Below are 288,358 nucleotides of genomic sequence, written 5' to 3' on the forward strand. Positions count from 1 at the left end.
TGAAGTCACAGATTTTGAGTACCTGTAATCCAGCCCTATAGTGACATGGCCAGGTTGACCTGTGGCTCCCAGGACTGTGTTCCTGCTTGCCCCAGTGAGCTTCAGGTTCAGCTCTGCTGGGAAAGATGTGTCAGCTTTTGCTTCTGGCCACTGCCAGAAGCTCTCTTAGCTTATGGGGAAAATGAGACAGCTGCATACCTTTACTGTGTTAATCTCAAGTTCGTCAGCCTCTTTAGTAACACAAAGCATTTATACCTGCACTGCCCCTGGCTGCATATATCCCAGGGAATTTCAAGCCAGATCCCTTACTAACCCTTTTTTTTTTTTTTTTTCCCCCCGTTAGTTTGCTCACCCCTATCTCTCACCGCTTTCTTGCAGAAGGTGAAAAGTGTACGATAACTTGGTGATGACCCCCCTGTACAGAGTATTGTGGCATCAAGGAAATGGGTGTAGCTAAGGGTACACACATGCGTTTACCAGAGGCTGTGCTGGCACCCAAGTACAAAACTTTCACTGCATTATACACAGCGGTCAGAGTGCACTGAGCTCAAACTCTGTCTGGGTACAAACGTAAGTATCTGTGTATGGATATAAAACAATCCAGTTCTTTTTTTCCTGAGAAGTTTAATACCGCAAAGCAGGTGTTCCTTCCACTGCACTCCCCGCAGCTCCTGCAGCCACCCTGTCACCTGGGCTGGGAATTGGGACAGCTCTGGCCCAGGGAGCGCCTGCTCCACAGACATGCACCTGACCAGGGCAGGCACAGCCAGCCTCCATCCCTGCCTACGGGCAGTACCTGCGGTGAATTAAGCAAATGAAGGGGCTGCCTGGGGGTTACCAGAACACTCTGTGTAGCATTGGGCCTGCGTTAACTTGTTGTGTATGCACTGGTAATAAAAAGTAACTGTTTGGTGGGTACTACCAAGATATAAAAATATTATTCAGGATTTGTATTATTTTCCAAAAAAAGTAAGAGGCGCACATATGGTCACCATTTTCTCCAGAATTCAGTCACTGTATAATCAGCAGTGTCTCATATTTTTCCAGAGAGCTGAAGAAAAGGAAGTTGCTGACTGAAGTTTGTAACACACAGATAGTTGATGCCACCCAGATATTAACTACAAAATATGTACTATGTCCTTACACAAAAAAGTGTTTATTTTATCTTTTACTTTTAAAAATGCTTTTAGTATTTAACTGAGTTTGGTTACCGAACTGGAAATTGAGTAGGGCAAGTTCACTGGGTAGAAGTATTTCCCAGGATAAGCCCATTCAAATACTAAAGAAATACTTATATGAAAAATAGGTCATAAATAAAGCAGTGGTTTTCTTCCTACACAATCCTTGTACAAAATGGACATAGTAAACACAAATTTTCCTCACTAAACATTGTAAAATTTGGAAGATAACGTATCAGCATCTTCTACTACATAAGTAGTAGAAAAATAAGTGATTCATTTATTTACACAATGACTTGGTTAAAGAATTACCTGCAGAAAGGCAACTGTGATCTGGAAACATCTGGAAGAGAGAAACTTGTTCTCGGTGTAGCAGACAGTGTCGCCTGTGAAATTCATGCTGGCCTTGTTGAGCTGCTGTACTCCAGCAACACGTTCTGCTGGTACTGAAACGTCAATCTCCTGACAACTGAGAAACTCCTGACATTGTAAAGTGTTGCAACTTCTTTCCCTAGAGCAAACAGGTCTTGTGGAAGCACAGACTGATTTCCCGTTGCCTTTATTTCCAGTGCTGTAAGCACGCTGTATGGCACACCTTATCAAGAGATGGCCAGAGCTTCAGGATGAGAGATCATGGTCAGTGACCAATGCTTTTTTTTGGATCGTAAGGCAGAGACTAAGCTATAGGCATGCTGAGCAGAAAAACTCTTTCTAGAACACTGCTGAAGGCCAGGAAACTCCTACAGGACCTACAAAATGACCACCACAAATCACACCACCCTCTCATCCCAAGATGCGTATTTTAATATATTTCTTACATCTAACAGGACTACAATGTGCACACACGTTTGAGTATGTGCTCTGTTTTCTTTGAAGACTAGTGTTTTATTTTTTTATTATTATTTTATTTTTCAATTTAGTTTGGCTCCAGAAGAAGTTTATGCTCACCACCACCACAATATTTTCAGTGGGCATATTCACCTAAAAAGGTACGGAAACTGCAGGCCTGCACAGATGCACATTCAGCAAAATCTCACCATTAATTTCATACTACGTGCACACTCCAGGGTCTAGAAAAAGCTTTCAGAAAAACCATGCAAGATCACACAGCTACAGCAATAATAGGTTAAACAGGTCAAGCCACTGGTTTTCAATCCATAATTCACTGTCCTTACTGGGTGAAAATCAAGTTTTTCAACTTCTAGAGTGAGAAACCTAATTTCAAGAAACAAGGTGGTGTTTTCCCTGAGATGTGATTTTTTTTTTTTAAAAAAAAAGCAATTCTTTAAGAACCGTAATAAAACCCATTTAATTAACAAATAACAGAATGTACAACACAACGTACAGGTGATATTAACAGTGTAATACCCATTCTTAGCTGTTTCAAATACAATAATATTTATAAGCTTTCCTAATAGATTTTGCCAGTACCTGACAAAAATATTTTGTATAGAAGAGATGTCTGAGATGCACAGATGTGTCTTTTTCCACATTAGAAGATTTCTTTTTCAAGGAGGAGACACATTCCTGATAGCAATTCTTCTTCCTTTATTACTTCCTTCGAAAATCTTTAGGTCTGGAAAAAGAAAAGTGCTTTGTTAAGAAAATATATGGAAGCTACAGTGGGTTTGCTTTAGGGATGTAGTAATAGCCATATCTATTTTTATTTCTGTATTCTTGTGCTCGAAGTTTTAGTGCTGCTGAGTATTTTCCAGATTACATAAAAAAAAAGACTGAACAGATCAAGAAGTTTTTACTAATACCTCTATGAATGTACAGATGACATGGCTAGTGAGTTGGTCAAGGTGTTTCTTACAACCCACTGCTACTTCCCTATGCAAAGCAAAGAGCAATTTTGGCTGAATGCAGCCTCAAAATAACTTTAAACACTTATACTAATTTGTCTCCACTTACATATGTATATATATAAAGTATATATATAATGCATATACTATATACATCTATTATACATATATAATCTTTGCACAAGATTTCGAGTTTTAAGGTAACAGCCCAACCACAACACCAGCAGAATAATTAAAGTTGACGACAAAGAAAAATCTACTTTGGATCTTAAAGATTCTGCAATCCTTCCTTCTTAAATAAAAAATGTGGAAAACATCCGAGCAACAGACTAGACTGCTCCTTGTAATCCTCTGCTATTTCCTCTCCAAGTGTGTGTCCCCCACTCTGCCTGCCATACATCTCCTAGCTGTAGAAACCACGTTGTGCCTACAAGGCATGGGATCAGGCCAGATTATTATTTTTGTAAGAATATTGAGTTTAGGGGCAGGCTGGGAGTCCCTACACCTCACAGATCCTGGAGAAAAGCTGGGGCTCTGCCCTAACCCAGTAGCTTCCAACAGAGACCGGTGCAGGCTGATGGCCTCTGACGTGCCCTGGATGCGCTCCATGGGTGCACAGCACCAAGGAGCTGCTTGTCGCAGCACACACACAGCCTGCAGCGATACAATCTGCTGTAATACGGCAGCCGTGTGCTCTCAGCTCTTCGGATCGCTTCTCTCGGACACAAATTAAAAAAGGCAGATATGAACGGTGCCTCGCTGGAGCTATAAGAGATGCAATAGCAAGCTCTGTAGACATGTAATGGGATACTGCATTGGTGGCTTCTCTGTGAAGTTGAATGAAAACAAAGTCTGGACTACAGGAGAAACTGCCATCTGCATCAGGGATCCAAACTAACTTGACACTGGTAATAAATTTTATTACTAATTTTGTTGATCGATGCAAATTAAAACCAGATAGCAATGGAATTTGGGAGCTCCTTCTGGAGACAGAGTTCAGACTGCCACAGAGAAGCCATACAAAAATCTCCTAATACTTAGTGAGTCATTAAAATCCTGCGCTGCAGATGTAGTATTCTTCAAACAACTGAATGATAGAATATCCTGAGTTGGAAGGGACCTACAGGGATCATCGAATCCAGCTCCTGGCTCCACACAGGACTACCTACGAAATTAAACCACACGTCTGAGAGCATTGTCCGAAGGCTTCTTGAACTCCAGCAGGCTCAGTGCTGTGACCACTGCCCTGGGGAGCCTGTCCCAGCGCCCGACCACCTCTGGGTGCAGAACCTTTCCCTAATCCCCAGCCTGACCCTCCCCTGTCCCAGCTCCATGCCGTTCCCTCAGGTCCTGTCGCTGTCCCCAGAGAGCAGAGCTCAGTGCCTGCCCCTCCGCTCCCCTCCTGAGGGAGCTGCAGGCCGCCATGAGGCCTCCCCTCGGCCTCCTGCATTCCAGTACCCTCTGCTGCTCCTCACAGGCCATTCCCCCTGGTCCTTTCACCATCTTTGGTGTCCTACTTTGGAGGCATACTAGTATTTTTTTTTATCCTTCTGTGGAAGCCCTTTGGAGCCCCAAAATACACATGCTACGATACTACACATTCACAGGCCGCAACAACACTGAGCACACAGGGACAAGCACTCCTGTCAGCTGGCTAGCAATGCCGTGTTTAACGCACCCCACAGAACCATTCAGGTTGGAGAGGGCCTTCAAGACCACCAAGTCCAACCATCGCCCAACCTGAGTCCACCACTAAACACGTCCCGATGTCTCTCAGGTACCTCCAGAGACGACAACTCCACAACCTCCCCAGGCAGCCCGCTGCAACGCTTGGCCACCCTCTCCATGAAGAAATTCTTCCCAATATCTGATCAAAACCCTTCCCACTATTTCAAGTGCCTCACAGGAAATCTGACGATTATATGAATTTTAAAGTGAAAAAAAATACAACAACTTTGCAGTATGAAAACCACCTTGTCTTTAAAGAATCATAAAATGTCCCTATCTCCTAGAATCCTGGATGTCTGTCCACGAAAATACTCCACCTTTCGTTAATCCCTGCATGCCAGAATATACATTTCACTACATAACACACATGTTAGCAGTCTATTAGGAGAGGGGGATTTTGAAAAATTCTCAGCAGTGACTTAAAAGTTTTATCACCGCATCCACCCTAGACAGGTGAGCCAATGCTGAAGGATTTTAGAGATCCTGCATGGTAAAGACATCATTGTCTTGCAGCTCATATTTATTACTCTGATTTAGAGTCCTCCTATTTATAATTTTTCTTTGACTGGCACATCTAAAGCTTTAATCTGGAGTTACACTGGAGTGCTGCAGAGCTAGGGATCTCACAGTACTTTTTTTTCTGGGGTGAAAATCCTTTTTCTCTTGCTCGCAATCTGTATTTCAACCCTAATGCTTGCCTTAAAGTTAAACGCAGAGAACACTGGCCTCAGTTTGCAGCCTTACAAAGTTAATGAAGCTTAAAGGCTGAATTCTCTACACTGAAACACTTGTGTGAACAAATATAAGAGTTTTTAAAGCCTTTTCTAACGTCACAGTAGGCTTTTATGCCAACTGGTACTTGGCATTTGGAGGCCACAATCTCTGTGTTTAGAGTCCTTGGCACTAGGAGAGCTAAGCCCTGAAAAACACCGCGTTTGGTAAAAGTGTTATAAATACTGTCAAAGGAAGAATATGAACCCACAAAAACCTTGTCCACTCCGAGAGAATTATGAACCACTTGTGATAAACAACGGGTAACTGCTCATTGATAAAGTGCATAAATCTATGCAAGTGTTGTTCTTGGACGGTCGTACTCTCGTGCTTCCTCAGCAAAGCACTGAAGTCATGCATCTGGGACAAAGGAAATGGCATCTCCTTGAAGACATGGCTTGGAAATTCACCCATACTCCAGCCTTCACTCGTAGCATTCTTGGAAAAAATTGCTTGCTGTACATTGAGAGCAGACTCCAAAGAAAGGGGGATAACTGGAGGGAGTGTGTCTGGAGTAGCATCTCTGAAATCAATGCTGAAAGGCAAAGTATTATGGGTTCACTGAAAATATGCAACAGTAGGCTGTGCGTTGGATGCCTGCCCGTGAAACATCAAAAAGATCTGTCCCACTAACATCTTATACTGCACATAAACATCCAGACAGGCCAAAAAATTCTGGGCAAAATAGCAAATAACGTCCAATAATGCCATGCATCTCAGCGCTTCCCACACAAATACTTTACAGGTTAGAAAATGAAAACCTGTCCCCGAGGTCTGATTACAGATCTTAAATCTCTTATACTACCCAATCATTTTTCCATTCTCACAGCTAACAGAAGAGAAATACAGTTGATGTAAAACTCTGACTATCCAGTCACTGAGCCTTATAAAATAGGTAAACCTGTCTATTTGTGTAATTCAAAGGCTCACATTTTGCTACAGAAAACAGAAGGTTCCCAGGGGTCCCCACTGTAACAGCACTTGCTTCTTCCCAAAACTCTTCAGAGTTGAGGTAAGCCACATAAACCTTATCTTTTCATATGCATGTCAGCCCTACGCTCTTGAACATTGAAGAAATCAAATATACCAAGAAAGGTTTCCCATTTACAAGGAAACTGCTCTGTTCTGTAACCCACTTCAAGTCATAACTCAAGCAAAATCGTAGATCACAAGCTAAGGTTTTCATGAGGAGCACTCAGTCTGATTCAGTCTATTTTATAATCTGATTTCTCTTACACACACATATATACCACATGTCTTTGTAAACCAACAGTCTACGAAGCTTCTCAACCCCAATAAGTCAATTTTTAGAGTCTTGCATTCACCTTTATTTTGAAAAAGACTTGTTATTCCTATCTTTTAATCAATGATAGGTGTTAATGATAATAGCTTCAGCAAGAGTTAATCCATTCTACAATATTCAGAGACAGTGCAATATCAAGAGTCTTTTTCCATGAATTAAAAAAAAAAATCTGAAAATAAGTCTAATTGTTTACCGAAATAAGCTAAATGTCTCCTTAAAACATTAAAATGAAAGCTACATGCACCTACAATTTGTGTCTTTTCAGCCTCCACCATAACTCTTGCATTAGAGAAGCTCTATCACTGACAGCAGGATGCGGCTGTTGTATATGCTACATAAATCATCTAAGTTTAAAAAAAAAAAAAAAAAAAAAGGCACAATGCCACATCACGTTTCTCTAATTCATCCACTAGACTGTGGCCTTGTAACACTGCAAATTCATGGTTCTGTAGGAAGCAGACTAAAACTTAGGTTGAATTAAGAATTTAAATTATTTAACCCTAGATTATATAAGGATTTAATTATTTAAACTTTCAGAAATAACATGTCATATATAAGGGATTCTGAAGACACCTTATACATCAAGGTTATTTCTAGTGATAAGAAACAATAGAACAATTAGAAAAACCTCACAAGCCCAAAACTGACTTATTGTCTCTCAAAAGGTGAGTTGGAAGGGGTAATTCAGATGTGCAAATGCTTCAGATACCATTCACCTACATACATAGCTTTAGTCTGGTCTGCCCTAATACAGTAAGAATTGCTTTTCAGACAAAAACCTAACACTGTGTGAAATCTGCCTGGACACCGAAGAGAGAATTCCCACTGGCAAGCTTTAGCCTAAGGAGGTGAGCCGCTTCAAGTCATCTCGAAAGTCAGTGAAGAGAGGCAGGACCCATTTCTTTTTCCCAAAGGGAGCTTAAACTACCTGTGCTAAAGCAATACTAGATTTTGGTGACCATACTGTGGAAGAGCAACCTAAGTGCTTCCCTAAGAACTCCAACGTAGGCCTGTCCATGGGCTGCACAAAACAAGGCTAGCGTTATCAAGGCCAGTTCCTTGGTGTTCTTTATACCATTGCTGCACAAGCAGAATGGGAAGGCAGAAGTAATGGATGATACTTAACAACAGCCTTTTTGCCCGAAGAAATGCCCATGAAGCTGTAAGCCCAGGCTCTTAATATGGCAAGCTAACCAGCAGTACAAAGAAACCTGTTTGCTGCAACTCTGATGAGATCCCTCCTCCCCCCCCACAACAACAACAAAAATTCAATATTCTTCAACAAGACGTGGTATTTTTCTTGTCAAAAGGGACAAAACAAAGACCCTTTCCAAAAGTGAAATGTGTTCAACTTCCAACTCCTGTAGCGAACATTTATTTCCATCGAGCCCGAGCAGACTGGTCACACAGTTCCATCTTTATTAAATCCTTGTCAGCACATTCCAGGGAAGAGGTTTCCCTTTGCCTAGCAATGTTTTGAGAAGCTAAAACATCCTCAGAAAAAATAAAGGGGGTGGGGGGAGTGCGCGTTGTTGCTCTGTTTGTGAAAGCCAGATCTAAGTACTCACCGGTCTGTGTAATACTGGATCTGTCTCGATTCCAAAAATATACAGGCAGCCAACTTAATAGCCCAAAATCTAGCTGAAAACTTTGTAAGGCCGTCCTCACAGCAGACAGATGAAAAATAGCATTACTCGCCTTAGAGAAATAAGGTTAAGGCTCTGCTGTAATACACAGTGTTACCTGCTTTATACGTAAACTGGTTATTTTATAATCCTTTACAGTATTTCGATTTTCAGAGAATTAAAAAAAAAAATCTCAATTTTTAATAATTTAGAATACTTCTTCAAAATTATGTATTTCAACCCAAATTATTATGTTTCTTTGAGCTTTTAAATGCATTGATAACACTTTGTAATAGATGATGCTTTTCCTTTTGGGAGAAAATGCAGTTAACCTGCCTGCTTTTTCAACCACATGCCGATGATAAAATATCTTCTGACAACATAACATGTTTTTTTTTCAATCTAAAAAAAAAAAAAAAAAAAAAGGATGCTCACCTCTCCATAAACAATCTCAATTCCGAAATAGTTCTATGTTGTATTTCAAAAAAGTTTTACAAAGCCAAATTTCACAGTCTTTACAGTCATTCATGCAATTGCAAGCATGTATTTGTGATTCCTAATTAGTATTTTCAAGGCAGCCTCTGCTAAGGAATAAGGTTGTCAATACTGCAGGAGTGTCCTGCCAATACCTGCTCTTGACTCAGCAACAACGCACACCTGGCTGGGAAGCTTTGAAGATCTCAAATTGCATTTTTCTCTTCACCTGCAGGCGATTATCTCAACACTGGGGAACGTGACCCAGAGAGACTGTGCTCACTGTGCTTTCTGCAACCTCACCAACAACAAGGATGACTGTTCAGAAAGGACTGAACCTCGCACCAGCCCTGTAAAAGGTCAGTGCCTCACAGCCAACTAATGCTGCACGCTAATAAATTGTCACTAAGATGAAAGCAGTGGTGTCAAAGCAGAGGTTGAAAAGGTTAGTTGTAGGTTTGAATTTTGGTAAGGCTCCATTGCTTCTATGAATGAGAAAAAGCACTCCAGGTGTCTTGAAAAACAACGTAAAAACTAATAACCATCCTGTAATGAAGTACCTTCATCTCTTCCATTTACAGTCTATGCAATGCTCAGTATTACTTATAACTTGAAAAATCCCATGTCTGGTAGGATTCCCCATTTATACCAATTGTCTACCAAAAAATAAAGAATCAGTTGTAACTCAAAGTTATCAAAATGTGGTAAGATTTACTGTTGCCAGAGGATTATGGGTCTCTAGCTTCTATGATAGGTTTTTCCACTGGCTTGTTTCCTTTCTCTCTCTTTTTATTTGTTGTTACTAAAATCTATCTGCTTTCTGCAAAGAAGTGGAAAGCTCCCCAGCCAGCTAAGCGTGCTACCCCTCAGAACGGCTGCAGTTTTACAGCAGCTCTGCACCATTTTCCTATACAGATGACAAGAACTGTAAGAACAGGGATAAAATCTCTCCAAACTTGTGTGTTTTACAGTTTTTCAGCCAAAGAAATGTAGTTTAAGTAGTGTAGAAGGTAACCAAAAGTGGCTCATACACACAGGGTCTAAGAGTTTATAAGCACGGTGTTTTCTAACAGCTTAGGGGAAGACCAATTAGTGAAAGGATCTGGTGGGTAGATCACCCCACTTAGTGTCTAGTCTTCAGCCAGCCTTTGATCCACTCACTCAGACAGCAGACACCTGTGAAGTCCTTCTCTGTATTTAGGGAATCAGTCCCAGGAACGTGGCATTAGTGCTAGCTGACGACAGGCAGCTGCACACCCTAGAGAATTTCTGCCTTACCTCTCGTGTCCCTTAATAATGGCAATTCTGCACAGGTGTTTCTTTAGCTTCCTCTGGTGCTAAAAGGCTACAATTAATTTGGTTTTGAATACAATTGCTACACAGTAAACACAGAAGAAAACTTGTGGTCTATCTGGCATACTTCTAAAGATTATTTTGCAAATATAATTATAAAATTTTCAGTATCTTAAGATTCTTTTTTTTTTTTTTTTTTTTTTTTTTTTTTATAGACAACCTTAAAGGACAGACCTCAACACAGAGCCAAAATTTACTCAAAAACAAGAGGAATATGTAGTTTTCAGGTACGCTTAGCAAGTTGTGCCAAAGTAAATAGCTATAAGGTAAATGCATAACTGCTGAAGGGAATTTCTGCACACATTTCATCTGTTTGACTAATCACACTAGTAAATCAAACCCCACGGATTAGATGTGGCTTTCATTCTCTCAAAATAAATTATGTAGTTACACTCAAACATCAACTGAGTGTGCAGCTGGGGGGGGAGTGGAATTGTTTGCCTGCTCAAGATGTACCTACCAGCCCAGAGTTGCTCTATGCCTCTGGTAAAATAATCAGGGAAACCACCAATGGTATTTGAACTATCATTACATTTCCAATAGGCACTTTGACCTATTCTGAACTCTGAACTTCATGCTCTGTTTGGGGTCAAAATAACCTTTTCCATATTGGTGTAGTCCTCCCGCAGACTATGAGCTGAGTTAATAAGCATTTTTACAAATATAGCTTATTTTACTTAGAGATCTGGTAATAAGCTACCATAACAGAGGCTGCATTTAAAAACAAAGTAAAGGTGGCTTTTTTGGTACTGTAACATCACCTACAGTGACTAACTCCTCCGTGCATATACAAAGCTTTAGATAAATCTTTTGTGCTCCTCAACTTCAGCTCAGGATTTTTCTATGTAGAACTTGCATTTGTTTTGATTTTTAAGAGGTCTACGTAAATCGAGTTATTTGACCCAATGTTAATATGTACTTAGGTAATCTTAGTGAGATGAGGAATGGTTTAATTAAAATTAAAAATAAGCTGCTTACAATCCCAGTTTCCCTAAAAACAAATTAAGCAGAACTGAACGAAGCTACCTAAGTGCCACTGATCCCAGATTTTGACCTGGATGATAGGAATTCTGTTTGCAAGATGATATGAATTCAATCCATGCAATGTACATGTAAACTTCATCTTAGCAAGATGATGCTTTTTGCAAGTGGGAGTGTTTTCTTTAAAAATATATTCTGCTATAAACTGTAGGGCTGTAGAAGGAACAGCACTGTACACTTGGCTTTGTCCAGAGAATTACGTTATTCTTCAAATAAACAGAGAAGTGGGTAAAGGAACGGTGAAATGCTTTCCAGACTTTCTGTCACCACCAGAAGCGAAAAAAGCAAATACATTTAGACATCTATAAAAGAGTAATTAAAAAAATTCTAATTCCATTTTCATCTGGGCAAGTAGTTCAACAGTATCATATACAGCTGTTCTCATACTGCTTGTCAAATTTCCATTAATTTAGTTTCTCCTTTTTTTTTTCTTTCATATATGAGATCAACAGATTTCAGGGGAAAGGGGAAAGCAGCTTTAGCATTTTCTTTCTGAAAGCCTCTTCAGGCAGCTGAAGTGAAACTTCAGTCACTCACTTATTAAATCTTTTACATTCAGCTCTACTTCTAGCTACAATGTAAACTGCTCTCAGGTAAAGGGTAAGAGAATCAGTAGTATCAGCTATTTTATACATGCTAGAGAAAAGCCAGTAATTAATTTTAACAGGCTGAACACTCTAAATATGGATTTGTCAGATTTGTAGGATGATTACGCTACTGACCCTTCTCAATCAGTATTGAGTTGCCTCCTGCAGTTAAAACCTATTGTAAAAGGGAGCAATTTTCTTCTTAAGTATCCAAGTGTGTGGCTTTTTGTCCATGGGAATTTAGATTCAGCTCTGGTAGCCTGAAATATGAGATATGGTTACCTTCAGCCTTCTGCTAAGCAACATGAAATTGTGGGATATTTTTATGCCCTTACTATAAAAAAAAAGTTACCAGTGATAATTCTCAAATTTTAATGGGGTTAATGATTTACAGCTAGTTACTGGAATTCCTACCGAGAACCAAAAAAGCCACAGAAAATGAACTTCCAGAGGGATTCCTCCAAGAGTACATTGGAACAGGACTGGGCTATATTGGCAGGAGAGCTTTTTCCTCATCTATCCAGTTTGTGTTTTTAGGAAAAACTAAGCCTGGCTCAGCTCAAGTCTTTCACAGAAGTTTGTGTTGGCCATCGCAGCTCTGATCACTGATACTTGCCAACCCTGCTCTTTGAGAGATGGGCACTCAATCCGAAGGGGCAGTACTTGTTCCTGTTACACAAACACCCAAGGTGAGAAGAAAAGCATGAGCACGGGAGGCACTGCATACACCAACCGCAGGCACGGCAGTTTGGACGAACTATGAAAATAGCTGGAAGAACACATTTATATACCGGAGGGGGTCCTTACAAAAGTAGCTCAAGACCTCACCATCTTTGGTGGAGGTCTTCACTGAGCTTCTTCAGATACTTGGAGTAACAACGCCCCCATTCTTTTTCATATACCGTACCTTATATTTATTTCACCGTAGAACAAAAAATATTTTACAGATATTAAATTAATTTAAATAAATTAATTATTGGTATTAAACGCAAGTTACGAAGTGTGTGACACAGTCCACCACTGGAAATACTCCAACTATCATTTGTGTATCTAAAATAATGAAATTAACAGACAAAAAACTTCATGAAGTAAAACTGCAAGCACTGTATGACTTTCATAACATCATTTCAGCCACATAGCCAGGATATCTCAGGCTTCCTTTCCAGATCTTATTACCCATATAATATCTTAGATGTAGAGACTACAAATAGAAACTTTGACCAGATATTGTACAATTGGGCGAACCATATAACTATTGTTGCAGTTACTTTGTAAGACAGCAAACAGAAGGGGCAACTGTGGCTGAGAAGATTTCTTAATGTGAGAGCCTTTCTGTCTACCAATGCCTACAAAGCTACTCACTAGAAACATCAGCAGTAGACTTCAGGTTCCTAGGGTTGGCAAGGCTGGCTTTGAGGAAGACAAAGCCAGGGAAGAACTGCAGAAGGGAGTTATGACCATGATATCATTGGCACAGAACATGTAACAGGGTTCTCAGAGACATCCACCATTCCTAGGTGTCCCAACATGCTCGTGTTTCATCATCTAGAAACATTTCTTCCCCAGAACATGGCATTTTTCTGTTTCCAAAGGCACGGAGTGCTGCTAATGAATGAACAGGAACCTGTGTGCCATGCCACACGGATCAGCATATGGGTGACAGTGTCAGAACTGGGACTGTGCCCAGCCCACACTGCTCTGCTGAAACGAATTTATGGCTTCACATCAGGCTCTGCAACCCCCTACCTAGAAGGGGGCCAGGAATCAGGCAAGTTACTCAAACATAAACATTAAGAAGGTGTTTGGTTTTCTTAAACCAAGTTTCAGAGTTTACAATACCTCAAGTTTTAAAAATGTCAAAAGCCTGCAAGGACTTCTTTTCCAGAAAGACAAGTGAGAGGCTGTCTGGCCCGGAGCGAGGTCCACGGAGAGCTCCTATAAAGCCTGGCAGGAGAACAGGCACTCACTATGCACACCAGCAACAGCCTGAGAGCTCTCCTGGAAGTCAGCATGCTCTGCTTCCTCAAGGGAAACTCTTAGGAGTGTATCCATCTAGCTAGAACAACACAGAGGTCTTCTATGTATTTGGTAACATTTTTGTCCGAGTGATTTTAAAAGGCTTCTTCAAAACTAAATTTCCTGCCTTTAGAAGTTTACTGTCTGAAAACATATCTACGCAGTCAGCTAAACAATTTTTAGATGGCATTTAACGGGAAAATTTACACATAAATCTGATATATTCCTGCCTTTAGAAGACAGGTATGAAACGTAACTGTTTGTTTAGTCATACACGATTGGTGAATTTTGTGATGGTTTCTGTTTGAAGCCCATTAAAAACCATCTGATCTGAAACCTCAAACACCCTTGCAATAATGGTTCATTCACGGTAAGAACCTGTGGAAAAAAAACTCAGACTTGGTCAAAGGAACTGTTTTTTGATCTTTCTCCCCTTTAAATCTGCCTGGAAAGACACAGTTTCACTTCCCCGCACCTACAAGGTTTTTCACCACTGTTATTTCAGACCTCTCTCCATCAAAGATCTAAGAGGGCAGCTCTGCACCATTTGGGAAGCCGACTGGTTCAGGTTAAGGCTAAAAGGAAAGAATGCTCAAATAAAATCCCTCTCACTGGAAATATTCAGAAATTCCCTGTTTTCACAGAGCAGAAGCCAGCCTGCTGTCCCATCATGAACTGTGTGGCACTGGAAGGAGGAGCGATGGGAAGACTGTCCCCTCCGAAAAACACAAACTGTTGGCTAAGTTTCCACACTGAGACCTCTGCTTTCCTTAAAAACCATTGCTCCATGGCTCAACTTGGATATTGTATATTTGTCTACAGCATCAGTCTCCAATTACAGAAAAATACCCTTTAAAAACCATCCGTAGCAAGACATTTTAATCAAAACGCAGGTAGAAAGTCGATTGAAACCGTGAGTAACACTGAGCATGTTCTCCTCACACTCAGAACGAAAATTATTTACGTACCACTTCAGATTAAATAGAAAAAGGCTTCTTTCTTCCTAATGCTAGCAACTTCTTCCCATGCACTGAATTTGTATTTGTTTCCCATTATCTGTCTTATGACTTTTATATTCAGTAAGGTACATTTTTGGGGAATAAGTTTTAACACAAAACGTTAAACATTAGTTTTCTTGTCATAATTGTACTTTCCTTTATGTCCCTAAATACTTTTTATCTAGCTATGGTTTTAATTTGGTCTTTTCCACTGAAGGATACAGCTATTTTTAAAGGGATAGTATCAACTAAATCTTTTTCTTCTAGGAAAAAAAAAAAGAAGGCATGACACAAAGAATCTCCCTCTCCTTATTTTTTAATCACTTTTCATTCTCTTGAACCTCTGTCTTTTGTCAAACAGTGGCCAGTGGCTGGGTCAGAACTTCATGAAGGATAGAAACAAAAATCACTTAAGGCAGAGAGACTTATTAAAACCATCTGAAAAAAAAAAGTACAGTTTTTATGAACCCTAGATATTCTGGTTAATCGTAAGTTCTGCTCTCACTGATTGGAAGCTACCAGTGAGCTCTGCAGAAGCTCACAGACCGAAGCACACAGCAGTAAATGTACAGCCCCTACATATCCCAAATGCAGTTCAAGTACAGGACACAGAGAACAAGGGAAGGCTATTTGTTCATCTTTGTGCTTTGTGCTCACACCCGTACTTGTAAGACTCTGTTAGAGAGTAACAAATGAAAAGCTGAATAGGCCTAACACTCCTGTTAATCCATACTTTGGGTTTTTTAAACACAGATTATTAAAATATTACTCTACTATGTGTGTCTGTATAATTCATAAAAGATAGAGAACCATATAACAACTTGCATCGGAAGGGACCACAAGTCCCCCCCTCAAATCAGGACTAACTTCAGCATCATATCAGGTTGCTCAGAAGCTGCACAGCCAAGTTGTGAGCATCTCCAAGGCTGGAGATTCCCCATTCTCTCTGGGCAGCCGGTCATCTGGGAAATAATAAAATCACTCAGAACCTGAAGATAAAGTCAGTTTTGCAATCCAAGATACAGATGTGTTAGTGCAACGTTTGGGTTTTAAGTCCTGTCAGTGTTTGAGAACAGCTGTTTAAAAAACAAAAACAAAAACCAAACAAACCAATGTTCCCTTTTAAAACCCTTCTGAAACAATTTTGATGTTGTTCTTCAGTACACCACAAACTGCAGATTATCCCATTTATACAGCCTTATTCCATCTTAACTTCTCTTTTGTTTCTTGTACAAAGCTGCCTACAGTAACTTGTCCATTTTTTGACTCATTTTAAAAAAAAAACACATTCTCTTTGCTATATTCCTCTAAAAAGCTGACACCATTAAAAACAAACAAGCATGTAAATACTTCTATCTTTGTTGCTTCTACAGTCTTTGAAAGGAATAAAGCGCACACGACTTCTTCCATGGGCTCCCACTGGCAAAGTTCAGAGCAGAGTTTCGTACAGCTGGGTATTTATACAGCCTTCCTTTTAGTGCCTTCACTGTAAAGCTGTCTATGCTAATATCCTCCAGCTGGCACTTTAACGAGAGAACAGTGACTGCTATGATTCACAGTAAGTCCCCCTTTACAGACTTCTGTGTTTTACTTACCAAATCAGAAAGTTATTTCACCAAATTTGCTCAATCCTCTTATTTCACAACGAGAGTCGGATCCCACTGCACTGTCAGTGCTGCAGAATGACCGTGATACTTCTATTCCCTCAGTCAGGAAGAAAAACATGATTGTTTTTCTCATTAGTCCAGATTGGAAACTCTGCCCCATATCAAAGTGAGCTGGAGGTTAAATTTGAGCTCATCTGTTTGACACCAGTATCCGACATCTATTATGGGCTGGTTGCAGGCCAGGACAAGAAGCCAGAATTGCAGCAGTGGCAACACCGATGCACCCTGAGGCTAGTGGAGAGATGGGAGATAACCACTTCCATTCTTCATCTCTCTGCTTGGACTTAGCAGTTCCTTAGAGCAGAAAAGAAGGTATGAGGAACACAAAAGCCACACAGGGCAAAGGAACAGCAGCAGGGTTAGCTATGTCCTCTTGCCTTTTGAACAGGCCCTAGCTAGTGCAGCTGGCTGAAGGGGAACCCAGTGCTCTGACACACTCTTGTTCCAGAGCTCTTTGTTTCCCCTCTAGGTCCTCCTATTCCCTGGTTCTTCTCACCACAAATACCCACTGAAGTCACCCATTCATCCCACAGAAGCAGCACTATGATCACACTTGAAAAACTTCAAACCTGAGGCAGTTGGAGGGCTTCTGTGGCACCAGCACTGCCCAACCTCCGTAACTGGCATGGAGGAAAAGACTTTTACAGAGAGCACTTCCCCAAAACTGATCAGGATGAGACTGCAGAGCAAAGAAATGGGGGGAGAGGGAAGCCTCCTCAACGCTGACATGAAATTATTAGGAGACTTAATTTGACAGGAATTACTAAACTAGAAGGCATCAGGTTCTCAGCCACATACAGCTATAAATCAACTCAATAAGGGTGGCCCAGCGCTGAGAAGATGAACTCATGCAGATTACAGCAGTGTGTGGGAACAAAGAAAAGCATTTCCAACGCTCTGGTAGCGTGTTTTCTCTGATGGAAGGGACACTCCCAATTAGCTAGTTCAATTTAAGTGCCAAATTCTTATTCACTGCTAAGTTATCATGTAATTATCTGTGTCAGCCTAAGTACTAAAGACAGTTCCATGAGAGTACAGTACACCACACCGCGCGAGCAGTTCCTCAGCTGTACTCTAACGCAGTGCAGAATTCTGCTCATTTGAGCAGAGTTGGAATTTCTTCAGGGTGAATCCAATGAGATCTCACAGGAACCATGAGATAGATCTCTGTGTTTTCAACTGCATCCAGTCGTTGTAATAAAACCAATACAGCAATGTGCATGCTGACATAATTGGAAAGAAAATCAAGATCAGTCTACCTATGTCCACCCAGAAGAGGTCTTAAAGCATTACTGGACTTCATCCCATTACAGCAGAGGCTGCAATACCGAGGAGCCTCAGTCTGAACTGATGCACAGGCTTTATTTCAGCATCTTCTGGAACCAGGAGCCTAATTACAATGGTTTTTTTTGTTTATTTTAATTACATTTTTGAAAGTATTACCCAGGAAAAGTACCACAAGATGTAACTAATTTCCAAAATCATCTTCAGCTGTCAATGTCCTTCCTTAAAAGACTTAAGCCAACCCACATTAAGCAAACACTATCACAAATGAATGCCTAGAGACCTGCAGACCACACTTACTTTAGGTGTCTTCCATATAACAGTTGGCAGATGTTTAAGCTTTCCTTACCAAAAATCCTATCAAGTTCTACATGCTGAAAACAAGCAGAAGAGCACAAGTCGGCCCTGCTTGTTTGGAAGACAACTCTAGTCCATTTGCTTCATTCCCACTCTCTGGCTTTGACATTTAAAGGAAGCCCAGTATTAGGGCTCTCAGAATGACCACAAGAAAAAGATCACACTAGTACCAAGCAGAAAATGTCCCAGCTATAATGCATTATTTTCATTATTTTCAGGTTGACTCATACGGTGGTATAAAACAAACCACAAATACTCAATATGCCACGCAACTACTGTGGAACTGGTTTTGTGCACTGAAAATAAATTATTTATCAAAATAAACATGTGGTATGATCCCTGCCAAAGACCCACTCTCCAAGGTTTAGTTCAGCAGAATTCTTTCCTTTCCTCTAGAGAAAATCTGAAAATTCTTTAATAGATTTTTTTTTAATTAAAATGAATCACTCCCTCACAGTGTTTCCTTTGGCTATGACTACCAGTTGACAACTCAAGTAGGATAACTGAGTAAGCACTTACTCAACTATATTTTCATGAAGATCAGAAAAGCTTTACTTAAAATAATTTTTTTAGATTTTAAAAAAGGCAAGAAATATGAAAAAATTGGCACCGCCCCCCAGTATGAACATTCTTTGCTTGACTGATTTCCTCCCACGAAAAAAACGTGGCATGAAGAAAAAAAAAATCCTTTTTTGTTACTCAATGTAAGAGCCAACACAGATTTTTAAAACGGATGCTTGGACTGAATAAATACTAAGATACTTACGGAGTCCAAACCCTTGGAAAGGCAGCGATTTCTTCTGGTGTATATTCATCTAACCTCCTGGGGACCGCACGTGGTTGAGGAATCTCTTGGAGAAGATTCTTCTCTATATGTTCTGGGATAACCTGTGGTGAGCAAGAACAGTCTTAGCTGCCTGATAGTTTAGAAAACACCTTGCTCCTTCCCAAATCCAGACCAAAATTTATCAACCCCATTGCATTCTTCATGTCACATGAAGCCTAAACACATAAAACTATCTCATGCGTGTCTTAGATCTCACAGTTTTGTGTCATAAAGAAAAGAGCATCAACATATACAAGTATTTGTAGATACATAAATAAAAAGCGGCTTGATTTTTCTTAATTTACCTTATGAATAAAGTTTTGCTGTTGATAATGATCCCTCTTTACCTCCAAAGGAAAAAGGAATGAAAATGTAACTGTGTGACTACTTACGTCTTCTGGGAACAGGTGCAACCTCTGCATCATAGTTCTTCTCTGGAGGTTTTTTGGAAGCATTCTATAAACAGCTAGCTTGACGATCTGAGGAAAGAGAACATGGTAACAAAAAAAATCAGACCACCTACAAATAACATGAAAAAGGCAAGCTGTGTTGCCCATTCTGCTAGTTTCTCAACCTCTTTTCAGTCAACTTCTTCCACGCTGAGAAACTCTGGCACTACATTAAGAAAGCATTACAGGCTTACTGTTTTGGAAGAAGGAACACTTACTCTCAGTTGTAAAAACTCTTACTCTAACAGTCACATTGAAAATTTCTGCTTCGAAATTAGAGCTGTATTTTGCATTGTGGGTGACTGCACATAATCGTGCAACTTGAAAAGAATTAAGAGGCTTCTATTAACTCCTTATTTTAGTATTGGATTATACATTTATATAAAAATCTGTCCTGGTTTTATCTGAGATTGAGTTAATTTTCTTCCAAGTAGCTGGTATGGTGCTGTATTTTGGATTCAAGATGAGAACAATGCTATAGCACGCTGCTGTTTCAGTTGTTGCAGAGCAGTGCTCACCTGGGGCCAAGGACTTCCTAGCTCCTCGTGCTGCCCTGCCAGCGAGGGGCTGGGGATGCCACAGGAGCTGGAGGGGACACAGCCAGGACAGCTGGCCCCAAATGCCCAAAGGGACATCCCACAGCACAGGGCATCGTGCTCAGCAGTGACAGCTGGGGGGACTGGTGGGGTGCCATCGTCTCACTGGGTATCAGTCAGTGGGTGGTGAGCAACTGCATTGTGCATCACTTACTTTGTATACTGCTTTATCATAATTCTTATTTTCCCTTCTTTTTCTGTCCTATTAATTTGTCTTCATCTCAATCCACAAGCTTTACTTCCCCCCCTCTCCCCTATCCCACTGTGGGGAAGGGGAGATGGAGCAAGCAGCTCTGTGGTGCTTAGCTGCCTGACAGGCTAAACCACAACACCATTGCTGAAAAAAAAAAAAAAAAAAAAAAAAAAAAAAAAGGAATTAGGCTCTAACAAATTTACCAAGTGGCCTCAGCATTTAGTTTAAACGCTGTTATTTGCTGTGTTAGATGTTTCTGTAAGAGATGATATAACAAGATGCAGCATCATGATCACGTTGTACATATGTATAATTTATTCCCATGCTATTAGTTCCAGATGAACAAACCCACTTTTGAGCATCAGGAAAGAACAGAATTTGTGCATCTACGCTAGATGATGCTTGTAGAAAAGTAACATAATTCTTTATGATTTCTCTTGGACTCCAATATAGATGGCTGTAATTTAAACACGAAACACAGTGTTTAGGACTCCAGCCAGAAGGGGAACATTTTTGTACATAAAACAAGGCACGCAAAGGTAGGAGACAGAAGGGGCTTTAGGAAGGGTAGCACGTCATTTAGGAGTAGACCAACATACAATTTTTCAAGCAGAAGTAAACCCACTCCACCTGTTTTGGATTCCAAAATTAGTGAACACTCAGTTTGGCCCCAATATTGTTTTCATTTTGCTATTTGTAGGTTGGGGACAGAGCTTAAGAGAAAAGAATGTTGTCTTAAGATCCTCACAAACATACACTATATGCCTTGACAAACTCTGAGGTCTCAACATCATGAAGATTTTTGGATGTTATGCTGCCAGTACCACAGATCTGTGGACAAGCAGAATGAACTGAGATAACAGAAGCAATACATCAGGTCAGGCAGGGTAATCTATAGTGTTGATACCTTCTCTAATAAAAACTAATAGCAACTATTAAAAAACAGAAGATGAAAGCTAATGTTTTAAGGATAGAACACAGTTTGTTGTCAACACATCATGTGCTGAGACAAAGGCAAGATAGAAAATAAACCTTCACTGCGTACTGAAATATGAGGTGAGACAGAGGAATGCTGCGAGAATACACATGGATATTAACAACAGCTCATTTTGAACTGCCCTTTTGCCATAGTAATTCTCATTTGGCTATATGAGAATTATTTGGCTAAAAAGAAAAAAAAAAAAAAACACAAAAATCAGAAAGCAAAATTCAAAATATATTAGGTCTAAAACAATGGGTACAGAAGCTTCATGACATGTTGCCTAACAGTAGGGATTTTTTTCTTTATCTAAAAATTACTTGAGATTGTGACAGAACCAGTGTTAGTTCATTAAATAACTATCTCCACATATCTGCAACTCACATATTGCACATTTGACCCTGTGCATGATTTCACTCCAGTAAAGAGACTTCAAAATACTTCATTGAACGTTATTAAATATTTAACTTCTTCAAGCAACCAATGTTTGTGCCAGATTTTTCATCTTCCTTGCAGCATGTGGCACAGACACCTGCTGGAACAAGTCACTGAACTAGACGAGCTGCTGGTCTACTCTGCTTGTAGACACACCTGCTTGATAAATCTGATCCGATTGGCTTTCTGTTAAGAAACATTATAAACAGAATAATCCAGTTGTAACAAGGTGTCTACTAAAAAGTCACTCTGGAAAAGAATGACTGATTTTTTTTTTTCCAAGTTAAACAACCAAGAAATATTTTTAATGTGTAGTCACTGCAGAACTGACAACCTCAGGGGACAACAGGCTAACATGGAAGTGTTTTCACTTTTTTTTCCACTGCTAAGCAGATGATACCAGCCTGCCTGATACCCAGCAGGAAACTGGACTTCCCTGCCATAGTCTCTCCCACTTCCCAACTTACATTTAACTGAGCTTAATTACTGTCAGAGGAAACAAACTTACAACTTATTAACTAGACATTGCAAAGAGCTTCCTTTTTTTTTTTTTTTTTTTTTTTTTTTAATTTCATCTTTTTATGGTAGTCTTTACCATCTGAGCCACTTGAAAATATTGCCATTTGTATGTTACATCAGTGAAAAGAACAAGAGAGGGACAATGTGGTGGTTTTACCCAGCTGGGCAGCAGAGCTCAACCACAACCACCCTCTCACTCCCCCTCCTCAAAGGGAAAGGGAAAGAAAATATGATGGAAAGGGCTCAGGGTTGAGAGAAGGACAGGGAGATCACTCAACTATTATCATCACAGGCAAAACAGGTTCAGTGCAGAGAGATTAAATAACTTATTGCCTATTACTAACAGCCTAGAGCAGTGAGAAACTAAGAACAAACTAAAAACACCTTCCACCAAATTCACCCTCTTCCACCTCCTCCCCCCAAGCAGCACAGGGGAATGGGGAATGGGGGCTGCAGTCAGTCTCTGACGCCCTCACGGTCCCTCTCTGCCCCTGCTCCCCATGGGGTCCCTCCCACGGGATGCCATCCTTCCCGAACTGAGCCTGTGGGGGTTTTATACATCCCACCCTTAAAATCCAGTTGATTTCAGCGTAACTTCAAATTGGCAAAGAGGCCTCCTCACGGTTCTCACTACAACTTTGATGTTAGTTTAAAACTAATGCGTAAAGTTTTGCAGTTTATTCAGTTCTTTGTGGATTCCTGCTCCCTTCTCTCCCCACTCCTTTATCTTCAGCACTTGTAACGTGCAATATAGCATGTCTTCCTAAATATTCCCTCATACAGGCCACAACGCATTCTCCATCAGGTAAAGGCATCTGCCAGTTGGCAAATATCTTTATCCACCATCCAGCAGATGTATAACTCCTTAACAAACACCAGAGCTTTAAGATTTGGGGTTTAAAGTACTGGGATGCTGTCTGCCCGAACTTCTTTTGAATTACAAAATTTCTACTGGTTGTACTTCAAATTGTCTTCTTGAATATCACAATACTTTTTTTCCCTAAGTTGGATAATTTATATATATACACAGCACAGACATGCTTTTAATCACACACCACAACGTCACGTAATACTGTTTCCAATTTAAAGGGCTAATATAGCAGGAAAAGAATGTGGTGTCACCTCCAGTAAAGCACTTGCACTTTCAGTCTCTTTTTTACCATGCTCTTTAACATTGCATGAGTATGAAGAAATCAAAGAACACATTTATCTGAAACACTGAATGAGGCTCCAACGTTCAATGTCTGTGTTAGGCTTTAGCTCCCAAGCAAACCGCAGACTATACCTGGTGGAGACCAACTTCTGGGGAAGATTCTTTGCCAGATAAAACATGCTTTAAAGAAGGAAATCAATAGAGCTAGCCTGCTCCTGGTCCTCAGAAGTACAAAATAATTGGCCAAAGTTCTAGAATAAAATCTGCCCCGACAACTGAAGTACAATAACCACCAGGAAGCATCTCTATATAGAACATGGAAAGGACAAGGCCACTCCAGAGAATGATACAGTGGGATTATTGACAGGCACTAGTGAAAAAAAACACTAGAACAATTTCAGGTATGAAGTTCTCTAGAGATACAGTTTGACGTTGTATCTTCCTCCTACCAGTTCTTTGTCTTCTGGTCTGTAAAGGATATTGTTCTTTTTCACTACATGTATTATAAAAGAATAAGGAAGAATAAGGAGAACTTCACCTAGCCACTTCTACAGAGTCACACGAGTAGTATGGCAAAAGTGATCGCCCTTAATACTGCCATAGGAATAATTGGGTCATAGGTGAACTGAACTTCCACTGCATGTCATCCTGTCTTCCACCTGCAGCACCTAAAAACATAGAAGTTTCATTTGTTCTTTAAATTAATATCTATACCTTACAAATTCATGTAAGAAATGGATTAAGATTTATTTTTTTAAACAAGGAAGTATTTATTTTTGAAGTCAAAGACCCACCCAGCTGTAAGTCTTACTTAGATGTTTTAAGATACTGGCTTCCATACAACAGCCCCCCTCTGTGCCAGACTAACTTCAAAGTCTGGATTAGTAAGCATATGCAAGTTTTGCTCTACTTAATTAAAAAATAAACATATTTATTTAGTGCAAGAAAATGCACTACGCAGTGTTTCAGTAACAGGCTTTATGTATGTACATACCATTGTATCCATGATGTTTTACTTTCCTCTATGGAAAGAAAACAGGCTTTCAAACAGCAGCAGCAAGATTTAAACATATTTTCTGTCCAAGTTTTTCTTCAGAACATTATTATGCAGATATAACGGCAAGCCTATACATGTTAGTGGTTGCTAAAGAGCACTCAAGAGGAGAATGGGAATGTTTTAAGCCCCTTCAGACCAGGGCCAGCAGCTGAACAAACCCAAACCCTGACACCCCCGGAGGCTTCCTCACAGCGTGCATCTGCAGAGCGACCCTGGCTTCATAATCTGCCTTAGCAGGTGCCACTCCTCCCGAGTAATTATTGCTCATTATTTCTTTGTCAGAGGCAACACAGCTTCTGAATGCTGCAGAGGTCAGCCCTCTCACTAAGTATTTGGTATTAGCCAAACGTGATCTTTCTTTTTTGAGGGAGTTTCTGGCGCAACTAAATAAGAAAAAAAAAATAAAGCCAAGTTTTGATTATTTTTAAAACTTGAAATAGAATAAAAATTGGTTGGAAATTTTATCCTGACTGGACTATTAACCGGTTCTGCATATTAAAACTGTCAACATATTCTGCAGGCATTTTAACTAAAAATCTTATGATTTTTCCAGATATTTTTTCCCCAATATTTTGTTCCCTCTCATATCTGTGACAGTTAAAAAAAAAAAAAAAAAAAAGTACACATGATCTCTTAGCTTCCCATACAACTACTTTGAAGCCTAATTTTGAAAATGTTGGTCTTGTACCTATTAGCATTTTCCCAGCTAAACAAAACTGCTTCAAGTTCTATTAAAAACAACAATGAAAACACAAAACGTCTATGCGTTCCAGACACCCGTGCCTCAAATAAAGGAGTTTAACTGTTTCCTTTATTTTTGAGACTCCTTGGAAGAGGAACACTAAACCTTTCAGACGAGATTTCAGCAGTCTACAATGGAAATGAATGCTGTACCTACCACGTATCCTAAAGGACTGGCAGTACCATACAGGTATTAACATTGTATTACTCTGATGAAGAGAGGGACTATTTTGTATGGCCACAAGCTGCTCTGCTGCACCTAGAGAACAAGTTTAATACCTTAGTCTACGGGTTGTCTCAGAATTGACACTGTATCTAAGAGAGAGAAAGAAAATGCTGAAACATGAAGCTGTTTTTTCTTTATTAAACACTTCCTGGAGCAGCCTGGCCAAGTCTAAGAGAGGAGGGCTCTTCTCTGGTATTCTCCAAAAGAGCAGACAACTGAAACCAGTGGAACTTTTATAGAAATTCACAGACATCCCCTTCCCCACACCTCCCAAAGGGATTCAAAGGTGTTAAAGGCAAAAATGTGCTAGAATATTTGCTTTTGATATCTTTTTGGCAAGAATTGTAACTTCTACCTTTCCATGAAAACAAAAGTTTCCAAATTGCTGAAAAAAATTGGCACAATCCACACAGAACTGAGTGGAACATCAACTACACAGACCTCTTTTTTTTTTTCCTTTATTCTTTTCAACTTAAAAGTTGAGCAATTGGAGAAGGCAGCTCAGAGAGGCTGTCCTTGGAGGCTTCCAAGCCCAGTCTAGGTAAGCTCCCATCAGCCCTACCTGACCTGGAAGGCAATAGTGCAGCAGGTTGGACTAGGGATCTCCAGAGGTTCCCTCCATCCTATTTAAGAAACCAACATGTACACACACGTTCAAAATTCAGTAGAAATCCTTCTCAAGCACTAACTACCATGCATGAGGGGAAAAAAAAGTAAGGTCCAAAGTTAATGAGATAAATGCAATGAGGTCGAACTACATTAAGTGAGATTATCAGATGATCATCATGTTTGTCTTCCTCCTTATGAAAAAACAAGAATTGATCAAGGATGATTATTTAACAATACTGCCATAAACATGTCTATATTCCAACAACTTTACTTGAGATTTTCGTCCCCCCTGCAAATAAATTACATCATTTTGTATCAAATTATTCATTACAGCCATTTTAATTTGCTTCCAAGAATTTAATGGCTTAATTTTTGTAACGGCACTTTTTCCAAAATTAATGTTGACTCCTGTAATGAAGAGCCATCAGGATGAGCTAGCAGGAGATAACAGGACCAAGGGCAGAAAAGAAGTACTAGCCTCCAGGATGAAAACAATGCTTTAAAGTATGAAGACCAATTCCAAAAAAAAGATGTATTCAACTTCCTACAACCTATATAGTTCTACTGCCTCTCAGCAATTGAATCTAACACAATTTAAAAAAAAAAGTTTGTTTTTTTAATTCAAAAAAGTGAAAACAATGTAGTTTATCTAAGTCTCCATGGTATTTTGAAGAACCAAATGATGCTTCAGCTAGACATTGGCCTTCTGCATGGTAATTATTTTTCAGTACTGAGTTATATAGATAGGTCTTTAAAAGGGAATGAGTGCAGTGATAGGACAAGGAGTAATGGCTTTAATCTAAAAGAGGGGAGATTTAGATTAGATGTTAGGAAGAAATTCCTCACTCAGAGGGTGGTGAGGCACTAACACAGGCTGCCCAGAGAAGCTGTGGATGCCCCATCCCTGGAGATGTTTAAGGCCAGGCTGGATGGGGCTTTGGGCAACCTGGTCTGGTGGGAGGTGTCCCTGCTCATGGCAGGGGGCTGGAACTGGGTGGTCGTTAAGGTCTTTCCCTTCTATTTCCAAACTATTCCGTGATTCCCAAAATAAAACATGTTAATAAATCACTATCCTAATTTTCATCTTTATTTTATCCCAGTAGATTTCACACCAAAACAGTAAACAAATGTTTCTAGCCATAAAAACCTTTGGTAGTCAAAAACTGTGACCGCTGCATATATAGAACATATCCTGCCAAATTACTACCCACTACTTTTTAATAGGGACATTCAAGCACTTTGACAGAATTAAGGAGTTAATTGCTGAGAGCTATCCAGAATTGCTTTTTTATTTAAAAAGTTTCTCTTGCTAAATTAGACCAAGTCCTGAGCCACATCACCATTTGCCGAATCTCTGTCCAACATGTTTTAGTTATTGGCAATGCATTTAATCCTCCTCTGTTTCCACAGAAATTCATCTAGGAGTCTGGCAAGAAAAGAGATATTTCAGAACAAATGCCAGTAGGTAATTTATAGAACATCTAATTCTCAGGCCCTAACAAATTGTGTTACACTGCCTCCCAGTGCATAGCTTTTGTCTGAAGCTCAAATGGAAAAAGTTGGAGAACGTTTCAGACGTGGAACTACCCAAAGGAATTACAACTGTGTTAGAGCCGTTTCTTAAAAGCATTTAAGCACTTTGTAAAAATTCTAGGTAGAAAGTATTATTGAACTGCAAGATTTAATTATTTCACCATTTCGTTTTAAATAAATAAAATATATATTAAAAAAAAAAAGTAGATAAATTCTTAGAGCAGACTTTTTTTTTTAAATTAAAGTCTTGGGATAAACGAATTTATCCCAACAAATTTATCTGAATCACAGATTAAAAACATCAGTGACAAAATCCAATAATTTGGCAGCAGACAATTTCACTAGGAAAAGGAAGAAGTATTTTAATATTTTACATATAAGGTGACTCAAGGCAAAGTATTTGAAGTAAAAACTTCAAAAACTATTTTTTTTTTTAATTAGTAACAACAACACTGTTGTTCAGCAGAATTAATAATGGTCCAATACAGACATTTACTAAAGAGGCTGAAGCTCAATGTAGTCACCACTTCAAACCCTCTCATAGACCATGAATACACAGCATTGTAGACAAGATCTCAATAAATAAATAAACCATTTAACAAAACCTACAGTTGAATTCTAACGGGAGAAGGAGGCAGGTGTACTCTCTAACACTTTTTAATATTATCCTTAATATTTTTAATATTACCCTTACTCTTGCTGGCTCTTAATCTGCTAGGGTTGTTAAACTGAAGCACTGCTTAGCTAAGTCTAAGCTGAGTCACTTTGACAACGACAAAGGTCAGACCTTTGAAACTAAAAGCAAGTGAATCAGTCAAAAATGGGCAAAGCAAATGAACCTGATTTGCTCATTTGGACAGCATGCATGAAACACAAAAATTCACGACCTACAATCTGACCCTCAAAACATGCTGTGTCCAAGAACACAGTCAACAAGCCAAGCCCCATTAATAAAATGTTCACAATCACATTTAAGTGATTTAATCACATTTAATCACATTCTATAAATGTTCACAATCACAGATAAGAGTAACCCATTCTGCGTAGGGGAACAAATTAAATGAAAACACACCTACTTTCCAAATGAAAAAGAAAAAACACAAACCACTTACAGCAGTTGGATCTTTCAAATGGAGCTGAGCTGCTGTCACCTGTTTGAAACCACCAGGATAACTAGAGAAACAGAAGAAACATACAGGCTTAGTGCTATATGCTCAAGCATGATGTTAACACAAATATCAGAGTATCTTAGCATCACAGAATCATCTGGGTTGGAAGAGACCTTCAAGATCATCAAGTCCACCATCAACCTGACCTACTTAGTCTTAGTGAAATGGTGTAGTTGCACTAATTTACATTTAAGCATATACTTTAAATGGTGCAAGAAATCAAACAGATGTCAGGTAAAACAGATTCCTTTCATTTAATTACATTATTAGGAATCAGCCTAACTGAAATGAAAATAAACCCAACATCATTAGAACTGTCCACTTAGGGAGCTGTATAGATTTAAATATTTCTTTAATTGCACAATTGCTTTCATTTTCTTATTGAAAAATTTAAAGAAGTCATTAAGAGCATGGGAGAAAAAAAAAAAAACTTGATTTCCATTAACTCTGACAAGAACTTCTCAGCAACTCAAAAAAGGAACTTCAAAGGACAAAGGACTGAAACATCAATACCAGCAAAATTAGCTTTCTCAACTTGATTTAATAATCTCCCTACTGGATACATTTTAACACTTTAGGAATAATTATCTAGTGTTGCCACAGCATAAAATAGGAGTGACTGTTCTTATTTGACTGAACTGATCCATGCTGTAATTGTTTATTATACTTCCATCTATAAAGAAGCTGTATCTGACAAAATAATATCCTACACACTATTGTATACATCGGTACCTCTTCAGTATCTCATTTTTTACCAGTTTTTCCAGTTATTTTGGAGAAATTAAAATCTGATATCCAACACGAAGCACATATTCCTTTTTCTTTGGTTCCTTGAACGTATCAATCTTGGTATCAAGTGTTAAATAGGATAATGTAATTGTAGTTGGCATCTGTATACATCTTAAACATATAAATAGGAAAGCTTTCTACTGCTTAATAGATACAGTAGTCATGATCTTTGCTTAATCTCCACAAAAAATAATGTGGTCTACCCAATCTGTTAGTTTATTCCATTGTCATGGCTAAAACAGACTAAATCAGATTATTTCCCTAACAATATACACTTCAAAAAAACCTCTTGCATAATTTTAAACATTGTAACAGATGCAACCACAAAACAAACACGTAAGTTGCAATTCCCTTTTGAAGCAACATGCTAAAAAGACTGCAACTCTTAAGAAAATGACATTAAATTTACCACCAGCTCATCACTACAAAGTGCCTTACCCAGTATGTGAAGAGTATACTTTTTGCTCCCATTTGTTACCAGAAAAAGCAATGTGTCTTGTATTTATTATGACAACGTGATCTCCACAGTCACCTACAAGGTAGAAAGCAGTAGAAAATATTAAGAGAACCCAGGAATAATCAACCAAAATAACAGCTACAAAGGGTGTATATATGTTCACCTAAGATCCAGTTGCCTGGCCTAGGAGCAAGTATTTTATTTTAGTCAACATAACACATGCTGTATATGAACTTGTTTTAAATATTCAGGGAAAAAAAGGTAAGCTCTAAACAACAATCCTAAATGTTTTCGTTTTCTTATAAAACACTGCCAATGTTTACCAGAGGACTGAACACTTTGGGTAAGTAAAATAGTTCTACTAAAGAACTACAGCCTAGGGCTCAATGTATCTAAGATGCAAAGAGATTTCAAATAAAAATCAACTCTGTTGCAGAAAAAAAAAAAAAAAAAAATCAAACCCCCCCCCCCCCCCCCCCCCAACACATTCTCATCAGTCAAGCAAAAGTGAATGTTACAGCAGACAGATGCATTTACTGGTTCCTGTAGTAACAGCAACTTCCATATCAACTGTTTGTTGTAATTTTTTTTTTTTTTAATTGCAAAGCCTTATGTTCTGTCAGCAATACCTTGCCAGGAATAGTTACTTTACTGATCTTATTTACTAGTTTATTAGTTACTTATTTACTATACAACCCTTACTGTCTAAAAAAATACAATGAAAATATGAAAAAATGGAGTTTTTCATTTTAGAGGTAATTGTGATCAGCTGTACAAGCTATAACCAACCACCCGCTGAATCAACTGCAAAGTTCAAGAAGTCCAAAGTTCACCTTCTTAGGCATCACAATATTAGAATAAAAGCATTTGAAAACTCCTTTGATTACAGCATTCCTTAGTAGGTTACAAAGCAGCTACACAAAGAAGGAACTGAATAGAATATTCATGTTTCGCATGAGCATATAATAAATAAGGTGTGAAACTTCGATTGGTTAAAGTTTTCTATCATTTTCTAATCTTCTGTTCCTTTACTGCTCTATTTTCAACTACAGCTGAAGCTCAAACACAATTTCAGTATCTTCTCTGATATTTATCATCTTCGACTGACAGATCTGTTCTAAAACACTGTATCTAAATGCATTTGCCAGGAAGCTGATATTGGATTTTGTGCCTTTTTTGTTGCCGTTGTTGTTGTTATTGCTGTTTTTTGTTTGTTTTTGTTTTGTTGGGAAAAGAAAAGAATAAGTTCATCTATGGAAATTTTTGCCCAAAGTTCTCCACCTGAATAATACTGAATTAACAATTCTATACACCGATAAATCCATTGCAAACAACATTAAGCAGCCAAGTTAAAAACTAACCTATCCAAATAATGACTGCAACCCGTTCTTTTATAGTAGACCAAACTGATGAATAGAATTCAGAATTTCAAATTAATACATTAGTCTCCACTAGTCTTTTAACAGCGTTGCTTCCATCACCTCAGGGACACCCACTCTCAATAGGAAGACAGCAAAAATACTTACCAGCTGCACAAACACAAATTGCATCCTACTTTTGAAAAAGATTACTCAAGAAAACTCTTCCTTCAGGTTATGACGTAATATCCAAAATTTCTCTTTTATAGTTTTCTCCAGAAATGCACAAAACCAAGGCCATAGTATTCTCTCACACTATAGCATATGCTACTTGTTAAATACAATGTAAATGTATTTTATGTATCACCTCTTCAGATGAAGCTAACTTGCTCAGGGATTCCATTCTGTGTCACTGAATGTTTGTAACTTCTCAGCAATTCCTACCTCACAATAAAAACACAGGCTTCACATAAGTGCATTTTTCCTCCTACATTTCAGTTATGGACTAAATGCTGTTTGAAGGCACCATCAACTGTTAGCTCACAAGACTGACAACCTACTTGCCAATTCTTTCATTACAAGACAAGTTTGAGCTGCTGCTTCAAGCCATTTGAAGCTAACATTGCAAACCTGGGCCAGATCTGGCTTGCGGAGCGTTTCCATCTAACCTAGTCTTCTCTGAGGATGCAGAGAACAGCTGCTTGTGTAGAAAATCCTGCCCAAATAACACAAGTGGTTTGCCTATGCTTGCTCGTGATTCAATACAAAGAACCAGACTACACAATTTTTGAAAAATGTAGCTCACTATTTTTGGTTCCTTACTGTGAAGCTGCTTGCAAAGACAGGATGTAAGGGAAAGAGAATAGAGGGAAGGGAAGGTACAGAAGAGAGCAAAAAAATCCAGATTCAAATCTCACGAACAAAACTTGTATCACCTTTTAAGGCATATGGTCTGACAGCATCTAAAAAGTCTAATGCTTTGGAGAATAAATAAAGATTATCCCTAAAACAGACAATAAACGTACATAACATCATATTTATTTCTTTTCCCTACCCACAGCTTAATTTCAGTTCCAGATATTTTTCAAAACAATAAATAAATAATGATTTTACGGAAAGGTGTCTGTCAACCCAGAAAACCAAAATGCCTCACAATCTTATTCTGCCTAAGGAATTCTTATCTCACAGATGCTAAAATATTTCTTGTTAGTTTAGGTAAAAAGAAAGACATGCTGAGCACACCAACCATAAATTCATCCATCCTTTGCTTCCTTAAAGAGTATCAAATGTCTCCCACTGGTAGTAATCTATCAATCTCAGGTGTAATGCATTTGGTACTGATTTATAGAATAGTTTAGACCGAATGAAGTTATCCTTGAAATGGCTTTCCAGGATTTTTATAACTTCATGAACATAAAACCATCAAAGATCTTTCCCATGGGACAGCCAAAAGAATTTTCCCTCCATCTGCTTTATTTTTTTAAGATATCCTTAGACTCCAGTGACATCTTGTGGATACAGCAAGTTTTGCAATAGCAATATTTGGGTATTTTAAATATCTTCCAAAAACTACAAATACTACCTTTTATTATGACAATCAGATCAAGTATAATTTTAGTGTTTACATTAGACATGTATGAGCAAAGCTTAATGCTTCTTTATGCTTCAGTAAAGTCTCTTGAACAGGGATCATCATTTATTATCTATAAAATGCTCATCACAGTGAGACAAGCACTATGGTATTACCAATAACGAGCAAGGTGTCTTTAGTGCTGAATCTTCTAAACAGTAGATAAGCAAGGGTTTTTTTCATTGGATCAAGAAAATATCTTTCATCAATAATTGTGTCTCCTATTTCAAAATCAGACAGGTTCTAGTCTCATCGTCACAAAGTGGCTGATGTCAGAAGCCATATGGTCCAAGCCCTGCTCCAGCAGGGACACCTACAGCCAGCTGCCCAAGACCATGTCCAGATGGCTTTTGAGTATCTCCAAGGAAGGAGGCCCCAAAACCTTTCTGGGCAACCTGTGCCAGTGCTCTGTCACCTGCACAGCACAGAAGTGCTTCCCGATGTTCGAAGGGAACCTCCTGTGTGCCAGTTTGTGTCTCCTGGCTCATACACACAGGACTTTTTCGCACGTTGTTCAGAATGAAGAACTGCTCCAAGGTGCTGTGGTGCTGTACAACTACTGAACAGTAGCGTTCAGAAAAATCTAATCAAGAATCATGTCAGTGTTTCATTACATGCACTGTGAATTAGTTTTTTGTTTAAAAACAGTGCAACAAAACACATTTTGAACTTAAAAAAATAACTGAGGCAACTGAATCCCATCATAATTTTGCTACTAAAATTGAATAATGAATTAGTAACAAGCTTTGTATGGATTGGTAAAGACAATGGCCTAAACCTCTGGAGAGGTATGAAGGGAAAACACGGGAAATGAAATTGAACCCTTTATAATTTACAAACTGAAAAATGCAACCTTGTAAAAAGCACTGTTTTTTAAGAATGAAATTAAAAGAAAAATACATTAAAAATGCTTCTGTGTACTGCAATACTCACTTAGTGCATGATAAATAGGTTTATGCCTGCCTTCAAGTCTGATTACAGTCGCAGCTGCTATTTTTCCTGGTGGTTGCATCTTTGCATCTAGGAGATACCAAGCTCTGGCAAAAGTAGCCCATTGCTAAAGAGAAAGAGAAGTGGTACTTAATATAGGAAAAGAATACACTACCATAAATGAATCTAGCTTCTCTGATTTGATCAATGCATTCTTTTACATTTCAAGCACCATAAGAAATACTAATATTCAAAAACACCGCCTGTCATGTAGCATTAGGGTAGAGCACAGTGCTAGACATTGTATCATAGAATCATCAGGGTTGGGAAAGCTCTCCAAAATCATCTGGTCCAACCATCCCCCTACTGCCAATGTCACCCACTAAACCATGTCCCTAAGCACCAGGCCCAACCTTTCCTTGAACATCTCCAGGGACGGTGACTCCACCACCTCCCTGGGCAACCCGTCCCAGTGCCTGACTGCTCTTTCTGAGCAGAAATGTCTCCTCATTTCCAACCTGAACCTCCCATGGCACAACTCGAGGCCATTCCCTCTGGTCCTATCACTGGTTACCTGTGAGCAGAGGCCGACCCCCAGCTCCCCACCCCTTCCTTTCAGGTAGCTGCAGAGAGCAATGAGGCCTCCCCTGAGCCTCCTCTTCCCCACACCAACCAGCCCCAGCTCTCTCAGCCGCTCCTCACAGGACTTGTGCCCCAGGCCCTTCCTCAGCTTCGTAGCCCTGCTCTGGGCACGCTCCAGGGCCTCGGTGTCCTTCTGGTACTGAGGGGCCCAAAGCTGAACACAGCACTCGAGGTGCGGTCTCACCAGAGAAGAGTATAGGGGCATGATCACCTTCCTGGTCCTGCTGGCTGCACTATTCCTGATACAAGCCAGGATGCTCTTGGCCTTCTTGGCAACCTGGACACACAGCCGGCTCATGTTCAGGATGCAACTTACTGAGAGTGCACTCAATTCTCTTACCCAAGTCATCCATAAAGGTATTAAAGAGGATGGGCCCCAACACCGACCCCTGGGGAACACCAGAGGTGGCCATTTGACAGCTGGATTTCACTCCGTTCACCACTACTCTCTGGGCCCAGCCATCCAGCCAGTTTTTAATCCAGCAAAGCATGTACCTGTCCAAGCCATGGGCTGCCAGCTTCTCCAGGAGAATACTATGGGAGACTGTGTCAAAGCCCTTGCTGAAGTCTAGGTAGACTACTCAACAGCCTTTCCCTCATCCACCAGGTGGGTCACCCAGTCACAGAAGGAGGTGAGGCTGGTCAGGCAGGACTTCCCTTTCAGAAACTTGTGCTGACTGGGCCTGATCCCCTGGTGGTCCTGCATACATTGTGTGATTACACTCCAGATGAGCTGTTCCATCACCTTTCCTGACACTGAGGTCAGGCCGACAGGCCTGTAGTTCCCCAGGTCCTTATGACCCTTCTTATAGATGGGCGTCACATTAGCAAGTCTCCAGTCATCTAGGACCTCTCTGGATGACAATGACTGCTGATAGATGATGGAAAGCAGCTCAGCAATCACATCTGCCAACTCCCTCAGCACCCTCAGGTGGATCCCATCTGGTCCCATGGACTTGTGACAGTCCAGGTGGAGCAGCAGGTCTCTAACTGTTTCCACCTGAACTGTGTGTGTGTGGGGGGGTGTTCTATTCCTCATCCCAGACTTTCAGGTCAGGAGGCTGAGTACCCTGAGGATAAATGCTCTGGCTAGTAAAGACACATACAAAGAAGGCATTAAGAACCTCAGCAGTCACGTTACCCCCCTGCGTTGAGTAAAGGATGGAGATTCTCCTTGGCCCTCCTCTTACCATTAATATATTTATAAAAACATTTTTTGTTATCCTTAACCACAGTGGCCAGGCTGAGCTCATACTGTAAAGTACCAGGTCCAGGTCTCTCTTGTACCGTGAAGCTTTGGCTTTCCTGATTCTTCCTCTGCATATGCTGGCAACTTCCTTGTACTCTTCCTGAGTTGCCTGCCCCTTCTTTCACAAGACATAAACTCCTTTTTTTTGTATTTATTTTTTTTTCTCCCAGACACTCAGCAAAAGTTCCCAGTTCAGCCACACTGCTCTTCTTCCCCACTGGCTCATCTTATGGTACATGGGGACAGCCTGCTCCTGCATCTTTAAGACCTCCTGTGCTGCACTTACTGCTTTAAGTGGTTCATTGAAGGGTGTGGGTTGGAAGGGACCCTAAAGCCCACCCAGTTCCACCCCTACCACGGGCAGGGACACCTCCCACCACACCAGGCTGCCCAAAGCCCCATCCAGCTTCGCCTTGAACACCTCCAGAGATGGGGCATCCACAGCCTCTCTGGGCTGCCTGAGCAACACCTAAACACACTTCTGTGCCTACTAACAACCCTATGAGCCTACAGCGGGCAGCCTTGTCCCTCTCAGCCCCCTTCCCTTCCCCAGCAGCCCCACAGCGGGCACTGCCTGCTCCTTCCAGCAGCGCCCACGCCAGCCGAGCAGTGCCCGGCCACGGCACCCGCTCACCCCCACAAAATGGCGGCCGCCAGCAGCCCGCCGCCACACGGAGGGCAGCGGCCACCGCGGTGTCCCCTCGCCTGAGGGGCCAGCCCCGCACTCACCTGGGCAGCCTTGGTGTAACTGGCCATGGCCGCTGCGGCTCAAGGGGAAGGGAAACTGAGCCCATCGGCCCCGGGAAGCGGAAACATCGCCCTGCGAGGGGCGGTGCAGGGGCGGGCAGCGCGGGCTGCTCGGAGCCCTGCTGGTGGCGGCGGCTCCTCCGTCTCCCTCTTCCTGCCCGTCCTCGGCCGGCCATGGACCGCTACGTGCTGCTCCTCAGCTGGGGGGAGCGCAGGGCTGAGGGCGGTGCGGAGCCCGCTGCAGGTATCGCTGCGTCAAGGGGGCGATGCTGAACGGGGGCTGCCGCCGAGGAGGGGGGGACGCGGGGCAGGGCACGGAGCGGGAGCCTCCATCGTGAGGGCTGGAGAGGGGGAATAGGGCTGGAGAGGGGGAATTAGCCTCGTAACGGCTTTCCTAGGGCTTGTAAGGTGTGTGTCCTAGAGATATGTTCCTTAAGTTCTTGTGCTTTCACCCGGTTAAGCGATGCCCCTGCCTCAAGCGCCGCAGGGGTTGTTCTCGAAGACTTTTTCTTTATGCTTTCTGGTCTAGGGTCTGTGTGCAAGTCTGTTTTCATGATTATTACCTTGATAAAAATCATTTCCTTTCAGAATAGAAGGCTTTAACGACTTTAGCCTTCAGAGATTTAGGTTATTTGAGTTTTGTTACGACACTTTTGTTAGCTAACTAGAAGATTTCAGAGATATTATGGGATGGTTGAGGCTGGCAGGGCTCTCTGGGGTCCGCCTGGTCCCACCCCAGCTCAGGCAGAGACACCCAGAGCAGTGTGCCCAGGACCACGTCCAGGTGGCTTTTGAGGATCACTGAGGTGGAGACACCACAGCCTCTCTGAGCAACATGTGCCAGTGTTTGATCACCTGCACAGCACAGAAATGCTTCCTGATGTTCAGGGGAGCTTCCAATGTTCCAGTTTGTGCCCATTGCCTCTTGTCCTGCCACTGGGCACCACTGAAAAGAGCTGGGCTCTGTCTTCTTTGCACCCTCCTTCCAGATACTGATATATAGTGATAAGATCTTCCCATAGCCTTTTCTTGTCAAGGTTGAATGGTCCCAACTATCTCAGCCTTTCCTTGTAGAAGAGGTGCTCCAGCCCCCTCATCATCTTTGTGCCCCTCCACTGGACTTTTCCTAGGACCTCCAGGTCTCTCTCATACCAGTTAGCACAGGTCTGGTCACAGCAGTCCTGGTGCAACCTCCCCAGTGCTGATCACCTCCCTTGGCCTGCTGATGGTGCTTGCCTAGTGCAGCCAAGAATACCATTAGCCTTCCTAGCTGCAAGGGCACGCTGCTGGCTCATGGTCAATACAGTGTCCACCAAGACCCCCAGGTCCTTTTCTGCCCCCCAGCATGTCCTGGTGCCGAGGGTTGGATCTTCCTGGGTGCAGTTCTTTGCACTTCTTGCTGAACTTCATGAGGTTCTTATCAGCCCATTTCTTCAGCTTGTAAATCAATATATCCAGTAGTTTAACTAGAACTTTATATTAGTCTTTTTAGACTCCTGCAAATCTGTACTTGACACTTCTTTTAAACAAAACTTTTAATGTTAAACTGAACTTTAAACTGCATTTGCAATAAGCGAGATTTACCTTCTGGAAGTCAGAGGATTTAAGAAAATCTTCTTTTTCCAGCTGTGACTGCTGCAAATGTTTATAAACTTCTGAAAGAAAACTGTAATTCATCTACAAACACAGATGCAAGGACATTCCCAGGTAAGCATAGTAATATATGCCAAATGTTGTTAAGGAATTGGCCTAGGCAAATTTATTATTTACATGAAACAAATCAGAAACTTGAGGAAATCCAGTTTCTCTTGCTCTTGCTGCTACCATTTCTATGGAGAACTGATTTTCCTTTAGCAGCTCAGCTGTTAGCAGATGATTAAATATACCAGGCACTGGAAATGAAAGACAAGTGTTTTGAAAGGCTGACAAATTTCAATCTATTTTAAGACTGACTGAGAGTAGAAAAGGGCTTGTTTCTCATGTCAGCGTGCAGCTTGATATTTTCATGCCTATGATTTTTGTTACTCCTGTGATCTATGTTTTTTTCAGTGGAAGCATTATTTGTCTGTTGGATAGCAATTCAGAACCCCACACCATGAGAATTTATTAAATCATTTTATCATCTTAAAATGGAGTTCTGAAGATCTGCTTTAGTACATTTAGTTTGTAGTGGATTGATTATTTTAAATCCTTGTTGTGTCTCTTTTCAGCATGTTCATTGGCTGGTATCCCAGGCATAAGGAAATGGTATTTTGCAAGTCATGTTATATGTGGTTATTATCAGGTAAGAAATATTTTTTTCATAATGTAAGTTCCACAGTTCTCTACCTAGTGCAAGTTAAAATTGTAGTGTTCCAAATTCTTCTTGCTTTATTAGTTCTGCAGTTCTGACTGGGAGGAAATAAATTCCGACGCACAGAATAATGAAGACTCTCTCCAAACAAGTATTGATGAATGTCTGGGAGCCATACAGAATTTTGAGGAAGAAGACAATAACAGTAGGGAGTCACTGTCTATGACTGAGTATGCATATTGTTATCTTTATTGCAAGTATAGTGAGCTGACATTTAACAGTAATAACCCAAGGGAATTGAGAAAATTCAACCAGTAAAAGTTATTACCAAGCATATAGTTAACTATGAACAATCCCCTCCTACTACTTTCTTTGTTTAACATAGCTTTAATTGTTGTTTCTTTTTAGCTACAGATGATTTTTATAGAATAACAGAACAATTATTCTAACATCTGATAGTTTTGTCTTGCTAAGGGAAAGCAGGCTGTCTGAAATCCTACTTCAAATTTTACTGCAGATTGTTTTGAATTTATTTCTGCCTCAGTAAAAGGGGAGATAAGTATAGTTCATTGCCTAGTATTAAGTCTGTGCTGAATTTTAAAGATAAGTTATTTACATCAGTTAGCATTTGTTACTTTTAACTTCTTTCTAAATGACTGTTTATATTTAGTTTCCAACTATGTTGTTCTTCATTTTCAGCATTTATGATGAAGCTGCAGAAAGCCTGCATCAGTTAGCTGACAAGCTGCCTGCCCCAGGTAACCTTTCTTAAAAGAGCAATCTAATTTGGAATTTATCTTGTTAGTTGTTTGTCTAAAAACTCAGCTGGTAAAGTCGTAGTCAAATGGAAAAACAAAACAAAAAAAACCACACACACATAAGAAAAAACAGAGGATATTAGTTTGGTTGAATTAACTTGTTTGCAGATTTTGCAAGTAGCTTAAGGAACTTGAGCGTGATTGGCCTTGCAGATCAGTTTAGGAAGTAGTTTGCTGATTCTTTTTTTTGGAAGACTGCATTTCAATCGTGATTAAGGTAGTTATTTATGTAATGTTTTTTTCCATATGAAATGGCACTAAAGTAGTAATAGACAATAAGCAAAATTCAACAGGCAACCATCAGAAGTTTTTTATCTAAAGCAATAAAATAAAATTGAAAGTGTAGATGTTACAGCTGATTGTTAGCAGGTGAGAGCCAAGAAGTTGTGAAGGAAAATAGATGAGAAACATTAGATTCAGATTTTGTAAACTGGAGGTGGGTATCACCTTTTGTGTTTGGGTTAAATAATGTTGCAGTAGTTGAGTTAGAATAGCAAAGAAACTGAACGTGGAAAGAATGAGAAATAAGCTATTTAGAAGTGTTGAAAGGAGGTAAACAGCACAACTGTACTGGAGACAGGACTGCAATCAGTACAGTTTTCAGTAAGAATGGAAAGAAGGAACTGCTGTGAGTGAATAGCAAAATATTTAATTTTATTTTGTGTCAATTCAGGAGGAACAAAGATGAGCTAAAATGTGTGAAAAGTGTTTTAAATATTGCCAAAAGTATTTGAAGTTGATCTTTAAACCCATTTAATTTCAGTCAATGATAATCATCATTTTTCTATCTTCTAATGACTGAATCGTTTACTGAATAATGGTACTTTAAGTTATAAATAACTGTTTTTACAGGAAGAGCAATGGTTGATGTGATACTACAGGCAGTAGAGCGAGATGCACCCAAGTTAAAAGACTGCTTACCTGCTATTGGTGCCCTGAAACACCTGAAAGAATGGCACTCTGCGCAAATCACCATTGCAGCAAATGACTCTAAAGGGTATGCTGTTCATTTTAGGTCTACAAACAAGGTCACTCTTGTTTTCTGTTTGGGTATTTTAAAAGAAAACACTGAAACGTATTTAGTACTTCACATATATTCTTTGCAAATACATAGATTTGTCTTCTATTATTGTTTGAGGAGAGGAATTGCCCATGCTGATTTATTGTAAATGCATGTCCTAACAGCAGAGGCAGGCATAAAACCCAAGCCTTCTGAAGTACCTGCTCTGATGAGAGCAGAAAATAAAATGTCTGTCACTTTCCTTTACATCACTAACATCTTTAGTGTGTGTACCCTGTTTTGAAGGTTTGATGTACTGTGCTATGCATTAACTTGCATTGGTTGTAGTTTTCCAATTTTTGTGAAACCAAGTATGTAAATCCGCTGATCTGACTTTAAAAATAGTAACCTTCATCATTACATTTAATGGAGGAAAAAAAAAATGGTTCCTGGCATGTCTCTTCTTGAAAAATGATATATAAATGTTCAATTACTTCCTATATGCTTCTGAAGAGCTTTAACCCCAAAACTATTTAACTTGAAATTAAGTCACATAGAAGTTTATCTCTTACTGTCCTCTCCTGATTGATAGAAGTAGGCCATGATGTGTCTGACATAAACCACGGTTGTTTTTGCTTTCTCCTGTGCAGTAAAGCATTGTGTGGGTGTTTAATAACTTGGCAAGGCCTTGTGCACCTTTTTTTCTTCCACCCAAAAGATTTGAGTCTGCTTCGCAGATTATGTGGTAGAGCTTAATCTTAAATTAACAAAATTGATTAAATGAAACAATTGAATGCTTGGTTCTTGGTAAGAATCAGTAGTATACCACCCACACAGTGCTTCCTAATATATATGGAGGAAGATAAAGTGATTGCAGTGACTTCCATAAATGCTTCACCTCAGTGCTCAGAGATGTCTTTCTGTGCAGCCAGCTTTTGACTGAACTTTTTTTTTTTCCTGCTGCCTTTTATGTAAAATGAGGTTATTTGAGCGTTCGGTTTCTCTGATGAAAAATTGTACTTTCTTTTCCTGCTATGTTGCTGGTGCTGACATTTCTCACAAAAGATAAAGCTAAGGGGACCTATGGATGCTGGCTATTTTCTCTCCCTCCTTCTCTCAGCATTTGGCTAATAATTATACTGCAGGCACCTCTTTACTTATAAGGCTAACTAAAAACCACCTAGATGGACCAGTACTAGCCCCAGTGATGGCGACCTAACTCTGCTTCAGCTTCTGGCAGCCAGCCTTACTCTGTCATGCCTACAGCTTGCCATTGCAAGAGGTTTTAGTTGCCTGACAAAGTTCTTTGCTGCCACGTTCATGGAGGATACGAACAATTCACTTATAGTCTGAACCAGGATTCCATCAAATTGCACTGCATGATAATATGTAATGCTGAATTCAGGAAGATTAATTCTTTTTTTTTTTTTTTTTTTTTTTTTTTTTTTTTTTTTTTTTCCAATAGCTGGCAAAAGATTGCAGACTACCTATCGGCAGACTTTGTATCTTCAGATAATGTCATGAATATTATTGATTTCAAAGAACTCTGGAGGGGAAAGATTCAGATATGGGAAAGAAAGGTGAAAAAAACTTTTTTTAAAGCATCTTTGTTATATCATTTAAAGCATGTGTAGTACACTGCATTTTATATGTTAATTCAAATTTGGTTTTGCAAATTTAATTCAAAGAGATTACGTTTGTAAATACTTGGTTCAATGTATCTGAGTAGTGGGAGGAAAAATATGCTTTTTTGCTTGGTAAAAGGATAAATGATATTAAGGCATCTAAATGTGAACTTCAGGCATTCTCGTCTGAAATATTTGCCTTAGAACTTCTTGTTATTAGATTTAAAATTAGGTATAAAATTAGATCTTATTTTTATTTTTTGTTTCTATCACAAATCATTATCATATAGCTCCATAAGTCATTGTTGAAAGAACATATCTAGTGTTTCTGCAAAAGCAGAAGGCTTGTGATTCTGAAAGACGTTGTTTACACTTCTAGTGTTGAGGTTTTGGATATAGTAGTTGGTTACCTAAATCCTTTTTTTTTTTTTTTTTTACCTAATTTTGCAGTTATGGTGAAAAGAAATCTAATAGTAGTTGTTTAATAATATAAGTAACTGGCTAAATTTTATTGTCTTTTTCAGTTTGCATCAGAAGTCAGGTTTCCAGAATTTTGTATGAAGAGCACTTCAGTAAAGCCATTCAGCACTTCACATTTAAATTCTTGCTTTGCTCTTGAAAAAGAGCAGCAATATAGGAATACTGATGCTTTGCCAGAGGTATGTCTTATTCTTGATGGCTCTTTGTGCCACCAGAATTCATTTGATTTACCTTCCCGAGAAAATTAGTAACTGAAAATTAAACATGAAAGTAAGGATTACATAAGGTTGAGGAATACTTCTTTTGTTAACGCGTGCTCATAAAATGGGTCCTTAAAAATACGTTTGCTCGTAAGTAATGTGATACCAAAATTACTTTAAAGTAGAAATTTAAACTTTATTCAATCTTAATGCTTAAAATATGTAATTAATATTTGAATTCTGTATTTATTTAAACTTTGGAATTTCATTTTGGAACTACATGATTTTTGGAAACTACTGTTACTGCTTCATGTTTTCCCCTGGAAGTAGAAATATAATGGGAACTCTGCATTTGTTGATGAAAACAAAAATTCTTGTTTATGGAAACTGACATCAGTTAACAGACTATTATTTTCACTGTTAAAATATGCGCATTTGGGATTGCATTTAACTGGTCCTGGTAGATTTTGTTTTTCTTTGAATTTGGGTAAGAGTAACAACCTGTGTGATGCACAGGGTTGGAATTCTAAGAAGCAAGTATTATTAAGCAGAATTAAATACCTTCCCTGTTTTTATATAATTATTTAGCATGGTATTGTGAACTATTTCTCTTTTTATTTCTTTACGTGTTTTTCAGATGTACCTGTAAGACATACGTCCAGCAAAACATATGAGGAAGTTTTACTGAGATCATGTCACGTATACTGTTACAGATTCTGTATTTGATCTCTTTTCAGGTTTTCCATTACTATGGTCCTGCGTTAGAATTTCTGCAGATGGTTGTCCTCTCTGAACTACCGTCCTTTTTTGTATCAGATCTGGAATTTGAGCTGTATCCTTTTTTTTTTTTTTTTAAAGGTTCTAACCTACTAATGATAATGGTTTATAGCAAAAAGAATACAATCACTATCTATCTAAACAACACATGAGGAGTAGCAAGGATTCATTTCATACCAGCCTGCTGAAATAGTCATATATTGTGTCTTCATAAGTGGATTTCTTTATGTTGAAATGTAAAGTACACAAACAATAACCAGCTTTTGTTTTTATATTATTGCACATATAATTTGTATATTGATGGATATGCTACTTGTGGGGAAGAACAGAAATATTTATTGGTGTGTAAGTTTAAAAAAACCTAAGCAGAATCTGCAGAATCTGAGGCGAGGTATGGCAGAGGAATTTTGGTTTGAGTTGTGTATACTGCAGGGATTTCAAACTGTATTCATATTGGTTTAAAACTTCGGGTACTAGTCTTGATGTTACAATAGTAGCTTAGCTTGTATGACCCTGCCAATATATAACTTGAATATATCACAGAATTGTAGGGGTTGGAAGGGACCTCAAGAGATCAGCAGGTCCAACCCAAAGCAGGCTCCCTGGAGCAGATTGTCCAGGTAGGTGTCCAGACGGGCCTTGAATATCTCCAGAGAAGGAGACTCCACAACCTCCCTGGGCAGCCTGTCCCAGTGCTCCATCACCCTCACTGTGAAGAAGTTCTTTTGCATGTTGGTGCGGAGCTTCCTGTGCTCCATTTTGTGGCCATTGCCCCTTGTCTTGTCCCCACAAACCACTGAAAAGGTTGGCCAAATCCTTTCATCTCCCACACTTAAGATATTTGTAAACATTGATAAGATCCCCTCTCAGTCTTCTTTTCTCAAGGCTGACCAGACCCAGGTCTCTCAGCCTTTCCTCATAGGGGAAATGATTGAGGCCCCCATATCATCTTTGTTGCCCTCTAGACTCTTTCCAGGAGATCCCTGTCTTTTTTGTACTGGAAAACAAATACAACTATTTGTTAATGTCTGCTTATATGAGAGGTGTCACTAGTATATTTCATCATATATTTCAAGCATCTCCAAGTGTACTGTTTTGTCTGGAAGGGTGAGCTTAATATATTTTGTGGTACTAAGTATTAAATATTAGACTTTTACAGTCCTTACTTGAAGTAAGATGGTAACATGGTTTGTAAAATACAAATGCATACAGTTCTTTTGAAGGTAAGCTTCCTTCCTTAACCTATTCTGTTCAAGGAGCCTGTCAAGAAAGAATGTCAAGAAGACATCCGCATTGCTTTTAGATCAGATTTCTTCTCTATCTGGGAAGGTAAAGTTTTGTTTTATGTAAGTTTAGCAGGAAAACAAAGGCTTATGTATTACTCGTAAAAGATACAGAAATAATATATTAATACCTTGTCTCTAAGTGGGCTCTTTCAGTATACTAAAAGCAAATAACTTAAAAGTACGTGCTGTACAGGTCCTGACAATTTGTAAGTCCATTGAATGGTTTCTCTTTACCTCGGCGAAGTTCCAATCTTCCAAAATATGTTGTTAGTTTTATTCATACTATGACAGATATTTCCATATTATAATAATTCAATTGCTCTTTAGCAAAAGACAGTTCTTCACGCAGCTTATAAAATGAAAAAAGCAGACTGAAATAGGAAGATTTCTCATTTTGTATGTGCATTCTGCATTTCTACTCTCATTTTGTATAAGAACTCTTGAAACATTTACAAGCCTACCTTTTTCTTCCAGATATTAGAGTATTATTCATAGCTACAATACTAGTTTTAAAATGTTCTTCCTGAATGCTTATAACAATGTAAAGAAAGTTTTGTAATGTTTATAAAATAAATCTGTGCTAATCAAAACTGCTTGCAATGTGAAAATACTGATACAAATGTCATAAATAGCATTTTTATATATAAAATAAGTGATTCAACAGTTTGTTTTCTCTCAATTGGAGCAAAAACAAGCAGTTTTTACAGCTTACGTGTCAGATGGTATTCCATCTCCATTGACGTGAATAAAAGAAGCATTTAATAAACAGGCTTCCCTTTTAATTGAAGTACAATTGAAGCAGTGCCAAATTAGTGGCTCAAAATGAAATATGAAGTAGGCTTCAGTAATATTGCTTGTCTTATATTTGCTGTCATTATTTAGGTGGGAGCTTTATTTGCATTGCCGTGTAATGTAAGCAGTATAGTGATCCCATCCCCTGCCCAGCTGAGTACAAAGAAATGGAAGGAATATATGGCTAGGAAACCTAAGAACATTACTGGTGAGTGAAATAAAGACAGCTACAAGTATATTTTATGTGTATATGCGTTTAAAATGTATATATTCTATAAAGTTGGGTTTCCTTTGTTTCCTTCAATGAAATTAAGTCCGTGATTGTGATCTTTGCCCAAAAATTTTTGGTGAATGTGTGTTGGCCTATGCAGACCAGTTGCAGAGGAAAATTGAAAATAACATTGTGGTGAGCTGTAGGGAATCAATGCATTTCCTTTAAACCATCTCTGTGTCTCATCCATCAGTTAAGATCCTGCTTCCACATGCTTTTTCTGAGGTGATTGTACAACCTGTGGGCACAGATGGTGCTTCTGCAGGTGGAAATCCAATGCACTTCATTTAAGTGCTTCTCATCTCAGTTCCAGAGGTTCTTAAGTGCACCTGCATTTAATTTCAGTCTCTTCCAGGGAAAATACAGAACATCAGGAAAGGCTGGATGCCTCCATTCAACCTGAGACCCAATGTGTCTAATATAGTGCTTTGAGAATCTGAGGCTGCTTCTTCCTCAGTGGGGTATAATGAGGGAAGCCAACTCCTATTACACAACATGCTAGTGGTTAGAAATTTCATTCAGGAAGTGAGAGAATAGAATCAGTGCAGATCAAGGTTGGATGGAGTTTCTTAATCATCCAGTATTTTAGGTGAGAATCTACTGCATGCTGCCCTGCAAGTGGAGACATTGTACAAGTAGTGATTTAGGTTCATCAGGCTGAAAAGAAGCTTGGTGATAGCCCAATGCTTAAAGTACTTATCTAAGACAGGATAAGTTGTAGCATTCTGCCTTCTTACGTGCTTTTGTGGTCTTCTAATACATAATTCACATTTTCCAAGGAGCTGTGACCTCTTCTATTGGCAACCAAAGGTAGAATTTGCAACAAATAGATGTGGATGGCTGGAAAAGGCTGATTTTCTTGGAGGTTTGGGGACAGGAAACAAATTGAGAGGAATTAGGAAGAGCAGAATAATAAAGCAAGGAATTAAATTCTATGGATTGGGTGCTGGTAGTTTATAGATCAAACTAATCTCTGCACATTAAGCTTCTAGAACAAAATTTTAAGTAGGAGGAAAAACGTGGACATTTAAACATATTCATTTGGTAAGTTGAAAACTCTTTTCTAGTGGTTGCCACTAATCTGACTATATTAAGGATTTGTGAACAGTAATCTTTCCAATCTGTGGGAGGTGTAATTCTTCATGTTTTTAGTTCTCAAATATCCATTAAGATTAAAATGAGGAATAAAAAACAACTTTCCCATGAGGAATCAGCTTTTCAGATGCCAAGACAAACTGGAAAGAGAAATATTTAAATGACTAGGGGAGTGAAGAACAAGACTATCGTGAAGTTCTTTTTTTTGTTTTTCTTTTCTTCCCATGACTTATATATTCTGGTAGAGGGACTTCTCTCTTCCATTCCCTCTCCAGCTTACATAGTGGAATTTGCTATTGTAGCAAATTACATTTGTTGTTAACAGAAATGTATAAGAATAAGCTTCAACCTCTTCTTTAGTTATTTGTTGAGACAGTACTGCAGATATTTTAGGAATTTGTTTTGAACTTTAAAACTTAGTACACTGAGAAGTTTCCATTCTTTCAATCTCTACATTACTAATGTGCCATCATTTTTTTCATCAAAAGATCACAAAAGCATCCTTTTAATGTTGTCAAGTCCTACATGAATTTATTTTAAAAACTAATTAGTGTATGCCTGTGTATAAAAATAAAATGTGTTTATTTTTCATCCAGTCTATACACAAATGTAAAGCAGTGGGTGAAACTTACAAATGAGTAACTGTTTTGGGAAGAAGGTGTACATTATTTCCTTTCTTCTACAGATGTATGACTTCTCCCAGAGAACGTGTACTGTCATTTCAATCTGCATATGCAGAAATGCACATTTTACTCTACTCTGTCATTGCGTACATGGCACGCTGTTTGCCCAACACCACATTGTTCCGTAGTAGAAACGTGTCTTTGCAGGGGAGTTGCCTTTTGCTAAGCTCTGTTAAAAACCTGATTTTGGTTGATGGTTTCAGTTGCCAGATGTACTTTGTAGCCTCCCGTAGGAAGCTGGCCTATGTTGCATTTAAAGAAGTTCCATGCAGGTAATGTGCTTAAAGCCAGCAATGTAATCTAACTCATCTCTGCTTCTGTAGCTTGTTTAATTTGCATTCTGTCCCCCCCAAAAAAAACATTATTTTTTTTTAAAGGTAAGTATAGTCCATGCTTAGTGTGTCTTCTAAAAAGCTTGGAGAGATTTAGTTAGTGAAATTTCTCACAAAAGAGAGCAAGCTAAAGAATTTTGATGAGGTGTTATGGCTTGTTTTAAACTGTGGAACACCTGTAAGAAGGCATCTTATGTCCTGGTTGTGTTTCTTTTTTTTTCTTTTAATTTAATTTAAATTATTTTTTAAGTTCCAGAAATTGAACTGAAAGGAGAATCTTGCCGATATTATTTCTTGGTACAAGGCAATGGCTCTGGAGGATGTAAAGCAACCTTGATTCATTCCGCTACTCAAATCAATGGTATGGCCACTCTTGCTGCAGTAAATGGAAAGCTAAAGACAAACACAGAAGAAACAGAGTCAAGTAAGTATTTAATTATTTAAGAGAGCCTGAAGACAGCCAAATGCTACTGAAATATATATGTTCCCTTTATTCATTCCAATGTGCCTTAAAAGGAAGAAGACATTACATTTTGATGAATATACCTGTATTCTTTCAGAAATATTTTTTCAAATTGATTCAGAAAAATAGTAAGATGCATTTATTCACAAAATTTATTATTACTGTATTTTGTAAATCAACTGCTTAAAGTTGTACTCAATCATTTCTCATAACTGTCAGTGGTTGCAGCAGTGTAAATGTTTATTGTACAGGGAAGTCAAGGTAATATGAATGGCAATCAAATATACAAAACCTTTAAGCTTAAAAGGTATGCATTGTTGGTGTAAAGACTGACCAGCCCACGCCTAAAATCTAATCGATTATCTATTGACAAACCTACTTCATTGATATAAAATAAAAGCTACAAAGCAAGCAGACAAGCTGAGTTTTGTGAGCGTGTCTTCAGATAATTGGCAGGTATTACCACAGAGTGATTAGGATATGAGCTAGCAGATGATCAGAAGCTCCACTAGATAAGAACAAGTACGTGAATAGTTATCTTCGAGTAGCTGTCCTGTTAGTATTATAAGAAAGCTCTGCAAATTCATGCATTTGCTCTCAGTAACTGACAAAGAAAAGAACACAATAACCTGTATCCTCTTACATCCTTATTATTGAAATAAATCAGTATGTGATATGACTGCTTACTATTTGTCCTAATTAAAATCTCTTTAATACTATGTCAGAAGACTGCAAGTCCTTGGTTATATGGTGGGAGAAAATTTCTGTTTCCTAATATCAGCTGATGATCTTTTTACCTTCCTTAAAAGTGTCAGTCATGTTAACTGTATTATCATTACATTGGTTTTGTACAGAAATTCAAAACCGATGCTCAATCAAATATTTCAAGTTATCTTCATAGTGTCTTAATTGAATTTTCTTTTTCTATAAAACTTGATGTATTTGAAAATCTAGTTATTTCTCTGGATTATGAAATGTGTATAGCTGGTGTGTTTGTGTCCTCCTGCAAACTTTCTTGAGAGGTAATGACCTGGTGTCTCCAAAGTCTTATGAGACACTCTTAATAATAGATTTCTCCTAATCTGCACAGGCTTACCTATTGCTGACTTTATTGAGTCTCTGCCACATTTTTGTGGAAAGCAGATTGTACAGAGGGAGAAGAAACTGTCTTGTCTCCAAGCATCTGCATTGAAGGATTATCTAAGTAAGTAATGGAGAGTGCACTGAAAGTTCTCAAACAAGTATTTAAAAAAAAAAGTCTCTTTCAAATTGAATGTGATAGCTCTCCTTACAAAACTGAGGTAAGCTGATCAGTTTGTGAAGAAAAAATGAAGCTTTAAAGAAACTTTTTTCAGCATATCTATGATTGTGTGTCAGATAATGCCTTTTAAATATTGGGGAAAAGAGAAAGCTGAACTTTATTTTCATTTACTGGGTCTTTGTTACACTGATACTCCAAAAGTTTGAGCATAGTTTCAGAATAATTCTGTGGTCGTTAAATATTTCAAAATAATTCTGTGGTTTTCTATGCTTTTTTTTAATGCTTTCTCTTCCACAAAAAAAACCTTACTGCTGGATGTGCCTTTTTACAAAAATGATTATTACGGGTTTTGTTGTTGTTGATTTATTCTTTCTTGCAAAAGTCTTGACTAACAGAGGGGAAGAATGTACTGGGGATTTGTTATTATTATGAATGATGGATCATGATAAACCCGACCAAAAGGTCATCTTTTGTTGATTTTCATGACTTTGCAGAGAAGTAATTTGAATGTCCTGACTTTTTCCATCTAAAGCCATTACTCAGAAATGCAATTAAAACAAAAAAAAAAATCTAAGAGATTGTTGAAAATGGCATGTTATGAAGATAACCTAATTGTGTTATCATTAACAGAACACCAGCTTAAGGAAAATAAGATTTGTGCTTATTGTCTGCTCCCACCATGCCCCCCTCAGTCATTCTAGGTTTCCTTTATACTATAACCCTGAGCTTGGGGCTGCCTCAGAGCTTATGTTTTAGTTTGTAATGGGTGGGTCACCCGTTTCCATTAGAATGAAGACAGGATAGCAGCAGCTGGCATTTGGTAGTCATCCTAAATCATATCAGAATGACCTGACTCTTAACATTCTGACCAAAGAGCCTGGAAAAAGCAATCAGTTTGTCACAGGAGCCACACTCCTGTGACAGCAGTACAAATAGCTATACGGTGGGTGTGAGCCTCCTGTAGGAGGCTCTGCAGGCTGGAGTTTTTCATATTTAAGATCAGCAAATCCAGATGTTTATCTCTGTAGGATTCAGAACTGGGTACTGAGAAATACACATATACAGAAGTTAAGACCTTTAAAAGGGTGATTCACATGTAGTTTCAGCAATTCGACTTGTCTATGGAACAAACCATCTGCACCTTGCTAAAGGAAACAATGTTGTTAATGTCAAGTAAATGTTTTTTTTCATTTATTTGTTTTAAGCAGGCAACAGTTACTCTTTGTTACTGAACAAATGCAGCAGCTTTCCTTTATTCCTTTTTGCTTTTATAGAGAGAAAGGAATTGACCAAGCAACCTCCAGTTATTTCAGCTGGTGAGCTCAAAAACTTGTCAGAACTTACAAGAAAATGTTTTTTGGACCTGTGCGACACTAGTCTTCCTAAACCTGTTCGACAGAAGGTTGCCAATAAAACTAAGCCATATACTGTGACTTCTGGTACGTATCATTCTTTAAAAAGATCTCTGATGTGTTTTCAAACCTGCTTTCAATTTTTTTTTATCAGAAGAATGAAAGTCTTAGAAGAAGGGGGTGGGGAAGGGAATGAGAACTAAAATAGCCTTCAAGGCTTTTTTTTCAAACTAAAATTACCCTTGTGTGAACTATTTCCTTTCTTTTTCTTGACCAAAAAAATATTCAGAAAATACTTCTGACCATAGCACAAAGCTGATTTTCTTTATGCCATTATTATTTAGTCCTGTTACGGGTTACCCACATTCTGGTACAGGTGTTTAAATATCTTAAGAAAGTATGCATCTTTTCTTTTTTGACTCTCCTGTATTTCAAGGAAAATGTTGGTATTTTGTCTTTCTTTTTTTTTTTTTTTTTTGTATGACCAGTTCCTCTCTGTCTCATTTTTGTAGAGTTAGATCCTGTAAAGTTTATGTGCATAGTTGTAGGATCATAGCTGGTGACAAGGCTGCTGGGCAGAAAAAAACAGTCTTGAGAGCCACAAATCTAGAATTTCTGCGGTTGATGGTATAAATTACATTTGGAGACAAATTGCATCCTGATTCTTATGAGCAAACTGTAATGGTTTTCCTTTTATGGTGGGTGTTTTCTTGCAGAATCTGATTTAATGGAGTTGAATCCATTGGACTGGCCAGAAAGGCATGTTCTTCAGAATTTGGAAAACTTTGAAAAAATCAAGCAGAAAATGAGGTACTAATTAAATACTGGAGACTTTCTCTGTAATGCGCGTTGAATATCACTCTAAATGAACCATGTATGTTGAAGGCTATTTTGTAAACTGTTTTCAAATACATAGACAATCTTTCAGTGGAAACTTTGTTTAAGGATAAAACTAAGTTTCTTTACACTGTCAATTTCCAAGTTTGTTTTGGGGTAATTTCTTGGTATTTGTAGTAGTATTGCTTTTTATTTTCATTGACAAAACACAGCTGAAAGTTAGTTACAAGTAGCATAGTTCCAAAGCTGAGTTATCAAAATGATACCTCTAGGCTTCAGCCGTACATGAAAAACATACAAAGGCTTTTTTTCTCCCAGCAAACACAGCAGTATAAATAAATCATAAAGATTGTAAAACAGTTTTTATCAGCATGTACAATGTGGTTCTAATCTCATATTTCCTAAATAGTCAAGAGTAATATCAGGTCTCATATAATTTTAAATTATATATATATATATATTTTCCCTTGGCTATGTAAATGAAACCTGTAGACTTCTGTGTCACTTAATGCAACGTAATGAGCTTTAGACTCAGATGTCCAACTACTTTTTTTCAGTAATTTCCACCCTATTCCTGTCTTAAATACCATAGATGTCCGTGGCCTAGGTTAGAGTCCTGTATATCACAAATTAGATCTGTGCTTTATCATAGCTTTTGTTGTTGTTGTTGTTAAATTTTGGCTTTTGTTTCTCAAACAGGTAATTTTCTTCCTTCTCACTAACTTGTCTTAAACATGTGGCTTAGCAGTAGAAAAGAGAGAACTTTGCTGAACTTGGTTGAGGACTTGAAAAAAGAGAGAGGAAAGTTATATGCAGTAGTGTCTTTATAGTTCCTTTGGTGTGTGTTATAAGTTTCTGTTTTATGGAAACTCATTTTTTGTCTTAGAATCCATAAATGGAAAAAGGGGATGAATAACATGCTTCCCATGTTGTACTTCAAGTTATAAAAACTTGAAGAAATTACTTTTATTCAGTAGGAATTTCCATCAAATATATTTTATTGTGAAGGTTTGTACAAGTGTTCTCAAGAAACAATCTTGTTTATTTTACTTGGGAAATAAGCTACATTTAATTGCTCCAGAGCAGCAGTTATTTTGTCCTTTTTAAAAAAAAAAATAATAATAACTGGGGAAAAAAAAACACAACACTATTTTCTTAGATTAGTATTTACTTTTTTTTTTTGTTCCCCCAGGGCTTCTGTGTTTGCACATTCGTCTGAACAACTGCTGGGGCATAAAGATAGCCAGCGGGAGTCGCTGACATTGCTCGATGCTAAAGAATTACTGAAGTACTTCACACCAGAAGGGCTGCCAGTTGGTGATCTTCAGCCACTACAGATTCCCAAACGGTATGATTTCAGCATATTAAAACCACTGAAGACCATATTCAGGAGTGATGTAGGAGAATGGGAGTAATGACCAAATAACAGAATCAAAATTTGGGTTTGTAACTTGCAACATCTTGCATCACGTGCCTGCCAGTGCAATCAACTGCTATGGTTAGTCTTGCTATTTATTTATTACTTTGAGTCTGAAATGGCCAGAGATGATGATGTTGGTTGTATGCATTTAAATAAAAAAAAACAAAAAAAAACAAAAAAAAACACAAATGCCTGATGTGCAAAAGTGTGGCACCAGACTTTGCCATGGCTATTCTACAAACTACTGCCACCACACATCCGTTTCCAAAAGAGTATTTCTAGCACAGCAGAACCTCAGTTTCATTGGTGTGATTTCCTTCATTTAGTGAGAAGGATATTAAGTAGGAAGAATATTAATAAAAATTTTAAAAGTACAGTAGCTGAACCTATTTAGCTATGTGTGTCTCTTGTCATGCTGGCCCAGCATTCCTATCAATATTCTTAAGTGCTGAGGTGCTTCTGACAGGAAGCTTGTCTGCTCTGCTTGGTGAGAATTCATTCTTAGTGTGTTTGCTGGTATTACTGCATTGACCACTCCCTTTTCAGCAGCGAGATTGGTATTACTTAAAGGAATAATTTTCAGAGTTTAAACATCTGTTAGAGTAAGGCCAACCTACACGACAGTCAGATGGTGTCTGTAGAGTCAGAGCCTGTATTATTCATGCAGTGTGTCAAAAAACTGCTCGATAAGCAGAAGATGTTTGCAGTCACCGGAGTTATTTGTTGACCTTCTTAATGTTGAATACTGGAATGTCTAATGGAATTATTGTACAGCCCCTACAGTTTTTTTTATAAAACTCATTATATGTAATAAATTAAGAGGGCTAGGGAGAAGGGCAAGTTCTGTAGGACTTCGGAGACTTCTGTTAAAAAGTACTTACTGAAGTTTTGAAACTAAAAGGTGTTCTGGGCAGATAACTCAAGTAAGGTAGAAAATAAGCAGTGAAGGATAAGTTTCCTACAGAGCTGTTAGTTAATGAGTGCAAATGATTTAGGATTTTGTCTATAATATTAAATATTTTCATTCCATTTAGCAGTGTGGGAAAGAAGTTAATAATTTGTTCACTACAAAAATGCTTTTTAATCCTTGATTTTTCAAAAACCCCCAGAGAAGATTTACTGTGTAGAATATTTTGATTGTTTTGAATGACTTGCTTTGAGCCATAGCTAAGTGAAGTCTGAATTTGAGAGGCTTGGGCCCAATTTGCTTGGATTTCTGTCAATTATCAGAAGAAAGGATGATTAGAAAAACTTTGCTTTGAAGTTCTTTACTGTAACACAAATCGCTTGCTTAATAGTTCAAGAGATCTTAAAGATCTGAGGGAAGTAAAAAGCCAAAATCAAGATATTAGATAAAAAATAAACTACATGTTTTTACATGAAGGCTATAGGGTCTGGCAGTGACTTATACTCCGTGTATGTGTTTTGCTTGGTTCAAAAAAACAAACAACAACAGAAAACCTGTGAAAATCCATAATGAGATTGTTGGCTGGAAGATAGTGGACAGTTCCCTTTGACATATCATGTTGCCATTACTGTTGTGTCCAGCAGAACTCTACTTTGAGCTGCCCAACCTCCTAGCAGGCTCTCTGGCTAGATTCTCTTGAATAACCAGCAGCTTTGCAATAGTAAATGTTTGAACACAGTGTCTCAAACAGGCACAAAATTTTATAGACAAACACAAGTGTTTTTTTTTTTTTTTGTTTTGTTTTGTTTTGTTTTTGTTTTTTTGTTTTCTTTTTTGAGAGAGAGACTGTTGAATTAAAGGAGTTTGTTTTCCATATCTGAGCTTAAAATACAGGTTGGAGTTCTGGCTGATAGTCTTTTTAAATAGTCATCTTCCTAGATTCACCAACCTGGGTTTCATGGATGTTTTTCCCAGATAACTTTTCCAGTGGTAATTGTGTAGAGACAATCTATGAGAATGACAAAACCTGAATCAATATATAGGTTCCAGATACTGCTACATCTTTTGTCTTCATTTCCTCCCTACTTCAGAGTTAATTGGGATGTGACTTTTCAGCATGTGCTAGGATCTGGCAGTGAGTTCTCTCCATCTTGTTACAGCTTGTTCCATTGAAATACTTTCAAACACATTCATGTGAAGCATGGGAAAGGTGACTGTTAGGAGAGACAACAACTTGAAGCTCAAATAAAGGAATTTGCTGATTATAGCACTGGATTGAGAAATGGGAGCTACTGGTTCCTCTGTTTGTTCAGGTGCCCTGTTGTGAAATGTGATAGTTGCCTGGTTTTATCAATAAATTATTTGGAGCAGTGACCTCTAAACTGGTTGAAACATCAAAGAGGTTCTGTAATAATAACAGCTCGGTAGATAGTAATTAGTTGAGCAGAAATTCTTATTTCAATAAAGATTTAATTTCCCAATGATGCTCTGTCTCAGGGCCTTCATGAGCTACAGGACATGCTGTTTTGGTCTTCCCATGTCAAGGCATTTGTTTTTGACTTCTGTAAAGCATACTTTATCCTGACTACAACTATTTAAAATAAATCTATGCTTCTTTCCTTTCAGTGAAAATGCATTCCTTTTGACACCAGAGCTTACTCCTCGGAAACTTAGAGGCTTGCCTTTTGAAAAAGCAGCTGGGTGCCATTATCATGGACTTGAGTAAGTTTTCTCATATCTTTTCCAAAAAACTATTTTTCAAAAGGTAGAAGAAGAAACATTTCAAGCAATATGAATATTAATTATGGAAAACTTTGATTCACTGGGTTAATTGCAACTCTCCTGCCTTGATGGTAATGTAGAGAGGTAGAGGTTGGTTTTTTTTTCCCTAAGTTGTACTGCGGTATATTAACAATGTCTCTGAAAACCTGAGTTCAGAATTGGAAATGGCAAGAGCATGAGGATTCATTAGTACATATCAAGTCACTGGAGTAGTACATGAGAAAACTATTCTGTGATAGGATATCCACTAAGAAATGCATTGGGTACAAAGTGTATGCAGTCTGGTCTTCATGCAAATCTCTGCCTTCTTCTAAAATTGCATTTTGAAATTATTAGCATGTGGCTAATGATACTACTGGTATTTTTTCCTATCAACTTTACACAGTTTGTTTAAGCCTGTGTTGAAAATGTGGTATCTTCAGCCATGTTCTCTGGAGAAATGAAGCAGTCATTCTCTGTTCAGCTATCTGTTTCTTCTCTTTTTCTAAGTGGTTACTTATGAGCCTGTTAGCCTTCCTGAATTAAATCTAACAAAGAACACAAGGAGACAACTGGGTAGATAGGAGAAATTCATCTTCCCAGCTGTAGGAGAAAAGCAATTGGACATTGGCTTGGAATATGGTAGCTTGATGACCTGTCTGACCTCAGCAAGGAGTGCATGTGAGAGTTTAAATTAGGTACAGGGCAGCTTGTATTACCTTTAGTCATAGCAAAAAAAAAAAAATAAAATAAAATAAAGACAGGTAGAGACAGCAATAAGAGCTGGATGTGGTGGGGAGGTGGGAGACCCTGGCATATTAAGGTGATGAGGGGAATGCCCTAGGAATAAGGGAAGGAAGAAGTAGAATGAGGTGGTGGAAACTTGTGTAAAAAGGAAAGAATCTTGATTTTTATGACTGGAATATATTCTTGTGGGAGTATCGGAGGGAGCACGTGGTCTTTTGGAACCAGTTGCTTTTCGGACCATGCAGTTGTGATTTTTTCCATCTGCATAGCTGCTGTATTTATACGTGGCAGTAGAGTTTTGTCAACAAAACCAGACGTAGCAGTTATTTAATAAAATTTCTGGTGTAATGAACCTGTGCCAAACACGCAGATCCTGTGTTGCAAAGAGAAAGTAATTGCAGGTAAAGAAGAGTGAGTAATAACTACTAAAGATGAAAACATTTTTATCTTTGTAGGGGATGTGATTACACAAGCGACTGAGAATATAAATAAGGAAAGTTAAATACCTTGAAATTTGTAAGTTAACAGAACTTACTCATATCAGATAATGTATTTATTTCCAGTGGAAAGTCTTAATCAGCTGTAGAAATGGATTCAGTGGTATGTTATTAGAAAAGTGAATTTCTGAATATGAAAACACGGCAGGGGTGGGGGGGGGGAAGAGGAGAAATCAGATCTAGTAATTTAATGTAACTCTTTGTGAGGAGATAAAAGTAAAGAATGTGTCTACGGTTTCCCAGAATAGGAAACAAGTAAGTAGTTTGTAGGGTGGGTTGAGAGAGAGATCACTTTTCTCAGAATGCTTGCTTGTTTGAGTAATGGATAGAATAATTTTGCATGATAATGTTTTGTTCTGCAGTAGAGAGGTAATGTAAGTTACCTACTTAAAAAGAAATTTTGGGCTCTTGCAGGGAATCCTGCAAATCGTTTATACAAGAAAAGAGTTAATATGCATTATGTATTGTAATTTCCTGAGTATCTTTGTTTCACTGAATTAGATTTCAGTTTCACTGAATTAGTGCTGTTCTTTTGTCCTTTTTCAAATTCAAATGTGAAATTATATAAAACTGTGGGGTTGCTTTAAAAAAATGTTGCAGTTATAGATCTGTTTGCAGTCCCACCAGTCTTAATACAGTTTCTTCTTTTCACTTGATTGAATAAACCACTTAATCCTCCTAATCAATAGAAAGATGAAAAGCTAGGGTATATTTTGCTTGTTCAGTGATACTTTTGTAGTTAGCACTTTTAAAAATGTGTATCTCTCATATAGTGGTGCTTAGCTGGGACAAAGCTAAATGTGCATTTCCAAAGAGTGCAGTTAGCAAAGAATTTGTACTAAATAGCACCTAAAACACTTGCTGTGCCTGATTTTCCTCATATTTACACTCACTTAGTGAAATCTCACAGTAATCTAGTTTTTGGCAGAACCTGGCTCTTCCTAAAATTATGTCAGTGTCCTTGCATTTTGGTATTCATTAAGTGCTTAAAACCTGCAAATTATATATGTTTTACTTTGGGATGTTTTCTTTAGCTATTTCCTATACAATTCTCTTATGATATATGCACTGAAGAAATCACGTTGTGGTGGTTTTTGTTTGCTTTGAATAGGAAAGTTGCATTTTTCCTCTTACAGAAGATAGAATAAATGAGGAGAAATCATCTAAGTTTCAATATTTGTTTCAAGTATCGTGGATGTCACCGGGGTAAACTGAGGCGTATTCCATGATCATGCTATTATATCAGTGTATAATTTTATATAAAATATCCTATTTTTATCTGGGTCTTGAAGTTTTGATGAATGCTTGCAAGCCCTGAGTTCTGGAAGATATTATATCCATTATGGTGTGCTGGGTTCTTCATAGATTTGGTTTTAGAGCTTTCCTCTTCAGTGTTTTACTGGAGTGTCACACTGTTTAGTATATTAATAGAGGTAACATCTGTTAAGTACAGACTGAATACAAAAGGCAGTAACATCTGAATTAAAGAGGTTGGTGCCATGACTGCTGCCCTGGGGAGCCTGTCCCAGTGCCCGACCACCTCTGGGTGCAGAACTTTCCCTAACCCCCAGCCTGACCCTCCCCTGTCCCAGCTCCATGCCATTCCCTCGGGTCCTGTCGCTGTCCCCAGAGAGCAGAGCTCAGCGCCTGCCCCTCCGCTCCCCTCGTGAGGGAGCTGCAGGCCGCCATGAGGCCTCCCCTCCGCCTGCTCTGCTCGGGGCTGAGTAAACCAAGGGACTTCAGTGCTCCTCATACATCTTGTCCTCCTTCACCATTTTTTGCATCCCTGCTTTGGACTTTCTCTAATAGTTTTGTGTCTTTCCTATATTGTGGCTTAATAATTACTATTATGCTTTGAGTCCAACCCTTCAGCCAATTGTTCACCCATCACATTACGTACTTATTTAGCTGCATGCTGGACATCTTGTCCAGAAGGCTAATGTGAGAAACAGAATCAAAAACTTTGCTGAAATCCAAAAGGATTAATTACAGCTACTAGATTCCCTTGGTCAACTAAATGGATAACCTTGTCATAAAGGAAATTAAGTTCATTAAACAGGACTTTCCACTTATGAACCCCTGTTGGCTGTGACCAATGACTGCATTGTCTTTCAGGTGTTGTTCAATAAATCCCAGAATAATCTTCTCTGTAATTTTATCAGGCACCGAAGTGAGACTGACAGGCCTATAATTACCAGGGTCTTCTTTCTTGCCCTTCTTGAAAACTGGAACATTTGCCAGCTTCTAGTCAAGGAAAAGGCTTACAAATAGTACAAAATTTAAATTATATGTCGCAGTTCGACTTAACACACACCTGATGGATTTAACTATATTTAATTTGTGGGGCTGTTTTAAGGTATCTCTCAGAACAATGTATCAAACAAAGAAGTGCTGGAGATTATATTACAGTCAAAAGTAAATTGTTCTTTTTTTTTTTTCCCCTTTGGACTGTAATAAAGCAGAGATTCTCACAGATTTCTCTCTAATTTCTATTTTAGATACTGTCTAGATAACAGAAAAGCCCTAGAGAGAGATGTGGGATATGCTGAACTTCAAACTCGTCTTATTCGCTATGAAACCCAGACTACTTGCACCAAAGAGTGCTGCCCTGTGCCGGTTGTCCTGAGCCCTCTCCCATCTCCTGCAGTCTTGTCAGAGCCTGGAAGCGTCCCCGATGGAGAGTCTTTACAAAGTGAATTCAGAACAGAGGCATCAAGGCTCAAACGCAGATCAAAAGACTTGGACTGCTTTTATCCCAAGAAGAGGTAATGCACTGAATAAAATAAATCTTTGGTATGAAATATTTCAGTAGTCTCTTTTGAAATGCATCTTTTCTTTCATCTTGAAATGCTTTTAGTGAAGCTATCTAGACAAATGTTTTAGTTGTTTAATCCTCTTCTGTTAGTTCAGTTTTTCTCAAGTGTGTCCTCCCATTGATAGCATTAGATTAATCAAAACCATGCAGCACAGGCACCTTTTATTTAAGAGATTTGTGAGTGCATCTTGCAAAGTCTAAAGTGCCTCTGTAAAGGTGATGGCCTCATTTAGGACTGAAATAACTAAAGGTTTAGAAAGTCAAGCACTGTACAAACAGAATGACTGAATTCCTAATCCAAAGGACTTCTAGTATAAGATGACCCACAAAAATCTAAACTTGTTGACAGCCTTGTTTATTAAAATATTTACTGAAAATTCACTTTTTAAGACTTCCGTTTGTACCTTGACCTCACTCTGAAAATGCTAAGTCCTTGCATCAGTAAAAATAAAACAAAACAAAAAAACTGCCATGTAACACTAAAGGTATAAAGTGAATTCAGAAATATACTGTAACGCTTCACTTTGCTTTCACTCCAGTTTAATGTCCCCTTGCAACAGAGGTATGGTTTTGGAAATAGCTGCATCTCTTACAGCTTCATGAATAGTTAGAAAAGATGTGATTATGCTTAGTGTGTCATATAACTGGCGTTTCAGAATAGCGCTCTTAGTCTTGGAAGGATCAAACATTCTGCTGTTCCAGTGGCACTGTAATGCCCAATTTCTAGTAGATCAATTGTGACATTCCTGTAAGGCCAAAAGAAATTTGTCAGTTTCAAGATGTTTCATTTTATCCTGAGACTGAAGGCCAGAAACTCAGCTCTTCTGGCTGTCTAGACAAAGTGTCTGTATGCAAAACTAGTCCTCCTTGCAAAGAGTTTCTCTTCTTAATTGTCTTAGTTCTTCAATTTATTTATAGTTTTATTTTTTTTAATCAGAGATGCAATGGGTCTCTAAGTATCAGAAACCAAATCAGTAAGTGTTCTTCTAATACACAATTTTTTGGGGGTAATACTAGAATGCTATGTGCTGTTTTGAGATGCTCTTTGCAGTAGGGTGGTGGTTGGACCAGATGATCTTGGAGGCCTTTTCCAACCTTTATGATTCTATGTATAGTCTGCTAGGCAATTATGCAGCAGCCTCTACAGCAGAAACAATGCTACCAGAAGAATCAGTACAAAATCTGTAAGTTTTTCTCCTTTTTTTTTTCCCCTCTCTAGACTAACCAAATCTGAGAGTACAGACTCTCTCCTCTCCCAGGCAAGTGGAGGTAGTGGAAGTCACAGTACAGTGGTGGTAACAAGGAAACGCTCTGAAAGATCAGTTTCTTTAACTTCAGTGCAACTGAAACAATCTGGTCAGCTTCCCAAAGTAACCTCTAAGGTTGGCTCCGCAAGTCACAGAAGTGCAACAGAATCTGAGACGTCAAAGCCAGTTAAGGAATCAAGATCTCAGAAACATACAAGGGTAAAGGTTTATTTTGTTTGCTTGGGGGTGTGTGTGGGGGGAAGGTCTGCCTAATTTCTTTCTTTGCATATTGTTTTTTTTATTATTATTATTTTAATATCTTTTAACTCAAATGTGGACTGTGTCTTCATCTTCAAATTTCATTCTATTAACTTCTTGTAAGTGAATCTTGAAGGCACTGAGGAGAGTGCTCCAGAAGCAGTGAGTGAAAAAATCTGTAAGGATTATTATTACGTCACGTCCAGGGAATTAAGGCTGAAAGAAATAACAAATAGGAATAAAAAAACGTGGCAATGGATATCAGTGAATAGGAGTTATGAAATTCAGAAAATGAATATAAAACCTAAAACCACCAGAGAAATCTGTGCTGGAAAGATGAAAGCCGTTGTGAAAGAATGGACTACTCTGGGGATAAAGAGGTGTTCCAGTAGTTGTACAAGTCCATTAACAGAGATATTATTTAAATACATTACTGCTATTAATTTAACATTATTGCATCATATAGTGTATATATATACTAGTATATATATTAGTATATAATTTCACTTCTAAAATACAGTACAGAAAACAGTTTCTGTTTTCTGTATTGGTGATAATTTTAAATTAATCCCTGCATACTAGAGAAGACAATGCTTGGATGTAAATGTTGTAGTGTCAAAGGCATGTCAGGAAGACCTTAGTAAGGTCTTAGTAAGGTTGCAGTCATAAACTGCAACTCATTCAGACCTACAGCAGAGTTTAAGTGCCTTTGATATAAAGAATGACAAAGTAATTTTTCTAATTTGACTGTAGTACCTGGATTTTATTTTTGCATGCGTGCGTGAAACGGGAAAATATTGATATAAAGCAAAGCAATACATATTGTATTTCAGAGAAGAGAAAACCCATGTTATTATCAATTTAGTTTTCTTGTCTTTGAAGTCCCGTGTGGATAGTTACTGCTTCTCTACATGGCTTTGACATGTAAGCATTTTGTTAATTTTTCTGGTGAAGGAAATGGAAATAGAGCGTTAAATAACTCTGCCTAACTTTGGTCAGTGAGTCAATGGCATTTAGCCAGTGGATTAATGACAGAGGCAACATCAAAATTGATCAGGATTTTTTGTCTTTCAGTCTTCTCAATATATTAAGACTCTTGTGTTGTGATCTTTGTTGGGAAGATATAAAGAAGGGTGACTTGTTTTTCTTGGACAGTTTTTCATGCCAGTAATTGGGATGAAGCTTTGAGTGTGTTTCTATTGTTTCCCAGATGCTGAAGGAGGTGGTAGCCAAGACTCTTCAAAAACATGGAATTTCAGAGGATCACAAGTGCTTTGAATCGTGCAGCCAACGTCTATTTGAGATATCGAAGTTTTACTTAAAGGTAACTAGAAGACATGCTTTTACAGTTCTTTGTGCTTAACTGAATGAATTTATTCCTGAATGCAATTTGAGATTGGGTGTATTTAGACCTGATGGTGCTAGTATCTCCTAGTGGCATGTCACTAGTATGTGTAGAATGTGGAGAAACCTGTGGTCTTGTCAAGTGCAGAAGCTAGTTTTACAGTATATTTTGGTGTTTTACTGTTTGTTTTCAAACCTTATAAAGCACTAGTCTTTTACGTGTGTTAGATAACATGTAAAAGCAATGTTCAGGTAGGTAAGGTTGTGTTTATACTATATAGCTTTCCGTACTGCTATAGATAGCTTAGGGCCATAGATTTCTGTTTATATTCTACTGAAAAAAAATGTTCATGACATCAGGTTCTCCTAATTTATCTTCCTTCAGCGAGACTAGATTATGAGATCATCTGTGGGCTGTTGTAAGCTATAGCTGTTTTCGAGGTGTAAATAAAGTTCATTTTCTTAGAATCTGGGGTGATTCACATGATAAGCAGAATTGCTCTCAACTGTGTGGGAACTTAGCAAATCCTGGGGGCACTAGATGAGATGCCAAAGGGGAAAAAAAAAGAAAAAGTAACCAGTAAGGCAACTGCTTTCTTTTTGTAATTGTAATTGTTTTATGGCCGTCACGTCTCACTTTCTTGTTTACCCTTGCTTTGCAAGTCCCTTGGGAATGAGCATCAGATGAATGCAAATTAACTTATGTACATATAGTTGTGTGGAACTGTAGTGTAGGCTGGTTTACATTCACCTGTGTGTGTTACTTTTTAAAAGTACAGATGTAGTCATGTCAGTGTCCTGTGTTGTCCTACATTTTGTTTTGTATTTTGTACTGCCTTTGTCTCTGCTTGTAACAGGATAATTTTGTCTCCAAATTGATGATCAACTTAGTTTTGTCATAAATACTGTTATAATGAGCTATGTAAATGTAGCTTTACATATACATATTTGCCCTTATATATATTTCACAATTTGTGGTTGCAGCTGTTGGAAACAAATTCTTTGCTCATATAAAACTGTAGAATACGATCACATTTCTTTTGTCAGAATGGAGGCTGTGTATGTTGGTCAGTTGGTCATTGATTACAAATGAAGAAAGATTTCAGTAAAAAAAAAACTTCATGCCAAGTAATCTTTGTCCTTCACTGTGACAGCTCAGCTTCTCCCTTGTTCTAGGCTTTTGGGTAAATAGCTCATGGTACCTGAAATTCCAGGGCCATGACGTGGTCACAGAAATTCTTGTAAATACATTGCCAATCTATCTGACAAATGCTGACTTGGCAGCACCGTGCTGAATTGCATCAACCCAATTTTTAGGAGATAATGAGGAGCATCTCTTTCCACAATACATAGGGGACTTTGTAAGTTAATGCTCGAGCCTGTGTTACTTAGCCTGAGCACAAAAATGAGTGCAATTACAGTATTTGGGTTAACAAGCTATTTTTCACAAGTTGAGCTGCTGTTCTGTTCGTCTGCATGCATTTAGCCTACCACCATTTGTGAACGAACTCAGTTTCGCTTGAGCTTCAGGGAAGATGATTTAAGCTAAATGAAGTTGCTCTGCAATTGAAGAGGGCTACAAGCTGACACAGACCATTATAACATCTTGCTGATGAGCAGCAGCTTCTTAAATAATTAGAGGACAGTTGTTCGCTCGTTCTGTAAGCACTCCCAAGATCCACCCAAAATAGGCCCTGAAGGAAGATCTCATCTGAAGTCAGAGCCCGTGTGTAGGGATGAGGAAGCGAATTCAGATGGGTTAATGGTTCCATTGCAAATGAAGAGTAAAAGAAGATGAGACAATGATCCTTTTCTTCAGAAAGCTGCTCTAGAGAGTTGTGGCAGGATTTTGTTCTCTTGAACTGTACTCTGGGTCTGTAGGACTTTACTGTGCTGCATGGATCAGAAGCATGATATAGATACAGTTTTCCTTTGGAGACTAGTAGTAGATTCATGTTTCTGGTTTCTCTTCAGACAGTGGTGTTACATGCTTGCTATACAAGCAATCTGGCTCTTGTATTAGCCTGGGAAAATTGAATGGCAAAGCAGACAAACCACTCTAGATTTTTCCTGTCCTGCATTTATTCTTTTCCTCCAAGTCCTCTTTTCTGTTCTTTGCCAGAACTCTGTATTGTGGTCTAAACAGACGGTTGATTTCCATGTTCGTGGAAGATTTCAATCCAGACTGTAAGAACTTCTGGTGTTTAAAAAAAACAAAGAAACAACAACAAAATTGCATTTCTAGAAGTTTGAAAGTAAGGAAAGGTCTGGCTTAGTCACACTTCAGTACTAGGGCTGGACTGCTGTAGGAAAAGTTACGGCCCTTGGAGTGAATTTAGATTTACTTAATCTGTAGAAAAGGTGAATTCAAATAATCTGATTTTCTGTAGTTCTGGAAAAAAAAAATCATGAAAGGATTAAGTTCCCCAAGATAACTAGGGCTCTCATCATCCCCTCATCATCCACCTATAATGAGGATATGAGTATACTAATCTCAGTGGCTTTGTGCTTTGTATTTAGGATCTTAAAACTTCTAGAGGACTTCTTGATGAAATGAAGAAAACAGCAAATAACAATGCTAAACAGGTAAGAGCATTTGTTTGATTTGTGGATGTTTTTCTATTCACTAGCCTAGGCTGAGTCCAACCGCCGCTGCTTGGCTGTAGGATGGTTTGGTCCACAGATTTAGGAGACGAAGAGAAGCATTCCTTAGGCTGTGGGTCATTTTGCATTCTGATCTCACAAAAACAAAAAACAAAACAAAAAAAGCAAAGTTTTCCATTCCATATGATCATGGTTTTGGCAGTTCTAGCTAGAATACAGTCTATCTGTTATGCCACTGTGATAAATGTAGAAGAAGAAAATTTTTTCACAACTCAAAAAAAAAAAAAAAAAAAAAAAAAACATGAGATTTTTCTTCCTTGGAGAGAAGACAAAATTGTTAGGAATTCTTCTTTCTTTGTGTTCAAGGAAGTAACATTTGTCTTCAAAGTTTAGGTACCAATAGAGGGATCTATCAAAGGAAATAAATTTTGTATAAGAAAAAAAAACACAGTAATTTTAAGCTTAGAAATAACTTTAAACAGAAATGACATCAAATGAGTTTTCTTGTGTGTAAATGGGTGCTTCTGTGAACACTAGCACAGAGCAAACAACAGGAGTAAGCACTCCTGTCCTCCAGAAAGTAAGTAAATATTTGATTTAAATTCTGGATAACACGATCTTGCATTTTTATAGGGCGGTTTTCAAAACTATAAATGAAACATAAGGATTTGAACAGAGTTAGTTAAATAGTCTCCCCTCAAAACTCTTAAGTGAAACTGCTAGATCCCTACAAAATTTTATCCTGCCAGGACAGTATTGTGTTCTGCACTGTTTTGCCTTGTGAACTGATTCCTACAGATCATAAGGTTTCAAAAACTACATGGGTTGTGCTGTTTGATCCCGGACCGGGATATTGTGCTGATGCACTGTTTCCCACTGCAGTCTTTGTCTGGGGAAACCGGTCAGTAGTTTTATATATGAACATTAATACCTCTTTGTCAACAGCAGTAAAATTGGGCATCTTGTAAACTGGTCACCTCTCCCTGTAATAAAGAATACTTTGAAACTACCTTATAAAAAAACTGTACGGTGTGGGGTGAGGTAGCTCAGTTCAGGGGATCTAAAAATGCCTTTTTCTAAAGACAAGTGTTCTGTTCAATTAAATACAATTCTTGGGAGGTAACATTATCTTCTCAGTTTATTAAAAACTTTCTCCTTTGAATGGATTACATTAAATCTCGTTTAGTAACAACAGGTCTTCAGGTCAAGAAAGAATTGACAATATGTCTCAGGTGTTCTTAAGTTGCTTTCAATAGGAAGAGTTATGCGAATAATTTTCTCATGTATTTTCCCAGGTGATTGAATGGGTTTTGGAAAAATCTGGCAAGTAGATTACCTGCTATCCACACCTTCCTAGAAACTGGAGAGAGAAAATTTCTGATTGCAAGAAAAACATTACATTGTATAACACATGCATACACATATGCAAGCATCAGAAGAACTTTGGTCAGTGTAATTATATAGACTTCCTTTTCAAGCACAGTAGCATGCTTTGAAACTTTTTATACTGAAAGTTTTAATTTTTTAAAACATTTCAAATGAAAAAGGTTTTATTTTATTTGCATATTTATTATCTTTCATTGTTAGAAGGAATACAGCTTGGTCTTTATAAAGCTTTGTATCTTTTTCAATGAGTGTATTTTTAATATGAATTTAAAAAAATGCCAATTTAATTTTAATAATGGGTCTACTTTGTTATACTTTTTTGCACAAAGACCTCTGTTTATTACTACTTGCTGTTGTATAAGCTGAATAAAACTGCTTACAGCGTGGACCTTTGACATTTTTATATTGTAGCTGACAACAGTTCCTATTCTGCGCCTGGAAACAAAATATAATTAGAATTTGAGTCACAATTATCTCTCAGTTCTGTAATAGAAGAAAATCACCATCTTTTCAAAGCTAATGAAAGGTCCCATGAAAGGATATTTTAAGGGGAGAGCTACAGCCTGGATTTCTGTGTAATCTTCCTAGCTAATCCTTAGAAACAATTCACAACAGAGATCTGAGGGTTTTTTTCATGGAGGGGGAAGAGAAAATCAAGATGCTAGTAGTAGTGATGATTGAGAGAGCTGTGAAACAGTGGGCAAACTGATGAAATGTAATACAAGAATTTCTATCTGAGTTGCAAACTCAGGAAGCTACTCAATCAGCCCCAGCTTGCTTAAGTTTTGGGCACGTATCGGGTTTGTACTGGTAATTATTCCGTTTAGTATTGTGTTGTTTTGGTAGGATCTCCTCAACTCAAACATTTTATAGCTTTCAGTGCAAGGATTTCCTATTTCTCATATAGTCTAACATGATTTCACTTGACAGAGATGCAGTGTTACTGTTTGCTATATTCTTCTAGAAGGAAAATGGATTAAGCAATACTAATATATGTAAAATTTAATATTACAAGAAAATATGATTGAACTAAACCATGTGTAGATTAGAGTTAATACTATAATATCTACCTGTTCTCTGAGGAGTCTTTATAATTTTGTGATTTTATTCTTTGCTAAATTCTATTTTGTGTACAGCCAAGCTCTAAGGAGCTGTGTTTGTTGTTTGCTTTGGGGTGTGTATGCACGTGTGCATGTCTAACAGGATCTTGCATTCTACTCTTCTTTTCCTTTGTTCCAATGTGCATTGTTCTCCTGAACTCTACATGAACTTTTATACATATATATGGGTGTGTACTTGTTTGAACTGTACTCTCTGCTTTACTGTGACCGTAAGTTGGAGTACAATCATAGAATGATAGAATATCCCAAGTTGGAAGGGATCCACAGGGATCATTGAATCCAGCTCCTGGCTCCACATAGGACTACCATTGTCCAAATACTTGAACTCCAGCAGGCTCGGTGCTGTGACCACTGCCCTGGGGAGCCTGTCCCAGTGCCCGACCACCTCTGGGTGCAGAACCTTTCCCTAACCCCCAGCCTGATCCTCCCCTGTCCCAGCTCCATGCCGTTCCCTCGGGTCCTGTCGTTGTCCCCAGAGAGCAGAGCTCAGCGCCTGCCCCTCCGCTCCCCTCCTGAGGGAGCTGCAGGCTGCCATGAGGCCTCCCCTCATCATCTTGGCTCTGGCCAGGCACAACTGCTTTGGAGAGTGCTTGCAACACATCCATAGTATCCAGGTCAATAACTTAAAAGGTTTTTACTCGTATCAATAATGAGTGTATGCACAAAATTGCTCCACTGTATTAACCGATGTTCATGGTTCCCTTCTCTCTGCATTTAAGACAAGCTGTTTTTCTATGTAATTGTGTACGCATTCTTACAGTCACTTTAAAATACATGAACACAGACACTTCTTGTGTTAAATATAAAATACTTTGCCCATACAACAAGAAACTTAGGAATAAGATGTCGCTTTCTTAACATCCAGTATTGAAGTCTTTACTTCCCAAGAGAGAAGTCTTAAGTTCTAGTCATACATTCAGCCTGAGTGCTGATACTATTGTGTGGATATTTATGCAAGCTACTGAAATTTGCATTTTCTGCATGATTTTTTTGTTTTGTATAGTTGTAATCTGCTACAGCAGATTGGAAAAAAAAATATGGTTAATAAATTTTCTGTTCACACATAAGTTGACAAGCAAAAGTATAAAAACTACGTTTCATAAAATACGTGACTTACTGCCATGAGCAGAGAAAATGCCTTTCATGGAAGTAATTCATAATCTTTAACTGGCTTTTGTGATGAAAAACTATCTGCATGTATCTGTAGAATGGCTTTTATATAAAAGTGCTTTTCTTAAAAAAAAAAATAAAACAGGAACACACCTCATTCTTCCCTTACCTTTCTGTGCTGTACATAGTGAGCCCTGGATTTAAATACCATCTCGCTTCATGAGTAAGTAGAAGCCAATGGTTATTGTTTTAATTAATTCTGTAGACTCAAAGGCTGGCCTGAAATAATCAGCAGGAAAGCAGTCAGGGAAACATAAGCAGTTTAATGTATCATTTGTTTGCATGATTCCCAATACTGAGCTAATACAGTGCTGCCCGCATCTCATTTGCACTTCATTATTATGATGTTGTTGTATTGTGGTTTTTTGTTTGTTTGCTTTTTATGGTAAATGACAGCTAGTTTGTAATCATGGCTTAATAACTTACTGTGCCCCATCTGAGCTGTGATAACTCTCCCCGTGCATCCTCTTAACCTAGCAAAAAGCATGCAAAATAATTTGACCTGGCCTACAGTAACAGCATTAAACCAAAACATTTTGCACCTGCCATAGTTTTAAAACCCCACAGTTAAGGGCTCCCACAGCCCAGCTAACACACAGTAACCTTTGTGATGCAGGACGTAATGTCACTCTGTGCCTCTGAACTTCAAATGTTTTGTTTCTGGGCAATGAATCCCACTCTAGTCTGTCCTGTGCATGTTTACTGTAGAAGCTTTGGGTGCTTGCTTTCATGTTTTTGCACCTCAGGATGTGTCACGTTCATCAGCGTACATTGGGGTCTACCCCTGTGCTTACACAAGCCTGGGGTAAGACAATGCTAATACGGTCATGATTACCTGGTGAGGTGAGTACTTACCGTATTACAACAATTGCATTATGAATATCACTTAAATTGGTTAAAATCCTTTTCCTAATTAACAAACTCACCAGTTCTTCCTAAGGAGTCATTTTGTAATGCCATTGAATATTTACACAAGTACAAAAATTTTAATGAAGGAAACAAACTGAATCCTACATGGACAATGGAGCTGATATATTCATGAAAGGTTGTTTTTCCCCTTGTGGTTTTAAATTAAACTTTGCCTTGGTTAATCTAGAGGTTCCCTCCTACCAAGCAAGTTGATTTGTTTCTTGAAATTTTGCTAGTTTGTTATTAACCTCTCCTGTTATAAATCATAAGGTCACTGAATTCAAAGTGTCCATTTTAGATACAATTTCCAGTTACTTTGTAGATTGTTTTTTTTTGTTTTCTTCTGATAGAATAGTCCCAGTAACAGCCAGTTAGAAACCTGCCTCTTTGACTTCTACGAAAAAGATGAACTTACAAAGCTCTAAATACCCTAAAAATCTGGAGGCTTGGCATGAAATCAAAGCAGTGCCAGTTAACTTCTAAATGTGGCCAAGGGGACACTGAGAAGTCTCCTGGTGGATGGAAATTTGATCAAGCTGTACTTGAAATCAGCTGCGCTTCAGGATGTGAAGGCTGGGATGGAGTGTGCTCCCAGGGCCTGGGGGAAGAAGGAGCACTTACCTTTCACAAAAAGGGGAAATGCTTGTTTATGGGGCAAAGACAGCCTTTAGTGACATTCGTGGTAGTGATTTACTTGGGAGTGCCTAAGGAGTTGTGTTCTGATTTATTAAGTACCTTAAGAGAAACGCTAGTTCTACTTAAAAAGCAGGACTCTTAGGAACCACCAATATGCTTCCCCGAACACAGGCAGATCAGATTTATTTTATTTTTTTTTATTATTATTTTTTAACAAACACCTTATATCACATTTTTTCAGTAACATATACGTTCCGATATGTATCCAAGTCTTTCTAACGGTGAAGCTTCTATACAGACCTGATCCGCATGTCCAATCTACAACTGGTATCTTGTGAAGAGTGAAACTCTACAACTATCCCGTTTTAGGATTTCCACGAGGCTGGTCTGCCACACCTCCGTAACACTGACAGAACAGACTTTACAACCCCACAGGTAGCTATTTGGGCCACTAGGTTAAGAATTATAGAGGGAAAGCAAATGTTCTTGTTTTCCTTAACTGTTCATAACAACTAAAACTAACCAAGGCACATGTTGGCCCCACTCCTTGGACTCGGATGCTTGAGCAGAAGTTTTTTATAACTGCTGGAACTGCCAAGTTAAGTATAAGCAACAGAGAAAGCATTGTAACTTCAGCAGGTGAGTCTGAACAGCCTTGCTCAGAACACCCCTTTGGCCTCTCAGTAAACGCCAGCAGCAAAAAAATATGCTATTTAATATGCTTTCAGACTGTCATAAAAATAATGTTTATATACTAGAAAGCACCAACGTGCCATTGACAGTACATTAATACTTTATTATTATTATTTTTAAAAGTCATTCTGTCGATATGATGGGTGGCTCTTTCAAGTAACTGAACTCCTACAGAATGACTGAGGTTTAGAACATGCGTTCCCCAGCCCCAAACCAAAGGACAGCCTGCTAAACACCTCGTTTGGGTACAAAGTAAGCTCACCTCACAAAAATCCAATAAATGACTTTATTAAATATATTCTTTTCCTCTAAAATATAAATATTCACTATACTCTTATAAATGTGGAGTAGGTCCATATTTCATTTGTCTATCCCATCCAAATATGAATCAGTCCAAAATCTGAAAATGAAGAAATAGCATCTGTAATTATCATTATTTTTTTCTATAAATATATATAATATGAACTTTCTTTGCAAACTGTTTAGTTATTCACTTATACTTCATATAGTACTGAGCACCTTAGATTACATGTTGTGTAATTTACTCGTTGGTACTAATATAGGAATTTGTACTATTTACAATGCACATACAGGTTAAGTATAACATTCCAGTGATCTGTAAGTGTTAAAAGGATAAGGAAATAGTGCAGTACAGTTACATATGTATTTAACCTACCCCACAATATGCAAGTTCTCACTTTAACCTCGGGAACTTTTACAGGAGCCTGGGTCCAAACTTTTAAGTTACACTTTGGAACAGCAATAAAACACCTTGCACACAGCGTCCTCAATCACTTTTTAAAAACGTCACACGTTTTACTTGACAATGTGATCTGAGATCATGTTCGGAGCCCTAGTCCCCCAGCGTACCGACTGCTCTCAGCCTCTCGGAAGACATTACGTCCTAGAAGCTTCCAAGCCAAAGGAGACCTAAGTAACTGCTACAGAAAGACACGTGAGTGGCAGTGGGAGCAAAGCAAGAAATGTACATTTGGAAATTATCGGCAAGTTATGTAACATAGCTCCTAACTTGTGATCTTACACAAGGAATTAAGTTGTAAGTGCAAGTACCATGACAGTAAAAACAACGTTCACAGACAGATCACCTTCCAGACTTCTCACTGGAGAGAGGCGCTGGCAGTGGGGCAGGTGTCCCAAATGTCAGCTTAGCTAATGGGCTAAAATAATTGTTTTCTGTATTTTCACATTCAGCCTATCATAATTTTTAAATTAGTTTTGATGATTAAGATACCTATGGAAACCACCACAACCTAATTCCTACACTGAAAAAAACTGCATGACTTACTCTTAACTCTCAAGACTTAGTTTAAAAGCAACATAGGACCAAACTGTTTTTAATTTTCTTCTTTGCTAGTCAAGTGATGTTACATTGAAACGTACTGGCTTTCTGAAGAATAAAACAAATGTTGTGGTATGAAAAGTGAATTTCTACAAACTTCTCATTTATCATTTCCTATACGGTTCCTGTCCTTCAAAGTGGGAATTTAGGGCAAAACTCTAAAAGCAAACAACCCTACCTAAAGCAGTTCTATTTAAAATTTAAGAGCAATATAAATGCAACCCCTGTTCTGTTTCTTTCTATTCCCACCCAACCATGTTATGCCAATTCAGTAGCTCCAGCTGCAAGTTGTATCATCCCGCAATGAAGAGCACCTTGCCCACCCTTCTGCCCTCAACTTCGCTGTGAACAAGGCTTGAGCTGACCTGTGAATGTTTTGACTTAGAGCAGTAAGATGTGATGCAGAACAAGAAACCATAAAATATGTGTACAGAGGCAAGTTTTACCAGCAAGGAATAAATTCTGGACTTGCACCCCAATGCACTGAATATTAACTTAGGCTAAAGATGACAAATTCTTTCTTCACTAGCTCTTAATGTAGCTGATTTAGCAGCAGGAAAGAAGTCTGAGCTCCAAGTCACTCTCACAGGGACAGTTCCTTATTAAGGCTTTTCTGACATGTTCCTGCCCCCTGTGCATTTCCTCAGAGGTGAGGAGCTGCTCTTGATCAAATCAAGAAAATAAAAATAAAAAAGAAGTCTTCCTCCTTGCCCAGATTTGCAAAATGAAGCCCATACAACCAGACTCAGTAGAGCTGAGGGGTTAATACATTTGGGGTAGGAGGACAGGAAGCTCTTGGCACGGCTCAGCCTTTCAGTTGGAGAACGCTGAGATGGCAGCATGCTGACAGAAGCTTAGGTCACCTTTCAAAATGGATCCAGCTCTCTTCTACCTGAAGCTCAAGGTCATTTGAACCGCTTTGAAAGTCACTATGAAAACACATCCTGTGTGTTCAGTAACAGGAGGTTCCTGCCTATGCCTCGGTGCCAGCCAGCACCCAGTGCACCCCCCAGCTAGTGCTGCACTGCATCCATTGCGAGGACTGCACAGGAGGTGGCCCTACCATTTAATCTGAAAGTGGCCCTCAGCCCGGACCTTGCAGCTGGTATTCCTTGCAGCTCTATATGGCCTCAGAGCACCCCACTCAAAGATGTGTAGCTGCTGGCTCTGCTGGGTATTCGAGCAGCACGGTCTGGTGGCTCCCCATGAGAAATTGGTCAGTGGTGCATGGGTTAGAACAGAAAAACCACTTGATTTGTAGGCGGTGGGACCATCTTTTATAGAACTTGTACTCAAACAACCTTGAGCTTGCATCATAACCAACGCCCAATCCTTTCTGCTTAGCCCTTTACTGATTCTATATAAACAAGTACATTGAAATAGGCACAACTTATGAGTCTGAACAATTACACGCATGGTACTATACTCGGTCACTGTCTGAGACGGGATCTCAAAATCCCACTATTTACAATGAAATCCATCGTTTTCCTTGTCATGCCACCTCTTCAGCTGATCAAAATCAAAACCTGGCCTTGAAAGGCTGCCAGAAATGACCGAGGCGTGGTGCCGAACCCCAGTCTGGTGCAGGCTGTTATCCGTTGCAGGTCGCTAATGTTGGGTGTACTTCTGCTTAGCAGGGTTGCTCCGCTCGTCTTTGAAGAACCAGATGTGTGTACCCCGTTTATGCCACCAAACCAAGTCTTGTGATCTTAGCCGACAGGAAGGAATGGATGATGAACACCACTGGTTTTGGACAGGAATGAAGGTCCAGTTGCTGAAATTACAGGAAGAAATCAAGTTGAGCATAATTAGATTAGATTACAGCTCAAATAAGCAGTCGTTTATGCAGTGTTTACTAGATTAACTGCTGGCTGGTATTTTCAACAGGCTTCTATTAATAACCACCCTGTATTACAACACATTGTTATTTCTTTGCATGCAGCTGCAAATATTTAGGTCACTAAAAGTGAGTAAGAAGCATCTTGAAAGCAGATGAGATCCTTGTGCCCCTGGGCTTATGTCTGCCTGGGAGTGCAGCGTAAAATGGACTCGGAGGCTGCAAGCCCTTTTCCAGGATTTTCAACCCTTCCGTGGTTTGACTGCTGTGTCTGATACCTTGTCCTTGCACTTTTCCATATGTACCTGCTCTCGGTCACTGCTGAAGCCAAAACACTGCCCCTCGAGTTGCACGGTTGCTTCTCTCTTCATGCAACTGGCAGTGAAACTGAACTTTTTTTTTTCCCATGGTAACAGCTCAGATCACCTCACCAGGTGCTTGCTAAGCATGACAGCACGACAGCTCTATCCGTGTGGACAGCAGGTTGAGCACTAAGTTCACACCAGAACAAAACAGACTGGTCTTTCCACCAGTCACACATCAACTTTATTGAGAGCTTGTAACAAATTTTATTGAGAGCTGGTAACAAATTCCTTTCTGAAGTACGTTTACAGCCTGACAATAAAGGCTTCACAGAGCATGTTATCAAAGGTGGTATCAAGAACTAAGCACACAATATACTCAGGAACTGCTGAAAAGCTTGACAGGAGAGATCATGTTTGCATAATTTATGGTACCTACACTTTTTGTAGGAACATGCACATTATTTTTAGGCCTTGTGACAGCTAACTTTAAGGCTTAAGCAGACAGTTTGCTCTACATCTGTAGTTCTCAATTTTTTCAGCAAGTAGGTGTTCAAAAGTGTCTAGAACTGTTGTCACACCAGATAAAGTAGATATGTGCACGTTGGGATTATTAGTAATGTCTCATTCGTAAGTTCTTCTACCTACAGTCATTTTAAAATTGAAAAGAAAACCTACAAACATTCTAACATCTGGCTACACAGAGAGTTTTTCTTAAACATAAGAAATCTTTCATCTCTCCTTGCATGCTTTTACCTTTTTTACCTCTTATTTATTCCTAAAGCCAGATCATCATGCTGCATTGGAAAGCATGGCATCTATATCCTGGTACTGGAACCACACTGGCCAGCTGCTATCAGCACTTTTTCACTCCCACAGCCATAAGGACCACCACAGAGATGGTAATGTATCCCTCTACTAAACGCAGTACTTACAATTTCTCCATCTTTTCCTCCGAAGTCTAAATAGAGCATCCTTATCCCATCATCGGAGGACATTTTCAGTTTTTCGTAGGGGTATTGTGCAATTGTCTTAGAGAAGGCACCGTCTTGTGGTTCGGTTGTAAGAGAGAATCCATGTTCATAATGGATGGTCAAACGGCACTCCTGGCTTTTATATGTGCAAGCTAAACACGGAAACAAAATGCAGACTGTAACGTTCTTAAAAGCAACGACCTCCATTTGGCTGCAGATTTTACAGTCGATCTCAGCAACACCTTGTGGAAACCAACCTTTCCTACAACTGGTTAATCGTGCTCTAATGGTAAACCTGCAGGCTTGGAAAACCAACCCAAGTCATTCTGCTGTGCAAGGCCCGAGCACCATTTGTTAGTTAGGGTCTGTATACAGGGAGTAAGCTCCTGCTTGGTGGTAACAGCACTGATGTCAGTCCTTCTACTCACTCGCTGCATTCCTCATCCTATAGTGTACATCTACGTGCTGCCACTAAAGCAATCTAACGAAGTTTAGGATGACCCAGGCTGGCATTTCCTCCTTCCAAACCTCAACAAAGTCACAGCTCCTCTTCTGATGTGTGACAGAGCCCAAATCAATAAACGTGTCGCACAATGCGTGGCAAAATTAGAAGCTGTAAAGGGTATCCCTGAAGAATTTTGACAAAGATGAAGATGCTCTGGAGTCCTCATTAGTGTCACAGTAATTGAAAAAGGGCCCAGATAATTGTGTCTAACAGCAACTGCAGCAGAAAGTTTGCATCTTTCCCTCTGCTCTGAAACATATCACGATCCAAATTAAAAACCAGAGTTTTAAGTGTCTGCATCCCAAATTCTCTCTCCCTTCATCTTCCTGTGAAATTCTTTGATGACCAAGGCTTTTTAACAGTTTCCCAGAAAGCTGAGGTATTCCATGCACCTGCCGCAGCACCTTTCCTCCAGCAGAGCTGAGCAGGCTGGGATTGTCACACACCTGAGCAGAGGGAACAGAAATGGGCCGTGTGTTACCTGATCTCCTCTGAGGGACTCCCATTCACAGCCTGACAGCCCTCACTGCCTGCCTGCTGCACAAAGCACAGCACCAGCTGCCTCTTTCTCCCATTCCAAGGAGGAGGCAATGATGGAGAGGGGGCTCAAATAATGAATTTACACTGCTCCAGTTCTGGTTCCTGTTCAAGATAAAATTCCTAAGAACCTTTTAGGGAGATGCATGTCAAGAGCAACACAGCTGGGTGTTTCAAGCACACTGCAAGTGACTTCTGGTCCCTCATTCACTCTTTGTGGCCTTCTGGACAAACCTCTGACATTTACTTCTCTGTGACACGCAGCCCACCATGGTTGACGACAGACTTGTGTCTGAACAGTGTCAGGAAAATAGGATGAGAAGTCAGAATGGCAGTGACTGTGTCCTTTTATCGTACTGGCCATGGGTACCATGCCAGCTAGGGCTGGTTAGGAAAGCAAAGAGATTATGTTTTAAACACACAGACCCCTAAGTATGTGTTTATTTTTTTTAAATGAATCAACTGTAGCAGAAAGGGCTTGAACTGACAGCCATCAGGCTGTAAAACAGAGTAAAAAGGGTGAAGAAGCAACGCTGCATCTACTCACATGTTGTGATTTCTGTGATGAGCTCTGCAGAATTATGACAGCCCTGCACTATGCTCCGTGTCCACAGTGAGAGGTCTCTGCTCGTCTCCGTCCTGAACAGATGGGTTTCGATCCCTTGCCTTGTACCGGTGCGGGTTGCAAAAGACAAATCCATCCCAGACTGCGGCGAGCCTTTTCCTGGGCCAGAATGGACCAACCTGGAATTGGATTTGAATATACATTAGTGGTGACAGCACAGACAAAGCTGGAGGCTGGTAGCTGAATGCTGGTTTTCTGTATGACTGTTGAAGGACATTTAGTGCTGGTCATAATGTCCACTGTGAATTAAGGTCCCCCTTTATCTGTACAAGGGGAAGAACAAGCAGCAGCACAAGCACCCTTGGGGCTGTCGCATCCTGATGCCATGACAGGCAACTCGATGCCATGACATAATGGGACATGCCACCAAGCAGGGCAGCACACAGTGCTGTTCCCTTTAGCACTGTGGCTGTGTCTTCCCACCAGACAGGAGAACCCTGAACTGCTTCCACGGAGGCCACAGGACCACCACGGCTGAGCACTGCACCAAAATCCCTACCCGAATAAAACTCTGCTTTGCACATTCCTAAATGCACAAGGTTGGGGGCATAAAAACTTGAATCTCCTCCGTATTTAAGCCTAAAGTGACGGACAGTGACACTCAGGAAGTGAAGGTCCATGGCAGTACAACAAATTGTACAAAACACCCCTGAGGCTGAGAAGGCTGAGGGAACTCATTCACTGCTGTGTGCTGTTGGGGTTTGGTCGACAGATGGAAATGCTCGCTCAGACAACGCAGCTGAATCCAGCTTTCACTGTCAAGCTGCATTTGCCATAAAGCTCAAACATCTGCAGACAAACTCTATAATAAATGCTGCTGGATAAAGTACCAATTCCCATAAAGTCTGAAGTTCTGTAAAATATGGAGATGCCAAGTGCTGTCTTGTGTATACTTTTCCCATAAGGTACCTGTAAAATGCAAAATGCTGCAGCTATTTGTAATCCTGAAATGCTCTCGCATTTTGCTGCAATTAAAATTTCTTTGCCTGGCATGAGCAGTTGTTCTCCCGAGAGCAGGAAAGGTTTGTTCATGTCGGCCAACATTAATTGCAGGATTTTTTTTGAGAGAAAAATCAACACTTTACAATATTTCCTTCCTATTAAAGACCATCCTCTCTTTTTTTCTCCTGCAGAAGCGTGGGACAGTGAACACAGCATCACCCAGGGTCATGGCATCAATTCAGCTGGGAGGAATAAAACAGAGGAGCTTGTCACACTGCGAGGTCTGGGCACTAACCCTCAAAGGGAATCACAAAGTGAAACCAGGCAAATTCTTCTGAAAATCTGATTTCTGTCTTGTGTCTCCTGTCTGCCTTTCTGTAGGCAAACAATATACTTTGTACGAAACTATGAAATAAATACATAACATGGTAGTAAGAACACACGCTAAAGTATGAAGCCTTAGACTTTACATATGATCTACAGAATACTAGTTTGCCCTCAGATTATTGTTTAACACCTGGAAGGTTAGCTGACATCACAGAAGTAGATGTTTTAATAGGAAAAAAAGAAGGCAAAAAGGAAAGGGAAAAAAAAAAAAAGAACATCATCTTTACAGTTACTGAAACACTAGCCATAAGGAATCTGATTTTCCCCAATTCCCTGGTGGTTCATGCTGGGATATGCTTTGTGCTGAACAGACGTACCCCTCTTTCATAGCCTGCTGTAAGGTTTGCTGGGTTTGCTCACGCTCAAGTTTCTGGTAGCTTTCTGTGAATTTTGAGCATCCTCCTTGATCTTGCATCACCAGAAGGGCTGGGAAACCAGGTGCAGAGGGCCCGTGAGGACCTGCCCCTATATCTGGGCAGGAAAACCTCTCCCATAACAGCACCACCACCTCCCTACCTGCTTTTTGGCCTCCAGAAGGGCCATGGAAACTTCTTGCTTCACTTTGATACACCAGCACTCGTAAGAGCACTCCGGGCAGATTTTGTAGTAAGGGACTAGTAATAAGTGGCAAACAAGTAGCCCCACAACTTCAGTTCATGGGCTGTGGTGTGACGAGGTGCAAACCTGTGGTGGGGCTGCATCTTGGTTATTAAGGCAGGAGAGCAGGAGCTGAACGGCCAGTTGTCTGGGTGCAGGCAGGGCAGTTGCTCTACCTCTGCCTTCTGCTGTTGGAGGGAAAGCAGTCTGAAAAATCACATCAAGTTTGATATTAAAGGTAAAGCTCCTTTATATAGTGTTCAAGAGCTGCACTAAAAATTATGCTCTAATACTTATGATACCAACTATGTGACAGATGGTTGAAAGGTTTTATTCCCTTTCAAAAAAGAACACCAAAAACACACATGCAAAAGACACCCAGGTCTTCATGCATCATCCACTGTACTGGCTTTTTAGGCTTTTCATCATATGAGTAAAATGGACATGCAATTTACAAATTAAAGTGTGTTGAATGCATCCAACACGAGCCTTTTACTTTCCTGCCTTCTCATTCACGTTATCCCCCCAGTATCAAAAATTCAGTCTCACCATTTAAAAATCCTTTTCGATCATACAACTGCAGGTCATGCTTTGGAAGATCGTGCAGCTAAACACAAACTAGACAAATAGGCAGGGGAACATCTGACAGCATGTATGTATCAGCACTGATATATTTGGGTACAAGACCAAGGATTTCCAAGCTTTGGTAAATTCAGACTAGTTTAATTTACAGAAAAAATACTTTATCCCGAAGAACCCAAAAACACCTCAAAAGGCAAAAATTTAATCTTGCAAACTTCACAGGTGGCTCTGAAGAAGGCAGAGGAGGTTGCACCCTGCCAGAGGTATCCCCGAGAGCTCTGCCCAGAGCCGCAAGAGGGCAGGAGAGGTTGGTCTGTGCTGTGTGTAGGGAAATGCGACTTTTCACGTGCTCCAGGGAGCCAGGAAGCCCCTGCTCATCTCTAATTTCTCCCTCGGGTGTCTGTGCTCTGGGGACCCTTAGGGCATTGTTCTCTGCAGGTGTGCGACAGCGAGATGCGTGGGGTACAGCGTTACGTGCGGGTGCCAGGTGAGGCTCTCCAGGAGCTGCTTCTCATTGCAGTGCTCTGAAAAGTTTCAAACACCGCAACGCAGCAAAATCTAATGGTCTCTTCAGTGAAAACCAGCACTGACATTCAAAGCAGGTGTTCAGCTGCTCACTTGAGATTTATCTCAGAGGAGGCCGTGATACAAGTGCATCAAGAGTCATGCAGCTCTGCCCAGCAGAAGGCCACTACAATCTGACCTTTCTTATGTTGAAACCACTTCTTAACCCTTGACTTAACATTTGAAACCTGCTCTGGAGCAGCTGTACTCTTTGGAAACCTACGTGCAGGCCCTCCTTCATCCAAGATCTGCCTTAAAGGGAGACACAGCCACCCAGGACACCAAGCAGAGACCTTGCACAGCTTGCACACTGCTTCATGCTCCTTCCCCGAGGTGCTCAGGCACCCTTGTAGTAGCCACCTGCCCCTCTGCCCACTTGCACAGACAGTTAATCAGTGCCCAAAGATGATTAATCAGTGCCCAAACTCCTTTCCCAACTTCCCACCTGGAGCCCTTGCCACTACCTTGCAGCACACTGTGGCAGGACAGCTGGCAGGGTTTCAAGCAGCTCTTCTTGGGGGTGCTCTGCTGCATGTTAAGAAAGCCACACAACAGAAGTGGATGTAACAATGCAGTGTTCTTGAAAAAAAATAGGATTTATCTAGATAAGCAGCCCTGTGCTTACAATCACCAAACGTTTGCAATTCGTATCTGCATCATGTATCAAAGTGCTTTAATACTTTCTGGTCACAAAACGCAGCTTTGCCCCAAAGCTACTTAGAGATCCCTGATCTTAATCAGGGTGCAACATGTGGCTGTTTTTTTTTTTTTTTTTTTCCCCATATCTGGTCTGATAGATAATGCAACTTGATTGCAAGCATTTAAGATGAAATTGCTTAAGCCCCATTCCCATGCCATAGGGAGGCACTGTTATTCCTATTTCGGGCATAAGGAAACACTGAAAGACAAAAAGGTCCTTGGAGTCAGGGCTATGAGCCAGTTGCTGTGCCTCCCAGTGCAGAGACTTAAAGGAACAACCTAAATCTCCTGATCTCAGGTTTATTTGAGCTGTCACTTATGTTCCACACAAACCGGGGAAAGACTGCGTAGAAAATATTTTTAGATCTTAACAGCATCCATAGTTTGAAGGCAAACTTATCAACAAACAGAAAGGGTGTGTTGAAATTCTGCTTTTAAAATTCTGTCAGAAGATCGTAATCCTTCTACCACTTCCCAATTTTCTCTGCTCATTATGTCCTGGGTAGATTAAGCATGACTCTGTGCAGTATCTGGCACTGAAGTTTCCCAGTTTCAGCAGCTTTTCAAATATGCATTAGCTAAGCAAAAACGTTTTCTCAAGGACTCGTAAAAATCTGAAAGATGGGAGCAGCCAAGATTACAACATGTGGTCTGCAAACTTTCCAGGTGAAAAGTTCTCAATTGCACTGATCAATGCGCAGAGGGATTAAAAAAATGTGTCATGAGGAGGGTAATCACTGGCTGAGCATGAACACAGCAGTCGATAACAACAGCAGAGACCGTGTTTATTTGGCTGCTGTAACTACTCGGTGTGACAGAACATCAAATCAGAATCCTGTAGGGTTTTAGTCGAAAACAGACACAACAGTAGGTGTACTGATTTAGGAAATTTGTCAATTCAGGCAATCTGTTAACCTTGGGGATTCAACAATTCAAATGTATTTATCAGGTGCTGCGTCTGGGCCGGGGCAATCCTGAACATTAACACAGGCTGGGCAGAGGATGGATGGAGAGCAGCCCTGAGGAGAAGGGCCTGGGGGTGTTGGTTGATGAGAAAATCAACATGAGGCAGAAATGTGTGCTTGCAGGCTAGAAAGTCAGCCGTATCCTGGGCTGCATCAAAAGAAGCGTGGCTAGCAGGGATGAGGGAGGTGACCAGCAGGGTGAGGGAGGTGATTCTCCCCCTTTGCTCTGCTCTTGTGAGACCCCACCTGGAGCCCTGCGTTCAGCTCTGGGGCCCCAGCACAAGAAGGACATGGAAATGTTGGATCAAGTCCAGAGGAGGGCCACAAAGATGATCAAGGGGCTGGAGCACCTCTCCTATGAGGACAGGCTGAGGGAGTTGGGGTTGTTCAGCCTGGAGAAGGGAAGGCTCTGGGGAGACCTTACAGCAGCCTGCCAGTACCTAAAGGAGGCCTGAAGGAAGGGTGGGGAGGGACTCTGTCAGGAGTGTAGGGATAGGACAAGGGTAGAGGTTTCAAACTAAAAGAGGGTAGGTTTAACTAAGATATTAGGAAGAAATTCTTTACTCTGAGGATGGTGAGGCACTGGAACAGGCTGTCCAGAGAAGCTGTGGATGCCCCATCCCTGGAGGTGTTCAAATGTTCATGAAGACGTGTGGGCAGGAAGGGGAAGGGTGCACTGGCTGGCAACCCTAAGCCAAACTGGGGCTGATGAGGAGAATAAGCCATCTGAGCAAGACACAGGTGTTTCCCAACGAAGTGGGGAACAGGCCTGTCCTACAACAAAGCTGTAGGACAGGTGTGCATGGGCTGCTCATGGGCAGCACTCACTAAAGGGAAATCCTGAAGGAACGTGAGCTTTGTACAGCCCCTCTGAGTGTGTGGAGGGCGGGGGGCCATGGACTTCCAGCCCTCATTTCCTGAAGGTGAGCAACCCCCTGCTCCTGCCAGGACGGTGATCCAGCACAGTAAAGCGACTTTGTTAAATCGGTTAAAATGTAGAGATTAGTGATTGCCTCACACCTGAGACAGGCTAAGGGACTTGCTCAGGCCGTTATCAGCAGCCAACAGGAAGGTCTGGATGTCAGGATGTGGCAACCTCAGCATTCCTGAGCTGTGTTTACCACAGGATCTCCAGTCACTTCAACGGCAGATTACATTCACTGTCCACTGACAGATGACTCCCCGAAACGGAGGGGAGGAGCCGCATCACCTTCTGCTGCGGGTTTTCCACGAAAGGCAGCAAAGTTTGTTTTGGGGCGGAAGGAATGTGGTCAGATAACCGACACTCTATAAAACAGGGCGGGGAACTCCTAAAGGAACAGGCCCAGCTGAACAACCTCATGCTCCACACAGCCCACAGCAGGCACCACCACGTGCTGGCAGTAACCATGAACCACCTCCTTGGGAATTCCCAGTGTTTCTTCCTCTTGTACAAGAAAAATAATCCAAATGGTGAGTCTCCAGCAGCTCAGACAAAGAGCAGATGAGTCAGCGAGGTTGAGGGTAGGTTCTGCAAAAGTTTGGTGTGCAGGTGAGGTGCTGGATTAGGTTCTCTAGAAAAAATGCACAATCCTCATCACTGGGGACTTCTATTTATAAGTCTGTTTACAAACTCTGTCAGCTCCTTCCACCTTGCACAGATGCTATCCGGAGCTCCAACCCTGCTGGGTCGAGCCTTCCTTCATGCAGGATGTTGCAATAGGAGGAGCAATAAATCCCTGACGACACTGGCATACTGACATGGGGACACAATTACCATGTGGTAAACCAAAATCATGTGCCATTTATCTTGGGGCAGCAACATATCAAAATCTAGTGACACACCCAGACACAATCTCCTGCCCCAACACCTTACCTAGTTTCCGCTGTCAGTTGGAATTGATGAATTTCACTGAAATTGTCAGCTTGCACTGCCACCACGCACAGCAGGCTGCAACTGCAGAGCATGGGACCTTAACCTCATTTTATGGTGACACATCTCATTTCACATTAACAGGGTAAATCAGAATCCGTCTTCCCAAAGTCTTGAAAGCTCCATCATGGATAGGTTAATTGGGACAAAGCAACCGTTAGCATAGTTTGTTATTTTTTTTATTTAATATAATGATTTAGCAGTAAAGTCTCAGCTCATTTGGGGAGAGAATGAAGAGACTGAGAACAAAAATTAACTAATGAGAGTGCAGTAAGAGACCCACTGCTTTTGGCCATGTACTACCGGCCATTCTGAAAGAGAACACATTGAAAATAGTATAATAGAGGCCTGTAGCAAGGCCAAAACAATGAAGCAGCAGCTCTTTCTCAAGCCCTTTGACCATACTGGCAGAGAAATGTGATTAAGATTCACATCAAGAAGCACGGACAGTTTCCACTGTATAAAGACAACCATGGGAAAGCTCTCTATGAATTAGAGTTGATGGATACCTCTGAAATAATGCAGATGGTTATTTCCAACTTAGATTCAAGAATGTGTCTTCCAACCTCACATTTTAAGCTAAAAACACCAGGATTTCACTTCCTAGAGCAGGAACACAAGCCATACTGAAATGAAGTGTCTCTGTCATATGTGCAAGACTCCAGAAGCCCCAAACCACTGGCACAGTACTCCCACACCAGCACATTCAAACGAGGGTAACAATTCCCCATTTTTCAGCTTGGAGAAGTAGCTGGAAATACGAACGCATCTTCCGAGTCCTCAGGTCTGTGTGCTGAGATAAAGATCTCAGGAGATCAAACTCAACTTTTTCAGCACTCCTGGATCTGGGCCAAAATACTGCATTCGTAATCTTTCTGGTGTGATTCTGGCAATTAGCCTTGGCCAAAACTTGAAACGGAGGAGAAGTGAAGAGGAACTGTTAAGCTGAACACATTGGCCCGTTTAGGAAGAATTGGCTTCTCAAACTACGGCATTTCAAATGTGATCTATAGCTGTGCACCAGCTATACCTGACCTTGGCTGATTCAGCCATTCCCTGTGCTCTTGAAGAGGCTGAAATAAAAAAGCACAAGTACCTGGTGGCTAGGAGGGGATATGTATGCAGAGGGCTGAACCAAGCTTCCTTCATCCGTGGCATGCTCTCGTATATTAAGAGGTCTTTCTCTGTCAAGACCACTAATACTGGTTTCCAGTGCTTCTCGTTGTCTCCTGGCACCTGAAAAGGAGGAAATATTTGGTGAAACAAGAGGTAAAGCTACCATGGTGCAAAGCCTGACGATACAAACATCTTGAGTCCTGGTCAACATAAGGAACGAAATAGTTTTCCTTCACTGTTTTTTTGACATGTCCCACATGAACTTATAACCAGACGCAGCAGAAATGGAGTAAGGCACAATAAAATCTGCTGCTCTCATTAGCACTACTGTTTCCAACCCTCCTAGCAGCCTTCACTCACTACAGGCTACTCCATAAATGCAGTAGTGGAAGCCCACAGAGACAGAGCCGGCTGTTATTGAGCTGTGGTACGCATGAAAGGACCTAAGATGTATTTTTATGTGCACCATTCATGTGTAGCTGTCACGTTAACCTGAGCACTGGACACTGCTGCTGTTGTTTCTAGGTTCAAAACTAAAAAACCTGCAACATCATCGCTATTAAAGAAAGTCAGGTAGCAAAAAATACTGGTTTGGGAGCAGATGGGTTTGCATCTTTCCTCTGTAGTTCACTTCATCATTGCTTCTCTGTCCTTCATACCTTGCTTCTCAACAATTTAATGAGTGACAGTTTATAAAGAGATCCAACCTAAACATGGGGTTGATCTGAAGCATTGACTCAGAGATGGATCTGTGTCTATATTTCAAACCAACTGTAGAAGATATCTAACAACCAGGACATCAAAGCCCCTCACTGGCTGCAGAATCCAGGTGCAGAATTATATTTTGCAGTTTGGGCACGCAGCTGTCCACATGGCCCCACAATTACTGTTACGAGGACTAAGTATAGTCCCTAGATTTTACTTATTCTAATCTGGCAGCATTTATGTGTCTTAAAAGAGATGGGAAAATAAAAGGGTCTTGGCTTTCACAGACACATTCACCTTTTTTCTTTTGGTTCACATAAAGGAAAAGACACCACATTATGCAGAAACAACCTCACAGCCACACTTTCAAACCCAAACACCTTGGTATTAAAAGAGGACTGAACAAATTCTGAGATTCACCAGACAATCTGGTTGTCTACTTGACTCCTTCATTAAAATCCTCTCCAGAAAAGAGAAGCAGCTGTCTGTGTATGTTTTATGCTAGATGCCAACCAATTTGCCATGGATGTGTGTCCCTGGGCATGTCACTGGGTAGAGAAACATACATATGAAAGGGATAAGTCATAGATTGGCCAGGCTGGGAATGGCACACCAGGAATCAGATCCATAAATTCAATGTGCTTCAAATGATGAATTCAGACTGAAAAGCGTATTTGAAACACCCATGTTTTATATGAAGACAGGGTCCAATAAATTTCTGAACTTTTAGGGGATTTCAAACCAGTTGTAGAAAAGCTTCATACAAGAACACCAACACCCAAAGCAGATCTTAAGCTTAAGCCAAATATTCTTGGCTTATATCATTTTCTTCTCAGAAAGAGCAGTCAGGCACTGGGACAGGTTGCCCAGGGAGGTGGTGGTGTCCCCGTCCCTGGGGGTGTTAAAGGAAAGGCTGGACGTGGTGCTTGGGGACATGGTTTAGTGGGTGACATTGGTGGTAGGGGGATTGTTGGACCAGATGATCTTGGAGGTCTCTTCCAACCTTCATGATTCTGTGATTGTGTGATTTTTAAAAGATATTTTTCCTTCCAAATTAAGCTTTTCCAATAATCATATTCCTGTTTACAGCATTACTTTCTCACTGGCTGTTCATGTCTGTATACTAATCAACCTAATCTCATAAAAGTTCATCTTTTTAATTTCTTGAGGAGCCTTAATCCTTATTTACAATTTTCTTACGGTGACAGTTTCTTGAAATGCAATCTTTCATTTTCAAATGGGCTTGGGTAGAGCAGACACATAATTAACGTACTTATTAATACACTCCCGCAAGAATGTAACACCCAAAGTTTTCACAGCCCAGGTACCACAGAAACACTCACAGAAACAGAAAACATCCTTAGCTACTTAACACTGCAGCTATTAGCTATGGTTAACACCCTGACTTCTAGCACGGAAAAACAAATAAATGTTACAGTTAATGTTAACATGCAGTTTTTGAGCATCTGCCTGTGTTCCTTAAATAGAAAGATTTTAGTACAGACTTTTACGATTTCAAGAAATGAAAAGGGAAGATGAATATGAAGTCTATTAAGGGATGAAAAAGCAAGATCTTCAGACGCATAATCCATGGGAGTAAGCAGACGCTATACTGGGCTGTAACTTCTTTTTTATTTACTTATTTATTCCATGACCACAAACAATCCAAAGACTATGGGAAGCTGCTTACTGCTTTTCCACAGAAGTATCCTTCCTGTGCAGTATTTTCAATCACAAGCTTTGTTATTAGGTGGCTGCTCAGCCAACTGTGACTCCAGAAATTCTGGGAAACGCAGCTCCAGTAAACCAACCACAAGAAAGGGAACAAAACTCATTTTGCCCGGTGTTCACACACCTATTTGCAGGACAGCTGTAAACATCAGGAGCCAGAATTTCCATCTCAGAACTGAGTGGATGCTGTGGCCACAACCTGCAGAGCAAAGCCCTCAGCTTGGCCCCTGCCCTTCCCAATAGCATGGTGACTACGGAAAAAAAATGGCTTTGTATTAAGGTATTAAAGGCTTTTTCTCAGCTCTGCCTGAAGTGACCTTAACCTTGTGGGATGCATCCCCTATTTGTAAGGTGTACACTAGGAAGGGGTATGGAGGAGAGAGGAGAATGATGTTTTACCCACATCCTGCTAGGAAGCCTTACCCTACGCCTGCCCAAGAGAAAGGCCCCTGGGACACACACCCTTTTAACCACATTTTTTAAACCTTGCTGAGCCTCTAGCTGCCTGACTGGTAAGGAATGCTGGTGTAAGCAACACCGCTGCTATTTCAAACCTGAAAAAGGATTTGTGTGCCTGAAAGCGTGTCTGTTTTTTTCCAGCTCCAACAGCCGATCTAATAAAAGGTATTGCCTTTCCCTAAAAACCTTGAATTGCGCATCTGATTTCAGTGGGGTTTGGATCAGGCTTTAGCAGCTGATACCGTGCTGTTCGACAGGCAGGCGGCACTTCTGTAAGGTGTCAAAGGGAACATTTTGTCCTGCAGATAGTAAGAGGGAATTTTTGCAAGGGAAGAACAGAGTCTGCAACTCCGTTAGCTTGCAGGGCACATTCAGAACAAATCAGCATGGGAAATTAATCCCGATCAAGCACCAGGGTCACGCCAGGCATGAGTAAAATATTAAACTACAAAACAACAGTGAAGAGCACACTGCTCATTGGCAGCTAAGCGAAGGATTTGCTCAAATTGTAAAGGGTTTAAAATCTGACATATCATAAAGACAACATGAAATACTTCTCCAAGAGTATATTTAAGTGTCATTGGAGACATGTTTTAGAGGCAACATTTCAGATGATAGCCAGGGCAGGCTTCTTAGCCAGAACATGGCAGAAATCTGGCATTTGCAGTACAGTTTCTTCACTCCAGTTCCCACTTGCCCACGTACAATTCAAAGTACATTTATCTGTGTTGCAGACCAATAAAGTGGCCATCCACTCTAAAAAAAAATTCACACTCAAACCTTTTTCAAAGTCAGAATGTTAGATCCAATCTTGATGAACAAAGAAAATTCAAGAAAATGGCAAAAAAAATCAGTAGTTTTCAAACCTCCCACCACAATAAAATGCTTCAGTGCATTTTTTGTTTTTTTTTTTTTTTTTCTTTCCTAGAGCAAAGTATTGGAAGACGTACGAAGAACGGCTGAGGTCACTGGGCCTGTTCAGCCTGGAGAAGAGGAGGCTGAGGGGAGACCTCATCACAGTCTACAACTTCCTCGTAAGGGGGTGTCGAGAGGCAGGAGACCTTTTCTCCATTAACACTAGTGACAGGACCCGCGGGAACGGGGTTAAGCTGAGGCAGGGGAAATTTAGGCTGGACGTCAGGAGGGGGTTCTTCACAGAGAGGGTGGTTGCACACTGGAACAGGCTCCCCAGGGAAGTGGTCACTGCACCGAGCCTGTCTGAATTTAAGAAGAGATTGGACTGTGCACTTAGGCACATGGTCTGAACTTTTGGGTAGACCTGTGTGATGTCAAGAGTTGGACTTGATGATCCTTAAGGGTCCCTTCCAACTCAGGATATTCTATGATTCTATGATTCTATTGAAGTAAAAACCTGCAAAGGAAGAACATATTCTAACCAAAAACACCCCAAGTACAGTGAAACATCCGTTCTGCTACTCACAAACCCAGGCCTCTTTGCTCTTCGTATACTCCCCCCCAGAAGTGGAAACCCCAATTTTTACATATGCACCTTCCTGTTTTGTCTTTCCAGAGTCAGAAAATATTTGACAGGGATGAAACCTAATTTTTCTGTGTGCAGCAACATGGCTAGACCTGTGTTCATGTCTACCTCTGCGACAGGCTTCCAGCAGTCAAAGTGCTCAGTGCTTCTCCGTCAGGGTGGCAAATGCTGGTAACGCACACAATGATCCCAGACGTGGATGTGAAGGCAGACAAGAAGGATGTCAACCAGTATTTCAAAGAGGAGCCATCTGGCTTTTCCCACAGGAGATGGGAACCTCTGGGCCCTCTAATGGGTATCGCAGCCTCCAAATCTTTAATAGTTTTCACATATAATTAGTTGCCATAATGGCAACAGGCAACCCAGTGGAGATACAGCCTTTTGGAAATGGTTTGGCCCTTCGCTCTTTCATCTCCCAGGTCTCCCTTTTGTAAGGATTTTCTTTGAATTTCAGTTATTCATCTACTTCAGGCTGTCAGGAATGGATGAAAGAATACTTTTAATCTATGAGGCTCACAGGTAATTAAATTAGAGGACTTGGTCTATTCTGGAAAGCTGTTTTATATTTTCATTAACTCAGAAGGGACATTTCAATTACATTCCCTGTTTAGTAAACAAATTATATATTGCCAGCAGACTACAGCAGAAGGTATTCAAAACGTGGCCTTTCAGAGGTAAGGCTGCAAGTTCAGGCTCACAGTAAGTGATTTAATCCTGCTTTCCTTCACCTGCTGCCCCAAATCCAGAAGTTACAATACCCCTTCACATAGTGCACAGGAGGAACAATCCAGAAAGAATTTTCTGAAAGTTTTTTTCATGCTGTTTTCCCCTTTCCCCTCACTTAAAATCTCTCCGTGCTGCCAAGAGACAGCTTTGACACAGGCTGGGATGTGTTCTGCTATGTTTTTCTTGCCTTTTCTTTGTCTTTTGATGAAGGACTACGTCCATGTTCAGAATAAATTTGATTCATTTACAGAAACCTACTTGTCAGTTCTTGAAAATAACATCTGGGACTGAAAAGTATTTTTCCAAGACGAACAGCAGCACTGCAGAAATACATCACGCAAACACCAGCATATGCAACAACGCTCACATTTCTGCAAGCTCATTTGACGGGAGGCAATTTTCAGTGCAAGGGTGGGTGTAAGTGACAGCAAGAGGCAGGGGACATCGACACCTCCCACGCCACACACACAGACAAGATGTGTTTTGCTGCTAAACTTTGTAGTTTTAAGCAGGAAATGATATGCGCATTGTTGAGAAGAAAAAAAAAAAAAAAGCTAATAAAAATGCGTCTGGTTTTGTTCTTTTTTGTCTCTGACCTCGGTGACAACTCAGAGGTGGCTTGTGCCATTTTAGGATTTGAAGCATAGGCAGTGCACACAAACAAATCCCCCAAAGGGTCCAATGTTGCTTTCTGGGAGCACCGAGCAGTGAAGGAGTGACATGAATGCTTGGCCCTGGTGCTGCTGCATGTGTAGCAGCCGCAGTGGGCACCATGCAGGCTGGGGTGCACTGACAGCTACAGGCCCTGATGAACATGAACAGGACATCTGTTCTTGAGACAGATTTGTTCAAGCCTCAACTCCTTCTAGACAACCTTTAAAATGACTAGACACAGCCAGCTTTAGCCAAAAGTAACAGTCAACCACAACAGTACAGCAATAGGTTCAACCAGATGTCCCAGATCTGGGCTAATATTCCACACGGCTCTGCCTCATACCCACATAGCAGTAACCATCCACAGAAGCATCTCAGTCCTCTCTGTGCTCACTAACCCAGCAATGGTAGGTGAGCTCCTCAGACAACTCCTACAGCTAAACAATGCCCAATGTGTTTTGTAGCAGAGGTTTGCTCCAGAGCTCAGTGAAGTCAGCTGGAGTTTTTCAAATGAACAAGCCTGGAGGGCTGCACATCTCCTAGAGCTTCAGAGAAGATGGAGCCAAATTCTCCTCAGAGGCTCACACTGACAGGATGGGATGCTTCACCCACAAGGTGAAACAAGGGAAATTCTGGTTTGATACTAGGCAAAACCTTTTTGCAATGTGACGGCGGTCAAATACGGGAACACGCTGTGAAATGTCCACCCTTGGATGGGACTGGACAAGGCCCTGAGCAAGGTGCTTTAGTTGGCTCTGCTTAGAGCAGGGGGATTGAACCACACAAACTCCCTCCCAACCTGTATTACTCCACGGGTCTATGAAACACTGCAAAAATGAAGGTAGAAGCCCAAACTTGGATCAGAAAGTCATGATTTAGGTTTCCATAGTTGGAAGGCTATGTAATTATTCCGCACACACGCAGCTTTTCATGCACGTGTTGCATAAATACCGAGTGAACATGAACACAGTAGTTACACAAAATGGTCATTGCAGCCTAAAGGCTTGCACGATTTGCAGTTAGCTTGCACCTTAAATCATTTACTGCTGTATAAAATATGTATCCTTGATTCTTCTGATTTGGTAGAGTTTAACACTCTGAATTTCCTTTGCAGTACATTTCTGGCAGAAGATAAGGAATATAAGATAGTGGGAATCCCAACATCACATGAGCCTTATTCACTGTACAATACACCTTAAATAAAGCATGTGAAACGGTTAAAATCACAATGTGCTCTTTTTCTTCTCCTGATCCATGAGTCTACAGAAAGCGGCTAACTAAATGCTCAGAAATACAACTATTGGAATCAGAGAGTTAGGAAAACAAACAAACAAAAAGATGATTCATGCCTTTTAGAAATCTCTGCCCTGACCTAGGATCACTTTGCTATGCATGAAGCTGAGATTTGAAGGTCCATAAGAACTCTTTTGCAATAAGATACAAGACTCCAACTTTCTGATAGTATTAAGAATACACCCAGGGAAGGGCAAACAGGCAGAGAGCACAGAGATGGTAAATGCACCATCATCTGTTCAAGACACTGATTGCTTTTCATCTCAGCCAAGGAGAAAGAAACTGCACTGCATTTTAAAAGTATTCTTTTACTTTCTGAATAAAATACGTTTTGTCCTATAGCAACTTCTTCAGATCACAAGACTGCTGTCCGAAATTAAGTAGTGACAATTTACCAGGGATATGACAGCAAGGCTTCACAAACAGCAAAGGTCTATGCCTGAAAAGATAGCGTTGAACTAAATGACTTCTGAAGAAAAATCTGCACTTTCCTACTTATCTTCTCCATTTTATTGCTTCTCAGAAATTGGTGGGGGAGAATGGGGAAGGGAAGAGGACACTCCATCACCCAAGGGCTGGGGCAAGGGAGATCTGCCCCAAGGACAGAATAAAGCAGCAAGGCAGACAGTGGGAAGGTCAGAACAGGCCCAGCTAGTACTGGGAACTGTGGCTGATCAAGAGATAGAGGACAGGCTAGCTACAGTTTTACCAACCTTCAGAGCCAGTCTGACGGGGAACAAACCTGTTCTGGAAGAGGTCACATATTAAATCCTGTTTATAAAGGACATAGGGGAAGGAAAAAAAAAAAAAGGGAAGGCACCACTAACTCTGGGTTTTCTAATCAGTTATACCCACTGAACAAGTGAACAGCAAATCTGAAGAGTGGATGTGAGCACTAAGCTGCTACATTAAAGCAAACCCCTGTGCAATAGGCAGTAACAAGTACTTACATCCCTGGCCTGCTAGCACCTGTGTTTCACCCAGCAAAAAAGGATAAAATGTGAAAAAATATCCTGGATATAAAAAGTGAAGATAAAAATGAAGATGCTACTAGTAGACACCTCTGCATCTGGTGTGTGTTCACGCATCTTGAGTACACAACTTAAATTTGGGATGCCTGGACTCTTCAGACTGCAACAGAGGGTGCCTGAAAACTTACCTTCTGAAACACCCCTCGCAAAAGTATCATTGAAAGGTTGGTGATAGCAGCTGCTTGCAGTTTCATAAATATTTAAATAAAAATTATAGATTAATATGTGGGATAGACTGTACCTCTAAGACACAGATCAAGTCTGGGACATATGAGCAGCTGTTTTGTCTCCAAAATAAACACTGGACCTCACAGCATAACAATCCTAGTACTGGGGAAAAACACTACTTCCCTCCCTTCAGTAAGCCAGGCTTGCCCTAGGAAACCCAAGGAAGGGACCACAGCAAGGTCCTGTATCTTCCTCTTCAGTCCATGGAGCCATTGTGCACATCAGGGTCAGCCACAGGGGAAAGGAATTGTACTGGTGAATGGCTTTCTATTACAGGCAAGAAAAAAGATGGGGAGATTTGGAGGCTCTACCACACCTCCTGTGTAACTGCTCGAGAATGGATGCTGTTACTCAGTAGTGGAGAAAAGCAGTTTCCTTCACATGTGGTCCAAGGTATCAAGAGCAACCTCTGTTCTCTGCTGTGTTACACAGGTTGCTATACCCTGGAGCTTTGCTGTGGGCAGGTTTTTCTGTTCAAGTCAAGGTGAAGTGTTTTATGAAGTAGTTCATCCTCATCAGTGGGCTATAATGATAATTGTACAGGAGCAGAATCAATGTGAAGACATCACAGTTTCGAGTCACTGTCTCTCGAGATCGTTAATTTACAATTGAGTCTGCCTTCAGCTGATCAAGTGGGTGCTAGATTAGGATAATGTAGTAATAACACCCATTACCTCAAAAGATATGTACATTTTACCTTTCAATTCTATAAAAGAGCACAGATTTCTAATGATCAACTCAAGAACACTTGTCAACAGCGCTGAATCAGCTGTGACTGCTGGAGGTGGAGTTTTGATTTGGAAGCAGCTTGCAGTTTTTAATGATGGCTCAAACATGTAAAATGCTATTTGAAATGATTGCAGTATCTGTTTGGTGAAGGACAGGTAATCATCAACGTCTACATTAAAACTGTAGTGACTGAAATCTGTCCCAGAAGATGTTCTCTGCCTTTCTCTATCACATTGTCTCTCCTAACGCTCAGGCTCAGAAATGACAGCCCTTCGTGACTGATACCTCTTCAAGACTGACAGCTTTTCTACTTCACCCAAGGGTCATAACAAATCAGAAGCACTGGAACAAAAAAATAGTAGGACAGCAAGACAGAGAGAACAAGATGTTTCTTTGTCATTGTTACGATATTGTCTGAAGGACAGTCCCGAATACTGTGTCATTTCAGTCTATTGTGTCATTGATCAATATTCAGTGATACTGATGGACTGCATTGCAATTATTGACCTCAAGCACATGAGTGAATTCGCTGCATGCCTGGCACAAAAATGTACTCTCTTCAAAAAAAAAAAAAAAAAAAAAAAAAAAAAAAAAAAAAAAAAACACAAAATCTATGCTGTGTTTCTTCAACCGAAATTTTGAACATGATGAGAAACATTTGGAAGCTTTCTTTTAAAAGCAAAAATAAATAGGATCCTTTGTAATTTTATTTATGCTGAGAGGCCACAAGTTTCTGAAAAGTATGGTGAAAATTACTTACAGTTTGGAATCCAAACCTAGTTATTTAGATGCCTATGTAAAGATCTAGTTCATATATTTGTGTTTTTTTATGAATTACTTATTAACCTGGTTGTCATTTTCAAAGCAATTCAATTATTTCAGTCCGTATCTTTTTATTTTATTTTATTTTAATGGACAGAAACAAAAAGCCTGTATTTCCACCAGCATAATCAGACCTCCACAAACTATTTAAGATCCTCATGGAATATAGGATCATTACAGTTACACCATTTAATATCCAATTTAACATCCAATTTGATTTCTTTCATTCACTAACCAGGACAGAGCTGAATTTTAGCCACTCAATTGTAGGGCTCGACTGGTTTCAATTGTAGGGTTTGACAGGTTTCACCACTAGGAACTTGTCACGCATGCTGAAGCTCGTGCCGTTGTGATCCTGGGGATATTGTATGTACTGGCATTACTACGTGATTGTACAACTAACAGAAAACTTTTATTTGTTTTTCAGCAAAACGTGTTTTTAAGATGGTCATTGCTCTAACCCAAAGTAATTTCAGGGGAGTGGTGGCCACAGAGGAAATGGCTAAGTGGTAGGAATGCAGGAGAGAAATTTCAGAGCTAGAGGATAAGTGCAGTTTGTCACTGGGTCACTGTGATTTACTCAATAGCTGTCATCACCATGTGTCTGGTACATGAAGAAACACACACACGTCCCTAATGCTGCAAAAATAAATGACAAGACAGCTTTAAACCAGTATTACTGACTTTAGTCAGCCAACGTTCCCATAGGGATATTAAATGTGGCTTGAAAGTCAGCCTGAGATTTGCTTGGTATTTAAAATACATTTTCAATTTCATTTTATTTTATTTTTTTTAATTTTTGCTGATCCATCAAGCCTTTTTGTTTTGCTAACATCCCATACTTTCGAGCTTTGCAGTGTGGCCAGGAACCAACAATAAAAAATGAGAGCTCAGCTTTCATAAAATCTATTTTCAAATGATGGTCATAGAAAACATATCCCTAAAGCAAAAGGATTCAAGCTATGAGGCCCAGAGCTATGGTCAGGACATGAGCTGCCCCTTCCCATTCAAACAGCAAGCTCTCCAGCAAGATGTTTTGGGATCTGGCTGGGCATACAGTTGGACTGAAACAATACCATAAGCACCTGAAGCCCCTTTTTGTTCCTTTTGTTTTTTGACCAGGGGCATCACTTTTCCAGACCTGACACTGTGTATATTACAAGACCTGACAAGATCACAGCCCAGAGGTTTATGGCAACAACTTGCTTAATTAATCTACTATCTATGACAAAAATGTAGCAAATATTGAAGGGCATGTGTTAATAGGAGCTATGAATATTCAGCAGAGCCATATAAGCAAGACGGACATAAAGAACCTTCTACTTGGCAATTATCGATGCTGAGCTTTAAATTAGCCACACAGGCCAAATGGATTTAGTGCTGTGCCATGTTATTTCATCGAGATTACTAAAAGATACACAATTAGGGCCATCAATCTGCAGACCCAAATCCTACAAATATCAGCAAATTACATGCTATAAGCTATGCAATTTTGAAAGCTAATGCTCTTTATCTGCTTTTAATTCCCAGTGTTTCATAATTTTTTCTATAACTGTAGCATTTAATTACTCATTGGACAATTCTACGGAGAACTGAACATTTCTCTAGAAGAAATACTTTGGAGGAACAGAATTAGTTTCCAAAGCTAGTATAAACCGATAGTGTGCTACAGGTTATCTCCCTGGGGCCAAGATGTAGAACGAAGGATTTACGAATTATTCCTGAAATAGATAATTTAATAAAATAAAGAACTTCCTGGTAACTGTGTTAGCCTTTTTTATCTCTTTACAAACACATCACATATCTGAAGAGAAATGCTTTTTGGCATGAGAGATACACAATCTCATGATCCAACTGATTTCATCAATGGAAGAATCTTTCCTGCTGCAGCCTAATAAATCACCCCAGCTGGCAAGTGCCAGCCATTTACAGTAAGAACTGGCTGAGGGGAACACAAACAGCATAGACCTAGGATTACTTTTGCAGCTACAACAAAATGAAGAGCCCAAGAGTACAAACAGGTATGAATATTATCAACATCACTACCCCTGATTTTAGCTTCAGCGTAAGAAATGTATTTGCACTGAAGTCACTGAGAGATTTTGTAAAATTACTAATGCCATTTATATTCCTACTAAGAGAAGATATATATTCGTCTTTTAACTGAGATCTCTTTTTCAGTTTGTGTTGGCTTAAACATATCCTTACGTATATTCGTAGAAAAAAGTAACTTGGTTGAATAACACCAGTACAAAAGTGTGCAAAAGAAAACTGGAACCTACGTACTTCAGTGACATTCTCATATGCTAATATTCACATAACCCTTTTTAGAAGTACAGCAAATAGGATTGGATATCATACCAGTGGTTTCATACCAAAATTTCTGGATTTATAACTGCCATGCCCTCATTGGCTTATTTCCTTAGCCATATGGAAAATAGTCAGGCACAATTAACTATTTGTCAGAAAACAATCTATTAATTAACACCATTCTGTGAGAATGAGCTGAAAATCATGTTCGTGGCTTGCCAAAAAGCTTTCATTTCTGCTTCATGTTTGTGTTCAGAACTAAACATAGCTGCAGATACGCTGCTTGACATAACTGACCAAGGGAAAAAAAAAGAACAACTGCTGCTGAGCTTTTTCAGAAACAGCAGCCAAGGAAATTTTCTAAAGATAGGTGGGGGGGTCAGGAGGGCTTCACCTTTTCATCTCGTAAAAATTCTTTACTGACAGATCTTTGATTAAACCAGGCAGAAATAGACTAAGTCCCAATTAAGACATTCATATTTGTGGCAGGGCTTGAAAGGGAAAAGAGAGTGAGGAGGGAGAGCGAGTCGCAGCATTTTCTAGGCTTAACCTTAAAAATATAGGACCTGACTTCAATTATATTTACATCCGTTCAATTCTACTGACGTCAATGGATTTACTCCTAAGTTATGCCAGATGGAAATCAGGCTAGCTATTACCACAGCTTCATGCATATAACCAGCACCTCTTTAAAAGTAGTGTTTATTCAAATGTACAACAATGTGCCTCCTCAGCTAACCCAGACAAAATCAGAAGGGGTGATCGTGATGGGGAGTTTTAGGAGAGAAGAGCAGATGGGTAAAAGAGAAAGGAGAAGAGGAGATCAGGAGGAAACTCCCTCTGTTGTTATCTGCACGTGCACATAACCTTCACTGTGCTGAACCCTGGGCCTTGAACTGATAACCCTGAGGCTGACACATGACAGCATGGTGGCTATTGGCGTCTCTAGTAGAGAAGCAGTCTGTGATCCACATTACCTCTGGGACTGGCATTCTTGTATTTCGTTTTCTTGTAGCAGAGCAACCTGCAATGCTTCTGCTGCCACAACTTCAGCACCAAACCCCTTTGCAGGCCCCTGCAGGCCCACAGGTGTGCACCAGTTACCGGTTAGTGGTCGGCTCCTCTGAACCGTTTTTTTTTCAGAATTGTTCATTTGTTTGGATGCGATCCTATAACCGCAACCCGTTCCTTCTGCTTGTAACTATCCAAGCAGCTGTTTAAAATTATTTGAAGCGGGCGGAGACTGAAGTTGTACTCGATGGTGTCCAGGCCAATGGAAACTGATGATGTACATGACCTTTGACGAGCGCAAACAAAACAAGCCCTGTAGCCAATCTGAAGTGAAAGAACCCAGAGAAACTCAAATTCCTTTCTTTGAGGTCTCCTCGCAGCTGCAAAGAATTCATCTTCTAAGGTCATAAAAGGTTCGGAGGAGGCTGATCTTATCCTTTCCAACAGGGGACTTTTCAACACCTTTCAGACCACTCAAGGACCGGTACACCTGTGTGTGCCCAGCAGTTTCAGCTGCACATCGGTGGCTGCTCCTTCCACTGTCGCCATCCCGAAGGATCCCATTAGCTCAGCTTCATCTCACAACTGCCCTCACACTCATCTGAAGCTGTCCCTCTGTTTCCCACCCCAATCTGCATACAGGTTTGGCTAGTCTTTAGGCCTTCTCACATTAAACTGGTCAATCTCCACCAAATTTTTTGGCAATGGCCACAAAATAGATCACAGGAAGTTCTGCACCAACATGCAAAAGGACTTCTTCATGGTGAGGGTGACGGAGCACTGGGACAGGCTGCCCAGGGAGGCTGTGGGGTCTCCTTCTCTGGAGATATCCAAGGCCCGTCTGGACGCCTACCTGGACAGCCTGCTCTAGGGAGCCTGCTTTGGCAGGGGGGTTGGACCCGATGATCTCTGGAGGTCCATTCCAATCTCTACAATTCTGTGAAAATCATTGCTGCTGTCTTTTTTACTCCATCCTCTGGCAATGTCCAAGCGAGAACCCAAGAGTTTGTCATCTCATCCTCTATAACCAACCATCACACCAAAGACAGACGGAGGGGGCCTGCAGACACAATGTCACACGGAAGGCTCTCAGCTCACCTCATGCAGCTGTGCAGCAGTACCTCTGCCACCACCAGCTCCTGCCACCTCTGCCAGTTCCCTTGGCCTTGCTAAGATGTGACTGCAGTTCAGGGCATGCAAATTTAAACCTCCATTTTGTAATTACAGGTGGGAGAACGTTAAGGTATTTTTTAACCCGATGATTCCAGGATCCAAGCATAAATCCAAACACGATAAAGCATTTTTAAGGGGAATGAACACATGTGTGCATTTAAACCTAAAGTTTTAATGTGTTTCCTTCCTAAAAGGCCGTGCAGAATGCCTTGCACATGGGATGACAGGAGGTAAGGCCAGAGAGAACACCACAAAACGCTTCCCATAATGATGTACAAGCTTTTCGTTCCATAAACAAATGGGAAAGCTTCTATTTCCATAGCAGGCTTCTCCTCAAAGTGAAATTTGTAGAGATGCTTCCATAAACATCCCTGACATTTCTAGCATAAAGCAGCTATATGCGTATTACGCATGGGCAGCCCACTACGGCCGATGTCTGCAGCTATTTTCAGTACAAGATCGGTGCGTGAATGTTTGCACAGCAGCATCTGCTCAGCAGAAACGTATAAATAAAAAAAGCCCCAACAATAACACGATGTGTGCACACGGAGTTTCAGTAGTCCTCCCAGCGGCTGGCAGTTGTTAGCGTCTGGTGATTAAAACACAGGTGTTTCCTTGCAGTAGGGCTACTGTTACTGTACGAGAACCTGAACTTCGGGGAATCCAAATAACATCAGAGGAAATGTTTGTTAAGTCCATTTGTCTTCAGCAGCAACATCACTGCACTGGGAACAGCTGCTCTGAGCACACACACGTGCTTTATTTTCAATGTGCACGCAAAAAAACAGCCTCCGCCTCAAGAGTGCCTCCTTGTACCCTGAATTTATTAAACAGGCACACTGCACAAGCAGATAAATCCTTTCAAAGGAGAGGGGGAAACCCTGTACTTAAAAATATATATATATTCCGAGGTGTCTATCCAGATCTCTGAGATGATCCTTGGCAGGCTTAGAATCGAAGCTTGTAAGAATGTGTGTGCTTTTGCTGAAGTTGTTGGAGTTAAAGCACCCTATTCCCCGCTGATGAGATGACTCACTCCTTAGCAGCATGCCATTTAAGTCCTGTCATTTTTCACCAACTTCTTCTGACTCTTCTCGTCCTCATCTCCCACAAGTTTAATTGCTATTGCTTGTTATACCTGTGACACTACAGCTGCCGCCTGTCTTAACTGAAATCGGACTAAGCTGTGCATTAATACAGCCAATAACACAGCCAGGTGAGAAGAGGAAAATGCCTAACATCACTATTACAGCAGAAAAAGCCACAATTCCATGTGATATTTCAGCAAGAGAAACTGTAAAATGGACTGTGGACTTTTCTATGAATCCCATTTTGTGGCTATTTCTCAAATTTCTCAACATCTCTGATAAAACTGTATTACTTCTGCGAGCTGTGCTGCTGCCAAAAAAAACAACAATGTCATTCCAACAGGTTCAGCCACGGGGTCAGGGTGTTATACCAGCATCTAATTTCTCTACACCTGTGGTATATCTGACAGGGAACGATCCCACTGCATCACGTTGAGTGCGAGGCCACTCACCTCCCTCATGCTCACTGTCTCCAGGACTCGGTAATGCTGCATGTGGACTCCTGGCAGGGTGCTCTACAAGGAACGATGCACAACGGGGCAATTCCTCCTACATCTAGAGAACTTCACACTTCCAGAAGATCCTGTTTTGGATTCTCTTACCTACTGACCCCCTTTTCAGGCTGCCCTGTTACCTGTCAGGCTGTTTTTTCTATCTTGCATCCAAAGGCTAACATGAAGACCAAAGATTACATGTCTATATACTTTGTTTTTTTCCATTCAATGTCATTTGATTTTCTGTTTTAAGCAGTAACGTTCCTTCAGTTTAATTGACCAGTTTTCTTTGCATAAATAGGGATCCGTAAAACTGTGTGTGACCTCTGGAAATCACGTTTATTCTGTCTCTGTTTCCCCGTCCCCTCCAGCTGGTTGTTTAGGACTTACATTAAAACTGAAAATGCTGCTTTCTTATATAGCCATTGTGCAATTCTTCCTTCCCTTCCTAATCCTTAAAGGAAAACAGCCAGGAGAGAAGGATATTGTGCATGTTGGGATTTTTGTCCCTCTCTCCATGGGGCTGATTAGCAAAGCACTGCCTCTCCCTAGATTTACAATTGTAAAATGAGATCAAAATCTGGCCCTTTGAGGGAAATGTTACTTTTGTAAGTGATCAGAAACAGCTGCTTTCAAAACCAGTGATGCTGTCTGTTCCTGGGAATCCAACAATTGGTCTTAGGAGCTTTCACTCATGGGGACAGAAGAACTTCGCTGAAGTATTGCTGAATGAGGTACCATGCAGTTATTAATCAAAAAGCTATAGCACTGAGCTCAAATTCCTTGAAATGCCATGATAATCATTACACGGTAATCTCTGACAAGGTTAAATCTAGAGCTTTTCAATGGCTGTTCCCCCAAGTAGATTCCCTTTTGGTAGTAAAATCATTATCTTGCTGCTTACACATTCAGGCTTTCCTCTCTATTTCACAGTTCATAAAGCACCTTTATGATATTGAGATTATTTTATTTTTTTTCCGAACAGACAGAAGACGGTTTGTTTTTCCTGCTTTGATTAAATCCTGTATCCCACAAGCAGTGAACCTGTGATACGATACTGCTCTACTGTTTTTAATTGTCTGCTCCTATTAAGATGCCAGCACTGTATGTCTTTTCCGAAGCCCCAGCGTGATTTTGCTACGTGCTTGGCATTGGCACTGTCAGGCCCGAGGTTAATATGTACACCGCACAACTCATTAGCTGTGCATTACTATCAGAGCCAAAAATCAACATGATTGATCCAACAATATGTTTGGGCTTGGGATTGAGACTCAAATGAGGTCTTACCGAAAGCAAAGGTCAGCAACTTGGCACAAATTCTGCTGCGCACAGAGAAAAGCTTTTCTTTCAAACTATTCATCAGGGAAGGTACAAATGACAACTAATATGGGTCTCATTAAAAATGAGAAGAGGAAACCCCTTGGAGAGGGCAAAGAGGCTCCCTCGCTATCAATTTTATTTTATTTTTTCTATCCTTTGCTAAAGCTTTTATTTATGTTGCAGTAAAGACAATGTGGAGGTTAAAGGTAGATGTGGGCTTGGGGGTTTAGGAGACTACTTAGCCTAATTATCTTGGCGTGCACTATCAATCACTGCCCAGTTAAACAGGGAGCATAATTCTGCAGCTGGTGATAAATCTTCAGAATTGAAGGATCTGGGGGAAGGGAATGAAATGATTTTTTTTTTTTTATCAGCACTATGATTTCTTTTAGTTAAAACTCCAGTGTCAAAACATTTCCTGTCTTAAAATAACTAAAATAAAACAGACACTGGCAGAAGAGTGGGAGAGAAGAGGAATGATAGAAGAAACCTTTTCAACCATGGATTTGTTTCAAGTACAGTTCTTAGGAGGATTTCACTCGTAACTCAAGCATTCTTGCCACAGTCAGACCCCGCAATCAATACTTCCAAATACGCTTTTTTACATACGGTATCATCATGTTCCTTTCTTCCTCAGCAACCAAGAGTGTTGAAAATGCCATTGATACAACAATTAAGCTGTAAGAGAAATACTTTCCCGCAGTTCCCGGAGTTGCTGTGTTGCAATATAATTGTCTAATGGCACATTTTTGTAAGGGCTGTCACGGTATTATGGGTATAATTTTATTTTTACAGAATACAATAATAAGGTAAGAGGCTGGCGTTAATAGCCTTAGGAGCCTATTTCATAAACAGAGGGTGAAGATTGAAATTGGACTGGATTTGTAGAGTCTGCATTGAGTAAATGTCTTGCCACACTGAAAATTATAATGCATGTAACTTTTCCCTTACCACTGTTTTTTTTTAACTCCCCTATTCTTCTAAAGGTCAATCCCTCTTTCCAACAGAGAACACAGCTTCTTCGCAAGGTATTTTTAGAAAATCTGTTTATTTTTCCCTGTTAGCAGTTGTTTGGCAAAACAGGATATGAGACGTATTGCTTCTGCTTTTACCAGCAGCGCTGCTCTGCTGTTCTGCACCATCCCTCAAACATTAACCAGCTAATCTGTCCTAAAAGCACTTGTGGGGAGAGGCAGCACACCTTTGATTGGAAGCTGAATTGAAAGATCAGGATGGGGCAACACTACAGAATAACACAACGAAAAAAGCAAATGTTTTCCTCCAAATGAGGGCGTTTTTACTAAGATCAGCTCTGCATTTGCCAGCTTTCTCAGTGAGCATTAGCTGAGGGTTTTGGTGGGGCTGCAGAGCAGAGAGAATAGTTCATTTTTTCATGGCCTGTTTTGCTGCTTTCTAATCTATTTATTCATGTCATTAATAAAAAAAAAAAAAAAGCTGAAATGGGAGTATTGTTGTGTTAGAAAAAAAACTGATGACTGGGGTGAGAGGAATTCATATTGGGCAGAGCCTGAAGGTCAAAGCACCCGTAATGGACCTCTCCATTTCCCTGGAGGTGATTTTTAACTTCAGAAGACAAAACAGCAAATGAGAATAAGTGTTTGACAGCAAATACTGCTCATGGGGAGGCAAGAGAGCTTTCCTTAGCCCTACAGCTCTGTTTCTGGTGTTTTGCAGTCAGGCCCCAGGAAAACTCATCCCCTCCAGAGCCAGGGGAGGTGGCTGCGGGGCTGTCCCCAACTACCTTTGTACAACATCACCCGGACAAACAACAAGAGCAATACGAGCTGAAAAAATGTTAAATCCCCAGTGATGTGCCTCAGAGTTCCCAGTGAAAATCTGGGATTTTCCAAGATGATCCCTTCTCTTTCGAGCTTCTTCACTGCGTATACCCAGAGCTGTGTAAGAACAGGAGCTCCCCTTTTCTGCCCATCCACTGCTGACTCCCTGCTTGCACCAGAAGCTCACCAGTGGTCCAAATGAAAAAATCAACACAGATGTCAGGTCTCCTTGGTCCCATTCAAAGCAAGCTTGCTCCATCTCTGCCCCTGAGCCAGTACCTGCAGGAACTGGGGGCAGAAAACCAGTGGGGCATGAGGAGACCAGTCAGGTAGGCTCTTAAGTGGTTAAAATCATTGGGAATTGCACCCTCTGCTCCCCACTGGCAAGGCTGCATATGTGTTCAGGAGATGTCTCTGCTTCCCTACGGAATGTGGTTTATTTGTTGCATTTAAATCACATTGGAGAACCAAGGAGCATCACTGTCCCCAATTCTTTCACTGTCTTTCTTGCAATATTTACTGACAGAAAGTAAAAGAAAAAAGGAGGCCTTTCACCTGCTTTTAGAGGAAAGGGATCAAAGCTTTTCTACTTATCATACCTGCATCTCTCCTGCTTTTTTCCAACTGAACTTGAATGAATATACGTTCAAACACGGGCTCTCAAAGCTGTGAAGCCCCATAAGGTGAGCTGACCTGGCACCTGCCCGAGAGGAGGTGGATCCTCTTAGAGAGATGCACCTGCAGCTGCCAAGGCAAAAGATGGAGAGCACAACATTCTAAAAATCAAGCAAAATCTTGGAAGAATTTCCTTTTTTTGGGAAATCCTGCCCAGCCCAGCCAACAGTGGTTCAGGGCTGGGTTATGTACAACAAGGAATTAAGGTCCTGTGCCACAGCTGCCTGTGCTGAGGACCACGCTGGGATATACTCCCACTGCCCTACCATGACGGGGAACCCAAAGTAACAGCTCCTATACCCTGGGAGGCAGCAAACTCGCCCCCATTTCTTTTTGGCATCCTCTCCTCCTTCTGTTTCAAGCCCTGGTCTGGGTCTGTCGGTGGGACATCCACCCCAGCACCAGGGGTCACCACATGGATTCCCACCAGTGCTTCGTGTCCCCTCCAGCCCACGCTGGAGCAGGTTTTACACCTCTGGGCTCACCATTTCTCCTGATGTAGGAAATGAGAAGTTAAATAAATAAAACTTCACGGCAGAACATCATTAAAAAGAAACTTTTGCAACCTTCCTGGGGTTTATATGAATAGCAGTAGCAATATTTCATTTAAAAAATAAATCAGAACAATCATCGTTAAGACAGTTAGATCGAAACTTGGGAGGGAGAACGGGCAAAGTGTAATTGCTTCCACTGGAATCCAGCCAGAACTAATGCAACCCTTGTGGAAAGGGCGAGGGGACATGCAGGGCCCAATTTTACACTTCATCTCAAATTCTGCAAGAATAATTTTACATCTGAAGGCTAACACGGGCACAACAGCATTCACTCACTGTGTAACTGTGCTCCATAATTATCTGATTAAAGGTTTGGGGGGGTTTTGCACTATAAAAAACAAGCTGTGCTACAGAAATAGAGGCTAACTTTCAAGCTCGGATCTTTCACTCGCATATCTTCCATTTACTATCATAATTTTTCATGATTTATCAGCCCAATCTTTACACTTATTCTTCTTTCCAATCCCCTCGTACTGAGCACTTGTGCCTGGCTTAGATTTATCCTTTGCTCAGCTCTTGTTGGCATGAGAAGAAATAGCGTATGTGTTGCAGATAAAGACTGGCGAAGTCCGAAGAGTGTGGTGAATGAAATGGCTGTTTTTAGCCAGAATTTTTCTTAATATATCCATTTATTGAAGGCACCTAAAGCAACAAGAGAACAATGTTCTGCTGATGAATTGGCCTGTGGAGGAACCTCACCAAATCTGGGAGAGGAAATTACTCTTCATGCTACTTCAGGTTTACGTCTTTCCTTAGTACAGGCTGATCGTTAGCCCAGATAATGAAGACTGTTAATGTAATTAAGTGCTCTGTTGTGGTGTTTCACAAAGCAAACAAATAAATTCTAGAGCTAATAAGCTACGAGGTTAAGCGACACAGGGCAAAAGCAGGACGCTTCATTTGTATCTAAGTGCTCCGCAGCAAGCAATTAGCCAGAACACAATCTCGAATTTAGGCCACACAGAAGAGTACAAAAATACAATTTTGAATTGAGGCCACATAATGGGTTTTCTGATTTGAGGTATGTATAATCTCCAAAAGGCCAGATCAGTGTTAAGATTATAACCACCTGTATGGTATTAATTTGACAAATCAGCTCCTTCTTTAGCCATTCAAAACAGGAGGCCAGGACCAAACTAGCTACTCTTCTTCCTGGGCATTATAGATGGGTAGCACTTCCAAACATGCATAGATAATTACTAAAGAAAACAGGCAACGAAAGTAGAAAAAGAAAGCTGTAAAGACTTGGAATCGCAAAGGAGACCAGACTACATGGATGTAGTGTGTTTTTGTGATGTTTTGTAATGAATGTAATGTTTTTTCCTTGGGAAAAAGAAAGAAAGAAAGAAAGAGAGAGAGAGAGAGAGAGAGAGAGAGAGAAAGAAAGAAAGAAAGAAAGAAAGAAAGAAAGAAAGAAAGAAAGAAAGAAAGAAAGAAAGAAAGAAAGAAAGAAAGAAAGAAAGAAAGAAAGAAAGAAAGAAAGAAAGAGAAAGAAAGAAAAAGAAAGAAAGGAAGGAAGGAAAAGAAAACATTGGAATAATAGTTTTCTTAGCAAACAACAATGTCTCTAGCGGGTTATTTATCTGGTTAAAGTATACACTGATTTGCAACAGGGGTTAAGATTCAGTACAACTCAAAGTTCACTGCTGTTTCAGACTGAACGTGCACAGCTATTTTCCCAATTCAGAAAGAAGACCTGGGGATCAACAAAACCCAGATTTTATTCCTAAACAAGCTGCTGGTTCTGTTTGTGCAGCCTGACACCAGCAAAGAGCTGCAAGCAGCCCACAGCAGCAGCCCCATCTCCCAGTCCCTATACCTCTGCCACTTGCTCGTGCACTGGAATTTGTATTTGTCAAAAAACCTGGAGTGAGCTGGTTCAGGGACCTAAACCCACAGAAAGCTAATGTTCCACCCCAAAAAGTAATGAGTTTTCTGCCAGTGTAACTTTCTGATCTGGCTCATTACAGGGTCAGGTGAGCGCTGCCACCACTGTGATGGAAGAACTGGGGGAGCCAAGGGGTAGGGGGCAGCTCCAAGCCACTGCTGTCCAAGAGGCCACATCACAGCATGAAAGGCACTGCAGCCCTGGACATGGCCGTGCCAGGTTTTTTTTAAATGTTGTCTAGCAGCTGCCGTGCTTTTTATACCATGTCGCAGGAAGGTGGTTAAAATCAGATCCGCGTGCTGTTAAAGAAAGTCAAAATGTTTGAACTGCTTGACAGGCTGGTGGCTTTCTCGCACAAAGACATTTTAAGGTCACCATTAAAAGGCTGCTCTAGAAATTCGGAAATTATATAAAATTTTAAAACTGAAGCTTCGCTTCTGTTCTTTGAAAACTCACAGGTCTGTGATGAGAATAACAATGTGGCTCCGTTGCCGTCTACTTGTTTTGCTAACCAATGAGCATAGGTGCAAAGGAAATGGGAAAAGAGAAACGTTTTCATTTCATCCTGGAAAAACACCCTCAAATACACTCTCATGTCATTTGCCTAAATCTTGTTTGGACAGCTTGAGCGTCTCACTATCTTACTGCTATCGCTCCCCCTGCAGAATTAGGCAGAGAGCAGGAATATAAATACAATGCTGCAATACACAGCTTGACACCGAAGATCACCCTGCGATGACACATCCTACACTTCAGCTCTAAAACAATGATATGGTTATCGAAGGTCTGAGCAGACTGTACAGCCCGTGACGTATGAACACACTTCTCGTTTCAGAGGCAGCACCACGAACTGAAAACCAACTCTAATACACCATGCTGTGTGGCTGCTTCCCCTCCAACAGCAGGTATTTTCTCCACTCTGAGCTACCCATCGGATTTCTGGGAGCCCGTACACATTTGCTCTGAGCACGTGGAGCTACATTAACGCGAGCAAAATGCTGGAGTTAGTGAAAAAAAAAACAAAACAGAAAGGAATTTTTCAGCCGCTTCTAATATTACCATTATAAAAGACAACTTGCAGCTACCCCTATTTTCAAGTTTCTCAAAGGAACCTTGAGACTATTTTAACAACCCCATTGTCTGCTAAGACATTTGACATTCAGAAAGGAGAACGCTCTCCAGCCAGAGGAGTGCTTTTTCTTTTCGCCAAGTCTACATTTAAAGCATCCCTGGCACTGCAAGAACACTGAGAGACACAGAAGTGGGGGGTTCACTTCTGTTCTTGGTGTGTTTCTTTTTTTTTTGTGTGTGTGTGTGTGTGTATTTTTTTTTTGTATTTTTTTTAATGACCTAGCTAGAACACTGGCACCTCATTCCAGCTTCAGTGCTTGTGTGGCTGATTGCTGAATTGGAAAAAGCAGCCTTTGCAAAAACACTTCTGCCAGAACAGCCTTGCTGTGCTCGCATTAAAGAAGCAAAAACGGACATAAAACTTTTGCCATTAGCATCTCAGTCTATTGGAGCTGACATTACAAATTAATAAAATAAACTAACATTTCCTTGATATTTTGACTCGATATTTTGACAGTAGGTGGATAAGTGTGACAAGAAAAGCAATGATGCTTGTTTCAGCCCCCCTATAATCCACAGGATGTGCAGAACTATTAAAAAATGGGGAAAAAAGAGGTGGAAAAAACATTTCTAAGAGGATCGAAAGGATTGCTGGAAAGAAGAGGGACAATTAACATGTACATGGAAAAGCTCCTAAGTTAGGATTACATTACTTCTTTTTTGTGTCTGGTCACTGGAAGTGTCTTTACAGGGAACCTTAAAAAAAAAGAGCCTGGAAAGATTAAAAGCCACAGGCAGCTGTTCCCCCCCATTTGTATATTAGTTAATCCCACAGGTCTTGCTGAATTTCCAAAGAAATACAAGAAATAAAAGATTGTGGAGAGCACATGCACTTCATTATAAACTGGCACTTGACATTTCTGTTAGTCGCAGGCAAGTTTTAGGATGCTGGTAACTAACCTAACTCCGTAATCCTTGGCTGGCTTCAGAAACCCTTCCCATGAGGTCAAGGATAGGACAAGGTGAGCGTCTTAATAAAACAGGGCATTTGGCATCTCTAATGATTGCTTCTGGCTGTTTTTCTCCTTCCCTACGATAAAGCAACAGTGAAGGTTTGCTTTCTTAATGTGATCCGTGGCTTTTTGCTTTACCTGCTGACGGACTCATTGTGTGCACCCTGGGGAAAAGCCAGGGAGCTCTGAAGGTGGACCTGCAGGATGGAGGTTTCATGCTGAAGACTGCAAATTTAGGGCAGTCTTCACAGGGAAGTTCACTGAAGGCAGAAGAAGCCTGTTAGCATGCGATCGCATAGTACCTTAGATAACCTACTATTTATTTCAATGTTACCCACCTGAGGGAGGCTCAGCTAATGAATCTATTTTTGTAGTAACGTAAAGGTTGAAGTTCAGAGCTAAGTTTAGAGTGGAGACATATAAAAAATGTCAAACCAGGAAATAGTTTAATGAAAGCAGAGACTAATCACGGCAAATTACGGTGAAATTTCTATGGGATTGCATTTTGCATTCCCCAAACAGCCAAAGGAATTCATCTCTGTCAGCGTCACTCCATTTTGCTGCGGATTCACTGTACAGATAAGCTATGGAAGTAACATAATGCTATGCCATAAAAGCTGCCTTAAAAGTTACAGCCTAAGATGTTTTCCAAAGTGGAGTTCAGATTTCTTCCCACTGCAGTCCGTGGAAAAATGGCAAGATATGCCACAAAATACCACACAAAAATAATTAATGATGGCATTAGGAGGAATACAAGGCACATGTGGCTGCTAATACTGAGGTCCCTTTCCCCCAGGGCTTTGCTTTCTAAGCTCCAACATTTAGAAACCAACCAGGAGTGCCTGTAGTAGGAAAGTTCACCTCGGGAGAAGAAAGCTGGTATTCCTGGTCTGCTTCCAACAGTCCCCAGAGAATTTAATCTCTCCTCACTGGCTATCCCAGGTTTTGCACAGGGAGTGTCTAGGAAATGCCCTGTGGTCAGCACCTAGCCTGGCTGACTCCAACACCTCCTCTGAAACAGCATCTACAGAGCTTGCACCCTCCTCTCCCACCCTGCAGGTTATCTGCCTTAAATCCAGCATTTACAGAAACAAAATAAAAAGTAACAAAATAAAAGCCATTTAACTTAGCTTTTTACCATATGTAGTGATTTTCCCCGCTTTTTAACTGGTCTCCCAAATAAGAAAAAGCTGGGAACTTTTGACCTCACTGCGTTACTATTGCAAAGCCCTGGATGGTTAGTATGGTTAAAAAAACATGTTGACATTTGGTTACAATGCTGTTAGAGATCTCCCAAGGCTAATGCTTGATGACAGCCATTGTAAATACTCTGGAATGCGCACAGAACCACAACTTGGTCCTATTAAAGGCAACATGCGTTTCACCGCTAATTCAGCAGGATCTTGAACTGGCCCATGCTCAATAACATGAACTATGACTGCAGTCCGCAAGGCAAAAAAGAAGAGGGGAAAGATGCGTGTGAATGGGATAATGTGTAGTAACTGCCATGAAGAAAACAGGTTAAGGGTACATCCCTCTTTGCATGAAGAAACATTACTTTCAGCATTATGAGAATAGAAATCTTGCATAGGTTTAAAACACTGCGATGCATTTCTACATTTTCAGCCAAAAGACTTTTCATGCCAAAGAATGGATTCAGCATTAACTGGAGGCATCACCGACCCATCAGTGGAAGAGGTGGCACACAGCAGCTGTTTCATGCCCTGTGCCATGCACAGCACTCACTTCTATTTCCAATCCAGGGGTCCCATTTGTGGCCCTGCTGCTAAGCTTCCACAGCTCCCTGACCCCACAACCAAGTGCTGTCGATCACACTTCATAACAGGGAAATTCACAAACAAGAAGCATGCTGTGCATCTGCTTAAATGATCTGTTGATCACTTGATGATGATTAGTTTATTAAGTATAAAGTATATCTGATCTGCTACGCAGCAGTCAGTGTTTCAGAAAAGAGGATTTGGAAACAGAAAAGGACTCGTACATTCAACTTTTCATAACTTTATAGAAAGTACACAATATGAAAGCAAGTTTAAACATCCCATAGCTGCCTAGTTTACTACTACAAAAATTTACTTATGGAGCCTTCTGTGTTTTAACAAAGATTTCATGCTCCCTACAACACTAAGACACAGCGTTGTGCTGTTTTCCACACAGTAAGCTTGTCTGGGGGGACAGGAAAATGTAAAAAATCTGTCTGCAAAGTTCTGTGATCTTTACCTTGTTACATGTAGTATGGATTGACTCACCTTTCCCTAAAAAAAAAGGGTGTCCTCTTAAAGGATACTATTTGGTAGCTGTGCCTGTGGCTCCTTTATTTCCACCTACAAAATTCCAGGTAACGCTAATGGGTACAATGTTTTTTTCAGCTTTCTGCACCTGTGTTAGAAGCATAGGTTGCAAGGACAGTTTGTAGCAGTGACTTTTTTTGCATGTACCCCAGCTGGAGAGAATTAGATGCTCTGAAGGGCCACCCAAGTAACATCTGGACGGGAGGCATGTCTGGGCACAATGTGAATGCTGTTACAGGAGCTAATCCACACGTATCAGTGGGTGCAGTGCCAAAGACAATTCCTGATTTAAAAGTACTGATTTAAAACCAGATGATCTCATCCTGATACCATCCCTGTGTTTTTATGGGTCTGCGTTCCACAGGTCACTAAATGCCAAGCTACTCTCAAACCGGGCACCAGCTCTCCTCTGTGGGCAAAAAATATTTTGAGACTCAAACTGTGCAAGACGTGGGGACAGAGCTGCAGCCTCCAGCTCTGCCTTCCAGATCAGCCACCTCATGCTCCAGACCATGGCTAACTCTTGCAAGCCAGGAAGAGCAGAGGGGTGACAGACCAAGTATCTGGCTACTTCCCAGGCCAGGAGTAGAAAGGAGACTAAGGCAGACTGTATCGTATACAGGAGACGTAGTGGCAGCAAGGAGTTTGAGATGGTGTCAGTTTTTGTGACTCACATCCCACACTTGAACTTGACAGGTCATGAGACTTTTGATAACCCAGGAAAGCCTTTGCTACTTGGTATACTGAAGTGAAGACTCAGGGGACCTTCCAGTCACATTAAAAAAAAAAAGAAAGAAAGAAATTTGACACATTAGGAAAAGAAAGGTCTTCAAGGAAAGCTATACAAGAAATAAAAATAATAATAATTAAAAGAAAAAAAAAAAAGAACAGAATCTCAGACAGCAAGAAAGAGAAAGCTTAGAAATAAAAACAAGAATGTTTCCATTACCTTTTCTGCAAGCCAGCCTAGATGCCTAATCTCTCGACTTCCAGCAATCCCTGTTTTACCCAGCTGGTCTCTGACCTCTGCAATCACCCTGGGGATGAGATCATTGACACTGGAGTGGATGGCATTGAACCAGGCCTGGGCTGTAGCTGAATCCTTACTCCTGAGAACCACGGTGTGCTTGGCATCAGGTGAATGAACTTCAATAAGTCTAGAAAAATGGGGGGGGAAAAACATTACGTTCACTCATGTACAGTTAGGTGACTGAAGTTATTACCTCACTTACTGTTAGCTATCAGTTACACAGAAGGATACTAGTATCAAGACCTGGCACTAAAGACTTACCTTTGCAACACCCAGATCTAGTGAGATCCACCTAACTGGAGCCAGGTCTGAACTGTAAATTACTGATCTTTGAGAAGGGGCTGATCTGACCCCACATCTAACATGTCAATAGGAGTTTCAAATATAAAGGCAAGAGGAGCGTTCACCCATAACTTTAAAAGATAACAAGGAAGTTTTCCCCTGGGGCTGCCCCTTCCTGCTCAGCATGACCCGAGGCTTTGCACCCTGGCAGGGCAACCACCAAGAACCACAAGGACGATGACTGCAGAGAAGCTGGGGATAAGCTGCTACCTTCTTTGGCTGTATGTCACAGCACGCCCAGAGTTTCTCAATCTGCTTACTTCATACATACAGAGCTAAGTGAAGAAAAAAAATCCCTAACCCTAAATGAAGGCATTTTCTTAGGACTGCCCTGTGGTTTCAGTGACACCACAAAGCAGAACCAGAAGCCCGGTATAATTGGCCTTCCCCAGGAGCAACAAATTTCCCAAACGCTCCATTTAGGTCCTGCTAACAGCAGTGGCAAGAAAGTGCTAACCCCAACCGTGAGATTACTGCTGACAAGCATCTTTTATGGTTTTCCAAACTCCTGTAGGGAGGTGTTTTTTCCCCAAAAAACACATTTACTAGACCATCTCATGGGCTTTTACCCCACAACTGTGTGTTTGAAAGCTCATCTGAACACAGCTTCCAGAAAAACGAATCCTGTCCATCATGGTCATGGGAACCATGCCAGCACCTTCGCTAACAACAACAAAAATGCTTTGAGAGACAGCTGCTGCTATTTCAGCACTGCTCTCAGAGAGGTTATTAGTTATTAGCGGGGCTTTGTGTGCTCTTTGTAGCTTTGTGGATCACTGTTACTTGAACGTTTGCTAAATAACTAAATAATAGTCTGGTTTATCTTTAGGTAGTGATTATAAAACCAAGCTCTGGTCAATGCCCATCACTCAACTCCACACCACACTGGTGTTTTTTCATTGTAAACGCACAGTGGCTTCCCCTGAACGTTACCCACATGAATTCAACCTCAGATTTGAGCCTCAGTCTCTACTTCTGTCTCATGTACTGCTGCCTGATCTCTGAGACACATAACGTCTCCTTTCTGTATCAGAAAAGTAATTAGTTCAGTGGGATTTATTCAGGTTGAGGTTCAAGACAGTGCTGTAATCCAACTATTTGTTATGCAATTACAAAATCCTGCAATTTGGAGCTTAACAAACAATTAAAGAGTTTTTAATTAATTGATTAAGAGAGAGCAGAATCCAGAACAGAAGGCGACTCAATCTGTGTAGCTCTCTGGGGCTACGAGGATGAGGGCTGCTGGTCTCTTGTTTGTCCATTTTCGGAAGGGGAGGTCTCCAAGTAGACACCGCTCTAAAGATAGAAAAGGTCATGATTTTCCAAACTAAGCAGCTGAACTGTTGAGGGTTCTAAATCACTGCTTACATAGTTCAAAAAGTGGGCTGATTTTTCAGAAAGTGCTAAGCCAACACAACAGTGCACTTTGCTCGGTAAAGTCATCGGAACTCAGCACTTTCTGAAAATAAAGGCTCTTATGTAGCCGCTCCAGCAGGCACTGAAGAGTCAACCTCAGGTACCAAAAGGAAAATGCCTTGTTGGATGATGCAGATCTGGCAAATAAAAAAATTATGTTTGCAGATTAGCATTTTCCTAATCAATTTTTCTTTTTTCCTTTCCTTTCCTTTCCTTTCCTTTCCTTTCCTTTCCTTTCCTTTCCTTTCCTTTCCTTTCCTTTCCTTTCCTTTCCTTTCCTTTCCTTTCCTTTCCTTTCCTTTCCTTTCCTTTCCTTTCCTTTCCTTTCCTTTCCTTTCCTTTCCTTTCCTTTCCTTTCGAAACTGTATGAAAAAACATCTCCCCGACAGTTATGTCTGATGGTTGTTGAGATCTCAGCCACCACACCTTGGTTTTTCTGCTCATCAGAAACACCGTTGGCCCAGGAAACCCTAGGAACTTAGGTTTGAGCTTGCACTTGCAGGCAGCTCAGCAATGGCAACAAACTACATAGACCTGCACATTGTGGTAATTGTTGCTTACTACTTATGGAGAACTTTTTGGCACAAGATCTCAAAACATTTCACAAATGCCAGTGACAGTGTCCCCATTTCACCACAGGAAAAGCACCCAGAAAAGCATCCAGAGGAGGCAGGGAACAGCACTCGTTTTTTTCTGCACTCTGCCTCTCATTTTAATGTTTCTTTTAAAGAGAAAAAAATACCTGGTATGTATTTTGGCAGTCCTTGAAAATGTTAGTGCACTGTCTGGATTTTGTGAAACAATGCTTTTTACAAAGCTTGTGGTTCCTGTAAGAAAATTCCCACCTCTAAGTCACCGCCTATCATACTGGAAACAGAGCAGCGAGCAAGTACTATAAAGACAGAAGAATGTGCCTCTTCTGCAGCTGCAAAAGAATAGCAAGCTTGTGCCATTTCTTTTTAAGTTAGATTTTTAAACCTTTGTTTTTTTAACCTTTGGTTTAAAAATAAAATTATTGAGAGCTGTAAGAGCTTCCAAATGGCAACTTGCTCCCCTACAATTTGGAATACACTAAAGTCTTACTTACAGCAAGTGGATGCAAACAAGTATTTTGCTACTTGGGCTTTCATCAGTGTATTTCCCTTGATAGTGGCTATTCAGGTATTTCTGTGATAGTTCTGTCCCCTAAAATAATGAACATTTAGACAGCTCTTCACACTTCTTTAATTGAGTCAAAACTATGAAGTGCTATTTCAGTTTGAGATCCCATAATGTATTGTAATCTATATATGTTGTACTGATATCAATTTATATATTCTAATACAGACACACACACACACATACAGCATCATGCTTGCAAGAATACTTGAACTATCGTCTGTCAGTGACTTCACGTGGGGTTATTTTGGGCACTGCTTGCCAGTGATCAAGGTTTGATGCTGATACACTACCAGCTTCAGACAAACTACCTTGTTGCCTTAGCTGAGAGACAGGAAGATGGGACAACACATGCTGCACTTACCCAAAGTGACTGCAGACAGGAATAAATGCTGCACTGACAGCACTGAAACTCAATCTTTTTATCTTCCACAGTGGTCCATTCCCCAGAAATATGTCTGCAAGTGTCATTTGTGTGCAGGTTGTTAGACAGGGTGTCTTGTTTTATTCATTCAGTAAGGATGAAAGTCTAAACCCTCAGCTGCCTGAACTCTGCTACTACTTGCTATGAGATCTAAACTACCTTTAAGAAGCCGTCCTTACAGATTTCCCCTAAAAATCCAGAACTCCCATCTCTGCACCCACTTGATGGAGATCCTAGCAGAAACTTCTCTTACCATCTTCCTGGAAACCCAGGGGATCCTACTGCAATCACATGCCAAAAGCACTACGTCCCTATAAACTCTTCTATTTTCTGCCTTTTGGTCTATTCTGCTTTGATTCACCAGTCCATTTGGATGATGCTTTTCATTTAACAGCTGACTGATGGCATTTCCATATTTTGTGAAAAGCAAAAAAATACCGTTGACCTTAGTAAACTCCAACTCTAAAGTACTTAAATGTTTCCAAGCAGTCCAGCCATTGTGGCTTTGATTTGTTCCTTGGCTAAACTGACCACCTCTTACTGACTTCTGTTTATCTGCAGTTCAGTGATAAAGTTCCCTTAATTCCCCGCTGAATTGAAATATTTAGGGCAATGCCACAGCTGTGTTTATTCTCACACTCCACCACAGTTATGTAAATACTGCATATGGAGCTGTTTCTGATAAAGCCCATACCAACCCAAAGGAATTATATGTTAGCTCTAGATGGCTGCCAAGATGCGCGGCATCTCTCCAGCTTGGCAATGCATATGAATGATATCACATTTTCTCAGAGATCATTTGGCAAACCTCGTAATAAAAGAGTAATTTTCTCTCTCCTTCTCAAAGAGTTTCTCTGAGCAGAGGAGCATTTCCAGCATCCCATTTTCCACCCACAGAACATGGGGGTGACACAAAACTCAGTGCCTCCAAACGCCGTAACCTTGCAAGTATGAGCCCAAACCTCTCTCTGCCTCACTGCATCCAGAGCTTTTACTTTCCCGTGGATCAGAAGAAGTTGAAAGCAAATGTTTGATAGCCCATATTCATTCCACATTTGATAAGGCCTCTGTGTAGGAGCATTCATTATCTCAGAAATACCTTTTATCAAATCTCTTGAAAGCACTTCTCCCACCACCGTTGGCTCAGGACCAACCCAGGCACTGCTTTACACTTTGTGCCTTTTCCTGGGTCAGATTATGTATTCGGTGACTGATTAAAGTGTGGAGTAAATCCCTTGAAGTTAATGATAAGCTGGAGCCAGAGTTATTCAAGTCCATCATGCTACTTTGATTTTGTCCCAGCATAGCCAGGAACAAAACACTCTGCCATGGACTTTGCAAACTTAAAAAGAGATTGATGGCAAAACTGCTCACGCCATTTCCCCTTCATTGTCTACACATGAAATGGTAGCAAGTAATTATGTTCGTTTCTGAGTGTATAAACATGGGAGGCTTTCCAGAATAAGGGGAGGATTTAGTGAACACAATCAGAAATGACATTTAAGTAACTGTAGCTTTTTATAAAATAATAATAAAAAAACCACAAACCATTAAGGTTTTTGTTTAATGCTACATGCAGCATCAAGAGACAAACCAGGAATAAAGTATGTAAAAATAAAGCAGTGGAAATATTGGGCCCAGTCTCCAAGGAAAATATTCCACAGAGATAACATTAGGCGGTGCAATAAATTCCCCAGCCTACACTGAAGAAACCTGTGTTTGATGCACCTAAATGTAGGTGAAAGTGATTTTACAAAGCAAGCACTATTTGGCAATGCAGCAGAAGTTTTCTGTGTGACAGTCTTTAGGTCCTCTCGCTGTCACGATTGTACTCACTATCTCGAGAGCTACTTGCTGACTTTCACCTTAGCGCAGTTACTTTAAGTGTTGTTACTCATTCCTTCGGAGCTGGATTAGACTGAGGTCCATGCAGAGGGTGTGTATATCACTAACGAGCTGTCACAGTTGATTTCATTTCTTTTTGTTGCCAGCTGGGCTTTAATAAAAGGGCTTTCGATGGAGTTGTGCAGCATGCAAGTGAGGAAAGGACCTGCTGACATCACTGACATGCAGAGCACATCATGGGCTGCCTTCTCTACCCAGAACAAGTCTTTTAATATCTTTTAAATATATATGGACATTAAGAAGCAGAATTCTTTCCCTGCGTTGCATGAAAGACCTCTTATCTTTTTCCTTCTATTTTTTTTTTCATATTCTTGTTACAATAGTACTGGTAATGCAGAAATGCCCAGTCCAGCCCTCTTCACAGCGGATTCTGCACCAAACAATGGCAAAAGTGCTGTTTCAAGGAGCAGTGGGGTCAGTTATTTGAAAAGAAAATAAATAAATAAATAAAATAAAATTAATAAAATAAAAGGGAATTAATAAAATAAGAAGGAATTATTTCAGAGGGACAGTAGGAGTTTGAGTTAACCTCAGAAAGATGCTGCTTAAAACTAAAGACCAGAAGGTGCTGTGATTGGTGTGGTAAATACACTGACCGCAGATCACTGAAGCATCTCTGATCCTTAAGGGTCCCTTCCAACTCAGGATATTCAATGATTCTATGATTCTATGATCTCTTTGATAGAAAAAGGGAAAAAATTGCTAGAAAAAAAAATTGTCTCAGTTGCAAACACTGCACCTCTAGTAAAGCCACAGCCAACCTCAAAGCTTGCTGCTTCTGCAGTTTGAGCTGAATCTGGTCAGAGTAAAGAGCAAGTGACGGTAGCTGATAATAGCGGTGAATGACCTGCAGGTTGAAACAGTTGAGGGGTGAAGGCAGACGGTCTCACTTTGCTGCCTAAGTAAGATATCAGGGACTTGGAGAAGAATTAGATGTCTTTTGAGAAAGAACAAAACTGTAATAGGACCCAGGGGAAGGAGTGGGACACGATCCACAAGGAGGGACAAAAACTACTACAGAGAGGGGAGGAATGAGCAGGGCTGCTGATGGATCTGCTCTGCCTTGCTGATGAACTATCACGGGAGAAAAGTCTCGCTGGAAGAGACAAAGAGCAGGTGCACCCCAATCTAGCAGTATCTGCCTGAGTGTTTCATTCATTTATATGCCCACTTCTCAGCTTATATGAAAGAAACCTTGGGAATCACTGATTAGTTGCCAAGCGAAACAAAACAGTAGCCAGTCTGTTCAACAGCCATGATGACAAAACCCCAAATTCTCTCCCGAGAGCTGGGGAGAGAGCAACATCTGGGAGGCAGCATCCCTGTGATGCTGCTGGTCTCTTCCATGATGGCAGGCGGTGTCACCTCCTGGCACTCTCCCTGTGGCAGCACAGAGTTACTGAACTCATCTTCCCATTTAACAGACTCAGAGATCAGTGGAGAATCTCTTTATAAGTGATGAGAAGAAGTAACAACTTCAGTGTAACTCTCTCTGATTCCTGCTACAGGGAAAAAAGGATTTTCAACAAGCAGAAACGTGTGTTAAAGCAGAAGTTGACAATAGGGCATTAAAATAGCTATGTCTGCGTGTACAACTTAAGCACTAAATCCCAGCCTCAGCACCTACTGACGCTGAGCTGGAGCACCTAAGCTAGCAGCCCATCATCAGAGGCTCCCAGTGTGGCTGTAATTTGCAATTTGCTGAGATACAAATGACTGCAGAAGGTGAGGGAGAGAGCAGTTGTGAATACACAAGCTGAAAATCCTGCTCGTTGGCTAACAGCGGGTCAGGCAAGACTGGGCTGTAAGACTGAAATGCACTTTGCCAACCCACTGATAAGGGGTCTGGGAAGGCCCAGCGCAGAGCACAGGGTAACAGCCAGGCAGGAAAAGGGGGCTTGATGTTTCTACCTGGCTACAAGCAGTACCACAAAGATGTCCTTGCGGGGACAAGGAGCATCGCAGGAAATCGAAACCCTCGTATATCAACTTCCTTTGTTTAGCAGATCTCGGGGCGTTAAAATTGCTCTCCAACATTATTTAGCTGCAGCTTGGATGTCAGCACTTACACACCTTACATACAGACACACACAAAACACGATTAACTGCTTGCCTTCTGCTGTCCTGCCCTGCAGCACTCACAAAGCTCTTCCTTTTCCTTTAAGTTGTGACATATTTCATTTGTGATTTGATTTTTCTCTTTTTTCCAACAGCGTTCACTAAGTCTACTGCAGTTTTCACTTTCTTGTTCATTGCTTCACCTTGCTAGTTAGCCACTTTCTCTATCACCTTTTCTAAATTTGTTCTCCTCCCATCCCACTACGTATTTCTCAAGACAGTTTGCTCTCATTGTTCCTGCTCCCCTGATTCATTTCAGTGACTTTCCTCTTATTTCTGTTCCTCAGCTCAATCCTCTGCAGTGGAAGCTCATTGGAAAAACTCTTTTGACTTCTTCAAAATTACTCTCACTGAAACAGTGGCTGAAAAAAAAATAACATAAAACTCACCATATTTTTTTTTTTTTTTTTGCTTTTTTTTTTTTTTTTTTTCTCCACTATCTTCTCATCTAAGCATTTTCATGGAAAAGGAATATTTGGGTTAAAAGTTTATTAATCAAAATCTGTCTGAAAATCTTCTACCAGCTTCAGTTACTGCCACCTCCATACCACACACATCCTTTCCTGCCACCCACTCACCATGACACATTTTATTCCTGTCTTCAGGTCACATTCGGTCCCTCACACAAAGACAGACACACTAAGTTTATCATGAACTTATAGATATTTTTTTCAGTAACATGTGCAAGAGTCTCTCACCCATTCCATTTGTGCTGGAGATGAGAATGACACCAGGATCTTGTCTGTCCAACAGAGAAGGATGGGAATAGAATAAAGCCCCATGTCATTATCTCAGGGGAAAAAACACGACTTGCTTTTTCATGAAAACAAGAGATGACTAATCCCAGACCTAAAGATTCACCAGGACCTGCAAACACTGAAAGTCTCTCACAACATACTGTACTGAGTTCTTCACTGATTTCTCAAACATACCACAGGGAAACTCATTGTGTGCCTAAATCCTGGCACATTCCCCCAGTAATTCAGTCCCTAGGACATCAGAAGGCTATTTTAACTATTTTAACAGAACAAAAATTAAACACAATTTGCAGGAAAACAACCCCAAACTACAGTAACTAAAAGTAAATGAACATCTGAAGTTCAAGTTGAACTGTCAATTTGGTTGTGTAAATGAATACCCTTGTGGTTGCCCTCCTGAAAATGATCTTTGTCTTTCATTATTTTTTGTCAAAAAATTTAGCTGGTGATTGAACTCAAAAGCGACTGAAACTATATAGACTTCTATAGAAGGAGCACTCCTACAGAAGTGACTGGTGTAGATTTTCACAAATGATGGAAAATAACCGTTTGTAATAATGAAAAATAAAAATTAAAAAAATTACCCCTTCTGCCTAAAGACTTCAGAGCTCCAGCTCCGTTAGAAAATTGTCCCTAAGCAAGACAGATGACCACAGCTTTCAAAATACACCAGCAATTGCAGAACTGCCCAAAGAACAATGCAGATGATTGCAGGACCATCAGACAGCCCAGCCTGAAATAATTATTAACTCTAGCAGTTAATGACGTGCCACAAAATTCTGTAAGAAAAGAAGAACTACGCTCTTGGGTCTCTCATCTGAGATCCCTAGCCCTGAATGCATTACCTAAGTAAGAAAGGAAGGTCCCACAGATGTGCAGCTCTTAAAGAGGACATTTCAATATATCAAGGAGAAGGAGTCCTTCCTTCCTCACTACCCAGCCACTCATCCATCCCACCACTGCACTCTTATCACCCCTCTGCCCACACCCCAACTTCTTCCCTCTCCCCACAGTATAAAATGGGATGTTGTAAATGTTTTAATTAAATCACCTAACTTCTCCCCGTTTGAAAAGAGGGAGCACTGGGTAAATCCCAAGTACCTCCTACTTACTTGTCCCTTCCAGTAAATAGCAATTTGAGGGACAGATTGGCAGTATTATAAGGAAACCATAACATAACAAGAAACATCCAGCTTTACACAAAAGGACGATTTGGATCTGTAAGAGTAAAATAGTTTGGAGGTAAGGTTAAAAAAACAGGTTCGCCTTGATCTGAAATTCCCTACCCTTTGTGGGCGACACTGTAAAGGGCCTCGCAGTGGCAGATTATCCTTCTGTAACGCACCGTGCACGCTGTGATTGCCTACTACAGCAGCGTGGCTTAAGCTTGAGGGCAGAGTCGACCAGAATTTCACCCTGATTATAGTCATTTTTTGTTCTTCTCTGGATTTGAATTAGATCCTTTCAAGTTGCTTTACTTTAATGTTGGATTGTTGATTTCTTCCCTAGCTTAACATTAATCTAAACAGATGATAAACACGGCCCACCAAGGAAAAAATAAAACAGTTACAAAAATTCTTGATATAAATCACGACTTGGACTCTTGCAGGCTCAATGACTTCTTCAAAGGACTTATTGATATTCAAATAGCAAAACATGTCTGTACCAATAATGATAATTAAGTGCTACATGCCTTTCATCCAATGATCTCAAGCTGTAGCTCTCAACAACACCGCGAATTGAGTATGCTCTCTCAATTTCACAGAGTTTTTGTCTGAAGTCAGAGAGCAGCTCAGTAAGAGCATAAGGAGCTACACCCAAATTACTTGCAGGGTGGGGGTGGATTTTTTATACTGGTAATGTGCCCATTACGGTATCTGTACCTTTCTCTCTCCCCCACACATATTAAGGTTCTTTCACTTTCCTTTGCCCACCTGGAACACATGGTAACAGCAAGAGGAAAAGGAGCCAAGTTTCCTAAACTAGAGGCCAATCCTGTTAAATATGTACTATCCATTAGGAAGGGAAGATTTCCACCTCCACAGGAAGCCCTGCAGAACCTCTGGTGTCTGCCTAGGGCTGAAGCAGCTCCCACAAGCTGCAGTGGTGTTGGCATGGTCATGAGAATTATAGGATCATTAGGGATGGGAAAAACCTCCAAGACCATCTGGCCCAACCACCCCCCTACCACCAATGTCACCACTGAACCATGTCCCTAAGCACCAGGCCCAACCTTTCCTTGAACACCCCCAGGGACGGTGACTCCACCACCTACCTGGGCAACCCATCCCAGTGCCTGACCGCTCTTTCTGAGCAGAAATGTCTCCCCATTTCCAACCTGTCATTCATTTCCAACTAGTCCTATTGCTAGCTATCTGCGAGAAGAGGCAGAAATGGTTCAACACCTCCTTAGTCCTGGGTCCAGGACAGAGCACCTCACCCTTCTGCCAGTAACCAGCAGTCCCGTGTAGCGTTAGCCGTCCCTCGTTGAGTCCAGTGCTACCAAACTACCTCTTTGAGAGGGGGAGACAGAAAATAAAGTAAGATAAATGGGAACTGTGCTCCAGAAGAGCAGTAACTCACTCTCTGTACCATGCTCACTCTTCCTGGTCACTCTGACTTGGGGCATCGACTCCTTTGTTAGCAGGAAGCAAACACAGGCTGCAAAGCTGCACACCTCCATCACACTGCTCTTCAAGGAGAAGCCAGCCTTATTTTGCACGCTGGTGGCTGCATGTGCCTGACAACACCAAAGCATGGTCGTGTTTCTCAGGCAGGAGGCAGGCAGGGTGGAGACACGAGCCACCCCATGTCCCGACTCTTCTGTGCTGCCTCCCCGCCCTACCTGGCTGCCTGCAAATCGTACAGGCACAGTCTTGAAGAGCTGCTGGAATTAAAAAGTTCAAGGTCTTTTAGTTCCTTCCTGTAACCCTGCTGAAGTACTATAGCTGTACTTTAGATCAGCAGTGAAATTGAGTCCTGGAAGTGTGGCAGGTCCCAAACTATTCACACTCATCTTCTGCAGTTTTACTGAACAGGCACGGAATTTCTGCTTGTATTCCAGACACCACGAGTATAAATAACCATTCAGCCTCACAGCTAAAAATGCATTGGAAAAACATTCAAGAAATCCATTTTTAGACAGTTCTGTCCTATGCTAGTGCCACAGCTCCCTGACTTCTACTTCAAGATGCTTGTATCTTTATTTCATTTTTGCATTCTCCTGCTTATGTTTGTAAGCAGCATTTGTGATTCAAGCTTTTGGTGCAAGGACTGGTTTTTACTATGTCATATTAAATCTGGTTGAAACTAAGTTTTTATTTTTAAAAAAATCACCTTTTGTTTTCATTCCTTACTGCAACAACAGTAAACATGTCCAAATTCACCAGAATTTGTTTTATATTTATGATTTTGAAATTTCAGAATCACTCAGGGATACTTCTGCTCATGTTTACTTAACTCCTCCATAACTGTCACACCCAGTACAATTCAAAAGATCAAGTCTCACCGACTCTGATGCTGTGCAATACTGACAAGTTATTAAATAAAGTAAGAAAAGGGTTTTAAAAAGAACTTGTGCAAAAGGAACCAATTTGGGGAGCGCCATTTTTGCAAGAAATCTTGCAAACCCTTCAGTGAATCAGTACTTCACAATGCAAAAAAATAAAATAAAATAATAATAATCAAAGCAATGAAGCAAATTAAGTCTACAGCTGCATTTACAGTAACCAGGTCTCAGTCTGTCTCACACCTCCCAGTCAGCCTGGGAAGCTCTGGTCATTCCCAGAAGAAGCTCAGTGCCCAGGATGAATGGATTCCAGCCCAATCTACCACCTTTAAATGTACCTGCTGAATTTTATCTTCTGATTATAATTCTCAGGCCAACCTTGAATGGGCACCAGATAAGAATACTTCCTCATTGGTTTCTCTGAGTGTCCTCGGTGTCATTCTGCTGGCTGAAGTCTGTGAACTGCACCTGTGCTTGCTTGAGTGCTGTCACACACCGCAGGGTGAGCCTGGCAGCCCACGTTGTGCTATTGCAGAATCGTCCTGTGCTCACTTCTCCTAGCTTCAAAACCAGACCGACCTTCTCCCATCAAAGGGCCAAATCTTGCTGGTGGGTAAGACGATGAAAAATTCAATCCTAAGACTGGATCCCTGCTGAAGTTCTCTTTTGGGATCACACTGCTTCGGATTCCCATTGAATGTCATGGCTCTTTCATGGGAGTACTTTTGCACCAGGTCCCAAGCACAAATCAAACAGATTTCACCTCAGAAACTTATTTCGTGTTGTTTCCTCCTATTTCTTACCATCATCACCAAAAACTGCTGAAAAGCTTTGTGTGCTGCAGTAACATTTACAGCTTATTGGCGTTAGTAGCTGTGACCATTGCTGTATGTCCCTTCACCGGGGGGACACTCCCCTGTGCGTCCTGACATCAGCCATTAGTGCTGCCACCAAGGACGCTTATTGGTGGAAACATGGGCAAACAACAGATATAAGAAGTAATTATTTTAACTGAGTTTATTCCAGCCTAAAATATAACCACAGTTCCTGTGGCTAGATGAGAATGGCACAGATGCAACTAAAATGTTCTGCATCTCTTCTCCTGTTGCCGTGTTTGTGCTGTTAAAAATATTTTCCTACACACTTGGGCTTGGCATTGGTTTGTACTACACAGTGCTTTCTCCTTGGTATCTTACAGCATTTTTAATCAGGTAACAGGGAAAACAATCCCTTATCTCACTGAGCCTGAGCTCTCACAGGCAGGTTAGGTGAAGGAGACATCAGAGAACTGCTGGCTCTAAAAGCACCAAATTTCACTCCTGCTCTGAAATAACAAGCTCACCAAACTGTTTGGGGGTCAACACAGACTTAGGATGCTCTTAACTGGGTTCAGTCTTAAGAGTGAAGAAATCCTACACAAGACTACCAGATCTAGTGGGAAAACCAGACATTTAACTTCCTCCATGCCTGTTCAACCCACATTTCTCCCCAGCTTTCTAAGAGCTGGAGATGATTCAGTGTCAAACAGGTATTTCCTTCCAAGTCTTTTAAAACCGGTGTCTTATGCTGAAAGTTAAACCAGCTGAGCCTGGTCCCAAAATGCTGCTGTGCCTTGATTTCAGCTTTAACCTGTTCTGGAGAAAAATCTGCACTGGAAAACTCGTGCTTTGACATGCTTTCTACGTCCATGTTTGGTCTCAGCCACCACTGTAATTGAGTTCAGATAGAGCCCAGGGAAACCCTTTCATGGCCAGCATATGCTTTGGCAGCCTGCCAGTGGTGGTCTCCTAAAACCTTTCAGCAAAGTGACACCATCTGTTGTTATAAGATCTGTGTGTGTCAGCTCACTGGGTTATAAAACAGAAGTGTCATAAGCATGTAAGGACACGGTTTGGTCTTTGCTGCGAACAAAGATCCAATTATTTTGGGGGGAATCGGATTACTATCCTGGGATATATTTCAGTGGGAAAGGTTCACTGCTTTACACAAGCTTTTCCACCGGGAAATACCAGTTCCAGTATTCAGAATTGTTCAAAACCCTGCTATCAGTAAAGACATGAATCAATGGGATACTCCTACCGTTTCACCGCAGCTAGGGTGATGGTGAAGTGCTGTTTGCTTGGATGGAAAAACCAGCTTAGACTGTACCCTGTGTTGGACTACAGTAAAAATCAGAAGTCACTCTTTCCACAGGAAATGACAGCAACACAAAATGAAAACCATGATAATAAGCAATATGACTCCCACGCGTTACTTCCTAGTTACACCTAAGAATGTACACGTTTGTAGCATGCTTTGAAAGAGCTAGCCCCATCACAGAATTACCATCAGTGTCTACCCCTCTGAATCAGTCCTCCTGTCCCTTAAATGACATTGAGGGTCCCAAGAGTGATAAAAGCTGAGAACTATGATACGGTCAAAAAAAGAGGAGAAAGATGCTCAAAGAATTATGTCAACATGTATAAAAGCACTGTAACATTGTGCTGATTCAAATAATATCACCTCCCTGTTATGTATCAGATACACTCCATGAAATGGAGAACCACAAACTCTCAGGCTAGTGATACAGCTGTCAAACCCTGACATCTTAAACTATATGTGAAAAAAGCTGCACCGATCAACAAGCATCTTGGTACAAAACTGAGAAAGACTGCTAGTGGTAATTGCTGTTTCCAAATTGCACTTCTGTAGCGGTCAGTAACCACTTGGTGAGATGAAGAGTAGAAGCAAAGTAAACCAGTACTAAATAATAAAGCTGGGGGTAGCACAGAGAGAAGCAAAAACCCTAAGAAGGTTTGAAAATATAAAAAAGAAAGGAAGGAAATTACACAGATACTGGTAAAGTTTCTGGATTGCAGTATAAAATAATACAGGGGAACCCATCCCTCCAAACCCCCTCCTGCTCACCCCTCTTCTCATTATTCTTGTCTGCAAAAGAAAATGTAATTTGTGCTCAGGCCTAAAGGTAAGGGCTGAGAATCAAAGGCATTCCACACAGCTTCCTGATAAGCCAGCGCACTGGAGAAAAACAGAAAGGCCATTATTTGGATGGAAGAATCAGTGTGTTTCTGACTTGACTGGTCCCTTTTCTATTAGCAGCTGTTAGAGCAGGGATCAGACAGTGCAGTGTGCTGGTGTGGTGCAGCTGTTCCACATATGTTATAAATAAGGGCTGGTAAGCTCATCCTATTTTTAACATTATGAAAAAAAAAAAAAAAAAAAGAACAAGTCACAGAAATTCCCCATTAATGTCCTGAAAGTGGAACTTTTCTCCTATTCTTGACTTTAATATCCAGAACTGAATGGACAAAACAGGCCATTCTTAAAATAATATTTATTAAAAAAATAAAAGAAAATGCAGTTTAGTGGGATTACATGAGGCCAGTCTGGAATATGTAGACAATCAGTGTGTACAGTTCCCTTTCCTCCAAAAGAAGACATTCAGTCAGGGAACAAACAGAATCCTGAGCTTTTACTTCTAACAGAAATGTTGAATTTCCACTCTGAAGAGTTCATAGAATCACAGAACCACTAAGGCTGGGAAAGCCCTCCAAGATCATCTGGTCCAACCACCCCCCTACCACCAATGTCACCCACTAAACCATGTCCCCAAGCACCACGTCCAACCTCTCCTTGAACACCCCCAGGGACGGGGACTCCACCACCTCCCTGGGCAACCCATCCCAGTGCCTGACTGCTCTTTCTGAGCAGAAATGTCTCCTCATTTCCAGCCTGAACCTCCCCTGGCTCAATATGAAGCCATTCCCTCTAGTTCTATCACGGGTTACCTGTGAGAAGAGGCCGACCCCCAGCTCCCCACACCTTCCTTTCAGGTAGTCTAGCACAACCCAAAAGCTAACGTATCTCTATTTATCCAGAGCTGGGCACTCAATCCAGTGCCACGTGGCTCAGGCACAAGGACATGCCCTTCCCAAAGCAGTGCTCACTTGCCCCTTGCTGGCACCCCGTGTGTGACTATAGCCCATCACCAGCTCCTGCTCACTGACCCCACAAATGAAGAGGCCAACAACTATTCAACACAAAGTCCCAGCCCCAAGCTCACCTGTTTTCGGGGTCTGACACCATCATGTTGCGTGTCACGTAGCACATCTTGAGTGGTATCGTTTTCCTGTCCCGGTGGATGGAGAGCGAAAGCTGCGACAGGGGGTCAGCAGATGCACAACCCAACCGGGGGGACTCTGGGGGAGGCGTCTCCCACCCGATCTCCGAAACAGGGGAGCCTTTCTTCACGTAGGGCGTTGCTTCTCTCATGTATTTCACTATAAACAAATAAGGAAAAAGGAAAAAGAAAAGCAACAAGTAAGTGGACATTCAGTAGTTCCATCCGCTGTGAGCTCTTTGATCTGGCACCAACCCTCGGCACTGTTTATTATTTCTACGTGTAGCATCACAGCATCGGAAGCTGTGCAAATACAGAAGGTCAAGATTTGATTGCAGCCCAACTCAGTACGGTACAATAAGCAAAATGGGGAAAAAAAAATCAGAATAGCAGAAATAAGAACATAAGGATACGTGGAGTTTAAGGCCAGGAGAGCCATCCGACCTCTGCTCAGAAGGCTATAACCCCCACGGAGCAATTCTCATGTACAGAAGCTGTGGGCTGGATGAGCTACAGGGAAGTTTTTTTTAGAAAGATACTCAATGAAGTGACAGTGAATCTATTATTCCCTTATCTAAACTGCTCCAGTGATACTCCCAGTGCATCTCACTCCTGGTTCACGCTTGTCAGCATCCTGCCACTGATCTCAGCAGCTGCTTCTGCTCGCTGGGAATCAGCTTCAGCTGATCTACTTGTACATACATTTGCGGAGTAAACACGAACCAATTCACCTATTAGCCTTCTCTTGAGGAAATAAAATTGAGTTCAAGCCTTTTGTGGTACTAGAGGGATCAGATTAGATCTGTTCTCAGCTTATTTTAAACTTTTTTTTTCAGTATGGGTAGGAAAAGTGAATATAGTATTCCCTAACAAGCTTACTTGTGTTGTATATAAGAATTAATACCTCTTTTATATTCAATATTCCCCTTGTTATGCAAGCTAATACTGTACAGTTTTTCCTATTTTTGAATTCTTTGGGGAGTTCCCGACCACTTTTGCTATCTGCTCACTCCAAAGCCCTTCTCAGTCCACACATGTCCCCTTTCTCAGTCCACACATGTCCCCTTTCTCAGTGGTGACCCACACACCTGAGCCCACACCAGCTCTCTCGTTCAGAGCCTGGCAGAGCTCAACCAAGACAAGAGCTCACATCCAAGTGCCTTTTTTAAATTCATGCAGCCAACTTACACAGACGTGGCTGTCGAACTGACTGCTGTTACTTCATTATCCTCACAGCTCAAAGAGCGACGGGATGGGCTCAAAGGGCAGGAGCACCGGGAACTTATTTGGGGACCTGATAAAAATGCCTCGAGAGAAGATTTCAAGGTGATAGTGCAGATCGTCATGTCAGCTAGGTTGAAGAGTGAATGATTTAATAACAAAAAGATGGGTGAATTACACAAAGGCCATCGTGATGAGGGAGGTTGAATTAGGGAAAGCAGACTGAACTGTTTGGAGTTCAAAGTGAAAGGAGCGGAAATATTCAGAGTGGAGAACAAGACTGGTGTTTCTGTCAAAACCACAGATAAGGTGGGTGTTTTCAGCAGCAATGTTTTTACGGCACTTCATAACAGCTTTACCAAGAGAGATGCCTGGGCAAAACTCGAGTGCAAGTCCTGGGAGCATCCTTCCTCTAAATCACCTCAGGGTACATCTTGTCACGGTGCACTCCCTCCTTCTTTTAACGTCTGTTACCTTCAACGATACAGACCTCTGTGTTTAGCTGTTTTATCAGATATTCCTCTCTGACAAGGATCGTTTGTGATTTATCAGAAATGCTGTCCTACCTGGTTTGATTTCTTTGTCCCATACTATCCTGGTTTGAATGTCCTTTCTTTAATGCTCATAGAAACACTGTCATCAGATTCCATGGGGCTTCCAGAAACTTACTAAGGCAAAAGGGGTTGAAACTGATTTTTTATCCTTTTCTAGGTACCTAATTGGATTCCACTATTGAAAAACCTGTGCCAAAAACTTTCAAGAACCAGCACTTATCCTTGGGTACTCCATAAATCATCTGATTTTCAAAGGTGTTGAAAATGGGCAGTTTTTGTCAGTGTTGTGCCAGTTTGGTTCTTTGCAGTTGACATCACACTTTCACATGTACCCATAGCCTTTGGAAATCAGAGAGACTGAACACATACGGATGTGGTGAAACTATGCTTGTTTCCTCTGAAGTAGTATCATCTTGTCATTAACTTAGATGGGAGGACAGCTCAAGCTCTAAAAATGTTCTGCCAATAAAATCTGGTTTCCTTTAAGATTCAGGATTATCAATTAACCTGTTGAAAAAAAGATATCTAATGTGCTTTTGAACTGCGTTACAGTGTCATCACAGAATCTCAGAATCAGAATTGTAGGGGTTGGAAGGGACCTTGAGAGATCATCGGGTCCAACCCCCCTGCCAAAGCAGGCTCCCTAGAGCAGGCTGCCCAGGTAGGCATCGAGATGGGCCTTGAATATCTTCAGAGGAGATTCCACAGCCTCCCTGGGCAGCCTGTTCCTGTGTAATGCTAGCAAATGTGATCCTATAAAAAGGTCCAGGTCCCAACAGTGTAGCTATTTCACACGTGCTACTGTCATTTTCTTTCATCTGCAGCTATATGCACTAGACCTGAGCATCTTTTAATTAAGGACAGGAGAGAGGGGCAGGGGAAGGAAGGAAACTGAGGAGAACAATTTGGCTTTAAACCTAAGCTATAAGCAGGAACACAAAATGTGAATTTAATTCCCAAGATGCAGGGACAGAAAAGAGTTGTCCCTCCCCTGTGCCAAGAAGCCAAGTTTCCATGCGATGTGCCGGTGAGTTCGTGGCAGGCAGCTGAGCTATTTCAGAAACTCCTGCGAAAGGGGAAGCATGAGCAGGAGGAGAGAGGAGAAACATAATCCTCTTTCCACAAACTGAGTCCCAAACACAGCAAAAGCCAAGTAAATTACCTGGAGGAAAAGTATCTTACAAAGACTCCAGCCATGTCCAGACTCTGAACTCCCTGACATTTGGTTTCTACTGACTTTCAACATGAGACGGACACTGGGCCCTAAACTTATATGACTAAAGAGCCGCTAAAATACTGGTAAAATATTTTGGTATATATAAATATATATATATATAAATTTATTGGTAAAATGTTGAAGACCATCTAGCTACAAAACTCTAGAGGAGAATTAAAATGAAGTGAATGTATGTTTTCTGTCTAAAAAAGTAGATTTCAGTATATTTCTACTAATTACTTCCTAACTCCCACCAAATACAAGCATAGCTCTTCAGATTTGTTGCTGAATTCCCCAGTTTTACAAAACAGACCCTAAGGCTCTTGCATATTCAAATGTGTTTCATCTTTTAAAAGCCCCCTGAATGGCTACATGTAAATGTCCAAATGGAACATGGAATGGAACAGGTGGTGGAACTTGACCCAATTATCTTTTTTGGGGGTATTATTTGCATTTCAGAGCCATTCCTTTCCATTTGGCCCCGCAAATGCCCATAATTATATGTCCACAACGGAAGTCCATTTCATGAATTTATCGCAAATAAGGCACATGCTGTTCAGATGATACACGTTTTATCAGCAAGTGTTTCCTATTTACCTCAAACTCTGGATGCAAATACTGCAGAACACTGTGTTTTATGCCTCCTATAAATAAAAATGCATGGTGACCCCATGTCTCCATTCTGCAATCTGTCCGTTAACAGGTTCTTAACCCACTTAGCAGAAAAAATGTCGATACAGCACAACTGTTGATACCAGCATATTCCTGCTCCACTCTGAACTGTCTGGGAATCTTGAATGCAGCAGTCCCTTCCACCATCAAATTTTAAAATTAAAAAAATATAATACAGACTATTGGACATTAAAGTAATGATGTTGATAAGATTCAGTTTTCAGACCATTACACTTAAGCACTACATTTCCCTTCGGATACAGTAGCATAAATCCAGGTCCTGACTGAAAGAGAAAGCAGCTACAGAGAATACTGATTTTTAAAACTGCCAATGAAGCTACCTAATAGATTAAAAGCCCCAAATGTTAGATAAAATGAAAAAAGGCATGTGATTGAACAATAATTCTGAATGATGTGTAACTACACTTTAGGCATGTTCACATATATCTAGAGGATAGGTATATATGTATAATATAGCCACAATTATCTAATATGTACTTGTATAAGGATCTCTTAAGACCATCAGAACACACTCTCCAAGCACAGAAAGCAACTTGCAGGGACTGAAAAAAAAATCTAATGCTTTCGTTATTGTAACTCAATTTACTGATATGCTGTGAATCCTGTAAAGACTTGTCTAAATTCATCCATTTGATGCTATCCTTCAACCTCAGAGATCCTTATATTCAGTACTAATTAATGATCTGTGCCCTTTTGGTGCACCACAAATTAGAAAGTGCGGTCAAGCAATTAAAATTCCCATCTCCAGAGCAGCCCTCCCCACAAGGAGAAGCCCAGCGGAAGTGGCAGTGAAATGAATTAATCCACTGATACACATTGAAATACTTCACATTGATTTTTTTTGATCTGTGAGACAGGCAATGCAGCTTCCAAAAACCCACTTCATTTATATGCAGGTCCACCAAGTCCCAAGTCGCCACAATTAATCCTTTGTTACACTTCACAGATGACTTTTTTTTTTTATTTAAGAGAAAGAAGCAAGCTTTTAATGAGACAAATGCTACAGACAGACGTGGTCAGGTTCTTGGCCAAACCGTTCTGAGGAACTGGGACTCCCCTGACACATTCAAACTGTTTCCTAGGAGGGAAAAAAAAGACCGCTGAAGAGGAGCCAGTGCTCCAGAGCAAAGCTCTTTCATTACTATAGCAATGAGGACAGGAAGAGTAGGTTTACAATACGAAAGTAAAAGGAACAACATGCCTGAATCTGCTCAAAGGAAGATAATCCAGGACCTCTCCTTTGCAGGGAAAAGCACAATCTTCTCTTTACGCATTCATTTTCTCTAAATTAAGTAGAGTAAGTAGAACACATCACCCAGAAGCCTCGTAAAGCTATTTTCAAAGGCTGTGCTCACGTCACAGATACCTACACCCCAAACACATAGGGTGTTTGAAGTTCCCATAAATCCATATTCATCTGGTCTGATTTCTGGGCCTGGGTGAAAGCCAGTGCGGAGAAGAGCAGCTAGGCAAGTCCTCCACCATACTTAAGCCATATTAAGACTGCATTAAGGGATCAGCCCCTGGAGTCACTCGAACCCATGGAATTGAATGTGATTAGATCAATTGCTTTTATCAGCTTATTCAGCAGGGAGGGGCTGTTTGACCCCTGTGCTGAAGCGAGTACGCCAGAACATCTGCCAATGTCTTGTGGGCAACGTGGCGTGGAAAAACTTCCCTTGCAGAAATTATTCCTGGTTAGTTTGAAAGGATTTGCTAATGCAGAAGTACAGGAGGCCCATCCTGCAGGGACACAGCTCCAGCATGGAAAGGAGGAGACAAACGAAGACAAACACCTCTGATCTTCTGGACAGCACCACTGCAGGTCTGAGTGAACAAATAAGAGCCAACCAACAGCTGCTGAACTGATACTGTAAAAAGAAAAAAAAATAAAGTGGGCAGAAGCAAAACCTACAAGAAAACACTGCAGGTATTTGGGCTTCAGAAGAGCAGACTGCCTGAGCAAGTCAATCAGTCCTTCAGCATCACGATGCCATTTTGCCTGACGAAACGTTAAAACATGGTGTGGCAGGCTTGGTAAGGCACAACACAACATCCCCAAATAGTTTCCCAGCTAGTTGTAATTGAAAGGAAAAGACGTGCCAAAAAATTATAAGCTATGGCAACATAAATGCAGAGTACTTTACACTGCTGTCAACTGAACTGAGATTCATAGAGCTGCAGAAAAAGCCACTGTATTAAAATCAATTCAGTATCATGATGATAACCAAATTTACCTGCTGCCTTTCATGCTAAAGAACTAATTTCCATGCACACAAAGTGCACTCACTACAGCAGAGGCACATGTATAAAAACGAGATGAGAATCTGTCCAGCTTCTGGTGCTGGAATCAAAAACTAAGACCCAAATGCTCGAAGAAAAGAGCTTATGAAGATATATGACCCTTTCAACAGCTTTAATGTGGGCATAAACTCAAAACCAGTCAACAATACTGTTTGTGAGTGCTTCCACTCAATTTCCTACAGAAACATCTGTTACTATGTTCAGACAAGCAATATCCAGTAACATCACTGCCCTCCTCCACGCTGGAAGGGATGGGAAGTAGCAAACCTCTTGGTCTGCCAAGAGCATTCAATCTACACCTCTGGGAGGTGACACAAATTAGTTAAAACAACACCTTGAGAGAAGAGAAATCCCCTTCACATTTTGGCCACTTCTCACCATGAAGTGAGACAAAGTTCAACATACCATTTTCTCCTGGTTTTACATGAATTCAGCTGAATTCAGCATATGTTGCTTCATTCCTTACAGAGACAGGCTTGGATCAGGATTCAGGAGACAAACACACCTTTAGATAAGGTTCACCAGAAGGGAAAGCATCAGAAATGGGTGCCAAAAGGCTGGTGGTAAGCAACCAGGCTTCAGGTTCAAGATTTCAGTGGGCTATAAATGGTCTGGTTGAAAATGATCAGCAATTGCATTTTACAACCTCTAGTCTTTCACTGTGCTCCTTTAAATTATTGTATACTCATACGGAATAGGTAGAGCAATGTTAAGCAGTGGTGGTAAGTATCATCACATTCTAGCACCCAAAAAATGAAGGTAGTTCTTGTTTAAAGCACCTTGCAGTCAGCAATTGTGTGTGGTTAAATTAACTTTGTCAACGTGGTAGGAGACCTTCAGTCCAAACAGAGGACTGAGGTGTCAGTGTGTCCAGGCCCCCACCAAACTGCTTATTATACAAGTGTGCTAAGGTTAGGCTTGTGCTGTTAAAAATAGAAAACCCAGTGACATCCTTATTTCCTCTGAAAAGTAGTAGCATTAAGTGATAAACAGAAGGTGTATTTCCTTTCTGAATCACCACAGAGGAAGAAAGAATCAAACGGTGTGGACAAGGTTCTGCTGGCACACATGGGAGGGGGAGAACCAAGATGCTGTCAGGAATTTTTGAAGATTTGCGAAACCTCAAGGTTTTCACAACCTGAGTGGGGCACAGGGACCAGCCAGCCACCCTGCAGTATCCATAGCAGATCCCAAAAAGCTGTATCTTACCACCAAAGCTGTCACAGAAGCAGAGAAGCTGCAAGAGCAAACTCAGCAGCAGATCTTGTCTGGGCAGCCCCTTGGGATGCGTTCTCCTTCCCACCTGCACCAGGGACCTTCATTTTCCTCTGTGATTTCCCAGCACTTGTGGAGCTGGAGAGTGCCTTCATGGACCTTCCCATGCTTCTGTGTCAGAGTTGAGTCTTCCAAGAGTTATTTTTCCTCTGTTTCCTTTCCTACAACCTAGGATGTGGGCTGATTCAGCCACTGAACTGTTTGTGAGTTCAATTACCAAGTTCAATTAACAAAGTTCATCTTCCAGGCCAAAAGCATGTGCACTCAAGGAATGCCAAGTTTCAAGGCCATGGTGAGATTTTCATGTTCCTGTTCAAAACAGCTGAATGGAAACTGAGCAAACGTTGCGTTTTGTCATAGTGAATCACAATGAAACCAAAGATGGGATCGTTGCCTTGATCCGCAGCTCTAAATACAAGACTCTGATAGCACTTGAATTGATGATGTGATATAAAGCAGCCACAGGTTGTCAGTAATCTGCTACAGAAAACTTCAAACTGACAAATTAATAATGAACTACAGACAGACTACAGCTGATGTTGCTCAATACTTTCCACTATAATTCCCACTACTCGTACCTACCACAATGAATTTGTTAAGGTTTTTCTCCCAATCCTTAAACAGATGATGTTTCTCCTACGTTTCAAAGTTCCTGTTTCAATAAATTGGATCTGTTTGGTTCTGTTTTAGGAAATGTCACTAGTGATAAATGCATGAATTCTAGTGATAGGTGATTGTAGTGATCATAGGGTCCATAGGCTATTCTTCTGTCTTCCAAAATGTTATGCTACTTCCCCCAAATAAATGCAGAGATATCTACCCCTTCATGATCCAAAAAACAAATTTTAGCTGGTAAATATTCTGTAAACCCCAGTAGTACAATGTTTGGTTAAAAACACTATGTCTACAACTTGATCTAGAAGGAGACATCTGGAACTAGGTGACATTTAAGGTCCCTTTCAACCCAAACCATTATTTTATTCTATGATGGTACGAGATAGTGGTGCTATCTTGAAGAAACCTTACTCAGTGGAGATCAGGAAGCAGTTACATATGATATATGGTAAATGAAAAAAATAAAAAAGACCACTGTCAAAACCCTCAAGCAGCAGCTAAATAACTTACCACATTTTTATGTAAAATGCGACATAGCTCATTTGCCACACTGTTATGTGACATTATGAACTCTACAATTAGAGCTATGCAAATCTTTCATAATGGAGGAGGAAAACATCTGAAACAAGCAATTTAGGGAGCTGAACGTGGAAATTAGCAGTAACATTTCGAGAAAAATCATCGCAGGACCTGTGAGTCACTCCCTGAAAATGAAACTGGAGCTTCTGATTGTCTCCAAGGCAGAATGCTTCATGATTTCAAAAGAAAATTTGAGGGTTTAGTCACATGATACTAGGACTAGGTTGTCATACTCCTTGTCACTCTACTCAGAATCACAGAATCATCTAGGTTGGAAGAGACCTCCAAGATCACCGAGTCCAACCTCTGACCTAACACTAACCAGTCCTCCACTAAACCATATCACTGAGCTCTACATCTAAATGTCTTTTAAAGACCTCCAGGCATTGTCAAAGTACTCCACAAAAATGTGGCTTCATGTAAAGCAGGGAAAGGCACATCCATTTCTCCAGTCTACTGTTGCAGCACTCGGATTTTTAAGGACTGTCTCGGCTCTAATATTGATATAAGAGAGACCAGCATTTTAAAATCTTTTATCTAAACCTCAGGAATCAGTCGACTCAGAATTTCTCATGTGCCACTCATGCTTGCTGCTTACCCTCCCTGTTAGTATTTATAGATCCTTCTCCAATCACCCACACACTCAGATGGAATTCAAGGTGTCTGGCATTGCCAGTATGCTGTAATTTTTCTATTTACATGAGTAATCTCAAGTGTCAGAACAAATATTTCAACCACTAGTGATTATGTGAAAAATACATAAGGATATTACAGTTTTAGAGCATGCTGTTATTTCAGCAGTCACACAAATCATTAAGTAGCACAAGATAGACTGAAAATGGCACTCACTGAGGGAAATTATTATGCTGTGTATGATTATACCTGCTTTACAGATGGCTAGGCTGACAGAGGCAAGTTAAAATGCCTTCCTCAAAGTCATGCAGTAAGTCAGTGACAGAGTTCTTCGCAGTCAATTTAATTTCCACCCCTTTGTGACTTTTCATTTTTAAACATCCCAAAGCAATCGCAGTCCTAGTGAAAACTAGATCCACAATACCTATAATCTTCTCACTATGGGAAGACCTTAAAAAGCTTCCAAGGTCCCGGGGATTTATTTTGTAGAACAGAGCTGTAAGCTCTTTCAAATTTTCCAAGTTTATTTTTTTAATTTGTCAACAGACAACACCAAAAACTTCCAAAATGAACAAATTCAGGAGAGTCATTCACCTAAAACTCGTCCTACCTTCACTAGCTGGGATATCCATCAAAAGGCATCAGATCACCAGACAAGTTCTTATTTTTGGGAATCTTTTAGTTTGCAAGCATTCCAACTGGACAGACCAATGGCCATACCCAGAATACACAAGTGCCAGAGTTATAAATATGTATATCTGTATGTATATATGAATATAAATACACATAGACAACTCTAATGTGAACACTACTGAAGTTCAGTGAGTTGGACTGCACCGAGTGCTCCAGTGGCTGCCTACCTCCTTCTCCCTTTCTCCTTTAAACTGGGAATAACAAATTTTGTTAAGTTTGGGGAAGGAGCCAGTCAGTGCTACAACGTCAGCCCACAGGAATCGCTCCTCTGCATGAAACGCAACCACATCCAGGCTGCTGCGTCATAACAGTTCAACAAGGACAAGCACAATGGCTCCTTTAATGAGAAACAATAAAATCTGTACAATTTTTTTGAGACTTCTATATAACTAAGGAAAAAATGAAACATAAATCCAAGGAGGTGCCTAAATTAATCATGGGGAACTGGGATGACTTTTTTTGATCAGAGGTGAGGATAAGTTAGGAGCTACATTTTCAGTTTTTTTCTGTTTCAGTGTAGCATGATGATCGCTCAACCTCTTCTTTGCCTGGTTCTGAAGTCTAAGTACGGTCTCAAACTGCCTCTTCTTCACCTGAAGATATTTGCAGGGTGTCCTAGCAGGTGAGTGGCAGACCTGGAGCTTGGTTTGGCTCCACACCTACATCCTTGCTGGTCTACAGACTTAGACAAAGCTCATAGCAAGAAACCTGCAGCAGACAGACTGCTGGTTGAGGCACCCAAAGGAAGATGAGATCGTATACCACATACTTGTACTTCAAGGAGAGAAGGAGGCAGGACTGTACATCCAGCAAGGGCACTGAAAAGATCCAGAAAAGAGCAGGACAATAAAAAATTAGACTATGCGCTCATACTTGATTGCTTGGGCTACCATTTGAATAGACCTCTTTCCTCCCAGGGATTATGGTTTTCCCTGGAACAGACCACCAGGAAAGCCTTAACAACACGCTATAATTACAGAATAAACCCACAGTCATTAGCACCGGCTGAAAGATATTCAGAAAACACTCAACGTTTTGAAGACAGGAAATTCTCAGAAGTGCAGCAACCAAAGAGACCACGACTAAAACCCAATGGTGCTGCCACAGGACCATGGTGTCCCGTGCTGTTCAGCACAGCTCAAAGTCTCTTGCCAAGGTTATAGCTCTCCAATTCTCACCCCTGAGGAGCTGTAGCCACTGTATCTCAAAAAAATGTCAATGATTCCTGGTGGCACACGATCCTCTTGAAACTCCAATGCACAACTGAGTTTAGGGGTGAAAAGCTAGACTTCTGTGTTTTGGCAGGTTTATTATTTTTATACAGTATCACTTAAAACTGCTCAGCAAAATGGCTCTCAGAAACAAATTAGGGAACACAGCAAGCAAGGAAAACAGTGAAAATCCTAATAAAAATCCTAAAGATCACAATACAGAAACTGCATTTTTTTCTATGAAATGGTTTTGGGGGTGCTCTGAAAAATATGTTTTTACTGAAATTCATTTTCTTCTCCACAAACAAAATAGCTCTTTGAATTGACATTTTGATTTAAAATGTCCCTTTAAGATCAAACTCCTTTTCAAATAAATATTGCATGGAGTGTCCCCTGGCATCCATTTTGTTAGATGGAAAATTCATACAGTTATGATTCCATTAGGTTTCTTGCAGTGGACCGGGCATTTAATCAATGAGAGCAAAGAGCATCTAAATAGGGTTAGGCTTCAAATTCCTTTCAGTGAGAAGTTAAATCCCCATTAGCTTTGAGCCATAAGCCCCCGTGGTTTTAGCATGCAGCTTAAAAGATAACTCAGCGAGGGGTCACGGCTCTTTACTGTAGTACAGAAAGCCTATTTCACAGATGGCCCTGCAATAATAATGTAAACATAATCCTGTTTCACTGGACACTTTATCCTTCCAGAAAACAGGCAATGTTTTCTGGCCCAGAAAAAAAAAAAAAAGAAAACCAACACACATTCATCTTCAATTTAAGGGCAAAGTAATTCCCTGCTTCATTCAGGCCCTGTTGCAGAGAATTACCTCGACTTGCCTGGTACCGTGGCGATGCTGGGACCTGTGTGGTGCCCCCACCTCTCCACTGGACAAGGCAGACATGGGTTGCTCACAGCAGCTGCTGACCAGCAAGCCCAGTTGACCCAGCACATCAATATACATTTCCTCCCTACCCCAAATACTAGTTCGGACTGTTCCAGGATAGGTCAAAGCCAGGTTAAAATAGTGCAACCTATTGTTTTTTGGAGTCTGCAAACTGCCTACCAAGTCCTTTTTGGGTCAACTTTGGTATAGGAGGCTGGTAACAGAGGTTGGAAAAGAAACTGGCAATTCCCAGCTGAGCTGCAAAGGACTATAATGAAATGCAACTCCATTTTGAATTGTCACAGAGAAAAATGTTTGTTTAATCGGTGAGAAGAATGTTAATTTGTTTGTATCTCAAATGTATTTGCCATTTGTACTGCTGGAGCACTTACCAGGATTAGTGAAGAACCAGGGCATGACAGCCTCAGATGCTGTGAAAACACAGAACAAAGAGATGGTCCCCTCCCAAGGAGTGTAAAACTCAAGTACAAGATAAGAGACAATAGGGACATGACAAGGAAATAAGCAGGCAGGAAAGCCTCCCTTAAAAAATCATGCTCGGATCTCCCACTGTTGTTACAGTTGCATTGTATTCCCGTGTAACACAGACAGCTGTAGCAGGTGCTGTTTGCAAAAAACACAGGAAAAACAGGGGGAAGAAAAGGAAATACGAGGAGGGTGATACAGTTGCTAGGATGCACTTGTAATTAGCAGTGGCAAGAAATTTCTCTGTGTTGGTATCAATAGCGTTTCCCAGGCAGAGACTCCATCAAGACACAAACTTTCAGCACCATCTCAGGAATAAGAGGTCTTTGCACTGGAGTCTTTGCTTGAATTCTGGTGATACTTACACTGGGTTGCTTGGAGCAAGGGCAGCTCAAGCAAATGAGAGCAATGAGCCAATTCCCACAAAAGGAAAAAAAAAAAAAAAAGCTTCATATAAGTCGTGTAAGTCTTGAGAATAATTCCATTGCAAACGTAAACAGGTTTGGCAAAGACAGAATGAAAGCAAAGGATGGTGTTGGTGCATGCTCACCATTAGCAGAACTGGTTTTCTTTATGCACCAGTGCAGGAGCACGTTTCAAAACAGGAGCTGAAAGAATAGCTTTCCCACCCAGATCTTCTATGCTGTTACAAAGGCTTGGGAACACATAACAAGGAAAAATATCTGCTTGAGGCTTCTTTGCTTTATTTAGTTCAAGGGCAGGTCTCTCTTGCTTCTTGCACACAGCACAATCAGATGCTATCAGTTCTTTAATTTTTATTATTTTTTTTTTACTGCAGCACAGATGGGCACAGCAATATATATATGTGTGTAAATATATATATATATAAAGGTATGTGTATATATATAAAAACTATTCAAGAACATAATTTCTGCCTCAAACAGCTTCCAGTCCCAGGACAACTTCAATTTCTGCCAGTCTGTGAGTTCATCTTCAATGGGAATTAGATCAAGTTAAATTGTTAAAGCTAAAGAGCTGAAAAGGCAGCAGGGAAAGAATGGGAAGTGAGAGAGAAATTAACACTGACAAGTTACTGCCTGAACAGCTGTTGAACCCCAGTTTACCAAGAGATATCCCAAACGTAATCAGTGGGAAAAGGTTTTCCTATCAGTCATACAGGACCTGAGCTCAGTGCAGATCATAAACACCAGCCTGTCTGTGTCCCTACCAGCCTGTTTGTGTCCCCAGAGTCAGGGGTGACTCTTTTCTCATCTTGCACACCAAAGGCCATCAGAATATTATCAACGTATCTCTCAAGAGATCACTCACGTAAGTAAGCTGACCTTTGGGCTTATTGCCATAGTAGGTTTGTGCTCCAGTTTTTAAAGGACAGCTTTGAAACTCTAGATTTCAGCAAATGTCAGAAACTGATAAACAATTCAATATTTATACCATGCTTATCTGCAGCATTTGAAAGACCACTTCTGCAGTTGCTCCCCTTGCAGAGGCTGTAAGAGACTGAAGTAAAGTTGGTGGCAGACTGAACGTCTAAAGTAAAACTTTTTAGTAATTTGAAGACCAATTTGCCTGGATGGTTATTGCATATAAGAAAAGAAGACAGGGAGGTGGAAGAAGATTTTAAGCTTGCTGATGGTAGAGGTATGCCTGTGATATTTATACCTCTTCAACCATAGGAAGTGCCAGAAACTTATTCCTTTGGTGAGTAAATAATGGTCCACTAGTTAGCAGAAGTTAGGGGCAGAGAATACTGTACTGCTGTACATACTCTTTGTTTGACCAAGTGTTACTCTGAAACTGTTTTATTAAATGAACAATAGAGTAGAGAGCAAACAATCCTATTAACCTGAAAGAAGTTTGTGCCAGTAAATGCAGTGCTTCTAGGTCACTTCAGCTTCCTCAAGACTCTTTTACACACAATTTATATTGCACTGCCTTGCTTCAGCCAACCAAAGGGACAAATCAGAGTGTCCTTCAGAGGAAGAACTGGAAGACTCATGGGATATGGGATTCCTCCGTGTTCAGAGCGTAATCTCTGCACCTCAGTTTTAACTTACATCCTCTAGATCTAATGCACATGTTGTGGCTTACAGGTTTGTGCCTTGCAAGCATTATCGACCAATGACCAGAAAAACTTATTCAACTTAAGTGTTAAAGAGGAAATTTATTAGCAACAGACCAAATACATACACACACGACGAGGTAATCGTATAGAGACCTGTGCAAATATATATACATACACATACCTCCCCTCAGCACTTGCCATGTCCTCGGATACTGTTTAAGTAGCAAGTTCAATTGATCACAATGTCCTATTTCCTCAGCCACTGGGACCAAATCTGGATTTGTTCCTCTGCCACAAACTTATCAGCAAGCATCTATGCTTGCTAATGATCCGATCTATCCCAGTGAGTGCCAGTTACCCCCTCTTTGACCAATACATCTCACCTTCCCTTTTACTCTTGCCTTCCACAGCAGCAGCCTCTAAACTCTGCTACAAAGTAGAGGAAGGAGGGAAATGAGAAGTCATGGAGATAACCACTGCTGTTGGGACATGCTTTCCTCACCCACTCCCCCTTCAGTTCCTGCACAAGGGCCCCTGCACCTGTCTCACCCTAGAAGTACCTTGGGGCTGAATTCAGCACTGGGGCTGAATTTTACCACTTGCACAGCTATGCCCTGTCCCCAGGACAAAGCACAACAGCAAAGCCAGAAGCATCCTATGAGCCATGTGTTGAGCTATGGTGAGTGACGCCAACACGCTCATGCCAGAAATTCTAACAATCTACCATTACACAGAAATACTGCCTCCCTGACAAAATCTCTTTAGAGCATTCGGAGCATTCACTACACGTTGGTATTTGCAGATCACTTCCCAGCCCTTCGGCACCCACCATGGTGAGATCAAGTTGCGGCAGCAGGCCATGCAGAGGGATGCCTCTGATAAAACGGTGACAAGGTGCCCGTGCTGGACCACGGCATGGCCCACCACCGTGCCTCTGTCACGTGCAAAGAACTAGGAGAAAGTAGAAAACAAAATATATTTAACAATATAAGGTAAAGTTAAGTGTTGTGAAAAGGATTGTGGATTTAATGGAAAAGGAAAGCATTATCAAATGAAGGACACAGTATCCTAAAAAAAAAAAAAAAAAAGAACAGAACGGTTATTGGAGCTGTTACTGAGATGTTGCCTAACAGGATGAGCAAACTCATTACAGTCTGGCTGCATGCTTGATATTCTCCACTTTCTTACAGCCTACAGTGCACTTCCAGAGCGTTAGCTGCAATGGTGAATGCTAGCTATATTCAATACAGGCAGTAATTAAATGGTTATAAAAACGCGAAGCCGGAATGCTGACAAGCTCCACGAACGGCATTATCAGCAGTGACGGTCGGGGAGTCAATCTGCTACACTCCTCTAACGCTTTAAATAATGTTTGCCAGGATCCCCCAGTCAACGCTTTCTCCCCCCTCTTTTTGCATCGTGCCGCAGTAATCGCACAGGCGCCTGCTGTGCTCAAAAGATGGAAAGCTCAAGAGGTTCTTCAGGAGAAAAAAAAAATAACAACAAGAAAACTCATGTAATTAAATAAGGTTTCACCTTCCAGCAAGACTAACCCACATGGCCACCCATGGCTCCTCTCCCTGCTATGCATCCCCCCAAGCCCCTGTGGTGGCTTACTATTTCCTTCTTGTGATCGCAAATATTCATTTTTAAAAATACACAGCAGAACTGTGTGACTACCCTTTAGGCTCAAAAATGAGCAGCTATGTTTACCCAGAAGTTTGTGACCTGGGTTTTCTTGGGAGATGAGCTCCTCCCGAATGACATGGCTGGGGGGAAATGGGTTGGGTTACCATCATCTTGGGCTCACCTCTACTCTTCTGACTAGAAAACAATTCCTAAATCTCCTAAAATGTAGCACCAGGGTCTCCTTTTCCCCCAGAGAAAGGCCAGGAAGGCAGGCCCAAGGAAAGAGGGCCTGAGCTGTGCCTCCCCACTATCCCCATTCCCCTTGCACCTGTGCTGGTCCCCTGGGCACTATTGTGCCCACAGGCCATGCAAACACCCAACTGTTGGTGCTTACGGGAACAAGGCCTTAAAACTGCAGCTTTTGCTGGTCAGAAAACGCATCTTTCATTGTTCTGCAAACAGAACAGATAACCCAATAATAAAAACAATCCCTTTACTGTTATCTTCCTCCCTCATCTCAATTGCTGCTCCCCTTCCTGGCTCATCGCTGTGCTTGCTGTCACCTACGTAGGAGGCAGTTTTACAGCATGTGACAAACTGATGTGCAGGCAAAGATGTTTTGCTCTTTCTGGTGCAAAGGAAATCTCAGAGAGTTTGGGCTGTCTGCCACTTGCTCCCAGCACAGGGCAGAGAGTTCATTCAGGGCCCCGCAGGCCACAGAGATGCACCAGTGGATCCCCTCCCGCCCACCAGGCCCCACAGCCCCTCTGGGACAAACCACTGCTGTAATTACAGCTGAACAAATTGAAGCATCTGAACCCACATTGTGATGAAGAGCACACTCCTTTGAAGTGGGAGATCACATTCAGATGCACCACTGCTTTTCTTTAAACTTAATAGTTGTTCCTGATGTGGGAGGACATGGTGTTTACACCCACACACCCCTTGTGCCAGGTGCCCTCATGCCTTCATATTCAGCATGCTGGCCATGGATAGCAAAAAGCCCAGACTATTCACACAGAAATAACGCATTCATTAATGCTGCCTATTGCAGTCATTTATCAGATACAGAAATATCAGATCAGAAATACAAACATTGATTTTTTTCCTATTTATTTTCCTACAGTGTATTGTTTACTACTCTACGGTTCTTCAGCAGCCTCAAACAAGTATTTGATTTAAATGATTTTTTCGTACTGGCCTCTGCCTGTGACACCCTGACTATATTCCTTTTTAAGTGCACCCCTTTGTGCTTTTTCTCTGCTTCTGCTGCAAAAAACCTACAAGGCTTCACACCTGATAATAGCCAAGGAGGGAAAGAGCAGAGATTAACTCCGTTTTATTACTCTCTGATTTGTTTCCTCTGATCAACCAATTAGGTAGGTCAAGGCTGAGTAATTCCACAGGACTAAGTCCATGTAATTGCTCACTCATTTTCTTTCACTATTATTCTCACCTTTCATCCCTATTTTATTCTGATCAACAGTTACACACACTTGTCACATCTCATCTTTCAATTCTGATCTCCTCAAGCAAGGCTCTGTCTCTTCTGGCTTGTTTCTGTGTTGCCCAGCATTGCAGAGATACGAACCTCATGTTTGCTGGGATGAAGAAAATGTCTTTTTTGGGGTTACATTAAACGCACACATGACCCGTGCTAGCACTACAGCAGTCCAAGCAACCCCTGCCAAAAAATGGAGAGGCAGGAGGAAGAAAAACACACCTCAAGGCTCGCACAGTATTTCCACATCCTTGGAAACAGAGACTGGGAGTCCTGATTCAGTTGCAGTGCACTGGACAACAAACTCAGCAGAGTCTCTGAACACAATCCTCACACTAAGTTTTTCCTCTAGCATAACAAATACGGCATGATCTGGCCTCTAACACAGGTAATTTGAAGACTGACACAGTTTCCTTCATGCCCCTCCCTGAGCATTTCTATGGGATACCACGTGTATTCCAGGTAGCTGGTTAAAATAAAAATATACAAGAACAAGCAGGAGCTAGAATAGTATGACATTAAATTTCAATTTCTACATCATAAAGTCAACTGACAGATGGCCCATCACAAATTTTAGACTGTAAATTTTAGATTAGCCAATCTTCCTGTGATAAATATCAGAGGATAATGTTTGCTCCTGGTGAATGGGTCTGAGTCCCACTACAGTCAATGAACCTGATAAAACAGAACAAATTCCAGCCTAAGTCTTATGAAAGTAAATTTGGAAGAAGCAGTGGGAGAGGTGAATGACAGCTGGAGGAGTTTTGTAAGATTTTTATGGGTTTGACTCAATGAGGAAAAAACAAATATTTGAATTCTTTGCAATATTAATGACAAAACCTATTTCTCTTAGAAGAGTCCAATAGGCACACAGAGGCTCCTAATATTTTACAGCAGAAAAGGTTTAGATCGCTTCTTCGCAATGTGTCAGAGAAAAAATCTACTAGAAAATTCTGCCAGCATATTCCTGCATGTGTATTTCTACTCATCATCAAAAGTAACAGATATATCCATAATATTTAAAGATCACAGAGGCAATTTATAAACCTGAAATATCAGTCCTATAAAACATGTTCTTCTGCTTTTACCCTGAGAATAACCAGATCAAAAAATTGAAGTCTATATAAAAATAGCACTTTCTTGTAAATGCACACCCTTTTAGGAAAAAGCTATTTCTAAGTGTAGGTTCTTGAAGATGAGAAACAACCTCTATGCTACGCTGTGTGCTCCAACACACACAGCAAAGCAAACATTAAATTAAGAAAGCAACAGAACCATGGCACACTATGAGATAGTGCAGACAAGATTTCGTTTCCTATCTTGAAAAGTGAGACCTTTATCTCCATCTGAAAAAGTTATTGTCTGTTTATGAGATTAGAAATGAAGCATATCCTACACAGGGTATGCTGATATGTGCAACATTTTATTGCTGTGGAAAGTTAGGAATTTCCAGGTTTTAGGAAATGCCTGGAGTTCTTCCCTTCACATAATTTAGCATACTAATTATTTTGTTCCTTTCTAGTAACTGAATGAAGTAAAGCAGAAAACTGCCACAGTGCTAAGGCATATACTTTAATTCTCATTTTCCATGCGTGTTAACTGCTACAGACTGCTCAAAGAAGTATATCTATATTACTCAGAATACTTTGTCAAGGAATCTTAATCCAATATTCAAAATAATATCAACTCTGTGCTTACAGTTCAGATAGAGCTGTAGACTTTTAGGAACATTTTGGGATTCATTCCTAAACTGCACTTGTGTTTTCCACGAAAACATTCAGATTGAAAAACAAACAAACAAAAAAAACCTGTTATGTAGTTTTAAAACAGTATCACCAGGTTTAAAACAGAATAAGTGTTGTAACTTGTTTTCACTAAAAAGAAAGCAGCACAAACCTATACGGTCACTTAAAGTATGACTTACAGTAAAGGAGGAAGTCATGGCAAACAGCATGAAGTGAAGTCACAGCATAACACAAAGGCTTTTTTTAAGCTCAGCATCAATGTCTTTTAACCCACGCCTCGCTGTACAGTGCTTCTACTTCACTGACTACATCAGGGTAAATCTTGTGGGATGGTGGGAATCACTGCTTGGAAATCAAAGTCACTCCACTTCAGCCAGCAAGTAAGAGCAAATTCATATACCATGTACAAACAAGTACTAACCTCTGATTTTTAAGAGTTAAAGACAAGACAGCTTGATATAACATTTGTGACAGTGACAGCAAAAGAGAAATTGTAATTGTAGCTGGAGACAAGCCTTACGAGCTGATGCAACTGAAACACTGAATCATGCGAGGCAACTCAGGCATTGCTCTAAAATCATTACTGAAATTGAGTCATGCCTTGGGTACTCAGCACGTTGAAAAGTCTTAGTTGTACAACACAAAATCCAGTCAAAGTTTAAAAAAAAAGTGTAACTGCGATACAACGTGCTGCTGACAATGATTTCCAAGCCTGGGGTAAGAACTGAAAGAGAAGCTGTAGTAGTTTTAAAATATACTCTCTCGGGAAAATAGTTGCCAGTAGGAGGATTGAATAAATCCCCTAAAACCACCTACTTTTGCAAGAAGTCGTGAGTTTTGTCTCACCAGAAGAAACCAGGTGAGATGCTAAAGCAGCGATAATAAGCTGGAAATCTTCATATTCTGGCAAAGTGCACCCTGGCAGCAGCAACTGCCTGGTCCCCCTACCATCATATAGCAGCTAGACACGTGGCTACACTGGGTGATGCTGAGCTCACCATGGTCTTCTTCTGTCCTTTTTAATTTCTGGACTATCCTGTGCATAAACAGTAGGTTTGCTGATTTGGCAGAGGACAGATACAGGATAGCCACTGGGCACCCTGCTTCTTGTCAAAGAGAGCAAGAAAAAGCAGCAAGAAAAAGCAGTCATTACATAGCAAGAAAGGTCTGTGGCAGGAAATTTCTCTTTATTTCAGCAGGTATTGTGTGGTAGGAGGGTTTGTGTGGTCACACTGTATCATCTCCCTCCTAATAACGGAGTTTGCTGATCAACTTTTATCCAGGTTGACAGACTGGCAAATAAATCGTCATATGAAACAGGGTGGAAAGACCTGTTAAAGGATGTAATGTAAGGCAAGCCCTCCTTAGGCACCAGAAGCTCTAGAGAAGGGAAATGGTATGAAATACTTTCTCCCCTGTGCAGTCTTTGGTAAGGAGGTGTAAAAGCTCAGCAAAACTTTTGCTGCACTAGGACATTATGAATGTTGCTCTTGCCTCTGGACTCTCTGATGTTTACAAGGCATGAGTTCCCACTGCAGTCTTATAATATTTCTGGCTGATTAATTAGATTAAGAAGTCAATCAACCACAAAACAAGATTCTCTGGAAACTAGTCTCCATTAATTCTGAGGCTGTCAGACTTCGTTTTTCTTACAAATAACCAGGAAGCCCAATTACAAGAATAGCAAAACAAAACAAAACAACATAAACCAAGAACACTGGATTCCTCAAAGAATTAGTGGAGAGAACCCAAGCCCCAGGTAAGAGTTTAAGTAGGAACCTGCTCCCTCGCAATGGAAAGTGATTGCCTTGTGTAAAGCATGTGGCTGCTTTCAGCCTGTGTCAAGTCCTTGCCAGAAGTACCCAAAAACAAAGAGTCATCCCTACTTAGCAGTGCTCCAGACTGGGCCAGATGGAGCCCTTGATGGAAGCTGAGAAGATAACTGAGACCCAAAGAGCTGTAAAAGCCCTTCTGCCTACAAATGCCCTCCAGTTCAGAGGCAGAGCTATAGCAGGGTGACAAACAGCCAGACCAGCAGCTGGCCCTACCACGCCACAAGATTCGAGTCACCACCATCATTAACCCCCACGCTTAACCAGGCATGGTGACATAGTATTTTTAAGGCCAAACAGACAAGAAAGCCTTCTTGTAGAACAGAAACCAGGCACTGGCTGAGTTCCTGAGACTTCAGGAGATGATTTAATTGTTGCTTTGGCACAGTTAGCCTCTGGTAGACACATGCTGTAGCTATTCCCTCGGAGACCATGTTGGCAAAATCAAATGGATAAAAATGAGAAGTCCAGGAGGAGTGTAGGGGGGAGAAGGAGGCCTTTAATATGATCTAACACAACTTAAAATCTAAAGGGAAGAGAACAGCCAATAATGTGGCATAAAGGGAAAGATCCACTCAGTTTAAATAACTAGCTTAGAAACTGGCAACCTCTATAGTTCACAGGGATAAATTTACCTCTCAGGAGGGCAATTCATCCAGCAGTTATTGTAAAGTGGGAAGAAATCTGCTTTTGGAGCTGCCAGTTTTTCTCTTTTTCTCTGTTAACAACAGGGAAGTCGCTATCTTGTCTCAGCTAGCTGTCAAGCACTTAGCTAAAGTTCAGAGGGATGAACTGCACCCAGAAGACCGAGAGACTTGAGCAACCTGCATTTGATTTTGCATCGAATCCAGTATTTAAAACCCAAGGTCAAATCAGCCAACTACAATTTGTAAAGGCTGAAGTAATGCTGCACAGACTCGGGAGACAGGAAAGTAAGGGTAAATTAAATGCTGGAGTTTCCACAGGTGTGTTTTGTTGGTGTTTGTTTGTTTATTACATTACCATACCCAAATCTATGCAAATTCATTATTCTTTTGAGCGCAAAGCATAACCCGAGATGGCAAGGCAGTTCATTAAGTTTTGCAAATCCCAGTTAGTGGATCTTAAAAAAAGAAAATTGAACCCTCTCTCCTTTTCCCATCCCTCCCTAAACCTATTCCAAATAAAAGATGCGGATTATGCTGTTTCCAGCATGGAGGTTGTATAGGCAGAGATAGGACAAAGACACCCAGGGTTTCATCTGAGTAAGTTTTTTTTTTTTTTTTCTTTGATGGCATCTTGCACAAATGATGAAGGATGGATGATAAAAAAACAGACAGACTTATTTCTCTCAGCAGGTGTGAAATTGAATAACCTGTTAATGTAACTACCTGTGTGAGGCAAAACTAAACGGAGAGATAAATTTTAAAGATTATAAGCATCAAAGTATAAACTACGTATTTTCCTCTTTAATACAGAGTTACGTAATGCTATAGCTCTATCACTAAGCAAATATACTACTCCACTCAAGGGATGTCTAGGAACCACCATGACACACACATTCCCTAGAGCAAGGCCTTCCTTTCCTTGGACACCTCTCCTGGAAGCCTGAGTGTTGTCAAATATTCTGCTTTTTGTCGTCACAAATCAAAGATCACAAGGGAGGTACCAACAATGCACTGTTTACCCGTGATAACCTGAGAGCTGAATAGGCAGAACACAACTGCTGTGGTCCAGGGGTGGGTGCTGGACTTGGTGAGTCTCACTGCCTTCACAGCTTTGCCCAGCGGTACTTCCTAACAAAATTACCAAGAAATAAAACTAAAGATTGGGCTGTCAAAACACAGTATAGTCAAACTCTGTTCTGCAAAGTTTACCAAGTTAGTTTATTGTTTGCCACCAATTTATTTAATATATTAATTTAATTTATTGCAAAGAGCTTTACTGTTGAAACCAAAGAACTTATGCATTTGGACTGAACAGTGAGGATTCTCCTCAGTAAAGAATTAAATCCACAATCTAACTATAAAATAATAATGGTAAGTCATTAATAAGGATTAGATAGTATAGCCTGTGTTTTAATTGGCATTTTCTTCTGTTTAAAAGCATAAAGAGACTTTACTTATATAACTAAAATGTGAACTGTACTCAAACCCTCCTCTATCACTGAATCAGCTATCACCTTATTCTGTTTCTTAATGGCAAAATGACAATAATTAGTTTTAACTGGACAGGAGAAGCTAAATGGTTGTATTCCCTATTCAAAAATACTTCAGCTTTATAAATTAATTTTTTCTACTTCAAGCACTAGTCTGGAACAAAATTAATTCAGAATTTACTCTAAATTGGTACTCAAGCATAACGACTTGTACCCACAAACCAAAGTCAGCTCACTTTCCCTCTGAAAAATTGTAGTGTCCACATGGGAGGCCTGTTCCGAACAGCTATATTAGACAACTGGCACCTATGCCCAAGGCTTTCATCACATTAATTGTCCAGGTTTGCATTGCAGAAACGTTTTCTAGTCCCACATGCACAATTTCAAGGCTCAAGTTAGAAGTTAAAGCTACGAGTTAAGGTCGTTCAGGAGTTGTTTTTGTGGGCAGGTCACATTCATCTTGGTTGTCAACCAATAGTTACTGTAAGGCTCTTCAATTTTCAATGCTAAACTGTGTATGTAGAAAGGGAGGGCACAGAACTTGACTTTTTAGAAGTCAAATGGGTGTCCAATAATCAAAAAGAAAATTAAGTTACAAGAAAAATATATAGGAAATTTATGTTTAATCCAGGTAAGGCACAAATCAAACCAAAGTGAATTCCAAGATTATCCAGCCCTATACCCTACAGCATGTCGAAGCTGACCACAGCATACTTTGGTTTGCACAGAAAACCTTTTTTATTTCCTGGCAATAACAAGAGGACACTGATGTCTCCAACACAACTTCAGTCAAGGATGTGTGGTAAAAATAATGGTTAGAGAAATAAAGCTCCAAGGAATTTTTTTTAGTAGCTGCACGGGAGATGCTCAGGGGCCAAAAGTTGTTCTAACAATGAAGCAAATCCTCTCTGTGCCCAGACAGCCCTTCTATTGAGACAGTCTCTTGGTTACAATAGAAACAAGATCACAGTTAATCTCCAACAGAGAGCTACATGCCTTGGCTAAATCAAAACGTATACCCCTTCCCAGCGCTGTCCAAAAGCCCTGCTGGCAACAGCAGAGCTGACAAAGTGTTAGCTATGAGGACGCAGTGGGGCTGCTGAGGTTGAACCCAATTTACTTCATCATCTCCGTTTTCTTTAGCCTTGCTGCTCACGGATGCAGTGTGATTTTCTAGAGATATGTTTATTTTCACAGCAGCTATTAGGAGCTGGTTATGGACTGCCTGTGCCTTGCTCCTGGGTTCCCTCCCACCTTATTCTAACTCCTACAGCCACCCAGACTTACACAGCAAATTACTGCAGTCATTCAACCTATCATTGTTTATTGGTTTGTCATTTGGCTACTGATCTGTCAGCAGATGACCAAATTTTGCCCACTCCTCAGTTTTAGGAGTGAAAGAGAGAAGGAAAATTAGTCCCAGAGTTAGCAGGGAAGACTTTATCACTTTTTCCAAGTGGAAGAAAGTAGGTGGTACTTTGGCAAAAGGTATTAGAAGCTACAGCTTCAATGTAACCTGCTTTTGGCTCCTTTCTTAAATATTCTGGATTAAGAAAATCATCCTGAATCTATGCAAAGGCAATACATGAACCTAGTGTACATGTATACAAAATCAATAATTCCGGAAACAGTCACAAAATGCTTCTAATATGATGCACCTTGTAGTAGCCTGAACTAAAAGGAAAACTCAGCTGAGCTTTCACTAGCAAACGAGTCTGCAGGGAAACACTGCCAGTTTATGCAGGAATCCTTGGGCATGTATTTGTACACTACTTCTTTACAAGATTAGAGACTTCAAATATCCTTTGATACAGGCTTTGCCAGCACATACAATATGCAGGCTGCTGTCAGGCATGGGTTTGCTTACAAAAATCAGAGACCTTAAGAAAGGTCTGGACATACAGAATACAATTAAAAAAAAATCAATTACCAAGAAAAAATAAAAATAAAAGCATCAAATACAAGTTCCTTTAGGAAGACAGTAAGTCTCTTTCCCCATCTGTACACTATTTGCACTATTATGTGGTTAATGGAAGATTTCCAAAAGCAAAACTTTGCCTTTTACTAACTTCTGCTATGACCACCTTCTTCACACCTCACACCTACTTATTCAGAACCGTCTTCTCTGACTGGTAGTAAGATGCTTGGCTTTTTATAAAAATACGGATAAAATAATCCAAAGAATCTACATTTACCTTCCTTATCCTGGACTCATTTAGACAGCCTTCAGAAGATCTTAATTAATCATTGAGCAAAGTGTCACAAGACCGTAGGGTGGAAGAGACCTGCAGAGGTTATCTGGTCCAGCCCCCTGCTCAGAGGAGGGCCAACTTCAAAGTTGGAGCCAGCTGCTCAAGACCTTGTGCGGACAAGTTCTGAATTCCTCCAGGGATGGCAATTACACAGACTCTCCAGGCAATTTGTCCTGTTGCTTGACCCCACATTCTGAAGATTTTCTGCCTTATATTTAATTGGAATTTCCCTTGTTTCAACTTGCAAAATTAAAAAAAAATATGTATATCAACTATAGGTAATTTGATGCCTTAAGACCTGCAGGTGTTTGCAAACCCCAACTCCTCAGCACAGAGAGTAGAACTGGGAAAAGAAATAGGATTGGAGTGAGGTCTGTCTGCACCACCTGGTAAGGAAAGCCAGGAACCACATGCCTGTGGTCATTCCCATTTTTCCCACAGCCAATTTGGATATTTCATCTTTTGACCACTGCTCCAACCTAGGATTCTCAGCTCAGGTCAGTGCTGTGAGGAGCATGTGTTTTGTTTGTGTTTGTACCAAATCCTACTGCTAATCCACACTTACAGGAATTTTCAAGTTTCACACGCTGTGGATTTTGAAGATTAAAGACTCAAAACATGTTGCCTGGATACCATTGGTTAGATAAGATTTACCAGAGCAAAGATTATGCAAAGAACTAACAGACGCAATGGAAATACTTTCGCATTGTTTGTGTCATTAAATTTGTCCCTGATGTTTCTCCTTTCATGTGCAGAACTTTTTTTTTTTTTAAGCCAAATTTAACAGGAAAGCAAACTTTTCTCAACAGCACAACAGATAAACAAAGTGTTTCAGTTGGTCTGAACATTTTCAAAAGTTTTCTTGAATTATTCAGGCTGTAAGCCAAGGGTTTCCTGGAGTGTTTCCTGGATATCAGAAGGTCTACAGATTGCTGGTAATTTCTAATGTAATGCTGACCCAAGTAAAATATGCAAGTGTATTTTTATCTCAAGACGAGGTCAGTTGACAATTCTGCTTCCTCAAAAATTAAAAGACTTTGTCTTCAATGCAATAAAGACAAAAAGAAGAAAGATAACATTAAAAGCTAGTTCACAAAGCAAGAAGACATTAGATAGATAAAGTATGGGTACCAGTTTGTATAAATCAGATGTAGAAAGTTTGTTCTTTTCCTCATTTCCATCAGGAAGGTTTAATACAAGTCTTGTATTAAGGTTGTACATGACAGGGTGTGTTTTTTTTTTTGTTTGTTTCTTCATTCATTTGTCTCTGTTACAGATCACAGCCAGACCAGCCAGTCATTTTTAGAATAAACTTTGAACAGATCAGCCAGCTCAGTCATACTATCTGCTTACCAAAGCAAGAATGACAACTGCATTCATCTATCAAACAAAAATCAAAACCAAAAGCCTTCTATGCAGTACTTACTCAATTCAGTCTCATCAGGTTATTCTGGCAGCTCAGTGGTGGCCACAGTCTCCATTTCATAACAACATAAGGATGTTGTAATGAAATGAATAATTGATGAATAAATAGACATACTGGACATCTTCCTTGAAACATGTGCAGATAAGACATGAAAGTTTTCCAGAAAACTTTCAAGTTTTTGATATAAAGCAAATGTGAACAGCAGAAGATGGATGGAAAATATGTCAAATGTTGACTTTTGGTGGTGGATTACAAGGCCATCTGAATAATTCACAAGACAAGACTGTGGGAGAACAGAAACCATGGATTTGGGACTTGCTGTTTTAATCCTTAGAAAAAGTCACCTTGGGATCTTAGATTCTTGAGTTACCCACAGTACAAAAAGGTTATGGTAGACCTACAGCAACTGTTAGGCGATATGACAAAAGGGCTGGATTTTATCAGCATTAAATTGCCGGAGCACTATCTAGTTAAGATAAACTTCTCTCTGAATCTACATCTCATTATCATGAACAGAGAAGCAAGAAGGAGGGAGTAACAAGCATGCCTAAGTAATACAGGCAAAATGCAACCTCCATGCAGGACACGACTCCTGGATTTCTTTGTCCCTCAGTCACATTGAGGACTCCATTTCGTCATCCACTAGGACCCAGAAAGCTGCAGGGCACAGCTGTGATTTTGAAAATCTATGGCCACCACAGACACTTTGACTTCCTGATTATTGTTCATCATACCCATCTGGCTTCGTATTGTCGACAAAATGACGCCTGCACTGCAGCCTGCAGGAACCGAACCATTTTGACAGATAGCTTGATACTCTCTTGCTACTACTGGCTCACAGAAAAACCCTTAGGACTATACATGAAACAGTGACAGAAGTCCCCAGAATCCAAGGCAGTTTAATTTGCAGCCAAGGCGTGAGGAGAATCACCTGCTACTTGAGAAAGGAAGACCATGCATAAGAAATGAATAAAACATTAAATACACAGCAGGTAATCAAATGACTAAAGCAGTTTTGAAGGGCTTTTTTATTATTATTATTATTTTTGGCAGGTGGTACTAAAGTAGTCTATCTGTTCATAAACTCGTGTCTCTCAGTTGGAAACACAACATGCAGTTCTTGTGCCGCAAGGCGGAATTAAACTACATTTTAAATTCTATACCCAGGTAGAAAACTTCCTACTAAACTTTATGGGTGAAAGAAAAAAAAAAAAAAAAGAAAAAAAAAACTATCTTTTTAATTTTTATGTCTCTGGTTCTGTCTCAATAAAGAAATTCTAAAAAGCCTGTGATCTGTCAATCTGTTGCAGATCTAAGTCTGATCACAGGTTCACGCCAAAGTTTCCCAGTAGCACTAACGGGGCTGCTCTCCGATTTTTTTTTTTTTTGTATGAAACCACTGATCAACACAGCAGAAAGAGTATGGCCACTCACCTTTTGGGAGAGCAGAACATAATGTTACCAGGGATCCTACCTTTTTGTACATGAAAGGCCCTGGCAGAAAAACCCAGCAAGCCTGTAATTTTTTTTTAAACACTTGAAAGACTTTAAATGCTAGAGGGTGTACTTTCAAAATCCTTACATAACCTGTTACGCTTCGACAACAGGGATTTTCTGTGCTCTGAATAACCCAGCAAGAAGTCTGTGTGCGGGGAGCTGGTGAGGGCAGCAAACAGGCTGCAAGCAGAGCTGGAAGAGGAACCCCACATCTGGCTGCCTCCAGGGTTATAAAAGATAGGAAAAAAAGCCTGCAACCAGCAGGAAAAGGGCATCAGAATCAAATATTCAATGTGATCCGATCAAAAAGAAGAAAAAAGAAGTCCTATTTGCTACTTTCCATCTGACACTGCCCCCTGAGCTGCCTCAGTGCCAGTGCAGCATATTTGAACTTAACTTTAATTAAATTCTCCTTAGACTAAGACTTGTTTTTTTGGTACTGTCCTGCACCCCTCCTGTGCTCAGCAGGATGATATTCTTGCATTAGCTGTCCCATCTTTAATAAATACTTGCTCCTTCCCACTAATTTAGCCAGCACTCTGGCAATCCCTCACGATGGCTCAGCATGTATGGAGTGGCCATTCCTAAAAGCCGGTTCAATGCTCATTTCCCTCCAGAAGTACAGAGCAGGTAAAATCCCTCAGGGAGAAAAGAGAAAACCAAAACACATCCCCAAATACCTTGGGACAATCAGAAGAGTTTCATAAATGTGCAGCTCCAGCAACGGAGGTATTAATCTATGGAGAATTGCAAGGAAACCAAACGAGCTGTTCATTTTGTGAAGGTCACTGAACAACCATCAGATAACAAGATTCAGTCATTACTGACACAGGCTGAATTTCAAACACCACTGGAAGGCTTTATTTCCTATTCTTAATTTTACGACCAAACCTCCAAACGCTCTCAAGGTTGCTGGTGCTCCAAGAAGTGAGCAGGGAGACATTTCGGGTTAGGGAACAGGAGGTCTGCAGTGCATTAAAGGAAAAGTCTAAAGATGGTACCATAATAACATACCATTTCTTGGGGTAAAAGTTTCCATGTTCTGGGACTGTCAAATTAGCACTGTTTGCAAGCATAGGTACCCAAGGACCTTTTAGTCCGAGTCTTCCACTGACCCAGACTCTGCATTCACCCTTGCAAGTCTCCTGGAAATGAGGTCGGGGCAATGAACCCTCCTCCCAAGACCCACAATTCTTTTTTGAGGGACCCTCCCCAAACAGCCATGGTTACCAGCACTGTAAGTTTCCACTGAAATAAAAACAAATTGACAGTTTCGAGTCGAAGCGAGGTTAGATGGATTAACGTGGAAAGAAATCGAAGTGCAATAGAGCTGCGAGTATTTTCCTTTTCCAGTGCTCAAGAGTGCATCTGAAGAGTGTATTTACCTGCTGCAATTGCATAAAGTTCTGGGAGCAGGGATTTAAGAGCTTACTTACAAGTTTCTCTCTTCAGCATTTTTACAAGAAAAAGGGCCGCTTTCAGAAGAGGCAATTTTCAAACTATTACCATGTAATCACTAAAAAGGGAAAAAGGAGAAAAAGCCCCAAGGATAATTCCATCACCATCAGCGTTTGGTCTGCCCTGTAAAGGACCCACGTGCCTTGAACAGAAAAGGAAGCACCTGGTTCTTCTGCCAAGTCCCAGACACTGCAAGGGGAGAGGTGCTGCAGTCTGCTACCTCAAGGGTAAAGCCATAAAATGAGGGTTAAAAAAATAATTGTTATGGAGCTAACACAATGTTAGGACATACTGCTTCACTCATGCACTCACACTGTGTTCCTTCTTCCTCTCCCGATCCTGTTTATTTAGACTACGGATGCTTTGAGGAAGGGACACTCCTCCTGCCTGTACTGGGATGCCAGCACCCCAACCTCCAGTGTTTTTTCAGGCACATACCTTAACACAAACAGGTCAAGGCGCTCTAACAAACAGCGACAGAAGTCAGGCAGCAGCAAGCTGGTGGCTCTCTCCACAGGGCTAACTCATTAACTAAGGGATGCCATTAAACAACAAAACCAAACCACTCCACGCCAGTGAGAGTTTAGAAATAAATAACACAGTTTGTTTAATAACCTGCAGATTACAAGATCCAACTGCCTGAGAGGACAGGAAAAGATCACCATAGGTGCTGGTACAACTAGGGCAGTGGGACTGAAAAGTGACGTATATTTTCCCTTCCAAAACTCCAGCTACCCCACAAGCCCCTCTGTGGCTGCCTTACCTGTATATTATAAGGCTGCAAAGCAAATCGGCGCTGCTGGGAAACATGGATGCTCAGGCACCTTTTAGATTTCATCTTCCTTGTTCCAGGCCTGACGGTACTACCACCTTCCCAGTCACTTCCTAACATATCCTTAAAGCCCCTCTCCACAGGGGTAGATAATCTTAATTTATACAAAAGCTACTCTGTGATGTTTGTCGTGATTTAAGTCCACAGAGAGGAAGCCTTGATTTCAACGTTCATCATGTTTGTATCCTATTTGCATTTTTTTTTTCTTTCAAGTTATTTCTTAAAGAAAGTTATCTGACAGTCAGGATTGCATTACCAAAATGCACTGACATGCAACTACATACTGTGACATTACATTTGGTACATTTCTGCTTGTAAGAAGATAAACATAGGATAAATAGGCTCATTGCTGATTTTTTAAATTCACGGCTTGTGGTCCTCTTTGCTTGGATGGGAATGAGGACCCAATTACAAATGGAAAAGTAGGGTTTTATATAGTGCAGCCACCCTAAACGTAACACGCTCTCAGCATCTGATTAATGTATGGCTTTTAAGCCAGCAACAACCTCCACTGCAGAAGCTGAGTTTCCTTAAAACTTCTGCAAAGGCATACAATGCCATTTTTGGTAAGGCCTATTTTGATTCTGCATTTTCCCCCAAAAAAAGCTTATTTAAAATAATAAAAAAATAAAAATCTGATCACACAAAGAGCAGCTTGAAGCAACCAGCCTCAGCACACACCTCACCTCCACAAAGGTGACCCTGCTCCTCCTGGCCGTGCAACTCTCTTCTGTCCCTCCAGGTAGATCAAGCAATTAAGTTCAAAACTTAAAGTCATGAAGCAAACCACCTTAAAATCACTGAACTCTGGGCTACAATGGAAATTAATCAGACAATTCCTGGAGGGAACACAGCTGCTGTGGGTCTCCAGAGATAAAACCTTGCCCCTCTCCCCACTGCAAGCTGCCAAGGGGTGGCTGTAGCCATCACAGTGAAGAGTGGACACAGAGCAAAGCTTCAGGGAAAAATCTGCATCTTCTCAGCTTGGCACAGCTGACTGAAGCCCCTGGAAGCTGCTGGAGGTGCAACCACTTCTCCAGGTGCTGGAGCACTGAAAGCCAGGCTGTGTTTCCAAGAAGTGCTGTCTGCTGAAGGATTTCACTTTACCTCATCTCAGATCACTGCAACTCCATGCTTATCTCCTGTGAAATTCCGACACAGAGGGTGAAATTGTGCCCTGTCATCCCCTGATTTCAAAAGCAGGTTTTTTCCCAGTGTAATTTAGATGTAGTGACCCAATATAGCTGAAGGACAAATGCGCTGCCACATCAACAGGCTGTGGGGCTGTGTCAAGATTTATGGATTTGGTAAGAGACAGAAGGGCTGAGCGGGGCAGTCACTAACAGAAGTAAATCAAAGAGGCACAGAAGTCTACTAAAACCCTCCCCGTGTGCCTTACGCTATGGCCACTGAAGTTATTCCTCAGTTGAAGTGAAAAAAAATGTATTCTTTCTCATGTTTCTATTAAACTGAGCTGTCAGTAGTTCTTCACAGCACAAATTCACTCAGGCACGCTTTGACACTTAATCCCCCCTGCTGCTTTCTCTCCGCCAAAGCCTCTGATGTTGTAGCTCTTGGTGGAGATGCTATCTGCCTCCCAGTCTGATGCTGGACAAAAAGTCTTTTAAGGTTATTTCAACCCAATCTGGACGGCCATCAGGATAGTCCCACAAGGGATTAGTGATGAGATTAACATGAGCTGTTACAATTCAGTGGCGAAACCTATGTGTGATAGTGGAAAGGGATCCGAGAACATCATCTCAGCACTCGCGGACTGTGAAAGAAAAAAAAACACATTGATAGTATGGTCACATCTCCAAAACTGCTCTCACTGCTGGTCACCCCATCTGAAGAAGGATTTGGAAAAACAAGAAAAGGCACTGAGAAACATAAAAGGGATTCCTGCATGTACCAGCTCCCAGACATAGCAGGAGACTAAATATAGTACGTGTTAAAAAAATGCTTGATGATAGGCACGACAGAGAAAACAATGAGTACTCATTATTTCTCCTACCAGAGAACTAATGAGCACGCTGTGAAATTATCAGCTAGTAGGCTTAAAAAAAAAAAAAGAAAGAAATCTTTTTCCACATAATACCTTTGCTTGCCATGTGTTATCACAGACATAGTTTGGGGTATTCCTGGGCTTAAAAAGGGCTTCAAACAAACCCATGGCAGTTGGTTCATGGTGGCGGTGAAGGAGACACAAAGGGAAGGAGCACCTTGTAACCACATGTGTATTTTAATACTTTTTTCCCTAAATATCAGCTTAGTGGACAGTCTAAGTGCCATTCCCCAGGGATGCTCACCAGCTGCTGTCTCTCCCCTGAAAGACATGATGCCAACAGCAGACAAAGCAGGAGGAGTCTCCCTTCCTACGAGGACCTATGCTTTGGTGGTGGCCTGACCCAGTACCATGTTCTGGATTCACACCAGGTGAGGTCCTTCTTCTCACCCAGCCTCCATCCTCCAGCTCCACGTGGCACAGCAGCAGAGACAGCCTGGCACACAGCGCTCCAGTTCTCCTCCTTCCAAGCCAAGTGGGAAAAAAAAGAGTTAAAGGCAGACAGAAGGGCATGGTGAGAGGAGCCACTCAGGAAGTCAAGGCTGGAAAAAGAGTGCAGACTTGTTGTGATAACTTGGGGAAACAGGATGTCGCAAGGAGGCCGATGCCCACGCTGTTCCCACACCCCGATGTGATACTGTCCAGACCCCCGCGCCCCCCTGAGGTTCGTCTTTATTTTTAACAAGAGCAAAAAAAAATAATCCCTACAGCAACAAATGCTGACAAATATAAGTGACTCAGCTGGAGATAAGACTGCCTGAGTAAGCCCCAAGACTAATTTTCCCTCCGGTTCTTCCTTTCTCAGAGGTAATCTCATACCTTCACCATAACGAGATCAAGACAAAATACAGCTCTGGTCTGTCTGCTGGGCTGGGTCTATAAAGCACTATGAATCTCTCAGCAACATCAAAAACTACTGGAAGGCAGGACATTTTTCCCTTGGTCTACCTTGCTATTTCAATTTCTGAAAAAGTACTGGAGAAATGAATCAAACCAGCCCCACAATTAGTGGTCTTTTTGTCCCCATAAAGATGATTGAAACATCCCTACCCTTCGTAGCCTCACAGAAAGATGGGCTACTTTCCCCAAAAAGATTCTTGAGTAAATACAGGAAGTTTACAGAGGCCCAGCTACTCAAAACTTACATCAATGTAAGAGCCACACCACTAAGAAGGAGTATCACAAGGTCTTCCATTAGCAGTTCAGAGCACTAAACCTTCCGAGGAATTTCAGTGTCACGTTCCCAAAAGCACATCAGAAGGCCACAAGAGAAAAAAATTACCAAATCCTAATCACCAGTGAGGTCAGATAGGACTCAGGCTTTTGCTCCCAATTAAAATGTTTGTCTACCAACCATCCAAATATGAGGAATATGAGGACAGCTTTCTTAGCCAGCCTGTAACGGACCCAATACTGGAAGAAGGATGTATTCCCTTAAATTGCCCTTTTTGCAGGATTGTACAGGCACAGATTTAGTGTAAAGCAAATATTGAACAGAAATGGCAAGAAAAGTCATGACTTAAAGTGTGGGGCTAAAACAGCCGGTGTTTTAAGCAGTTCAACTTCTGACCATTTAAAAAAAAACAACAACAAAACAAACAAAAACTGCTCTAAGGCATCTGCACAAGCCACTTGCCCAGGCTCCAGAGGCTGCCTGATCACGCCTGCACGCTGAAGCAGCAATGAGGGCTCGCTGTGATGAGGACGCTGCACTAGGCGTCATGTCAGAGAGGGAACCAGAAAAAAACACGCGAGCAACGGTGACCCAGAAGACATGAAAGCAGAGAGAAAAGGAAAACTGAGAATCAGTGGGCTCCTCTTGCATATGGATGAAGACTCACTTCAGAGAACGTTTCGCAGATGCAGACAGACCAAATGAAGAAAGCACTAGGCTAGTCTGATTGCACGCCCTTACTGCCAAACTCTCCAGGCATCGACCTCATACATTTTGCAAAGAACATGCTCCAGTTCCTTTTTTTTTTCTACAGTGCTTCCTGTTCACCCTCACTGTACTTCAGCTTGTGAAGCCAAAACCTCTGATCGAGCACCAGATTAAGAGAGTGTGCATTAGAAAAGCATTCTTTATTCCTGCATTCGAACAAAGCTGACATTTCACATACATTCATAATACAGATCAGCTAAAAGGGTTTACAGGGCAGATATCTCCCCCCAGGCTATCTGTACCCTTAATGGTTTCTGTGCTAAATCTATAAACCAGAACAGGATGAATTGCAGGTATTTAAACAGCAAAACTAATTAACTAAACATAACTACTTCCTTTGAAGCTTTGGTAGATGGCAACAATTTCCATTTATCTATTTTTATGTGTGAATTGGAAACAATAGCGAAACTCAGCATTATTCTGTCATGGAAATTAAGAATTGTATTTTCAAGCAGAAATGATCAGAAATCCTGAGAAGAAATGAAGGTGGCTAGCTTCACAATTTTGCTCTGGCAGGTCTCCTGGATCAGATGGCAGATGACTCCTCGTCTCTAATTTCTATTGGTTTTGGAGAGGATTTTTACCCTCTCAGAGATGCTTCTCTGCATAAAGAACACATTTACCACCTCTCCCACTGCACCTTCATGGGGACATGTCTAGGTTTATCAGCTGTAATGTATTTTAATACTTACAAAGGTTTCAATATTGGGCACATTTATTAGCATATCTGCTAAATTTGCTCTCCACAGAACTGAAGGACTCAAATTGCTATTGCACAAGAAATCATACTTTTTGATATCCATGCTGTTCCTTCAGGACCATTACTGCAGTAAAGAGAACTTACACTTTTGCCAATATAATTCAGGACAGACTAATGCCTAAATTCCTTTCCAGATTCAGCTTGCTTAATTTCAAGGTGAATTAAAAAAAAGCATTCTGAGTCTCAAACTCCTATTTTACACCTCTTGCTGCCTTCATTTTCACAAAAAATAAAAATAAAAAAATGCCAAATCCTCCCCACTCCTCTGTCCTGTGCCAAATTGGTAAGCTCCAAAGTTTTGAACTTCCAGTGGCTTTATCCTTTCTGCAGAGTTCAGAAATGTGTAGCTGAGAATTGGGCTTGTCCCCACCACTAAAATTCATTGAGGAGTTTCTGTAAATAATGCACCAAATTTCACAGGTCAAGAAAGGCTTTGCCAGGGAGCTGCTCCTGCTCCTGCAAAGTGCACAGGCTCCAAGTCAGCCCAACTGGCTTTTCAAGGTACAATTTCAGCTCACGTAGAAAAGAAAAAGAACAAAATATTCTTACGGGTGCATCAAGCACAATTACACAGCCTGGTCCTCTGCCTTCATCCTATACCACGCTGTCCATCCCAGTGGCACCAGCACCATCCCACCACATCTCTGAACAAAAAGGAGAAGGTGAGGAGAGAAAAGAGAGAAAACCACAGTAATTTTATTTTATCAAGTGTTAAGGTGTGACACAGTGCCACCATTCACCTGCTCCACATCCACACGTCCCTGAATGTTTTCTGACTGCCTCCACTGTGTACTTTCTCACGGGCACGCTGCCCAGCACCATTTAGGGCTATTTAAAAGGCAACCTGAAGGCCAGCAACCCGTGCAGCTGTGGTGATCTCCAGGCCTGCTGCCTTCATGGTGTGCTGCATCTCCACAGAAAACCTCAGGGAAAGGCCCAGTTCCTCGCTGAGGCCCTCTCTGAAAAGTGCTGATGCACTTCAGACCTCTCACGGATGGGAAACTTTTGTGCTTGTAACTCACAAACCATGAAAACCCAGCACGTAAAGGGACACGTGAGGTATCCCAGTCTGTTGTCCACACAACGACCTGTTGGTGAGCAGCCACTTGAACTACTGTCAGTGAGGGTTTTCCACGGTCTCCCCACTGCAGTGCTTTTTAGTCACTTCAGTTCATTTAAATAACGAAAAAAAAATGAGTTAGTCACTGTTTCAGACACAGCAGTTCTTACTTCTTATATTTTCCCAGAACTTAGAAGTTTCAGACGAATTGTTACTACGCTAAAAAATACCAATTAAGGGGAAAGAAAGAAAAAAAAAAGGAAAAAGAAAAAAAAAAAGAAAGAAAGAAACAGAACGATGTATTAGTAAGTAAGGGATGCTGCTGCCCACAATAAGCAATGGGTCGGTGACTTCGCACAGGCCACGTTTTCACACTGCTGGCTGAAACCTGTAAATTTTTCTAGCAATATTCCAGGTTTGAGAAGTGCCAGGTCACCCTCTCAGACCTACCTAGCTGTGATTTTGCCACTATACTGGGAGAGAACAGATAAAATGGATCACACGAACCGGACCAAGCTTTGTTAACCCAGCCAGGTGCCTTTCACTCACCGCCCACAAACCGATGCAGCAGAGGAAGAGGGGCAGGAGCCAGCAAAGGGATCAGAAGAGAAGCTCAGATCGGGAACCTTTTTCATCCTGTTGATGAAATATCATGAAAACACACTCCTTGCTTTCAGCTGAATGAACCAACTGCCTGCTTGACAGCAAAAGCTCTGGTGTTCATGGCAGGGGCTGGTCAGGCTGCAAGGCCGGCTGCAGGTCACGGAGCAACAGTCCCAAATTATTGCTGGTTTAATTCTGCAGAACAGACCCCATTCAAACACCTGGTAGTCTGAGAAACACTGCAAGATTAATTCATATGTTAATTCAAAATGCTGGTAGAGGTACAAAGAACCAACCCATGGAGGCTGAGGTCACTGAGAGATGGAAGGGAGGAGGAATAAGCACCAGAGCTGATAAGCAATCAGATAAAAATTTTAAATCGGGTACTAATAGGACAGGGACCAGATACATAAGGGAATAATATATTGAAAAAAAACTTACATAAAAATGAAATTAGAGCATTTGGAAAGGTTGGAGAGCTTAGAAAGCTAGTCAAACAGCTATCACACTGTGAAACAGGGAGAAAAGTCAATGTAATTAAATGGCCTCAAGGCAGAGTAAATATGGAGTGGCCAGGTTTGGCACACAACAAGTCATCTAGATCTGAGACCCACTACAAAAATCACAGGGGTCATCTACCAGTGCTCAGTATGGCCCAAATTTAGCATGTTTAAGAACATAGTGAACTTGAAGCTTCACTTCATTCACTACATGCATGGCTAGCAAGAGCATGAACTAAGGGATTATTTGTACATACATCCATTCATGAATAAAATGCATTTATTCCCTAAGCAAGTTGGACACAAATAAAGCTGCTGCACTTCAAACTCCATTCTCCCTTAATCCAAACCAGCATTTCAACATGCACAAACAACTCTACGGCCTCAGCTGAGCCCGTGCTTTGCTCCTGGGCACCACAAAACCAGGCTGTCCATTTTTCCTGCCCATCCAAGGTAGTTGGGGGATGTCCAATTCTCTGGGGTTTCCAATTTTTTCTCCTCACTTCAACTGTAAGACCATTCCTCCTGCTAGCAAAGCAACCCAACCTTTGTTCAGGACAGGCACTTTTGAGTTTTGCAGAATTTCCCACTCCCACACACAATCCAGGAGACAGCCTGTATGAAAGATTTATATCAATCCTTTATGCAGCAACACGCGGTTATATAAAAGCCAGGCTATGCAGAATACAAAGCAGACAAGAAGCACACTTGAACTTGTAGGTGACACAATTAACACTGGAAATTCAAGATTGTCACGTAAAAGTCTAGCGCCTTCCAAAAAAAAGAAAAAGGTTTCTATCAACAGTGACACAATTTGCAGTACTAAGAGAGATCCTGGCCCAGCTCCATCACCGAATGTTTGAAGTTGGTTTTGCTGGGGCCAGATTTCATCCACTGCATATTGACAATAACAGGGCAAGCCCCAGCATGATGAGTGCAGTTTCACAACAGCTTTAGACAGATCTTGATCACAAGCTGTCCCCAAAAAGGGACCTAAAGTGACTCAAGCTTCCCCTGACCTTGCTGCCATGCAGGTAGCCAACCTGGGGACCTGGCCAGAGAAGAGCAGTTGTCAAAGCTGGGGTGTGGAGGCAGGAATGTACTGCTGAGGCCAGGAGGAAGGCAGGAAAGTCCTGCTCAGCCCAGGCTGTGGTTTCACAATGAGTTGGCTTCAGCAAGAAAACCATCTTACTGGGTTCCTCCTCCAACCACTTCTGCCTCATGCTGGAGTCCACTGCTCCCTTTTGCCAGCTTTTGAGGCTGCTCTGTAAACTCCAACTCTGAAATAAAAGCAAGCTTTAGAGGTGACATCTTTTTTGGAGCGTTCCTTTATTCTGTGTTGCTTTAAAATATCTCCTCCTGGCATGGCACTGTGTGCACTGAAATCAGGGCAGCCATAAAGAGGTGCACTGCAACACAGGGATGGGCTTTTCTTACGCAAGCTTTCTGGCCAAGGCCAACATATAATGCAATCACATGCTAATATCCTCAAACGGCACGTATGCTTCTTTATACTACTTTTACATAAAGGTATGTAGCACTTTCTGCTTTGGGGACTGCATCCTGCTCTGCACAAATTCTGTTTCTCTCCAAATGCTACATCTGGAGAGCCATGCCAACTGAGAAATAAAGAGCTGTCCTCAGGTTACCAAGAAAAAGCTTCAAAACCATAAGTGGGGATTTATCTCACATGACATTAATCACCCAAAAGGTGTAGCTGGAAGCTGATCCTGTCTCTGTGTAGCTGATGAAGAGGGAGAGTGGCATCTCCTGAGGACCACTCATCCTGTTTCCATCTCTGCTGCCCAACCTGAGAGCTGAGATGCTCAGCCTAGCCTCAATGCCTAACACAATCCTCTCTAAAAACACCCTTGAGAAAGGAGGAAAGAAAAGCAAAATCACACATACCTTTCTCCGCCTATTACTTTCCAATGGTGAGAATTAGAAATTAAGATTTTAGGGGTGCGAAAGGTCACTACACAATCAGTAACAAAGCACAGCATAAAGCCAGCAAAATGAAGCATTCAAAGATACAAGCAACTGCTTTATTTAAGAATAAAATTAAAAAGGAGGGAAAAGAGGAATGATTTCTTCTTTCAACCAAAAGCCCAAACCATTTTGATGATACTCCTTTAAGAACAAAGACCGCATCCCACAGATTATCCCTCAAAACAAAGTCAAATGCCTTTTTACAGCTTGACGGGAGCCTAGATTAAAATTTCATTTTGCATGGTCCCTAGCTCTGCACCCTTATTAAAACACACTCCCTGATGGCGTGTCTCACAATTAATTTCTCAAGAACTTCACAAATTTAGGAGGTAAATGGCTCTTTTCTGCACTGAGTCCTAAAACAATGACACCCCCTCCACAGCTCCTTTAAAAATAATTAAGTTGTTAAAATTATAGCTGTTTATAGCAAATTTAAGTCTATCTAGAAAGCCAGGCTGGGGTTGCCAGATGTGCAGGATGTGCAGCAGGAACCCTAGGGAGCCCAGCAAGGTCTGAGACTGCCAAGGAGGCAGATTTCTCTGGCAATTTTGGTATGAGGATGGCTTCAGCAGGGCATTTCCCTCCTGCCCCATGAGATACAACACATATTGGTAGGTGATGACAGCATCGCAGCAACAACCCAGTGTCACACTGTGAATGCTCAGCCTTCCTCCACCCCAAAAAGAAAAGCATGCTGAGGCTTCACACACCGAGGTGTCACGGGAGTGATTCCCCTCTGTTGGCACCTCTACAGCATGAAAGTCAAAAACCATGACCCAAATGCTAAACTGACAGCTAACCCGGCCTGAAAAGACATGTCTCACCTGGTTTTATTTGCTGAAGCCCAGCCCACAAACACAGAGCAAAGGATCGGTCTCTAACAAGTGAGCAAAGAAAACAAGAAGAATGGACTTTGCACAAAGTTCCTTAAATGCTCAGTCTCTAATCGGTGTTACTGGACATTAACTGATCTGCCTATCCTGGCAGCCAACTGCTGGGCTCACCTCTCACAGCCGATTACCATCACCCGTGCTGCAAATAAAAGGAGAGAGAACATTGGGAGGGGGCGCACACATCTCCTGTAGGCTCTAGCTTCTGATCTGCCTTTGCCCCAAGCCCCACTCCATGTCATGGGGTGGAAGGGCGTGGAGCACAAGTAGCAAACAGAAATCATACAAGGCTACCTACACAGTGGGTAGGGTGTGAAAAGCACTGGCTCTGATGATGGAAACACTCCGTGCTTTGCTACAGACAGCTTAACCTCGGCAGCTCATGAGGTGCCAGCTGGGCAGTGAGGACAGGCAGTGCCAGGGATGGCTCTGGTGGGGCAGAGCTGTTCAGCAGTGCTATGAACAGCGACTGCTTCTCGATGTCTTCTCCTCTTCTCATAAGGAATTCAGATAGAAGAAAAACAAGCCACACCAACAACCCTGACAAAGACCTCAAACATCTCCTTTCTCTGTCGCTGAGGATGGGAGGTGCTGCAAACTGCGTCACGCTTGGTAAAAATTGTGAGCTGTGAATGGGAGAGGAAAAACAGCAAAGGGAGGCTCCTTGTGCAGTCCTGTGACACAGCTGAAACAGCCCCTGGCCGATGTTAAACCCGGGCTAATAAAGCCCAACTGTTTAGCTGCCTGCTTGGTGGCTGGTTTTAGCAGCGACACAGAGCAGGCACTTGTCTGGCGCTCGCTGACGGACAAGCCACAAACAGCCGGTGGCTCTGGGTCAGATCCCCTTTTGCCCGTTCCCTCGGAAAGAAGAGGGGTGTTTGTGCTCAGGACACAAAGCCCAGTCTGTTGCAGATTTGGATGTGGGCCTCCCCGCCTGGCTCCGACCGCTGGCTGTGCATGGGCTGGAGCCTAAGGGGGAAAAGGGGAAAAAGACCACGGGAGCTGTCCTACCTCCCCAGAGACTCCTCATCTCAAACTCAATCATTTTTAAATGTTGTGCTTCGAGAGCACTTACATGAAGTGCTCGTGAAAGTCTCAAAATGTGTAAATTGGGAGTTTAATTTGTATATTTGCCACTGCTACTCTTTAAAAAGACCTTAACCAGGCTTACATTTTTTCCAGCGGAAAAAGCTACACACGGCATTTCTCCCTTTGGCAATCGCTACCATTTGCTTGCTTGCTTTGGTGCGGCTTAGGTTGGGAGGGGGTGAATAATAAAAATGTTAACACTTCTTCTCACCTTTAGTTTGGACAGGCTCAATAGCAAGCAGCTATTTTACATATTTACATAGCTGTGTCAGCACTCATATGCCCACAGAAGAGGAAACACAAAATCATGGGTCCTCTTCTTGCCTAGCCTTACCCAAAGCTAGCTTCAGTGAAATCAGTTCAAGCATTCAGTCTTTGCAGAGGTCACCTGAATCCAAGTGGTTACAGGACCAGGATGTGTAGAGAAGAGCAAACATCAGCCGTGGTGCACGTGCCATAGGAAGGGGTCACGGTGTTCTGGCTGTCCTCACCCCCAGCCACCCCACTCCAGCCTAGGAAGCAGAATATTTGCATATATACTTCATATCCAACCTTAATTTCAAGGGTGAAGAGGCAGCAGTCTCCTTTGCTGCTGTGATTCACACGAGCCTACAGCAGGGCTATTCAGAGCCGGCATCTAGTCCAAGCTGAACCCCACAGAGCCGATGCCTGGGGGCACTGCAGTTCAAGAGCCTTTTGAATCAGACCCGCATGATCTTTTCGCTGCCATTTATAAAGGAAATAAATGTTCAAAAAGCATGGTGTTATCATTGCAGAACTGTGTCTTGCTGGACTTTTCTGAATCGCTTCTTATATTTAACTGGGCGTTCTTCATGTAATACAGTAAAAGCTTTCTTTGCTACGCTCCTCCAGAGCTGTGATTACAGGTTTAAAATTAGCAGTTAGTTTCAACTCACTGTATTTTCTAATGATGCCTACATCTAAAAAAGTAAAAAAAAAAAAAATCCAAGGTAATTGGGTTCCCTTCCAGGACTGGAAACCACAGAGCTCCCGAGCTAAGCCATGCTCTCCCAAGAGCACAGGCATAAAAATACAGTGTGGCTGCAGTTTATGGAGTGTCCGCCACAATCCCATGTCTGTCACCTTTCAATCACTCTTAAACTGCACTTGCAGCTTTGCACATCCTCGGAGATAAAGCAAACCATCAGGCCTGGCCGCCAGGCAGAAGGCCAGCAGCAGCTGATGGAGCCTGCCTGGACCCAGGGAAGTGGTGGAGTCACCATCCCTGGAGGTCTTTAAAAGACGTTTAGATGTAGAGCTTAGGGATATGGTCTAGTGGAGGACTGTTAGTGTTAGGTTAGAGGTTGGACTCAAAGATCTTGGAGGTCTCTTCCAACCTAGATGATTCTGTGATTCTGTGACCCTGCCTTCAGCCCCAGCAGGAATCTGCCAGTGTTCGGGGGGGGGGGGTGGGGTGGGATCAAGGCAGCAAGCGAACATTTTGCTTATGCAATTACTTATCCAGCCACAACCGTGGATTTTCCTGCATGATCGGGCTGATAAGCATCAAACTTTTACGAACGTTGCCTTGCATCCTAAATGATGTGGTCAGAAGCCAGAAAGGAGGTGAATGATGTGCAGAAAAATGCTGGGAGGTTGGGGAGAAGATGCACAGAGGCTCTGGGCTTGGTGTGCTCTGCAAACCTAGAATATCTCCAAGGACTGCCACCATCCTGCATTATATACACTGCAATGGCACTAAGAGGGATCAGCAGCAAACTGGAGTTTCTCCTGGAGAAGTATTCATGCAGTGACAGTGCTACAGAGAAGGCGGGTAGGCATTTACCATCATCCTGCTCAACTGGAGAAATGCCACGTTTCTGCTGGGTGCAGCTTTTTGGAGAAAAATGTAACTCCCTACAAACCTACTTTCACATGAAACTACATTTGTTGTCTCCAAAACCACACAGTGCTTCCTGCTCCCCATTAAATATTGTTTTCAAAGCTTATCTGCTGTTGCAGAGCTCAGAGCCATGCTCTGAAGAAAGGAAAGGAAAGGAAAGGAAAGGAAAGGAAAGGAAAGGAAAGGAAAGGAAAGGAAAGGAAAGGAAAGGAAAGGAAAGGAAAGGAAAGGAAAGGAAAGGAAAGGAAAGGAAAGGAAAGGAAAGGAAAGGAAAGGAAAGGAAAGGAAAGGACTAAGGAAGAAAAAGACTAAGAAAATATGAATCATCCTTTGGAAAGCTGTTGATACACAATCTCCTGTCACCCTGTATTTTTTTAAAAGAAACCTTAGTTTTTGCAAATCATGGAAGTTTGAAGAAGTAGCTTTTCAATGCTTTTCTAATTTGCAACAAGGATCCAAAGCTCTGGCCCAGATTTGGCTATGCTGAATTACTCAACCTTTGTGAGCAGCACTACATTAAGAAATTGCAATTGTTTAATCAATTATTATTGCGTAAAATGACCACGCTCAGAGACTGAACTGCTGCTGGGTCAACTTTACAAAGCTTTTTTATTCATCAGGCATTAGGGAGGAGGAAGGATACGAAGGAGGAGGTGAACAGGTTGCTGAGGGGCAGTGTGGAGCAAGGTTTGCTAAGCCCAGGAAGGCAGCACATTCGCACAGGGTCTCATCTGAACCACTTGTGAGCAGCTCCTTTTAGCTATGTAGGAAGACAAAAGTGAATCAACACCCAGTAAGGACCAAAGACTTCCCCATGTTGTTTTAAAGATGAATTAATGCAATAGGTATGAGAGACAGGATAAAATCGCATCAGGACTTTTTTCCCATCAGTGACTTATATCAATATTGCCTACTAATATAAAAAAAATAAATAAAGAAAGAAAAAACACCCAAGGTTGATAACTTACTCCCACTGAAATCAACGGGAAAATTCATGCCAACCTGAACAGAAGGCAGCTTTTGCTCTCTCACCTTTCCCTCCCCTGTCTCGGCACACTCCGGCAGATGGCAGGGTGTCCCTGGCAGCCTGGCTCTCGCCTGTTCAGCTGCAGAGAGCCAGACCCAGATATGCAGCTGGGTGGGGAACACAGCCCCAAACAAAATAAAATTGCAAGTGCAGCCTCCCGTGAAGTGCTCCAGCTTCAGGCAGATATATCAACCCTGAGATTCCTTCGGTACGGCTATAATCAAGACTCTATTTTATTTTCATAGAACAATTAACGTAATCTGTATAGCACTGGCAACAAACAAATTGTGCCTTGCATACACGCCAATGCATGTACAACATGCAAGCAATTTCAGAGCATATACTTTATGTGTGTATCCACTTATACCTTGTGCCAGTGCAGTACAGGTGATGGACAACTAGTAGCTGTGCCTGAACCAAGGCTAGCTGAGCTCTGGAATTAAGCAGCAACATTTAAGTATCTTCTTTAACCAGCATCACACAAACAAACAGAAATAAACAAAGAGAAAATGAAGAAAGAAAATTATGCATCTCACATTCCTCCACAGAAATGATTCTTCACCCTTTTGGGTTTTATCATTGGGTTTTTATTTTTTCTTTTTCATTTCTTTTTTCATTTAGACACACAGAGCTCCATGTAAGTCTTCAACTGAGTGAAGTGGTGCACCTGCAGGCAATGTCTAATTTAATTTACAGCTTCATTGAGGAGATATTATTAAAGGTACACCTAGAAGAGCTATTTTAGGCAAGTTTTAGAGACTTGAGAAATTTCTTCTTCATTTCCCTCTGTATTCAAGGTTTCTACTGTAAGCTTCACAGAAATAAAGCAGCATCCCCCCATAACCATGAGTAATTGAAAAGATCAAACACAAACAGATTATAGGAATTCACGTAGTACATCACTTGTGACTTCTCCACTAGAAGCGTATCTGTCTTGGCTCATACAAATAGATGTCCTTATCCACTTCTTACCATGTGTGTATTGATTGAAAAGCAAGAGAACAAAGTGATTTAGGAGAACAGCACATCTCAAGTCTCCAAAGAACAGAATAAATACATTCAACATATTTTAACGAGACGAGAAAAAAATACTGCATTGAGTTGGTCAAAACTTTTTAGCTACGAAAATTTCCTGTTGATCAACGTGACATGATTACAGAGATTCTGCAAGTGGAGAATGTACATTGGTGATTGCCTGCTACTCCATACAGAAACTTTCAGTTGGAAAAGTTTTTAATTGCAAGTTCAAATCAACCTTTTGAAAGCAAACTGCTTTCTTTCGAAATATAAAATGTCATTTCAAGTTAAAACATCATAAAGATTCCTGCAGAAACTAGTGGGTCTTCTTTCCAGGACAACCCTCCCTTTCCTCCCTCAAAAACCAAAAGGTATTTGTTCCTCAATACTATTTTAAGAGTGTGAGCCTTGAAACCCTTCTAAGGTCTTAATACTACTTCTGCACATAGACGGAAAGCTCTGGCAGCACTTGAATGAAAAGTCAGGTATTTAATACCAACATTTCAAGGTATGCCCAGCAGAAAACTTCAATATATATAAAATAAGATCAACACAGCATAGCAGTCCTTATACGTGCAAACCCCAGAATCAATTTAAGTTTATTTTTATTGGGTGAAATTTACAATATGCCCTAACTCAGTATTTGTTTCCTCAAGGCTTCACAGACAAAGTGCTCCTCTTTTGCTAGTCTATCCCACATGTTTATTAAAATAGATACAGCACAGTGAAAGGCAAACATAAAACTGACAGAGGATCATTTTCAGTTTCAGGGATATTTTATAAGCTATCTCTCAGAACTTCAATTTATGGCTTCCCTTAATGGAGCCTTTCAGGGCTGATTTTAATGCGTTAAGTGGAAATTCCTCTAGTTTGTTACTGCAATGTTTTCTTTACGACCTGCCCTCATATATCATGTAGGTCTGGTTTATTTATACCAACAGCCACTCATTCAATGGGTTGGGAAATTCTAAAAACTAGCTGCTTTCACTTGCATTCTTCCTGAATTAAAACGCTGTTTTCTTTTATTACTGTTTTGGCTGGACACTCCTCCAGTGTTCCACAAACATAAAGAAGACTGAAGTTGCTCTGAGCTTTTTTTTATAACCTTTTTTAAGGCAGGAATACAGATTTCCTCCCTGGAGCCAGACAAGAGCCCTCTGTCTGTAAGCATCTTGGTACCAGCCTGCAATCTGACAGCTACCACTACAAAGAAGAGGCCTCCAAAAGCCATGAGAGCAGCAGGGGCTTTGAATGGATCAGCTGCAGCATCTTGCACCTTGAGGTTTGTCTGCAGGTTTACATGCTGCTCATGTCTCTCCCTGCCGGCACGCTCAGGACTTCCTCAGCTGTTTGTAGACTTTGAGGTATGTGAGTACTTTGACAGGCTATTTACCTGAGCAGTATCTAATTTCTAGATGGGTTTAATTTAGGCAAAGCATAGTAATAACACCTGGAGCTCTTCACAAAGAACTTGCTGTCATCACTTGATTCTTTCCAGCCTGAAGCTCACTCCCTTTCCCTTGCACTAAGTATAGCTTCCTGAATTCATCCAACAGAACTCGCAACCAGACACATCCCCGGCTCTGGAAGAGGTTTTCCAGCAGTGCAATACATAGGGCCTGCTAATGCAGTGCTGAATCGGTACAGCCCACAATGCTGACCTCGCAGAGACCCAGTGGGTACCAGGGGCACCGGATTAGCCCTTCCATGTCAAAGGGGTGCAACCACACTGGCCTCAATCCATGTGGTCCTCAACCACGTACAATCACAAAATCATAACATATCCCAAGTTGGAAGGGGTCCACAAGTATTATTAAGTCCAACTCATGGCTCCATACAAGACCACCCAAAAAACAGGCCCTGTGTCCAAGAGCATTGTCCAAATGCTCCTTGAACTCCAGCAGGCTCGGTGCCATGACCACTGCCCTGGGGAGCCTGTCCCAGTGCCTGACCACCTCTGGGTGCAGACCCTTTCCCTAACCCCCAGCCTGACCCTCCCCTGTCCCAGCTCCATGCCGTTCCCTCGGGTCCTGTCGCTGTCCCCAGAGAGCAGAGCTCAGCGCCTGCCCCTCCGCTCCCCTCGTGAGGGAGCTGCAGGCCGCCATGAGGCCTCCTCTCGGCCTGCTCTGCTCGGGACTGAACTAAGAAACTTCAGTGCCTCCTCACACATCTTGCCCTCTAGACCATTCACTATCTTTGTAGCCTTCCTTTGGACACTCTCTAATAGTTTTATGTTATTCTTTATACTGTGGTGCCCAAAACTGCACACAGGACTCAAGGTTGCTCTTGAGTCCAAACCAGCACAGGGCATATTGGGACAATCCCTTCCACCAACCGACTAGCAGTGCCGTGCTTGATGCACCCCAGGGTAGGGTTGGCCCTCCCGGCTGCCAAGGCACACTGCTGGCTCATACTCAGCCTGCTGTGACCCAAAACCCCCAGATCCCTTTCCACAGGGCTGCACTCCAGCCTCTCATCTGTAGATATATCCAGGGCTGCCCCACACCAGGTGCAGTATCCACCACTTCCTCTTGACATTGCAAGGTCGAGGCCAAAATGAGGCATGCCTACTGATGGGGCTGTTCATTACAGAGGCGTGTAAATAAATATATCGTACAGTGTGTGTGCACAAATACATAATTACATTACACATAATCCTACAAGAATCTTGCTGGTTCTCTGGAGACACCTCTCCATCCCAACCAACATTCCCTGATGGAAATCACGTACCAGAGAAGTCTGCCACTGCATGAAACAGGGCAAATAGGTCAAAAGGGGCAGAGAATCACCATGGATAATGTGTTCCTTAGCAAACAATGGTAATTTAGAAACCTTTATTTTTATTTTTTTTTTAATGTCCAGAGCATTCCCAATAAACTGTAAAGACATTCATAACAAATAAATAAATAAATGAGCAGCAAGCACTGAAGGCAAATCCTGCTCATCTCATTCCTGGAAAATACTCCTGAACGTCCAATACTTAAATCCCTCCTTTGGCTTCAAGTCCGTGAGAGAAGGCTCCTGCTGGCTCCTGCCCGGCAAGAGTAAGACCAACGGGAAGCTGCCCGCTAGGAGGGCACTCACGTCATCCTCTGCCTTCCTGCCAGCCCCACCGCGGGCTCAGCCCTCCTGCCAGGCAGTTTTGCAGTGACTAAAGCCTGAACTCCAGGATAAACAGATAAACTCTCGCTGCCTGAGTTAAAACTATTAGCTTACACGCGATCTCATAAGCCACACGCTGCACAACACTAAACCTCTCCAGCACCTTCACCTTCATGCAGCTGTTTCTTGCTCCCCTTGCAGAATCAGAGCCAGTGACAGTAAAAACACAAGTGATAATACAATAAATCATCCTGGAAATGGCTATTATTGAAATAACTATCGTCTGACAAGAGCGGAGATATGTTATTTCCATGGTATATCTTTCATTACTCCCTTGCAACTACTCGATTATGTCAAAAGCCAAAATCTTTATTACACCATCAGAATATGCCTATGGCAAATGGAACATAAAGCATAACTAATGGCCATATTTCCCTGAAAGGGCACACGAGGCTGACAAATAGTCACATGAGGTCATATTATCTCTTGGAGCAAATCAGCTAAGTTGTGCCTCCTTTGCCAAAAGGGTATTTATATCCTGATACTGTTCCTTTTTATTCTTTTTCATTTATTTTTATGTTAGGATATATCCCTAACTTTCACATACTGGGGAAAAGGATCCCGGTTCTCAGATATTTACACCATCGTGTGAATTTACACTAATTCATGCTGTTAAAGTGACCAGAAGCTATCCACAGACATCACTCACCTTCATGATGCCTGGAGCAGACTCAGTGCTCCAACACATCTGAAGATTTCAACTGAAACATCCCTGAGAACAGTGAGGAAATAAACAGAGCTGAATTTATACGATGACTTTTAGAGCTGCGCCAACAAGCATGACTTCCAGCAGTTCAGCAAAAAGCTGCATAACATTTTTAGAAGGAGCATGCCATATGTTAATCACTTCTAATCAGAGACAGTTTCTCCACGTCTACCGTTCTGGCTCATTTCCTTACAATTAAGAACTCCATTTTCCCCAATTGCTACAATACAGATGTGCTACTTTGGCAGTGACCTACTGTGTCGTGCCCTTAGCATAGGCGCAGCGAGAGCCATAACCAGTTCAGTAGTTCATGTTCTAGACAGACAAAATTAAAGCCAGACCATAACAGAAGTGTACAGTAGCAGCAGTCAGAAGTCCAAGTCTGCCAAACAGTTATTCAGAAATTATGTCCCTTAATTTAATTTGCATGATGGAACAAACCTAACCCAACAGCAAGGCAGTATCTAGCAGTGAAGCAATCGGAAGGACAATTCACAGTTGGTTAAACTTTTTGTAAGCAAGTTTGTTAACTTACATTCTGGAAAAAAAGTACATTTTGCTAGCTGAGTGGATGGTGCACAGACCAACTTTGTTTTTTCTCTCTGCAAGCAGAGCTAGCTAACAAACTTTTGCATCCAACTTTGTTACCCAGTGGTGCTGTACTCTCAGAATTTGCAGGATGCTGGATGCCATAATTTCAGTGAATCCTCTTTCTTCTAATATTGCAAGGCACAGAGGGCAAGGAATGTATTAACTAACTTTTAAAGCATGGAGACCAAGCCTCACAGAGCAGTTTTCTTGGTCCTGCAAAATAGCAACTGACAGCAGCCTATTTAAGAGCATGAAGCAGGCTTATAACCCTCCTTCCAACATGTAGCATGTGTTACATGCTGCACTCTGATTTCTAGAGCCCCCACAGTTTCTCACAAACTTCTCTAGCTCAAATGAAGCATGCATCATCCCAAACACAACTAACCCACTCCTTGCGGTGATGTTTCTTGAGGCATGTACTGAACTTTGCCACTCCCTGATGTTCCTTCCAATCTCTACAAAAAACTTTGTGCCTGTACCAAAACAGACTATTTATTCCTAATATTTCTAGCTGTTTCCCAATCTGCCCCAACACTGCCTTTCTCTCCCTGCTTGCCATTAAGTACAGATGTGCTGGCAAAGACCCTTAGCCCCAACAGCTTACACTGACAGCAGGATTTCTTTCTGCTCGGCACAGTTTAAAGTTTGCAGAGGTGACACAGCTGAGCAAAAAGAGCAAAGCTCACTTCACACCAGCTACAAGTGCTGGTGTCAACGGGGGGGTCGGGAGGCAGTTAGGGAGATGAATCTCACTCACCTCCACCCACCATATCAACACCAACAAAACTGTGTTCCGTAGTACTCACTAAACCCTTTTGCAGCCTGTAATATGACAATGTAGTTAAAAGATTTCCTATGTTCCCATGAATCACAGCTACCATCCCTTCTTAACCAATTATTTTTTGGAGGTGCCTGAAGAATTATTTCAGACTTGAAAAGCCAGAGTCTCCTATGCATTATCAGGACACCTTTGTTCCCATCATATTTTGTTCATTTACGTATGCTATTGCTCTCTTGAACTACTGCTTCCTCCAATTTTCCCTCTACTGAAGTAGCTATACCGATTCTAACAAGTAGCCATGGCAACATAATCTTGCAGAATAAAGTACAAAATAATCCTATGATCAGAAATCTAAATTAGAAAAACGGAATGGAAATAACATGTTCTTAAACCCTGGAAGTAAGTGACCACGGGAACAGATTACAAATAGATACGGTAAATTCTCCAACACTCAGGAACTCTGATGCACACAAATGAATGCTATACTTCAAGTCAAATTTACATATAAGTTATTACCACGAGAAGCTCCACACCATGTGTTATGAAGACAGTGAGATTAAGAAAGTTAAAAACAAACAAACAAACAAACAACCTTCCAACACTACCAAACCTCTATCTGAAACTATCAGCCTGTTGGGATCAGCACCTGTCATCATGCTGCAAAGCCTGCTACGTAAAATTTCACAGCAAAGTTGCCTCGATTGGCCTGTCCCAAAGTCAGACTCCGGTTTGTATTATGGGGATGCCCTGCCAGATCCCTTGAGGTGGACACACGGTGAGCACTTCCCATCCAAACCCAGCAGGACAGGGATGGGGACAGTACCATTCGTGATCCCATATCATTATCCACATTCCTGGGAGGGTGAGACTGCCCTTCAGCGAAAATTTTTACCCTGGCAAAATTAAAGTACAAATACTGTTTTATTAACTATAGTGAAAGCTTCCACTTTTTTTTTATTTCATTCTGTCTAATGGTTTAAAGATTCTTCACAGAGTTATACCAAGTTTTTGGTTCAATCTTCCACAAAGGAATTAACGCTAGGATTTTAGAAAATGCTTCTTTTCTAGTGATGCTTAACAGGTACCCAGACTTTGTATGTGCAATCGAATCCCAACCCCCTCGATATATTTAATCTTCTAAGCACCTTGAAGGAGACAATACTAAGCCGTAAGGAAGACTGATTTCCAAGCTGGGGGGTGAGGGGAGAACCCTGCACCCGGTCCAAATAAATCCCCTACTGCCTTATTTTCTTTACAGTAACTGAGAAAGAGGGCTTGAACCAGATTTACTGCAAAGAGGATGTACTGATTCTTATCTGTGAAAGGTGATACGGACTGTCTGGACTGCTAAATTAGCCTGTAATGTAATCTAATCAATGAAAGACACATCGAGTGTTCCCACTCAAGCTTCCCCATCAGCTGCAGGCAGCTGAAACAATCCAAACTGAGATTCACAGGCACTGCTCAGCTCTGGTATGGTCGGGAACAAGATTACCTCCTCCTTTACCTTTCAATTTCACTTTCAAGCAGATGCGTGCCAAGGGCAGCTACATCGTCTATGAAATATGACACAGCCCCGAAGTACAAAGCATTTCCCTACCTGCGTATCTGCTGGAACAATACAAGCAAGCAAACAAACAAACAAACAGAGCATTTTCCCCATACATTTACTGGAACTGTAAGGAGTAGCTATGCATACAAATTGCAATCACTGAGATTTACAGCCCTGATTGTACAAAGCAGTTGCATGAGGTAGGCACTTACGAAGCGTCCCGTGTCTCATTTTCCCTCTATACTTGCAAGGGACACATTTCCTTGGTTAAATAATGTATTTTAACCCCCTCAAATCTCTCGTTGTCAGTACTTTACTGAAAAAAAAAAAGGACTGAAAGGCGGGCAGAATCACTTTTGTTTTGTCAAGAAAACATTTCAAAGGGGTAGGAAGTATTGTTACAATTCTTACAGAGATATTGCTTGGAGAATAACACGTGTTACTGCAGTATACAGTACATCACGCTTTTCTTAGACTGCTTTAGATCTGTGGATTACATCCAAGAGGCCCGCGGAAGATAACTATATTTGTCCATATGCTAAAATTCACCATGCCAGTGGCTGCAGCTCCATGGGCAATTTCTGCAAACCCAGGGAGACCGCAAGAGCCTCGTCTCACGGGAGCTGTAGCCGCTGCCTTGCAATTGTATTAGTTTAATTGAGGATTGCTCAAAGCCATGAAGAACTCTAGCAATGCCAAGAAGATGCTCTTCTCCTGCTGCACACCTGACACCACCATCCTCAGAAGCTTGTCTGCACACTTTTGGCAAGTCAGGAAAAGATACAATATCCAGCATACAAGGAGGCTGTCTTGTCTCTCACGTAGAAAAATTCTTTGCTTTATTGAATGCTGGTGAGAAGTTAAATCCTGTGTGTCCCGAACACCCAAAATCAAAGCCAGGACTACAAGCTGGACACTGGTGCTTGCCCTGCCCTTGCTCCCCTGCAGCCATGCCCAGGCTGTGATGGAAAGCCAGCAGGAAATTAAACCCTGGAGGCAGAAGAGGTCCACCCCTACAGATGAGGAGAGAGCAGTATTTCTTAGAGTGTAACTGCATCGTCATCAACACCTCTTGAACCTTCTGCCTCCCAGCTCCTCCTCTGGCAGTGCTGCCTGCTGCCTGATTTCCCTTCCACTTACCAAGTGTCACCTGCTCGCAAGGCACCTTGGCCAGTCAGCCCTGGAAGAAGGAACTGATTTATATGACTTTAGCTCAGTAGCTGGAGTGTACATGAAGGCTGTGACAGACCCATGTCCTTCAGGGGCGGAAAATGAGAGGACAGAACAGCCCAGGATGGCCAATATCTGTTAGAGCAGGACCTCTCCCACGGAGCTCTGCAGCTGGGCCACCCTGTACCGGCACAGCTACTGCACCCATGCCACCCCCAGCCCTTCAGCAAACAATTTCCATTTCCACCAGCTCAGAGCCGGCAATCAAGGAGGCAAAAGGGGCAAGTGTTAAAATCTCGCGCTGCCCTGTGTGCAGACCGTCCTGTGCCTGTCCCCTCCAGTGCCAGCCCTGCCTCCCACGCAGGGGCACTGCCGAGGGATTTTCTGCTCCCTTCCTCCCCGCAGAGGAATGCAGGAGAGATGGCAGCTTAGTGCTGAGCTGGTGAATGCCTCGTTTCACTAAGCAAGCAGTTTTAGGAAGGACGCCGTATAACAGGGCTCCAGTGCTCTGACGTGGGCTGCGCTGAGCCACGCTGACCGCATCTTCACTGCTGACAACCTCCAGCAAACGCACAACCCTAGGAGCCTTCCCAGGAGCACACAAAGCCCTGGACAATGCCAGGAGCCCTCTGTCTCCATCTCATACCCTTAAATCTGCTTAGCACCTCTCATGCTAAGCACCTTGCCGTGCTTCTTCAATTGCTTTGAACCAACTTCAGCCTTTTGGCTCTGCAAGGCACGAGCACAAGTCTCAGAAACTCCCTAAAAATGCAAATGTCACATTTTGGCACTGGAAATGAGCGCTGGCAATGCACTGCTAACTGGAGGAATATCTCAGGGAGGAACTGTGCATGTGCCTTTCCCAGCCCCAGCACACAGAGCTTTTTGTAACGCAGAACTCCCCAAGAAGTCAGGAAACAGCAAATTCCTATAGTCCAGAAGGCAAGGAAAACCAAGGCTCTCCCTCTGATACTTTTAAAGAAAAAAGAACTTTTGGATATTCCTTCCTCTAGTAATAAAAAGACCATTTTAGACTGTGCTACGGAAGAAAGAGCTCCAAAGTGAGAAACTGAATCTGAGAGAGTTGTTTCCAACTGCCTGCTTACACAAAGCACTCATGCAGAGAGGCTCCTGCACCTCCTGGGGCAACACTGGTGACAGTCCTTAGTTTGGATCCTCTGCTAAAACAGCGAGAGAAAGCCAGGACAAAATACTGATTTCAGTGCCTGAATATTTTAACGACACACAGGGATGACTACTGACACCGGCTCTCGATTTACAAATTACAAATTCCATTGCAGAGACAACCACTGAAACACATCAGCCTACACCTCCACGGAGCAAAGAAATGCAAGGAAACCGCTGCAGTGGCCAAAGGAGTGGAGAGAAGGAGGGTGTGAAGCATCCCTGCTGAAACAGCTTCATCTTCACTCTTTCTGGGAGCAAACCTGGGTTTTTGTAACAGGCTCGTGCAGCAGCAGTGCGTTCAGGTGCTGTTATTGCAGGCACTACACGGAGGGAGAGCCCTGCAAGCCCGATACGCACTGCATTCCTCGTTAGATCACACCACAGGTCAGCTGCTGTCTGGCCTGCACCCCAGGGAGCCCTTGTGCTGTGTAAACAAACCAGTGGCAGAATTTAGACATAACAGCTCCATTCAGACCCCAGCGAGGAGTTCACATGGAGGCTTCGCGGCGGTCTCTGTACGCGGTTCAGCCAGCAGGGAAATGACAGAGTTTGGCCATGCAAGCACAAGGCGCACAGAGGGGGGATGCAGCAGCCCTCGGCTTGTTAAACCCTCACCGGGCAGGGATTCAGCCCCAAGTTTTCCCTGCAACGTGGACAACACCAAACAGTTTCTCAGCAGACGCTGCTGCAGATGAAATTTGCTCGCCTGCCCTCTTTACTGCACAGACCCAATTCTCAAGCTTTTCCTGTAACTTTCTGCCAGAGTTGGTTGGCTGCAGCTGATGCTCAAGTGCATCCCCTAACCGGCAGCAGTGCTTCCCTCCGCTGCTCCGAATAAAAAAGAGACACACGTGAAACAACGTGTGGTGCCTAAAGGCATGGGGACACTGAGGCAGGAGCACCCAGGGGCTGGAGGAAGGCGATGGCAGAAGGGACGGTGCAGCAGCACGCTGCAATGCCACTGACCTGCAGTTAAATGAACTTGTGGGCAAATATGGGATCACTTTATCAAACCCGTGCCAAGGGCACTGCTGAAGCTGCTCATTCTCTCAGGTCCAGCAACTACGTGAACCCCGGGGAGAAGACAAGGATAAGAGCATTTGTGAACACCTCTCCCCTCATGAGCTGGGTGTCCTGGGGAGCTCTGTCCTGTTTCTGCTCAGCCCCTCGCCAACAGAGGTCCCGTTTTGGGGTCACCAACCCTGCACTCCTCCCTCTCGTGCTCCTCACTCCATAGGCGACTTTGAAGCTGTTTGTAAGAACAAAACCACCTCGGTCCCCCTTGAGAAACGAAAGCCCGCGCTTTTTGGGGCCAGTTCATGCAGGGCACTGCCGGCCCCATCCAAGCCTGCTGCCCCCAGCCCTGCAGCCAGCAGTGGGGCAGTGGCAGGGGGTGAGGAGGAAAGCGGGCTCAGGAGCAGCCCCACAACCCCTTGCCTGTGGGGCTGGGGGTCTCCTTCACCCCTTCAGCCTCCCCCTCCCCCTTTTTGGGCTGAAAAGAAGCGAGGACAGGCCAAGTGTGCATTTGGGGTGGGAAGGGGGATGCGGACAGGCTCAGAGATGCCACGACGTGATGGAGCCCCCACAGTGGGATCAGAAACTGATGGGGTCTGGAGCTCCTCTGCCCAATCCTTGGATGGGAAGAGGATGCAGGGCTGAGACCCCAAAAACCTGCCGTCGAGGGGGGAGCCCTGCGAGGCTCAGGGGCAGATGGAAACAGGCTGGAAGCAGCCTGGACGTGCAGGGAGCACGGAGCCATCCCCCCCATCCCTCCTCCACCTCTAGGGCAGCCGAGCCGAGCCGAACTGACCCTTGGCATACCGGGGGACCCCGTCCAAGCCCCTTTCGTCCCCTACCTTCCAGCAGCACCTCCTTGCCGGCCCTCTTGAGCGCCTGCACCGCCTCGTCGTGGGTGGCATCCCGCAGGTCGGTGCCGTTGACGGCCAGGATGGCATCCCCCACGTAGAGCGCCTGGGTCTGGTCGGCCGCCAGCCCCTTGAAGATCTTGCTGATGAGGATGGGCATCTTGTTCTCCTTGCCCCCCTTGATGCTGATGCCCAGCCCGCCCAGCTCCTGCTTCAGCACCTTCACGCACCTCTTCTTGTTGGACACAGCCTCGGGCACCTGCTCGGGGGGGTCGGTGAACGCGGTGCGCACCGCCGCCGGCCCCCCCCCTCCGCCACCACCGCCACCACCACCGCCGCCACCGCCGCCCCCTTCTGCCCCTCGGCTCGCCGCCCCATCGCCTCCCAAGCCGTTGGGGGCCGCTCCGTCGGGCCGCTCCTCGCCGCTCAGCACCAGCGCCTCGCCGCCCAAGTTGGCCAGCACTTTGTGCCAGCGCTCCCGCACCAAAACTTCCAGCCAGCCGCTGCGCTGCGCCCGGCCGCCCCCGCCGCCGCCCGCCGCCGCTACCGCCATCTTAGGAGCATGCTGGAAACGCCGAGTGAATGCAACCCGGTTAACCCCCCCCCGGTTAACCAACCCCCCCCTCCCCTACTCTCCGGCACGGCTCGGCACGGAACGGGAGCCACCGGACTTGAGCCGGGGGGCGGTGAGAGCCCGGGGTGGGGCGAGGAGCCGCGGCCGCCCCCCCGGGGCCGCGACGGGGCGGGCGCACCTGGCGGCACCGCCCGCAGCTGGGGAGAGGGGGAGAGGCGAAAAACGCGAAAAACGCGAAAAACGGGGGCTGTGGGGGTCGTGGGGGGGTCTCTTCGTCCCGTCGAGGGGGCGGTGGACACGCGTGCTCCGAGCCCGGTTGCTCGCTGCAGCCGTCTGAAGGAGGTGGGGGTGGCGGGGTCCCAGCCGCGGATGGGCTCGGTGCTGCTGCTGAGGGAAAAGGAGGCTCGGAGGCGGCTGGGGGATCTGCCGCCAGGCTCGTTGGTCCTTGTAGGGTGGCGTTTGGGGCCGTGGGGACACGCTGGGAGCGGTGGTGGCCGCCCCGCACAGCGCAACTTCGGCGCGCCGCGGCGGTGAGGGGAAGGAGGGCGGTGGGAGGGGTGGGGGTAAGGGGCTGCTGGCAGCGGGGTTGCGGATGAAGTGCAAGTTTTTCCTCCGCTTTTTCTCTATTCTTTGCATAAATAAATGGATTAAAGCAAATAGGTGGCTCAGAGGTAGTGTTTTAGTCATAGAGTCGAAGTTACTTCACTGCTCTGTAGGATGAAGACAGTAAATGATTTTCATGGATCCTTTTGCATGTGTTGAAACTCTTTTCCTTGCCCCTCAGTTACCAAGTTTTAATCCCATGCAGTCCATGTGTCCCGTTTTTTTGCCTTTCCCGTGCTCACTTCCCTCCTAGGATGCAATAGTGTGACCGATGTGGGGCTTGGGTCCCCAACCCAGGCGTGAGAGAGGACCAGACCATCACACCAGCAGTTTGGAGGTGCCACCAAGCAATTTGGGGCTGCTGCTGTGCCACGGTGGGACACTACAACCACCAAGACCACCTCAGTTTCCCCTCCATACAGCCTGACTCCAGCTCCTCCATCAGCTGGACTGAAAACTGCAGCAATTCAGGAGCACTCAGCACATGCAGGAGCAACACTTTGGGGGTTGAGGCTACACAAAATGCTTTCCCTTCCCTCCAAAAGACAGCAGAAGGAGGCCTCGCTCAACCCTCCTCTGTCTGCAGCCTCACCAAGGCTGCTCAGGCACCTCCTCCCCAGAGGAATGCAAACCTGTGCCCAAGGAGAGCCGTAACCCACCGGGATGGGTTATTCGAGGATAACGGGTGGGCGGGGAGAGAGCAGACAGAGGAGAGGTGTCTTCATTTCTCATGTTAATTAATGCGAGGTGAAAAACTGTAATTAAGTTTTCAGGGCTGTGGATCTAGAGTAAAAAGAAGTGTGTCCCGCTGAACCTGAACAGGGCACCCAAGCCCGAGAAAGGACTCGGCTGTAACACTCCCTTTTCTCCAGCAAGTCTCGCTGCCTAATTTAGGTTACAATACCCTGTTGCTTATTTCGTCCAAGTGACCAGGCTGAGTTATCAAATCAGGCATTTCTGTTTCCCGAGGGATCAGCTCTTTACAATTTTTTCATGTATTTTCTTCATGAATTACTAAAGAATTAGCACTGTTGCTAATGGAAATGTGTCCCTTAGTATTTTTTAAGTAATTTAAGAAAATCTACCAGAAAAAAAAAAAAAGAAGAGTCAGATGTTTTCTGTCATGTTATAAAATGTAATTGTGGAAGGAAAGGAAATGTTTAGTGCCTCACCATTCTCTTTCAGCACACCGAGCGCTTTGCCCTGGTTTCTGAGGGTGTCTGGTCGTCCTGTGGGGTTCCTGTGCATCCACAACTGCACCGCCTGTGGCTGAGAGCTGTGCTTGTTCCAGCTGTTTTCCTTTCCCATTCCAGCAGAGGTAAATATAAAATTTCCCAGGGCCAGCATCCAGTGTATGGTTCCCTGGTATGAAAGAGGCTTTATGGCAGCATTCACTGCCTCCTCCTCCCCCTCCTATGCCCACCTTGGAGCTGTAAGAAAACAGACGTGCCATTTGAATTTCGGAAATAAAAGTGGAAAGGAGATGGTGTAAGGGATGCTATGGTACAGGCCCAAGGCAAACAGTCTCCCAGGTTGTCTCCCAGCCTGGGACAGCAGGGCTGATACCTGATGTATTGCTTCCCTGTCCTAAGAGGTGCAGGCTCCCAATTGTCTTTGTGTACCCAAGACTTTGTGTACCCCAAGAGCTGTGAAATGTGGGTAGGGTTGGGGGGGAAGGAGGAGAAAAGATGCCTTGAGACTTCTCTGCTGGCAACCCAGCCAACATTTGTGTCCTCAGCCATCTCAGGTCTGTAAATCACGCCTGCAAGAGTCGCTCCTGAAATACAGGTTTATGCAGCAGGAAGAGGAATGGAGGATAAAAGCGGGTATTTAGTCAGGTGTGCAGCTCTTTAATGCTAACGTTTGCAAGAGAGAAACCTGTTAGTGCAAGGTCAGCTGCTGATCCCTAGTGGTTTTCAGCATGTGACTGAGTGCAAACTCTTAATTTCAGCTTCTGAGAGTGACATTTCTGACATGACCTGTGACTACCAACCCTGCAGTCGCAGTGTGTGGTACGGTTGTGCCTATTTGTAGGATGCACGGCGGGGGGAGCAGAGCACTCAGCACTTCAGGCTGTCCTCCTTCCTCGCTAGAAAGGCTTCCAGTTGGAGGTGGCTTAGCAAAATCTCTGTAGATAACTTGCCCCTTTGAAAGGGACTGCTGTGAAAAGCAGACGTTTTCAAACAAGTCAAACAATCGCCTTTTACCATTTGTGTTTTAGCAGCAAGTAAAAGCCTGAACTAGATTAGGGCCCCTTTCACTCCCGCTGTATAAACAAATTGCTGGGCGAGATAATGCTAATAGCTGCAGCTGAATGGGGCTTTGCTCTGCGGGCAACTGTGGGCTCAGTTAAAGCCAATGGGCTACGTGGGAGAAGCAGCTCAGTGAACTGGAAGAAGCGGGGTGGTTGGAAACACAGAAACTCTGAAAATACTGAAATCCCTGGGACAAAGAGCACTGAGGCCAGTGCAGGCCTGAAAAGCAGCAGCGAGGGCTGAAGTGCTCCCTGTGTAGGGAAGGGAAGGGGCTTGTGGTTTGTGCTTGCACATGGGAAGAAAAAAATCCAGGAAAGCAATGCTGATGTGGTTGTGACTATGGCACTGAGGAGGTTTCTTCAGACTCAGCTTTGACTAAAGGGGCACGCCACAGGCTGAATGATCTTGGTGGTGGTGGTGTTTTCCTCCTGTTTTCAGGCAAAGAGGTCAGAATTCACTTTTTGTGTAAATAAACTGGCCTCCTGACAGCAAAAACATCACAAGGCCACGTATACAGGCTCGCCACTCAGACAGCAGGGCAGGGAACACAGCTCCCACCCCACTTCCAGGCAGAGAAGATAAGGACAGGGGAGAGCCTGTCTACAGCTGTGGCTTTGTGTCTGTCTGTGCCAGTCTGTAGTGGAGGTAGTTTTCCAAGGATTTTGGGGGAGACACTCAAATCCATCCAACACTGCTGTTCTTCCCTTTCACGTTGCCATTGTAGTAGCAATTGTTCAATCTGAAAATCGTTTAATCTGAAATTCCTTTAAATCAGAAACAGAGCTGTGCTCCTTGAGCACATTTCAGATGACGGAGGTTGGATGAAGCCAGGTCTGGCTGATGACGTTCCCATCTTGTTACCCTGACACCGAGCAGCCCAGCAGACGGATCTGGACGGGAAGGAAGGCCGGCGTCGGAAGTCCAGTGCTGGAAACCCGACAAGTAATGAGAGCTGGAAGGGAGTCCAGTTCCTCCGGTGATCCCAAGCATTGCAGCAGCCAAGTTTAAGTCTTTCTGAGGAGAGTGCCTAAACTAACCCTATGTGTTCCTCCACGGCAGCCCCTCCTACGCATACTAGGATGCATCAGGGCACTCCAGCCCTGGTCCAGATGTCCCCATCGCACAAAGGAGGCACCTCTCACTTGACTGTATCATGCCTTGCAAAAATCATAGCTAATGGGGGCTGGCAACCCCTTGCCTAGCCCCTCCTGAGCAATCCACCCCTTCTTCAGCATTGAGGGAGCCTTGCCTTTAAAGCCAGCAGCCAGCAATCATTTCTCACTGACGCTGGCGGGGTAATGAAGATGTTTAGAATGCCTGAAGATCTCCATAATCTGGAGGTTGCATTATGGCTTATTTTCAAAACTATGAAAGCATTGTTTCCCTTTTCCTAGTCTGAAGCTCTCCAGGTTTTTACGCACATCACAGCGTTTAAAAATAAAATGAGTGCGTCGCTGTTTGCCAGCAAGCGCTTTATGTAGTCAGTGTTTCAAAGCAGGAGCCTACTTGTGCGTACATGAAAGAAGTATGTGTGTGAAATCTGCATGTGCACCTACCTGAGTCACATGTCAGTGAGGCGAACTGAGAAAATGTTCCCACAGCTGGGGAGTGATGGGGCAGGCTGTAAACGAGCACGTTTCCATTTGGCATGTACAGCCCTGGCACAAGGGAGCACAGAAGCGGGTGCCAGGAAGCATTCAGGTTTTGTGTGCACACAGATCTGGGGCTAGCTCTTGCTCCTGTGAAAATAACTTTAAAAGGGGCAGTATCAAGCCCAGAAACGTAAAAATGTTTGCCTTGGCTTTGAGCAATTTTGTGAAAGAACTAAAACCAACAAACAAAAAATAAAGGTTCGTAACTACAGTGTTGACACTGTAGCACAGCAGAGGTTTTCCTTTCTTCGTGTCCTGCACTTGCTTTGCAGATCTCCATCCATGCATTAGTTTCTTAACACTTTTTGCTCCAAGTTTCTTTCATTCCGTCACTTTGCAGTTTCTTAATTTAGTTGTTACAGCTTGCATAGCAATCTCCCCCTACTCCTAAAGCTGAGCCCGAGATGTTTTAAATGCCAGGATCAGAGGTTTGCATTGCAGTTAGTTCATGAACGTGTAATAAAAAATGGGGACAAGAGGTGATGGAGCTCCAGATCTCATCCGACACGTCTCGGCTACATTTTGGTTTTCATCAGAAACAGGTTAATCTGGTTGGGTGTCAAAGCAAACAAAGCATTTTTACCACCTTGTTCTTTCCTGTTCTTAACCTATTTTTTGAACGTGGCTGGGGTTTAACACGCTGGGTGTTACATCCACATGGCTCTGACCCCACAGCCCAAAGGCTTTGTGCTCATGCTGTACAGTTGCCAAAGCCCGTGCACTGCTGTGAGGCTCACTCAGAGGCTCTCTGCCTTTCACCCCACTCATGCTATGCCCCCTGCGAAGCACACAGTCCATGAGGTCGTCCTGTCCTGGGATCTCCTGTGGGATCTTCTGCTCATCTGTCCTCAAAAGTCTACACCTGCAGCCTGCTGCCCTTTGTGCCAATGAGCTCAGCTAGAAAAGTTTGTTTGCCCCTGCTGTAGAGCAATATATCCTCACCTCAGGGCCATATATCAGTCTGCTAGAGTGGTAGGAAACAGAGATGGTCTGCTAGGGCAGAAGGCAAAATGAAGAGAGGGATTTATGATTTGGAAATGGGCAGTTCTCCAAAACTGTCCTGCAAAGATGAGTTTTAGCTCAGGCTATGTCCTCAGCACAAATTTGTGCCCCAGGAGCAGCCCCAGGCCCAAGAGAAGGAAGCAGCATGGTCCTGGGAGCCTTCTGGAACTTCTTCAGGACCTTAGCAGGACTCCCCTACCTATCTGTGTGGGAGCAACATCTTGATACTCCAGAACCCAAGCGGGATGGATGTCCCATGTCTTCAGAAGAACCTTGTTCCCTCTTCTCCATTACAGGAAGGGCAAAGAGGTCAGGCAGCCTCTTTGACCTCTGCACCACTGCAATGAGTACAAGCCTCAACCAGGAACAGGACCTTGCTCCCAGCCATCACAGGGCAGAACCATGTCGGAGGGGAAGTTGTGGCTTTCCCAACAAATGCCTCATACTGCACAGCTACTCGTGAACAAGCAGAAAACATGTTCAGCTGAGGAATGGGGTAGTACAAACGGTATCACTGGAGCACTGGGAATAATGCTGTTCACCTTCAGGCCTTGTAAAATGCTGTTGTATTGCATACGTGTGTATCGTGTGTATGTGGCACTGCCATATCCTCCTTTTTTTTGTTGTTTGTTTTTTTTTTTTGGTCTCACTTTTGACCTCTGCAAAGATTCAGTTCCTCCTCTTGCTTCAGATGGTGTCTGTGCTCATTCTCTTCCTGAAGCATTGTAAATCAGGTGTAAGTCCACGAAGGGCAATGGAAGACTCGCAGGGAAAAGAGAATCACCTTCACTGTATTTTTGTTTCTTGGATGTTTCTCATGTGCTCCAGAAATAAGACACAGAGCTACAGTGCCTACAGTTAGCAAAGACAGGAACTATCACATTCAGGGGGAATTACAGCAATGTGCTTATTTGCCCAGATCAGTTTATAAGACAAGCCTGGGAAAGAATCATTGAACACGTCTTTTATTGTAGTGTGATCAGTCTGAGTTATCTTTTCATGGGCAAGAATCATCTGAAAGAAATCTAGGGCGAGACCCAAGCAAGCCTGGGGAGGTGTTTGAGTCAGGGTAGGAGCAGATCCTTTAGACACAACAGATCTGTTCACCACTAAGGTTTTAGCATGGACCTGTCCTACCTGATCCTGTCTCTTAAATCAGAGATTTGTATTGGAAGTAAAGATAAAATCACACTTACAAATCAGTGACAAAGTCATTTTAAATGCCATTTTGGAAAACTGAAGGTATTTGACAGTGAAATCTAAGTGACATTGGCTGCGTGACATTAAAACATGTTTTTTTAATCATACCTGTTGCATGATGGGTCCTAGGAGAAATATTTTAGTACTTTTCCCATCTGCCTGGAAGATTCCTCAGGGAAATTCCCTAATTAGAAAGGTGTTGCTAGGGGTTTTCATTGGTGGTAGTTTTGCTGTTTTGTTGTTGTTGCTTTTTAATATCAGCATTCCCATGTGTATGAGCCCTTGCCTGCAGGATCTGAAAGTCACTGTCCAACTGTGTGGCCATGGACAAATCACTTTTTGTCCTGGGTCCCTATCCATCAGTGGACACAATAACACTGACTTTCTTTATAAAGTACTTTGACTTTTGTTAATGGAAGCTATCAAATGAGCTAGACAGAGACATTTCACAATATTCAGAGTGGAATTAAAAGGTGGGAAAGTCACAGAGGATGTAGGAACCTCGAGATGCAACCTCTTCCTACCACCCTGCTCTGCCAAACCACATCCCTTTTAGCCTTTCCTCATGGTGCACACTCTTGGTTATGGGATGAGGGAACAGGCTTTCTGTTCTGTCCTGTCCTGTCCTATCCTATCCTATCTTATCCTATTGATCTGACCTTATCCTCTCCTATGCTACCTATCCTGTGTACCCCCAGCTGTCGCTGGCTCTGCATCTACATCTACCTCTTCCTCCTCGTAGATCTGAAGTTCTTGACGTTAAGAGCTTCCAGTTCTGTGTTTGCTGTGTTTTGTGGAGCCGGGCCCTGGTACACGACTAATAAATGTAACATACTAACCAGGTACATGTACATTTACATGTGCATATATATGTATTTTATATACTTAATTCCCCCCTTCACTGGATAAAATAATATTTAACCTGGAGTATATTGAATCGTTTTTGGGCAGGATGGAATAGAATGAGTACTTTTTAAAATTAGAGGCATAGCAAAGTCATTTTTTTTTTGTGTCTCTCTTAAAGTTCAGTCTTTCGGTAGGTGATATTAGTTGGGCTGTGCTGCGATGCACAGTTAATGGAAAACACTGTTTTGAGGTTGTTCTTTCAGAATTGGCTATTTATACAGTATAATTCAGAATTTGCTTTTAAAAATGAGAGTAGTATTAGAAACTGCACAATGTTTTTTAACTGGTGGGATAGTCACTGCAGTTTTTAGCCAAGAACACTTCCTCTGGGAATCTGATTCCACCACATGTAATGAGACAAAACACATGAGGGAGAAGGGGGGAATTTATCAGAATATGCTCCCTCGTGCTAATGCAAATACAGAATAACTTTCTTTAGTAGATTTGAACTGAGACAAACAAGCATGAGCCTCTCAAATCCCACACCAAGAACACACAGGAGGGTAGCCCTGGACAGGTTCCCAGTTGCCTACAGCAGTGTTTCTCATTTTTTTTCTGGGTGGCAATCCATTATTAAAACATAAACAATAAAAGCACAATTGCTGTGCATTTACTATAAGAGTAAAAATGCACTCATGATAGCAGCGATAAGCCTGCATAATTGGAGTGCATGTTTGGCTAGAGAATACAAAATTCTTAAAGATAGTGGTGTTTGAACCTAGGGGAATTAGGTGTTACTGGGTTTTGATCCAGGCTCTTTAATGTTGTTTTCAGGCTGAGATAGAAGAAAAGTAGGGGAGTGGGGCCAGCAGAGCTGGGAGCAGCCTGGCAGAACATCTCGAGCCCCATGGGGGTGCCCACATGCTGCCTGGTACCACTGATCCTGGTGATGAATCCTGGAGATGGTCTTGCATGGGGACATGTACCACATGCTGCTGAGTGAACAGCTCTCCCCTGCCCTACGTGAGGGAGCAGCTACAGCTCCCCAAAAAACAGCATTGTATGTTAGCAGGATTTTTTTTATATCTTTTTTTTTTTTTTTTTCCACACAGAATTTGTGTTCAAATTTATAGGTTTTGATGGAGATAACTGGAGAGATCTAAGGCTTCAGATCTTGTACATCTGCACAACAAATGTGCAACATCTGTTGTCTCTTGGATGTTAGTTGTTTCTTTAAAAGAAAATCCCTCATTTAGTGGGGTCTTGGCATAGGGTACTGCTTGTGTGGGAAATTAAGTCCCTTGAACAGAAAATTTGGTCACTATCCATGTGGCAACGAGAGTCTCTATTATAAGGGTCCTTTCACAGTGTTGTCTGCTGGACCAGGAGTGACTCCAAACTGCCACCCTGCTCAGTTCTTTCAGTCCTCTGTGTCCTACATGACTACTCCTTACCTGGATGATCGATTGCTACAGATCATCTTAAACTATAAACATCACATCTCCTAGCTATCTTAACTGTGTGCAAAAGGCTGTTCTGTTCTACATGACTATTTCTGCATCTGCAGGTACAGTTTCTACAGATTATTTAGGAGTGGCTCATCAGTGTACAGGCTGGTCAATGCTTTAGCAGCCTATGGGAGCCCCTGGCATGACCAGATTCTCTATTCTAGGTGCTAGCACAAACAGCACCTAAAACAGTCGAGGCACAGCAGGAGCCCCCTGGGGAAATCTCTGGGATTTCCGCAGATTTCCATAGAGAGAGCTCTTGCAGAGGCTAGGCCAAGGCTTAGCTGTGAAGGTGGCTGGGAGCTCAGGCAACCACCTCATCTTCATAGAATCATAGAGTCATTAGGCTTGGAAGAAGATTTCAAAATCATCTGGTCCAACCATCCCCCTACCATCAATGTCACCCACTAAACCATGTCCCCAAGCACCACGTCCAACCTTTCCTTGAACACCCCCAGGGACGGTGACTCCACCACCTCCCTGGGCAACCCGTCCCAGTGCCTGACTGCTCTTTCTGAGAAATGTCTCCTCATTTCCAACCTGAACCTCCTCTGGCACAACTTTGTGCAGTCCCTTGTGTGACTCTGTAGAGACCAGCAGGGAGTTCTGGGACCATTCAGGGAACTAATGCCAAAATGCACTGGGTTTGCATCCAGGCACAACCCTGGCACCCAGCTGTACCACAGCTACAACCATAGGACAGCCATGAGTTTCTGTATCTTAAATTCCATAGCTCTTGCTACACAAGGCTTCTAGCTCCATTGCAGGTGGCCTGTAAGTCCCGGCATGGTGAACCATCTCAGAATCACAGATGAGGCTCTGGGATCAGAGACAAAGACCCTGGAAGCAAGGCACCACCTCCGTGCTGTCTTGTAGATCAGTTTTAGTTGCAAACAGGAGACATGATTTTCCATCTGCATCATTTTCCTGCAGGAGCTCCTTGGGGATCGTTCTTCAGACAACCCATTCAGTGTGTGCAGAGGATGATTAGGGAGGGGAGGCAGGCTCTGAATGCATCTGTTAATCTCACTTTCCTTCAGCATGATGAGCCCTGTCATGTTGTGCCTATTTCCATTTGCTTAGCCGCCCTTGCAGCAATACCAAGATGGCACAAAGTTCTCCCTAGGAGGGTTCAAGCATTGCCTATTACAGACGGTAAATACTTGCAGGTGATCTGAGTTCAGATTTTAAGCCTGTTTAAAGGCTGCAAATTTAATCTACGTCCTGGTCCCTGTACTACTTTCAGATTCTGTTTGAAACACAGCTTTGGATGTGGTAAACTGCTGTTGGATTTGGGCTCAGGGGATGGATGTGTTTGGAGAAAACGTGCCAGATTCATTGAGACTCATCATTTGAGAAACACACAGGACTCATGCTTCTCTTCTAATCTGCTTGGAATTTGTCTCAGAAGGTTTTCCAGAATAGAAGTCAGTTCAAGGTTCATATTCATTTTCCTGAAACAATACTCTAACTTCCTAGTAAGCTTTGGAGGGAACACCACTGTCCAGCTGATGGGTCCAGCAGAAGGGAATCTAGGATCATAAATAAAGCAAATTCCCTTTCTGTGCTCTTCTAGCCCATTCATCAGTTTCTCCCATACATCTTTGCAAACAGCAGTTTTCCCTGTGTTACCCATTATCACATTATCACTAAAATTGCCAAAGGCATGAGATACAGACTGGATGACAAGGGGGTAGAAAATTAGCTTGTTAGCGATCCATGGCCTGGAGTAACTGGCAGTGAGTGGTGTATCTCAGGGACTGATATTGGGGCCAATTCTGCTTAATGTCTTTATTAATGATGAAGATGATGGGATCGAGTGCACTCTCAGCGAGTCTGTGGGCAAGCAGTTGACATCCTGGCGGGCAGGACTGCTCTTCAGAGAGACCAGGATAGGCAGAAGACATGAGCAGGCAGGTACTTAGGAAATTCAGCAAATGTTCATACAAATTCTTGCAATTGGACCAGAAGAGGCACTGCACCAGCAGCAACAACAATAATGGGCCATAATACAACCCTTCCTCGCCCCCCCCAAAAAAAAAAAATTATAGTAGCTAGCAGGAGGGAAGTGATTGTCCTCTTGTCCTCCTTTTATTTAGCATCTGTAGGACTGCATCTGGAACAGTGTGATAAGTTTTGGGGATCCCACAGCAAAAAGACATTAATGAACGAGCACAAGTCTCCCGGCGGGTCTCTGAGATGATCAGGGGCTGGAGCACATGTTGTAGGGGGAGAGTCTGAGAGATCTGGGCTTCTTTGGCCTGGAAGAGGGTTAGGTGATCTTAATATTGCTTACAGCTAGGTAATAGGAGGGGAAGGTAGGATCAGAAAGGATCTGTGCTGTCCTAGCCACAGCAGGTCACAGCAGAGACACACTCCACTGCCCGTATCAATTGTGCCTTCCCTATTTTTAGCGAATACCAGAAAACGAGTAAGAGATAGATGCAGCCATATAGACTGTTCATCAACACTGTTTAGTGGCCTGGATCTAATCCACCTCCCACTGAAGCCCATTGTAAGCTTCCTGTCCATATAATGGGATTTGATGTAGGTCCCATGAAGACAGGAGGATTTTAAAAAGCTGCAGCATTAGAGGTGGGAGTCACAGCAGCTGAGTTCAGAATTATCCGCCTGCCCTCCCCCTGCTCTGTATCACAGGCACACACACTCACCCTCACACACGTGCAGCCTCCTTTGTGGTAGCTGCCATTCTGGACTGTAAATCCTACAGTGCTCAGATTAATTAAAAGAGAGATGCATGTTTACTGTCAATAAGAGCATGATGCTCTGTTCATTACAGATAAAACTGCTTTAAGTCTGCAAGGACGCTGCAGGAAAACAGGAAGGTTGAGGCTATAAAAGAAATGAAGTGATCAAAGAATATTGGTTTCAGCAACTTATGTTGTTTCATGATACTCATAATTCATGACACACTGTAGCTAGTCAAGTGTGATTAACTTCTTCTGGGATCTGACATCTTATTCTCTTTTGTAGCAAGAACTGGAGTACGCAGTGTTCACAGGAGAAAACTGATCAATGGAAGCATGCCATTACCTGAAAGAATATGGTCTTTTGATTCTCCTCTGTACCCGAACAAGTGTCTTTTGTCCCCCAAGGAGAGCAGTGACATAAAAGGCTTTGCATGGAATAATATACAGAAGGAATAGGCGTTATATAACATACTCAGCAGGGAAATTACAGTTTGGGAGGGGTTTTGTTCATGCCCAAATCCTTGCTAGAAGCTCAGTAGGGAGGAAAGGAAGAGCAGCGAGTACAAACAATCAGACATTTGTTAGGTGATACAGGACCTACAGGAACACGAGAGGCTGCACGTTCATTCAAACAGCACAGTAAAATAAACAGAGTGTGACAGTGGAAGATGAATGGGAAGTTAATTCCTTTAGCATTTACAATATTTCCTGAACAATGGTCCCTATTGATGCTCCAAGTGCTTGCACACTGTGCCTGCTCCTTGCTGAACAGACCTGACACTATTTGAGCAGCTGTATTCTCTAATTGGAGAAGGGAGCTTTCCAAAACTGGTGAAAGACAGCATCTCATCCATGCCGAAACTATTTGGAACCTAACTCATTTTGGTGCCTGATTCGTTGCTGTCATTTTTTATTTTATTTTTTTTTTTCTTTCTAATTAGGATCTCTGGGAAGATTTGTTCTCTTAAGTGGCCGAGTAACTAGAGGTCAAAGCTTAATAATTTCAAATCTAATACTTCTCCAGCATTTTATCACAAGTTAGTGCTTATTAGAATAACAAAATAAACAGTAGTTTTGTCTGCATTAGAAGGAGTTTGCTATTATGAGTAGGCTATTTAGATATATATCTCCTCTGCCATTATAAAATTTGTCTCCGCTAAGAGGATTTGCTGGTTTGCCTCCATGGTTTAACGCTACTTGCAGACTTCCTCTGGTGCATACAAGGTCCCTGTATACTTCCTTATTCTAGGAAAGCACTTCGCTGTAATAAAATACATGGGAATTAAGGGGCTAAAAAATAAAATAAAATAAAAAATAGCTTATTATTCCTGTAATTAGAGGACTTTCTATATATAGTTATGTTGATTAGTGGTATGAATTCTTCATACTCTCAAACAACATAGTTATGCCAGCAAAACCTTTGATTTAAACAAGGAAAATCTCTGTCCTGGACTCTGGGCCAAGTTTAACACCATCTGTCTGCCTGAAAGACCACTTTTTGCACCATTTGGCTACAGTAATAAATTTACATTAATGCTGCAGAACCTACACATTTGCTTTTAGCTGTCTGTACACAAAGCTGCCTGATTTTCTCAATGTCTTGTGCTAGGAACTGGCCCCCATCCCTGGCCACAGGGACAGCAGGCTGCTGGAAACAGGCCCAGGTGCCGGGTCCTCAGTGCTGTTGAACCAGCTGCATCTGGAGAAAGCCTAGGTCACGTCTAGTTTGGGACCTAAAAACTGCCAACCAAAGCTCCAACCTCTTCCCTCATCCCTTCCTTTCGATGCAGCCCAGCCCTCCTTGGTTTTGAAACCGTTTGCCTCCGATTTCTCAGGTCCCCAGAGGCTTACACAAACTCCCTGGAATTCAGCCCCATCTGCAGGAGCTGAGCTAGTGGCTTAACCCTTGAGGGACACAAGAGGAATCAGCACAAAATCTTAGTAATGGTTTTCTTAACTATAGGAACATCATTTCTGAATTACTTCAAAGCAGTAGAAAACCCTGCCACCATCCATTCCACCTGGTCATATGAACTTCTGTTCTCTCTTAACATCTTTATTGCCTCATCGTGATGGTCAAAACAACACTTTGAATAATTTTAAATTAAAAGAGGATTGATTTAGATTAGATGTTAGGAGGAAATTCTTCACTCAGAGGGTGGTGAGGCACTGGCACAGGCTGCCCAGAGAAGCTGTGGCTGCCCCATCCCTGGAGGTGCTCAAGGCCAAGCTGGATGGGGCTTTGGGCAGCCTGGTGTGGTGGGAGGTGTCCCTGCCCATGGCAGGGGGTTGGAACTAGGTGGTCTTTGAGGTCCCTCTAACCCATGATTCAGTGATTTCTTGAGCAGTGTCTGCATATCTCCTCTGGAAAAGCACCATAGCAATAAAAGAGTGTGGGCCAAGGCTCCAGGAGAGATTTCATGTTACCACAGATGAAAACCTGAAAATTAAGAGGAATAACTGTCATTTTCCACGTGCCCTATGACTTTATCACCATCTTTAATCAGTAATGTATTTTATACAGCTTTATATTTTCAACACAATGGATGGCGGATTCTCACAACAACCACAGGGATTAGTTACAGAGATATTATTATCTCTGGGCTAGACGGAAAGAAATGATCTTGCAGTGAGAGGATATCTCTACAACTCAAAAAGATATTGCTTTGATTCAGAGAGGTCTGAGACTGTGGACTGGTAATTTAATTTCCACACTTCAATTTCTCCATCTTATTGAAACAGGAACCCCGATACCCCTCTGCTGTGGCGGGGCATCCTGATGAGAACGAGCAGAGTGCGAGGCTTTGGCAGCAGGAAGCATGGGTACCGAATAAAATGAAAATCCGAGATGTGAAGAGAAATGGCAGGTGCAGAAAGCCCGAGCAGCGCGGAGGCCTGTGCAGCGAGCCATCTGCGGAGGCTGGGTCGGAAAGCCGGAGCTGCCAGCTGCCGCCCCCATTGCGAGCAGCTCCTGGCTGAAACCACAGGCTCCGGGCAGCCACTGGAGAATAAAAGTATGGTTTATTTTCACCCCGTTCTGTTATTTTTGCGGCGTGGCTGTTATTATGGATTGTGCCCTACCCAGCAGTGCAGCCCTTGGTCGCACGGCTTGTGACATTTCCCAGTTGGGGATGCCATGGTTAGCAACATGCCTTTTAGTGAAGTGAAAGAAATATCGCTGGTTGACCTTTTGGTTGAGACTTCTGTCCCAGACTGCTGCATATACTAGTCAAAAGACAGTCACATGCTTCTTTTCCCTTCTCTCCTACTTTTACAGGCCAGAAAATCCTGCAGCCTCAGAGTGATTGAGTTAAACGCTTTGATGGCGTTGTTTCTTGAATTATTAAACCAGAACCAGGAAAGACCCTAACCTTTCCAAGAAGTCAAACACATGGGAAAGAGACTAAGAGACTGACACAGGTGTTAGTGTTGTCCCCCAAGCAAGTGTCCCAAGGGATTGCCAGGGCCAGATGCTATGCCTCTGAAGGCTCCCGTCATGATGACAGGCCTGAAGCTTTTTTTGTGACTGGTTGTCTGGCTTCAGTGTTGACTCTGGTCAAAACCAACCACGTCCTCAGATCCTGCAGGCAACAGCCTGTTCTGCTGCTTGCAATAGATGAAACTTTTGGAGGAAACTTCCTTTTTTCCTCTTTTCTTTTCTTTTTTTTTTTTTTTTGGTTACAGTTTCAAGCCAGAAGTCACTAAGGTTCAGCCACACTCCCTTTTCTTTCTCTTAAAAAAAGATAAAGTCACTGGGCTTGTGTATCTTCTGTCATGAATCGAGGGGGTTGAACATTGTCTTGGCAGCAGTTTTGCACAGAGGTTGCTGCAGTTTGGGCTCCGACAGCCCTCAGCTGCTTGGGCACCTGTGTTGGAGATGGGCTCGCTTTTTGGTTGTCTGTACAGGGATCCAAATCCAATCACTGGCTCTTTTTGGTGGACTCTAGGCAGGCTTTTGGAGCACACCTTCAGCTGGGCTTAATCAGGACTGCAGGGGCCTGCTCTGGCTCAGGCAGTACTCTTTCCACAGCTGTCTGTGAAATAGGACTTTTCTGTGTGGAGAATGACTACAGTCCAAGGTGATGGACATGAGCTGTTTGATCACAGCTCTGGGTCACAATGGTGACAAAATCAATCCCTTTTTGACTAAAAAGAGTAAAGGTTTGCAGAGGTTCATTTTCCCAATTAGGAACAGAATCAGTGTCACATATCTCAGGTGACTAAAGGCAGAGCTTGAATACCCAAAATAAATGGTCAGTCTGCAAGCAACTCCCAGGCTCAAATGTGCTCAGACAAATTTGATTACACGACGTATTTAAACAGCCTTTGGTAGACAACAAACATAAACACTGCTGCCTTTTACAGAAAAGTACTTACATTTCCTTGCTATTTTTCACCATGAGGTTTTCACCAGGAGCTATTCTTCCTTCATTTCCATGTTATTTTTTAATATTTTTTTTTTAATAAAAAATATATATTCTGTGTGGTCACTTCAAATATACCTCTGACCAGAGATTGTTCAAATGATCTTATAAATGCTTCTAAATGATATTATAAAGATATAATATGACAGCTAAGAAAGATCACATGGGAAATAAATTCATTTTTCTCCCAGACTGACGCAAAGCTGAGGCTGACTTTTCAGGGGTTTGTTCTAAACTTGTCTGAACTGTTTTTTCAGACTGAAGAGTAGAAAAACAGTAATAGGAATGAAGTGACATTAATAATGTAACGTCAGCTTTTCTTCTTTTTCTTCACCTCGATATGCGAAGCCTGATAGTTGCTGAAATATATTCATTTCTGAAGGACGAAATGGGGAGCTGGAAAAACACCAAGGATGCCAAGTGGCTGAATTAGGAATATTGACAGTGGCTGTGAATTTCTTAAACTGTTTCACACCTCAGAGTTTTCCATTTCAAAGTGAAGACAAATTATTCTCTGCATCACAGGCATATCAATAGATCATTTCATTGATGAGAAGATATGCAACTAACTCATGCTAAAGCATTCATTAGCCATACAACTATAGCTCCTTAATTATGGGGATGGAACATGTCAATCGACTGTAGGAGTTAATCATTAAAAACTGCTTGGCATTAATTCCTCCCTCAGGAATTTGGGAGCTCAGGCTTGCAGGGTGAAAACCTGCAGTCTTTACCAAGGCAAAAGCCTGTGTGAGGACAGCGTGGACTTTGCCAGATGGGGTGCAGTAGAAGTGAATGGGAGTTTAGCCCAAGTTAAGAAATGAATGCATTTTGTCTTGGTTCAAACCTTCCGCTTCTCCTTACCTCTGTATTAAGCCCATCAGTCAGACCTGGCTGCTGCAGTTTTGGAGTGTGGCCATCCAAATTGAACAGAAAGGCTGCTTGCTGCCCGGCTGCTTGAGTATTAAATACGTGTGAATTCAGTATCAATTCAAGGTTTTGTTTCTGAAATGGCTAAGCTCTGTGCCAGTCAGTATCGAGGAGATTTCCCTTTGCCACATGATCCACACACTTTCTTTTGCATCTGAGCCTCTGTTCTCCTAACAGTCCTGCCCCACAGTTTTGTCAAAATGTGAGCTGATTTTGTGGCACAGGCAAATATTTATAAAGAACAGGACTGGGAACTGAGATAATTTTTTCCATTTACCTAAACTAGTTTTTGAATCTTAAATTGCCAAGAATAAAAGAAGCTCATGCAATTAAAGAAAAACAAAAGGCAGGGTAGAAGAAGTAAATTAGAACAGCAACAATTATCCTATAATAGTAAGAAAAAGACCATAAAAAATCTGTAAGCTTGGATTTGATTTGATTTTTTTTTTCATTAGCATTACTCACCGGTTCTTTGTTCATTGCAGGTGTTATTTGCATTTGTATTCTGTACTGAAATCAGATTTTGTATAGTTTTGTGTGTTGCTTTTTTTCTTCTTCTTTTTTTTTTTTTTTCTTTTTTTTCTTTTTTTTTTTCTTTTCATTAACAAAGTTTGGGATAAGTGATATCCCAAAGTACTGACAGCGTCCTTACATGAAGGAGGTAACAGTTTTCTTTAAAAAGGGATGGAAGGCCAAAGACAAGATGAGAATCAAAGTCTTACTGTACCTGAGAGGTCAGCGTTGCAAGGTGATGACTGAACTGTCTCTGGCCCAAAAGAGCAAAGCACGTGCAGGTCTGTCACCACTCGAGGAGCTCTGACATCGGTTGGGTTGGTTCTCTGCTGAGAGCTGAGCAGACCTGGATCACGTTTTGTGGTGGACCAGAGCAAGGTAGGGAACTGGACCTGTTGGCTGAGTCACTGCATTACCTCTACTTTTGGCATTTTAGGACTTCATTTTTGTGTTTCCTTTTATACAAAATTAGCCCCATGACTGGCCTGAACAGCCTGTTGGGCTGGAGCTGCAACATCCCATCCAGGTGGGGCTGAGCCCTCTTCTCCTCCTCTGACATTGCACAGAGTTGATATTTTGCATGTTGGACTTGCTCAGGTCAGGGCAACTTAACCTGAGTTTCTGCAGGCACCAATTCTCAGTTTTAGATAATAAAGTGATTGCCTAATTTGACATGTCTTTGGCCCAGAGCTGTAAGGGCTGCATTAATACACAAGTGAACATTCACCTTCAGCCTTATTCTTCCTTCGTGTGGCCTGGTAGTGTCCTCAGGAGACCCCCTTCATCTCCTCCTTCAGGGATATTGGCTGGTTGTTTCTCCACACCAGGGACTTATTACAGCTCCAGCAACCACAGATGGGGTTCCTAAAGGTAAGGGCAGCAAGCCAAGACAGAAACTCAAAGAAGAAGGAGCTGAGGCAGAGCTGGAGCAGAGCATGAGACCTGGCGGGTGGTTGGAGCAGCAGCATTGAGCTGACCTGCCAAGTCTGGAGGAGAGGACAGTAGTGAAAGCAGAGTTAAAGACAACAGCATCTCTGGCTCATAGAGAGGGACAAATCCTGAAGACGCACCTTGCTGCAGTCAGGATTGTGCTTAGCAAGCTTGTGGGTATCCTGGCTCCTGACCAGGCCTGAACACAGAGTCTCCTTGGTGGATGCAGGAGATGCAGGAGATGCCTTGATGATGACATGACTGACACCAGCCGAAATGGTGGTGGAAGGCCCTGGTGTGGCTGCTCCCAAATTCAACCACCCTGACGAAACTACCAAAATTAATGGTAGGTTGGTTTCTTTTTTATTTATTTGGATGGTTGGTTTGGTTTCATAACTTCAGCAGGTCTGGAGTCAGATTATTATTTTCTAGCTCCTTCATGAAAGCATGACGTGAGGACAGAGTAGTATTGCTGCCGGATAAAGCTACTGTGGCTGTTCATTCCTTTCTCACTCATTCAGGACAGGGCCATCATTATCTAGTTTAAAGCAAACACAGCAGACATGGGTATTATCACATCAGTGAATGGTTCGGTTATTATTGTTTGTATTGCAGGAGTGCCTGGAGGCCCAAACAGTGTCGAAACACCTATTTGCTATGCACAGGACAACCTTTTGGGAGACTGTCCCCACCTGGAACAGTGGCTTCTGCACACACATAGCATGAGGAAGAAGAAGGGGACTGACCACACTGCACTGGACCAGAGAAAACGCTCAGTTTACCAAAAGTTGCAACTAGGAAAGTCCTTGATGGAGCTGTAAGGACAGTCTCATTGCTCAAGCAAGGTGGAGACAGCAGATCTGATCAGCTGATGTTTGGCTTTTGCACCTAGAAAGAAAAAATGGTGCATGCCTTGAACTACGTGCACTAAACATGGTGATATGTGTCAATTCTACTCGCTAGAAGGCAGCCTGATCATGGGAGGCTTAGGGATTTTTGTGCATATCTTTGCTAATGATCCCTTTAATTACTTGCTATAAATCATCTGGAATGAAAACATCACCATACTCATTTAAAGAAGAAAGGTTTTGTAATGCTTTCTCTCTGTGCAAAATGTATGGATTTAGGGCTCTGTGGATTAAATTTGGCAGTTTCAGGCATGCAAGGTTACTAATCCACACTTTGTCTACAAAAAATAGAAGGAAGAAGTAAGGCAGACTCATGCCCTGGGGATGGCTGAGGCATTCCACACATGCCTGTCTTCTGTAACTCCTGTCACGGAAGAAAACATTGACATCAATGTTGTAATAGTCACAGGCAAACCAAAAGGACACACTTGCTGCAAAGCTTAGGTGGCTTCATTAAGCAATTCTCTGTTTTCACCTCACGGTTATTTTTTTGACATTTCTGTTCTTCCAGTTTCCCGATGTTTTAAAGTATGTATTTGTCACATTTAATTCTATTTTCCTGTAATAGCTTCATCCGCAGAGACTTCTCTTGGAGAACAGCCCAGAGATTTTTCTGTTTCTTCTTACACTTTTATTTTCCATGCATCTGCTATTACATCATTTATATGGGTTATATCCACATAATTTTAGTTTTTATGTCAGACTTATAATTCCACAGTCAGGCTGTCAAAGTGGCTAAGTCCTGAGGATTTTATTTAGGCAGAATTTGCACTGAATTGTCTGTGATTGCTTCAATAAGTTGAACGTTGTAATATTTCTGGTAGGTATGACAAAATAATATAGGTATAAGAATAGGACATTAGAAAAAAGCCCAGTAAAGTGAATTACATTGTGCAGCTTTCGCAAGGTCAACGATGAACTGGGAGACAGCAAAGAATCTTGACTTTGGCTTCAGTTTAAAATCATTGATCACAATTTGTTGTTTCATGCTTAAACCATTTATTGTTAAATTTTGTTTAATATTAAATGGAATATGTACTGTATTTACTGAATTTAATAAACTCTGTAATTCTTTTCCTGTATCTCAGTGACAGATCCTGGAATCTTGTATCAAATATTTAGCTGGTTTAAGCTTCCTGTTCATAATTTTATTTTAAAGATCGCTGGATGCCACCCACCTGTACTTCTGTCTTTCTGTCCCTCTCTGCTCCCCATTCATCACCTGTGGTTTGCGTAGCCCTAAATCCCACCTGGAACTCTGTGCTTGAGATTTGGTACATTTGTGTAGCAAAGCACAAGAAGAGGCAGGAAGATCACCCCAGACTCACAGAACCCTGCAGTTGTAATTGATGTTGCGTATTTGCAGATCCTGCCATTGAGTAGGAGCTGCTCAAGGAGGAGATCCTGAAGTGCCTGAAGGTAACAATTCACCTACCAGAGCTGGAAACTCTTTTTCTTAAATAGTGAATTGTTTCTTAAAACTGTGGTTTTTATTATTTTTTTTTCCTCTGCCCTCCCCCTGTCTTTCTCCACCTCCTCCTTCCCCTTTCTGAATCTCTTTCTCAGTGGGAATTATTTGTTTTGCTTAATTCAGCAAGTTGAGAGCAGATTAGGGATTCTTATACCCCTACACCCCAAAAGTAATTAATAGGAATAAAGGCAATTACAGATTTCATTTTTCTTGCTCAGTCTCTTCCTATCCCCCCCAATTTCATGTGTGATTAATTTAACAAATATTTCAATTTCTTTCTCAGCTCTGCCCCACCCTCAACTTAACCAGAGCTATTAGTAGCAGTGTGGAGCCAGAAGATGAGTTACATCAGCAGTGCTGCCAGACTATTCACACTACAGAATCACAAAATCACAGAATCACAGGCTGATTGAGGCTGGCAGGGCCCTCTGGGATCCATCAGGTTCCACCCCTGCTCAAGCAGGGACACCCAGAGCAGGTGGATCCAACCACTGAATTTCTCCTTATGTCTCATTCCTGCAGCCTGAGTTAGTTATTGAGCATGGTCCTAGCAAGTGCCTAAGAGGACGGGTTGTTTGTAGAAGGTAATGAGGGCAGTTGCAAATTACAGGGGATTAGAAAAGGCTTATGAACTCTGCTGGGCAAGTGTGTCACACAAATAGTGTTTGGTGGATGAAGAAATGAACTTAACTACTCTGCATTAATTGGTTTCTTTTTCAATTTCCCTACTGAAGTAAGTGCTAGTGACAACATTAAAAGAGCCCGGCTGCATCACAGGCCTGAGGGACTAGCAAGTCTGACGGACTTTAAGATTTAGGGTCAAGTGCTTAAGTGTGCAAGGTCTGCACACCAGGTGATCCCGCAGAAGTCCTCAAAACATCAATGATGTGTAACAGTTGGATTTCATCATAACATATCTCAGCATTGCTTGTTTCCAGAGGATATGTGTCATCAAATAGCTTCTGGGAGGTACTCCTAAAGAGAGATGAGCTGCAGAGGGCTCCAAATTAGATTTGTCCATCAGTACCAACATCTCATTAAACACAGTAAGCAAACAATCAAACAAGCAAAAGTGGGAGCTACTGGTGTGGTGCGGTTCTAGTGGCTCCTTGGACAAAGAAAAGGAGCAGAAAAAGACAAAAAGAAATAACACAAGAAGACAGAAGTGGGCTTGCTGGCACACCTTTTTCAGTCTTCCTTGGAGAGGAATTGCAATGTGATAGACAAGGTTCAAAAGGAAAAGAAGACTGTTGCCTGCAGCGTCATTGCTCTTGGGACATAAGCGCGTGATCCCCTGCAGCTACATGCCACTTCCCTGCTGGGCAGGGGATGAGTTGCAGAACAGCTAAGTGCTGCAAAGAGCTTGTCTGTCTGGCACTGCAATTAGTTGTGTAATTTGTGGCTGTTTGCAAAGGCACACTCTATGCACTGCTCTCTGCGCGTTCATTTGCTAATGGGGATCATCGGGCAGGGTTATTTCCCATTACGTGTCATCTTGGCTATCTCTCTGACTCATATTTCTTCCGCTCTGTCTGCAGCCACTCTGTAACACCACAACACCAAGGACAGTCGTTTGCTTTGGTACAGCAGGAGCCCACTCCAGCCAGCAGCTCTTCAGCCATCAGTCTGAAGAGCTTCAAATGGACCGTAATCAAGCCTTCAGAGTCCAGGGGCCTCATTTCCCCGCCAGTTAGGCTGTTCTGACACTCATTCGGATGGTCATTTTCAGAGGGACACGTCTGATCATTTGAGTTACTTCCATTTTATGCCAGTATATAAAATCCTCCGTCAGTAGGTGAATGAGTTAAAGAAGCATATGATTAAATCCATGCCATTCCTCTCCATATATGAGAGTAAGGCTTTAACTTAAAATGATGACCCTTTAAAATACATTGCTGGCTTGGCCTCTAAGATTTTTGGTTGTGATATTTTGTTTTCTTTCCACTGGAAAGCAAAATGAGGCCCAGGCTATGTTAAGCTGGGATAGACTTCAGACCTTATCAAGTTCCCAAGTTCAGGTGCTGCTCCACGTTTACATACAGAAAATATCATTCTATGCTTCTTAAAGGGTTGTGTTTATGATTCCCACTACATTTATTGGTGATAAAATACAATAAAAATAGCCTATACACTTCTACTTAATTACTTCTCTTTAGCTAGGCCAAATTTCCCCGTGGCAAGTTGCTTTATTTGGCCATGATATTTCCTGCAAGGCCCTTCCCTCGTGCTTTCCCAGCAGTTACACTTTCTTACTTCTAACAGGAAAGGAAAGAGTTAAAATCTCCTCTGTGTAAAGCAGGCCATAATGAGAAATAATTTGAATATTCACTTCAGTTTTCCTGGAAAAGAACAGGAAAGAGTAACGAGTTCTTCTTTAGCTGCAAGTGACTTGTTGCCTTTTTTGCTCTTAGAGCCCAACGTGCATAAGAGCATGAATCTTAGAGCAACATATATAACCAGGAGGAGAACATGATGCCAGTGGGTGCTTATGTTTTGGCACCCGGTTAATAGCCAGGGAAACTGAGGAAGGGCTGGGGCAGAAAGAAGTCTGGCACCCAAATTTCCTAACTCCATTCTCCACCACTAGCTTATGTCAGTGTTTTCATTGCGAAAAAGGAATTTATTTTCCACTTGAGGTACTTCATGCAGCAGAGGATAAACATATTAAGGAGGAAAAATTAAAGGACATTTAAGGATGCAGACTGATTTTAAATAGTACTCACAAAAATTCCACAAATCTTTTTTCTCATTTTGAATTTTTCATATCTTTGGGCACGTTACTAAAATGCCTGCAAAACCAAGTTTTTAAATTAGGGGGCACAGGCTCCTAGAAAGTCTTTTACTGCTAAATTTTAGAAAGAAAAGCGTCCTGCAGTATTCCTGCTGAGTATAATGTTTGCCTGCTGCATAGCTGAGAAGAGATTGGTGCTGACAGCGCAGAAGTGGCAGCACACGGGTACCTGCTCCAGATGCTGTTCCCTCGTCATTCAGCCCCCCAAGCCGTATGCACAGTGTCATTTTCATTTGAGTGGCCCTAAAACAGAGAACAACTGACATAACCAGCTGGATAACTGCAGCAAAGACGTTGGTGTGAAGTTAAATTTGCAAAGATGAAGTTGAATCTTGGTCTCGGACTCGTGTCTTTCAAACAGACTGAGCTGTGATTCCTCCCGTGGAAGCGAGCTGTGGAGTGGCTCCTTGGGCTGGGTGGATTTATGGCCAGGAGCCTCCTGAAGGTGCTCAGGGAGGGCAGGCTCTGAGTGCTTGGACACGCTGGGCTAATTTTTGCTCGCTGTAAATCAATGGGCTGGCACTGCTGCAGCTATAGGGAAGGACCTTTGAATCCTGATTTTATTTCCTTTGCTGACAGCACCCGGCACTCCGATTTTTCTGGCTGCCTCAGCAAATGCCTATGCAGTAGCCGACAAGTGGGCTTTACAGTGAATGGGTGCTGCTTCCCTGCCTCTGAGATCAGCGAGCTTCGAGTGGCCAATTGCCCCAAGCGCTATAGTTTTCATCCGGATCGCTTGTCCCTGCAAGAGATTTAATTTATTGGAATTAATTTCATCCAGCTGCTGGAATACTTCAAAGTGCAGTGAGAGGGAATTGAGCAACCTTGGCCCCCACGGTGCTGTCAGGAGGGGGGCTGCCATCTGTCTCCCTGACGAGCTGCATTAAGTTTTTTTCACCCAAGAAATCTGCAGGATTATTTTTTTTTTTTTTGTCTCAGTCACTGTTACTTGGAGATGCTCTCTTTAGGCAGCTGGTGGCCACCGAGAGTGGGCCCCAGGGTGATCAGTGCTGGTAAAAATACAGTGAAGTGGCAGCTCTGATTTAAAGCTCACCTCTACAGTAATGTGGAAAGAAAGCTGCTGGAGCTGACGGCGGATAGCAGGTGGCAAGCTGGGATCATGTGGATGCTTTAAAGGCTTCACGCACACTCCGCTGGGGTCAGGTCTCTGCTGAACCTTATACAGTCTTTTTCTCCAGGGCAAGGTGGGATATAACATTACCGGAGGGGTAAAAGACGGTCCCCACCCATACCGCAGGAATGAAGGCCGCTCTGTGAGACACAAGCCACCAGAGAATTTCCCTTCCAGTGGTACCTTCACCCCTTTGTCTCAGTGTTTGAGCATTTGTTGACAATTTTGTCTCAAACTGCCAGCTTCAAGGGTGGGAATCAGGTACAGAACTTCACTGTAGGAGCACAGGTGACTGCTTGGCTGCACCACAGTGAAATAGAAATGTATTTCTATTTTTACAGCTGCAGAGCTGTTTGCAGTGATTGGACTTTAACTGGTGCAATGTAATGGATGGAGCCTACAGGCTTTAAATATTTTTGGGGGAGGGGGAAGAGAATTGTCACTCATGTATTTGTGTAGAGCTCAGCACACTGAGCCCTGAAATAATGGGGACATCAAGATACCACTGCCATGCAAGTAATAACTAACAGAAATATGATGTCCTTCTACGAGTAATAGTAATGAGATAGAAAGAAAAATGACTACTTCAATGATATGATATCACTTCATGACATACAGGCATTATAACCCAATGGACAGGTAGCCAGTTGTAAAACAGAGTAATCAGGAGTCAAAGTGCTTGTTCTAGGATGTTTTACAGCGGGGTCCAATTGCCTAATGTGTGCTGTGCTCCAGCCAGCTGGAGGAAGAGCTCCAGCACATCCTCAGGCAGCGACAGTGCTTCTCCCCTTTCCTTGCTGAGATGCAAGTCCCTTTCTGTGTGTTTCAGGTCTGGTATGGTTTACCTCAAGATAAAAAAGTCAAGAGTGTTATGTATTTGGTTTTCCCTTCAAGCTGCCATCAAAAGCTTAGCAAGGGGAGGGAACGTGTATACTTCTGGGTCCGGTACACTCCAGCTGCCAACTTTCATTTTAGATAGTCCGCTGCTTAGTGAATCAAACCCTTTCTTGGGATTTTTCTCTCTGTCATCCCTTTTTGGGATTGTTTTGGATACCCACTTCCTTAACAAGAAGAATACTCCATCCAATTTCCAGCTTAAATTTATTCATGGTCAGACAGTTCATAACCATTTGCTCTTCTGCCAACATATTCTTCTAATTTAATAGCTCTTTCCCTCCACTGGTGATTAACCTCCTGATGTATTTATACAGAGCAATCATATAATCTCTCTATCTCCATTTGGCCAAGCATTTTCTAGGTCCCCTGGTACTGCAGGCACCAAATGTGTGAAGCAGATCCAGGCTCTGTGGGGGAAGATGCTGCCCAGCTGTGGCATGGGAAGGAGGACGCAGCTCACATACCCATCTACTGAGCCTCCACTCAAAAATGTGCCCAATTACGGGGTTCTGGGTTGAAGAAAATTCATGTTTAACATTTAAAATTCATGTTTATCCAATGCCAGTGACTGGAAAGCAACTTCCACCCACTGGAGGAACCAGGGCTTTTGCAAAGCTCTCCCAAATTGGGTAGATGTCCTCCTAGATGATCCCTTCCTGGAAATTTTGTTTCCTTCGTATCTGCAGGTTTGTGTTTGTCACTGCGGAGCCTGTCTGAGGGAAGATATTGTTTGAGGCATCCTGCCTTCCTGAGTCCGCGCTCACCATGCCAAGACTTATTAAATGGGTATTTCTTGGATGATGGCTTTTCCTGGATTGTGTGGTTGGCTGGTGCACACAGATAAGGTAATCACCGCTGCCATTGCACAGGAAAACAAAACTGCTGTAAAGCAGGAAGACTGGAAATCTACTTTCTATTCTTGCTCATTTGTGTTAGGACAGCAGCTGATTCACTTTCTGCTAACTGCTTTTGGGATACAGCTCAGTGCTGGAGCCTCTTGCTCCAAATCTCTCAGAGTTATGGACTGCCTATCTGATTTGGCCCAAATGCTGGCACCAAAAGAAGAGCAAAGATAATACCCAGCTGAGCAGGTTCTGCACAAGTAAATCCATCCACCTTTCCTTTTTCATTATCCCTTTCCTACCTGTAATCCATTATTTTTCAGCAGTGAAACTGATTGTTTGCTGGGTTGTTTGAGGACAGGGCTTTGCAGAGGAAGGTCAGCTAAGCATGAAGAGGTGGTACTACCTACCAGAGTGTGCTCTAGGGAGTGTACAGGATGGATGTCCTGCACATTCCACTGTCCTGAAACACAGGAACAAAAGTTGCTGGTGCCTCGGGGTCTTCAGATTCCCAACTGCATGGATGGAAAAGGGATGAGCACTACAGGACAGTGAAGCAATAGAAAAGTGCCTCTATTCTGAACTTTTCTCTCTCATTAAGGGTGCAGCACCCAACAAATCATCGCAGTATGGTCATGTTGTTTGTCTCTGTTGCTGTGCTGACTGAGTCACACCATCACTCAGTTTTCTTCCCAAAAGCTCCCATATACAGTCTTTCTGTGCCGCACCCACGAGGCATGACTTTTTCTGGCTAAGATTAGCTGTTGCTTTCCTACAACAAATGCTGTGCAGACTCATCTAAGAAAACAAATGTTGAAAACTGTGTGACCCTGACAAGTTTGCAGTTGTAGCTGTCTCTGTCTTCAAACCATTCCCTTTCTGTCTCTCTCTTGCACAAGAAGCACCTGAGAAAATATTGGGAGAGTCGGTCAGCAGCCTTGATACCAATGTCCAGTGATTCTGGCCATAGAGGGAGATAATTTTGCATGGGGTGTTTATGGCATTATATTAGGGATGTATCCATTGCACACTGTAGGTAATGCAGTTTGGGATGCTCTGTGAGGGAGCGAGGCATGGCAATGAGCACACCAAGGCACTATGCAGTCAAAATACAGGGTATGTGCTCCTGTGAGCAGGTGCTCTTACATCACTCTGAATTCTGCTGTGAAACACTTTGCTTGGCTCTTGGTGGGGCTTTACCCAGGATCAGTTCAGTCTTCAGTGAAGAATGCATGACCAAGAGGGACAGTGGTAGCATGACAATGGGAGGCAGTGGGGGTCAACTCCTGATGGAGGGTCTGGATGAAGGAAGAGCAAGGAAGGATGGGAGATTGCTTATCACAGTGGGCAACAGAAACATCTCCAGCTCTTCAATACCCAGCAGAGAGACCTCCTGCACAGCCTCTTTTTCTCTTCACAGTCTGGGAATCAGCTTTGCTGTCATGATAAATATTGGGATTCTCTCAAAGATGGTAAGAACAGCATATCTTTATGCTTATTTCTAGGAGAAGTCAACTATTACTACCTGGCTGCAAAGCCTTAAGACAGCTTTGAGTGTCCCAGCACAGCTAGGAACAGGGTTTACCATGGGATATTCTTTAAGAAAATGTGGGACTCCTAGGAAAGGAGGAAAAAATGATGTATTGTTGCAACGATGTATCTTTGCAATGAACGTGACATGGCTTTTCTGTTTAATTTCTCTCAGCCAAATCAGCCAAATATCAGCATTTGCATGACCAGCTTGTCCCAAGAGCAGCAGAACTAATGGAGAATCATTATCCAAGTGCTTGTGTTTTGAAGCTGTGGGAATGGCCCAGTTTCTGAAAGCAGCTAAGGTCACAGCACAGTCATCTAAGTGAGGGGATTAACGAGGTCTCTCCCCTCTCTCTGATTGCTCAGTATTTCTCCAGAACTTGCCAGGAGCTTAACAATGATGAGACCTTTCCCCCTCTTTCAAATTTGGCTGCTGTGAGCCAAAAGACTCAAAAATTATTTGGGAGGAGATGAGAGTTAAACAAACACAAAACAATGACACAATTCAGCTGGAAATTGGGCCAAAAAAGCACTGAGGTATAATTGGGAAATAAGCCAGCTCGGCAATGATGTTCATCATCACGGTTGGTCCAGCACAGAAAAACACAGGTGTGATCTTTTGCAGGCAAATTGCCCCAACAAGGGAGAAAATACTTGAAAAATCTGTGCCTAAGTGTAGAAACTGTTTGCCACTGTTCCTGAAACTCTTTCCCTCACTGTGTCAATTGGCCTTCCCCAGTTGGTGCCTGCTTCTCTGTCCAGGTCAGGATCTCTCGTGGGCAGGAGCTGTCTCTTGCTGTGTACAACAGCCCTGATAATGAGAACTCATTTTTGGTTCAAGCTGTTACACATTCCCACAAAGCCACTATTATATGTTAAATAATGAAAACGGGAGCAAAGAACCTATTGAGAGATGAAACTTGTTTACCTATAGATAGTGTTAGAACAAGGGGAATGGTTATAAACTAAAAGTGGAGATTTATATGAAATGTTAGGAGGAAATTCTTCACTCAGAGGGTGGTGAGACACTGGCACAGGCTGCCCAGAGAAGCTGTGGATGCCCCATCCCTGGAGGTGCTCAAGACCAGGCTGGATGGGGCTTTGGGCAACCTGGGCTGGTGGGAGGTGTCCCTGCCCATGGCAGGTGGGTTGGAACTAGGTGATCTTTAAGGTCTTTTCCTTCCCAAACCATTCTATGATTCCATGATTACCTGGATGAATGGTGTTTGACTTCACTTCTAAACACTTTTTGAAAATGAACTAAAATTTTAATTGCTTGCTGAGATCTGTGTTGTGCCCATCACTAACACCTAAACACCTAATGCAGAGCTTACTTCCAAAGCCTGTGTAGCTACCTCAGCCACTCTAATGAAGATATCATCTATTACGATAGACAACCTTGGGTCTTAATCTATGATCATGATGGAAAAGCAAAGGAAAAAGTGATCTGAAATAAGTTCATTTTAAAATACACTGATTCCTGCTGGGCTTTGTTAGTCTTTGTATGCTGTATAGGATCAAGGAAGTTAGCATAAATTCTCCTTGCTTGTGAAGATTATTTCTCCAATTTTGCTTTTTTTATTTATTTATTTTTTTTTTTGACTACCATAGCTTTATAATACAAGGTGACAAGTGGTCCTACTACTCCTTCCAGAAAATATTTTTCTGTGCATTCATCTGCCTGCCTTTCTTTTACTCTATTCTAAAATTTTCTTTCCTTTTTTTTTTTTTTTTTCTTTTTTTTTGATCATGACATCTCAGATGTATCTTCTGTGGATTCCTGCCACTATTGGAAATTCTGTCATGCAATAGGGATAAGGATTTATATTTGTGGTGGTGTGTGGTGAGGGAATATATATGTCATGGCACAAAGCCAGGTTCGTTGGACTGAAGTCCATAAGAGCTACATGAAAGGCAGGGATTGCTTTTCCCACACTGAACTTCGTGTCCCTGATCAGAGCAATAGGAGCTCCAACTGAATTAAGGATTTTCATGCAGCTATAATATTGTCTGCTTTTAAATAGCTGCAACTTTGCAAATCTTTTTCACAAAAAGATTTCTGTGAGCACCTGCTGGACCCTCACACTAGCCCCCCTGGAGAGACTGTCTTCATCTTCATCATTTCAACCTGGAGCATATTGAGCAGGACCAGCTGAAGCCATTGCAAGTCTCACTGGGGAACAGGGGCTGGTGATGAAGTATTGGTTTGTTATTTCATCTTCCTCTCCTGAGAGCAACCCTGCAGGGGGTTGTCCCCTACACATTGGATAGACAGCATGACCCATTGATAATTCATATCAAGTAGAGGTATAATTTGCATCTGGATATCCAAATACAGATTAGTTCTTCCCCGTAGTTTAAGACTTCTGCCTTCATGATGAACTATGCTGTTTTACACCCTTGCTTTACTAATGGGGTAGTGAATTTTGCTTTTCCAAACACATATCTCATTCTCAATGTATGCAACTACAGCTATATGTCATTCTGTTTTATATGGAAAATGGTCCCAGCAGACATATACATACAATTTGCTACAGAATTTTAAAGCTTGCAAGTTGATGTCAAAACTTTCTTTGCAGTTTCCATCCAAACAGCATGAGCCCTCAGAAGGAGAAGGGAGCAGAAAACTCTAAGCCTCCTGCAGTGCTTCTCAGCACTGGGCATATCCATCCCTGGATATGTCATACAAAAAAAAGGGCCATGGTGTGCAGACGTGAGCCTCTGTTTTCACAGGAAACTCTACATTTTCTGGTTATCCTTTTGTCTATGTCTCTGAATGCTGTTTACCTATCACTACTGTGGGCAAAGTAACATTCTCTTCCATGTCTCAGAGATACCAGGAGGCCAGCTAAATATTTACACACATGCTTTGGGATCTGTGGTTCACGTGTTCTCTCTATGGGCTGAAGCCTTCAACAGGTCTATGAGGGCAGGGTATGGATCAGGTGGGCCTCCAGGAGGACATGGAGCTGCTCTCTGCCCGTATGGACCTCCCTGCACCGAGCTCCATGCCAGAACAGAGCTGCTTTATCTTCTCTTTCCTATTATTATAACTGCTGATTTCACACCTTATATATTTAAAACGTTCGTTACACAGGCTTGTCTTCAGAAGTGAATTTCTCTTGGTGCAAAATATTCCAGCGAGTTGTCTGATCATCATGACGAGACCATAATTGGCACATTTCTGCTTCAGGTGGGGCAATTAAGAAAATTTGGTGTTGAGTGCAGACACTGTTTTGACAGAGAGGAGTAGCTAAGACGGTGCAAGTCTGGAGAAAGAAAAAAAAAAAAGACAGTTGTTAAATTATGTAACTTCTGAAGATGGAAAGAAGTCTTTTGTTTGCCTAGTTGTTGCTCTAGCTTTAAAGTCAATAGAGCTGAAGCACAGTAATGAAAAAGCTCATGTTGAAAATACCTTGTCTCATTCAATTCTCTTGCCTTGTCTTTCCAACTTTTACTGAATAAAAATGTTCTTCACTTCTGGACAGATTATCAAATTTAAAGTGTATTAGCAAGCACCAGCTGTGTGCTGTAATTATTTAGCTGAATCTTCTGACGTTAGAGGAGAAAATCTGAGTTAATGGCTCAGATGCTCTCCTGCTTGGTTCCCTGATATCCCCCACCTTGCACCTGGTACATCTGCACAGAGCGGGGATAAAGCAGCAGGAGGGCAGAAGGGGACTGTAAGGGACATACAGCACAGAGGGACAGATGCTGCAAGAAGTTTGTAGCAAAATATTAACCATTCTCCCTTAATACATCCAAGTAAGACAGGAAGGATTCAGTTGTATTTCTTTCCAGATGGCCCCAATGTCACAATAGCCAGACAGGGCTGGATTTAGTTGTTTAAAGAGGGTTATCTAAAGTCTTAGGAGATGCCCAAGGGGAGCAATGGGTTTGCCAAGTGCAGTAGAAGAGGACCAGTAGGTAACGCATGGGTGTTGAGGCCTTATGACTGCACTTTGTGAGGTTCTAAGGTTTTGTTTGGGACTGGCCTGAGTGTCCTGCTGTGCATGGGGCTTGAAGCTGTCTGCAGAGCCAGTCACATCCCAACCCCACCTGAGGGGCTGGAGGATGTGGTGAGGGCATAGGTTAACTTCTGAAAGGAATCTTGTTCACATGCATCAAAACTGCTCTGTGAACTGAGCCAACATGCAGAAAATGGGTGTGATTGGAGAATTTGTTTTAAAACTGTATGAATGCCCTAAATCAAAATACTTATATAATTTCAGGAGAAAGACAGAGAACAGTGTAAAGGGATGTAGAACAGTGTAGAGGTATGGGCTGTCTGGAGAAAATTCCTTATTCATCTCCAATAACTTGAATGGATTGAAAATTTTAAAAGTTACATGATAATTTAGATAACCTGTTTATCCCCATAAATACAGAGGCAGATGTTTATTGTTGAAGAGCACTGCATGGACACCTCTGGACTGTTCATATTTTGAGGTGCACTATCTGACTGGAAGATGTCAAATGGGCAAACCCAGCTTGGCAGAATCAAGCCATTCTTTTATGATAGCATATTCTGAATTCTGGTTTTAGTTGCCAGCCTGGGCCCATCCCTTAATGGCTTTTCATCTTCAGGCTTTTTTTTCTCTAATCATGGGGGGTGGAAACTTACCTTAGAAATGAAAGCTGAACCACTGGGGAAGATCTTGCTTCTACTTTTGCTTCTACCAGCAGGGTCTTCATAGAATCACAGAATGGTTTGGGTTGGAAGGGACCTTAAAGACCACCCAGTTCCAGCCCCCCTGCTATGAGCAGGGACACCTCCCACCAGCCCAGGTTGCCCAAAGCCCCATCCAGCCTGGCCTTGAGCACCTCCAGGGATGGGGCATCCACAGCTTCTCTGGGCAGCCTGTGCCAGTGCCTCACAACCTTCTGAGTGAAGAATTTCCTCCTAACGTCTAATCTAAACCTTCTCTCTTTTAGTTTTAAACCATTCCCCCTTGTCCTATCATTATCGGCCCAAGCAAAGGGGCAGGAAACTACAGAGAAACTACAGAGACTGGAGATAGAATTGCAACAGTTGGCAGCCTTTGCTTGTATATGTTACAGGGATACCAGAGCAATGTTTGCTGGTATTGAAAAAGCCAAAAGGTTTTGACATAGCAGCTCGTGACCTTTGCAAGCCTTTAGGAGCAAGCAACTTGCTTAGGGTACAACATGTACACATGCAGTGCTTTAAATAATAACTTCCTTTTTTGTGCTGGTCCACCTCTGCCTCATTCCTATTTCAGTAGTAACCATTAGAAAAGCAATAGCTCCTCTGGTGCTCTAAAAGGCAAGAAAATACTGAAAACCATATAGAGTACTATGTGGTTCAAGTTATTACACGCGAAACCTTGCGCAAGCACTACTTGCAGTCAGTTGTTCCTGGCAACAATATTACTATAGCTAATAATGTAAACAGTGGGCAAAATAGAAATCTGATATGAAAATTATTTGTTCTGCTATAACATTTGGAAAAGGGCCAGAATGTTAAGTTGGGAATGCTGGTATAATTTACCATCATACATCCATTTTGAACATATGTAAATATCCTCTGGTTAGTTAAAAGAATGGAGCTTTACATCACAAGAGAGGGGGAATCTGGAAATTCCAAGGTAAGTTACATATGAAGAAAGCAAAAGAAGACTTTAAAATGTTCTACGGATGTCAAATTGATAAAAATCATATAGAAAACACAATCTGATCTTCTTGTTCCACATTCATCATTAGTAATGATTGTGCAAAAAGGATGTAAAATATCTTTGTCCAGCAAACACAGAATTCTTGTTTATAAGCCTTCTGCATCAAAGACATGCACAAACACATTTTTGAATAGGTTGTGAAACTGGTAATAAGAACCCTTCTTGCACTGGCATTAAAATCAGACTTGCTAGTCCATATTCACATTCTTTAATTCAGGAGGGCTCTGGAATTTTGTCCCAGATGTTACAGTGTAGGTACATATCCACACTTGCTGTATCTGGGGAAAAAAAAATAGCTCGTATCCTCTCTCAGTCAGACGGCATATTTTCTGATAGTATTAACTACATGCCAGAATAGCACTGTAAAGTAAACACTGGTCAACCCAATTTAAAAATGTCAATTAGTTATTAGGAAATAAAGTGATTCCTAGAGGGGTTTATTTCATTAAGAACATCTTAAGAGCATGGAATTTAAGTGTTGTTTTTATTTTATTTTTTTTTCCTGCACAGTTGTCATGAGCCACAGTCATGATGAAAATCAGGAAGCGTTCATAGGAAAATGTCTTGTAAAGCAGGGACATAATTAAAGGCTTTTTTTATTTTTATTTTTATTTTTATTTTTTTTCCAATTTGCAATGTAATAAATTGGGAGAGAAAATGCAACCCTTACGTCTAGTACAAGGTGCTGAATGGTAGGATGCTTATATTTATTCATGGGTCTGGCATCCTCTCTTTTGCTTCTGGGCTAATAATTGCTTTACTTTGCTTTTGTATGAGATGGCAACGATAAATATGTATATATATATTAATACCCAAAAGGAGCAGTAATTTCACAAGGTTTAAAGCTGCTTTTAAAACATGTTCTGAAGTACTCTGAAAAATATTGCAATGAGATTCTGCTGTGTTTCCTAGACAGCACTACAAGAGTCATAGTTTAAAAAACTGTACCTGTACTTTAATCTGCAAAGTGATTCAGCCCTTGTGAAAAATAAGCATTTTAGCTACAAATCACCAGTCTGTTTCTAAGAGACTTTAGATACATTTTACTGTACAGCAGTATGTAAATTTTATGGCATTTTGAAATTACTTTTGAGATATTAGAGGAATGAAGGTGGCACCAGGTTTTTCAAGGGTCTAAAGTAATCTGCTGAGATTACAGAGCATTAAATCTGATATCTAGCCACAAATTGGTGGAGGAATAACATAAATGACCAGAACTACTAGACATACATAAAAGCTATAAAATGAGCAGGAATCCAATTGGATTTTTGTAAAGGAAAATTGTATACCTCCTATTTACTAGATTTCTCTGAAGAACTCACCAGGTATGAGATTGGTACTTCTGAACTGGTTTCCCAAAAAGCTTTTGACTAGGTCTTTTACTAAAGACTTTTAGAGAAACTAAGTCATCCCAGGACAAACATGAAACACCATTTCATGGGTCATTAATATCTGGTTAAATTGTAGTTGTCGGAATTACTGGTCACTTTTGCAAGGCAGTAGATTACCAGTGGTCACCCCTAGGGAAACTTGCTGAATCTGCTGACAGGCACAACCCTTACATGATCCACAACAAAAGGAGTGAGGGTGCAAGGTGGCAAAGCTTAAAGAAAATATGAAATGCTTAAGAATAATTGAAAAGGTCTTTGAAGTCATGAAATCCTTCTGATTTTTTGATACAGAGTGTTTTGGTAGTAAAATTGCACATGAAATTCATGTCAGTAAATACAAAATCATACGTGTAGGTGGGGAAAAAGAAACAACCCCTAGATGAAATGCACAGTGATGAACTTTGTTTTACCTGTCTTGGAATCATGGTATGTAAAGATGTTGCCTTAAGTTCATCAGTGATCAAAAAAAAAAAAAAAAAAAAAAAAAGCAAATGAAATTTAGAAATGGTTAGCAAAGCAGCAGAAGAGCAAAAAAGAGTATATAATTATGTCACTGCTTAGATCCAAGGTATGACTGTTTCTGTTTCTTGGCCAGTACATTCAGTAGGTGCTATATTAAAAGAAAAAAAAAAAAAAAATGAAGACATTGAAGATGGATCCTAACTGATCCTCATCCCCCAGGGATAAGTCTTCCTTGCTGTGGACTTTTGCACTGGTCTCAGGGGCCTGCAATTCCTGAAGGCCTTACCAATGAATTCTAAGGCAAAGAAAGCATCCAATGCCTTGGCCTTTTCTGTGTTCTTTGCCACTGGGTCCCCCGCTCCATTCAGTAGTGGCCTGTCTTCCCCAGTCTTCCTTTCACAGCCCATTTACCTTTCTGGCCTTCATACCCCTCAGTCAGGTACATGGGTTAAAGTCCAGGAAGGCTTTGGCTTTCCTAACCCTATCACTCAGTGTCTCATGTCCCTTCTGAATTACCTAGCCTTCTTTCCACCTCTTGTACACTTATTTTTTGTTAGAGCTTTGTCAGGAGCTATTTGTTTGGAGCTTGGAGGAAATAATGCTTTAAAATCAACCAGCTCTCCTGAACCATTCTTCTCTCCAGGACCATATCCTGTGGAATTCCTCCTCACACTTTCCTGAATGGAACAAAGTTGGCTCTCTTAAATTCCAGGTCATGATCCTGCCATGTAATTTGTTCCTTCTCTTGAGATCTTGAAGTTCTTCACCTTGTGTTCATTGCAGCCAAGTCTGCTTCTAACCTTCACCTCCCCACCAGTTCTTCCTTGTTTGTATCTGCCAGGGAGTGCTTCCATTCATCAGTTCTTCAATCACCTCTGCCAGGAAGTTATCCTCAACACACTCTGGAAACCTCGTGGACTGCCTGTGCCCTGAACTTCTGTGTTGCCCTTCCAGCAGATAGATATTGGGCTGGTTCAAGTCCCCCATAAAGACCAGGACCTGCAATGTAAGGCTTCTTCCAGCTGTCGGAAGAAGACCTCCATCTACTTCTTTGTCTTGATCAGGTGGTCTGCAGCAGACACTCAGTGCAGTGTCACCCACAGTGGTCTGCTCTCTAATCCTGACCCATAAACTCTCAGTTGGCTCATCCTCTATAGTCCAAAAAGCTAAATAGGTTGCTTCTATTCAGTTTGGAAGAAATTACAAAGGGAAAGAGGAATATAACAGATTTTTTATAATTTAGATGATGAAAAGAAGGTGAATGGACAAAGGAGCTTCACTGTTCTCACTGTTTCTCACAGTACAAGAACTAGAAGACAATCTGCAGCTTAAAAATACCAAGAGGAATATACCTTCACACATTGCATGGCCGAGTTATGAGCTACTTTGCCACATGGCTTTCTATAGGCCAGACATTTGTACAATCTGAAGAAGGAAAAAGAAAAAAAAAATAGGGAGGATTAAACACTGTTACTAAACACTAGTCTTTAGTTACTAAAAATACTGGTTACTAAAAATAATGCTTTAGGAACCACCCTCCTGAATGTTGGAAGCTATAAGACAGAGCAGGCAATATTTATATTTGCCATGTTTTCTAGTGTGCTTTCATATTCTGCTCACTGCTGGCTGCCGCACTAGGTGGACCTATTGTGTGACTAAGGGGGAGCTCTCCCTAGTATTTATTTATGTCCTTATAGTGAACAAAGCTCATGTTAATATAGTACATCTATTGCTGTCTTTGGATCATATATTCTTTGCAGGCAAGGTAGCAACTTGTTAACAAGAGGTGAGATAACTGAAAAATGGTGTTTATACTGTGGTATGATACATACATCTTAATTTAAGGAGACTGTGGGCTACAATACCCACATGAAAATATTCTGAATACCACCTTAGGGGTTCCTTGTTTGGATGTTTCAGACCATTACCTCTAACTGGGAGCTAGCCACTGAAACCAAGTCACAGTTTCTGTCTTCTTTTCCCTGATCCCTGGTGCTATTAAAAGACTTGGCTAGAAAACATTCAAGTACAGAGACAAAATAGGCCTGAATTAAATTAGAAGAAAAGGGAAAGGAAAAGGGAAAGGGAAAAGAAAAAGAAAAAGAAAAAGAAGAAGAAGAAGAAGAAGAAAAAGAAGAAGAAGAAGAAAAAGAAGAAGAAAAAGAAGAAAAAGAAAAAGAAAAAGAAAAAGAAAAAAAAGAAAAAGAAAAAGAAAAAGAAAAAGAAAAAGAAAAAGAAAAAGAAAAAGAAAAAGAAAAAGAAAAAGAAAAAGAAAAAGAAAAAGAAAAAGAAAAAGAAAAAGAAAAAGCTACAGTAGTGTTATGGCAGTTTTTAGAACCTATTTGTTCATAATGCCATTCTGGAGACAGCCAGGGAGGGACTACCTTGAAGCTCTGTACTGCACAATACTTTCCATATGATGTATACGACTCTGGAATGGGAAGGACTCATAAATCTTCAGCAAATTGAATCCTGCACAAGATTCGCAGGATGTTTGAAAGAAACACGGAATGAGACTAGCTTATAAACCTGACCTTAATAACCAACTGTGAATCTTAAAGCAGACAGAAAGTGTCTAGGGGTAATAAAATAGGCAGAAGTGCTTGCAAACTTATTCTAAATACCAATTGATTCCACCTCTTCTAATAGCTCTCAGAATCTGTCAAGCACAGACCAGGCAAATATCTATAACACAGTTATTCCAGGAAGCTTCTGAACCTTAGTCAAAGAAGTAGGAGCTGAAGAGAAAATTGGAAAAAAAAAGTACTGGAAGTAAATTCAGAATTAAAGTCATGGCCCCCAAAAGCAACCCGTTACATTTCCTGATCAGTACTGCTAAGTGCCATATAATTTGTACCGTGTCCTTTCTATAAAAAGCTAATAAAGGAGAGCTGGAAGTGGCTGTGGAGAGAAGCCTGCCTATATGGAAATGACCCCCTGCCAAATACCAGAGGATATTGAGAGCGGCACAATTTAGCATGCACATCCCCTTTGACATTTTCACTAAACAAGATGCTACTTCTGATTTGTTTTGCTTTTGTTTGTTTGTTTCTTTTTAATGCATGTTTCCTCTGTTTTGTTACAGAAGCCATGTACAGCCATTGGGTAGGGACATGTCTTTCTGTGAGTGACTTTCTGGTGTAATGCCAAGGTGGACATGTTAGAGATGTTCATGACATTTCTCGAGCTTTCATAACATGCAGCTCCACTTGGTTGTAATGAACCCATGCTTTATCTGATGCCTCTCTAGCTTTATACTGCTTCAAGCATTACTTCTATAATGGAAGCCAGAAAGGGTTTTGTGCAGATACTGAGGACAGTCACAGACTGAGCATGACTTTATTAGCATAAAGGTATCTTTGACTCCAAAAGCCCCTTCTGCTGACAAGCAGATATTGCAAAGCACCTTGAGAGGAAGCATATAGCAATCATAAATGAAGTGTCATGAAGTCTTTCCCCCCAAATAGAATATCACTTTTATTTGAACACCAATAATTAGCCCCCCTCTCTTAGGCTCTCAAGGTGGCTTCATCACTGACTTTGAGTGTGCAATGAGGGGATGAGGTAGCATCCTAGACCCAGTGACACCAATCACTTGTTAAAGACCTAAAGAGCAAGTGGTGTGTCTCTTCTCTTGTCTCTCTTTCTAACCAGTGAGGAAAAAGGCACTTTGAAAATTGGAAATACACCTGTTCTAAAGGAAGTCTCAAGCTAACCAGACCAACAGCCCTCAGCAGCACCTGCTTCTCCTGAAAGTACCCCTGGTGACACTCAGAAATATCGCCTACATAGGAGACAATGGCTGGGAGAGGTGAGAGCCTCAGTTTGGCTGTCCCTCTGCCACCCTGAGGACAAGTGGGCATATCCAGGGAGCCCTCAGCCTGTCTGGTGTAGGACTCTCAGACAGGTTGGGTGAGAAGCCGCAGGAACAGACTTATGTCTTTCCCTCATGGTTGGGGGAATCTCTAATCTAAATTAGCTGATTGTATTTTAAATGGCCAAACCCCACTGTAGCAATATAGACAATCTACTTCCGTGCATAAGCATATATTTTACATTTATTTCATTGGAACATTATTAAGTGTAGAGTCAAATGCTGTCTTAAATTATTTGCTGACTAGAGGTAAGTTCAGACATGATTTCCTAAATTTGGACCACAGTACAAAGAAGGAACCACAACTTTCTATAATTCTCTCTCTCTCTCTCTCTCTCTCTCTCTGAATTTGTCTTCATAAACACTTTTGAGTCTGTCTGAAGGAATTTTATAAAAACAGTAACCTGAACCTGAAGAAAATGGTGTATTAAAATGGCATCACCATGAGCTTTTGTTATCCCACTTCCCTCCACAATGTGTCTCCAGATTTATATTATTACATTGTTAAACAAAGCAAAAATGTGCATTTTTTAGAACTACTTGAAATGCAGCAGTGCTATAGAAAGTGGTTGGAAAATGCACTGTACATGCACTGTAAAAGTCTGGCAACAGCATTACCTCTGCAAGCTTTGAACAAACTATTAATTGGGAAACGTTTTCAACCAGGCTTAAATGAGCCCCCAGTTGTTTTGAGTTAACCAGGTGATTGTCCTTGCACCTAGAAGCGAACCCAAGCAAAAAAATGTTTGGAATTAGTCAATATATGAAACACATGATGAAAAAAACTCCAGGTGACCACACTGGTAGTGCAGCTTTGTACAAACATTTATTTTTCCCCAGGAATGATGTGTATTGAGTGAAGCTGGCTGCTCCACTCGCTTTCTTGTTTTGCCCTTTAAGACTCTATTGTTCATATGTTCTGCAAACACTGCAAGGATCTGTTCTGGTCTGCACTTGTAAGAGTCACTGCAAATCTCCCTTCATCTTTCTTGTAACTGTTGTGACAACAAGAGAAATTTTACATAATGATCAAGGTTGTGCTATCACTTTGGTTTGCTAGAGGGGTGTTTCTGAGGCTCAAGAGGGCATGTTGACTTAATATTGTGTGTGTGATTGGTGTTTTATAGTGGGTGATTGCAAATGACTATCATTTAAAATATTTTAATGGTTTATTGAAGTTAAGTAAGAAAGAAAAAAAAAATCAGTAGGGGAATTTGAAATACAAAGTATGGAAAAAGGCTTTGGCATTAAGTTTCTCTCCAGCACTGAGAAAGCTATAGTAGGAAAATTGCCTCAGTTGGTTATTTTTCAAGTTTGATCCAGTTTCCTTTCAGAACATAGCAAGACAAACACACACTAATGAGAAGAAATGACAGAGGTGAAAATGCCTCTCGTGTTGATTTTCACTCATTCTTGTGCATCACTTGTTTCACATTCTTGTGCATCAAGCACAGCATTGCTAGCCAGTTAAAGGATATGGTTGTCCCACTGTACTCTGCGCTGGTGTGGTCTCACCTCGAGCACTGTGTGCAGTTTTGGGTTCCACAATATAAGAAGGACATAAAACTATTAGAGAGTATCCAAAGGAGGGATACAAAGATGGTGAAGGGTCTAGAGGGCAAGATCTATGAGGAGCAGCTGAGGTCCCTTGGTTTGTTCAGCCCAGAGCAGAGCAGGCTGAGGGGAGGCCTCATGGCGACCTGCAGCTCCCTCACGAGGGGAGCGGAGGGGCAGGCACTGAGCTCTGCTCCCTGGGGACAGTGACAGGACCCGAGGGCACAGCATGGAGCTGGGACAGGGGAGGGTCAGGCTGGGGGTTAGGGAAAGGGTCTGTACCCAGAGGTGGTCGGGCACTGGGACAGGCTCCCCAGGGCAGTGGTCACGGCACCGAGCCTGCTGGAGTTCAAGAAGTGTTTGGACAACACTCTTGGACACATGGTCTGATTTTTGGGTGGTCTTGTGTGGGGTCAGGTGTTGGACTCAGTGATCCTTGTGGGTCCCTTTCAACTCGGATATTCTATGATTCACTTACATCTTATTGTGGAAAAGTGTTGGCTCAGCTCTTGGTGTGAAAATCCACGTGGACAAATGGAAAGCTTTTACCAGCATTGCACTATTTAAGGTATTTCTCCTATCTGGCCTCTCTGGGGTCTGCAGCACAATTCAAGTTCACTGCCTATATTAATTGATGGTGGAACTGCATTTTTCTAGGCTACTGATGTCCTCTGGGTGTTCTCCGCAAACTCAGGCAGGAGTCCTTGCAGTCTGCTTGGTGAAGGACTTCCCCAAGGAGCCCCAGGAGATGGTGAGGGAAGGACCAGTCAGGGTTACAGCTTGCTTCTTCCAGTCATTTTTCATCTAGTGACCACATGTCAGCACACCCAGCCAAGGAAACATGCCGATGGGCCTGGCTGTGATATTCTGTCTCATGTCTCAAACATTTCTGCTCGTTATCCTGCCAGTGGATAGTGTTACTGAAAAACTCCTTGTTGAAATCAATCCTGTTTATATACCACGTTTTATCTCCAACCTGGTGTTGCTTTTGTTTGCTGCTTTACATAACAAGCTGAAACAGGTTCCTCCCACATCGGAGCATTTAGAAGATGGGTCCCATCTAATAGCACCACTTCACTATAAACTGGGGTTGCTGAAAACTTCTTTCTCTTTCAGAGAGGCTTATTCTCCTGATATTGCTCAAATCTTCTGGCCCTGTGGAGTCACAAGGAGGGCTGACTCATTTGTGGCAGGCCGGGCTGTTTCCTTGCTGAATATGTGACAACATAGACCCCTCCATGGCTGCATGTAAAAGCAAAAGTGGAATTACAGTTATTCAAAAGTCGTATTTCAAATGTCAGATTCCGTATTCTGGAGAGTGAAGCTCTAGGGCCCTCTTGTGGGAAGAAAGTAGCAGTCCTGCATGTCGTGAAATGCCTATATATACTGCAGTGAACTTGGGCTGTTGTTGGTCAAAGCACATGAGACATGTTGTGTGGCACCCCTGGTATTGGGGCTCAAATCTTGTTCTTATTTGGAAACACAGAATTGAGAAAGGGGAATATTTATAAGGTCAGCATAAAAACCAGTCCTGTATATGGATATTCCTGATTGTTCAGAGTGTATTTTCCACAGACATAGTGGTGGCTGTAAATTCCTGCTCCATTCAGCCAGTCTCAGTGGTGGTGACACTTCATCCATGTATCTACGCCATGGTCATGCCATGATCTGGGGACCTACCATGTCTGTTTCTCTTCTCTAGCTGTTGACTGGTTCCTCATGCCCCAATTCAACCACACTTCCACTGAGGAGGACTGCAGCCATATCCCCTTTCAATGTGACCTCACATCTTGCCCCCTGGTCTGTAAAGATCCTGGCATAGCTTCCTGGAGGCTTCAGGTGGCATGCACTTCTCAGTACATGCTTCAAGGCCACATATTAGCCTGAAGTTTTATCTGTACATTTAGAGGAGCTCTGAGATGGCTGCAAACAGTGAAGGATGCCAGGGCCTACCAGCAGGCACCTGCTCTATGTCAGATCTGGAGACAGAAGTTAGAGTTTAGCTCCTGAGTATACCTAAACTGTCAGTGAGAGGAGCAGCTTCTGGTTTTGCTCAGGGCAGGCAATAGCAGGCATTGAATGTTGGAAGTTTTGTACCAAAGCCCACTGAGGTGTTTGATGGAGTGGTAACATGCAAAGCATGACTGCCATTCAGAAATCTTTGTCCCAGACCTTACATAGTTCACCCACACAAAATATGTCATATTGTGTGTCATGAAGATCCCAGGCATGTCTGGGTATCTAACTGTGCATCTCTTAATCACATCCAGAAGCTTTGGGCCTTTCCTATAAACAAAGAGCGATGAAACACTCTTCTTTGAGCAAGGATGATGCCTTAGTACTCTGTCTGATAGCCATGTAGTGCAAAAACAAAGAAAAAATATGCCATCAACCAACCCCTCTAAAGCTCAATTTAGGAGAAAACTCATTTTCATTATTAGGTAATTTTTATTACTCTACTGATAGATGCTTGCATATTTTAACCTCCTGTTCTGATCTCATTCCACATCTACCTCTTTTGTGACTGCTTCCTGCCTTCAGGCAACACATCTATTTAGCTGCAGTAAATAATCTCCTAAATTACAACCCAATTGCACTCTTTCATTAATACATACAGTTACAACTTTCTTTAAAAAAATCTCAAATATTAAGGTTAATAATATATAAATCAGTTGAGGAAAGTCTTGAAAATATTTTTTTATTGCAAATTCTAAGAATTCTAACTGCACTGTGTGTGCTGCTGACATGGAATCTGTACTGTACAATCTGGAATAAGAGACCAAAAGTTAGAGAAAATTCTCCATCACCTCCAGCAACAAAAAAATACAGATCACAAGACATGGAGCTAGTATAGGACCTCAGTAAACACCTAGCAATATTACACCAAAACCTCTTGCACACCTGGCTGCAACTCTACATTGCCTCATTCATGGTATTACTGCAACCTGAATAAAAAAAAAAAAGAGAATATTTAGTTTCTTACATGATCTGCTAAACACAAGATCTTGGATTCTAGGAAAAGCACCACGACTCAGACACTAGTGTTATGTGAATTAGCAGAAAATCCTAGAAAGGAGGATCAGGAAGCTTATTGTTCTGCCCCAGGGGCAAACATGTATATTATTGCTAAATCCCAAATCTTGATAGCTTTGGTACAGCTTTACATTTATTTTGTGAAGTGTGTAGGTATCAGAAGAAGCAGCTCAATTCACCTTAATTCACTTGTCTCCCTCCGGCACAAAAGACCCTTAGAAAAAATAAATTCCATTTGATTTCCATACCATGCTTTGACCAAAATACTATGTGAAGTCTAATGACTTAAACTGTTGCAGAAATTGTACTTACAGAACTAACATAACAGTTTGTTATTTCTTTATGCAACAGCACTTCACCGTGCCTGCCTTATATCTGACAGGCTGTGGTTTTATTCCACCTTACGCCCTGCTGGAATGGTCCCTGGTTTTCCAGGCCGTGGAGAGTTGTTCCCTTTGTGTGCCCTTTTCAGCCATCCCAAGTGTTTAGAGTTGCATACCAAATCTGTGGTCGTAATGGAGAACCTGAGTGTGGAGCTGTTCCACAAGTATATTTTTAGGCCTAGTTCAGCAAAGGTCTGAAAATGTGTCTAAATCACGGTCTGACAAGGCAGGACCATCCCAAGATACCTTAGCTATCTCGGAGCACACTAATGCCGTGCTGGAAGCAGTACAGCCATGGTGTTGTAATGGTTTCCTGGGGACGTTTTAGCCCTGTTGGAACCATGTGTCTAAGCCTTGGTAGAGTGTTTTCGGAAATTTGGCATGTTCCCTGAGTACTTCCCACTAATGTGTTTGGATCAGGTCTAGGTAGTTCTATATGGCATTGTAGGAATGATTTATGTGGCTGTATTCCCCATCCTATTCCCTATAGCTATACGCTGTATCATTGGGCTGACCTGAGATATTAGTCTGATTTTTCAGTGTTGTGGTTCAAAACATTTTAGTGGGAAATGTGGTGCTGAAAACAGGTACGATAGGGAACAAACCTGTCCCATTCAAATCAGTTGGGTTTTCACCATTGATTTCCACTGGGGAAAACTCAGGAATGGTAGCAGCTGTGATTTCCATATTACTGTAAGATAGTGGTAGGTAGCTGCAGGCAATGTTATTTGGAAGAACAAATTGGATCAGGCAGGGGTTAGATCAATATCTGAAGGATGATTATCTTGGTCAGCACAGTATTTTTCCGTAGCCTAATCCAATCTAAACAATCTCTAAATATATCACAGACCGTGAAATTTCAATCCCTGTCCTGTCAGCCTGTTCATGTGAAGACGGATGATATGCCTGATGAAGTCAAAGGGCCTGATCCTGCTACTGCTGAAGTAACTAATAAGTCTCCCATTAACTTCAGAGAAGCCCTGAAGGAGCCACTTGGTCAAATTGCTCAATTAAACAGAGGTAGGAGGTCCTTTCCAGGTGTAATGAGTTCACAGCAGTTACATGTGCACAGGCCTTCTCCCTGAAGGAAAAGTTCACCTCTGTAAGCTTTTGGAAATGAAAAACAAGTCAGAAAGAAATGGAGATGATGTTCAGAATGGGAGGCTGTTATTTTAGGCAGCTCTTGACCAGAACAGGCAGCACAGGGACTCGATGAAAGCCACTTATTGTAATTATTTATTGTGGGGGCCAGGTGCTTTCAGATGCCTGCACATGTGCACATGTGCTCCACTTCAACCCCTTGCCTAGGGCCAGGCATGCTGGCCAGCAAAATCTTCAGCTGGAATGACATATGTTAAAAAAATGAGAAAAATGGAGAAAAGAGGTCTGCCTGGGATTCAGCTGGTTGTGTTTTGTGGTTTCTTTTTTCCAGACAAAGTAGCCATCGCAGGTGTTTTGGAGACAGAGAGCCAGGCAGCCCCTGCAGCAGGACAACAGACCAAGGAGGGTGCAGACTGGGAAGACGTCTGTCCCCTGGGGTGCCTGGAGAGATGCACCTAGAGGAAACTTTGCAGACCAACTGAAAAAGAGGTGACACGTATCTACAGACTCATTACAGATCAAAGGCCATATACAATTAATTGCTGTTGCAGTAATGAACTTCTACATGGATTTATAATTAATTGCTTAAATCTTGATTTAACTGCTGAGTGATATTTAGAACTTACGAGCTACAATTAATTTTGGATGTCTGTAAGACTGTAGCACACATTTTGTTCTTTTTATTTATTTATTTATTTATTTCTCCCTTGTGAAATATTAAAAAATATTGTCAACTTGTGAAAAATTCCCCCCAAAATAAAGTTGAGTGATTGGTAGGAACTGGATCTGAATGGTACCAGAAAAAATCTGTTAGCATTGGTCTTTTGGGGTGTACGCTCCAGTTACAAAGTAATGGATTTTTAAAACAATCATGTCAAAATGGACATCCTCTGTGGATGAAGGCTTTGTTTCTGTGTTTGAAATCTCATATACTTCAGTGCTATTTCCACTGTATTACAACCCAAACTGCAAGATTGTTTCTTCCTGGAGACTCAAAATAGGCATGGAGAGAATAAAAGCAGGAGTATGCAACTGAAAGTATTTTCAAATGCAGTTTGCATTGAAGTCTTTAGTTTGTTTATTTGAATTTCTTTATATTTAATATATATATATATTTGAATGCAGAGCAGAAGATTCCCCTATTTAAAGTCACCCTTTTTGAGTTATTCCCATGGCGTTTCAGCATATGGTCCTGACAGAGCAGAACTGCATTTGCTGCTCACATGACAGTAAGAACTTGTATAGTGTAGTCTGGATCTGGAGTGAAGACCCTGTTAACAGAAACTTCTCTGAGTCCTCTGATGGACACTGAATCCATCAGAAACTGTCCCATGTTGGTTTTCTTCTCAGGTCTCACACTAGTTTTCATTATATTCTTATAGAGCATTTTCCTTGAAAAAGGAAAATGAAAAAATAACTTTTCCTTGCTGGCAGCGTGGTTGTAATTCTAGCTGGAAATGGGTAGGTCTCTTTTTGATTGTATTCATTGCAAAAAGTAAAGATTAATAAAATGGTGAAGGTTACTGGCTTCTCCTCTGTACTCATTTTCTTCTTGTTATTCCTTTATTATTTATTTTGTGGCACTGCTGCTGACAGTCCTGTTCACAAAATCCAGCTCTGTCTTCCCTTTCAATCAAACTGTTATGAATTGTGTATGTTGGCCAGGTGAGTTAGAAATGGTGAAAACTAAGCTCAGCAACACTAGGATGCTTCTTACTGAAGAGGAATAACTCTAACTCACAAGTTCCAAGAGAGCTCAGGGCTGTAGCCAGTCTGTCTGTTGTCACTTGGTGTGGAGGTGAAGCCGATGTCTGCTGAGGGACCCTGAGCACTGCCAACCTGAGTAGCTCACATCCATGATATTAAAAACAGAGATTGCTTAATGTCTCTGGAAGGAGCCAGGCTGGCTACCAGGACCAGTTATCACCTTGAAATAATATTTTTTTTCTGGATATACTTTTTTTTTTTTTTTTTTTTTTTTTTTTTTTTTGTGGGTTCATTTGAGTCACTGTGTCCAGCTGAAGCAAGAAGTCAGGGTTTTTCTTTTGTGATAAAACCCAGCTTGACATGATCATGGATAGTATAAAGTTAGTTCTATTCACCTGACATAGATGAGGATATTAGGAGTCATTTGAAGCTGAACTTTTGACCAAATAATGTATGTTTATATTAATTTCAAAATAAGACAATGAAAAATGCCCAAATGCTCCTCAGTATTTTTTAGGCACAGCAGTGACAATTCATCTTCCATAGCTATAGCATTTGTAAGTAAAACACACCAGATAAGTTGACTAACTCATCAATTAAAATAGGAATAAATGCACTTGAAGAGAAATACAGGGCAATAACTGCATCATTCCTTTGTAATTTACAACACAGTGATTACTCAGGCCAAGTCCTGCATTAGCGAATTCAATAGAAACTTTGCCCTTGAAAAAAAAAAAAGAAAAAACCTGCCTGGACTACCCTAAAATTCTAAGATAAAGCTAATGTGGTGCAGAAAATTATTTTTATTCCTCATAGCAATAGCTGAAGCATTTTTCCAGTTTCAGATAGAAACAGTTGCAGGGTGAGCCAACTATTGGGCTCTCCAAAGTGCACTGCAATTATTTAGAGACCTTTCTTTCTAATCCTCTTTCATTTTTAACATCCATTGGCAAAAGTATCTAAATGGACTCAGAAACCAAATAATGTGCCAGAGTGTCCAGAGCTTAGTAGTACCTATGCTGGGTTCAGCTTGCTCCTCAGGAAAAGTGGATCCATCCACTGATTACATGGTGGGGGCAAAATATAAAGAGCAGCTGGAGGTTAGTAGTAGAGGGTGCTCACGGTGGTCCCATGACTTCTAGGCACAACCAGTTTGCTCTGCTGCTAGTTGGGAGGCTGAGGCAGTGCTACTTGGTGGAAAAGGGGTTGCTGCATCTACTGATGCTGGGCAAGATCAGCATCCTGGTTTGAAATGAACTGGTTTTATTTGGAATATTGAAACTCACTTTTTAGAAGGAATTTTGATTTGTGCTGTTGTTTAAGAATGGACCCCATGCACTGATGGATGAATTGACTATTTAACTACACTTTGCGTTAATTTTGCTTTGGTTTTACAAAGAGATTAAGTCAAATGGTCCATATCTGCCACGTGTTGGATTATGCTACATGCAAGCTGTTATTTTTGCAATGACAATTAGGTGATGTCATGTCTACTCTTTTCCTTTGGGCATTCTTCCCAACATCTGGTGTTTTGGGAAGAACTTAACATTTAGTAAACTAACAACAGATTACTCTAACATCTAATTCTTCTTGTAGAAATTAAGGCTCTGATCCTGTCAAGACTTATTCACGTGCTTGCTTTCACACAAAATGGGCTGTCCCAATGAACTTGCATAGCGAATGAAGTTATACTTATGCAAAAGTGCTAGAAAGATTCATGCCTAAATAATGAAAGTGAACACTGGCACTACATAATTATCTGTCAGTTTCAGCTATAAACGCAGCAGAATCCAACTCCAAGATAAATACAGGAAATGGAATGAAGTGGAGGTGAAGTCTATGAGTATTTTTACTTTGCCTCGTTCACAACAGCTTTGTATTTTTTAGTAAGAACCAAACTGATAATTTAAATTGCTTGCTTTCTGTGCTGTATATGAACTCTGGAACATTATTTGGTTTCTGTGTCCATTTAGATATTTTTGCCAATGGATGTTAAAAGTGAAAGAGGATTGGAAAGAAAGGTCTCTAAATAATTGCAGTGCACTTTGGAGAGCCCAATTTATGTTAACAGCCATCCATTACTTTAAAAAAAAAAAAAAAAAAAAAAAAAGAGAGACATGATTATCACCAAACACACAGTCCACTGCCTTCAGAATGAGTCCAATATTGTGAGTCTTGGTATACTTTGCCACTTACGCGTCTTTAGTCCTCAGGTTTTAAATCAGTTCAGGTTTTATTTAATATTGGCTGAAATACAGAATTTCCAGTTGGCAGACAATAACAATTGTTTCTCAAAAATATCTAATGTACTGGCGCATTGAAAACAAAAATTGCTCGCAGAGGCTCCATGGTGTGATAGAAAATGTCACTGATGTTTCTTTCACTGCAGCTGGGAGAGGAGCATCTGTCCGATGCATGAACTCTGAAGGTCTCCAGGAGGACTGTCCCACCACATGCCCTGGGCTTTGTACAACACACCCATTCTCCTGGACCACCCCCTTGTGATTTGAGGGCTAGTGTGGTAGGCTTAGAAATTTCTGAGGTTGAGCAGTTGATTGTATTTCATGGAAAAGACCTGGAGGGCTTGTGCACTTACTTCCAGCTTCATCATCCTGGCTGTATGGTTGGGAACTGGGGTGTCCCTGCGGCTGGAGTCAGGACCCCCCGTCTTTCAGGCAGCCAGCACAGCACTGTCAAATCTCTCATCTGAGAGGCACCACTTGAATGATCTGCTCTGCTCCCCGAGGTTGCCAAGGTCAAACAGGGCTAGGACTTAACTCTGGAGAACTGCAAGGAGCCTGGTTCTCACCAGCTTCTTGTAGAAACATTGAGTCCTCATCATTACTTTCTGAAGCCAAGCATGTTTCTGTTGGAGAGATGCCTATGGTGTACCAAGAGCTCAAGAAACTTGAGATGTTTCAGTTAAAAGATTTCCATTCAAAATCTAGGTCTTTCAGTGACTTTCATCAAAACTTTTCTGACCTGTTCTAGCTAGCACATGTGATTCAAGGCTAGCCTGGACTTCAGAAAATGTATTATGAAAACAAAGCAAAACAAAACCCCATGATTCTTCTTATTACTTTAAGTTATACTAAGTGCACTGAATGAAGTGTTGAGGATTTTTGTTTGTTTGTATTGGAGTTTAGTAGGATCTGGGGACAGGGAGCCAAATGCTTTCTGTGTAAGAAGAACATCAACAAAGACCAAGAATATCTAAACAATAATAATAATTAAAAAAAAAAATACATCTTGATGGTTAATGCAAATGACTTGAAGACAACTTTTCTAGAGTGCATGTAGTAGAGTAAATAGTTTACTAACCCTTTAGACATTGAAGATATTTAAAGATATTTGGTATTTCAGTTACTCACAGGTTACTGAGACAGTAGCAAGGAGCTGGAATGATTTTAAAATGTCCTTTACAAACAGCAGCCCTTTATATGTGTGTCTTTAAAACATTTTAATTTCTTATTTTCAAAAAGACCTCTGGGAGCAAGACGGAGTTGCAATTACCAACAAATGCTGCCAGAACTTTCCTTAGCCCATTTGTTAGCCCATCAGTCTGCCTCAGAGCAAACAACAATGGTTCCTGGGACACCAGCAGACAACCTTTACGATGCCACAGCTACCATTTCTAGATATACAGGTGGCAGCTAAAAAATTTCTGTGGAATATGGGTGAAGGAGAAAGGATATCATCTCTAAATCACTACCACCTCCCTGCTCCATGGTGCAGCTCAGCACTGGTGCTCTCCTCAAGATCTAAGCCCTAGTTTCCCAAAGAGTTTGAAATCTTCATAAATTGTCTTTGATGGCTGGTGATGTAATGTAAATCTGTATCTTGTGCAAAAGGATTGAGGTTGGGTGCAGTGCAGACATGTGGCATGCCTCTCCAGCAGTCCTGTGTGAAGAGAATAACAAAAAGCAGCGGAGGTTTTTGTCTGCTGCACTGATTTTGTAGAAATATCACAGCTCACTTCAGAATGCTACTTTAATAACAGTTTAAGAAACCTGGATTTCCCCTTGGGTCCCCATCCTTTTCTGTGCAATACTCTCAGATTCAACACCTTTTCCCGTTTTGCTTATAGGTGCAGAACAACCTTCATTTCTCCTTACCCTGGCAAGGACTGGAGTTTGACAGCATACTGATGAAAAAAAGACATTATGTGAATGTTAGAAAAGACATACAGTAGCAAGGTGATCCTACTACATATGGATATGTACAGAGAGATATCTCAGAACATCTTCATTTAATTTTCTCTTCTGCAAAAGAGATGGAACAAGGAGGTTTTCATTTCAAGATAAATGCTAATTGACACTCTGCCTCCCAGGAAAACATCACATGAAGAAAATGCAGCCTTCCCTGCAGAACAGAGAAGACTGCAAAATGCTGTTCTGAATTCCTGAGCTTCATGGCTTAGAGTTTTAAATTTTCATGTCTCCAGGTTTTCAATATTTACTTTCATTTCCTTATCAAATTGTAAAAAGGATGATAATTTCATTACTTGTGACTTATTCTGGGGACTTTGGAAGTACCAGTATCAGTCACTAGTATCAGAAAAAACAGTACCGACCCCTGTATCAGGGAAGGAAAAATCCAAACATGGACAGATTTGTTTCTTTCCTCTTTGTGTGAAAATGATAGTACTCCCTAACACAACCCAAATAGTGAAGAACAATACTCATTCAATTTTGTTTCAATGTTATATTCTGCTTTACTTTATAGAATATATGGAAAAATTCAGAATATATATATATTTTTTCTTTCCAAAAAGATACTGAAGGGAATTTCTTATTCTTCTAATCTTAATTAAACATTGGTATGTGTAAAATGTTTTGTGGCTACACATTCCTTCAAGCTTCCACTTCAAGATGAAATGTTTGTTTAATGTTTTCCACAAAATGCACACCTCAAGATTTCATAGATAACACAATTCTGAAATTCTAAGTTATTATACACATTGGAAATGTAAGGATATCACACCTGTGCTTTCATTCTGAACTGTTTCTGATTCTACTGAAAGATTCTGGGTTGAATTGCAGCTATCTTTTGTCATGTTGACTGGATCTTTCCAGCTATGTCTACCATTTATTGAACTATTAATATAATCCACATGGAATGTTACATGAGGCAGCAGTCCTGCAGCTAGGATTGTAGGCAATCATGTAATTAAAGATTGTATCATGATACATCAGCACAGGGAGGCCAATTTAATAAGAACAAGAGCAATCTGAAGTCTGGCACTTTGTTTAGGACTTGCCTTTATAAATGTCTAATGATCTAATCTGATCTGATAATTGCATGTCTTTTTTGTACTAGAGGATATAGTCAGGGGATACATTTCTAGAATAATTGAAGCATAATACCTTTAGCAAAGGAAAAAAAGAGCTCAAATTCTAGTTCATCACTTTTCTTAAAGTATTTCTTCTGCTCAATATTTGGCCTTCATATTTACTGGTGTGGAAAGTAGGATTTGATAGGCTGGATGGTTTTATTTGGCAGAGGAAGAAGTTTGTTGCTTACATTTGCTTAGCTGGTAGAACAGCATGCTCAGGTGTTTCCTAGTAACTTAAACAGCTACCCCTAATACTTTTAAAATAAAATTAAAAATATGAAATGCATGTATTAATTGAAGTAGTAGGTAGGAGAAAAAAAAAAAAAAAAGAAAAGAAAAAGCTTTTTGCTGTGTTTGACATAAGCTGAAGCTACCTGAAAGCTACTATTCATCCTGAATAGAAAAAATATCTGTATTAGATAAATATCTCTGGCCTTACGATTTCTAACAGGATTTGACCTGTACAAACACCTTGTATTGGGCCAAGATGGTGGCTGAAAGGAGTGCTTGGAGCATTGCAGATCTTTCTGAAGCAAGGCTATCTGAACAGATAATGAAACTTATTGGTAATTCCACAATGTTGAAAAACATATGGAAATTATCTAGTTATGCTGTCTCTGTCTGGGGTTTCTAAACACAGCTTGCCTTTGGATTTCTGAACCATGGTAGCACTAACTGTGGTGGTTTTACCCAGCTGGGCAGCTGAGCTCCACCACAAACGCTCTTTCACTCCCCCTCCCCAAGGAGAAAGGGGGAGCAAATATGATGAAAAGGACTCAAGGGTTGAGATAAGGGCAGGGAGATCACTCAGCAACTGGTGTCATGGGCAAAACAGACTGAGCATAGGGAGATTAATAACATTTATTACCTCTTACAAACAAGACAGAGCAGATTGAAACAAAAATCCAACCAACCAACCAACCAAACAACAAAAAAAAAACACTAAAAACACCTTCCCCTCATCCACCTTCTTCTACCTTCTTCCCCCAAGCAGCACAGAGAAACAGGCAATGGGGGCTGCGGTCAGTCCCTGATGCTTCATTTCTGCCATTCCTTCATGGTCCCTCTCTGCCCCTGCTCCACTTGGAGTCCCTTCAGCATGGAGATCTGCTCCATGTGGGACCCATGGGCTGCAGGGGGACAGCCTGCTCCACCAGGGGCCTCTCCCTGCACAGGCCACAGGGGAACTGCTGCTGCCTGCCTGGAGCACCTCCTGCCCTCTTGCTGCACTCACCTGGGGGGCTGCAGGGCTGCTTCTTACTCCTCAATCTCCTAGCTGTCATTGTGCAGCATTTTTTATTACCTTTCTTAAATCTGCTCTCACAGAGGCACAAACAACATCAGGTATTTGTTCAGCTCTGGCCAGTAGCAGGTCCCTTTGGAGCCATCTGTAACTGGCCTTTATCTAACATGGGGTTGCTTCTGGAGTCTTCTCACAGAGGCCATCCCTGCAGCCCCCTGCTACCAAAACCTTGCCATGTACACCCAATACACTAACCAGTACAGATGTACTTCCACTTTTCCTCTGGGGTAATTGATAAGAAGAAATATGAGGGTTGATTTTTCAGGCTTGGGTTTGGGCTCACACCAAGCCAATCAATCCACATAGCCTCTGAGACCGCAGCTGCTACATGATGGGCCAGCTCAGGGCACAGATGAGGCTGATGTGTGCTCCTTCCTAATCACCCAATACTTATGTGGGCCTAATTTGTCGAAGTACGCTCCAATTATCCGAGTAACCTCTGATTTGTTCTTTCCTTAATATACCATCGTATCGGTTGCAGTGGTTGAGTTGTCTGGCAAGAGCCAGATGTTCTAGCAAAGCCAGAAAGATATCCAGTGTTTCTTAACATTTTCCATTCCTGTTTTTCCCTTTTTACTAAGAGTAGAAAGAGCATTTTCGTGATCTTCTTCTGACTATCTAATACATTTATTAAATATTTCCTTTTTTTTTTTTTTTTTTTTTTTTTTTATTTATTTCTTATGTTTCTTGCTAATTGCATCTCCCTTTGTGTTGATTTTCATGTCAGTTTTGTACACTTTTGCTTAGCTTTAATTCTTACCCTTAGGTATTTGAGCTATACTTTGCTGTCTTTGCTAGTTCTTCTTTATATTTCAGGTTATTGAAGACCTCTCATTTAGCTATATGGCTCTTTTGTTTCTTCTGTTTTCTCTGCTTTTTTTTTTTTTTTTTTTTTTTTTTTTTTTCTTTGCCTCGAGATGCTTTATTCTAAATCTTCTATTGTTTTAATTTTTAATGTTAATGCAACTGCCAGCTTGCTTGATCCTTTTCCTTTAGACATATTTCTACAGGAGGATAACTGCCAGCTCCCTAAATTTATTTTGTTTAGCTTTCTTGAAGGCTTTTATTCTGTACTTCTGTTTCCTCTTTAAAAGAAGAAAACCCCAAACCCTTCCTAGTCACTCAAAGCCCCTTCCTGCCACTTTCATGATTTTGAATGCTATTTCAATGCTGGTGAAAAGCAGATCCAGAAAAGCCTGTCTTCCAGATGCTTCTTCTAAAATTTCCCCGCAACACCTGCTGGGAAGGCTAGGAGAGATTCCTTAACCCCAGCAGAGATGTACGTGAGTAAATGAATGCAAGTACAGGCCTGAGATCACTGTCTGATTTTCTTTACAGACAGTTTTAAATAGCAATCTGCAATTTGTCGTGAGTAGTAGCGAATAGTGATATTTTATTTTGAACAGTGTCATTCATCTAATGCTAAGTAAATAACTGAACTGATGACAGATGCCCTAAAAGGGCCCAGTTCTCACCACTGAATATGAGGAGAACCTTGGCTTGCTAGGTCAGACATAGACTTCAACACCACAGATCACCCAGATCCCAGCTTCTGCCACTTAGGAGCAGATACTTGGGAAAAATGTTCAGTTAAGTGTTCAGCCTTGTGCTTTACATGTCTCTGCTAGCTGTAGAGAAAGAAAAACTTCAACCATTCAGTACAAGGTTTGGTGGACAATACTTTTTATTTATTTATTTATTTATTTATTTTTCTTACCCCCCTTTATCCAGGCACTTCACAGAAGTCCACTTAGCTCTCCATGTGTTACTCCAGTGGTTGCAGTCCATTTCTCATTGGCAAGATGCTGGTCACAGAGGTCTCCCTAACGTTTTCATTGTCCTGTTGCAGTATAAAATGACAGAGCTAACAGAGCATGGCAGGTACCTGCAGATATTGCCTTCTCAGCTTTGCTGTCCATCGGCCAGAGAAAGTTAAAACCTCACCAGATAAGTTGCAATATACTACTTTGATTTATTCATTTACATTTGATTCATTTCAAAGCCAGCTTAACGTACTGGACTGCCTTGTGTTTAACATGGTCTTTGAGCTTACACAAGCCACGTTCAAGGGAAGTGAGAGCCAAAAGCCATTACAGCATTGATCCCAGGGCTGTTGTCAGTGTTGGAACACGTCCCGGCTGGATGTAATTTCTTCTTAGCACAAAGACTCACATCTCAGGAACACAACCAAATGCTGTCATACTGTAAGACAATTGACTTTTCTGCTTACAAAGTAATTAATACTATTTAAGTCACAGAAAAGAAAGCAAAGAAACAACCTAAGTTTCCAGTTTGGGACTAAGCACCTTTCTTTCACTACCTGTCTCAAGGGAAGTGAATCCATTAGAAATATGGTTCCAGATGCCAAAAGCAAGAGAGAAAAAAAAAAAAAGAAAGGAAAAAAAAAAACTTTATGGTCTAGCCAAATTGTGGTTAAAGTTATTTCTCTGTGGAACATGCTCACCCATTAATTTTAAGACTGGACATTCTCCAAACCGTGTGGCTGCTTTGCAACGAGGGGTAAGATCCCAGTGAGTAGATGCCTTACATATCACCATTTCTTCTAATGCATCCACTTGAATGAATGTTGGGATTTCAGAAGCCTGATGCTTCCTGAAGGAAAGCTAAAGGAATAATATAAACCTGTTGAAAGTGAACACAAGAATTCTAAATACAACAAAGCAATTTAGATAATGTAAATCAATATGGCTCAATGGTTTGGATCATGTCTGTGCATTGTGGTCTTCTCGGATTTTCATTTAGTAGTAGAAAAGTGCTGTGGTCAGATGTTTTCAACATAATTAAATTTATAGCAAATCATTTAATTTCAATATGGACTGTCAGGAAAAGATGGTTCTTTTGGAGAACAGAGGGAAGGAAGCACATTAACGACTTGCAGCCTTCGTATAAATCTTTGCAAAGCGCCCTATTCTTCAGAGGCATTTGCATAGAAAAATCAATAAACAAGCTAGAAGAACAGTGTGCTTCCAAAGCAAAAATAATCCTTTAAGAAATCCATCCATGAAATTAAACTCTTATATTAAAAGGCCCTACTGAAAAGTATAAGACTTGTAGTTACTTTGAAAATAGATTTTGTTGTTGTTGTTAATACTGACCCAGAAGAAGCAATTTGCATTTTAGACTTCAAAGGAATACAGTGAATAGAATATACTGAATACAGTATAGGCCTTTCTGCTGAGAAGCATAGCAATTTTAGACCAAGCTTCTTTTAAGATATTCTTTGTTAGGTAAGACCCAAATTATATTAAGCTTATATGTAAAAGCCTGAGATACTTTGCTCTTTTTTTTTTTTTTTTTTTTCTCTGCAATATTCTTTGACTTCTGCTTGCTGTCTTTGTATTGCATGAGCAAATGCCCTCTCAGGTAATTCAAAGATATTCAGTCACATTCAAATATCTTAAGCAAAACCTTTTTACATTAGATGAAGGTTTAGCTCTGAAAATTGGTCACTGCAATGTGGCGAGTATTGTTATAACTAACTTTCTTCTCAAACTCCTAAGCTTTTTTACTCTTACATGCTAATCTCAACACGTGCTGATGGCCACTACAACGGAAAAAAAACACTAGGCAAAATAAATTCTGATCTGACTGGTGTGGATTTCTGCACAAGAGCCATGCTGGTCCTGCTGAGGTCAGTGCTGTAATTCCCACACTGAGCAGGCGAGCCCCCAGGTAATCTGGGGTTGCTTTCTTGGTTCTTTGTGCATTAAGGATATGACAAAGAGCTGAATGCTACTGGCACCACAAGCAAGCAGCAGTGTAACACACTGTCCACCGTCCTTGGACAAGGGAAGGATTGCCTTCTCCTCTTCCACTTGAAAGAAAATTCAGATGCATCTCCTTTCCTTGCAAAATCACCTCTGATCTCACAGATTGGTGTAAACCTCACAGATGCCACTAGGCTAAGACTGGTGTGACTCCGCTGCTGGCCTCTCCCAGTCACAGAACCATCTGGCTTGTCCACCATCCCCTGTCCTCACTCTGGTGCTTGGTCAGCAGCTCCACAACATTTCCATGTTGTGGATACTTGATAGCTGTGTTGCTAGCTTCAGTGGAGGCTAGCCCAGAAGCCTCTCTTGCACACCCCATCACTTCTGTTGCCATTAAAATGACTTTAACTCAAAAGGTATGAATTAAATTTGGATTCTCAGACTCAGCCTTGAACAGCCAGACTGTAGTTGGTTTAAGGAAGACCTTTTATATTATTTTCCTGGATCTCTCTTTTTATTTTAATTTTTTTTTTTTAGTTCCACAGTTATGGAAAAATTTGAAGAAAAAGTCATAACCATCATTGCACATATTAAAATATTACACATATTACATATTATTACAAATAATATGCAAAGTATCCTCCATAGAGCTGTGCAAATAATTTTGTATATTAGTCAAAGGCTTGATTGCTCCTTAGGAACTGTTACAGCCTGTGAAATAATGGCTGCATATTTCAGAATCTTTTATTCATGTGATAGTCTAGGAAGCATTTTGATGTAAATCCACTCCACAGAGTTATTTTACTGGCAATATAGACTAAAAAAAAAATACATTAAAATTAAATTGAACTTAATTATTTTAAGCATAAAAATAGGCAGTGGGCTTTAAGCTTTAGAGACCCCAAGTGGACGCCAATGCACCGAGGTTTGTTGAAGTTACAGGACCACAACAAACTCACTATGTGGCTGGTCTGCAGGTGCTTTGACTGGTATTTTACTTCCATTTTCCAGGTGGCTGAACCACAACTCTTTTATGAAAATGGGAAGTCTTAAACATGTAATTAGAACAAGGCTTTCTAAAGAAACTAATCATTTAGGTTAAACCATTCAGGTTGGCAAGCAGCACTTGCTATGATATCCATTAACATGCAGCACGGGCTGTAGACAATGCTTAGTGCTAAAAAATCATGCACAGGAATGTATGGACCTAGAAGTGCTTAAAGTATTGTTTTTTGTCTGTTTGTTTGTTTCAGCTCTGCCTATGCCATCCTATGCATGTGCTTAATTTTAAGCATACAAATAATTCTACTAATGTCAATATACAAAGTATGAGTTTAATAACTAAAACTGGTATCAGGCTTTTTTGGTTTTAGCTCTCCATTACAGAGCAGATCATAAGACCCAGTTGCCACTGGGTCATTTTTTCCTACGCTCTTTCTTATTTTGCTAGTTGGAACAGTGAGACTGCAGGATGGAAAGTTGAACATCTCTGTACTACAGACTTGGGCTGGATGATTTATGAGCGATGTGTGGGGTAAGATTTTAGAGAAATATAAATTATACCTGTTCATCATGTTGACTTCTTTTAATGTTTCCCACATGTTACTATGACAACATTCATGGGGTATATATTTTAATTTCTGTTGCACAGAGGAAGTGTGTCAAGACTGCACATTTCACTTGATTTTATGGCCGAGTGCTGTGTCTAATGTAGGTTGTAAATCTTCTTGGAAAAACATATAAGAGGGTTTTCATCACTGTAGCACTCCTGGCAATTCTACAATTCTTAATAAACATTAATTTAAAATTTAAAAGAACTTTTATGCCCCTTGTATTGTGGAGACTTCTAAAGTGAGGGCAACAAATATTGTTCAGAAGAGCAGAAGCTACATGATAAAAATTGCTGGACGTGTTACACGGTTAAGCACATTGCTAAAATCCTTACATCAATAAATATTGGAAAGAAAACCTTGGCCAATATTTAATTTCCTATTTTATTTATAATGTGCACAGGATAGATTTAAAACTTTTTTTTTTTTTTTTCTTTGTGGAAAAAAATGGCTTGAAAAGTTCTTTGTGGTTCTGTAAACACGTTTTCACTGGAATCTGAAGGGTTTTCATGAAAGCAAGATTTTTCTTCAGAAAACAGATGGAAAAGCTAGATGGAACTTTCTGAGCTGGGTTAGATGGCCTCAGTTTCTGCACTCTAAGCTGTGGTTCTACATGCAATTACTTTACATATGTGTCTGAAACCAATGCTGAGAAAAGTGACAGCAAATTGTGCTGATAAGTTGTTGAATGGAATTATTCAGCAAGGCAGGAGCCATTAATCACAAGGCACATTCTTCCTGTGGTACTTCAGCATGTAGTTAAATGAGTTTCCATTTATTTATTTAATATTCAGTGTAATTTTTTTAATCAGAGTGGGAACATTAATTGCAAAGATCAACCCCACCAAAAGTAAAATCTCTTCCAAATCACGGAGTTAGGACTAAAACATAATTACTCATAAAGACTGACGAGTTTTAGTCATTTCCTGTCATTTCCCACCAAACTAAATTTTTGCCTTAGAAAACTGCTGTACAAAACCACTGGTGCCGTCTCATGTAAAGTCCACTGACTAGTGGAGCACCTTATATAAAGGCTTTCACTCACTTCTTTTCCTGTTCTAACACACCTATCTTCATAAAGGAAGGGAGATAATCCACATCCCATTACTCTTCTTCTTTCAAGCTATTTTTTGACATCACTCTCATCTCATCCTTGTAGCTGCTATAGCTTTTGTACTTGGACACTTGATACATCAGTGGAATATCAGCTTGTTTAGTATAAATGCCTGCAGCTGTTTATTTATATTCACATATGCTATTGACATATGCTATATTCACATATGTTATCTTGGTATGGTATATTTGTATTAAGTATTTAGTCTCTATTGCCTGCAGCTCACAGTGCACTACACCTCTGGGCATACCATTCCAGCTCAGTTTTGTTCTCCTATAACTTTATTTCTTCTCTTAAAGTTGTAGCATTAAAAAAAAAAAAAAAATCTACAGGGGAATTTACACTGGAGAAACACCTGACAGATGCAGTTAGCAGAGGGTTTTCTGACTCTCCCTCCCAGTAGTCCTCACCTGACCTTCATCCAGTGGGAAGTAACATGGCTTGAACATCAGCAGCTGTTTCATCACTCTGAGGGCCACCTCGGAATTACCAGTGACCTCCCACATGCTGCCCACCACTGCTTTGAGAATGGCTGCTATAAACAGGATAACAAATTTGGAGTCCAGCTAACTCACTGCCCAGCTTTAGCAGAGCATTTATAAAAGGCAGTGCCGCCTTTGTGATTCCTAAAAGTGCTGCTAAGCTTTTGTCTTGGAATCTGTGATCTCTGGTCTGTTAGCAAAGTCCCTTCCCAGAGCAAACCAGGATAAAAGCACAGACCTGTGGCCCTCTTTCCTCATGAAGCTGGTTGCTGGGCCATGTTTTCTTCATCTTCTGTAGCAATCATGTGGCAGTCCCTGAGATTTTGACCTTTTCCTCATTTGGAAAGTCATACAAACTCCTTGCAGAAGTGACTTGTTTCATTTGGCAACACCAGACAAACTGACAGAGCAGGAGGAGAATAAGCTTTGCACAGAACTTCACAATTTCACAACATACATGCTGCTTTCCCATGTGATTTTCAGACTTTACATATAATATCATATTTCTGGCCATGCCAGCATCATTTAAAGGGCCAGAATATGTAGAGCCTTTTCATCTGGCAGACTTAGACCAAAATTGCAAGCGTATGCCAAAGCTCAGAGGGCAAATTTATGTGGGGAAACTTGCATCTCTTCTGCTAATCCAGTCTGTAGAGAACTTTTATAGACATCAGCTGGAAAACAAACAGAATTTTGACAAGATCAAGTTTTGCCACCTGAGGGGAAACTCTGATGGTATGTCTGTATATGTTCTATTGGAGATGTTACAAAAACAACGGTGCTTTTACATGGGTTAAATGGTGTAGTAAGAAAGTGAAGTACAATGAATAAACACATTGATGTGTATTTTTTTTTTGAAGAATATGCTGGAAATTATAGAGGGGTGTAGTACACAATACATTTGTATTTGTTCAAAGGGATTATCGTAACACATGATAATATAGCTAAGCATTTCTCAGATGGACTCAGTGCCTATCACACAGCTGAGTTTGGCAGAGGAAGAGGAGCGGGGAGAAGGAAAGTTCAGCCTGTTGTTGTAATGTCTGTGGTGAAAATTTCCAAAGCATGTAAGGGATTTAGGTACATCAGTCCACTGTAAGTCTGTTGCTAAAAATGAACTGTCCCTCATTTATCACAGAAATACAAAGGTAGGCTTAGAAATGTTAATTACTGATACTTCAAAAGGTTTATGTTCTTTTACAGCAAGGTGGTAGGAAAACAATGACTCAATTTTAGCAGAGATAATTGCTTTGATGAGGAGCCAGGTATTAGTGTAGACCATTGGCAGATGTCTTAAATTAGCTGTCATACTGAGCACTATAGGTAAATATATGTTGACCTTTCCTAATTCTGCAATCTCAGCAGCCCTAGGTGTCTCTGCTACTTGGATAGGAAGCCAGCTGGAAAAGCAAGGCACAAAACTCGTAGGCACAAAGCAAGGATACTTCTTCAGACCATGCTTTATCTTGAAAATGAATAAGTAAAATACCTATTTAATCATGATACTGAAGATGGTCTGAAACATAGGAAAATGAGAAGGATTTGATTCCAGGATCAGGAGCAAATGGATTAGGTGTTTTCTGTACGCAATGTTAAAAGATGATCCTTACCCAGACAGTTCCTCACCTTTGTGAACAGTGTACAAATAGCAATGGGAGATGATAGGTAGGTACTGCAAAGAGTCTGAAATAGAATAGATAACAGTGAACCAACTGTAGTGAGATACCCCGTCACAACCCTACTGCTGCTGAAATATGATTAGGGATGCAGTTTCAACTTTAAAAAGTTTAAATATGCATATACCACCTAAGTTGAAATGAGCATTTTAGGTCTTCATGCTTTGGTCGAAGATAGATCACAGTGCTACCATGAGCATGAGATTCATGTGTTCAAAGAGACATCTTGGTTCCAGTCACTGCTTCTTGGAAAATTTTATGAATTTCACATTGAAAACAGAACAGAAACTACTAAAAAAAAAATCTAAAGTGCTTCAGGAAAGCTCAAGACCAAGCTTATATCAGTGCCTTCATTGCTGGTCTCACAGATTTGTATTCACCTGCAAAAGAAATGGAAAGTACTCTGTCTTTGTCATCTTTATCATTTTGTAAATCAGGCTGTTCTTGAGGTTCTAATAGTGCTCAGAGATCCTAATATCTTATTAGGATCTTTCATTCCCTAACAGAGAGTGGGAGTAAGTCACTGTGTGGCCATTAATACCAGTGCCTCCTTTCAAGAAAACCAAGCTGTTCAGTTATCCTTCCAGTAAAGGGGACCTACAAAAAAGCAGGAGAGGGACTCTTTATGAGTGAATGTGGTGATAGGACAAGAAGTGACGGCTTTAAACTAAATGAAAGGAGATTTGGATTAGATATAAGGAAGAAATTATTGACTATGAGGGTGGTGAGGCACTGGCACAGGTTGCCCATAGAAGCTGTGGATCATCCCTGGAGGTGTTCAAGGCCAGGCTGGATGGGACTTTGGGCAGCCTGGTGTGGTGGGAGGTGACCCTGATCATGGCAGGGGTCTGGAACTGGGTGAGCTTTAAGGTCCCTTCCAACCCAAACCATTCTGTGATTCTGTGATTCTGTGATTCTATGATTTTATGATCTAAAATGGTACTTGTACAGCAGGCTGCAAAACAGCACATGAAACAGCTACAGCAAACCTAACAATATCTTCTTTCTAATAGTATCTTCATGTCACTTTAAAATTCAGTATTGTCAGATACTTCAGTGGCAGCTGAAGAACTACTCTCCCCTAGTTCAGTACCAAAACTGGCATCAGTAGTGTTCTGTGGTTCTCTGATTCTATGAAAACTGTGAAAATACACAGAGATTGGACTCATAATGAGATTTAAATTGAATTATTTCATGCTCTGATCTTCCTTTTTGTTAAGAAACTCTAGATGGCAGGATAGAGATTTTGAGTGTTTCTACTAAACTTAGTTAAGACTGCTCAGCTAATATTAAATATCATGTCTGCCAATGAGAAGTCATTAATCAGCTGTTCGTCAGGTGATAGAGTACTTTAGTTCATCTATACGCTATAATTCCTAAAGTATGCTGAGATACCATTGTGATAGATACTTCAGAAACTTCTGTGAAAGATTTATTTCATGTGGTTGAAACTTTGAGAAAGTGAGTAATTTATTCTTCTGCCATATGCACATCAGAATTTTCTTGATGTTGTGTATTAAAATTGCCCAAATAACAGAAAAAAATGTATTACCACAAGTCAACATTTATTTTCAAAGGTATCTTGTTGCCTATCCAAAATAGCAAAGCAGAAAGGTAACTGTAAATGTCAACTAGATCAGATATGACATGTATTATTGTTTAGGCAAGTGACTGGGGCAGCCATGATACAGAGAATTGATGGGTCCTGCCTCGGGCGGAGGGGAAATGTTGACACACCTGGATAGTCACATATTATCAAGGAGTCAAACCTGCAGTTTCATGCTTTGGTAGAAAGTGGCATTTCTCATCTGAAAAATATTTGATTCATCAAAGACTAGGACCTAGGGTAGAGGTAGATTACACCTGAGATTTAGTATATGCTTCTTCGTACTCAAAATCTTCTGAAAAGAAAGCATACTGGGCATTTAAGAATATTTTCTCACTTTCGTATTGACAAATGAAAACAAAGGAAAGTCAGCAATAATATTATCAAGTACCAACATTCTTGAAGTTCATCTATTCTCTCCCTCATGGCTCTCAGTAGTGCAGATATAATTGTCTTGTGTTATACAGTTAAAATATGATTATCAACAGTTTATCCAGACTTTGGTTTAATTTGCTGCAGAGGAGGAGACACATAAATTGGCTTTGTACAGAATCACGTGTGACCTGCAGGACTTATGTACTCACGTGAAATGCCATGAAATGCAGGTGATCTGTCCAGTAACATTTTATATTCTGGTACAATGCCAGAGCAAAATAATTATAAACAAACAACAAAACAAAACAAAAACATAAGCCAACCAAAACCACACTCAGGCGCGCGCACACACACACACACACACAAAACAAAAACAAAACAAACAAACAAAAAAAACACTAAGAAATGACTGCAAGAAACTTCCAGCTGGTTCTCTACAGGCAGCTTGGGCCCAGCTTGATTTATTTGCTTTGGCTAAGTGTGGGTATAGCATTCAACTGAACTAAAAAGCCAGCGAAAAGCCTGGAGCACTGGGGACCACAGTACAGAAATGAATACAACTCTGCAATGTGATTCCCAGTTTGTGTTTTTTGGGTACGATATTCTGGGTCCTTCCATGACTTGGACATCACAAATCCTTTTACATATAACGGAGTTAAAAGTACAGCTAGACATAGTACATAGTACTTACAGAAACATATCAGATGCATAAAGAAATACCTCCTTATTTGTATTCCTGGTGATGTACTGACTATTGTCTGGCATTGTTTCTGTGCAGCAAATTCAAGGTTGTGACCATTTCTCTTTTTCTTTTTATTACATTTGTTATCCTATACTTCCTCACCTCATTTTATTTATTTATTGTCAAGGGGACGCAGAAGCTCCTTCTCCAAGATGCTGCTAAGTTAAAAGAGATAACATTTTTTTTTTTTTTTTTTTAAACTTCAGCAATAAGTTCTTTATGTATTTTGCCTGAAATTCCAGGTCACCTTTGGAATAGTAGCTAAGGAAGTGTGAACTCACATCTGGGCTGTTACATGAATGGGATTGTACAGCACGTTAGTACTGACACTGGAGAGGCATTACAGAGAGCCACTGAACGACACCTTCTTTCCCCCAGCTGCCATTTCTGAGCACAACACTCCATGGTGTGGGATGTCCCTTTGGGCATTTGGGGCCAGCTGTCCTGGCTGTGTCCCCTCCAACTCCTGGGGCACCCCAAGCCCCTCGCTAGCAGGGCAGCATGAGGAGCTGGGGAGTCCTTGGCTCTGGGTAAGCACTGCTCTGCAACAACTGAAACATCGGTGTGTTATCAGCATTGTTCTTATCCTAAATCCAAAGCTCAGCAGCATATGAGCCTCTCCAAAGAAAATTAAATGTATTCCAGCCAAAACCATGATAAACATCTAACAGAAAACCTGTCAAATAGGATTTGAGCAGTATTCCTTCATGGTTTCTGTTGTTCTTAATCCTTTGTATCCACTAAGCAAAGATAAACTATTAGGAATGAAGTACAGCTTGAGAGCCTGGACAGTAGATTCCAATGGGATGACGTAGAGTTAAAGCAGCTGGTCCAGGAAGACTTCAGTGGTAAGACTGTAGATGCATGATTGACCATGCTCTTTATCAGTTCAGAATTACATCAGCTTAGGAGGGATTTTTGCTGCTCCTATATGGAAAGTGCTAGACCTTAAGAAATACTTGCCCACTGATTGTTATCCCTGCTAAGTGATAGTCTTGAAAGTGAATTTTGAAGGGACATTGTCTTTCCATGTGGTATGATATGCCTTTTTTTTTTTTCATTAAATACAATTTCACAACCCAGAGGTCCAAGTCTGCTTCTTCAGGTTCAACCAGGCCCCAAGAATCACTTCAGTTAGAACAAACAACCATGCAAAATTGCTGAAGGGACCACTTCAGAAATGTATATTCGGTGTGACCAGTAAAGTATTTCATGCTACTTCTCATTGCAATACTATATTCCTTAGAGTGGTTTCAGTTACATATAGTGAGTCAGGGCTTGTCTATGGGGAGAACGAAGCTGGCTTCAGACTCCTGAATTTTACAAGAACGGGGGGCTGGGCCTCAGTAACTCCTGCTGGGGGGAGGGTAAGTGGCTGATAGCTGTTGCTGTTCCCACTGTTGTTGTGTGGGTGACAGAAATGATGGCACTGCCTCTAGAGTACCACCTGCCCTTTCTGCCTGCAAAAATAGCCTCTGTCCTTTGCAACCCATTTCTCACTTGGTGATAGCAGCAAGCCTGGCTTTCCTAGGGCTGCTCTCATCTGCCCCAGCCTAATGACTGATGACTCCAGCTGTGTCTAGGATGGGTGCTGATAAAAACGTCAGGGGGAAATCAAATCTCTGAGTTTAAAGGTAATTGCACTCTCTGAGAGGACACTGCCAATATGCCTTTGAACAAGGAGGCGTGGATTAAAGAGAAATGGATTAAAATACTTGTGCATTGATAATGCCTAGCCCAATCCACTTAGTGCAGTACACAGTGTGCTAAGTCATGCTGTACTGTATTGCAAACTGATCAGTGTACAAACCTGAGGGAAAAGGTGAGGTCACAGTCACACACACATCTCCAAACAAAAGGTGCTACGAGAACATTACTGTTCATAGGTGGTCAGGACTGTGTTTGTCTGACAATTGAGCTCTATCTCAGCTGGATGAGATCTGATGGGGTCAGTACAAACTTTGAGGAAATGGGTTTCTTGCTGCTGTTTCCATCTTATGCAGTACCGAATATCCCTCCTGACCACTGAAGGCAGCAGGACATCTAGTATTAAGGCTTTTTCATGCTTGATTCTGAAATAACTAGCAACAAATCCTTATAACTTGAGTTTTCAATTTATGTTCCCGGAGAGGTCTGCAGAAAGGCTTTGACTGTTCAAAGCCATGCATTCTGAAAAATGCGGTCTGGTATAGCTTCTTAATCTAACTTACATAAATACTATCACATAGACTACTTAATGTTTTAAAATATCCTGTCACACATAAACTATTAAAAAACAAGGTTGTTCCATTCATGGGCCTGTTAAGAATTACGAGCCAGTATGGCCAATGCATTCATTCACTCTGAGGTTTTGCTACCATAATCCATCATTATCAGGCCCAGAAGTGGAAAGCTAGCATGACATTTAATGGCATATAGAGACATAAAATCTAGAAACTGCTTCAACTTCTTACAAGCCAAGTAGAATAAAACATTAATCAAGAAGGTCATAAAGTGCAAATGATAAATGGTAATGCAAGAAAGCAAACCACATGCGTCACTACTACTCCCTTCACTCTTCTACTCCTCTGGCAAAGAAAAACCTCTCCAATCACTGAAGTTAGCATAACTTCTATCAGGATTGTTACAACTTCATAGGTCTACATGTAAAAAGACTGAAGTCTTTGACTGAAGCAAGGGAGGTGTGAGGTGAGCAGTATCTGGGACCTTTGATTTTCTTTGTTAATGGGTAAATAACAGCAAGAGCCATTCACTATACTTTACACTTACACTATATATAAATTGCACTCTCAATGCTTGATAGTAGGATTCCTTATGGTAGGTTTTGGCCTGTCCCAAAGCCTGAACTCAGTGTGGAACCACACTATACAAATGTGTGCTCGAGGCAAGTTGTGCTGCAGGAGCAAGACCCCCTTTCATCACAGGTGCAAATACATCCTTACCTGCAGTGTGGATGGCCATGGCAGAAGATGACCTGTTTGCTGCAGTATACTATTCAATATCCTGCAGCCTCTCCTGGAAGTCCTGGAAAGGCAAAGTGTTCCCTTGCTCCTAGGACCACAGAGAATGGAAGCCAGCCTGAGTCAAAATTCCCTTTTATAATATGTATTTCACCCATTTCACATACTAGCTGATTCCTGGTATCCTAATGCTATAAACTGGATTTTAGTCTCACTGAAAGGCTGGAACTCAGCCTGTAACAGTTGTACTGTGAGTTTCGGTACATCCATGGATCCCACTATAATTAGACAGGTTAGAGGGTATCTTTTTGGGAGCAAAGTCTTGCATTTACATGCTCCGTCTGAACTCCTGCATCAACATATTTTTGTGCTCTGAGAATTTACTTGTCTACAAGGAAACATATAGAAACATAGAAATCATATTGACTCAGTTCTGATGGGTGGCACGAATAACACTGCATTAAGTTTATCGTGGTTTTGCCTAATCATTGCCTTTTGAGAATGTATTTTGAGACAAAGGAAAGGTACTGCCTGGCAACATAATTAAGTATTAAAATCAACCTATGCCTCAAAGAAAGATGGTACAGTTCTTTTTTGTTTGTGTCTATTCCTACTACTGCATTTCACATTCTTGTGTTTCTTGAGTGACAGCAAAGGGTAGGATTTATCACAGCTTGATTTGGCTAGCTAACTGTAACATCATAAAAAGAGAGGATTCCCAGGCTACCTTCCTAGTGGAGATAAGATGGTATCTGGTGATATTGCAGTAATTGCCATACACAGCTGTACAACTTTTCACTGTAGCTCTTTGGTTGTCTCCAGACCCAACATTAACATAAGGCAACTTGGACAGGACAAGGAGCCAGGGGTTCCTCTAAAGGACCTATACATGGTCCTTGGGGCAATCTGTTTAAAAAAAAAAAAAAAAAAAAAAAGCTATTTGTTCATTGTGCAATGGGAAGTCTGCTGGTTCTGCTTCCCTTATCAAAGAGGAGATGCAAGTAAACTTAGAAGGTTTATTTTTTATTTTATTTTATTTTATTTTATTTTATTTTATTTTATTTTATTTATTATTTTTTTGTATGTCTTATCATAACAGCAGGAAACAAAATATCTAGTGAAAACTGGGCAAGGCATAACAGCCCTATCTCTGTATCAGATGTGTGATCTAGCTTCTGTGTCACTGAGAACTTATCTAGGAAACTCCTTGCGAGGAATAAAAATATACTGTAAATATGAAATACATTGGCTGTTCTCCTAAAAGAACAATAGCCAGGGACTTCACACTCAGGCAATCTGAAACTATTTAGGGAACAACCTAGATAACACTTCAGATATCACCTTGGAATTACTACTATAGAAAACATTTGAACAGATTCCCTACTCATTTTCTGCATGTCATGAAACTGCTGAGGTTTCTACTGGTAATATGAGGACCAATAACTTGCTGTATAAAATGGCATAATAATTTATGTTCTAAATAAAAATGGAATTAACTTGCCTATAAGCAACAATATGATGTGCCTGGTAATTTAGAAAGTTACATATCCCTAAGTGGATTTCAAAGCTAAAGCAGTGAAATGAATTTAGGGGAAAACAAAAACAAACAAACAAAATACTTAGTGCTTAAAAGCCACTTGAAAAGCAAGGCCTAGAAAGAAGTGCAGTTTAATTCTGTTTTATTACTGAACACTGAGGCTATGCTCCTAAAACTTGTTTTCCTTTACTTTGTAGCTGCAGTCTTATTTTCCCCTTGATATCAATGACTTAGTTAGTTCTTTCAAATTCATTTGAAAGAACACAATATTGAATCAGGAAAACTCTTATCTAATGTACAGCTATATTGCAGATAATTTTAACTTCATGTGTTAAGAGTATAGAAGACTGAAGAGCAAATTTACAGTTTGTCCAGGAGATGTCTCTCTCTTCCTAAAATATGCCAAAGCCATTTGTATTTCAGGGGATCTCTGTTGTATTACAGCTGTTGGCTCCCTCACTCTGCAGTTATGACCTCGCAAGAAAGCAATACGCAGTCTGACTACTACGTATGTTGTATTCTGTTGTGGCATTTGGCTTTTGTTTCCAGTGCAAACGCCTCATTTTTAGGTCAATGTTTTTAAAAACCATGGGAGCTGAACAAATATTTGTGCTGCGGCTTTATTTTTTCTCATGCACTTCAAACTTAAGCGGTAGGCTAGCTTGCTTGATCTCTTAACCAAATATTCTGTTGTGCAGATCTGCCACTACGACCAAAGAAACAGTGATATCTATGGATTTTATGGATAGATACAGCATGTGGGAGCCTGAATATGTGCTATTTTTGTTAACAACATAAAGAATATGTTATTAATGTAGCATGAACAAATAGTTCATACGTAAATCACAAATAAATTTAATTCAGAGTGGGGTATTTTGAAGTATTTTCACTTTTACTCCACAGAATATGCAGAATAGCAGATAGTCATGTCACTGTCACTAATGTTTAGTTTTGATAATCATAGATTCACAGAATGGTTTGGTTTGAAAGGGACCTTTAATGGTCATCTTGTTCTAACCCCCTGACATGGGCCAGGACATCTTTCACTAAATCATTTTTCTCAAAGCCCCATTCAACTTACCTTGAACATTTCCAGGGTTGGGGTAAGTCTGTAACTTCTCAGTGTCTCACCACCCTCAACATAAAAAAAATATAATAATAATTCTTTATATATAATCTATATACAATCTTATATACAATCTGCTCCCTGTGTATGACAGGGGGGTTGGAGTTAGTTGATCTTTAAGTTTCCTTCCAACCCAAGACATTGTGTGATTCTATTCTAAACCTACCCTCTTTGTTTAAAACCATTGCCCCTTATCCAATCACCACAGCACCTAGCAAAAAGTCTATCTTTCTCTTTCAACTTTCTTGAAAGGCTGCAATAAGATCTCCTTCCAGTCTTCTTTCCTCTAGGCAGAACAATCCCAACTCTGTCAACCTATTTTTCATTAAAGAAGTGTTCCGGCTCTCTAATAATTTCATCAACCTCCATGCCTCTCTTACATTGGGTGTCCCAGAGAAGGATGCAAGACTCCAGGTGGGGTCTTACAACAGTGGAGCAGAGGGCAAGAATCACCTCCCTTAGCCTGATGGCCTTTCTTCTTTTAATGCAGCCCAGGATACAACCGACTTTCTGGGCTGCAAGTTCACATTGCCAACTCATCCACAATTTTTTCACCAACCTATATCCCCAAGTCCTTCTCTACAGGGCTGCTCTCAATCAATTCAGCACCCAGTCTGAATAGATACTGGGGGTTGCCCTGATGCATATGCAGAACCTTGCACTTGGCCTTGTACAACTTCATGACACTCACATGGGCCAACTTCTGAAGCCTGTCCAGGTCCCATCCATGGTGTCCCTTTCCACTAGCATATCAGCTGCACCGCTCAGCTTGGTGTCATCTGCAAACCTGGTGATGTTGCACTCAGTCCCACTATCTATTTCATTAATGAAGGTTTGAAATAGTACTGGTCCCAGTGTGTACTCTTGTGGGATAGCACTCGTTACTGGTTTCCATTTGGATACCAAGCCATTGACTGTAACTATCTGGATGTGACCATCCAGACAAATTCTTATCCATTTAATAGTTCACCCATCAAATCCATGCCTTTCCCGTTTAGAGGCAAGAATGTTATGGGGGCTGTGTCAAAGGCCTTACAGAAGTGTAGGTAGATGGCAAAAGTCGATCTTCATTTGTCCACTGATGCAGTCACTCTGATGTAGAAGGCCACCAGATTAGTCAGGCATGATTTGCCATTGGTGAAGCCATATTGGCTGTGTCTAATCACCTCCTCGTGTGCCATATGCTTTAATATAACTTACAGGAGTATCTTTTCCATGATGTTACCGGGTACTAAGGTGAGGCCGATTTTTTTTTTTTTTTTTTAATGGGTGTAATATTCTCTTTTCTCCAGTCACAGGGGACTATGCATGACTGCCATGACTTTTCAAATATGATGGAGGGTGTCACAGTAAAGGAATTTATGCTTTAGGAAAAATGCTTTGTTTTTAGCAATACACAGGAGAGTCAAAACACTTGCAATCCTAAGTCCTTTGGAACTACTGCTTTTGATTCTCATCATTCCAGTGACTTTACCATGTACTTTATGGTGTCAGATCAGGAGATTCAAACTTCTTTAGTGGTGAGAGAAACAGAAATCTCTCTCCTTTTTTTCTTTTTTTTTTTTTTTTTTTTTTTTTTTTTTTCTTTTTTCTCTTCTCTGGACAGAGTCAGCCAACTTCCTGGTTAGTCCAATACTTTTATTAATAAGTATTTATTCATGAGTTTGACTGACTTACTGATGGCACTCATTGTGAAGAACAGGAATTATGAAATCCATAACAGTACTTTGGGGTCAATGCTCTCATAGGAAAAATGCTGAAATACAATATGAAATGTTTACATTTTAAACAATGGGGCTTTCGGATGCTTTAAATGAAAAGCAATTGGATTTACATGAGCATTTACTGACCTCTGCCATGGCAGACAGAAGTACTGGTCGATGCAGTGGGTCCCAGGTGAATTAGTGTACTTGGAGATTGGTTCCTGGTCGGTCTAGAAACAAGAAGGAAGGAGAGGACGATGCCTTAGAGGACTTGTTCTGTTTCTGGAAAGAAGCAGGCTGCTGAGCATACATATTTGCCCCCCAAATTCCACAAGAAAAGAAAAGGAGCATTAAGAAGCCCCCAGCAAGAAATAGAGACAATGAATCAACATTGAGCCTTTGTCTGAAAAACAGCCTATTCATTATTGGATTTCATTTGGAGGGACTTGTAGGTCTGATTTGAGGTCTCTGGGGACAGAAGCAGTCCTGTTGCAAGCCAGTGTCTCTCTTGGCAATAGTACTTCTGCTCACAAGTGGAGTAGCATCACTTGGGATTTTCACCTAAGCTTCACCTGCTCAAGCCATCAAATGCAAATGCTGCTCACTTGCATAGATCTTTATGAGATAATTCCCCTCAGGGACTGAAAACTTCGTTAAGGAGTTGTGGAGGTATCTTAGTGTAGTGGGTTTACGTGGCAAGTTTCTGGTAGCAGGGGGCCATAGGGGTGGCTTCTCTGAGAAGGATCTAGAAGCTGCCCCATGTTTGGTAAGGGCCCCACTGCTGACCAGAGCCAAGCCACTAAGTATTGTTGTTTTGCGCCTCTGTGAGAGCATATTTAAGACGGGGGAAAAAAATATGCACCACACGGCAGCTGGGAGAGTGAGAGGAGTGAGGAACAGCCTTGCAGGCACTAAAGTCAATGAAGAAGGTGGGGGAGAGGTGCTCCAGGTGCCGGAGTAGAAGTCCCCTGCGGCCTGTGGTAAGGACCATGGTGAAGCAGGATGTCCCCCTGCACCCCATGGAGTACCATGGTGGAGCAGGGTTCCATGCTGCAGCCTGTGGAGGAGACCATGGTGGAGCCTGTGGAAGATCTCTTCTGGAGCAGATTCTGGGCCAGAGCTGCAGCCCGTGGAGAGACCATGCAGGAGCAGGTGACCTGGCAGGAGCTGCTGCCTGTGGAGGATCCAGGTTGGAGCAGTTTGCTCCTGAGGGATGGACCCCATGGTACAGACCCATATCTGGAGCAGTTCTTGAAGAGCTGCTGCCTGTGGGAAGCCAACGTCGGATCAGTTCACCAAGGACTGCATCCCGTGGGAGGGACTCCACAGCACAGGGGATGAGAGTGAATGAGAAGGAGCAGCAGAGAAGAAGCACTATATATTGACCATAACCCCCATTCCCCTGTCCCCCTGCGCTACTCAGGGGGAGGAGGTAGAAGAGGGTGGATATGGGGGGAAGGTGCTTTTGGTTTCTTTCCTTTGTTTCTCACTTCTCCAGCTTGTTAGTAATAGGCAATAAATCTTACTATCTCCCTATGCTGAGTCTGTTTTGCACATCACGATAATTACTGTGTGATCTCCTTGTTCTTATCTCAACCCTTGAGGCCTTTTCATCATATTTTCTCCCTGTTCCTCTTTGAGGAGGGGGAGTGAGAGAGTGGCTGTGGTGGAGCTCGGCTGCCCACCTGAGTAAAACCACCACACTGAGTTTAAGATTAAGAGACAAAAGAATCTGCTTGCGTCTTTCAGAAGTTGATTTTCAGGGTGTCTGCAAAATCAGAGGAAAAGACACAGCCTTCCCATGCATTTAAGGACTTCTTTTTAATTTTAACAGAAAAACCTTACTCATTCATCCTTAAAACACCAAACAGTAAAGGTTATAGTAGTTATGGAGACCTGTTGAATATCACATTTCTTGGACACCCTAAATGAGGGCAGAGTGTCCTGTGTGCTGTGGAAATGTTCCTATTACTCAGCTGGCTGACATGGAAGCTGTTATTGTTGGTGTTTTTGTTTTTATATTCTGCTTTGCAGCTGCACTCCCCCCAGGAACAAACACGGGTGCTTCTGCTGACTCAATCCTAGCTGTAGTCCCCTTAACACATTTGAACCACCTGATTCTTGGAGAGCCTGGAAGTCATTTCCAGCCTAGCGTGTTTCCTTTTGAAATATAGTCAGGCAACATGGACAGATGGAGCAGTACGTGGTCCTGGAGAAAAGAAATTTTGAAGTGAACCTTAAATAAAAAAAGGAGAAGTAGAACTAGGAGGGGAGGGAAGGAGGCTAACTTTGTGATGTCTCTAGGAAAGAAAAAAAGTTCTCTGAAATACCGGAGAGATGTCAGCAGCTGGCAGGACAGGATAAAGAGGCTGAATGTGTCAGTGGAGATCAGGGGGTCAAGAGAAAATTTCTGCAAGCTACTACACCTGTCAACAACCAGACTGAACCCACCTACCTTCCTACTGGGAGTGCCTTGAAAATTTCACTTCAGCCTTTTCTAGGAGGGAATAGAATAGAATAGAATAGAATAGAATAGAATAGAATAGAATAGAATAGAATAGAATAGAATAGAATAGAATAGAATAGAATAGAATAGGAGTAGTTCAGTTGGAAGAGACCTTCAAAGATCACCTAGTCCCACTGCATGAGCACTTCAGGGCTAAACAAAAGTCAAGGCATACTAACAAGGGCATTATCCAGATGCCTCTTGAACGCTGGCAGGCCTGGGGCATCAGCCACTTCTCTCAGAAGCCTCTTCCAATGCCTGACCACCTTCACAGTACAGAAATTGTTCCGAATGTCCAGCCTGAAGCTACCCTGGTGCAGCTTTGTGCCATTGCCATGTGTCCTGCCCTCACCAGCACCTCTTTCCCCACTGCCCCTCCTCAGGGAGCTGCAGGGAGCAACGAGGTCACCTCTGAGCCTCCTTTTCTCCAGACTGGACAACATGAGTGTCCTCAGGCTCTCCTCATAAGGCATGCCCTTCAGCCATTTTACCGGCTTTGTTGCCCTCCTCTGGATGCTTTCTGTAACCCTAACATCCTTTTTGCATTGTGGAGCCCAGAATGATGCACAATATTCAAAGTGAGGCAGCACCAATGCTAAACAGTGTTGGAGAATCACCTCTTTTGACCACTGGCTATGCTGTGTTTAACACATCCCAAAATGAGGCTTGCCCTCTTGGCTGCAGGACATGGTGCTGGCTCACATTGAGCCTGTTGTCAGCTAGCACCCCCAGATCCCTTTCTGCGGGTCTGCACTCCAGCATTTATCTCACAGTCTGTACCTGTGACCAGCGTTACTCCAATCCAGGTGCAGAACAAGGCCTTTTCCTTTGTTGAACTTCATGCTGTTGCTGATTGCCTAGTGTTCCAGATTATCTAGATCCCTCTGCAAGGCCTCTCATGCCTCCAGGGAGTCAACAACACCTCCCAGTTTAGTGTCATCAGCACACCTCTATTTATGCTCTTCTGATACCACACTCGGGCCACAATCTTGGAACTTGTGCCATCACTGCATCATGGAGCCTCCTGGATTTGATGGCCATGAAGACACACAGTGACTGTGTACTCTCCTAGCCAGGGTCCACTTTCTGATTGAATCCTCCTTTGAAATATTGCCTAAACTTTACAAAATCTTAGATTTTTTTTATTTTTATTTTTTTTATTTTTTTATTTTTTTTTTAACTGGGGAGGATTCCCCAGTTGTATATTGTATTAATACAAGTACTAGTTACTTTGTTGTTAATATGTCCATTCTATTTCATATCTTGGCTGTAAATACTTTTAATCATGTCCCAAGCAGAAATGCGTTTCAGAGTTGAAGAAAGGAGCCTACCTAAAAGGTGGCAACATTTTCCTACCTCCATGTCAACTTCTGTGCTTTTAACACTTTCTCCCAGCCTTGTTCAGGCAGAAAGGTCATTTGAGATGGGCATGGACCTACATCCTTAGGTGTACTGTATCATCTGCATGATGTAGCCCAAGGCAATGTCCCACATAAGTGCTCCAAAAAATTTGGATTTACTTACCAGTGCATTTATCAGGGGCAGTATTTTTCTACTCAGGCAGCACTACCTCCACCTAAGCTTCCTTCCCGTGATGTTTGCTGTAGAAATACTGGGTCCCAAGGGTAAGCCAGGCAGAGGCAGAGCACGAGGAGGTACCTGTGGTGTTGCTCACAGCGGCTGCACACGAGATGAACTACAGACCGTGACTGTTGCTGCTGTGTGTGCCAGAAGGAGCAGTCGGAGGAACATCTGGAAAGCGGTAGGAACCGAGAAACAAATGGGATCCATTGTAGGACACGGCACACTGCTCACACTGACAGCATTCAGATAACTTCCAAAATGGGCATATTTTCAGCTCTGCAGAGCCCGTCTGAGTGAATAGTGTGTGTTTTGTGTTTTTTTTCCCCTATTCGTTTTTATCTTGTGTAAGTAGATTTTTAACTAGTTTTAAATATATCTGTTTACTTAAGCACGACTTCTAAAATAATAATTTATCTGTTTGAAACTTCCTCAAGTACTTAACCAATGGATCTAATTTGGCTACATATATTTGCAGACTCTCTCAGTGTTTATTTTACGGAGCTATATGTTTGCAGATCCTATTTTACTGTCTAATAGCACTGGATCTTATCCATCTCTCTCGTCATCTCATTTTTTTCCCCAAGAAATTCACTGTATGATTTCCAAAATCCTAATTTCATCCTGATGTATTCATTGCAAGGCTCCTGCTTGAGGAACAATGGGATAGTGAATAAAATTTCAGTATATCTCCTGAATGTTTGTATTAATGACTTCTGTAGCTTTCTCCTGCTTTTATACAAGCAAGTATTACAAGCTTTTGCATACTTTTTATGCCGTGTAAAGACTTAGACATATGATCAAATTACCATGGTCTAAACAAGTTAATACAGGTCAGCTGAGAAGTAGTACTTATCTGTATACATAGTACAAACTAATGTGAAATTATGTGGCTTAGGTCCCTCTCTTTCCTTAAATGCAAGCTTAAGTCAGATTAGTTTGTAGTTGCCAAGCCTGAAAATGCACATCTAGCTGGTGCCCATTGGTGCCTGGAGACTTCTAAATCCCTGCAAATGGGCAACATATCTGAGCTTCTGGATGGTTGTTAATAAGGTCTCCCCAGAGCCTTCTGCAAGCTAACCAACCCCAATGACCTCAGCCTGTCTTCACAGGAGAGGTGCTCCAGCCCTCTGATCATCCTCATGGCCTTCTCTTCATGGACTTAATCCAACAGGTCCATATCCTTCTTATGTTGGGGGCCCCAGAGCTGAATGCAGTACCCTGTATGCTCTGATGAAGATGTTGTGGCCAGCAGCAGTGGGGTTTCCCATTTTCTATTTGCCTTAACCAGGCTGGAATAGGGGAAACCCTTCAGGAGAAAGGGGAATCTTTGGGGCCAAGTGGATTGGGAGCAGATAATTTTCTTAGGGATGCATGACTTATTCAAGTCAGAAGAGTGTTGAAATCTGATGGGGTGCAGGGCATATATGAGGAAAGAATTCACCACACAGGGACACACTGAGCAAGAGAGACTGGATTTCACATCCTTTGTTTAGCATCTTATCTTGAACTTTTCTCAAGTTATTTTTTCCTTGTTTTAGTAAAACCTCATGCAAGGAGCTGGGAATGTTTGAGTCTTTGGTGTCCATCACTTACTCTCTTCTTAAGCAATGTATACTAACACTGTTGGTACTCCCTCCCTAACTTTAATAGCACCACATTGCAAACAAAAAGGACTTTGGTCACAGTACCTTGTCCTGTATTGGGAATTAAGGTAAGAGTTGGTGGAATGCCTGATGAGCTTCAAGATGGGATCCCAAGAGCTGCTCATTTTGCAGTTACTACATGGAGAAAGAATAGCCCCATAATGCCCTTAAGGGATACACACTCAAGCATGTCTGACTGATAATGCTTTCTTGGCCAATACTTCTGAGCCTTCAATTGCAATAAACTGAAGCATGGAGACTGAAGGCATGGCATGCACCTTTAAAAAGGAGCTGCATACCCTTGGTCTGGAGAAGCAGGAAGTAGTGGGCCATGCAAGGACATCTGGCCATCGGAGCCCGAATGACACTGAATTGCAGAATAAACAGGGTTGTCCGTGTATCAAGGTCATTACTGTATTGTCATATTCTGTTACAAGTGCCAGAATGATGGTGGCACCACTCTGGCCTGGAGGTGACCATCAATGATGAGACGATGTCCTAGTGCACAGATCAGGAGGAAGTCCTTGCCTGCCCTACCCCTATCTCTATATCCATGGTACAATCTGACTCTTGTAAATAGTCATATGATTTCCAGCTGGACAGCAGTAATGAGGTTAAGGTAGAGTCCATATCAACTCCCTTACCTGCTGTATGCTACAGCATGCTGTACGCTACTTTACTGATTTATTATTAGATGTATAATTTACCTCACATTTACTGATGTCTTTCCTATCAGGTTGTTCCTTATTCCAGTACTCTGATGCCCCCATCAGCTAGCTGAAACAACCAGTTACACCAGTGTAATACTGTTGTAAAGTCAGAGAGTCACACAGTTTGTGTTACATGTAGAATATCCATGCTCCTTCTTTCTCTAGTAATACAAAACCGCTATTTCTTCAGAGCAATAGCTAGTTTCTATGATCAGCTGTAAACAATTACTAAGCTGCCTGCCTTGATGATTTATAGCTTAGTTATAAAAGCGTGTACTTTATTCCAGGCTGCTTGCTAAGCCCAGAGGAAGACCCTGAGTTTGTGGTGATGATGCTATTTTATCACCTGCTGCGAACTAATTCTAGGAACCAGTCAGATTTTTTTCCAAGAAAAACGCTTTGCAATGTGAAATCAATAAAGTCAATACCCTCTTCCTTTTCTCCCCTCTGTGTGTGGGAATAAACCAATGCGAAGAAGTGACTTCTGGGGAAAAGGTGCTTATTTTCAAGATGAAATTTCTAGTTCAAACCAGAGATGGCAGTAACATAAGGACAATAGAACAGACCATGGTCCAGTGTAGATAGCACCCATGGGGAAAATATGAGAATTTGAGCTGAGTTCATGTTTTGAAACTGCTGCTAGTCTAAGTCCAGTGTGAGTTTCTTTGTAACCTGCTATTTGTGCAGAGGCTTACATTTTCATGAAACACTGTGAAAGATCCTGTTTTTATCATGTTGCAGAATGCATAATTTTTTTCATTAAAGCTTTGACTAGTTCTTCAAGATAGGAAACTTACTTCCTGCAGAGAAGCAATAAGAAAAATCAAGTGACCATTTTCTGCAAGTTTTATTTCAGCCATTATAATTTGTATATTTTAAGGGACAAAAAAATTCATTGGTGAACAAATTGTGGCATGTTAATAGTTACTCTGAAGTTTCTTTTTAAGCTACATGTATTAATCACCCTGGAGTTTTTGGTTGTTTGTGATAGTCATTTTGTGTGATCATCTGTTATTAATTACCATATTGTTGGTCAACTAGCAGACCAGTGATTAGTGGTATTGTTATAAAAGTATGTACACTCCCTCAGTATGTGGGTGGCGGTGGCAGTTGTGTTGATAGTGCTCCTGTCATTTTCATGGGACAGAGCTTTAGGTCTTGTTTGGTTGCTTCATTTCTAGCAAATCTCAACACTTTTCACTTTCCTTTCTGAACTGTTTGTCATGTTATACCAACTGATATAGAAATGTGTCTTCTAATGGTACATGGACTTCCTACCTCTTATAATAGATGCACAGGAAGATATATATGCTATCTAGAGATACCAGAAAACACTATCTAGCATTGTCATTTGTTGCCAGTTTTATTTTTGTATGACTACATTCTAAAATGTAAAACAAAACAATGAGAAATGGATTTTAAAGTAGACAATGGTTTCTAAGAGGAAATAACAAGCCAGGAATTTTGGTGTCAGATGGTAATTAAAGGTTACGTGAACCTTATTTCAGAAGGAATTCAACCCACCAGTGTACTATTTCTGTGATATTTATGCCATATTCATGCACTGTGTTTTCACATGCTTGTTTGGAAAGATTAGAATTAGAGAAACTAGCTACTTTCTTAAAGACACTAGCACTAAAAATGTTGGTGACTCCTTATGCTGGACAGTGTAACACATAGACTGAACCACTGAGCTACTTCTGAGAGTTGCCATCGTAACGGGCACACAGCTGTTAACAGTGAATCTAGCACTGCAATTAACAAGTGTGAAGGCCAAAAGATATTTCTGGGAAATCTTTACATTCTGCAGGCTCTGAGGTCTAGGGAAAGTTAAGGAGAAGGAGAGATTTTGGACTGGGAGCTTTTAATAATGAAATGGAGAAGAATGTGGTGAACCTAATCCTCACATGCAAAGGCGAGTTCACAAAATAATTATTATTTTTTTTACCTGTTTCTTTAGAAGCAAATTCCACAGGCAAACTGTCCCTTATTGCATTTTTTTTGGCTGAAATACGGCTTTGGGCAGCCATGTCCTAAACAATGCAGTCAATGAATTTCATCTGTACCAAACCTGAATAACAATCCATAATGATACTAATGTTTATAACAAACACCTTGAGTATCTTCCAGCTAAAGCTGCCAATGAAATTCAGGAGTACTCATTCATTTTTAAACCTGATGAATTATTCTTTGTCTAACAGAAGAATACAGTGATGTAAACCAGTAGAAAGTTAGTTGGACTTTAGGAAACAAGTTCTGTATTGAGTTTTTAATTGAATTTCTATGATGGAGCTGTATGAAACTGGCTTAACAGTACCATAACTCTTTACTTGGGCTGAATATAGAAAGTAGATAAACACCTTCATCAAATATCAGTAAAAGCAATAATCACTGTCATCCAAAACTCAGACCAGATTCAGAAGTAGAGCTGAAAGTTCAGCTGAATGCTATATATATCTTTCTGTGGCTCTTAGCAAGCTTAAGGTCAGTGAGTTGATCAGGTGGCAGTTTGTATGTGTGAAATGTTGTAGAAGGAGCAAAACCAGAAGTTCCTAGGCACATAGAAAAAGAAAGAAACCTCACATTTTTCCCCTTTAAGTAGAGATTTCTTGTAGCCCTGTTGCAAAAGTGCCTCATAAAGCCTGCCTGTGCAGATGGCCAGGAAAAGCAGCTCTTATTGTTAATCAGTGGAGCTGCCAGAATGTGAGTGGCCACAGCCAGAATGACATTGAGCTGCTGCACAGATATTAATGGACAAACTATTTGCTAAACTAATTTGTTGGAATCTTTGTACAGGATAAAACTCATTTGAAAAATTAAATCTCTCAAACAGGATGGAGAGTCACTGGCTAGAGGGGGACGAGTCTCTGCTGTGAGGGTCCCTGTGATGGCACCTTCAGCTGAAAAAGGAGCCCCTGAACCTCTCTTCTGCTCTACTCAGGATACTTCTGAGCTGTGCTCCTACAAGATCACTCCATGATAGGCATGATCCAGCACTGTAAATGACTACTTACAAATTCTGTCTTAGCTAAGTACAAAAAGCTTTCCTACATGACCATTTATTCACCTACAGGAATAATTTCTATTGACTATTTAGAAATATCCATACACAGTCTGGTTATTTTTACTGCAGGAACTGCCTAGGGGAGTAGCCAGCATGGCCACGTTCTCTATCCCAGATACTAACACACTGAAGCATGAAAATAATGCCTGTCAAATGGTCTAGACACAGCAGAATCTGCCTGAGGATGTATCTGGAACTGCCTGAATTTCCCACCTGGAGAGCTCCTGCAGGAATTAGGCAAAGGCTTTGATGTGAGGGTGTCTGGGAGCTCAAGCAACCAACCTCATCTTGGTGGGGTCCCTTGTGCCACCTCTGCAGAGACCATCTGGGAGCCCTGGGACTACACTACTGCCTAAGTGCACTGGGTGTGCCCCCAGGCACAGCTCTGACACCCAGCTGCACTGCAGCTATAACTATAGAACAAAGTGAATTTCATCCTTATCTCAAAAATTGAATGCAAAATGCAAAAATGCGAAGGAAAAATCAAGCCAACAAATCAGATGTGTAAGGGCTGATGATCTACTTCTGTAAGTATAAGAGGTTGGCCATATATATTGTTTGGATTCAAAGTTGGGAATGAACATACTTCCTCTTGGCACTGTCTGGCCATTTGAAAAATGTTTCCTGTGTTGAATGTTCACAGGATAATATGGTTCTTATTCTCTGAAGTGCACTGCAAATAAAAAATGCTCTACCAAGTAAGGTGTTTTGCACTTACAGTCCTGATTCTTGCTTGCACTAAGGCTCTGTAGCGTCAGTCCAGACATACACTGAGCAGTTGAAGCAAGTGCTCGATTCACTGAATGTAATCTTAGGTCAGGGTGAAGATCTGTGAGTTTAAGGCTGATTCAGTCACTAGTGGAAACCCAAACTATTTCCGTGTCATCAGAGTTCTTGTTTTCCCTTGATCAGAGAGTAGGACATGCTCCCATCTGGGCAGGAGAAGACAGCTTGCCAGTGTGTCCTCACATATGCGCACTGTGTAGAAAGCAGTAAAAGTAAATGGAACAGCTGGTGCATTAAATTCCTGCCTTCTAAATCACTTCACCGTGGTGATAATGGCTCTGTCAATATCCTCTTTCACTTGCCGGCCACATAGTCATTTTTGTTTGAGTATTCACAGGTCCCTTTATATCACAAGATGACTCCATCTGAAAGCAGCATTGTCCATGTATTTCAAGTGAAAAGGGGCATTTCTATTTTTATTTTAGGATTATGCTTCCATTCTTAATATGGAATATGTGTGGTAATGGAAGTGTTAAAGGGGACATTTGCATCTCTGAAGTGATTCTGGATAGAGGAAGGAATTGTTATCACATGCCAAAGGTTTGTGCCTTACCCTTAGTTCAGGTCATGCAGAACTTGGTTAGCATTTTGGGTGTAGTGTTGGTTTTGTTTTTCTTTTCTTTCTTTCTTTCTTTTTTCTTTTTTTTTTTTTTTTCTTTTTCTTTTTCTTTTTCTTTTTCTTTTTCTTTTTCTTTTTCTTTTTCTTTTTCTTTTTCTTTTTCTTTTTCTTTTTCTTTTTCTTTTTCTTTTTCTTTTTTCTTTTTCTTTTTCTTTTTCTTTTTCTAACTTTGTACAATGTACATCCATCTAGACTATTGCTGCAAAAAACATTTTCCTAAATGATGGTTTTGACATCTCTTTCTATCCTCTTCTATTTATGTCACACAAAGCAAAATTTTGTCTTTTTTCTCAAGTTTTTATTGGCTTACTCTCTGTCACCTATCTCTAATCTAGCACTGAGAATGTGAGTTATCTCTGATGAGGCCAGTTGGACTCTTGTCACACTGTCACTGGTCTGTCTGTCTCCATCTAATACTATGCCTCCTATTTAACTCATTAGAAGCTCCCTGGGGAGCAGTTCTTTGTTGTTCTGTGTCAGCAGCTAATGCATGCAAACCATGGGATATCAGTGGAGATCCTAGGTTCTTTTATATATATATATATATATATATATATATATATATATATATATATATATATATAAACTAATGAAGTATGAATTAGTAAAAACTGTGCAGAGGGATGAGGGAGTGGGAGGAACTGTAGTCATACCTTGGAACTTTATATTAGCCTAACAGGTGCTGATGAGCAGAGAAATGGTACTGAGGATCCACTGTACAAAGTGTGTATGTTGTGCTGGGGAGTTGTTTCCAGCTAGCTCTTGCCTGGTCCCCGAGCTGGATGCTCATTAACAGCCAGAGCAAACCTTCTGGTTTAGTTTCATCTAAGGGGAACACAGTGTGTTCTCTCTGTGACTGCTCTGTGACGTGAATCAAAACAAGCAATGGGGGTTATGATGATGTGGTCTTCAGGGTTGTCCTTCTGAGCCAAACAAAAGTGCTAATGTAGGCACACCCTCATTGTTTTCATATCTTTAGTATAATTTGTCATTATGACATCAAATGAGTGAAATGCAAGAATATTATTCCAAAGTAGTATTTTTTTTTTCTGAGTGAGATCCCAGTTATAATTTATGTTTATCACCCTAGAGGGATTTTTCAGAAAAGACAAATTATTTGCTTCTATATACATGTTTGCACAAACAGGGGTAGGTTTATCGAGACCCGTGGATGGAGCATTATGAAAAATCTCGTAGAGTAACAGCAGAGACAGAGGTTCAGTCTAAACTTCCAGTAGAAAATGCTAAAGCGTGCCATCCAAGAGCACCTGGACATAGCTTTCAGCTTTACAGCTTTCAAAGATTTGCCTCATCTTTTCTCTTTGAATCACAGGGCATTTTGCAACAACTAGTACTGCAATATCTTCTTTTATAATTTCACCATACTTCTGACCTAGCTGAATTCTGCCACATCTGAAGGGCAGTGAAACTGCAAAGAACAAAGGAAAAAATGTGACATATATGTATGCGTCATCAAGAATTTGTACATATTACTAACTTCATCTTTTGATTTATGATCACATATAAATGATAATTATTCATGCTGCCATTTAATTTTGACTTTTTTTTTGACATTTTTGACAAATTTCATGCTGTATCTTTATCTTTTTAAACATGACTTAACATGCCACACTGAAAACTTAAAATTCTCTATTTTTCAGTAGATTGCTCTCATTTCTCTCTCTCTCTCTCTCTTTTTTTTTTTTCAAAAGTGATTTTATTTCTTTCTTCTGCTAAGAAGGTTTACCAAGATCAGCAAAGTAACATAAGCCTTAAATATCTGCTTTGTGTGTTCCTTCTGCTAGTTATATCATTGATTTCCATTTCTCCTTACAGATTCTAATTGCACTGAAGGGTGTGGGGATACACATGTGCATGTGTGTGTATGTAATATCTTGCTTCCTCTTTTCAAAGCATTGTCCAAACACCAGCTAATTGATTTGACATGCTAAAAGAGAAACTCAGAGCGACCAAGTCATTCTGGTATGAAAGACATTTCCAGTCATCTCCGTTCAATAATCGCAACCACAACTTCAAAGATGATACAGATGCAAATTGAAATGTGTGATTTTGTTCTATCTGGATTTGATTTCTTTCCCCTTTTGCTCTGAAATAATCATCCTCCCCTTCCTGCTGGGATCAATGATGGCTGGAACTGGCACGTACAATGAAGCTATACAAGTCCAGAGAGATTGAATTTTACTCCAGGGATATAACTCCCGTTGCCTCTTCCCCTCCTTCAATGGAATTGCCCCTAATTTTATGCATATTCTGTGAGTTTTATCCAAAATGTGGGTCTGAATAACATCTTCTAGAAGGAGGAGGGGAGATCACGATCTTTATCTTCTAATAGGCCCCATTCTGAGATCATCCTTCTCTTATCTCTTTCCAAATTCTATTCTTCCATATGGTAGTACAATAAATTGCTGTTGACTAGTGAATACCCTTGCAGACGATAAATCACACCATGCATCCTGAAATTCCTAAGCATTTTCCACCAGTGAAAGATAGTGAGCATCAGGTTCATACAGATGGAAGTTTTTTAGTACCTTAACTAGTCCAAATGTTTTGCTGACTATGTGAAGTCCACCAAAAACTTTGAAATTACTACTGATTTTGTGTGAAAGACTCTCAGATGCTACTGAAAAAATCCAGAAGACCTATGTGACTTTGTGTCCTCATAGCTGGGCATAGTATTCTGTATCATGCTAGAGGGATTCAGCAATACTTTCTTTTGAGCTTGTGGAACACAAACTCATGACAGTTCCTCATTATCTGCACAGAAGATAATGACTTGGGGCCAGCTGTAAGCACCATCTTGCCTACTTGTCTGGCCCATTAGAAATGGGCCTCTGTGAGTATGACCAGGCATGGCAGTATATGACACCACAGGTCTACTTCAGTACATGACATGAGGGTAGAAGCTAATCCTTAGCACATGGATGCTGGAGGGGGTCATAAGAGCACAATATGAGGGAAATGGGAAGAGTTAAGTTTTGGAGTGGGTTTGGAGCTTAAGAAGTAGTGATGATATAACCAAAATAGGCAAGAAATGACTTTGTGAAAGTGCTCACAATTTCTGGTGTTCCTCCAAATATCACAGCATTAAAAACAAAAGCTTCCCAGGAGCAGATTTCCTGGTATTTTCTTCTTCCAGCTAGGTCAAAGTCAGAAATGTCATTCAAATATCACTTTATTTTTATTTTATTTTTTTTTTATTTGTCTGGAACTCAGACCTAACAACATGGCAAATATGGCAAAATAGCATCTCAGGTAGAAACTCTAAATCCATTTGCATCCCTGTAAGTGCTAGGACTCCATGGGAAGAGACAGCACAGTTGTGGCTGGCTGGAGCAGCCCAGATGCCTTGGCTGGTCGAACAAGGCTAGAAGAAGAAATACTGAAGCCAGATTCATGTTTTCCCAGTAAGATATCTTTGCATCATTATGTTCAAGTGTCCACAGACAAGGCATAAGAGCAGAAAAGCCATGACGTCAGTACTTCCATGATTCTGTCATTTTTCCATAGGTGAGTGTTATTTTTTAATGCTTCGGTATTTCAGTCATATGAAAGTTCTCAGCAGGAAACAACTGTTGAATAACCTCCTAAAATTTCTTAAACACAGTATAGTCTTTGTTTCTATAGACACTAATTCCCCCAAAAAAGGAAAAGTGAGGAAGATAGAAGATGGAATGGAAGAAGAAGGGAAGGCAAGGCAAGGCAAGGCAAGGAAAAGAAAGGAAAAGAAAAAAATATATATTATTTATCTGAAAGAAAATATGCCTTGCCGTTCCTTTTCCATGCAATCTTTCAACTGAATTTTTATTCAAAAAACGTGGCTAGCCATATGTCTCCTTTACGCAAAAGAAGACCTATTTGTCTGTCAAAATTTTACTTAACAGTCCTTTTCTTTGTTAACTAAAAAGAGGACTTCATTAACTTTGCTGTTAGGGAAAATATGAAACAAAAAACATAGTAGAGGAAGCAAAATATTACAAATGGAAAGAAAAAGCTTCCTCTTCTCAACAGTTTCACTGATTTGCAACAGATAAATTCCCACAAAGTATGCTTGCAAATTTCCCCTCAGCATCCAAGCATAGTTGTGGGGCACGTTTCACAAACAACAGCTTGCTTCCAGGTTTTAGCTTCACCCCACCATTATAAGACCCAGGGATGGGGGTGTCAGATGCCCTGGCCTCATCATTCTGTGGTACAGCAGCAGTAGCTTAGTGTCTGCCATCCAGTTTGGATCAGGAGCACAGGTCTGAAAGGCAGCTCCTGCTTGCCCTGACACATCAAGCTCTATTTTGTGGTCTCAGGGTGCAAGATGATGGAGGATGCACCCAGAGTGCTTTAGCTGTTACAGGCAGCCCGAAGCACGTCAGAAAGAAATTCCATGAAATATATTCAGCATCAATGTCCTCATCATCATTTCCATGAACACCCTCTATCCCTTCCAAAATTACCTGTCAATCAAAATGCTTTTGCTTCCTTCCTGGAATTGCCCATCACTGGTTATTTCCAGAGGAAGAGGAGAGTAATTCCTGGAGTCCTTTGTGAGGCAAGGGGAAGCATCCAGAACATTTCTTTTCCACACTTGTAAATGAGCTATAATGTCATAATTCAGCCTGTTTTTAAATCTGAAAGGCTAACAACCAGCTTTCCGTTGCTGCTCCCTGGCTGGCTGGAAAGTACACCACAGGGATACTTGGATACTTGGCAGATTGCTTTTAGTTGTGTCTTTTTTTTTTTTTTTTTTTTTTTTTAACCTTTCTTAGGTAAAGATTACATTGGAAAGGACTTGCTTTCGTTGTTTCAGCAAGCAGAGCCAACTGGCAGACAGCTTGGTGTTTATATTGCAGTTGTTTCTTCTCCAGGGCACAAATTTTAGCATTGCGCAAAACTGCATTGTTATGTTCAGATCAGGAAAAATACTTCTCTCTCCATTACTGAGATAAAAATGACAGCCTATGGGAACAGAGATCTGTCTCAGGTGTGTGTTGCTGTCGGAAACACCTGGACACTGTAGACATAGTTTAACATTGACAATGGTTTAAGAAGGAGAAAAATAAGTAGGGAGAAGAGTCATTATTCCTTTTGCAATATGTAAGCAGAATTTGCAGAGTTTTTGCTGATGTTCCAAAGAAAATGTACAAAATAAAAACTGAAAAATAAAACCTCCAGTGAAAAAAATTCTGAATAACTTCACCCTGTCTATGAAAAAACTAATGTGGGAGACCCAGCCAGTTTCAACTTCTTTACTCCATGAATGGGTCCATGAGATAAAGCTTATGAAACACCTGTAACTCAGTGCATCGACTGAGTATATGGGCAAACTCCTTCTCTTGGCATTGCTATTCATCCCATCTCTGTCTTATGGATTCTCCTCCAGACATTTCCATAGGTTAATATGTAGAGCAACAGCCCTGACAACTGTGCTTCTGTCTTCTCATTGACAGATTCCTATACCACCTTTTCCACTCCTTTGTCTTGGACACCTGAAGATGGGTTAGGCTGTATTGTCAACATCTATTAGGTTCTTCTATCCTTTTCAGGCAAAAGGATTTTGTGCGGAGTATTGTGGTCTGGTATGGCAGGACCGTTTTCTCTGGTCTCAAACCCTACTACAGTTTTGTGGCAGCAAATGCATAGGCACAAATTTACATGCTGCGATTAGAATAAAGGTGATAAGGATTGTGAATGGCCTTATTCCTGTGGGCATTTATCCCATAAACATGGACCAGCTCCTGTGAAATGTCCCATTCTTCATAGATAAACTTACTGTAGAGCAAAAAGTCTGATGTGATGGTATTGGTTATGATCTAGAATAATGACTCATTTAACCAAGTTAAGTAGTACATAAGCAGGTTATGGGGAATCTTGGTGAGGGTTAAGATCTTAAATTTAACATGATACTACAAAAAAGGCTGTATACGGAGGGGAATATAAATTAATGTGGTTTTGGTTGCCCATCATGCTGATGCAGCACTCTGAAATGTTCTTTAGTTATATTTTTAAGAGTTTCTGGCTTCAGGCCCAGGTGTTCAAACTAATTATTATATTTTTATAAGAAAATAATAATGAATTTAAGCTAATTTGAAGCATATAAAACAAAATCTTTCACCCCAGTGATCTCAGTGAGGCCACAATGCAGTGGCTATAAATTGGCACAGGTCCATGAAGCCTCACCCAACTTTGCTGCTGTGTAAGAGCAAGCTAAATGATGCTTTCAGTTTGTTAACTGACTAGCGTAGATTGTGTATCCATCCCGGGAACATGATGTGCAAAAGTCGCATCTTGGCTCTGGATGAATAACTGTGCTTTGTGACTCATTGCTGAATCCCATGTACTCATGAGCCAAGTGGGCCTGGGAAAAGCCAGGTCAGTTTTGCTTATTCCATGTTTCCAAGGTGTTTTTGGAATGTGGAAGTTTCTGCCCTTTTTGGACTCTACAGCTCTAAAGTCAGTGCTAAGTTCGGTATTTCCCTGTTCTTCATTAACATTTTCAGTAGTTGTGTGACAAATACATGAGGTAGACAGTAATATCAGAAGAGTTTCTCAACACATTCACTTTTATTAAAAAAAAAATAAAAAAGTGCTAGAGAAGTTACAGACCCCTTTCCTAGACTCCCCACTCCCTGCTCCAATTCTGACCTCATTCTTCCTGTGAGTCCTTCCTTGGAGAGTATCCTAGGCCTGACAGGTTCATTTCTCTTTTTTCTTCCTCCAGGTTGGTCCTCTGGTATGTGGTCTGGATGCTCTCTTTTGTCAGTCAGATTTCCTTATTTTATATTACTCTTTCACTGATCTTTTTGCCAGACATTTACAGAGATGAATTTCAGCCACCAGATGGACCCACCCCAGCAAGTCATTGGCCCAGTTACTGAGTTATTCAAGTGGCCTTGATAGGACTCATGTTGATAATCCACAATTAGATATTTCCCTCAGTTATATTCCCCCTTGGTTAAATAGAAGTGATTGTTATTACTGAGCTCAAGCAATTGCTGCACAAAATGGGGTCCACAATGCAAGCAAACCAGCACAGTTTTATGCGGAGATGCTGTGTTCTACCACATGCTTTTCTTAATTACAAGTGAGTGACAGATATGTCTGTTTTCATGTACAGAAAAGCAGAGCCTTATTTTTTTAAACTTAGACATAATTTCAAATCATATGAGCTTAAGGGTAGAGAATATTAAAGTGGAACAGCTAACTTTGGGCCTAGAATAATACAGGGCTGTCTTGACTGAATGGTTTTTTTCACCATCCAAAAAAAAAAAAAAAAAAGGAGATTGTCTTTCCAGGAAAATGTTGAAAAGTATGCATGTCCCATTATAGTAAAAATTTATAATTTCAAGCAGAATATACTAGTTCAGATTTATTCATGCAGGTGAGAAATTAAAACTAAATTGTTCTTGAAAATAAATGATAAAAAGATGTTTTGGAATATGTTGCATTAACAGCATATAAGCTGTTACTTTATGATATGATCTTGCTGTCTCCTTTAACTGAACAGCAAAACTCTTACAGACTTTGGTGACTGTAACACAGCTGGTAACAAACAAAATGTAATCTTACAGTATTCCACACTTCAATCAGGAATAGCAAAGCTCTCATGTAATATTAATTCTATCACCTTCCATGATACGTAAAGATGTGTTTTGGCACAAGGTACCTGTAGTCACTAAATATCTGGCTTTTTGCCCAGAGAAGTAATATTTTTGGCCAGATGTGTTATACACTTTTGTCTGTAACTGAATCATGAGGGTCATTGCTTGAAACTGCTTCTGCCTGTGCTCAAGCACCTTGGAGCTACAAGTCAAGGCTTAATCATATCTAGGGACCCCAACCACATTGGAAGATTCAACGAAAATATTCCCATTTTCCTCACTAGGTTTTGGATCTTGCCTTGAGTTACCATGGTGAAGTCTCACAGCATATTTTGAATCAGTAACAGGAGAGTGTGCCAATTCACTGTCATCACCAACCTGGACAGTGACGGCTCCTTAGCAAATCTGTGGCAGTATTAACGAAGGGGAGTGACTAAAATGACCCCTTATTCCAGTGACATCGGTAAAGTTGGTTCCACCAGTAAAACACCTATGAAGCTCAAGAAGGAAAAAAATGTGTATCTAAAGGAATAACCCTCTGCTTTGGCATAGTCTGGTAAGTGACTGGCTCAGTGATCAAGGTGGTGGATACCAGGCTGAGCACAAACCACCACTGCACTCTCATCTCAGAAAAGGCAAACTTTGTACTGGGATACACTACAATGAACTTGGTCTGCAGATCAAGGGAAGCTACCGTCATCTTCTACTGAGCACTGGTGAGCCTTCAGCTGGGATACTGCACCTAGTTTTTGGTGTATTCCCCGTCCAACATGTTCATGAGTGATGTGAAGCAACTGGAGAGAGTCCAGTCGATGGTTACTTAGATGGTCAAAGTTTGTAGCATATTCTATGAAAAGAAGTTGCAGGAACTGTACTTGGAATGAGGAAGTTTAGGGCAATAGCTAATAGCTTCCTGCAACTATTTAAAGGACAATTACAAGGGTGACTCTTCTCAGTAATGAGGTGCAATGGTGAATAATTGTGGTTTGGGAGGTTCAGAGTTGACATTAAAAACAAACAAACAACAACAAAAACCCAGTCAGTGGGAGGGTAGTGCAGAAATGGAACAGGGTGCCCAGGGTGGTGGTGAAGTCTTCCTTGGGGGTTTTCAACACTGCACTAGGCAAAATTGCAGCTGACCTCATCTACTTAGTGATAATTCTGGTGTGGCTGGGAAGTTGGGCCACAGACTTCAGAGGGATCTTCCAACCAGCACTGCTATGATTCTGTGATCTCAACTGTCATATCTATAATTACGTATCACAAAGTACTAGATAATAAGACCACATTAAAAAAACACGTTAAACGATAAACTGTCAGACCAAATACACAACAAAACAGAGCAGAATAAAACTAACACTGGGAAATTCATCCATACTGGAAGCATATCGACCCTCTGGCTACTGATGGGAAAGGCAAAAGAAGATAAAATGCAAGGAAGAGAGGGATAAAGTTCAATGAAACAAGAGGAAGGTTTATAATAAGTTGAAGTTAATTAAGAACATCAATATCATTGTAGCAAACATTTGTCTCATGAAGATCCCCAGCATCCTGCTAGATTGAACAGCAGCTCTGGAAATGAAAGGTAGAAGCCTGTAAGGTAGATGAAGGCAGAAAGTGAGGTTTCTCCCTGAAATCAACCTGGTTTGGCAACCCTCATGCACTTAAAGTTACCCAGGTAAACATGACAATGCCTGTCCTGGCATAGCCTGCTTAGATCTGCACAGTGAAAAGATGGATGGGTAACATTTTCAAAAATGCCAGATTTGGAATGACTATGAGTCTAGTAAAAATGTAAATGATTACCCACTCAGGTTTTCAAAAGCAGCTAAGGATATTTAGCTGTGCTCTTCAGTTCTTAACGGTATCTTTATTGTATTTAAGATCTCAACATTATTTTCAAAACTGTGCTGGAACTCAGGCCTAGTTGCATGAAAGGGTGCGGACTTTGGAGAACCGAGCTCCCACACACTTCCTACCCAACTGAAGTCAGAGTCCTAGCTTAAAGCTATGCATGTTCAGTTGCACAGCAAACCATTTGTTTATTGGGCCTGAGAATAAATGGGTGATTTAGAAATGGCTCAGAACCTCATGGCTCTGGGAAATGGTAACCCCTAGGTCAGGAGGCTGTCCTGGTGTCTTGACAGAGGAGGCTTGGGTCAGCTGACAAGAGTATTTCATATCCTCTGATGGTCTGCAGTTTATCAGAACATTCTTAGGTTTTACAGGATTAAGGATTTGTGTTGCACTGTTGAGTCAGATGTGGGCTCGTGAACGGGGTGGCAATTCAGCTCTTAACAGCGTCATGTATTACAGAAGCAAGTACGCTGTACTGGGTGGTGCTAATACCACAGGGACTTTTTTTTCAGAGGAGGTAAAATTACTGTTCCTCTAGCTCTGATGATAAATGTCCACGTACCTTAGCTGAGTGAGCTGACTGCTGTGGGGTCAAGAAGAAGAAGGGGTGTAGCACCTTCTTATCTCTCCTTGTTTTATGTGAGGCACTGTCTGGCAATGTGCACTCAGAAAACCCAGTGTCTCTGCCTGTGCTGCTAGACATGGAGGAAAAACTTAGATTATAAGGTCTGACAGAATTTAGCCATGAATTCAGTGCCTGGTTTCTCAGCACTGTCAAGAATTAAGCAATTCAGGGTGTGTCCAGCAAAAGACAGTTGGGTATCTGGGGAATTTTACTGGGAGAAGCATTGAAATGTTAGGTAATTACAGGCTGGGGAGCTGCTGAGGAAGTGGAGTAGGGGGCTGGAAATCTAAATTTTGTATGGAGTCTTAGATAATAGGACACAGAGGTCTTGTGAATTTGCTGCTTGAGACTTGAAAAGTCACAGGGAGCTTGTCAGTTCCTCAGAAAGCATTCCTCTGCTATCTTCAGATGTGTCCTGCCAAAAGAATATGAACCTGCCCTGAGGAGGGGCCGGGTGAAGTGAGGCATGGCTAGGGGTGGTGGGGCTCACCACGCTGTGGGACATGAGGTGGGCAAGATCCTCCCTTTTGGAAGCAAGGGGCAAACCATGGAGCAAGACAGACCTGGGAGAGGAAGAGCAAGAGCCTTCTCCTTAGCTGAACGCAGCAGTGTTCATTGAGAACAGAGAGGGCAGGAAGCTGCAGGCCACCACCCTGTTTTTTAACAACCAGTCTAGCAACTGAGTTAACTTCAGCAGTTAGTTTTCCAGGGTGCAGAACACCTTGCCTTCCTATATAAGATAAGAGATATGAAGAAGGCACAGACAGGACTATGACTCCACCAGTTTGTGTTCTTTGTAGGTTCTGAGCTCTTTTTTTAAGCCTGTGTTGTAAATATTAAATGATTTGGGCACATGTGTTTGTGTCTTTTTTTTTTTTTTTTTTTTTTTTTAAATGAACGTTTCCAAAAATCATTTGGTGAGAAAAAAAAAATAGACAAAAGCAGTTGACTAAAAATGCTTTTTCTGGCAGCTTTTCTTTGTGCTGAACAATTCTGCACAAATGATAGTCTCTTGTTATGAAGTGAATAAGTATTTCAGCAAGCGTTATACCTAGAGTATTTTCCCCAATTAAACTGATATAATTTTCTTGTCAACTTGCTGTACCTGACTCTGTTATGTTTTTTTAAAGGAAGTTTGATTAAAGTCCATTTGTTCACCACATATTATTTAAAACTGCCAGCCTAAATAGGTGGTAACTGAAAAATATCCCCAAAACAAATTACATCACCTCCTCTGAGTTGCTAGCTGAGCTTTAAAATTCCTCCTTTCTCCAAATGAGGTTCAAGGAAAGTGCATGCCAGTCCGTGCTCATTGTGAAGCAAGCTCTGCGCTTGATATTCTCCTCCATCCTGTATAGATACTATTTGTGTAGAAATCTGCATGGAACAAAAAGTTCAGCTTGTTCTAGATCCATTAAACGTGTTTGTCTGGAAGGAGAAGGGTTTTCATGGACAGATGAGGAAAAGACAGGTGGACTGGGAAATCTCTCTAATCTCACAGAAACTAACCAGAATGGATCATAACAGCTTCTCCAATTGACTCTCAACTTGCAGTTCTCAGAAATAAAGTCTCTCTGTGGACTAAATTGGAGTTGCAATGCCAGGGAGACAAAGATGGACTTCATGGTCATTAGTGGATGATGTCCCACAGTTAGCTCATTCAGAATGAGGAAAAAGTATAAATACAAAAACTTCAAACAAACATATGATACTTTATGATAAACAGGGATGGTCTATGTTGTTATAGAAGTTGCTTTCTGAGCTTCTAGGAGAAATTATGGCCATAGTTGATAACCAAATTAACAAGGCAATATTTTAACCAAATTAACAAGGCGATATTTTACATATTGTTCTTACTTGAGTGTAGTTTGGCATTGGATATCCACTGAACTATGTTTCACATGAAAATACTGTCAGGATAGTATATTCCTCCATATACATAAACATCATCTGTCTGGAACATTAGGGTAAAGATAGGGTCTATTATATAGGAGGAGAACATATCACTTTTCTTTTACCCTCTTGAATGTAAATTTTTTAACTATTTTTTGTTTACACTTTTACTCCTAAAGAACAGTTGCAATAAAGCAATAGAAAACTCCTTTCTTAGCAATATAATGTAGCACATATTCATCAATTAATATAATGAAAAACAGTCAGACATAATTAACTGAAGGAGAAAAGAAAAGCAATTATATAAAGTAGGCAAATGATGAAACATCAGATGTAACAGAATTTAAAAATGGCTATTATGCAGCAATTTGAGTTATAGGTCTGGCTTTTAGGCTACTCCTACATCTCAGTGATGTTCGTTTGCTATGAATGCCAAATCCTGATTGTCTCACGCAGCGTGGCAGCTCTTTCCATTCATTTTTATTTTTATAATTACACAAATGTTTTAGGAAGTGGGTCAGGACTGTCAAACCTAAAGCTAAGTGTAAAAAGCTGCAGAATGATTTTACAATTGCAACTGTCTGCAAGCAGAGGAAATGTCAAAGTAAAGTAACCCTCATTTAGAAAAATACCACTGATGTTCAAAGATGGGATCATTGAATAATACTTGGCAAAGAAGTAGAAAAGGCATTGTTGATCATTTTATGAAATCGTAAGAAACTGTGAAAGCAAATAGACTTCAAAAAACAAGTAAGAATGGATTGCAAAAGAACTGAAGTTGTGCCATTCTGCAAAGCCAAAATAGCCCATGATTTTGTATCCAGGACACGGTTCTAACTTTTTTGTCCCCAGGAAAGACAGAGAGGTTGAACAGAAAGGTAGCAAAGACAGGCAGACATATAAACTGTTTCCCATCCTGGGAGATTTGAAACAAAAAAATAAGCTGAATTCTTTAGCTTAGAAAAGAAATGAGGGAGCTGGTTTTAATACAAGCCCCTAAAAATCCTGTGTTCTAGGGAGAGATAGAATCAAGAATCACAGAATTTACAATATCCTGAGTTGGAAGGGACCCACAGGATCATCGAGTGCAACTCCTGGCTCTGCACAGGACCACCCACTGTTACTGTAGTGCAAAAACTTATTCACTCACTTGATATCAAGGACTTCATTGGTTTCTTATTAAAAGCATCAGAGTATTTAAGAAGATGGAAAAGAAAGAAAGAAAAAAATATATATTTAAATGGTTAAATAGTTAAATAGAGTTGCAGTCCTCCTCAAAATCTGAGAAAAAGTCGCTGGTACGTGAAAGGAAGACACCACTACAATTTACATGTAAAACATGTAAGCAAAAGGTTATAAAATTAAAATAAAATAAAATAAAATAAAATAAAATAAAATAAAATAAAATAAAATAAAATAAAATAAAATAAAATAAAATATTGGGTGTGAAAGAAGTGTGGAAGACCTTCCAGAAATTTGGAGGATTCAATCTAGAACCAGATGTAGAACAGCAAGAGGTCAAGTGTGCCTTAAAACTGATACTTTGTGTTGGTTTTGGCTGGGATAGAGTTAATTTTCTTTGCAGAGGCTCATATGATGATGTACTTTGGATTTAGGATGAGAATAACTCTGATAACACACCAGTTTCAGTTGTTGCAGAGCAGCGCTCACCCAGAGCCAAGGACTCCCCAGCTCCTTGTGCTGCCCTGCAAGGGGTTAGGGGTGCCCCAGGAACTGGAGGGGACACAGCCAGGACAGCTGGCCCCAAATGCCCAAAGGGACATCCCACACCACGGGGATGCTCAGTGATGGCAGCTGGGGGAAAGAAGGAGGCAGGGGGGCACTGGGAGCAGTGGCATTTGTCTTCCCAAGGCACCGCTACGTGGGGAGCCCTGCTGGCCTGGGGTAGCTGGCACCTGCCTGCTGGTGGGATGGGGTGAAGGGATTCCTTGCTTTGCTTTGCTTTGCCTGGTGAACTTCGTCTCATCCCATCAGTCCTTGCACTTTTACCTCTCTGATTCTCTCTCCCATCCCACCTGGGGAGAGTAAGCAAGCGGCTGGGTGGTGCCCAGCTGCATGCCAGGTTAAACCACAACGGTCTTTTAGATCTACTGGAGCACAAACACATCTTGGCAAACTTCATTTACCAGAAGACACGCTCCGTCTGGCTGCTGAAAAGAGGGAAGCGAGCATCAGAGCAAATGGTGATGATTCAACTGATGTAACTGAACGATCACGTGTAAAAAAAAAAAAAAAAAAAAATTGAATCTGCTGGAGAAAACATGTTCAGAAGGTTGGTTGACACATGTGGAGAAAATCAACAATGATGACAACACCCAGGTAAAAAAAAGCCTTACAAATCTGAGTAAAACCCTCTGTTATCTTCCTTAAGAGATCCAAAAGACAGATTAGGTTTCTATTTGAGGAGCAAGATGCTTTGTAGAAGACAGAGATGCTGCAGAAGATATTAAGAAATACTGCAGATGCAACCAAGTCACGGAAGTCAAGGGAAACATTTAAATTTTGTTGTCAGCTTCTGAGGGGGGCTCACTTCCTACTGAAACATTTGATGTTTTATTGTGCAAAGTTGAAATCCCCATGCAAATGTTTTAAATATAAATTTTAATTTCACTGATAAAGTTTGTTGTCCTAAGTTGTCTCATATCAGGAGGAATTTCCTTGTCAAGGGAAGATAAGCATTAAAGAAGCACTGTGAACATCCAAACATCCCTATCCACTTACTTTTTTTGGAGTGCACTTGTCACTTTTTTGGAGTGCTCTGAAGTAATGGCTTATCTCCCAAGTACTTGAGGGTCCCTTCACTTCCTTCTCTGGAACTGACCTTTCAAGGTCCTCGATTGAGATCTCTCCCCTTGCCAGTGTTTAGAGCCCTCTGTCATTTCATCGGCTGAGTAGGATGTCCTCTACTGAAGTGTTCCCAGGAAGGATGTCTCTAACAGACACATTCCTCATGCTGAGCATCAAACAGGAAGACTCTTGTGTATATATAGAAATGTGTTCACAGGTCATAGCATCAGGAGAGGGCAGCTAAATTCCATTAATGTTCCTTTTTGGGTCAGAGACCTGACTGATGTACTTGGCTACACGGACTCACAGTAACAGAGTTTTCAACCAGATCTGCATGGTCTTGGGTAGAATTCTACCTGGCTTCCCACCTGCTCACTCATGTAATCTTCTCCTGTCATGGGGAAAAGAAGACCTGAAGAACTGAGAAATGGGAAAGTCCCACAAAGGTCCAACAGTGCAGCTAGGAGTTTTTGTATTGTGCCACCCTATCCATCTCACACTTATCCATCTGGGTGCGGAGGCAAAGCACCATGTAGATACACCATAAACCTGCTGAGAGAAGCATCAGACTGCCTTACGCAAGACAAATATGAGGTTTAAAAGTAGAATTAATTCTGCTTTCATGCAGTTATTGCCTTTAGGCAGAGCACCCATCAGAAGGAACATTTGCAGCTTTGCTGCAAAGCTGTGGAGCTGATTTTGCAGGCACAGTGCACCTGAAGGCACCAGAGCTGCTCCATACAATCATCTGCAGCTTCCCTCCCCATGGTGAAGCATGGCTGACATAGTCTGAGGTGCGTGGGGACACCCCTGCACTGGCACCCCTGCGCTGTCAGAGATGCCAGAGCTGGCATGGCCCATGCCTAGTGCCTTTTTAAGTGCCATACTTTCAAAGTTATCCAGCATGATTTATTTCTGCTCTGTTTATTTCTATTAACTTTGATGTTGAAGTACTTTTTATCTGAATTGACTTTTTTTTTTTTTTTTTAAAAAAAAAAAAAAAAAAAAAGACTTTAACCTAATGGGGGGAACAGGGGGAGTTATAGTGCTATGGTAAACAATGAAAATTCCATTCAAGTCAATGCCAGCTTACACTGCATCTAAATGAGCTCTTCTGCCTGGAATTCAGGACAGAGGTTGTTTGCCTAAACACATGAAAGTTGTATTATTTATCCAAGAAGATTTTGTTTTAATAAATGCAAGATCTGAATTCAGAACAGACCACTCCTATGCTCACTGGCACGTGCCTGAGTCAAAAATGTATTTCTTTTCAAGCTGGAAACTCTTCTGGTTTTTGTGTGTTCATGTGTTGTTGGTAGCATTTTTTTTAATTTTAATTTTAATTTTTATTTTTATTTTTGTAATAATGATACTTTATAATCTTTTCTGATCTGAGCTTTTTTCTAGTCAGCTCTCCATTTTCATTAGATTTTTAGTGTCTGTGTCATCAAGAATCACTAAAAAGACAGTTAATCTTCTATTTGAATTTTGAAATATATATGTATTCTGCTTTAACTGCTATTTGTAGCTAATAGCTGCCCTTGTTTGACAAACTTAAAGATGTTTCCAACATATGGTCGTGAGACTGGCTACATATATTGAGACAGTTGTTTTTTCTCTTTAGTCTTCTTTTGATGGTATTTCTGTTGACCAGCATAGCTACCCAGAACTGGGATGGATATCTGGATTGCCACGTCCAGGCCACAGTGGCACCATGTCATACAAACCCTGTGAGATTACCATGTTGTGTGTCACAGATGAGAGATAAAATCTATAGGAACAGTGGGAAACTTCAGAAAAGGTGTGAAACTGAACTTTTTACTACCAGCTGGCCTGATTCTGATTTGTCCTGGTACATCAGTAATTATTTCATGGAGTGAGGTGGAGTTGCTTCAGTGTGACTCCAGTTTAAGTGAGAAGAACAGATTTTGAAAGGAGACTTTGCTTCCTTTCTCCTGAAAGCCTCTGCAGCCTTACATGTTTTTAGCATTAAGGATGATCACAGGAGAGAAAATTCCCTCCATAACAATCAGTGAGCACTCAACATTGAAACAAATCACCCAGAGCCAGATATCATAAAACAAGAGGGATGTGAGTTCATCGGGACACGTCCCTTGTGGTCCCACAACCTGCATTTTGCGCTTGTTTGAGGCAGCTGCTTTCTCGCCACTCTCCCAGCATGTGAGGTTTCCCTCCCTGGAAGACAAATTCCCTAAACAAATCCTGCCTGTGGAGTCTGGTGAGTGGGAGGGGAGCACTTCTGCTGCTCCTGCAGACGCACTGACTGCTATGTGACATGGAGGACCCCGAGGAGACGGACACGCTGCTTAGAGATCACTTTCCACGTGCATTCTCCTCTTTGCTGATTACCACAATATCTGTGTATAAATAGTAGCTCTCCCTTTTTATATCCTTCTCCTGCCTGATTCATTCGGTGATGCAGCATTAGTGACATTTGATTTGCTACCATGGTGATTGCAAAACGAAGATTTCATAAACATTGGATTGGGACATCTCCTGAATGAATCAGGCAGGAGGAGGAGGATGGGCAAGCCCTGTGAGAGCTGCACCTGAGCCAGGCTTGGCTCCCGTTCCCAGTTGAAGAAAGCCAGCACAGGGATATGACTTTAAAAAGGAGCAAGAAAAGAGTAAACCCACTAGGAATAGTAGAAAAGTTTGTGTGGGAGCAGGTCTGTTAGGAAAAACTTCTATGTCAGGGGTGTGAGTCAAGGATAAAGTTGGGAGGTTTGCTAATAAAGCCTGAGAAATATTTCAAATATTAATTTTACTTTCTCAAGTGAAGAAAGATGGAATGGAAGCCCGAGTAGTACTGGGAGTCAGACTAAGCATGAGCTTCTGTCAGGGAAGGCAAATAGAGGGAACCAGAGAAATCAGAAAGAAAAGGAGAATGTGCAAGGCTGACCTCCAGGATGGAAGCATTTTTGATGCTGTTACGAGCACACTTCTGCACAGAGTCTGATTACATCAATTTTAGCCACCTAATTGCAATGTGAAAATCCAGAACTGTGGCCAGACAGTATAGGGGTGGGCATGGGGCATCTGGAGTGTGACCCACAAAACATGGCATGGCCAGCAGAGAGCACAGTTGCTGCCCAGTAGTTACAGGAAGTCCAGGGACAAGAAAAAGGATTCAATCCCTCCTCCCTGCTAGATTTGGAGCACTCAGAATAGCCCACACCTTGCTCTAGTTTTGCACCACAGCCCATGGCTTTTCTTTTAAAACTTGCTATAAAAAGATGGGGACACTTCACTTCTAACAAATGATAGAAAAAGTGTGGTGATAAGTGTGTTGAAATTTAGTGGTTGGGATATTCAATCACAGGGTGTAATTACCTTGGCTGTTTTTCACCCTAAGGCACAGATGGAGGGAGTAATATTCAGAAAAGAGAGGAGTAAGAAAATAACATGTTGCGTTGATTTAGTCTTCAGAGGGCTCCTGTTCTATTTGTAATGAGCATTTGGAGTCATAGTCAGCCTTAGCACAACAAGCTCCAGACTGAATTTTGTTTCTATTACAAAGTATACTTAAAAAATGGTTGGAAGCGGTCTCTGTGCCATTTTTGGACACCATTAAGAACTTGTGATAGCTGGGAAAGGTACCAGAAAGCTGGGTAAAAAAAAAAAAAAAAAAAGAAGAAAAAAAAATCTATTTTTTAAAAGGGAACTTAAAAACAAAAAGAAAAGACAACAGGGAACCCATCAGTCTCACTTCATTTCTTTGAGGAAGAATTTCATAAATAGTCAAACAAGCTGAGAACCCTTGAAAAAGCTGAAGAAGTGATAAATATCAGAGATGAGTGTTCAAATACTCAGAGATGACTATTAGCTAGCATATCTTTGTCCATAATGATTCATGTCATAACAATCACATTTTTAATGCGGTACGATAGACTATGAACAGGGGAAAAACATAACTGTCATATAAGCAGTGAGAGGCTTTTCAAATTTCAAATGTCACACTTACTGATAAATAAGAGGTTCCATCTTTATGGGACTTGTATGAGATGTGTACAACAGTTTGGAAAATGTATTCACAGTGCTGTTATCAATGGT

The 288,358-nt window shown here is 41.4% G+C and overlaps 3 protein-coding genes across 3 annotated transcripts; 1 reads left to right on the plus strand and 2 right to left on the minus strand.

The window, feature by feature from the left end:
• Positions 1–332: 332 nt before the first annotated feature.
• On the minus strand, positions 333–36,614 carry MRPL13 (mitochondrial ribosomal protein L13). The gene is made up of 7 exons (XM_032181218.1): positions 36,457–36,614; positions 33,840–33,963; positions 29,900–29,993; positions 28,616–28,676; positions 19,406–19,492; positions 18,954–19,075; positions 333–2,754 (listed from the first exon to the last, which is right to left on the minus strand). The coding sequence occupies exons 1-7, from the start codon at positions 36,481–36,483 to the stop codon at positions 2,730–2,732; spliced, it is 540 nt and encodes a 179-aa protein (XP_032037109.1). The 5' UTR covers positions 36,484–36,614; the 3' UTR covers positions 333–2,729.
• A 1,497-nt stretch (positions 36,615–38,111) lies between these two features.
• On the plus strand, positions 38,112–67,120 carry MTBP (MDM2 binding protein; the record flags this gene model as incomplete). The annotated part of the gene is made up of 21 exons (XM_032181901.1): positions 38,112–38,181; positions 38,685–38,758; positions 38,852–38,997; positions 39,467–39,525; positions 40,438–40,582; positions 42,051–42,165; positions 42,735–42,869; positions 43,628–43,722; positions 44,924–44,996; positions 45,836–45,953; positions 48,377–48,550; positions 49,680–49,793; positions 51,125–51,289; positions 51,919–52,012; positions 53,232–53,387; positions 55,993–56,088; positions 59,870–60,136; positions 61,406–61,652; positions 62,902–63,015; positions 65,556–65,621; positions 66,935–67,120. Coding segments are annotated over 21 exons (2,559 nt in total), but the record flags the coding sequence as incomplete, so codon positions are not given.
• Positions 67,121–71,039: 3,919 nt separating this feature from the next.
• On the minus strand, positions 71,040–185,909 carry SNTB1 (syntrophin beta 1). Its single transcript, XM_032182277.1, has 7 exons — positions 185,348–185,909; positions 128,765–128,981; positions 112,992–113,199; positions 85,439–85,578; positions 77,617–77,813; positions 75,989–76,179; positions 71,040–74,688 (listed from the first exon to the last, which is right to left on the minus strand). Exons 1-7 carry the CDS (start codon positions 185,907–185,909, stop codon positions 74,596–74,598), a joined length of 1,608 nt encoding a protein of 535 aa, XP_032038168.1. The 3' UTR covers positions 71,040–74,595.
• Between the last annotated feature and the right edge of the window lie 102,449 nt (positions 185,910–288,358).

This window comes from Aythya fuligula, chromosome 2, assembly GCF_009819795.1.
Source record: "Aythya fuligula isolate bAytFul2 chromosome 2, bAytFul2.pri, whole genome shotgun sequence".
NCBI lineage: Eukaryota > Metazoa > Chordata > Aves > Anseriformes > Anatidae > Aythya > Aythya fuligula.

What these genes read in the sequence shown, in the direction of transcription:
- MRPL13 (XM_032181218.1), bottom strand. Translation starts at nt 36,483, where the DNA reads ATGGCCAGTTACACCAAGGCTGCCCAG. An exon ending in ACCTATTTATCATGCACTAA is followed by an intron (nt 29,994 to 33,839) that starts GTGAGTATTGCA and finishes TCTACCTTGTAG; the next exon opens with GTGACTGTGGAGATCACGTT. An exon ending in GTATACTCTTCACATACTGG is followed by an intron (nt 28,677 to 29,899) that starts GTAAGGCACTTT and finishes CTGTTTCTCTAG; the next exon opens with TTATCCTGGTGGTTTCAAAC.
- SNTB1 (XM_032182277.1), bottom strand. Translation starts at nt 185,909, where the DNA reads ATGGCGGTAGCGGCGGCGGGCGGCGGCGGGGGCGGCCGGGCGCAGCGC. An exon ending in CAAGGAGGTGCTGCTGGAAG is followed by an intron (nt 128,982 to 185,347) that starts GTAGGGGACGAA and finishes ATTTGTTTATAG; the next exon opens with TGAAATACATGAGAGAAGCA. An exon ending in CATCACAGAAATCACAACAT is followed by an intron (nt 76,180 to 77,616) that starts GTGAGTAGATGC and finishes TTCCGTGTTTAG; the next exon opens with CTTGCACATATAAAAGCCAG.